We start from the raw sequence: 288,358 nt of genomic DNA on the forward strand, positions 1-288,358 counted from the left end.
CTTGCTGCCCTTTTTGTGAACTTTTGAGTTTCTCTGTACTTCTTTTTGAGATGGGGAACCAGGACTGCATGCTGTATTCAGATGCTCTATTGATGAATGTAAAGTCATAATGATATATTATCTTCTGTTATACATTCCTCTTCTAAAATTCTAGCATTTTATTGCCTTTTTGACCTCTGTTGGGCATGGAACTGATGATTACATGGCTCTGTAGCCCAACATCTATATCTAGATATATTACTCAAGGTTATTTCCAAAGGGTAATAGTAATCTACAAGTACGACATTTGATCTAAAACAACTTGGATTTTTTTTTCAGTGGGAACCTCATTTCACTGTTATCCCCTTTGAACTTCTTTTTGTCATTTTATTGCTGCTGCTCAGTATCATAGATTCCTTTTGCAGCTCTTTGCAATTGACCCTTACTTTTACTACCCTTAACAGCTTAGTATTCGAAGCAAGTTTTATCACCTCATTTTATCACTTCTAAAGTGCAAATTGGCCATTTACTCTTTACTGTGTTTGAACATGTACATAGGAAGGATTAATCTGTTATTGATGTGATGATTAATTTATGCCCTGAAGCAGGGGCAGATGATGATTTCATAAGTTGCTTATGAAATGGAAGACCTTCTGGTCCCATGAAGGGGCTTCAAAGGTAGTAAAGGAACTGACCTTACAATGATGACTTGAATTTAGTGAGACTTTTCATTAACTTACTAAAATTGGAATGCTTTTGAAGAGATAATACCAGCTTGGACAATAATTCATCATTTGTATTTCAGGAGAAAATGAAGTTCCATCTGAAGATGCCCTAATACTACAACTGCACCTTGCAAAAGGGCACGAGAAGTTCACTGAAATGCTAAAAAGCCAACAGCAGATAATTGTTGATTTGCAGCAAAAACTTGCTGAACAGCAGCATGTGTTGGTTAGCCAGCAACAGGAGATTCTTGAACAGCAAAGGAAAATGTATGAGCAAATGGATCTGATCAAAGTCCAGTATGGCATGCTTTTTGATACAGTGAAACAAATGTCATTTCAGAGTTTGCAAGAAGATATTCAAAATTATTTTGAAAGCCATCTTCATGGACTTCAGAACCAGGTCAGAAATCACCTCCAGAAGTCATACTCTGTGCATAAAGTAGAAGTGGATGCAAAAGTGATTAATGTTGGGGAGTCTTTGCTGGACTGTGGCCTTTGTGAAAGTGATGAATTTTGCAATTTCCAAAAGACACCTTCACAATGTGAAAAATGCACATTGTGTCCTGCTGGTTTTTTCCAAATGGCCGAGTGTTCTGCAAACTCTGATCGGATTTGCCAGGTGAAACATAATTCTGTATCTTTCAGTTATTGCTTATGAAGCATTGTGTTGGACATATTGGGATAACATTCTGGAAATAACTACTTGGAGAGCTAGAGAAATCCAATTTGGAGCATGTGTTTTACTGAATGGGTCTATGGCACTTCAAAGTCTGCCAGAAGGTTTTTTGTGGGTTTCTCTTTAGCATTTAGTGTCCTAAATGAGGCACTAGTTTGTGCCTGGTTGGTGTGATACTTTCCCAAACCTGACAGCTGGCAGGACTTAGATTCTTTTCATCATGGTAGGAAAAGACATCCTAAAACATTCAGACTAATGAATGCTAAATTTGCTTATTTAATCCTGTTACACTCTACAGGAGCTTCTAGACATATCTGAAAAGCACAGGAAAGCTTTACTAAGCATGTCAGACATTTATTTATAAGTTTGGAAACAAAAGTTGTCAGTTAAAACAAATGTAAGAACTAGTTCCTGCTTAAACATAACACAAATACACATATATAGAACACGGATACTTTTATTGTTAAATACATTTTATTATAAAATACATTTTATTATACAACACAAAAACAGCATGCAAGCAAAATAAGATGTTTGTTTGCTTTCTGTCATTTAGAAATCCTAGGAAAGATATACGGGCAACTTGTTTTTTAAAGCAGTGTCTTGTTTGCTAAGTGTTGCCCCCCATTCTTAGCTTAACATGAGCCTGACCAGCTGGACCAGATACTGAGAACCTGAATGTCTGTCTAGTTCCCTTTCTGCTAGCCTCAGTTTTCTTCAGTGCTAGCATTTAAATGCAAATGTAGGCTGTTTTTCTTTCCCCATCTTCCTGCTGTAGGGTGAAAGGAGGACTCCTTGACAGGGAATATTACTTTCTAATTTACTTTTCATGTGTGTTTTGGTTATCAGCTTCCTCCCAGGCTAAATGTCCTTGAAAGCCATTCTAAAACTGTCTCGATTTTTGCAACGTCCTTAAGATCAATTGATTGATGCACCACTCTTGGGGATGTGCATCATAATAAGTGTTGCTTGTGCAGCCCCTCCATTCAGTTCATCTGCACACTGCTTGCTTTCTGTGGGCACCACACAGTGTTTTTGGATATCTGGTTAAAACAGATAACAAATCCAAATCGAAATTGTCCTGCTCTAACATGCCTATGGGATCAACCCCTTCTCCATCCCTGCATACACCTATTACGGACAGAGGGATGTCACAGAGCCTGAAATGCCTGTTCCAAATTTAAGTTGTCGTGTTTAAGTGTTTCAATATGATTCTTGTGATTTACAGGACAGAGATGAGTGCACTGAATCTCCAAGCATTTGTGGTGAGAGGATAAAATGCCTCAATACTCCAGGTAAGTTATATTCTCTGATAACTAAAGAGTGAGGATAATTAGATCTTCAGGAACAGGCCAAATAAACAGATTAGGACTCAGGCTTGTATGTTAATGAGTAGTGACATGCACAGCTTGCTGGAATCAAGGGTTTGAAAAACACTCTTCTGTAATAGGAGTTTCTGTGGACAGTGGGCTATTTAGGACATTAATATCCTCTAGAAGCATTGGATAGTCCCTTTTGCCTTATTTTCTTGGGGGTTTATATGCTTTGTTTTTAATTTTCTCTTATGACCTGACTTTCTTCTTGTTTATGCTGGTGCAAGTAGGGCCAAAATCAAAGTTATTATTCCTAATGGAGAAAAATAGTTGTCATTTTCTTTCTGGTGAGCTGGGGTAGGTATCTGACTTGATCTAATGAAGGCTCTTATAGGACGTCCCTTCATGAATCTTATTCTCCTTTAACAACAGTATTGTCAAATGCTGAGGAAAGATCAAGTTTCCATCATTTGAGGACACTTGGGGGAGTTTTTCAGACATTTAAGAACAGATCTGTCTGGTGTTTTGCACTGCAGACTTCATTACATTCTCGTGGCAGTCAGACACAAAGGAGCAAAATTAATAAACATACTTAGAGAATTGTATGCAGATACTAGGTTTCTTTCTATTGATCTAATTTTTGGTCATCCAAAAAACCTTGAAAGGAACTCTGTGGTCAGAGCATTTCACTAGTTGTGACCAGTACCTGAGGTCTCACAGCCAAATAACCCAGGAAGAGCTTCACTGGATTCTATGTTTTTCCTCCTCTAGCTTACTTGTAAGAAGAGGGTGGCCTCTCTGAGGAGCAAGGGCTGTTTTCAGCTGATTATGAGTGATTTTGTGCCTTTCCTATCCAGTCACTGGTGGAGAAAAAAGTGGGACCCTAGGAAAGGGTTAAAAGAGGGTGTGGGTTTTCTTATATTGTCCTGACTTCCTCTGGACAGGAATTGTGTTGGTTTGGATGGTGTTACTACAAACAGCACAGGAAAATGGAAATGACTAGAGGAAAAGAGCACTTAGTGTCACCTTATGTGGTAAATGCTGCACATGAGATACCGTCAGTCTTACAAAAGAAGAGAGAAGACACTTTTAGAGAGTCTTAGAGGTGGACAGTTGGAGGTAAGACAGTTTAGAGCACAAAATTAGACTCAGAGCATTGGAAAGGTGTAAGGCTTTGTCTCTCTACTGAGACATTGGGTTTGCTGGAGTTGGTGTTTTGTTGAATGGAAACCCACAAGGCCTCAGCCCTAGGAAAGGAGAGCTACCAATGTGGGAGTAATTTGATGTTGCTCTAGTCTGTGGCTTGGAAGAAGGAGGGCTATTATGACTTGATTCAGTGGGTTCCATGGAGGGGAACCAGACCAAAAATGGGTCTGTACAACTGCTGGAGGAACATAAGGCAAAATACTGCCAAGAAACAGATGGGTACTGATGGTGTGTCAGACCACAGAAAAGCAGTAGCAATGTATTTGGAAGGAAAGGAATCGTCTCTTTCTTCCTCTGCTACCAGTTTTAATGGTGCTGTGTAGATATGTGAAAGCAAGTTATTACCCATCACTGTTGCCTTTTTCTCTGGCCCTAAAAATATGAATCAGACACAATTAGGGTGATAAAAGGGTAAGAATCCTTTATGTGAGGATTCTCAGGTGCACAAATTCACCTGGTAGGGAAAGTCGAAGATGCACACCGTGTGTGACGTGCACAATTTTTATAGATTCTTCAAATTAGCATATCTGACAAGAATCCCCCAATTAGAAACTCGCCTGGTGGAGTAATTCCCCCAGTTCTAGTACTTTCTAGACTCTCTCCCCTCAGGATGAGTTCCAGGCCCTCTTTACAAAAGCATGTCTTAGAAAGCGGGTTTCAGCCTTGGTTTCTAAGGAGAACCAAGATAGCATAGGGATCCTGGAATTTGTTTTGTCTTTCAGCTTAGGAGAATGTTGAAACTAAGCTACAATATGAAGCTACAAAGCTACAAGTATATGTATGAAGGATACAGAGAATATATAAAAGAAAAAGGGTAAAAAACCACAAAACGGCATCATTACCTGGACAGGAATTGATGTCCTGTCAATGTTGTTCCCATCTGTCATGGAAGAGAGTATTTTATTTCCTTTTATTTTTTGTTAGAGACGACTGCTACTTTCAGCCTGGCTGTTCATGGTAGCTCATTATCTTATACTAGTACTACTAACATGTCAAAAGAAAGGCTGAAACTGAATGTCTGTTTTGGGTAATGAAGGGAAGAAGGGGATGTGATGTGACATATGAGTTGCAGATGTTGAATGTGGTTTCTTAAGCTGCACGCAAAGGTTGTTGCATCTGTAGCAACTCATGTTCAATGTACAGTGTGAGGGGAGACAGAGCAAATAACAGTAAAGAATCATGTAGCTAGGAGCCTCTCTTTCTTCACCCTTCCACTTTCCTCTGCATCATACCTTCTTCCCTTGCTGCTTTTTCTCATTTTTATGTGGCATGAGAGTTGTTAGGTTATTTGATTGAAGGCTAGTTATTAAGGTTCAATAACAGTTAGGAGTATGTAATCAGTGAAAATAGAGTTTGGTGCATCATTTCCTTCTTATGTAACCAGGGGAGAGTGGTCAGATTGTTTATACAACAAATAGAATCAACCAAAGGCACTCTCCCTGGAATGCTATGCAAAATAAAGAGGACCTACTGTAGAACTTACTGTGGGATGCAGGGGGAAGAGGAATGAAAACCTGGACAGATAGCCCTGATTTGTAATAAACCATATTGATATATGATAATCCAAATTTGACATAAAGTATTTAAAAAGAGAAGGATTCCCATACTTAATCTGCCCAAATGTAACCTTTGCATTAAGCAGCTATGAGTAGTAGCAGCAGAAAAATCCATGCATGGCTTACTCTAATTGCCTTGCAACTACCTGGCCTCCATGAGGAGCGAGGGCTGGGAAATGGCAGAAAGACTGAATTTCACAAATCCAGGTTGAGTACAGCTGGACTACTCACTGTGAAACCAGGTGCAGCAATGCTTAGAGCAAGGAGCCAGGAAGAGGTGGCAGAGTGGTAAAGTGGTAAAGAGCAGTCAGAAGCCATCCCAGCATGCTGCTGTGCTGGTTTTCTGATGTTTGGCTGTCATTTGCTGCTTGACCTCTTCTCTGCAAAGGGAAGGGTGCTGCTCTTGCAACTGTGGCCACAGCAAAAAGCAGCCTGTGTGCTGCTTTGAAGTCACCTATTTGAAGTACACACAGGGGGAACACCTGCTGCAGATCTACCCAGTAAAAGGCTAGACAGCAAATTAGTGCATATAGCCATCACAAGTATTTGTGAAACGTGATATTTGTAAATACTCAAATACACACTAAAATATTTTGAAGAAAAAAATAGCATGAAAAGTGTTCCTAGGCACTACTGAAAATCTTCTCTGCCATGTGAACCAGCTGTAGTGTGTACTTAGTATCAGTTTGTCCAGTATTTCTCAGTGATGGTGGAGCTCCTGATGTGAGAAGTAGAAGTGGTTAAGAAGAGTCATGCGAACAAATATATCATGGTTAAAACTGATTTCAAAGGGAAAGATTGTGGACTTTTTATGTACTCCCTCTAAAATGTGTTTAGTTGAAAAAATTGGCTTTTGTTGCTATAAAAAAATGAGACACTTTTAGAGGAGAGCAAAGTGCTAAGTTTCTTTTGACTTTTTTGCAGATCTTACTGTTCTTCAGTGAACTCCTTTGATGAAATGGTATTTAGTCTTAGAAAGAATATTCTCACATGATAAATTGTACAGTCCTACATATCGGTGTTAGTGGAGAATCATCACTTAAGTGAATGAAGTGTAAATAGACAAAGTGATACGAGGGTGAATATATGCAGCCTGTATAAATTAACACCGTGTCTGGTGTTCTCTGAGTAATGTAGTATCAGAAGTGAATTCTAGCCAACATTCTGACCTCCCCTGTGGGCCAGGTGCGTGTGCACTGCTCTGTCTTGCAGTTTGCAGCAAGTGTGGTGAGCTTTTCTGTCTACATCAGCAGTTGGCATAGCCAGCCCCACCCTGGGCTAGCAGTGGAGAAATACAGTTTGTTGGGATCCATGCAAACGCTTGTAGTCCCAGTCTTCTTAGAGCAAATCCCAGCCCAGGTACAGGAAGTTTCCACCTAAAGAATAATGCAAATGTATGACTTAGGATCTAGATACTAAAGGATATTTAAGAAGATCTATTAGAAAGATGATTATTGAGTTTTGATCATGGTGGTAAAAAAGCCTAAATGCATTAGTGATTAAGTCTTGAGGCACAAACTGCAGGTGATTATTCTTTAGGATGGCTGAGATCTTGTGTGTTGAATTACATCATGAAATCTCCATGCACAAAGGTTGTGGGTTCTGGTTGCTCCAGGTGGAAGCACTGGCAGCTGGTGGTGCTCTTGGAAAATTGCCATAGAAAATTACAGGCTGTTTCTAAAGCCTGTTTTTTTGGTGTGCATTCTTTGATCCACTGAGGTCACGGTGTACCATTTAACAGCACAAAAGTGCTTTATGTCAAACAAAGTGATTTCAAAAGCCACATGTATATTCTCCTCACTGTTTGCATCAGTGTTTTACTTTAGCTTGGTCACAGCCACTGGTGTCCTGTGTCTTAGGGCAGTGGTTTTCCACTTTTTAAGTGAGTGGGCTGCTGCATAATGATTTTAAGCCTGCTGTTTACCGTTTTGGTTTTCCTGTTTGTCTCTTGCAGGTTTTTTAAAAACTGTATATGGAGTGAATGCCAGGGCTCCTTGTCCCTTGGTTTGCAAAGCTCTGCTTTAGCAATCACCATGACAGCAGGGCTGCCCTGTAGCATGGCTGGGCAGGCCATGTGTAGGGGGACTCTCCATTAGTTGAAGGGAGGTGCTCAGTGTACCAGTCACCATGCCTTTTACCTCACAGAAGGAAGAGAGTGTCTTTGGAGCAATATCATTGTATCTGATACATTACAGGTTTTGGTTAGAATTGCCCCTGTGTAGCTTTTTTTCACTCCAACTATTGTGCTTGGCTTGGACAAGGTGAGTTATGCTTAATATTTCCTCTGTAAGCTATTAAGGTTCCTTAAATAGCACAAAGTGATCTAACATCATAACTGTCTTCTGTTTTCTGCCTTGTGATTAGATGCATCATCAAAGATACTTGATATGTGGAGCTGTAGAGTTCTTATTTTGAGTATTTTAAAGGTATGACAATAAAAATAGTCCATTTCCTGTGAACAGGTGGTTTCCGATGCCTTGGAATTGCTGAGAAAGATGCAGCTTTGGGAATGTGTGGAGAAGAGTATTTCTTTAATAAGGAAATGCAGGAATGCCAAGCATGTTTAAAGTGTGAAGATGGAATGGTGGCCATGCCTTGTTCCACTGTCAGTGACACAGTTTGTTCAGCAGCCAGTGAAAACAAGCTCTCAGAGTCTTGGGCTGCAAACATCGTTCTACCCTCTGTCAAGTCTGGCATCTCTCAGGTCTACTCCGGCTTGAACTTGAAGATAAAGGGAAAGCTTCCCTGTGATATCCTGTCCACTGAAGAGAGCAGCCTGGTATTCAGGCAACATGGTCTGTTGTGGACTGACCTAAATTTTGCAGTAAAGCATAACTGCAGGAACTTTTTGCAACTTTCCTTAAAGCTTAATGACAGCGAGGAAGACTATGAACTGAGTGGTGTTCGGATTGAGCAGCCAGAAGGAAAGTATTTCCAGAGCACTAGTTTAAGCAGTGCTGCTGAAGTGGAGCCCAGCCAAACTCTCTCTGTGTATTTGAGGAGCCCTAATCAATTCTGCAATCAAAGCAAAGACTTGAATATTTATGATCTTAATACCCCACTCAGTTTGTTTTGGTTGTCCCACGACACAGGTGCTGTGGCACTCAGTGCACAGATGTCAACAGCAATGCATTACCAAACCAACTATAGACCTACCTTTAAAATAATTTCTGTTTCTGACCCTTATATGCTAAGTTTATCTCATGATGGCAGAGCTATAAAGTTCACTGAAACTGGTGTTGTCAAATTCGTGTTTCATCAAGCACTGTATTCCATGGGTCATACATGTGTCCGGGAGGGCTTCTCCTTAATTTCTTATCTCAATAGGAATGGTACCAACAGAGAATTAATGAATGTGTTTAAATCTGGGGTAAATTACAGAGACACATCGATATCTGCTTCTGGGGCCACAAAGGTTGGTGCTGGAGATCTGGTTAGCTTTGAGATACTTTCTCCTGCACAGTGTAATGTTCGGTATTTTGGAGATACTTCTGGAATTAGCATGTTTAGCCTCATCTGGATCCCTTCAGCAGTTTCTAGTGCCATATCAGCCACAGTTTCTGTTACAGGTCTGCCTACTGGAGCTGTGAGAAACAAACTACTGGATTTCACCCAGGTCTCATCCAATGAGAAACAGATACAGCTGGTTTCTTCTGGACAGCTTGCTCAGAAGTATTTTATTTTTACTGAAAAGGGAGTTGCCAGCCTTGCATTTAACTTAAAGCTAATCCATTCATGCAATGTGCTCAAAGTAACTCTCAATCAGTTGACCATGGATCACATGCAACCCACAGCAGTTGCTCAGCAGATTGGAGGTCAGATGCCAGAGGGAAGCACATGGACCAGTGTGTCCCTCCGTGCATCTTTTGAAGTACATAATGGAACACTGGTATCAGTTTCTCTTGACTGTGTGCGTGGAAGGATCAATCAGATCACTCATGAACATGGAACCAGTATATCTATTTTATGGATTTCATCTTAATTTCTGCACAGTGAAGTTAGCGTGAAATTGGGGTTTAAATTGTATTTGGATTCTACTCTGATTCTATACATATTTGACACTATACTGTGTTGACTTGAGCAGATCATCCCACAAAATGCTCTCAATTTTAGGAATATTTAAATATAATCTTAACTGAATGATCACTATTTAAAGAAAACAAGAGCTTTTGGTGTTCCAGGATTTTAATTCTGTTGTCATCTTCAGGCAGGGGAACATTGAATTCAGATCAAACTCCCTTGTTTTTAATAAAGCAATCTCTTAAAATTGATTATTTCTGGACCACAAAAAATTGCAGCTGAGGGTAAATAGCATTTAGTACTGTAACTGAAAGCAGCACAGCCAAATAATTGAAACCTGCTTTCACTTTTTTCATGCAACAGGCTAATAAAAAGACTAAATGTACTTTGGGGCTATTTTTTCTACAACTTACAACATGTTGTGCTTTCCATAAATGGAGAGAACATGCCTCAAATAGGTGATAATGTGGCAACACTGGAGTATACATTCTTAATATTGTGGAAAGGGACTGGGTCAAAAATAGAACATTGTTTTTACAACAAAAACAGTGGAACTAATGACTGCTCTAATTTCCTTTGGAAATAATCTGCATTTAAGTAATTTGGGAAGGCTTTTCTCTGTTTTTAGTTTTGCCAGTGAAAAGTTGCAAAATGAGAAGGAAGGAAGTCTATTCTAAGAAGAAAGAGTATATACGCAAAAAGAAACAAGTACTAAAAGAATGTCTTGAAAATTAGACTTCTGAAAATTAAGCAAATTTTTATTCCATTTCTTTTAAACAGCAAAATATTTTTCTGATCAAAAAGCCCATTATTCACAAGTCTATTTATTTTGCTGAACAGGTACTTACATTAAAAAGGCTTTTCTGTTTTTTGTCAAATCAGTCAGTTAATTCAAGGAACTGGTGTATTCATTGACACTAATTTTTATCTTCTTCCAGCTCTTCCATCAAACTATTCTTTCTTTTTCTAAACTATGTAGACAGCTTTCTTCCATTTTCTCCTTTCTCCTCTACAAATGCTTCTTCACTCTCCTTTATCATTTCTTTTGTTAGGAGTAAATGAAGTGCCTTGTCACATCTCTTTCCAGCTTTCTTTCAGCATTCCTATAAAAGGATAGATGTTTGTGTCACATGTAACTATAGCAGAGGGACATTAACAATGCATTTACAGGCTGCCATAAATTAACACTACTGAAAAGAAGTATTATGCACAATATAACTGTAACGTGTCTGCCTGAGTATGTATATCTAAAATATATGTACATTGCTGTGTTTTAATCTGTTTTGGAATTCCTTACACTGTTTTTGCTGTATAATGGCCTCCTATAATTTTCTGTAATAGAATGAACCCAAGTGAAAGACTTCTATCTGGTTGTTGTTTTAGCTTGTGACTTTATAACTGTGTCCTTAACACCTGAAGTTATCTTTCCATCATCTTTTTTTTCTTCAAGAATATGCTCAAGGATTCAAGCTTTTGACAAATTGCTCCAAATAGAGAACACTAGTTTTTCTTTCAGCTTGCTTTCAGCTGAAAAGTCTAAGCAGCCTGTCACAGGATACCTCACTGGGCATTGTGTTGCAGTCAGAATAAGTACACAAGCCAGTAATCCTGGTGTCCCCAAAGTCTGTCAGTGACAGAGATCTTAGTGCCTGTGTGTAACCAGGGTCTCATTCGTTCTTGGAAGGTCGTAAGGAGGGATGAATTAAAACTTATTGAAGGTGTTCAACATTTGCACAGTAGTGTTATCATTGCAGAGCACATTTTGTAGTGGTAGAGAAGGACTTCTGGAGTGAAAAGCATGTATATCTGTTGTGTGCAGAAGAGCTGTGTTACCTGGGAGCAGAGCAGTTTTTCTGGGTACTTGACTCTTGGAGTCTACTGAGACTGAACAAAGATGAAATGGCACAGGAGTTAAAGTTCTTCTGACATATCCATTCTGCTTTCTGTAGAAGGGTGCATGTGCTGTAGGAGAAGCTCTGCAGAGAGCACACCTGGGTATTTCTATGCTAAGAGTTGATGGAGAGACAATGTTAGAGAAAGCTAGAAATTACAGGCTTATGTTTTTGTTTTAGAAGAAATTAAGGAAGTCACTTTGTCACAAACAGAACCCCTTATTATCCTTTGCTGGTTTGTGCTGTGCAGTTCTGTTGAAGGTTGTCACTCCCCAGAATGACAGCTTAAGACTCATTCTAGATTTAAACCTCTGTAGCAGAGATTAGAATCTGGTGTTAGAAATAATCTGGTACATCTTCAGCAAAGTGCAAATGTTACTTGAATGTAATAAACATTTGCCTATATATAGCATATAGCAAATCTAATGGCATGATTTGTATGAGTATGCTTCATTTAGTGAGATTGTGAGATCAGTGGAGTTAAACAGGGAAGAGAATGATGCTCCAATCCTGTATTATGCATGTTGGTGGTACTTGCATTTAAATGCACCATAATTAAAGGATACAGAAGCTACAAGGAAGGTACAAATGAACATTATTATAGCTGAGAGAGGTTCCAGAGTATTAATTCTTCAATGTAGTAAAATGTTTTGGAGGATTCTGTGGGGAGTGCCCAGAATTTCCCTTAAATTCAGAGTAAAGTTTTAGCTACACAGTGGCAGAAACACAGTAATTTGCATCCATCTGGTAGTGATAATGCATCTAATAATGTTTTACTCATGTCATCTATGATAAGGCACTCAGAGAGTGAAAAAAGAGTCTTATCCAATATGTATTATTAATTGCAATTTACAGCAAGATTAGCCTTATTTCAAGCAAGAAAAGGCTGATCATCGAGCCGCTTTTGAATCTCTCCCTTTCAAAAAAAGAAAAGCCTGGATTTGTAGTTCAGGGCATTCACTGACCTTGGTTATAGCAACAGGAATTTGGAGTATGTTGGAATCACTATGGATTTATGATAGCCTAATTAATGGCATAGTATATAGCCTTTGCATCTATGAAAATGATATATATTGCCTCATACCATACAACATTAAGTGGTGCATTATGATCCTGAATAAGATAAAGTTCAAGAGGAATCAATGCACAATGAATGCTAATTTTATGGCACTTATCCCATTTTCTGTAATAAACTGCATGTTTTATTGAAAGGTATCTTATTAATTATATTTACAAATTTTGAACTTTTTAATTAATTTTTTCCCTATGGTTTCTTTCTGTTAATAGTACAATATAATACTGTGAAGTACAGAATTCATTTAAAAACTTTTGCATCTTTTGATATGCATTCATGAATATGGTTAAAATAGCTGGAGACAGGCTCTTCAATCTTTTCTGCCAGAGTGTTTCCAAAGGAAGGATCCACAAAGTAACAGAGTAAGTATGAGGCTGGTGGAATCTACCTGTACAGAACGAGTTTCAGTTAATACATCCAGGAAAGCAGGTGGTTATTTCACTGTGTTATGAAGATAATGAGCAACTTGTCGTTACAGAAAACTTGACCATTACAGGAAGAAAATAATTTAGGTTGTATAATGTTGCTCATACAAAAGGAAAAAAGATTTGGCTTACAAAACCGGCGTTGATTTGTATTGGGAAACATTTTGCAAGTTTCACCTGAATATATTTATTACCTATGCAAATTTTTTATGCTTTCAGTGAAGTCAAAGTGGGGCAGAATATGTGAAGTCTATTTTAATATTATGGATGTTTCTCTGTTCTGTGGTCTCTGCAGATTGCAGTACACTGTGAAAACTGTACTATTTTCTAGTGGTGCTTTTAATGAAATTTTCTGCTTTAAAATATTACCTTGTTTTAAAAATACTGTTTAGACACTTGCCTTTGTTAATATTATATTGTAATATGTTTTAAGAGAACTTTACTGAGATAAATAAAAGGATATAACTTCATTGTTATTTTTGTTCTTTTCTGAGGAAGACTAGTGGTGGCTCTTGCGTTTTTTACCACTGGCTCTTCTGGGGTCAGTATTTCACAGATATTACCTGAGTTAGTCACCTGTGCCTGCTGAAGTGGCACTAAACAGGAACAGTAACAGTGGACATTTCTAGAGATCTGCCTGCCCTCTGTTCCCATGTTTGAAACAGCAGATCTGAGAAGATGAAAATTGTCATAAGAGCAGTATATTTTATCCTGGTCATGGCTAGTGCCCCAGTAACACAGAGAAGAAAGAAATTTGTCCTGCTTCATATTTGGTGCTTCATAGGCTCTCTGTTGTATGTGAAAGCTTTTATTGTGTTGTGGGGGGTCCAGATCAGACTGTTGCAGTAGCACAGCTATGCTTCTGTCAAGGTCTGGCCAAGTTAAAACTCATGTGTTCTCAGTAGAAACTTTACAAGTATCTTAAATTGTACATCTGTTTCTTCTTTTTGGAGATGCTATTGTTTATTGGATGTGGATGAAAGAGAGGTGCTGTCAAAAAGGGATTACAGAAATCATTAACATACCCTAAATTACCCAAGGATAAAATTCAGAGGAAGGAGAAAAGAAGTATTTGTGAAATACTGTTGAAAATAAGACCATCATCCTCCAGGCTGGATCAAAACTACCCCTTCTCTTCTGGCCTTCAGCAGCCGACACTGTTTATGCCCTTTCCCTAACAGCCTGAACCATCCTGATGTTTCTCTGCTCCCCACGATGGCTCTCTCAGAGTCACCTTACATTTCTCTTCAGGGGTCTGACATTCCCTTGTACAACATACACCTCTACAGGTGTAGAAGCACACTGCCACCAAGCCTGGTGCCCCTTCCTCTGCTTGGAGGGTTTGCCTTACACCGAAGGTACTAACTGTGCTAGTGGCAGTGCCTGTGCTGCTTTTGCTGTGCTGCCTGATAGAAGTGAGTGGGCCTCAAAATAGCTGAGTTGCCCTTCTGCTGGGCTTGAGCATCTCTGTCTGTACCTGTCTTTCACTGTCTGGGTCTGGTTGTATAAAAGCCAAATGGCTGTAAAAGAGGGATCCAAGAAACTCGTTTGCATTAAATAATTTAATTGCTATTGCTAAAATAATTTAATTGCTATTGCTATTTAGCAATTATTGCTATTGCTAAATAATTTAATTGCTCTGCTAAAACAGAGTTTCTTGGCCAGCTGCAGTTTGCACAGCTTTCTTCAGCCCTTCCTTGGAGCTCTGCAGGCACACAGTGACCTGCAGGATTGCTTCTTTTGTTCACAGGCTCTTCAAAGGGAAGTGAGCTGCTCTCCAGACACTCAACTGCAGTCCAGTTAAATGGCATCTCTTGAAAGCAGCCTTAAAAGGCTGGATGTAATTTCCTCGCCAGAAGGGTGTTAATGCCTTTAGCAGAACCTTGAAGCAAAAGCCTGTCATGTTTATACAGATAGATAGATACTTATATATATGTATATATTTATATATCCTTGGTCTTGGTTAAATAGCATTTTCTGTAAAAGAAGAACTGTGGAAAAAGGATTTTTAAAAGTTGCTGCATCTTCTCATGAAATCAATGTCTTCAACTTTTCCCTTTGCCATTTTTTCATTGGAAACATAGAGGAAAGAAAGAGAAATAAAAAAGTGAAAATAGGGGGGAAGGGAGATAGAAGGGGGGAAAAGTGGAAAAAGGAAAAAACAATCTCCAGTGTTTAGGTAATTTCATGTATAGGAGTTTAAACTAGTTTTCGTTAGAACTTTCAGAAAGAAATTCTTGGGCTTTCAATCAGTTCTATTTAAACATTTGTTCAACTGAAAATTCAATCACATTTGGCTTCATTTCTGTCTCTTCATTAAAGCACTTCCCACCCACCAACTTCTGTAAACTAAAGTAATATTAGAGTATCCTGAATATGCTAAAGTATTTCGCTCAGCTGGAACATTAAGTTGGGTAATTTGGTTAATTAAATGCCATCTTATACTGGGAATTCTCTGGATATATTTGTGGGTTTTGGCATGCAAACCTCAGTTTTCATCATTACCTCTTAACTATGTTTACATTGGAAGCTGCTTCTCATTAGATAAATGAGCCTTCTCTGAGCTCCATGTTATCATCACTTGACTGCTAAAGGTACCTTTAATTCTCCTTTGGGTATTTTTCTATTATATTACAGTCAATAATCTAAACATGTATTAAATGTCTTCAGGAGCTCTGTGCATGTGGAATGTTGACAGAGTATTCTGGTCACAGTTGCTTTTTCCTGACTTACTTCATTGTTTTAAATCACAGGTTGTATTCAGTTCAGAAGTCCACATGATAGATCTGGGCTTTCAAAGCAAGTTTAGCCTGGTGAGTGATTTAGACTGGTAATCACATCTGAGTTGCATGATTGCTGCCTTCTCTTGCAGAGTATAAAAAACTTCTGAGAATACTCACAGATTAAATGCAGGTGTCTTGAGTAAAGAGCTGGAGGTGCTTTACATCAAATTCAAATAAAAGCCTCATACTCTACTCAGGAGGTCAAAAAAGTAAAAAGATTTAATATATACTGTAAAATACACTGTTGAAGGAGAAGTACATTTGTTGGTTTTATTAGGAGAGGAGAAATGGAAACGTGTGCTTTATACCAATAGATAAGACAAATTGCTAAAGATGTTTTTATGCCTGAAAATTCTCTATATTTCATTTCTTCTTGAACATGTACCTAGATTTGTTTAAACCTTTGCTTCAAACTACTGCCATATCAGTAACTTTAATACTGGCTTGATTCGTAAAACCTTTGAGGATGTTTTTCCCTCGGTGCCATACAAACATAATACATTTCAAACTCCACTGATCAATCCTTGAAAAATAGTGTCCAATACTGCAAGTCTCCCAAGAGATGCAAGCTCTGTGATCCTGTCTGAGGCAGCAGTTTTTATCCTCAGCTGCTTCCACCTCCTGAAGCCCTTGTCCCAGGGTGGTCAAGCTTTCCTCCACCTTTTGGCCTGGCTAGAGGTGTGCAATGACAGCTGTACTGGGTGGGAAGCTGCAAATACTTGGGTTTGACCTGCCATAAATGTTTTTTTCCCTCTTATTTTATCCATTCTGCCTTTCATTCTCCTTTCCTGGTTAGCCATAAGGCTGAAAATCCACTGTTCCCACATTTCCACCCTTGATGTGCACCTGTACTTCTGCTCTCTCAGGTTTTGGTGTGTGAAGGGGGTTTCAGTTCGTGGTTTGTTGTTGGCAGGCTTCCCTCTCATACTCATCTGTGAAGCACCACATAAACACCACATAACTCTCAAAGCTTATATATTGCATAACCAAAGGTGATTTGTCCTGTTTGGACCTATACAGCCTTAGGAGAGAGGGAGGTGGCATTTTCATACCTAGAGAGGACCTGTTTCCATGACAGCACTCTTGCAGCATTTCACGCCTTTTGGTATCACCCCTAGCTCTTGAAGTATTGATGTCCTTGAAAATGTCTTTCAGGTTGTGTGTTTGCACATGCACTTGAGAATTCACTTATATCCTAGGAGGAGAGGGAACTCTGTTTGTCTTACCTTTTCAATTGCTCCCAAAGCCAACTATATGGAAAATATCTGCTTTTATTCAGTCTTCCTGGCATTGGTTTTCCAGAGGCCAGAACACAAAGTGTTTCCTACCCTGCATATAAGATAATAAATACCTACAGTATTATTGGTGTGCTGCTGATAAAATATATTTCAGAATTGATAATCTCAGAATTTGGCCAGCTCTGCAGGCATATTTAAATTACAATGCAGGTATCAAAGTCTTTGAAGATTTGTTTCTGTCCAGGTTGGGCACAATATTCTTTGATAAGAAACAGGTTGGAGAGCACATGGAAGTACTGGTGAAACAGGCCAGGCTGGCTCTGGGAGAGGGACCCTTGCTGAAGCTCAGGAGTTGACCTGACTGAGGGTCCTGCTGCAGCCTGGCCCTCACAGAAGCAGGAGTTTGTGGGACCTGACCAGTCCCCAGGACATGCCAAGCTTTAGAAATGGCTGGGATGTGTTGAGGCTATTTTGCTGTTGTAGCATTTTTGTTGCTCATTGCTGTACTCCTGTGAGTAAATAATGCTTTCCTTGGAAAGTTGCCTGTATTCAGTATCTAACAGCAACTAAAGGGAGTTTGTTCCAGAAGCCCAACCTAGTTTCAATATCTGAACAAAATGCCTAGAAATTGCAGATGCTGTAGCATGGAGATCTTCACGAAATGGGCTGAGTTTTCACAAATCAGTAGGAGCACAGTCACTTGATAATAGAGACTTAGGCTGGAACTGTAACAGATACCCATAATTTTTGTACTTTTAAAACATGCTAAACCCCATGCAAGTATCCAGGCTAAGGTCTGTATTAGGGATTGGGGTATTCTTATGGATAGTCCTCGGCTGATAAATAAAAACTATTTCTGACATAACTCAAAGAAGACTTCATTCTGTCCGTGCTGTGGTTCACCTCGTCTGTATCCATACCACAGTGCCTCCCAGGAAACCAGCAGATACAAAGTCACTGGACCTGACACTGATGGTGAAGTGTTGAGGGCTGCTGGTCACATGCATCTGGATTTATGGAGTGAAATGTGAAATCTCTTCTGCAATGATTCTTTCCAGCTATCTGAAAGATCTGTGCTCTTCTAATAAATAAACACTTTGAAGCAGGGATTTGAATCACACTATTTTTGGTAAATTGAAAATCCTTACTTCAGCAGTGCTATAGTAACTGACAAGATACATCACTGAGGTCTGGATCCTTGCTTCAAGGAACAGATACTCAGTCTGTATTCAAGCTCTCAGTCCAGGCTTTAAGACAAGGATACCCTTACCCATCACCAAAGCAGCACTGTAGCCCTGCTAACAACAGTGTCTTCGGAGCTGAGCACTGGCAGTGGCTGTCGCTACACCAGGAGGATGCTCCAGACCCATCCCCACCCCAAAACACCTGGTGTCCCCATTCAGAAGCAGAAACTCACACACCCAACACTGACATTTCCTCTGCTACAGCAGCCCCAGCCCATGTGCAGGAACATCCCTCCAAACTTCACATCCTTGCAAACAGGCCAGGCCCTGGCTGCAGCATGTGCCCAGGTAGTGGGGTTCCCTATAAGCAGGAAAGGCTGTGGATAGGGGCTGCAGGATCCTATTGGTTTCAGGGCCACTAAATGCTGATTGTGTTCCCATTGCCCTAGAGGTGTTTCTGTGCCTTTCAAGGCTGCCAGTAGAACTTTGGGGTTTTTTGTTCCAGTGAAAAACTCTGAACAGGGCAAGGTCTTATTTATCACTGCCTCAGCTGAGCAGTCATAAAAGTGGCAGTAATAGTTGATAAGAGCAGGAAAAAGGCATCTCCAGCCCTGGGGGAGGTTTTGACAAATGGCTGCTCACTAGATTGGAGGTGTTGCTTACTTGGAGACAGATGGGCTCATCAGTTGTATGCAGGTAATGCTACAGGTAAATGAGAGAAATTACTGTAGGCATAGTTGAGGTCGTTACAGCAACGTCTTTATCTGCTGTTGGCATCTTTTGCCTTCATGGTTAGCTCATTTTTCTTTGAAAGAGACCAGGGAGTGAGGGATGAGTGAACTCTCTAGGCACAAAGGATGTCTTTTGATTTTTGTGCCATGCATTAAACAGCTGTGTTTGTGACAAATCTTTGCCCAAACTGTTTTGTTGCAAGTTACATGGACTCCTGATTTGCAATCATTTAGTGGCAGATTTAGTCCTTACTTTGACAAATTTTTGTCTTTTCTCTTTCCTTAAGTGTATCACAATATGTATCAGCTGGTATTAACTGTAACTATTTGTTAAAATTTCTGCACAGATTTAGATGAGTGGTAATTCAGTGTTAAAGCCCATACTGTCCTTTTCAGAAGGAGACAAACACACAGTCTTGCAGCTTGCCTTGTACAATGCTTTTAGCAGTAAAGATTTGTTATGTTTCTCCTCTCATACTTCTGAATGAGCAAATAATTGTAAAAATAAATTTAATGTTTCAGGTTTTTGGGGGCTTGAGTCTATTTCTTAATGTGAACATCCATGCTGACATGCCTTAAGTGCCCTGAGGTCAACACTGAAGTCTTCAAAGACTGAATTAATCTGACAAAAGAAAATACTCAGAGCAGAGGCTGTAGGAATAAAAACAGAGAAGGTCACAGTCAGTCCCATCCCTCATTGTCTTTGGTTTCTGCTAAACCCTAAACTTTATTTGATATAACAAGATGTGTTGGTTACTTTATTAGAAAGAAAAAGAGTGTGGGGGGAAAGAAATCTGGGAATTCCTACCTCAAAGACCTTGGAAATATTTTGGGACTTAAGCTTAAATGGTATAAATATTTAAGAGTGTTTCTAAAAACAAATTGAATGGGATTCTGTACTCTTGGTACTTACTTACTTTGATTTTCTTTTGGTAACTTGTTCATATTTTAAAATTGAGAAAAACTTGAGAACAATACTTCTCATGAGCAGATGAAGAAGTTTCTTTAAAAAAAGCAGGCAGTAGAAATCATCAAAGATTTATTGAGGACACAGGTATTTTTCCCTTTTTGAGAACTACTGAAATTAGGTCTGTACAATAAAGACAAATGTGTCATCTTCAAACATCTAAGTGAATTAATGCCCAGTTACCTATTTTGTCAGACCAGACAGTCAAAAAGGAAGCAGCACCTTTGACAACCCAGCCAAAGACTGGCAGAACAGGAGGTGCCATTCCCCCTTGCCACAGATCACCTTGTGCTATTGAGCCACAGCTTAGAGAACCTCCTGTTTTGGAGAAAGGCTGTTGCCAAACTTTTGGAGGTTTTTACAACAGGCTCTGACACTCAGACAGTGACACTGAACCCATGATACAGCCTGAAGTCACTATGGACTATTCCATCCACTGTGGATGACTATTTAGCTCTTTCTGGAGCTCTCTCTACTTATCTCCAGATTTCTTAAAAAGGACTGAAAGCACATTACCACAGCCTGTATTTTCAGTGCATTTCCTGTCATCCACAGCTTGTCCTGAGAGCCCTGTGCTCTTTCTTCTTCTTCAGAAATCTACAAATTGCATGTCTCAGCATAACAATTTCTACTATGAGAATAATGAGTTCTAATTGTGTCTTCGTTCTAAGGAGAACAAAATTTTCTGGGCATGTGATAGACTAGAAAAGAAAATTGAAATACAGAGCAAGGAGAATACAGCCTGAGCACTGGGTAGATCAGATGGTCTGTTTGAGTACACTTGGGCCATTCCTTCATCTTCTCTAAATTGAGAAGACTATTCCCCTTTCTTCTCTTCCAGGCTTACAGGGAGCTGTGCTGGTTTGAAGGCAGAAGTGAACAGAGCTTGATAAAATGTCAGACTTTCATGGGTAATGTCTGCTCATTTCCTTATCTCTACCTTTACATTGAATTTTTAAATAAAACTACTGATATGCAGATGAGAAGAGATTTTTCATATACCATTATTTGATTCTGAAGTACAGAGCCTTGAACCACATCCATGTTTCCCTGCTACATTCTGAGAAGAAAGTGTGGCATATCCTTGGAAATAAACATGGAACCATTCCCTGACAATGGTCTGGTGGCCAGCATCACAAGCTGGGGTTTTGTTACTTTTACATTCCTCCCTAGTAACTTATTGTTGACCATATCAAAGTCACAGCACTGGCTGGATCACGGGTACAAATGCTCTATTCTTGTTTGGATTTTAGTAATCTAGATTTCAGGGACAGCAGAGTGCTGGTGTGACTGGGCAGGTGGCTCAATCTATTTGCTTTTGCTACTTTAAAAATGGGATAAAGGACCACTGCACCGCTACAGGGGTGTTGTGAGGGTAGAATTCATTACTAATGGCTGTGAGGTATTCAGATGCAGTGGTAATGAGGCTGTATGGATGTCTGGAGTATGTGCTTCACTGCACATCTGAAGCAAAACACGTCTGTTTCCTTGGCAACCCCTCTGCATCTGTACCGTTGTAGCTGCTCTCCACTGGATGTGGAAATATCAACCATCATTACTGAATTGTGCTCCCATTTTGCTCCATTCATATTCTACTATTTAAAAAATTCTGTTTGTTATGTTGACACTGTGGGCTCTGAATGGTGCAGGCCTTTTCCTCCATCTCCCTCCCTGTCTCCCTCCCTCCCTCCCTCCCTCCCTCCAGCCCCCCTTTTCCTCAGCTTAGCCCTCTTCTCTGCTTACAGCAGAAGCCTCGAGATCACCCCACCTTTGGTGGGAAGCAGCAGCACTTCTGTAGGCAGTGCACAAATGTGGTAATATGGAAACACATCATGTCTATGTCCATGCACTGCCCTTGAGGAAATTAAAACAACATGAACTTTCTGAACAACAATTAGTGCTGCCATCTGTTACTGTCAGCAGATGTATGTGATAACCTTGTGTTCGCTTTCTTGGAAAGAGCTGTGAGTATTTCACTTATGTTAACCGTAAAATCTTTTCCTTTTAGCAATGAAGAGATATGTGATATTATCTAGCAGTTTTATCCTGACAAGTGCCATGGTTGTATGAATGCCTTTACATAAAACATATATCACAGAGATCTGCAGCTCTGAGCTGTATGCAGTCACTGTTTCTAGACCAGTGAGAGTTTATATCCCATGGAAGCCCAAGGACTGCTCCTGTGAGATGGTGCTCTCCACAGCCTGGAAACTTTGTGCAGCCTTGTCATCCTGATGCAGCCAGTGTCTGTGTCCTCCTTCGAGCTGCTGTGTGTTAAGATGAATGGTGGCTGGCAAAGATCCAATCCTATATATGGAGAAAAGCAAGTATGTCGTGTTTAAATGGTTGTCATCAGTTCAAAATAAAAACTTCGGATTTTAGTGTTTCAGTTCTTCTCACTGTCAGTCTAGCCCAATTACCATGTGAAGATGTAAGTGAAATATAGGGGGGGAAAAAGTGTTGAAAACACACCTAAGTTCAAATTCTGGTGCTCTGCTTATTCCCAGCACCTTCATCTCTTCAACTCAATTTCTCTGGGATCCATTGCTCTGAGCACTACTTCACTTGCCTTCACTTCTTCTCATGAACATGTTTGCAGCTCTGTGCATTTGCATTGGGTAATGTACCATGAAAAAATGCCAAACAAAAGGGTTAAGGTGTTGCAAGACTGAACATAAGAATCAATTTCTGGTTAAGAAATGGAAAAGGAAGCACAGAATGTGGGCCACAAAGCCTGTTCTGTAAATCTGCCCAGTCATTCGGTGCTTATCTGAGCATGATATTACCACAATTATATCTTTAGCGAGAGTGAGACCTCTATCTATTTTCTAAAAGCTGGAATGTGAATAGATACAAAAGAAATAAGAATCTTGCTTATTTCTGGCAAACACTGAAGACAGATGAAGGAGACTTTTCTCTGTGACATCTAGGAAGATTATCCTAACAATTCCTCCTTACAGGTCAATGTTTACACATTTCCTTTTGCCTAAAATAGGTTGGTCTCTACTAAAATCTGTTTCTCAGAGCAATATCTGCTGCAAATTAAGACATAAAGAATTGCTCTACAGTATCCTGGGAGACCATTTTCCATTTTAAAATCAATGCTAATTAAGTGCACATACTTTAATGTTGACATAAATCAGTTCCAAATTTACATGCTGTCAATACCTTACAAAACATCGTTTACCTTGATTCTAATGAGCTCTTCCCTCAGTGTATTTTGTGCAAGTAAATTAATTGCCTTTGTTTTTACATAAATACACACACATATAGTATCTACACATGAAGAGGAGGTAAAAAATAATGGGGATTTAGGTGTTTTGGCCAGATTTGATTGCAACTCCCCTTAGCTGTAGGACTCCTCTGGAACCAAGTCTTCTGAAACATCCTAAGTAGGCTGTTAGGAAAAATGTGAAATCTCCTTATGTGTGTTTGTGAGAAAGCACTCACATAAACATCTAATTCCGGCAGTCAGTTTCTGCAGCCTTCCTGTAAGAATTCAAATTCCTGGAAGAAATGGAACTTCTCCCCACTTCTTACTATTTCATGCAGATGTACTGATTTTTGTTAGGATGTTCAATTTCTCTGAAAATTATTAAAGGACTTGAGCATTTTCCCAGCAGGTATTTTAGATAGCTGAGCATGCACACAGCAGCAGAGCTGCACTATAGGAAGTGTACAGGGAACAGCAGAATGTTCTTTGCATTTGAGTAGGTAGCAAGAAAGCTTTGGCTACTCAACAAAGAGATTCATGGTACACATGTTTACTTTAATGAGGGGCAGGATAGGAGAACATATATACATATACATATGTGTGTATATATATATATACAGACAAAAATACACCCCAGAAATATGGGAGCCATATGGGGAAACAGAGTAATTCCCTGAACTGGGAAAAAGACTCAAGTGTCAGAAATCTCAGTGAAAATAAACTTCAGGATTCAGTAGGCACTTCTGCAAGGGATTAACAAAGCAAATGTAGACTTGCCTCTAACAAGAAACAGTCCCACATTCAATGAAAAGCAATTGGACCATTATATTTTGGTCATGGCCAAACTGTGAGAACCAAGGAAGCACACTCTTTCATATGATAGTTTGCTGTAGCTGTGCACCACATTTCACATCGACTGGACTTCTAGATTGCCTCCAATCAAATAAAGCCCAGGCCTCTCCCTTGTATGGTGCCCAATGGACTGCATTTCTGCAGGGAATCAAGTCAATCCTGTATGCTGCCTTTAGTGGGAAAGCTGGTTTAAGAAACTTTCTTTCTTCATAACAGCCATGAACAAGAATTGTAATGTTATGCCAAAGTATACAACCTCCACAAAGTGAAGTTATGGCTGGTTTTGAGGCCATGCTGTAAACCAGGTCACTGAAATGTTTAAAATAGTCACCAGAAGCTCCAGGGCAGATGGTTTTGAAGGCAGCTTTGTCATCACCACTAGCACTGCATAACTGCACATAAATGTCATAGCTGAGTGCAAGTCTGCGAAAGAAACATGGAAATCCATGAAAGCACATGAAGAATGAAGAGTGCAGGCTACCCTTGCCTTCCAGCTATATGGTAAGCAGCTACTGGGCACAGCTGCAAAGAGGAAAAGGAGCAGCATTCAGATCTTGCTTTAGTTATATACAGCACATCTGATCACACCACATTATTGCCAACTACAGATTTGTTAGCTACCTGCAGTTTCAGAATTTCATCTTGACTTTTGCAATTGTTGTTGGGAAAATCCCCTATGTGGTTATTCTCAGGATGCTCTTTTCTGGTTCTTCCTGAACAGAATGGTTACTTTTTAATTGAAATTACTGAATTTCAATTTATTTAAAATTAAGAAGAAGCAGCAAATTTAAAATGCCTTTACATCTAAAAAGGTGTTTCATTTCATCTCAGCTCATCCCTGCCCTTCTGCTGATAGAGTTTGCCAATTGTTTGGAGAAGGAGTGACTTAAAACCAGATGTAAAATCTTGTATGGACACCAATGATTCTTCTTTCAGAAAACTGCCTTCTTGCAAATCCAGCAGTGATCTTTAATAGGTTGACTTATACTTCGACCTATGATTTCAGCAGCTTCTAAACAATAATCTGGAATAGCAACCTTCTTGTTGGCAGTCCTCAAATTCTTTTGTAGGATTAAGGAATGTAGTCATAGCGTCCACACCTCTGATTTTGCAGATTTTGCCAAGCTCCTAGAAATGTACACTGGAAGCAGCTTTGGGACATTCTCACTTGAGTTCCTGCCCCACAAGTAGATGTGGAGCATAGAATTTAAAAATCTCTATCCTCCTTCAGAACAAGAATCACTTCTCAGTGGGGACATGCCACAAGACACAATGTTCTGTGTGTGGGCATTACCTTGGAACAGAACTTACTTTTAAAAGGTGCAATAATAATAATAATGCTGCAGTAACACAAGTCCTTTGCTGCTGGTGGGGCTACCAGCCACTTCATGTGTCCAGGAGATTTCAGTGCATGTGATGAAGGCTACATATGGGCTGTTCAGGTCACTGTAGGTGTGCCCAATTACAATGCTGGGTCATCACAGGCGCTCTCAGAATGGAAATTCAACCATGTACCAAGAAGTATTGCCTTCAGCCTATGTTTTCCATAAGTTCATCTTCTTTTTAAGTGACTGTCAAGTGTTATAATCCATCAATTTGAAAAATATTACTCCTTTGAGTCTATCCTTAAAGAGGACTCATCCATTCCAGTGGGCTGAAAGAGTTTAACATCATCAGCCGCTCTATTCCTGGATCACTATGTGTGGGTAATTGCCTGGAATCCCAGGCTTTCCCATCTGCTTTCACTAAAGGACAGTGCTTTTCTGCCTTTAAGAGATTAAAACCAGACCTGTACTATTTGGGCTGTGATCATCAGGCATCAGAAGGAGACGACACTAAAATTTTGTTTGAAACAAAGTGTAACAGGAGCTTTCTTGGGTTGAGTTGCAGTGCCTGTGTGTGTTTAACACATAAATGATGCTTTATGCTTCTCCGAAGCCAAACCCCCAAAATATTAATAGTATTTGCACTGTTTGAAACTGTCTATGAAGAGGTACCCTAAAAACTCAATTGGGAGGGGTGTAAATCTTCATCTTACTTTAAAGACAAAGATTGAGCTTTCCTGGTGGCAAGTCTGAAAATAGACAGTCACTAAGAGTTTCAGTTAGGGTGTTTTTTCAATTCCTTTGTCTAATTTGGCATAGAGCAGCAAGAAGGTTAAATGCCCAGTCACAGAGGATCCCTACCAGTACAGGACACAACATTTCACAGATACACACACACAGAGCCCTTGAGTGGTAACAGGGGAGAAAGCAAAACACACACATATAATATTACCTGCATGATTTGATGCACTGCTGGAAGTTGTCCAGATTCTGTGGTATTACAGGAATACACAGAAAGCAGTGTAGTATTTTAACTTTTTTTTTTAATCACACAAGTTACGTTTTTCTTGTTTTTATGAATTTGTACTTGTCCTTTGTAGTCTAATTCTTCTTGAATTCAGATAGAGGCAACTGTCTTCATTCGCCTAGAAAGCAACTGCATCAAGGGAGAGAAGATACATAAAAGAACTATTGAAATCTCTGAGTGTGAGGACTTGCATTGTGGATAGTCCTGTGTTTCCACCTGCCTTTGCTTCTGGCTGGTCCTTTTCAGTCAAACCTCCAGGCGATACACATGCCTCAGAGGCACAGTTATGTGTTTGCCTGCCATTCACCTCACACTCACATTTTCTGCTTCCCAGAGCTTCCTCAGTTTAAGTTTAAGATAAATGTCTATATGCGGCTCTGAAAGCCAAGAGTCTTCCCACGGTTCCTCCATAGTTTAGATATGGGATAGCAAAACAAAACGAAGAAGAGGCATCCAAAGTTTCCAGGGTTTACTCACACAAATCAGTCGCTTAGGGATCGGGGATCGTTCTGCTCACAATTCTCCACCATTATGTTACAGTGGGGATACTGTAACACCTATATCAAACCAGGAGTCCCGTGGAGAAGAAATATATATGGACGGATTCTTGGTAGATGTTTCAGAGATGTTTATTTCCCCAGCCGCATGGCCGGGCTCTGCCGAGGAACTGTTACAGTCAGGACCCGAGGTGCTTTTGCCCGCGCAGGGGAACACAAACCAACCAATGGGGAACGAGGCTGAGCAGGGGCAGGGCCTCAGGGTATCTTTGTAAATAGTGGATGGTAGTAGTTTCATAGACTTTTAAAATACCATGATGAGAGATTTGGTTTTTTTTGAAAAAAGATTTTAGTTTTCTTCAATAATATTTGAAAGAGGTGCTAAAACAATTTGATAATTAGTCATTCACAAGCAAGATAGTGCAGCACACAAAAGTTTAATTCTGCTTCCAATAAAACCAATGGCAAGGTTCCCAGTGACTCTGCTGGGACAGAATCTGACATTGGGTACTTGACCTTCTGTCTTCTAAAGGCAAAGAATTTTTCAATGAATATAATGAACACAAAAATAGCCACTAGAATAGCTGTACAACATTCAGGAACTAAGAAACTCAATACTCCTTGTACTTAATTAAGAACCAACAAGAAAAAAATTACATGCCATTTGCTCTGCTCAAAATAGAATCAGATTTAATTCTATTATCTCAAAGTTTTTTTTAAAATAATGACGTAAATATCATTATTTAATGAAATTGAATAACCAAAACTAGTTGTACTCCAAAGGGTGACATGGGTAAGCAAATGAAAGAAGGCTGTCAATGCATGTGTCTATTCAATACAGTACATGCCACATGTGCAGGTGTGTGTAGAGATGCAAGATGCAACGTGTGTATGCGTGTATATGTATATATATATATATATATATACACATTAAAATAATGTGAATGAAAGACATAAGCATTTGCTAATTATTTTTAGGAAATGGGCACAGTCTTAACAATCACTCTGAGCTAGAAGAAAGCATATTTCCCCCCAGGATAAATATACCTTTCTGGAGTGAGGCTCACTAACCATCTAACCATCTTTTACTCAAAACACTTATATTTTTTTTTCAGGGAAAAAAAAAAAAAAAAAGGAAAAATAAGGAAAAATGGTCCAACAATAAACACCTAAAAAAGATTAAAGTGCAATTTACTTTTCCTTGAGGTATGAGATTCAATTAATTGAAGCAGAGGAGAGAATGCAATGCTGTTGCCCCATCTCTGACGGGGGATGCCTGGATAAAGGACAGAGCAGCATCTCCAAGAGTAGGTACTGAAATCTGTCTGGCTTTCACGTGTGGGGGAAATCTGTGGGAGGAGTCTATGGAAGAGAGAGTAAGAAATCCTATTTGTTGTCCAGAAACGACTGCACTGAGCTAAATCCTGCCCTGCTCAGCCACACCAGTGTGCAGCTCTTTTGAGGCGTGCTCAGAACACCACCTGGGAGCTCCTGCACACTGGCCACAGCGAGGACCTGTGTGCCTCAAATTCTCTTATGTCTCAGGGTGGGGTTGCAGATTTTGAGGTTTTATTAGTGGTTAGATCTAGTTGTTTTTGTCCCATGCTTCAGTCCAAATTGAGCCTCTAGCTTGCAGTGCTGCACTGGCCACAGAAGTATTTCTCTTTAACTATCACAAATTAGGAATTGTACTGGTGTTTTGAGATACACACATTTCAAATGCTAATTGTTGTTACAACCATTAAATATGCAAATATCACTGTCACTTTTTCACAAAAAAACCACCACCTCTTAGAGTTCTTACCATGTTATAAATATCTGGACATGAGAGGTTTTTGCTTTATTAGCCATAAGCCATAAGAACGTGGTTTTGCAGTGGTTATCCAAGATACCTCCTTGATGAAAAGCACAGGTTAAGCATGTGCTTAATGCTGGCAGGTTTGTGCCTACCTTGTGGATGCACAGAGCTCCTGAAATAAGCTTAATACAGCGTCTGGTAAGAAAGTAGAGTGTTTTATATTGCCCTTTCTCACAGCTTTTCTTACCCTACATTTTTTCACTGGTGAGAATTTGTTGGTGCCCCTCTAAATCCATCTTGCTGCTGAAGCAGAACAGGAACACAAGAGGATATGTCCTTCTACATGCACCAATAACAACACAAAAGAGGAAAAATCTCAGTCCAAAATAATATTTTCATAATAGTATATTTAAGAAGAGTTTGCAGTGAATAATCATCTTGGCTTTTTTTTGTATAATTTTGCATTGATTTTTTTTAAAGAAACAATTACTTGCAAAATTTTCCCAACCAAAACCCATCAGTTTTTCCCCACGTAATTCTTTTTGTTGGTAGAAATGTATCATTACCTTTGGCAGAGTCTGACTGTGTTCACACTTGCCTTTGCACGGCTACTTGAGCTTTCTACAGCAGTAGCAGGTAAGATGAGGGTCAGTAACCAGAAATTGGGGTCAGTTTTCCAGATATCACATTGCATAGCTCAATCACTAGCTCTCTCTAGAATGTTTCATCTAAAGACAATAGAGTTTATCTGCCTTTTAAAGCAAGGTCACTCAGTTTCTCCTGATTCAATCTCCATCCTGTGACTCTTTACACAAAGACCCAAATAAGATTTGCTCACAGCTATTTCTTAGCACATGAGTGAGTGTAGTTTGATGGGAGGTGATTTGAATATCTACAGAAAGCGGAAACAATGCTGAGTTAGTGCTCCAGTCCAGTGTCTTCTTAATTTAAAGGAAAGGGAATTAAACCTGAAAAGAGGCTACAATATCACAGTGTGACTTCTACTGAGGGAATTGTGCATACAAGTCACAATAAATGTGTGCAATTCAGAAAGCATATTTTCCTGCTGCCAGGTGGGAGAGATTGATGCATGAAGTAATTGGATGACGAATAAAGGAACAGCAAAGAAACACCTGTTCAAGTGTTGTGAAGCTACACGGAAAACAGAACTCTCCCTGCTGTGCTGTAATGTTTGACTTTTCCCTTGGGGAATTCCCAAGCCGTGGCCCTGACCCTCATGGAGGATGGCAGAAGACTCCATGGGGAGCTGCTGCACAGGAAGCTGCTGCAGCCAGCCAGGGGTGAAGGGCACAGGCAAAGACAGGGCTGAAATATCCGTGTGACTGACTCAGAGGGGACCCATGTAGTCAGCTCCTGTTCATTTGCATGCTAGTCTTCAAACTGGTCAGCATTTTTCACAGAAGTTGTATAATGACAGAGCCCTGAAATATAGTTATTTGGTGACATCAGAGTGATGAGATACAGCTCCTTGCCATTGCTGTCCAGATGATTTGTGCTTTTCATTACAGCAGTATGATAATAAAATCAGAGTCCGGAGAAGGAAAATGACAGACAAAAGCAGACGCTTGCCGGTAGTGTGGTATGACAAAGTCCCTTGTTCTGTCTGGAAATATAAGCCTTTTACATCACTATAAAGCTATTTAGTTCATTCTCATTAAATTTATTGGTAGGGTGACTTTATATAGGTCTGACAGAATGATTTGGTAAAGTTGGAAACTGCATTTTTCTGAGTATCCTTTGTTCAAACACTGAAATAGCCCACCAGGCAGTAAACCTGGCTTTAGTGGTCAACTTCAGCAATTAGTGGGAGAAAATAGCCAGAAGATGCTGAGGTCAGCAAAGCAATTTCTTTGTCTGTTAATCACACCTTTATGGAAAGACACTGAAAATCTGAGAATGTGCTACCATGGGATTCAAGCTCCAGTACTTTTCTCTGTACGTTTAAGGACCTATACTAGGGAAACAAGAAACACAAGAAAACAAATGTTGCATGATTAAACGGTTTGAGTAGAGGGGAGAGGCTTGACCATTGCTTAAAACAGAATAGTAAGAAATTGAAATTTTTTAAGTATCAGTCTTTTTCAGTGGAAAAAAGCTGATGTCCAGCTCACAGCAATTTGTCACACTCATTTGCAAGAAAATACATGAGTGAAAATCACAGTAGGGGTAAAACTGCAAGGAGGGGTCAAATAGTGCTTGAGAGGGATGTTTAATGAAAGGGGTGTATCTTCAGAAGCAGAAACAGAAGATAAGCCCCTTAGGTAAGCATTTGTAGTGCAATAGAGTAATAACTCAGGAACCAGGGGCAGAGTGCTCATGGTTTTATATTGCACAGGATGGAAACAGACCTTATAGCATACTGTGAGTGATGGAAGGTAGAGCAGCCTGACTTTGTGCTAAATCTCCCATGGTTCTTTCAGTGGACAGTAGCAGTTCCTCCCTCCACAAGGGAATCCCCAGGGAATAGGGACCCAAACCAGTGGCACACAGGATAAAACAAGGCCATGCCTTGCTGCAGCATAGCAGGGCCATCAGGGCTGCTCTAACCCTGTGGCACTTCAGCCCCAGCAGGGTGGCATTCCAGGGAGCAGTAACGTGGTCCATCCTGGCCTCACTCCAGCCCTTGGCTGTTCCCAGATACTGCTTTTCTTGCTCACTAATCCATGTCTGTGCCCAGATCTTAAGGGGCATTTGTTTCAACAGGAAAGCATGTTCTTTTGAGAAGAAACAGCTTTTCTGGTTGGTATTCTGAAATGAGCAACAGTGCTGGTGACTATGCAGGCTGAGAGAGGAAACATACACCTGAGCATGGGCCACAGCAGCATCTTCTAGAGCATCCACAGATGCTGCAGCAGTACCCAGAACAAGCTCCAGAAGCAAAGAGTGACCTAACTTAATGCTGGATAATTTCTTGCTGCATATTAAAATGTCCCATTTAATTTAATGTGCAGTGTGTTGTGTTTTTAGGGCTTGGCAGAGGAAAGCTGGGAGAAGCATAAACAGTGTTCTGCTGTAAGTTGGGGCATGTTGCTGTATGTTGCATTTAAACGTTAAGCCACTTGTACTGTAAGGAAAGCAGAAGTTATCTGCTTCTTATTTGAAGAATATTAAAGACCATAAAGCAGCAGATAGAAAATGAGGACTGGTGAGTGCCCTGAACACACTAAGCATTATACAGCAAATACTCTAATGGCCACATGATTACTCAAGTGCTGAGTTTTGCAAGGAGATCTTGTTTCTGGCACTTTATCCAAATAAAAAGAAGGGGAAGAAATACAGTAGGGGATGTGTAAAATAGGAGTTGAATGTGAAAATAAATTTTTCTCTTGCACCATTTCATAATGGTTTAGTTTACAAAGAAGAATAAACAAACCAAAATCTATTAAAAAATAACAAGCATGTGTCTAAGAAAGTAATTGTCCATACTAGAATCAGACTAACAAAATAGTTTCCATTTGTAATTGCACATGCAGCCAAATCCTTGTAATTTTCATAGAATTCCGAAAACTAAGTCATGACCACTTCAGAAGTATTTTTGTCTTCACTGGGTTTACCGAAAACTATAATGAGTTTAAAATCACCATTTAAAAACTGAACCACATGGGATTTTTTTTCAGAATATTGGAACTGGGAGCTTGTTGAAACTGCAGTTCTTGTTTTTGCTTGTATTTTTTTTTCCCATTTCATCTCTGTGTAGTAAGGTCTCTTGCTTACTAAATATTATGACTAAAGACAGCTGTGTTTATTTCTTTTCTTAAGAAAGTAGCAGCTAGGAAAAAAACCAACCTTCTTCTCTTTTAATTAACCCTTAGAAAAGGTAATGATGTCCTTGTAGTCTTAGCAGCTCATAAAGAGAAAGAAATCTACAGCATACTTTTAAGTATTTTCCAAGTTATTTCAATAAAGATATAGAAAAGTAGCAGATCAGCTGCTAGGCATGAAATGCAGCTGACTTACTGGAGCTTGTCTAAATGCTAACAGTCATTAATGCCTGTTAAATAATAGGGCATATATGAATAATACACTTTTTTCTATACATGAAGACACATGGGCTAATGTGTACTCCAAGGTTTTCATCATCCTCGTTAAGCTTGTCTTGATCCTGGTCCTTCTGCTTAAAACATCTCAGGCACATTCCACCTAAAGCTCTTCTAATAGAAAACATCAGCTTAGGGTAATGAATGAAAGACAATGCTTCATTGACCCTGGCAGAGTTACTTTACTTTCATTTACTTTTAACAAACACTTGATTTCCATATATATTTTTTTGTATATATATCTTAGGCTCTGAGCAGTGCTGTTAGCTATTCATGAAACATTTTCAAAAGACTTCTGTTACCCTTGCATTATGGAATTTTGTGGGAAATAAACCACCCTGTAGAATTAACAGAGAATGTAATCCCAGCCACGGGGGCCTGTAGGAGGCTTCAAAAAACACAGGACCTCACAGTCTCCAATGAATGCTCCAGTTTCTATTTTTTTTTTTTTTTTGTATAGCAGTGCAGTGATTCTGTATACTCTACTAAATTTTCCAAATGCTTTTTTAAACGTTATAGAGTCATCATTTTATAAATAATTTAAAGCCATTTCATGCATTCTTCTCATATTCAGAAACACAGGCTTCCATGTTTAATTTCTGGTGAAGAATTATTTTGTCACAGTACAATCCACCCAGAAAAAGGGGTAATGGCTTACTGTGCTGTCCAGGAGCTGGGCAAATTTACACAATTCAAAATTCTTGTTTCCTCTTTGCCTTCCTTGGAGAATATATCAGCATCCACCTTTTTGGAGAGTGACTGGCAATCCTCTCAGCCTTAGCCCTAGACGATGGACCTCCAACCTGTCCATCTCAGTGCTTGCCTGCAGGTTTCCACCCATCATTCTCTCTGAGAGCAGCAGGTTGGAAGCAGCTAATTTTACAGCCTCATGTCCTTTCTATCCTTTGGGCATGCTCAAGATGGCTTTAAAGTTCAGTTCAAAAAAAGCCAAATTGCCAGCCTGTGGCAAGCCTGTCCTCTTGACAAGTACAGGGTCAGGGGAGGGTTCCACATTAGCCACCGCCAAATGTGCCCCCTCTGTCACTGTGGCTTGTGACCATGTTAAAACACCATCAAACCACACCAGCTTAGGGGACAGCAAGCAGCAGAGATTGGCCACTGGGGTCCTGGGACTTCTGGATTTAGCAGCACTTCTATCTCTGACTTCAACATGGTCAGGATTTCAACCACCAATTAAATTAGACAAGTTGTCGGGACTTACTTGTCTGGGGTTAGCTCCAAAGCACCTCCTATACTTGCAACTTTTAATTTTAACATCACCTTATGATATACACTATCTTGATCTAGAGGAAAGCATTGCCCTCACAGCCAGCTCTGTGGTGTCCTGGGATGCTCACCTGTGCTGCAGCCCAGCCCCACTTTGGTGCATGTGGTGCTTGCAGCAGATGGTTTGGCTGGAGGTGGTGGGACTGCGCTCTCCTCATTCCAGCACAGCATCCTCACATCAGCTTGCCCTGACTTTTAAAAAAACCTTCTCACAGGCTTAGTTTTTGTTAGAGTGGGATTGAGAAATAAAAGGGTCAGAAATCTCTCTTCTCTTTGTTGTGTCTGCCAAAATTAACCCTCCTCCTACACTTCAGCCGCTCCTTCTTAGCGGCCAATTAGTGCCTGAGATGTGAAAGCTTGACTTCATGCCCTGCTGTAATCTCTCTGACTCACTCTTCCCCAAACCAGTCCACGTACCTATGCTTTGAGCTTTTCTTTTTTAAGCTTCATTATGTAAAATACCTTCTACAGAAAATAAGATGTTTCTGGGCAGAAAGTTAACTGTGAAGTACAACTAAGGTGTCTTTTATTAACAGCTTAGTAGGTTTAATTCCACATTGCTAATCATCTCTGTTGTGTGCCTCATTGATAAAAACATTATCTTTATAGACATATGGTGGTAAAATGTGGATGAAAACAAAGTATGATATAAGTATAAACATGAAAGGAAAAAAAAGAAAATGAGGTACTGAGAAGAGATATTCATGCCTTAAAAACATAAGAAAACAAGATGAGAGGAACAGTTTTATTTATTGAATTTTTATATAGTGGTTATTAAAATGCTTAGATGAAAACATGACAGGAAAAAATATTGGGAATCACTGTAATCATATATAAAATAATGTTTCATTGTACCAGCAGCTTTCTCCAGGTAGCTAGCAATGAAGGGTGAAGTATATCCCAACTGCTACCAATGTATTATTAGTCTGCTTACAAATTTAACAATTTAATCACACAGTCCTGCATCAGCTTGTCTCTTTTAAAAATAATGACATTGTAGATGAGAATGGAGCAAATAATTTCATGTTGCTAAATGATTCACCAGGGCAAAAACTCTAAGGTCTCCTGAACCCAACAGAAATACAGAGAAATTACAAGAAATGTTAACAAAGAAATTCATCTTCTTAATGATGTCACATTTAGTGGCTCTCCTGCATGGGTACTAGTGTGTTAGGTAAATCCTTCAGGTCTTCTAGGCCAATGGAGCTCTGCATTATTTACATCTGGTGCTTACATCAGCTTTCTGTCCCTTCTCCTGTCAAATTCAGGCTTCTATTAAGCAGTCAAATCTGGCACTCACTGAAGGCCTTCTTCTTGTGAGAAGAACCAGATCACAATTTTGTGATGTAGAAAACAACTACCTGGTCTGGAAACATCATCCTTTTCATGGAGAAAAACCCATGAAGCGCGGAAGGGCCAGCACATGATACCTTTCATTTCCCTCTGCACACAAGTGCTGCAAACACATGGCAATTGCTACCATTTGTCTCAATGCACAGTTCAAAAATGCTTTACAGTCTGTAGTTGTGAGGGGAGGACTCTTTTCTTCCATGGTAAGTGACTGATCTCAGCATAATGTGATATTGCAGCATTTTGTATGCAATATGAGCTTTTCTTCCTTCTACTCCTTCAGCCAAATTCTTAAAAAGAGTCAGTGGAAGATACCTGCAGAAAATTAGATATCCTCCCCCCCTGCCCTTTTCCCAATTTAGAAGAAACAAATTACAGTAAGTTAAAAGCACATGAACAAGTGGCAGTACCTGTGGGAGTGCCTGCTGCCCTCTCTCCTGTCTCCTGCCATGGTTGTGTCTGCACTGTGCATTTCAGCTCTTACCTCTGATCTCTTCTACTCACTGATAACATGTTTTGAAATTAACCAGCAGCATTTGGTCATCTTTCTCTCACTTCTTTTCAGCTACAAAAAGCTGTGTCTGGTCCCCAGGGTCTAAGTGGAGGGAATGCTGCATGGTCACAAGGTACTTCACTGTTTCACCAAATCCTCTGTGTGATGCAGGACAGCTGCCAGGCTGCCTCCTCTTCTGCAAATACACTTCCAAGGAAATTGTCACACAGCATGAGAAACAAATTTGTGATTTGATGAGACTGAAATGAGGGAATTTACACTGAGGAAAAGCCACATCCATTGCAGAGTACTCCAGACTCAACTTTAGTCACTGTACAGTGGCTGATGGGTGGTCAGATTTAAGCTGCTTCTTTTCCCCACACCAAATTGTCACAGGCAAAATGGTACAAAAAGACAGAGCTACTCACTTTGCTGCATTCAGTGCACAAACATGGTCCCATCAGGAGGCAGTGCAAGATCACCTCAATCTCCAGCTGCCTCGTGGCTGGCTGTGAAGGACTCTTTCCCAGGTGCTTGGCAAGTGTCTGGAGCAAAGGAAGAACTCTTCTAGAAATGAAGTGAGGTATGGAGGGAGAAAAGGGCCAAGTGGGCTCCAAATATAACTTGGATCAAACCAGCTTTGAGTGATCCTCTAGCTATACTGGACAGAATTGTGGTTGCAACCTCAATGTGTCTGGGATGTGTAATTTCTGCATTTCTGAGATGAAGATGGGGCATTAATTCTGGAATGAATTTTTGTTGATAACCTTACCTGTGTAAAAAAATAGTAAGTTTAATAGACTAAATTATTTCTCTGTCCCCAGAGAAAGCACATGAGTTTGAACATAATTTGCTGGATCAAAAATTAAATTGTGGAGGGACACATTTATAGTTTTCATTTCCTCAATACAAGTTCATTCAAGTCAATTTGAATAGATTAAAAAAAAATCTTTCTCTTATCACTGAACTGAAAATCCGTTATTCCTCATCTAAGTCTCTTAATTCTTATTTTTTTTTCCCTCTTCATTTTTAAATGAAGTAGACAGGTTTTCTTATTTGGACTGTCAGAGCACAGTAGTTGTTACCCAGTTTATGGTGCCTCTTTTAATATATGATAGTCATGTCTACAAATTGAAATTTACCTCCAAAAATGTGTGCAGGCCAGGAACCCTTTCTTTAGTCCTGTAGTCATTTGTAATGGTTTGGCAGCACCTTACCTGTCTAGAAAGGAGACAAACACCCATCACTGGGCACCACCTGTCACAGGGCATGAGGACCTGGCAGGATGTTGCAAGGATGGGCAGTGGCTGCTTTCTCCCATTCCAGCTGACCTCAAAAACAACTCCCTGTTTGGGCAACCCCTTGGCTGGGAGGTGTAAAGTGAACATGTGAGCAGTGCCCTGGGAAAGGTCCCTGAGAAATGGCTGTGACTGAAGAGATGCTTTCCAGCAGCAGTGAAAATCCAGGTTTCTATCTGGCATTTGCCTGTCAGGCCCTGCTTAGGCTCTGGGCTCAGCTGATTTGTTAGGTTTCCCAAATGGCATTGAAACAGATGGACATTAGTTCAGGCAGCCAAGACATACTGTAAACCATGTCGCTCATAAACTCTGTCCACGTCCCTTCGCAGTCAGTAGGAATTTTGCCATAGACTTGGGCAGGGCTGGATGACACTCGGCTTGTGTGGGTGGAGAGAGGTGAGATTTACAGCCACCTTCCTTCTACACGTATCTGTCAGTAGCTTGGGCTACAGGGGCATTTTATCACCTGCTCACAACTGGCCTGGGTTAATTTTCAAGGTGAGTCAGGGTGAGAGAGCATCCAAGATCACCCAGCTGGAAATATGGAGTCATCACCAGCAGGATCTGGCTTCTGTATTTCATCCAGGACTAGACCAGGACTGTGCTTTGATGTGCAGCATCAGTGCCTGTCCCTCTTCTCCACACTTAAGGGAAATTGTTACCTCTGTCCTGCTACCTTGGTCCTACACCCATCCTTACCTTCTCCCTCCCAGTGCCCCGAAGCCAATGCAGAAGACTGTCAACACCATACCCTGTTTTATCGACTTAAAATCTTTTAATACCTATGTAAACAAATTATTAATGTGGTCATAATACATAGGCAAGACAAACTAACAAATCTGAAACAAATGCAGAAGACTGAGTTTGTTTCCCTACTCCTGGTTTTGAGGAGCCAAGATGAGCACCCAGGCTACTTCTCCACCAGAACTGCTGATAGCAAATCCAAACTCACCTCCTTCTCTCTCTCTTCCTCTTATTACTTTGTTACATTCAAATTTCAGTCACCATCTGGATTACTGGTTCTGATCTGTTTCATGGTACTGAGATTTGAGACTTTTTTAGGAAATTTCTGCAGTGTTTTGCAACAGTTAATGATTTAGGAGACAACCAACTCTATGGTTAAGGCAGAGCAGCAGGAGTCTGGGGAGCTGGCAGATCAGCAGGTCCCTGCCTTTGCCAAAGGAAGGCAATAAATACAGTTCCTTACATCTGTTATAACACTGATTGCCTGAGATCTCTATAGATTTCTTGCTACAGTGGCTTTTCTAAAAATTAACTTCATTCTGATCCACAGCACTGACACAGTCTTGAAAACTGTCACTGAAAGGCATTGCAGGTAGATCAAGCCAGGGCTGCTGTCTTGAGGCACAGAAAAATGCAGCAGGAGGGTGTCAAGGAGAGTCCCTGGTCCATGCCTTTGCTCAAAGTGGGATCATCTGTTTCTTGCTTTGTCTACCCTGTTCTGAGGACCTCCAACATCCCATGGTTTCCCAAGGTAATCTGTTTAAAGGCTTTATTACCTTCAACACTGAAAAGCTGCTTCTAATAATGATTTGCATCTTCTCTGATGGAGTTTGAAAAATATTTCTTTTCTGAACCTTCATGACCACAGAGAAAAAACAATACTCTCTACAGCAATCTTCTGGATATTAGAGGAATTTCATCATAATTTTTGACATGGTTTTCAGGCAAACAGTTCAACTTTTACTATTTCCTTGATGATTACATGTTTTTAGATTGCTAATAATTATTGCTCTCTTCTTAATATCTTCCTGGAAGTGTGATGCCTAAAACTGAATATTATGTCCTCGTTGAGGCTGTACCAGTCCTCACTGTTGACTAGGTCTGAGGGATGACTCAGTCTGTGGTGCAAGCCATTTTCCCACTCATATATTCCAGACTGACTACATACTTCTTCTCTCTGATAAAACATTGTTCAGCAATAATTGAGACCCTTTTTTGAAAGGCTGTTACATAAAGCACCTCCAATCTATGACTGTTATTACTGGCAAGGTTTTGGTGGCGGGGGGGCTACAGGGGTGGCTTCTGTGAGAAGCTGCCAGAAGCTTCCCCACGTCCCATTGTAACAATGCCGTCTGGCTCCAAGATAAATTCACCACTACCCAAGTCTGAGACCATCAGTGATGGTGGTAGAACTTCTGGGATAAGATACTTGAGAAGGGGAAAAACAGTGGTGGAGAGAGGAGTGAGAATATGTGAGAGCAACAACTCTGCAGACACCAAGGTCAGTGCAGAAGGAAGGGCAGGAGGTGATGCAGGAGCCAGAGCAGAGATTCCCCCCCCCCTCGTGAGACCATGGTGAGGCAGCTGTGGCCCTGCAGCCTATGGAGGTCCATGGGGGAGCAGAGATTCCCCTGCAGCCTGTGGAGGACCCTATGCTGGAGCAGGTGGATGCACCTGAAGGAGGCTGTGACCCTGTGGGAAGCCAAAGCTGGGTCAGGCTCCTGCCAGAACCTGTTGACTTCTGAAGAGGAGCCCACAATGGAGCAGGTTTGCTGGTAGGATTTATGACCCTGTGGGACATGCACCCTGAAGCAGGCTGTTCCTAAAGGACTGCACCCTATGGTAGGGACCCACACTGGAGCAGTTCATGAAGAACTGTAGTGTGTGGGAAGGACTCAAATTAGAGAAGCTGGAGGGGGACTGTTTCCTGTGGGTGCAACCCCCACACTGGAGCAGGGGAGGAGTGTGAGGAATTCTCCCCCTATGAGGAAGGAATGGCAGAGACAAAATGTGATAAACTGACCAAAGTTCCACACCTCACTGTGCTACTGCAAGGACAAGGTAGAGTAAATCTGAAGTTAAACCCAGGAAGAAGGGAGGGAGGGGAGAAAGGTATTTTAAGATTTAGTTTCCATTTTGTCATTATCCTACACTGATTTGGCTGGTAATAATTAGGTAACTTTTCCAAGATGAGTCTGTTTTGCCAGTGATGGTAACTGGTGAGTGATCTCTCCCCATCCTTATGTCAACCCATGAGCCTTCTGTCAAATTTTCTCTCCCCTGCCCAGCTGAGGAGGGGAGTGCTAGAGTGGCTTTGGTGGGCACCCAGTGTCCAGCCAGGTTCAACTCACCACAGTCCTGCTTGAAGTGACACCCTTCACTTGCGTTTACTGAAACTCAATGTGTTTTTTCATACTGTTTTTCCAGGTTGAAAAGATTGCTTTGAATTCAGCTGTTGCCTTTCCCCTGTTCTTCCCAGAATTCTGCACCTCCTTGCATCACACCATCAAGTCACTTGATAGACATAGTCTGTATTTCAGTCTGAGTGATTAGTGAGGAGCTGGACAAAATCAGGTCTGGGACAGACTTATGCAGAGCTGTTCTCTGTGCCACCTACAGAAAACTCTCTGGGTACATTTGTCAACCAGATTTATGCCAACCCCACCACATCTTCATTCAGATTACATGTCCACAGAAGGGATCAAGAGCATTTCTTGCCCCTATATGCACCAACAAGCACTTTATTGGAGTGCTGGTGTGGGTTCAGGTCTCATTTGATGAAATTAGATTTGGACCTGAGATTTCATGATGTTATATTTGAAAGTCCCAACCACCAAAATACTGAATAACAGAGGAGACCTTCTCTGTGAGCCTTTCTTGATCTTCAGACTGTTTTGTCTGCTGTTCCTCTTCCTGTAGCAGTCCTTCATGAGAGCCAACTTTAAGTTAGTTCATGTTCAGTAGTATTACTACGTAGTAATACATAGCAGAGGATAATGGACAACACAGTCAACTGCTGTGTCTTGGGGCCATGGTTTAGTGGTGGACTTGGCAGTGTTAAATTAATGCTTGGCCTTAATGATCTTAAAGGTCTTTTCCAATCAAAATGATTCTATGATTCCACGAGTACCAAGAGGGCTCTGTTGCAGCCTGCAGAATGATGTCTTTGTGCATGACACCAGGGTATTTTTTGTGTACCCGAGAGAGAGCAGGAGTAATTTTTAAAATTGCAACGTCCTCTGTCATGCAGAAGCCAAACTTGGTGCAGCATTGATGCTGTCTGCTTGGATTAGACCCCCTGGTGACCTATCCTGCCAAATGTGTCCAGTTTTCCATAGAAGTGGTTTAGTTGGTTCACTCTAAATACAAGCCTGGGAGCAAGTGAGGCTGCCTGCAATGTGAGGAAAGAGGAGGCTTTCTGTGCAGGAGGTATGAAGGCTAGTGATCAATAACTGCAATTTATTTAAGAGTTAAAAACTGCCATAAAATTGCTTTCAAGCACTGTAATACATCAGTAATTTCAGCTGTGTTACAACTGAGGCATCTACAATCAGGTCCAATCACTGGAAGGCCTTTTGAGTTTGATTATTTTTATCTCTTCTTTCCTAATGACTGTAGCTAAACTAGCAGAAGAAAAGGAGAAAGTGATTGCAAATTGTCATTGGTAGAACACAAAGTCTTTCACAGTGGCAAATAAAGGGCAGGCTGTTTCAGAAGCAACAGCAAAGTGGTTGAGATGATCCATGCCTATCTCTTGGGTGCCAGTGTCATGTCAACAATACATGATTTGCTTGTAGATTTTTCTGCAACACCAGCTCATAAAAACATGAATTAAGAGAAATGGCGAGGGGAGAAATGAATCAACACAAACTGAACCATGATATGCACAAACAAGGCCGTGTGTGCCTGAACTGTCAATTTTGACCACTACCCTCAATTGTACACATTTTGTACTTCACTTCAGTGGGATTATTTCTTTCAACTACTGACATTTATTGAAGTTTTAGCAAACGTGAGATGTAAATGGACAGATGTCTGTTTGGTTAAGCAAGGAAAGCCCTTCTGTAGTAGTCAGCATTGAAACTGATTTGTATTGATGTTAAAAGGACAGAGTCAGATATGGAGGCACTTACACTATATCATAACCCTGCCATTTGTCATTTGCTGTTGGATATGAATTCCTGAGGCAGTTTATTGGGTCTGTAGTCATAAAGCAGGAAATAATTTTACTTTTGTCCTAAGTTATTACAGAAAATAACACAACGATAAATTTGTCATCTAAAAATTTCTATTAAAGCATCTATTCAGAATTGTCATGAATCCCACTGAGTAGTAGGATCTTACTTAAGGCACTCTGCATTTAATTAATATCCTGCTCATTAGTATCAGTATTAATACAGTTTAATTCTCAGTCTCCCAAATTTAATACAGATAGACTGATCTGGAGCAACAGCCCAAACTGTTGGTGCAAGAGTCAATAACCATAGGATAAGGGATGGGGATTCATAACTCATCTCTATGTGTTCTGCTCCCAGAAGGGATGTAGGTGCCTGCTGCAGGAGGAAGGTGCACCATCCCACCTGCCCCACGAAGAATCTCTGCAGGCACTGTGCAGAGCTGTTGTCCTTGTTTCTCTGAGCTTTCTGCAGCCAGGAGGGTTTATCATGCTGGTTAAACGTGCTGGTGGAAGTCATGCATCTGGGAACTTGTGAAAGGAAACAACGTACGTCCCAAAGTCAAGTACATTCAAAGAGGAATCCAAACAGACAATTGCCTAAAAGCTTCATGTTTTATTTTCACAATTTCTCTTGGTCATAAGATAATATTGGTGAAAGAGAAAAATTATCATGTGAGACAAAGTCCTGAGAAAAGCTCTGTGCCCCAAGTCTTTTCCATGCTTTCCAATATGGAGCTGACAATGTTACAAGTTTTACTGCTACCAGGCTTGGGCTTGCACTGGCTGACAGTGCAAAATACAAACAGCAGTGGCTCATCTGCGTGGGGAAATTAGCTGGAACTGTTTGGCAGGGACTGCTGTGCAGTCACTTCCCGTGGTGGGCATTGCCTCTCAGCAAAGGAGCACCTGGGGAGCTCTGCTGGGCAGTCCTGGTGTGTGCAGTCCCCGACCACACTGCCCCATCCCCCTTTATACACTGTCTTTAAAGAGCTTCAGGCTGCAGCTGACTATTTTAACACAAGCCATTTCATTTCTCAGAGCAACAAAAACATGTCCACATCAAGTCCCAAACATCTGTTCTTCCAGAACCACTTTCATTACCGGGACAGAGGATGGGTAGGAAAACAGAAGTCCATCATGCAGGGAGTGTAGAGGTGGGAGAAAATGGAAATTTACTGATACAGGGCTATATAAAATAATAAAATTTTCCAGGGTAATGGGAAAAACTAAGTATACCTACTCTTATACTCTCTGTCCTGCTTGTTAGTTTAATGTTTGTATCTTTCTGTTGCTATATAATTAAAATCTTACATGGTTTTAATATGCAGTGCAGATCAGATGTCACTAACACACCAGACCCTGTTACTTGTAATGCAAAATCTAGTGTTTCAGAAACACTTCCTTTCTATGGAAGCTGAGGACTCCTTTACAAATTTCACATACTGCAGAGCAGTGCACTGAACTTGCCCTTCCTGATTATTGGTCACAGACCTACAGAAAATTATCCCTAGGGGATTACAGGTCACAGGCTGAAATGAGTGCTCTAGAGGACTGGGGTTAAGCAATCTGGGCTAACATCATAGATATTTGAATGCCTTTGGAATTCTCAGCATCAGCCATCAGCTGGAGTGAAAACATGCACAGGGACAACTGTTTCAGAGTAGTGGGAGAACGGGAGGTTTCCATCCTTGCTTGAATTGCAACTTTTCTGTTCCCGGAGAAAACAGCCTTCACTCTGTTCATGAAATGGGACTTTATAGAACAGGGTTTTTTTCATCTTCATTTGCAATGCAAGAATTTCAGCAGCAAGGCTTTTATTCTATTACAGAAAAGAGGTAGATATTCTTTTTCTTCTAATCTCAGGCCCAATTTCTTTCTCCAAAGTACAGTGTAAAATCTATACACCTGCATCCTACACTGCTGTAATGAATAGTGCCATGACCTGCAGCTGTTCTGTCTTTTCAGTGAAGAGCAAAGTCAGGTCTCTAATTCTTCCAGCTGCAGCACTTGGCTTTCCCTTGATGGCTGAATTACTCCCTTTAGTTAGGTTGGCCAGGTAGAAACTTGATGGTTCAGACACTGTAGGACTCAGACATTAGCACATTAAAGACAGAGTTTCGTGGCTTTGTATCGGGCTCTCTTTCTATCTGGAATGAGTTTCTTCTTGGCAGTTAGCCTGGCTAAGTCAGATAAAAGATACACATTTTCTTGAGCTCTGTCTTGCTTTGTTCCTTCCTTAGCCATGCTGAAACATGAGTTCAGTACAACTAACTTGATATTTAAACCTGCCTTCCTTGGAGATGTAGGCTGTTGGGTAGGTGAGGGGTTCTCTCTGGGTCCTGCCTGGAGGCCATTTGCAGAACAAACAGCATCCACAAAGAGCCAAAATCATCAAGACTCAATGACCACATCAGCCATGTCCTCGGGTGGTCCATTTGGTGTTATCAGACCAACAACCCCACTGCGCTGAGAAATTCTTCAGCCTCTCATCTACCCCTCAGCCACTCTCGTGGCTGACAAATACAGTACTGGGGTTGAGGATTTGCAGAAGCTGCACAAGAGCCCACCTACACGGTTTTTTTTCCAGCAGTTATTAACTACTGGGTATTGAGGCAAGTCAGCCACTTTTACAAGCCCAAGCTTCATGCACTCCTGTGTAAGGGTAGTGCTCAAAAAGGCTACACCAGTGCTCCCTCTCACAGGGCCAAATGGAGAACTTCACTGGGGTAAGGACAGTAGCTTATCGCCTCTCTGTATTCCCTTACAGATCTCCTAGCTGGGCTCTGTGCAGGTATTCAGCATAGGTGTTAACCTTAAATTCTGCTAGAGACTTAAAGAAATGATACCAAAAAAATCCCATTTTGGGCATGAGCTCTCTGACTGCTGTGGCTTTAACAGCATGGTTTTATTTCTCTGCTGCTGGTATTACACTGGGCAGCACTTCAGAGGCTGGAAGAGAAATAGAGCAGATTGGTGGCAGATTTTGAAGGGAGGTGGCCTTGGGCCAGGAGAGACATAAAGATTAAAATCTTAAGTTTTTGTATTGGTTGTTTTGTCTTTTTCATTTCATAGCCATTTTAAATTGTTGCCATTGTATAGTCTGTGCTGTCCTGGCAAGTGCCCTGACTGCTTTCACTGCTGTGCTGAAGGCTGATTTGAGTCTATGGTAAATCTGGGGATAAGTACTTGTGAAATAAAAAGACAAAACAGAGCATAGAAAAATTGATGCTGTCTGAGGAGAAAAAAGCAACTAAATCCATCTTGTAAAGATAAGGTAAAGGAATACCAGATGGCAGATTTACCCTTGTATGCTGGTGCTGAGTACTGCCTCCAAAAAAGGTCTGGAGTACTGTCTCAGAAAAGGTCTAGTGGTGGAGTTTATATTTTTATGTTACAGTAGTGAACAGAATGCATCTTGCAATGAAAAAATCCAGCAGGAGACATAAAAAGTTCCAATTAAACATTCTCTTTATTGGGGCCTTGCTCCAAAATGGCACAAGTGATAAACGCTTAGAGTGCTCATCAGTGCTGCTAATGAAAAGACCCAGAGTCGCATTTTACACTTTTATTTGGATTTAGATCAACACCACAGATAAGATACTTTGGTCAAACACAAGAACAGATTGCTATGCCGCTCCTTCCTGGCTGCAGTAAGTACAGTAATGTGTAAAAAAAAAAAAGAGCTGGTTCTCCTGGAACACTAAATGTAAATCTTGGATTGGCACATACATCTAATAAATACGCTGTTTGCACTTAGCACTTTAAAACGTAATTGCACATGCAAGATGTAACCAGGCTACTGATCACCTTCATCATTGTTCCTGTCCTATTTTTACTTTATAAGTTCTTTGCTTGCCTTTTTCCCAGCAAGAGAAAAGAATATAATTTGCTGCTCTACTCAGTATTTCAGTGATTAGTGCTGATTTTGACACGTTTAGCAGAGGTCACATTGAGGCCTTCCTTATAGAACTGGTATCTCCTCTACAGCTTGGCTTGCAACACTATGCAGATAGCAATGGAAGTCCACTGAAGTGAAGTGAGGTGAGAGGCCTGCCCAGAAGCTGACGAGGAGAGGTTAACACCAAGCAAAGATACAGTAGAGGGACAGGCGTGAATGCAGTTCTTACACTATCAAGAGTCAATACTACCACCGCACAAATAATGACATATCAATAATATATTGTACAAGCTTATACAGCAACACATGTTGATTTGCAACATTGTACAGTTTAAATCTAAAGTGCACAGCCTCAATCTGAGGTGACAAAACAGTACTATCAATATAATAAAGGCAACACAATTACAGACACTATTTATTTCCTCTTAGGTCATATCCTCATATTACATTGAATCAATACTCCATTTATCTATTTTAGATGAAATTAAAACCACATTGCACTTCTTTTTTTGTCTTCAAGTATTTTAGAGACAGCAGAACAATATTGCTTTACAAACACAAGTTGGCCATTTAGGCAATGTTAAAACCAAAACTTTAGTAGGGTTATAAGTAGACAGGTCTAAGCTGCAGAACTCTTACCAACACTTCCAGATGTTGCAAGGAGAAAGGATAAATTTCAGTTTCCATGCCAGAGACACCTTGAAAGCTAAGGAATGAAGCATCAAATAATTTCTGCAAGAGCTGTGCCCATGGTTGTGAGACTCTGTAGGGGCTGTTCTTTGGCAGATGTAGCCATATCTCAACTTTGTTGTAGACAAGGATGGAGTCCAGCACTGTGAGAATCCTTTGACAAAACAGTTTGTTAGATCCCATCCCTGTCATTCAGATTACAGTCACATTTAATTTAGGCCTTGTCTTGCAGACTTGTACATCTGTAAGAAGTCTTTACCTTCTTAATGTAACTGCGAGGTTTGCAATAGAGTTTGGGACTGCTCACAGCAGAAATAGTTTTGAGATAAGAACTTATTCAGACATGTCACTTTTTTTTTTTAATAGGTTTTTTAAACAAACACAGAAACCATCCAAATACAACCTTATTTCAGTCTTGGTTAGCACTGTATATTGATTGTGCATCTGCTTAGGCCACGTGGGAAACATAATTAGGAATAATAGCATTCTATTGTTGTACTGTAATTGATCTCGTTAAGTGGTTGTAAGAGCTGCAGTCCTCTTGAGGTTTTTCAGTAACCAACCCTGGAGATGTACAATCCATATGACATGGAGAAAGAATGTATTATGTGGGCTTGTCTTTTAAAATAAGCAGTAATAAATATTTGAGGCACCTCCATCAAAAAGAAAAAGAATTCCAGTTAATTTTCAGCTTCTGTCCTTGCAGTTTTATAACCCATATAAAATAAAAATATATAGTTTACAAAATAGGATTTTTTATATATATATATATATATTTCCTTTTGTAAAACTATACTTATTTAAATACATTTGAAATGTTGCTATAGGTAAATTAGAAATTCTGTTCTAATACTACGAAAAAGGCAAAATCCTTTCACTTTTAAACATACAGCATGTATATTCTGCATCTCACCACCCCCTCCCACTTCCCCCAATTTGATTTTGTCATAATTTTGGGCAACTTTGTCATCATTCAGTCTGATTGCTTTTAATTTGAAGTAATTACTGCGTTAAAATTTGGGGTAAAATTTTAAGTATCTTCTGGTCTTCCTTATGTGTTTCAATGAAGCTTTTTGTGCAGCTATTTATTAAGGAGGCATTCTAAAACTCAGGAAAGGACTTTAAAGGAGCCATGTTTCTTGATTTTAAACTGTACTCTACTCCAACGCCACAATATAGAAATAGATTTACTTTGGAACAAACTACAAATACATTCGCACAGTTTGTGACAACTTAATTGTCTACTTAGAGGTCCAGGAACAGATTTTCACACCCAGTTATTATAAATCTTGTCCCAGGCGTTCTATTTCATCAATCAGGAAATCAATGTCTTGGTGAGTGGCCGCAGGGTTTGAGATGACCATCCGGAAGAAGTTCACTTTGTCTCCCAGGGGCTGATAGCTCACCATGGTCGTGCCATACTCCATCATCCTGGCTTTTATCACTGGTGCCACCTGCAGAGTAACAAAAAGCAGGGGATGATGATGATCATGATGACTATTATTACTGTCATTATTATCATCATTATTTTCATTATTATCATCATCCTCATTAGTATTAAAACAGGGTATACTTTCTTTTTTTATAGGAGACAGAGAGCTACAAGCAGCTGAAATGAAATTACATCCAATATTAATAAAAACATTAAGCCCCCACTAAGGAGTAAATGTCACATTGAAAAGGCATTCAATTTATCCCATTTCTTTGTCCTGCTCTTAAAATGACTGGGGAAATTTCCCTCTGCTACTTCCTCAATATTGCTGACAGGGACACAGTAGCTGTTTTTTGTATGTTCAAAACATGGCTACAATTGTTTTCATATGCCCAGGTGCTGCAGTGTTGTTGAGCTTTTGCTGCCCTTGCTGGGTTTAGTGACTACAGTGACAGTAGCTTCAGTACATGAACATGTACATGAATACGTGCTCTGGAGCTCAGGCAAAGCCAGGGAATGCCACACCTGGGCACCAGTGCAAGGCAGCACCAGACTGACCTGCAGTAAAACAACCATGGAGGTTGCCAGAATCTCACCTTGCCCTGTGCCCTGGGAGATTGTTTTGGGGATTGCCTGCCTGCAAGGGTTTCACTGCCTACTGCAGGATGCCCTGGAGGACACTGCTCACCTTCATCAGGCGGCTCGTTCGCTCTTCGCTGTCCTCCATTCCACGCAAGCTGGGAGGTATGTACCAGAAGCAGACATTGGTGTGCTGAGGCTAAGCACAGAATAATAATAGTTTACGTTGTAAGAAATGCTCATAATATCTCAATTGCAATTAAGTTCATGCCTTCCCTCCCTCTCATACATCATCTTGTGACAGCAGTCAATGGTTTCATTATTGTGGCCCACTGAGAGTCATCGTCATTATTAATGCAGGAAAGATAATTTTAAGCAATTTATTCCCAGGGCGTCAGATGCAGAAACACATCATCCAGCTGGGCAAATATATTTATGCCTTTCTGAAAGGCATCTAGATTTTGCAGCTCTCGTCCCCTCCAGGGGCTGAAGGGATCATGTGGCTAAGGCAAGGGTCTATTACAGATAATTTTGAGGTGAGGATTGTGTCATTTACTTTTATTACATGACAGAATAATATAGAATCTGATTCTGTAAACAGGAGCCACAGGTGGTGCATAAGACAGTCTAAGATTTTCTTACATTTAATGCAATTTTTTACTTCTCAATTTGATTCAGCTGCTGCTGTATTAATATGCATGCACCACAGCATCTTAGCTCATTTGACATCTATGGGGGCACTAAGCAGAAAGGCATAAAGTAAGAACTAGTTGACATTTTGTGCATTTTTCCCATCTCCCAACAGTTGCCTGCCTTGCTATGTTCCTCTTTGCTGGATGCTAAATGCATGTTACAGCAACTCCTCCTGCTGCCAGTTCCTTCACTCATCATCAGACCCAGTGGACCAAAGTCAGTGATGATGTGAGAGGTGGGGGAAATAAATTCCCCAGTGGTATGTTGATATGAGCCTGTAATCTCTGAAGAAACATAGTGATGTTCATCCTTGCTCTCTTTTACAGAACACCAGCTAACTTTGTAACGTAGGTTTTTACCAGGCCTGTCCCCATCCCTGACAGCTGGAGAGGTTGCCCACAAAGCGATGGCCGAGCACAGCAGAGGTACAGCCACCCAGCCCAGGCTGCACTGCCTTGCCCTGGGTACTGTGCTCCAGCTGAGCTCCTGGCATCCAGGGCTCCCATCTCAGCCAGACTCCCTCCACATAACGTGCCTAGCAATATTTGCACCCCAGTGGTGCGACCTCTGTCCCATGAGCCAGCTGGGCTTCCAAGCCAACACCAGCCCCTGCCCTGCTGACTCCACCCCATCACAGCAGGACCTCAGTGCAGATGGTCCCTCCAGGTCATCCCAGTTCCCTTGTGACTGCCCACCTGAGAATGCTGATAGAACTGCTCTGCACATCTGTTCTTTCAGAACTGTGTAGGGCACTGTACCTCTCACTCCTAACAGACCCTCCTATTAGGAAACTGCAACTTGTTTTTATTATGTAAGAGCTGGTTCTAATTGTGCCTGTGTGTGTTGTGTTAAGCTGAGATACCAGTGTTTTGTTTCAGCAGGGTTAAACTGAGCAGACTGAACACTTATGCACAGCTGTATCGTCTCCCTTGTTCCCTGCATTCTATGAGGAAGAGAGGAACTGGCACAAAACCAGGTTTTGTTAAAAGGGTCCCTGCTTTCTGTCTCATGCTGTTTGATTTGACCTGTTGGTAGCATCCCAAGAGGTAATGAAGCAAACACAGTTGACCGACTGAGAAAAAGAAGTTGCACTACATACCTTTCCATCAAACACCATTTCATACCCTTCTCTGTTCTTTATTTTATTGTATAGGTATTCAGCAAGTTCCAAGCACTTATCAATTTGTGCTTCAAATCCTGTGGTTCCCTTTACAGAGAGATGAAGAAAAGAAGTTATGTAAATATCTGTTCTATGAATTAAAAGGGCAAAAGGACCATGCAATACTTGCCAACACATCAGCACAAGTCACCTCTCAGAAGTCTCTGTGAGATCAGCTAAGGATCTGATTCTATGTGATGAAGGGCACTTTGATAAGCAGAGCTCATTTATCTCCAGCTCTTGCCACTGAAACTCCTACAGCCAACTCTGCAAAATAAGCATCAGGTACTTGCTTGGTTCTCAGGAATATTTTGCTGAGAACCTGAATGGCACCTCTGTGACAAAGGGTGCCTTTGGTAGATTTTGCAGAGAGGCAGAGGATGTTTTTGGATATCTTGGACTGGCACAGAGGGGGTTTTCAGGAGGTGTTGAGTTCCAGACATGGGGAGTCTCCTGCTATTTTCAGAATAGGGGATTTTAATCTTCCAGGAATGATAGCTGGGAGCTTTCCAAGAACAATTTTTTTCATTTTTAGTCAAGCACACAATGGGTAGATACACTTTTAGAGCCCAGTCTGATGCCTGTGAAAATGCACACTTTGTTTAGATACTACCCTGCCTCTGTAGTGTTCTTCTCTCTTCTTTTCTAACAGATACTATATAAACTCAGAAGCTGTGTTTTTAAGAGCTGCAGAAAAGCCTGCTTTTTCTTCTCTGGCAGAAGTCATAATCCTCTCTGTGACATCATAATTGCTCCTGCAATCACCAACTGTGATGCCTCAAACAAAGGATTCATCTTCAAGAGGGAGGAAGGGGAATAAACAGCTGCAATACATAAACCCTTTAAGAAACATTTTGTAATGTTAATATTACAAGCAGAGTGTGAGAAGAGAAAAAGCAGTACAAGGCATATTGAAAAAACAGGCTTTAGGAGAAATGTCTCTGAGTAACGGATGCATGTCCCTGCTAAATCTGTTCTGGCAGTGCAGAACTGACTTAAAAGCCCATGTCATTATCCCTCTGGGTATAGACATTTCAAAACAGAGTAGAAGTAGCCCCGGGAGAAAGACTTGGAGTAAAAGAGACGTGGCTAAAATTGCCTGCTACTCTGCTCTGCAGACCCCAGCTATTGCTTTAGTCCTTCATGGACTCCCACACCTCCTCAGAGGTTTAATGAAGCATGAGAATCTTTAAGGCTTTCTGGAAATGAAAACAGTGATGTCATCGCCTCTGAACCAACCTTAGGCAACCTGACATAATAGACTGGATAAATACATGCAAGAACTTATTTAGCAATATAGAGAAAGTAATCATTAGAGCTGGTGTTTACAGATTTCCCAGTGAAGAGTTTTTGATGAGTTTTGCTCTACTCCTCTGAAAGATTACTTCGTATCTACTGCATGCAATGAAACTGAGCATCCCAGTCTTGATTTGCCGTGTGTAATTTCTGAATATAATTAAAACATCTTTTTATTTCCAGAAATCTTTGTAACAACATTCCTAGGTATATGATTTATGCCTGCAGTTACACAAGGCAAATGCTATGCAAAGCCATACAGTTCAAGTTTCAAAATCATGTGTGCTGCTTTGAAGCTCCATTTTTAAAAGTATAAAACCCTCAGAAAATAATAATGTTCTTTCTTTCCTGTTCCTGTGAAATTCAGGTCAGATATTTTTTAAATTTATGGTTACAGAACCCCCTCTGCCGGAAGTGTATCTGGTGTGCATTATTTTAATACAAAGAAATGTGCAGCAGGCAGTCCTACCTTTGCCCTCCACATCAGCCATAGCTTGAAGACATCAACGTGCCGTCCACACTGCAAAGCCTTGTCTCCCGTGTCGTAAGACAGGTCATAGTGCTTGTCTTGTTGAAAGAGGTAGGAAGCATGCATTTGATTGCAACTCTGCATCAGTCCCTTATGGACACAAAGACACAAACACAGTGATGTTGGCACAGATTTGACTACTGCTTTGAAGGTTGCTTTGGGTGAAAAACTACAAAACCCCAAATTCAGTTGAATATGTCCAAGTGCAAAAGAAAGATCAAAAAAAAGACAAAACTAGACTTAGTTGCTCAATGGACTAATCCCTTTCAGTGCCCAAGATGCCTTGGTACCTGATCCAGCAATGTGTAAGCGACTCCCAGATCCAAATCATTGTTCATAAAAAGCTGGACATGGTGCTTCTTAGCATTCTTATGCTTAACTTCATTTTTGGATCTTGCCTTTTATTCTTTATTCTGCTTCCTTTTCCTCCTTTTCTTTGAAGGCATCTATTCTGAGTCAGACCAAGACAATTGGTGACTAATCTAAAGAATATCACAGTACTTTTCAATTGCTGTGGTCTCTAAAATTCTGAGTTTTATCGTTTTCTTTCTTTGTAGGAACAGTTCTTTTCTGCAAATCCCTCAGCTGCAGATTGGATGCTTAAGTGGTATAGAAAGCTTTGAAGAGACAGAAGAGCATATGGCCTTTAAACAACCAGCTAGAGCTATTTCTGGGCTGCAATATACCATTCTAAGAGGCAGCTTTTTGGGAGGGACAGAAGCCAACAAGGTGAGGAAACCTGGCTCAAGAAAGCATGAGGTTTCCTTTTTAAAGTAAAATGCAGAGAGCCACGTTCTGGCTCTAGTTAAGATCTCAACCAAGTTTATGGTATACCTTAGGGCTGTTGCCTAAAATGGCAATTTCCAATCCAAGAAGAATCATAACATGGCTGTTTATCATCAAGTCTAATCTTTATGTGTAACTCAAAACTGAGATAGCAAAATGAGAGGGGGGAAAAAAATTGACTTTCTCCTAATCTGAGCCATCTGTTCTCACTAGAAGTCAAGGATGGTACTGACTTCAGCCAGGCAGGATTTGTCTTGGGGAACTGACCCAGAGGGCAAATAAAAGCCAGTTTCTGTCTTCCTAAGTGCAATCACTTTGTATACAATCTGTTGTACAGCTGTTAGCAAAACAGCAACCAGCTTTTTGATAGCTAGTCTATTAAGTGGTGGCTGTATGGCAGCTGTCCCAGTAACTGATGGTTATATGAAAATTCCAGGCTTGGAGGGTAACTCAAATTCTAGCGCTAAATGAAACGTCTACTTTTTATTCCAAGTGCACTTAGTGTTCCATTTTTACTTCCATGTGCCCCCAAGTGGATATATAGTTCAAAGCTGGGCAGGAATATCATAAAAGTCTAGAAAGTGTAATGATGCCTTGATTCTGGACCAAATGTTGTGCTGCATGTAAACCATGACATTCACCCCAAGAGAACCAGAGTTTGCCTGCAGTTACATCTTATGCTACGCAGCAGTTAGTGGGGTTACACAGTTATGCAGCCACAACTTAACCATGGACATTTTGAATGGGAAGTCACAAAACTCTGTAGAGATATTGCCACTGATTGCCTCATTTCTGCTAGACCCCTACTTTAATTCCTCTTGCAATCATGGCCTAAGCATGCAAATAGAGGTTTTTTCTCAGTTCCTGTTATAATCATCACATTAGCAAATATTAGCTACGACACAGTGATGAAGAAAATATCCAGGATTTTCAGAAGCAAAATGCCAGAAAGGAGCAGAGAAGCACTTATATTGTGACATACCTCTTCTCTTACTAGCAGGGCTGAACACTGCAGTGGGACGCCCATCATCTTGTGAGGGTTCCAGGTCACTGAGTTAGCCCTGGGACAGAAAACCACATGAAACTCAGACATTGTACTATGTGATGAAACCCAAGAGGCATTTAGAAATAGTTAGAATAATACCGAACATGTAGCAATACTCACTTTTTTCTTTTCCTGAGCAAGCAAAGCTGAAAATAATCATGGCTGATATTAGGAAAGCAATGCCTTCACAGGGGACTAATCCACTCCAGTTGGCTTTTGGATGACAATCCTGGCAATTTACCACAGGATAATTGTTCTATCCACTAAATTTAATCAGTATTAAACTTTCTGGGGAGTCAGATATACTTTACAAATACAGGGCAAACTTCCTAAAAACACCCACTTGACTGATGAACATCCTAAAATTGCACAGTCAATTAAAGACAGATAGGAAGCTGGCAACCTAGCAGGTCTCCCTCCCTCTGATTCCAGTTTCAGCAAGATTTTAGTAATTTGCTCACACAGGCGTTTTTAAAAATTCCTTGAAATACTTCTGGGTATCACTAAGTCTCTGAGTAACCTGGAAAACCTGGCCCCAAGTAATTTTTCTTTTTGCTCTGATGGTGGCAAAATTTCATAATTTTTGCTTGGCTACAGCAAGTCACACAACTACCATAATATGCATGGAACTGACCCATCTTGCCAGAAAAGAGTCTGATCCTGCCTCCCTTCAGTACACGTGTTGGAAAAACTGCTGTCAGTTTAGCTTTGGGGAACAAACAGAGAACTGACACAACAAGGTCTAGAGAAGAGGCAGTTGGGACTGTGGTGAGGACTGAATGGAAGATTGTCCAGTTGTTTATTATTTTAATTTTGTGTTATGCTTGACTGGTTGTTTTATAATTAATATTGTTACATAAGATGAACTAGCTGATAAATGTATATATTTGCATCCTACTGGGCAAGCTGTCAAGGATGCATAGTGCTTGTGATTTCATCTAGTGCAGTGATTTGTATTTTTGGCATAAATCAGTCAACTGAGGAATGTAGAAACTTAAAGGACCCAGGACATACTTGCAGGTAACACTGATGTGAACAGAGGTGAGCATGTTAAAATCTAGCAGTGTTTTCCTTTGCAGGACTTGGAGACAGTGCTACAGGTTTATGCACCTCCTGCCAAATTGCTTCTACTCCTTCAAAGCAAGCAAATTCAAAATTCACATGGACATCAGGCAGTACTTCTGTGCTTTCTTCTTTGCTATTTAAACGGGACTGTGCAAGTGCCTGATGCAAAATCTGTAGGGAACAGGCAACATCTGGCCACTTCACTTGGCTTTTTGAGTATTTGGCAGCTTTTAATCAGCTCAGTCATCTGATTACAACACCAAAGCTAACGATTCCAAACATCCACTCAGGTCTACGAATTTCCCTTGATATGATACTTTTTAATTTCATTTGTGCCTATGCAAAATCAGACAGAAATTCTTTAAGAGACCTCTGAGTAACAATAGTGGTATGCATTTTCTCAAGAAAAAGGATTACTTACTGACAACAGCCAGATGTGAATTATGGTCACTTATTTACCTAATTACATACCAATTGCAGACAGAAAAATAATTAATTATGTAAAATAAAAATCCACCATTTTTCATTTGTTATCAGTTATTTTGGGCTTCTGTCATCAGTATGTGTTTGAAGAAATTGCTGACCAAGACAAACAGTGAAGTAATAAAATCTATAGGAATCCACAGATGCTTTCCAAAAGCATCTCATGTTTGCCCAAATAACAGAGCACCAAGAACCTATGTTATTTTTTGGCTGTGGGTCAAGGATAGGAAAAAAAGGAGTATTTTTCCTTTAGAGATTTCAAATGGATGACAGGAGAGATTCACGACTGGAAGAATTTGGTCCTGAGCCATCACTAAATACAGACTGATGCAATCACTGACCAGCCACATCCCCCAGAGGGATGCCCAGACTCTCTATGGGAGCACTCACTCACTGCACACATGCTTTTTTCACCTGTAGCTGTCAACCCCTGCCTGAGCCTCTGGATGGGGGACACCAGACTGGAACTCCTGATGTTGGCCAGACCTACCTGCTCCATACACTGGGGCTTGTGCTTCCTTCAGGGTGCCTTCGAGCACCTTGATATCTGCCATGGAGGACTGGAGGGCATGGTAAGGACAGTCCTGCAACTTGTCCTGCCTGTGACAGGAGTATTTCTGCTGGACTGTTACCAAAAGGATGTGAGTACTCAGAGCACAGTGTGCTGCAGTAAATGTTCCCTTTCCTAACAGCTTCAGTTCTCTTCTACTCAGACCTGTGATGACTCCATTATCTACCATGAAACAGAAAGGTCCATAAAAGGCCTGCTCTAAAGGTTTCCACACTTAAGATCTGGACAAACTGAAATGAGTCGCTGTGTCCAGCAAGCAAAGGAACAGCATTCAAAATAACAAATTTCCTTAATTCACTGCCAAATATATTGAGATCATGCTTATCAAAGCACTTAATAAAATTCAATTGAGTTCTGGATCTAAAGCATACTGTGTGGAAAATGCTCCAAAGTAAATTTAACCTGAACTTATTCCAGCACAATTTGGGCAGCAATTTGGGAGGCAAACACTTTGTTTCATACTCTGCCATCACAGGCAACAAGGCAGATTCTGCTAACTTGCTGCATATTTGGATACATGTCCCTTTAATGCATGGTATGTAAGTCTGGAGTGCTGTAGGCAGTCTTAACTAAATCAAATTTATAAAATCATTGGCTGCTTTCCAAATTTTGCATGAGAGATGCATGAGAAAAGAGCTGAATCATCAAGGTATCTTCCTAAACTCCAGGATCAGGATGAGGAAGTTGTTTGTAATTTTAATCGGCAAGGAACAGCAATTTGATTTAGTGACAAAGAAGGAGGAAGGGAGTAATGATTTACTCTCAAACATCATGAACTTCAGGAAATACAGAAATGAGAGTGACTCCACCTAGCCAAGTGTACTGCCTCTAGAAAGTGGACTAAATAGGTGACTGGGAAGAATTCAAAACAGGACAAGCACCTATGAACTTTCTCAAAATACTTTCTGAGCTTCCCTCATTCATGGCTCACAGAAACCCTGAACAGTCTTTGTCTTTCCTTGAATGTAGATAAAGCTTAACATCCTATGGAAAGGATTTCCACGGCTTAACGAAATGATTCTGAGTAACCAGCTGTTTTTAACTTTAAGCTCAGTCCTTCCAGCCTGGACTAGCATCACTTACGTTCATCTGCATTATTGGCAATATTTATGAGCTCAGGACTACAATCATGTATATATCCAGGCACAGATTTACTGAGAAGACATCAATAACACAGTCTGGAGAGGGCTATTCTCTCCAGAAGTGACAGAGCAGGACACGTCCTAACTGCAGGTGCATCCATGTTTTATACTTAAAACCTCAGTGTACAAGACGTACAAGATTCACTTCTTAGAGAAATGAAATTGCTAATTCATGTTGGATGCTGAATCAAAGAACACTGCAGAAACTACTCTGGACCTCTGAATGTATGGTGGAAGAACAGAGAAACAAGCATGGAATGTCTGCTGTTTAGACTCCGAAACAAATTGCCACAATACTGTAGCACAAAGGCAATCAGCAATGCTGCTGCAACTGGAAGGACAGTTTATGTGATTTCTCCCTACTGTATCTTGGAGACAACATTGATCCTTAATTTTTACAGGCATTGCTATGGTAATCATAAGTATGTTAAAATGCATTTAATGAATGTCTTTTATTGATACTAATAAATCATACCTTTCGATGCCATTTAACTTCCATTTGTGTTTCCTCGACATCAGGAGCCCACCACCCCATGCTCCCTGGAAGGCAAGACACATTTTCTTAATGAGAGCTCTGCTTTCCTCTGTGATGACATCTGTGCATTCCCATCAGTTTGGGACCCTTTTTATCTTGCTTATGTGGCACATTCCAAAATGACCAGGCAGATGGAGCCTGAGGCATGAGCTGTGCTAACAATTTTCTTCCAGTAGCCTGGAAGGAGTGGTTAATAGCCCCTAATCCAGGTGCCCACCCTTACCATCTTCAAACCCTTCACTTGCCCCTCTGACACCAGCACATCGGGCTGCTCATGCTGTAATTAACTACTTGCAGAGCTGCTCCTGGGTCAGCTGCCTTTTCTCTTGTAGTGACTAAGTTATAATAACAAATAAGGCTGAGATCTCAGCTGCTCTGGGGATTTTCATCATATTTTGGACCCACTACTGCTTGCCCTCTACTCATTTGCTTTCCTCACAGAGATCTGGTACAAGCAGGCATTTCATGTGACTGAGAAGTATTTAAGGTAAATACAAATTGTTCCTTTGAATTAAACTGATTTTGGCTGACACAGTAATGCAAAATCAAGACTCCAAAATCTATGGGAAGTCAATTACCAAGCGTTTTTGGAGAAAGGACTTGCAAAAATGACATAGAAGATTTTCGAGGGCTGAAAGATGATCCTTCAGAAAGATTTCTTGGCAAGAGTCTGGATAAAGCTAAGTAGCCAATCTGATAAATTTCCCTAGCACTTGCATTAACCTGATCAGCAATTTGCAGCACTTTATTCCAGACAAATGTAGCCTTTTCCTTATGTATTTATTTTGCAGCTGCTGTGGAAGCTGAGCCAGTACTCAGTACGCTTCTTACGTATTTCTTTACTAATGGCATTTTAAGATAAAGCTGAAAGCCAAAAGCACTCAAACTAGGTCATCTTAAATGCCCCAGTTGCTACAAGTACAACTACAGCCACAGCTCCCAAAATATCCCTCTGACCTGAGCCTTTCAGAGGAGTGGGAAGTCAGTGCTTGGATGTTAAGACTTAATTACAAGAACTAAATACAATGGGTTTTGTACAAGATGACACCCTTCAAATGAATAAATTAATGCTAATACACCTTGTAATCCAGCCCTCCATGTATGATCGAACTTACATCCACGTGCATCCAGATTTTGTATTTCTTGCAGATGTCTGCAATAGCTATGAGAGGATCAAATGCCCCATACACTGTTGTCCCAGCTGTGGCACTCACCAGAAAAGGAACAAATCCCTGCAAGAAAGCAGAGAGATGTTATACCTGGTCAGAGTACTGCAGCCCCCTCATCCTGCAGCAGTCCCAGCTCGCCTTGTGGTGCTCCCACAGTGCCCCCACAAGCGTCTCCCAGAGGACATCCCTACTATTTTACACTGGTTTTCTCCAAGTGTAGATGCCAGGGATATTATAGTTTCTACCTTAAGGTGGCAGCAAACTTCCAAACCAGCATCCTCCATTTATTAGGATGCATGAGACATGTAAGGGCTCAACAGAACAATTCTCCTTCACACCACCTGCCTGAAACAAAAAAGTCTGCACTGCAGGATGTCACATAAACAAACCTCAACCAGGCACCATGGTGAGAGAAGCATTTCTTCTGGACCATGCCCTGAGCTGCATTGCAATTACCCCAGTGAGTGTCTGGACATGTGGTGCCTGCCCCAGTTCTGTCAGTGGGAACACCTTGTCTGAGGGTGTCTCCTGGGGCAGTGGTCAGGGAAGGTGTGGGGCTCGCCTCCAGCCCCATCCCTCATGCAGAGCAGGGAGCTCTTTGAAGGTAAAACCAGCAGCCTCCACAGAGGCCAGGGACTATCTCTTGGATTCCCTCTGCTAAATGCTGTGCCTCACAGCAGAGCACTCACCAGCCATCACTTCTGCACTATGAGGTCTGGGGTCTGCGAAAATTTATACCAGTGTTTCATTTAAATTTCATTTGTAGTTACAATGATTTCATAAGGAGTACTTAGAGGTCAAGAGTAGCTACTTTTTTTTGCAGAATTGGGGTTCAAACCATCAAGAAGTCCAAACTTCCTTCTGCAACAGTCAGTACATTTGAGTGGCACTCTAATGTCATTTTGCCTCGTTTTTTTCTATCCTGTATTGCTTTTCTTGGAAAAAAATGTGCTTTTAATGAAGATTTGTGCTATTAATCAGCTTTGACTGCTGTGTGTCTAGTGACTATAAATGTTGAAAAGTACAGGGCTGAGTTCACTGCATACTTTAAACTGATGTTTTTATTCTAACTTCTATTAGTGAACACATACAAATGTGTGTGCATTTTCAGAGATATGTGGATTTTAGTTTACCTTCCACTAATTTGGTGAGTCTGTGGGAAGTATTTTCAATCCATTAGAATACAACAAATTCCCCAAAATGATTACACTGGTTTTGACAATATTCAGCTGAGAAACTGCATCATAGGCTGATAATAGAAAAGAGGAGGATGTTATGCAGAAAAACATATAAAAAGAAAGCCAAATAGCTCATGGATATTATAAAGTAGCTCTAAACCTATTTTCTCAGCAACTCTTGCCTCAGTAATTGGCAGGGTACTTTTCTGAGAAATAAATCAAATTTAATGGGCAAGGATGCCTTGTTTTACCAAGGAAAGCAAACGACTGGCTTTACCATTCTTTGTGTTTTTTTCTTCTTTGGAAGCAGAAAAGCTGGTAAACTTACTTTTTGTTTGGCTTCAACAATTCTTCTTTCAAGGTCTGATGGGATCATTTTCCCTCTGGAGCAAGAAAGAGTGATATCAGTAACTTGATCTTGAAATCAACTTTTGCTGTTACTTCTTCATTTAATAGGAAACCCAGAAGGTGCAAAATGACTTTTTTGCCCAAGAGTTATGCTGCATTGAAGAGCACAGAAAGACTCTGTCCATTAGTCTGAGTTTTTACCCTAATTATTTAGTCAATATATTTGCAACAATATGGTGATGGCAACTGAGAGAAAGTATCTCACGGACACCCCGTTAAAGACTGATGCTGCACCGTGGAGCCTCTTGGTCCTGTTTGCAGTTACAGTCCTGGGAAAAAGCTTCAGGTTCCCAGGGAGAGGCTCAGTCCAGCCTCCCAGGAAGCTTGCTGGTTGCCAAACGCCATGGTCCTCTCTCAGCAGGCACAGAAAATGCCAGCCGAGCTGCATGGCCTTGAGCAGTGCAACTCAGCTGTGCTGTCAGCAGCTGTCTCTGCGTTCCCTTCCCAGGGATGAACTCATTTCAAAGTGACTTTTCCATGGTTTAGTGAGTAACATGTTTGCATTTGCTTGAAGCAGGGTGTGAGAAGCTGCCAGTCTAGACTCGCTATATTCACTGTCAGGCTCTCAGACTGTATTTGCAACACCGCTGGTATGAACCACCTACTTCAGATTCAGACTCAGTTGTGTAAGGCTTGAAGGCTAATTTAGAAATCCTGTAAATTAACTAGGTGCAAGAAAAAACAGTGCTGATACTGAATATTGAGACTAAGGTTTTCTTTGCTTTAGACACAAGCAAGTCTATAAAAGAAGAGGCAGTATGAATACCAGCAATACAAACATGATAGATTCCCATATCAGAGAACTAAAGTCTTCACTGGCTTTGAATATTGTACATTTAGACTGATATAAATTTTTAAAGACTTTTTCTGATTTTTTCCTTCACTAGGCCCTCACCTCCTGCTGCTATAAAAAAAGAACAACCTTTATTAAAGCTCAAAATGAAGTTACATGGAACCTAAAAAACCCATTATTTTTAGTTTCATTTTGCATAAAAACGCTTGAACTGTTTTCATGGCATTTGGATGCATGTCCTTCCTTTTAATTATTAATTTATTGTAATAAGATGCTGCTGGTTTTTCAAGTTTTCATCCTTACGTAGCTTACAATAAGATGGTATTAATTTCAGTAGAAATGGGTTTGTACTGCTGACTTTTTTGGCAAAATCTCTCCCACATATTCAAAACACTGAAATACTGAAAGAATAACCAAAACTAAAAAGCTCTACAAATCTAAAAATTGGCTCTGATTTTTCTTGCAGAAGTGCAAGGAACATCTAAAGAGTATTCAGCTCCTTGTGAGTTCCTCCCAGACACATGTACATGTTCAGAGAAAAGCAGTAGTAGTCTTCTCCTCAGAAAGTGTTCCTGAGATTGTTAGAGGAATAAAGAAAATAAAACCATGTCAAAGGAGGGCAATGGGTTCCTCCTCATCTAAACATAATTTTGATGTTGGTCTTTAATAGTTTCTGATTTAGTGAGCTTATGCATAGAAACATGCACAGAACTGGGCAGATGCTTTCGCTGCCCAAATTTTATTACCAAAGAAAGTGATTATCCAGCCCTTGGTCACATCAAGTAGATGCAGGGATTTATGGCCAGGAGAGTGCAATACCCAAGCAGTGTCAAGGTTTACCAGCTAAACCAGGCAAACTTGGCAGGTGTGGGTCAGAATGGGTAAGAGCCACTAGGAAGTATGCTTGGTCATACTGAAAACATCAAAAAGGTATCCAGGTGCTCCTTCACCCTTCCACAGGCCCACATCTTCACAGATGGTCTTCTCAACCACACCAGCCCTCATCCTGTGCAAACAATTTGCTCTGTCCCTGTGGTGTCTGTGAGACACACAGTAATCCTGCTGTTTACTTCAGCGTGGGCAGGCTAACCATGGTTTTCACAGAAAATCATCACGCTGAATTCACACAAGAAGAAAAAGGAAGACATGACTTTATTGATCCACATCCATCCTTAGTGAATAGAAACAACTGGGGATTTATTTTGATGTGTATTGGTTGTTTTGACGTCATTAAATCCCCTTCAAGGTGTGTTCAGTCTTTTGTTAATAAAGAGACTATAAGACCATAAGTCAATATGAGGCACTGTGATTAGAACTGTAAATTGCTTACTTGATGGTTGTTTTTTAATGTGGGAGCAGGGCATTTTGATGAAAAACCTTCCATTTCTGCTAGAGACACAATTAATTCAACACCTTGTAACAATGAGGGACTCAAATAGCATTTTCTATTGAAAAGACTCTCAGAATCCATAAGAACTGTTCTATTAATTTTTGTCCCACAGAAGGTGTTTTCCCTAAAATTGAAAATTTTTATCAGAACACGTTGATTTTGTTAATATATTTTGCTTTCTCAAAATGGGTTTTCATAGAGAATCAGAACCTTTTATTTGGCAAGAGGTTATCTACCACCCTATTTTGGAGCCTGTGTGACCTGCAGATTAGCGGCCTCCTTTGCTGTTGGTTTCCAGGGACCATCATCCTCCTCAGCCTATGCTTCCCACAATGCTGCCAAGATCCTTCTCTTTACATCCTATCACAAACCTGTCTGTATCAAGGGCACAGAGGGAAATGTAATCCAGCTGAGAGAGATGGGGGGGGCACGAAGTAACAGAATTACATTAGCAAATGCTCCTGAATATTTTATTCCTATGAAAGGCCCACTTCAGCTCATTTTAATGGATCAAAATGTGAGAGTCTGATTTGACCAAAACAAGCTTCCTCCTGGTTTCTTAGCACAAAATGTAAAAAATGATGTTAGTTTGATATCCTGTTTGATATAAAATGAAAGAAATGACAGAAAAAAATGAAAGAAAAAAAAATATCAGAAACCTCTGAGAAAAGGAACTTTTAAGATTTTTTATGAACTCCAAAAATGGACCCATAAAGAAGCTACTAACAGAGTTCCTCAAGTGGGATAAATTAGTGTAGAGCTGCTGAAGATGGCAGTGTTATGACAAATTATACCAACTGCTGGCCAGATCCTACATGTTGTCTCTGGGCTGAGCACCTGGTGATCCTCTCTTATGCACCACAAAAAGAGCTGTATTTGACATCTTTACTTACCTTTCATCACATCTAATCAAAATCACACTATCTGTACCAATACCCAAGGCCGCAGCTCCTTTCTTCACAGAAAAGTGACTCTGAAAAAATACATTTATTATTATTTATTGGTTTTATTATTTCTTATCTAATTTAATATAAAACACTACCCTCTTGCAAGCTTTTCAGCAAGAAGTCCCACAAGGCAGTAATTCCATTCAGAGCCCTTTTGGAAATTGATCACTGTAATTTGAGGCTTCAAAGCCAGTCACTACCATGAACTGGAGAAACAGCAATCACTCTAATCTGGGTTTACTCCTGGAATATTACATACACAGTTGTGGTCGATGCTGGACCCTGATGCATACCTGCAGCTTCTATTGCTTGTACATACTCAGCTATGAGCTTGATTTACTGAAACAAAACAGTCTTCCCTAGAGAAGTCATTTAGTTTGTGATGTCCAGAGTCATGTGCTACAATGTATCTTCTGCCCAAATAATATACTGAGAGGAATTTAGATAGGAAGCCTAATTGTGATCTCATGCCAGTGAAAGCCAGTAATAACTCCTACTAATAAACAGAGCTACTGAAGTTTAAGATCAGAATAGGGCTATTATTATTATTATTATTATTATTATTATTATTATTATTATTATTATTGTAAGATTATTAGTTAATCTGTATGTACAAAATAAAATGTGGAAGTTACATACTGGAGTGCAAGTCAGCCTAATTTTCTCTCGCTCATAGGACTTAGCTCCTGAGTCAGTATTGGTTTACAATTCTAAATTAAATCCCAGTGATTATGATAATGCAAAAGTTTTATATCAAATTATAGCCCCAAGAATCTGATTTTGTATTAACTCAAACTGAGCTGTTAACAATATTGCCCAAAGTAATCTTAACTACAGATTATTAAACATTAAAAAAATGGAAATTCTTTAGGTATATTACAGTACCATTAGCTTAGGATGTAACACTATAAAAAAGATCCAGAAGATAAAAATCTAGCAAGCCTTTTTAAGTGTCCAGAGTATTAAAGAAGAAAGGAAGACCTAGTTTGCAGAAGATCACAAAGCAGAAAAGTAATCACTGTTGCTTTGCCAAGGGAGTACTTGCAAGCAGCAGAGAGCTATAAGGAAAGAGACTGGCACAGCAGTTACACACATGGGCTTCCCTTAAAGGCCATGAGGGCACAGATTAACCATGTAAGAAAGGCCTCTATACATAATGAACACTTTGAAAATTACAGGCCAACTTAATGAAAGAGGAAGAAGAGTAGAAGAACTGCAACATGTATGTCCAACTTAAGAAGCAAAAAACCTCTATGTTTTAAAAATTACTCAGGGAGTATTTTTCATTGAGTCTTGACTGCTATGGTTAAGATTGCTATGGTTAAGAGTTTCCAGTACAAATTCCTTTTTTTTATACGCCTGTATCTCACCATTTTGGCTGAAATTCTTGAAGTTTTCATGATGTCTGCTGACTTTTTCTATAGCCAGACATTTTGAAGAATTTTAGATTGCTCTTGAGTCATGTTTCACTGATGATATATGGACAATTTGAAAATACTTGCTCAAGTAAGTATTTTTCATACTACATTTATTTTTTAAATGCACCAGGTTGGTACATCTTTGCCCTGTGGGATATGGCTGTAGGGTACCAACAACACGTATTGAGCAGCCACTGAACAAGTTGCCTAGATGTAAAATCAGTTTTTGAAGTCCTAGTTCAGCAAACCACCCCAGTCCCTGAACTAAGCGCACTCTGAAATGTAAACATACACACAGTGGACTGACTCTCGCATAAACTGATGATAAATGAAATGCATATTCATCACTTAGATGAGCTACAGGGGATTTGTGCCTGTGCTTAAGTGTTCTGCTGTCCTAGACTGGGTTCCTTGCAGCTAGCTTAACCAAGATGACACCATAAAGTAGGCTTCCTCTGTGTTGTGGGGGAAACAGGCATCTCCAAGCAAGGATTCATCCAGCGTAAGGGGTGCTGGTTTGGAGTGGGTGCTGAATAACCTCAGGAGAAGAAGTTTCTACCCCTTCTCTCTGAACAAAGTCCTGCGATATCTGCTGTGAGAATGGGAAGGGTACAGCATCTGCAGCCACCAGCACTCCAGACACTGTGGATGTTTAAGACCCTGACACTGTCCAGCCTATTAAAGCCACTGGTCACTGGTATGTTCATCTCAGAGTGGGAGTTTGCTCTGTTGTTTTTCTAGCTGGGAGTCACAAGGTGCTAGGAAGTACTTCGACCCTGAACATCACAGCTCAGCCATCACACTGACATTTTTCATGGCATGTTATTTACTTCACAAAACTGAATTTTTGACCACATGCACTTCCATGAGTTTCATCAGCTTCACTAAATTCAGTGGACTTTTCCCCAGCACAAATGCACTGTAGATGAATGCTTCGATCATGACCAATCCACAAACCTCTAAACATGGAAGATACAAAAGTCTGTTCCCAGCCCTGTGGGCCTCCCTGAGCCCTATGGGGCAGCAGTGCAACTTCGTGAGAGTGGGGAGAAAAAGAGGCCATGAAATGGCTATTGGCAGGAGGAGGTTTATAAAAAATTCTCAAGTTTAGGAAAGTATCTTGGAACTTCGCAAAAATTCAAAACAGAGCGAAAATATTGCCAGCATGACAGTTCACTGATATGCTAAATGAAGATAGAATTGAATTCATATACTTTAAAAAATGTAACCTGTTTTTTGTTAATGTATTACACAAACTGATGTACACATACTGGGCAGTGTAAATATATAAATGCAGGTAGAGATTTAGGAGTGAAGAGTCACAGATATATTTCACTGGGGTTTGAGTCAATGACATTACATTACAGTAGTTTTGCTCCCTACTCCACACTAGTTAAAAAAGATTTATTATTGCAATTTGTTTTTCTACTAGAAAACAGAACTATTCAAAGTGCCTTAAAGAGAAAAGACAGATTTAAATGATCTACTGTGAGGAAGAAAATTAAGCCCATGTGCTTAAAGGCATCTACTGGAATATGGCCAAGCTCAGCTGCCTTGCTAAGAAGTCTCATGGCACTGCTAAAAGAGCACTGGGGAAAAAAAATCAATGTAGTGCTGATAGCTCAGTTGCCTGAAGGCTTTTTACAGACTGAAGGGAATTCAGTGGTCAGGAACCAAAACTGGCTTAGGGATAAACTAGGAAGAAACACAGAAGTCTGTGCACAGAAGGGCAAATGCAATTACAATTTCTAAACAAACTCTGAATATGAAATGGCTCGATCTGTGTATACAGTCACAGATATATGACTGCTGTTATGTTTTCATGTTTCAGGGCAACACCACAGGAATTAATCCAAGTGCTCAAGAGGCTCTGAAAGACCCAGGATGAAAGCAAAATAGAAAAAAATACAGTTGTAGGAGCAAAGAAAACTTTCACAATGATAAATATTAAACTTTGGTTTAATATTCCCGTGATGGTGCTGAAAATTTGGTTGCCTGTGTAATATAATGGTAAACACAGAAAACTATAAAGGTCAAACAGATGAAAAGGTTTGCAGAAATAAACCTGATCAGACAGAACTATTTACAGATGATTTAACTGGGCTAACAAGGAAAGACATTAAATGTGACCTCTTTGCAAATACCAGGGCTACAGACTTTTCAGCCACACCAAGAAGGCAGCTTGAACACCATCTTTCACAACACAGCTGTTTAAGAGTTACGTGGATCTGAAGTCTTATGGTGGGAGAACCAGGGAACAAAGGGAGGACAGGCACAGACTGCCTGATGCCAGTCCTGAAGGAATAGCCAGACTTGAAGATGCTGGAAGGTCTGGAGTTTCACCACTGGGTTTGCCAGAGAGAGGAGGATGCACAGGTGGGAATGGGCTGTCACTTAAGCTGCCTGGCTTCTTCCCTCCCTCTCTTCATGCACTGCAAAGGGTGCATGGAAGACTGCAAATACCCCCCCAGTAGAGAGTAACCTAATTTCCCTATGGAAAGGAATGTGGTAAAACTTAGTGGTGAAGGAGAAGTTACGGATATTAGTGACTAAGAGCATATTAATGGCCAGAAAAAAACCAAAAACCTGGTGATTCTGAGCCAGGGGAATTTTCCCTTTATCTGTAATTTCAAATGCTGTTAGGTATAGGTTTGTTCCCCAGATAGCCATTTTTACATGGTTAGCTTTGTAAGGTAGAGACAGTGTAAATGTACTACAAGTGCAATAATGAATAGGCCCTCTGAAAAATGGAAGAATTAGAATAATTAAAAATGTTATGATCTGAAAAGTACGGCATTGTTATCTAAAGTGCTTCAATATACAGATGCTTCTATTTTTATAGCTTGCCTAATTACTTGCTCATCATCTGGCATGGTTGAAGCTGTCAGGAAAAACCATCCTAATGCCATGAGCCCCATAGGGCATGGCTGTTTTTTCAGATTGCTGTTTCTGCTTGCTTACATAAATCCAGAGTGACATGAGCTTTGTGGAGGTGGCTTATCAGTAACCAGTTCCCAAATGCTGAGCAAGCTAAGCTGTCCTGCAGTTGAGTTGAACCTCCCCCGAGGTCTGTCACTGGCAGCCTGGTGCCCAGCAGATCTGGGCCCCCAGCCTCACCCCATCATCTATTCACCTGCAAAGAAGGTGAACACGCTTTCCTCTTCACTTCTCCTGGGCTTTAAGCATTGTGGAATCCCTGGATGTGTAGGTTGGGCTACTTCTCTCTTAATAATCTAAAAATGTGTGGCTGGTCCAGGCTTGCTGTTTGGGCTCCCTCAAAAGCGGGGAAGAAAAGGTACCTCCAGAAGGTACTACATCTCTAAGGCTTTGGCACCTGTTCTAAACTTAAGATGAGTTGTCTTCTGCCGATCTTCCTCTTTTTTATTGGCTGTAAAAAGTGTATAGACTCAGATTAAATGTTTACACTTAAGGTGATTAACGTTAAGCAACATGAATTCTATCTTTATCATCTAATTTCAAGCTACAGCTTCTCCTTCAATTACCTACAAGAAGAACATAGTGTGTCCTATCCAAATTTTAAATACACTGTAATGAGAGCTATATATTTGCTATATTTGTGGTTTCATTTACCTACTGCTATTCAGTTTTTAGAATTATTTGTTTGTAGCAGGAGAGAAATGAGGATATTAATGTTTCTGAACATACTAGTACATACATCTTTGGCGTTTTTGAAACACACAACTTCATGCTGCTTTTCTAAGCAAGACTCATTCGTTTTTTTTTTCCCAGTGCAGATAGTTTTGCAGTGTTTTATGTGGTAAGAAATGTTGCACTGAGTTCAGGAGGATACTGTGGCAGTGTAAAAGCAACAAGATATTGACCAGATGAAGGGTTAGACCCAAATGATGCACTTCTCCTTAAAGACAGACTGCCCTAGAGCACTACTTTCTGGAAAATGGTTTTACTTTGGTTTGAATGGTGCTACTTGACTTAAGTTGTTCCTCAAATAAGACCAAATTTTCACTGTTTCCCCCTGGCTTCAAATACCAAAAAAATAATTTTCTAGTTATTATGCAATAAGTAATGCAAAGAAAAAATATGTGAATCCATCAGTTTCATTTTAAGTTTCCTTAGGTGGAAACAAATCTAATTCCTACTTACTCCGTATGCCCAGAGTGTAACTTACAGCTTTGTAATCTATGCTACCAAATAGAAAACAGGACTTTCAGGCTCCTCAAATCTTTCTCTGGAAGCAGCACCACACACAACACCCCTTGGACTGCTTCTTGCAGGGGGCAGTTCTGCAAAGTGTCTCTTAAATTGCAGGGACAGAGGGCAACACTATGTATCATGGAAATGGTAGACTTGGTTCTACACAGAAACCAATCCAAAACCTTCCATAGCTCGTGTGAAATGGCCTAGCAAGCTACAGACATGGAACTCACTTTTTAATTTCCTTCTGCATCAACACTAAGAAGCTTCATGGTAGGTTTCTGAAACTGTTCAGATAAAAACTTCCCAAAGCCACTCTTCTCCCACAGATACTGGAATAGTTTGACACATCCCCTGCAACTGAGGGGACTTATCCACACGGGGAAAGCAGCATGCAAGAAGCTGAAGAGGTGATTTATTGCAAACTGCCTCCTCTGATCTAGCTTCTGCGTGGATGCTGAGTGCACTATTGCTGGGAGGGTGCTTCCCTACCTCCCCAGACATGACACCTCTCCCTGTGCTCACCCAGAGGATGAGGTCCCTCCAAGTGTGTGTGTCCAGCTGTCTACAAAGCTGATACCTGGAGAGCTGGTACATGCCAGAGCTGCACTCCTAGTGAAGTCTCCAGCAGCAGCTACTTCAACACAAGAGCAGTGCAGATGGGGAGATGCCAAGGGCAAGGAGAGCCTCTTCTGTCCTCTGTGGTTTCTAACTGGGTGAAGAGGTCCCTTATTGTCAGATCGGACTCAATCACCTGCCAGTTCTTACTCTGCATTTCCTTTTCCAAATCTATGATAAGGAATAGTGTTGCTACTCCCTTGCTGAGCACCTGACAAAATGTTCCTTCTTAGGGGGCTTCTAGATGAGTGGGAAAGTAAGAAAGCTGTTGTGGACTACGTGAGAACAGTCTTGCTGGGTTGGAGAACACAAAAGATGAAAACATTTCTAGATCTTTCAAATTTTAATTCTTTTTTCATTCTCTGAACTGTGGATTAAGCCCACACAGTCCCTAATTAATCATCAAGTCCACAGAAATTCTGCAAGTCTCTTTAAGCTATTTTCCTACTATCACTTAAAAGGCCAAAAAGCTGTTTTGAGACTTGAACCCTCTCTACAACTAAACTTCTCCTCTGCACACTTTCCCTCCTCAGGGCAGCATGACTCTGCCCTTTTGCCTGCTAGGTGTAATCCCTGCTCCGTACTATTCCCAGCTACTACTGGATACTCTTTAAGACAGTGCTGGTTGGGCAGGTCAAAATCACAACAAGGAATGGGTTAAAATTTAACAGGTCTTGCCTCATAGATAAACAGAACAACTAAAATATTCTGAGAAGGCAGCTATCCCTTTCAGCAGCTTTATCCATGCTGAAAAAGGGATGGACTCCTCTGAACAATTACAGCAGCCTAAAGCTGATATGCTGTTAACACAGGAGGATGCCTTCACTTCAGATTTTTCGTTGTGCTTGAAATGATAGACTGAAATAGGTTTTTACAACTGGCATCCATCACTATTTCCCCTCTGAATCAAGGTCTCTTGCATCATCTTGCATCATGTGCAGTCCAGAACAGCTGCCCTGAAGGACATCGCTGCTCCTGCACCAGTGCAAATGAAAGAAGACTGATGATGTCCTGATGAACACAGAGGACTGAATTAAATCCTGAGTCCAAGTGCATCTCAGTGAAATTAAACCTGTGAAAGACCAACCCAAGTAGTTGCAGGGTACTTCACCATCACTGGTGAAACAGAATCAAACAGAAGCAGAGTGTGCTAAGTTGTGGCTTGGAGAAGATTTGCTGGCTGGGAACATGCACAGTTGGAACAGTCATATCACCTATTTTAGGCACCAAATGTAGGTTGCGTATGTAAGGAGGCTCTTTATGGCCAGAGCACAGAAGTAGGTGAATCCCTCCCAAAGGTGATTAAGAACATTTAAATTAGGGAATATTTAGGTTCCTAATTTGGATGCTCTGAGTTTCTCTCCAGAGGTGCTTCTCTTCACTGGTTGTGCAGAGAGTGAGGATCCTAATTTTGGAACATGATGCACTTCTAAATTAGGGAGGTAATTACTTAAAAGCTGTGAATTACTCCTCCCTTCCCTTCTCCCCCATTGGCAGCTGAACCTATCATGGCATCAGACTGAGTCCGGATTCTGACTACAGCAGTAGTGGTGGCAACTGTGACACAACTTCATTCATTTATAGAGAAGGAAGCTCTAGACTAGTAGTAATGAAAATAGTGTCATCTGGGATGCTGAAATTCTTGGCTGAGAAATGCTGATATTGAAATCTCTGCATCTGACTGAAAATTTCAAAATCAAAATCTCCGAGTTTCTAAATATATACAGTTACTTTAAGCTTTGATTACTATCACACCATGTGTGCAGAGCATGGGGAAATGATACTATGGATCTGCTGCTCCAGCTGGATCCCTACAAATTTATGGGGCCTGGTCCTTACAAATCTATTGGGCCTGAATTCTTAAAGAGCTGGCTGAAGTCATCACAAAGCCTCTCTCACTGATTTTTGAGTGGTCTTGGGAATCCAGAGAGGTTGCAGCTGACTGGAAGCTGAGGAATATCATCCCAATTTCCAAGAAGGAGGACTGTGGAAACTACAGGTCTATTAGTTTCACTTTAGTACCTAGTAAATTCACAGAAAAGATTATTCTGGGAAGTACTGAAACACAATACCTGAAGGACAAGGCAGTAATTGGTCACAGCCAGCATGGCTTCATGAGGAGAAAAGCCCTGCTTGTCAAACCTGATTTCCTTCTACAGGGTAGAAGGGTAACCCACCAAGCTGCTCTAGGAAAGCCTAGGATGTAACCTTTTTGGACTTCAGCAAAGCTTTTGATACTGTCTCTCACAGTGTCCTTCTGGACAAAGCATCTGGCTCACAGCTGGATAACCCTGTTACATGATGGGTGAGCAACTGGATCAGGGGTCAGGCACTAAGAGTTACAGTGAATGGGGTGACAGGGCTCCATCCTCTGCCCTGCACTCTTCAACAACTTCATTAATGACTTGGACCCAGGACTGGAAGGGATACTAGGTAAGTTTGCTGATGACACTAAACTGGGGAGAGCTATTGACTCCCTCAAGGGCAGAGAGGTCCTGCAGAGAGACCACAACCGTTCAGAGAGCTGGGAAATCACCAACCATATAAAGATTGACAGGGACAAGCTCCGTATTCTGCACCTGGGATGGGGCAACCCTGGTTATGTGCATAGAGTGGGGAATGAGAGGCTGGAGAGCAGCCCTGTGGAAAGGGACCTGGGGGTCCTGGTCCATGGCAGGTTGAACATGAGCCAGCAGTGCCCTGGCAGCCAGGAGGGCCAACCGTGTCCTGGGGGGCATCAGGCACAGCATCACCAGCCGGGCAAGGGAGGGGATTGTCCCACTCTGCTCTGGGGTTCCCTCTCCTTGGATTTTATGTGCAGTTCTGGGTGCCAAAATACAAAAAAGACATTGAGCTGTTAGAGAGTGTCCAAAGAAGGCCCCCGAGGATGGTGAATGGTCTGGAGGGGAAGCTATATGAGGAGTGGCCGAGGCCTCTTGGTTTGTCCAGCCTGGAGAAGAGGAGACTGAGGCGAGACCTCATTGTAACCTTCAACAACCTCATAAGGGGAGGCAGAGGGGCAGGTACCAAACTCTTTAGTCTTGTGATCAGTGACAGGACATGAGGGAGAGCACGAAGCTGAGTGAAGGGAGGCTTAAGCTGGATATCTGGAAAAGGTTCTTCACCCAGAAAGTGGCTGAGCACTGCAACAGGCTCTCCAGGGAAATGGTCACAGCACCGAGCCTGACAGAGTTCAAGAAACTTTTGGACAATGCTCTCAGGCATATGGTGTGATTCTTGGGGTGTCCTGCCCAGGGTCAGGAGCTGGACTTGATGATCCTGATGGGCCCCTTCCAACTCAGAGTGTTCTATGATTCTAAGATTCTACTGTCTGCTTGTTCCATGGCCACTGTCTTACAAGAGTATCCAATTGTGCAGAGAGAAACCTCAGTCAGGCCGAGGAGTCTAAAAGTAGGTACATCATCAGCATGATGTGATAATGAAACAAATGACATTTGCATATATTAAGTGTCTGTTCAGGTCCTGCATGACACTTCCTATCTTAAAAAGGATTGTACTTCTAAGCCTCCATAATTCCTGTAACAGCTTCTGCTGTTTTGAGGGTTAAACCATGATCCCATATCTTTTGGGTAACTAAGGGTTAAAGGCTCCTGTCTTCACACACAGTGTGGTTTCTTAACTTCTCTACAAGATGGGAACATACTTTATAAAAAGCTTGATTGAGGAAGGAACAAAACTACAATTTCAAGATGCTTTTAAAAGGTAATGGATTTCAGATGCCGTCCTATGAATTCTCTAGTATATTTGATTTTTGAATGTTTAATTTGCTAAGGGAACTGCTTCTTCCCTGGCATGAAAACACAATTATTAAAGCTCATTTCATTATTTCAAGACTGATAGCACAATTTGGGTCATTGTTTAACACTCCATCACTATGAAAACAATGAAATTCTCTAATGATTAATAGGATTTGTTACTTTAAATAATCATGCTGAACCTTATTTGCCCGACTTAGGCTTGTCACTTCCATATGAATAATGTATCCCTAGCTGTGCATCCAGCTTGGGAAAGTTGCTACTCATCCATAGACTGTCCTCTTTAACTGCTATGGGGACAAATATTCTGCAACATGGAGCCCACAGCTGTGTATCGCATCTCATCCCTTCCGGCTCCTATGAAAGGCATCCTCAGAGAGATTTCCTCCTGCACTTTTCTGATGAATTTTTAGGGTATTTTGTTCTTCATACTTGTATAGAATGGAAACAAATTCTATGGTAAGTCTGAAAAGGCACCAGGAGGACATTGTTACCTAACAGGGACAGTATCCTGCTGAGCTTTGGCCACGAATGAGTCCTTTCTGGCTGAGCCCACACAGCAGGAGAGAAATCTATAAGTGGACAGTGAAGCCTGAAAACAGCTCACAGCCCCTTCTGGGGATAACCCTTCCTCTTTCCTTTCCTCCTGTGCCCACATTCTCCACTTCAAGCTACAAGGAGTTTTAAATGGTCATAAAGCTAAAAACAACCCCTGCACAGAGACTTCTGTATGGTACAAAGAGCAAAGAACTCTCTCATGAGGACTACTCCTGTTTCTCTTGTGCCCACCTCCCCTCGCCTCTGGCACTGCCAGGTCCTGGCGGTGCCTGTGATGAACCCCCATGTGCTGAAGCTTTTGCTAACAGGCAGAAACTCACAGTGAAGCCCAGCTGCCCAACAAATATTGCAGCTGCTCTGCTGTACACACACACAGCACTGCCATACCACTGTCTTCATGTATGTTATCACCTTCTCATTAAATAACAGCAGGATTGGTTTCAGATGGAAAGATTTTGACTCAAAAGGATTTTCTGCTGCCCCAGAGGGACCCAAACAGATGACATTCCTTACAGAAAGTGCTGAAGCCCAATGACGAGCTGTCCTCGTTTGATGTGGTTCTTACCACTCACATCAACACTTACATGGACACAAGTGAGAGGAAAGAAATGGCAGTGGTTTGTAGAGACTGCTCCCCCTGAATTTCAGCCACAGGGAAGTGCAGAGGTCATCCATCTATATATCAAAAAGCCAGCCTCTTTCCATGTTTTTATTCCCAGTGAAGGAATAACAGAAATGAAGACAGTTGACAAACTGCTGCTCAGCTATTTTCTTCATCATAAATTCATACAAGCAGATGTAACAGATAGGAAAAAAACAGAAACACATACATGTTCTGATGTGAAGGCAACCAGTCTGGGAATAGCTGCCATTCCTTTTTCTTTAACTTCTGGGAACATCTTGAAACGTGCAATCAACATAGCATACATGTTAGATATGGCACCACCTGGAGTCCACAGTAATATACTGTTACTTTTTCTATTCATTGTAATATCATTTCAGAACAAACAAGTCTTGCTATAGTTCTTCTAACTGTAATGCAAATGTCTCTGCTTCGTGGCAGAAACACAGATTCTTCTCCCTGATATTCCTCACAGCTGGGCTGTGTAGTAACAGGATCTACCACACACAAATAGCAACTTACGCAAAAAGTACCACTGCAGAAAATGACTGGGGCTTCCTTTCACCCTCACTCTAGCTACCATCTTTCCTTCAGTCCCCAGTCTTAGCTTTCCATATACCATCAACACATAATCCCCACTCTATTCCACCTCCTAAGCAGATGCCCCCACAAGGCAACTTCCTAAGGGATTGCCGAGTGCCACCTAATTTGTGCTCTCCTCTCCTAAATCAGGGTGGTGTTTCATTCCCCAGCTTTGAGCAAACCCACCCACTGAGACCCAACAGCCACTATCTTCTGGATAACTGGAGTGGGAGGAGGGAAGAGAAAGGGAAAAGGGTCATTCTAACAAATACTTTTCATTTTAATTGTCCTCTGATGGGAACAAGGGGAAAAGGTTAAATGTCCCTAACACTTGCCTTAAAACCACTGGCATACATTGACTTAAAATAGCCATTTCAAGATGGATATTTTACCCAATTCAAGATGGGTATCAGATCGACAGCTCTGCAGTGGTCTGTTTTTCCTTTCTGAGATTTTTACAAGCAGTCTCTGTGTCTACAGTGGAACAATGTTTGGCTTTACATTACTGCTGCATGAGCACTTTGGGAATATAATGCAGTACCTGAGGCAGAGGCTGAGAACTTTTACACTTTTATGCACAAAAACACGGACAGACGTATACATGAAATCCATCAGGTTTATCCTGTGTGTGTATATATATACACACACAGAGATTGATTACATATTGATGTTTATGCACACATATTTATATAAAGCAAAGGTTTTAAACGAACAAGTCAAAATGCTGCTTGCCACTAAGGTAGGGTTCAACTATTGCAACATTCATCCATCTAAAAACGGAGTGAAGAGCACAAGATGTGCACCTCCAGAGGATAGCTCAGCTCATCCTATGGCAGCTGTTTGTGCTAGGTGGGACTTGCCCTGCAGATGCAGCTGCCCCTCTCCCTCAAATATATGGGAGCTGCTGTAACTAGCCCAGGATAGACACCCAATGCTTGGACAGCCAAAGTGAGATAAGATAAAATCTACCTTTTGAGAAGATGAAGGAAGCACTCTTGGGTATCTGTGCTGGCAAATTTAACATTGTTTTGACTTTTTAAAGATTTGTCTTAATCTCACTGGAGATAAATATACTGTTCCACAGCCCACACAGGCTGTGCCCTTCATTTCTAATCAGTATCCTAGCTCTGCTCTTGCAGTGAGGTTGCCCTGCTCTGGGCTTTCCCTGACCTCACTGGCCCTCCTGTGAATCCAAGGGAAAACGCCACAGAAGAATGGCATTGCTGGCATACGGGTCAGTACAGATTGGGCTTTTTCTTCCCCTTTCAACTGTCTTGAGAAATATGAATGTATTTCTACACCTCTATTCAGAAATGACAAAACAAGAAATGGAGAGATTAAGAGGAAATGCTCAGGTACCTGTCCCTAAAAAGTGCATGCAACATTGCAAAAATGCATGAAATCATGCAACTGCTGCTATTGATGATTTAGGTGACTGAACCAAGTTGAAGTAATTTGGCCTATCTTGTCCAAAGTCATTGGCTCAGTGTCAAAAGGATCAAGACTTAAATGTTAAGTTTCAATACCAGGCTTTCCTATTAGTATTTATTGCTCAGTAATTTAACCTCAAGTTTATTCAGAAGTCTGCATTCTGCTCTTAATTTTGTAGTTGTGTTCACATCTGCAGGTAATTGCAGGTAACAAAACACATCTATAGAATTTGGAGAAAATAATCAGGCTTTTACGCTTTACATGTATTGATACTGCGTATTTCATTCCAGAGAATGCAGAGAGAAAGAACCTTTTCTTTGCGATAGTAAGGTCTTCAGCTAAAGCCATGACAGATTGGATTGAGAAGACACCACAGAAATTCTTTTGATTATTTCCTAAAAAAGCAGAACCTGCACACTGAGTATTGCTGCCTTGAGAGAGTAAATTAGAAAGATGCACTTTGCACAAACCAGAAATTGCAGAGAAAGAAAGAGTCAGAGGGGGCAGCCCTGCAAATGCCAGCGCAGGTACATGCCTGCCAGAGAGCCTGTCCCCACGCAGGTTTCAGCTTGATGAAGTGAGCCCTGACACACCAGCAACACCCTGGCCCAATGCCAGGCAGCACCTTTCGCAGCCCCAGCAGAGCAAGCAGTTCCTCCTGAGGCATATACCTTTCCTGACTCACACTATCTCTACCTGAGTTTGCCAGACTCCAGCAGATCTGGCATACACACTGAGCCTTTCACCCAGCCTGCTGCCGTGCCCAGCTCTGCCCTCCAGGGCTGGCTGGGCAGCATTACTGTTGCTCTTCTCTCACCCTGTAGGCCCCTGACTAGCCCAGTGGGAAGGTGAGGAACCAAGACCAGCTGTACTGAGTCAGGTCAGGGTTAGTAACCAACCACTGTTCAGTCTCCAGAAGCTTTCACTTTGGTCCTGAGCTCGTGATACACATTTAGATGCCTGGTGTGATGGAGGCCAAGGTTTTCAGGGGGATCTCTGAGCACCACAGCAAAAGCTGTCAGAGCTTTTGCTCTCAGTGCTTTTTAAGTAAGAACTCATCAAAAAGCAATGTCAGTTCTTCTCGTCTATTTCATCTGTGGAAAGGGCCAGAATAAAACTCCCCCACCACTTCCCACATGTGCATTCAGATGTGAGAAGCTGAAGATGATCCTTGCCTGACTTTCATGGCCTCAGAGAGCTGAATGTCCAAGGCTATTATCAGCGAGGCCTTTCCTCTACTCAACAGTGCACTCTTTCTCTCTCCATTAGGTCAACTAACTTCTCTTCCAGAAAGGCTCCTTCTGCAACAGTTAACAGTCTGTTCTCTTTTGACAAGCTACGATATTATACCCAATGTAAATTCTTTCAGAATTTTGCAATTTTGTGAGATAGACAGGCCAAAACTTTTGAGCAATGAAATAACAGAGTAAGAGAAGAAGTGACAAAGCGTATAAACCAAAAGACTAAGTGGAATGATTAAAAAATTAAAAAGTCTTAAGAACGTTTGTCATTGATTTCTCTACACTAACTTTTTTGCCTTATTGACTTGCCCTGAAGGAACCAAGTTTCTAAGCCTTTAAGCACTCAGATTAACTAGCCACCCAAGTACCCCACTGAGCTAAACAGGTCAGCTTCACATGGAAAGCTAACAGCATGCTCTAATGCTGGCAGGGTCTTACTGACTCCACTAAAACTGCTGGAAGGGATGCTACGTCTTTCCCTGTTTGCTCCAATTTCCCCTGCGGTGATGGAGAGCTTTGTTGTGCTTCTTCCCTCCATTATTAATACAATAGTCTTTCTATTTCATGTAATCCATAAAAAGTGGGGGCAAAGCAAAACTGCAAGGCAAATGTCTCCTCTCATTATGTTTTCTATGTGCCATTACAGCTGCTCATCATGCAGTGCAATTTGCTCAAACAGACCCTCATAATCACATCCCTGTGAAATTCATAAACATGCAATACTTTATCTCAAAGAGGCCACTGGTGTTTACTAGCAAGCGTCCTCTCAAACATGCATATTCAATTATATTTACTCTTTAGCTACAGGGGATGTCATATACCACAGTCTGAAAAATAGAGAAAGCTTGAAATATCATGTACCAGGTGAAAATATCCCATCGCCACAGCCCCCTGGCCAGCCAACCATCTCTCTCATTTTCCTTAGTGTGACATATTCCAAAAGTACAAACACTGGAGCAATTTCATAGGTGAACCTGAAACGTAGTAATGTCCATATTTAATACTTTCATCTACAACACCAACACATCTTTTTCCAATATTACATTACATTATAGACACAATATTCTCTATCTTATACTGGATAGATTTCTGTTTCACAATACTTTCCACAGTCTTCCTTCTGATTTGACATCAAATGTCTAGAAGGAGCAATACAAAGAGCACTTGACAATATATTTCCACCCACTCCAGTGAAAAAAATCTTGCCCACCTCTTCCAGGTTCAAGGCTTTGCCCTTTATCCCAGAGACCTGGGTAGAGGCAGCCCTTTGCCTAGCACAAACCCATGAGCATGTCCAGAGGCACCTGTCAGCAGTCCTATTCATAACGACCAGACAGTGTGTGAAGCTAAGCAAGTACACAAAAATGCTTCCTAATCCCAAAGTGAAAAAACCCCACACTTTAAGTTCTGTGTCTCTTTCTTAGAGAGAGCAGTGGCTTTGCCTGCTCTGGTACGGATTGTACATAAGCCCTCTACATGAATGCAACCGTTCACTTAGCACGCCTTTCATTTTACACATTTATGCATGCAAAATGCTAAAATGTATATATTTTTTGTGTGCTTTTGTGAGGTAGCAAAATCAATATCATATCAGTATGATGAAATTTTATAAAAGACAGCCTACAGGACAATGTTGAAAGTCTTTCTGTAAATAACTGTTGTAATAATTTAAAAAGCAGATAATTTTTTCCCCAGCAATTTTAACATACAATTATTCTTTCACTCAGATACAGCAACTAGTATTTTAGAGTATAACAGTGAAACTATATTAAATATCTATATATTAAATAAAAAAATCTTCTACTTACATATTAGTATTTGCTGCTGATGTCAGCCAGTCTGCCGCCAATCCAACCATGTCCAATCCAGTTGAAAGTTGATTAAAATATCTAGGGTGCCCTGCATAAGATGGAAAATGTTATCAAAAGGCTGATGATTCTGAATGAAACTATTAAGTGCTCAACAGTATATTTACCTCCATATTTCTATGGAGAAGGAAGCGCTTTCAAGGTACGAAACAAAGCAAACAGCAGTAAATATATTTCTTGAAAAAGGCAAGATAATTTCTCTTCTTTCTCATTCCAAACTCAGTAAAATCAGAGTAATTACACTCAACGCAGAATAATGAATTCCAACACTCCCTATTATCCTTTCAATATGCCTTGAAAATTAGCACATTTCTGCCTCACAAAAATAGCTGTTTGCTCCCGTTAGTGTGTCACATGTTGTCACGGGCTATGGTTTTGCCTGACTAGGTTTGAAAGGCATGCATGAGACGCCATCTGAAGAGCTTGCCAGGACATATAACATCAGTGATGAATGGCCAATGATTGTAACAGACGGGGCGAAATGAGAAAATGGAGTATTTTGGTGACTGCTTTGCACATGACTCAATGGCTGATGATTGTACGAAGATGGCAGGGAAGGTGGTGGTCCTTGTCATTTCTTCACTGTCAGAGTGCAATTACAAATAGCCTGGCTACTTGCAATTGTGATTTTAATCAAATGCCATGAAAACCAGCACTGCTGCCCCAGCAGAATGATGCACAGGACTATATTCAGCGAGCTGATAGTCGATTCACTTGGTTAATCTAATTGGCCCCCTTTTTTTTTTCTAAAATCCTCCTAGAGATTTTCCTTAAAAACGTGCCTAGAGCCATTAAACACAGGAAGAATTAAAATTCCATTTTTACTAGTTACTTCCCACAAGCTCCTGATAAGTGGCATAATTACTGGTACAAATTATGGATGGTCCACAATTACTTAAATGCCGTCCAACTCAAAGGAAGGCAGCCTCTGCTTGGAAAACACCTGTCCTGACCCTTAGACGATGTTGTGTTATTGCCATCAGAGAAAACAAAAGATAGAGCAAGATGATTGAGGAAATGCAGACCCAGCACTGAGAGAAAACTTATCTTTGGTCTCCTGTGGCCTCTTATCAGGCATAGACACATGGCTGGCAGAGCAGCACGGGGAATTGCTCCCCAGCTCCCACCCTGCAGCACACAAAGGCAGAGTAATCAGGCTGAGCACACAGACCAGAGCTGAGGATATGAGGCAGGGGACACACGTGCAAATTCTACCTCTCTCTGCCCTTAGCCTAAGACCAGCCCCATGCTATTGCTATCCAGCCTGATTGCATTTTGCACTGAGCTTCCTCCTCTCAGTGACAGAAACTCCCACCTTGCCCTTGTCTATGCTGCCAAACACAGGCAGCCAAAGCCCCTGAGCACTGATGAATGATGCTGAGATCCAGCAGAACAAAATGGATCTTGCTCCCTGCTCTTCACACTCTGGAGTGGGGTTGGTGGACCTGAGACACATGTGCACCCCGTCACCACCACAACAGCCTCAGCGATCCTGTTCCAGAGGCTCTGCCTGCAGAGAACTGCACCTCCCCTGACAGAGGGATTTTGACAGAGATTTCCACATTTATAGATTAGGTTCCATATCACAGCTGGATCCCAAATTTCACCTGAAAGTAACAGAAAATTAGGAGCTAAAAGCCTTTAGTGGATCTGGGCTACAGGAAGGCTCAAAGAAGTTACAAAAACTCCTGTTTTGGAAATAAATCCACACTGAAAAGCTGGGGAATAGCAGAATTTGTATCTGCAGCTGCAGTGTCTCAGCGGTTCTCTGTCAGCCACATACCCAGCCCCAGGCGACAGCCCTGTTGTCACTGCTTGTTGTTTCAAGCAAACCTCCCAGCACACCACCTACTTTGGGAGCCGCCGTAGGAACAGGGCCGGGCGCAGGCGGGGGTCGGGCAGCCGGACCCTGGAGCGACTGAGGTGGAGGGAGCAGTGCTGCATCGAGAGATGTCAGGACAGAGGGAGCAGAAGCTGTTGCTGCTGGGGGAGCCCCGAGCACCCACACCTGTGACACAGCCCCTTCCACGTCGTGCCCTTCCCTTCCGCAGCACGGCTGTAACACAGAAGGGCAGGGAATGTACTGCCCCAACCTGACCCCTGCCCCAGCTGCAGGGGTTTGTCTGTCCATGTGACACTTCAATACGTGAGCGAGCTCCCTTCCGTTGGCTAGATGGCCATAGAAAACTGAGCCTTTGCTTAAAATACAGGCTCCACTGGCCAGGTAAGAAGAGTCTGTGAGAGGTGCTAAAAAATCACTACCCGGGTGCCTCTGCCTGAAATACACATCCTTTGTTGAGGTTGTTCCTGAACAAAGAGGTACTGGAAAAGAGACTGTGACAGGGTGAAGAATACGGGGAGAGGTGAAAATAGGAGATTATTACTTAATGGTTTGTTTAGCAATACACGGTGTACTCACAGACACCCCAGACTAAATCGGGAAATGATGGCCAAGAACCAGGGCCAAGGCACAGGGACGCCCGGGGCTTGGCTTTCCCTACTGAGGGCGTGCCTTTGCCCCACACACCCTCTCAAACACACTCCCACCTGCACCGGTTTGAGGCACGGGCATGCCCAGCACGAACACACGGCCTCCGCAGCTGCCACAGGGAAGCGACGAGAAGGGCTGGGCACGGCCAGACACACGGATAAAGGCACGGCTGGCAGCACCGAGCCTGCAGCCTCGCTGCCTGCGTGGCCGGCATCAGGGCCTGCCAGGGCACACGGCTGGGCCAGAACCGGCTCTTCGGGCCCTTCCTGGAGTTTCCAAGCCATTTTTAAACGTTCCTATTTCAATTCCCCTGTTTAATTTCAGTTGTACAGTGCACAGTAACTGAATTTCGCACCCATCTTTCCCTGCATTCGCAGTCACTGCCTTTTACGTTCTCTCAGCAAGAATTCCATCTCCGCTGGCAAGGGAGCAGAATGTGTGGCTTCCCCGGGCACCCCAGCGAACCGTGACATGCAGGCAACACCTGGGAGCACCCCACACCTGCCCCTCGGCCGAAAAATCAGCCATCTGCCTCGTCGAATCCCGGACCTGGGGATCCAGCTGTGAGACTAATCTATGCAATACAATTTATTTTTCAATCATCCTCCCGGACCCCTGCAGCCAAACGCCGCCCAGGAGGCGCCGTGTCCGACGGGCTCCTGCGGCAGGAGTGGAAGCAGACGCTGCCGCCAGAAACCTCACCGTATTGTCCTTCCTCTGAGGGTCATTCCAGTGTTTTACTCTGAAGCACACGCAGAAGGGCTCCAGGTGTAAGCCCCATGTATTTCGTAAACCCCCTCCCAGGTTGGGGCTGTCACCCCGGGGTGCTGAGGAGCAGCAGCAGCCAAGCGAGGCGGCTCTGCACCCTCTGGGCTGAACCCCGCCACGCCACCACATTTCACAAAAGCCCCCAGCACCCGTTTTCAGACTTCATAAACGTTATTTTCATTAAAACAAATTTTAAAATGCCAAGATAGGAAAGCCGCCGATATTTACAGAGAGGAAGAGAAATGGTAATGTTGTTCTAAAGGGTCTTTTCTGGATGCAAAAAATTAAATAGGTCTATTATGTGAAAACAGGCTATAACAAAAAACTATTAATGAAAATCACCTAAGAAACCCTATTTTTTTTATTTCCCACATTCTACATCATTCTGTGCAAACACGTTTCCTATGCCCTACCCAGACATATCACATAGATCACTGGACTGATCGACTTTGCTCCTGTGGATATCATTTATCTAACTATTTATTCCAATATTTTGCAGACGTTTTGACAGCACTCGACCCATGCATCAAAACATGCGGATGGTCACTTCAACCTCTAAACGAGGAGGATTATACAGATCCCTCACAATCTTTACCGGGATCGGTCTGTTCTGTTCTCTTCTCAAAACCCGGGGTTTTTTTTGTTTTCCACTCAACCTCTAGTCACAAATCAGCCTTTTGTCTCTTTCAGTAATTGCTACACATTTATTTTTAAGCAATTTCTCAGTAATTCGAATTCCCTCCCACTAAGAGCTCCCCGGACTCCCTATTATTTCCCAATGACAGCGGTAATTGCGGCTCCGCTTTCTGCCTGCTCGGCCGCAGATTATTTAAGGCGGCCCCGGTGCGGAGTCGGGCGCTGCCCCACGCCTGGGCGAGCCCCATGCTGCCTCCCCGCCACGAAGCCCGCAGCGGGGCACAACTAACGGGGAATCCCAGGCAGGCAGGAGTCAACCCACCCCTGCCTCCCCCAGTGAAAAACAACAAATGGCTGTCAAAACAAATCGGACTTCAGTTTTATTGCTTGAGTCTAAACTTGAAACAAAATCCTCAATATTCCTATGTACGGCTCTGCTAAATTCTCCAATTTTTATCTTATGTCCTGCAAGCGAAGTAAGAGACACTGCAAATGGCCGCTCAGAGCTCGCATTTACAGGCCGTTTACTGCGATTTCGGCTGTTAAATGAGCTGGTCCCTGCTGTCCCCCGTGCAGCGACTCCCGGCTACCCCAAGCTCCGCGCCCGCCGCACCCCCGCTCTGCAGGGAGCAAGAGGCCATGGCCAGGGCATCACACGTGAAATGCATGAAAAGGAACGGCAGAAAGTGGTGAAGGTGGTGCAAAGTCTGCTCAGTGGCACACCCGGCAACTCCGACGCACAGAAGCATTAATTTTAAATCGGAAAGAGTGTGCGAGGCTGCACTGACAGCTACAGATATGGAGCTGCTGAAGTGGTTTATCATTTTGGAAAACGATTTCTGTCTCTGCTAGAAATTGCTTGGAGCTGACAAAATACGGTTGCTGCTTCAATCTTTAACGTTTCAAGCTAAATTGAAATGACACCTTTAATCAATGGATGAGACCATACAGGGTAGAAAATGAGCATCGCTATTACCTGTTTTAATTGCATACTTCAGAGTTGTTCTGCAGTTCAATAAAATTTCTTCCAAGGTCTGTGGCTGGTCTGCCAGTTCCCAGTTATATTCCTGGAGCAGCTCATTTGGATAATGGAAATCAATAACTTTGGTTGATCTATCAAAACTTTTCACCACATACTGAAGTAAAATGTCCACAACATCTTGTAGGAAAGACATAGTAGTTATTTCTCCATTGCATGTCGGCAGAAGATCTGGGAATGGAGAAATTGAAAAGTCAACTTCGTTTTATGACCGCATGCATAGATTTAAAACAAAGGCTTCTCCCATTTATGTTTAGGAAATCTTTATACAATGTTCAATAAAAAGAGGTTTTGTTTTCATTTAATAAGCAAATTGGCAAGGTTGTATTTCAAGGAATGTTCTGAGAGATAACACGATTTTATATCCTGTCTAAATTGGACTATTCTGTCCACAGTGTATTTCAGACTAATTTTTAAGACAATGAGAGCAGGGAAACAAGAAAAAAAGGGAAAACAAATCTTAGGAGAAATAAACACTGAGCAACAAATGCTACAAGCAGCACCCTAAAAACTGTCATTTGCCTTGCAATGAAATACCTTCGTGGTGACTCTCCTATGCAAGAGACTTGTTGATAATTTAATGTCCTTTTTTGAGGCAATGCTGCAGGAGCTCTCAGTGTGCACAAAGCTTTTGTTTAAGCGCGATGGCTCAGTCAAAGCCAGACTGTAGTGGAAGACCCTAATTTGGGGTCCCGGGATGCCGAGCAAACGGGAGAATTCCTGGCCAGCGCATGTCGCCGGGGAGCTGGGATTTACTCACTAGTGGAGACGCTACCTCCAAGGTCAGAAAAGTACAAAAATATCTCGAATTAAAGCAAATGAGTAAGAGAGCGCTCGATCTCCCTCCTCCCCTCCAATCTGAATTACATCGCAGGGTCTTCAAAGAGAAGGTCGCTGCTGTCAGTGCTCCTTAGAAAGAGAAAGCTGCAGGCTCCAGCACGTGGGATTTTACTGCTTTCGGTTTTTCTTTTCGGGAATTTTAGTTGTTTGAGTGATTTTTCGCGGGTTTGAGCAATGCCCGGAGGGGGCCGGGGCTGAGGGCGTAGAGCTCCGCCGCGCACCGCTGGGTCCCCACGCCTCCGCGCAACGCGGGCAGAGGCGATTTCCCCACCGAACCGCTGTTGTTTTTTTTTTTTTTTCTTGTTAGTTTTAGAGAAGCAGCGTGCCCCGGGAGCGCCGTTACCTGTTGAGTGCAGAAAGGCGTAATTCACGTCCGCTTTTTGACAACCGCAGGGTTTTTTGTCGCAGGTACAGGTCGGCTTAGGCTCCGCTACCCCCGGGGCTGCTGCCCTGGCGCCAGTTTCCACGGGCTTCTCGGCATCTCCGTAGAGCAGGGCTTGACAGCGACACGGACACACGGCCTCATTACCGGGCCATCGACCCTCGTCCCCCGCACCCCCCCCCCCGGCCCGAGTCAGGTCCCGGGGCGCTCCGCGGGCGCGCAGCCGCGCCACCGCCGCGGGCTACCGGGGCCTCCCTGCCCTTACCGCAGAGTTTGTTTCCGATCCCTCCCGTGAACTTCTGGGCAACCTGACACCAAGCTCTGGCTGTAAGAGAAAATCGAGCGGAGGGTCCGTGGGGACGGGCGTGGGCTGGGGGCGTCTGGTCCGACCCCCGGCGCCGCTCCCCAGGAACCCCCCGCCCCGCAGAGCCCCGCCGCGCTGGCCGGGCTCGAGCCGCCGTCGATCCCCGCCGCCCGCGCCGCTTCGTCCCGCCGGTCGAGCAGCCACAAAGGGGGCTCCGGCGACCGGGCAGCGCTGTCACGGCGGCTCCGTCGGACCGGTCTCGCCCGGCCGTTTGGCGTCCCCCTACCTGTGCCGGGGGTCTCGGCGGCCGCGGAGCCCTCCTCGGCTCCGAAGGGCCAGAAGCCGGAGCCGGGGCTTGCCATGGCGAAGGCGAACCGGCGGGGCGTGCGAGGAGCGGCGAGCTGCAGCCCAGGCGGCCTGAGCGAGTGTGCGTGAGTGTGAGTGTGCGGGTGTGTAAGTGCGCGCGGCTGCGCCAGGCGGCGGCAGGCGAAGGGGCGGGAGCGCCCCGGGCACGCGTGGGTGGGAGCGTCTCCTGTGGGTGCCCCTGGGGCGCGCTCCGCCGAGATGCCGCGGCCGCGCCCCGCAGGCGCTGCTGCCCGGGACGGGGCGGCCGGCTCCACGGGAAGAGGTGCCCGCTGAGGCGGCCACCAGCGACGGCGTCGGTTGTTCTAAAGGGTGTCCGCACCCTGCATCGGAGGATCGAGGGGCGGCGGTGGGAGGGCGATAGCACTCGCGGCAGACCCGAGCTATAGGGGCTGCTTGCGCTGGGGCTGCAGCTGCCTTGGGGGGAGAAGGCGAGCTAGGTGGCCTGTGCCGTCTTCACCCCACCGACGGTCCATGCGGCCGTAGCCCGGCGGGGAGGGAGGAGAGGGCTGAGCCTCCCGGTGCTGCTGAGCGGAGTGGAATGGTAGTTTTCCAGGTCTTGACGTGGGCGGCCGCGGTGGTCCAGCCTGGTACCCTGACGAGAAGGTTGGGACTACGGGGAAGTGTCCTCAGTCCTTGAAGATGCAAAGCGAGGGAAAATCCCCCCACCCCACCTCCCACTTTTGCACCGGGGCACCCCCACACGTACGAGCAGGGCACTCCTGGGCGGCGGCGCCGACGCCGGGACGGCCCGTGGTGCCGGCGGCGAGCAGCGAGGCAGTCCCGAGGTGAGGAAGAGACAGCACTCCTGAGCCTCCGCCGTCTCATCGGCCCGGCCCGGCCCGGCCCGGCCCACAATGACGGGCGGGCGCCCCGTCGGGCCGGGCCGCCGCGCAGAAGGCGCTGGTGGAAGGGCCCGCCGGGGGCTGGGCTCCCGCTGTCCCTCCTGCTCCCGTGCAGGCAGGGGGATCCTGGCTCCCACGGACGTGCGGGAGGAGCCTTGCGCGACGCCGCGGCTGCCCCCGCGTGTCCTCGGAGCTCCGGGGCACTCCCGGGGGCTTCCCGCAACATTCCAAGCTGGGGACCATGGTGGAGCCGCCATCCTCGCTCCAGCCCCGAAGAGGCAGAGGGCCCGGAGGCCAGACGGGAAGAGCACGAAAACAACTGTTCCCATTCCCTTCACGACGTCGTTTCTGAAGGCAACTAAACCTCCCTTTTCCACCCAGCCGGGTGTCCGCGGGAGCACGGAGCCTCTCCCTGTCGCGGCTGCCTCTCTGGCACCGGAGAGATTTCCAGCCCTGGCCTTGGAGGGAGGCAGGCGGGACCATACCAGGCCAGGATGCGGCTCTGCCGAGAGCGCTGGTCACGCAGGGCCCCCAGGCTCCTCGCAGCCAGGCCCTGCGGCTCCCGCCTGTGTTCAGCCGGGGGCATCTCTGCTTTCTGCGGGCACCTGCATGGTTACCAGGAGTGTCCCGCCATGAAACATCGCAGAAATGTTTCAATGCTTTAAAACACTGCCTGGTGGGAAAGAAAAAGAAAACCAGTCTAGGCATCTCTTCTCGTGAAATTAGTCTGTTCTAGTTGCCGCATCACATTGGCTTGCACGTAGACAGTAACTCCAGCTTTCCACGGCCAGAGGCTGCTGTGAGCCCTTCCCTGCCTTGCTCACTCATGCCCCAGCCCATGTCGGTTCTGGGTGTAATTCAGACACAACCAACCGTATCACTGCTTTGTGCATTTTTATTTACTTTACCGTTTTCATAATACACGACAAAGCGACTTTAAAACGGATTTCAAATTTTTAACAATTTATAGCAAATTTTACATTGCAGCACATTTTAATCTGGTGCACAGCCTTGTAACTAGTTACAGATCAGGAAGCAATGGTTATCTGTCTCTGGGGAAAAGGCCAAATGTGCATGGGGAACAGACAAAACCCAGCCCCTGTGGCTGACTGCTGCCGCCAATTGTCACATTTAGGAGAGCTGAGGAATGGAGTAGGATCAGGCCTTTATGCTGGCATCGTGAAATTTGCCTTCTTTTGCTTTGCAGCTGGGAACATGCAATTATGAATCCTGAAAAGAAGCGCTGCAATTATCTGTGTGGTTTCTCTGAAATAAGGTCTTTTGAAAAAGGAATCGGGGATATTTGAACACCGTGGCTATTGCTTGTATTTTCATTTAATTTCTAGTGGAACTGATTAAGAATGATCATTACATTTCGGCAGCTATCAACCAGAGAGTGTATTTCTATTCCTTTCTTGGTACCCCAGAGATTAAGATTCCTAAAAATCTAATGCAAATGAGAACAAAGCAAACATGATTTAAAAGTTCATCACTTAGTCACAAAGCTCAGAGACAGAGGAGAGGGCTGGATGTACTTCCCATAAATGGACATCTCCAACATAAAGATTATACACACAATATTGACCTTTAAAACTGGCTACTAGGTTTACAGTAAAGTCAATAATGAAACAAACTGCCATAGTATGCTATCCAATTAATTGTATATGTTCATTTTAATTAGAGGGACACTTGCCACAAACAGGTTATCCCAAAATTTAGTCAGTGTAAACTAAAAGCAGAAATTCCCCCATGATGCTCTTGTAATTTGTTTTCCCTGTAAAACAATTTATTAGAAACAATAACTAAGGTTTTCTGAAGGAGCATATGGGTATTTGAAAGCTTAACTAGGGAACTATAAAGTAAATTATTATTTTGATTGGATGAAACTGATGAAATGAAAAAAAAGAAATATGCACTGAGGAAACTAGATTTAAGCTGTTTAATGTCTAATAATTTTAGGATGTAGCAGTGGTACACAAAAGAAAGCTGATTTTTATATTAGGGAAGGATATGATATGTGACTGACAGTGTCCCTTTGCAATGGTGTTGGGCTGTAAACCACAGTAATTCGTATTCACATGAACACACACGTAAACTTGAAACATTGAAGATTAAAAAAAAAAAAAAAGGAAACACATGGTATAAAATGATTTAAAAAAATTATGCTAATAAAAGCCAAATGGCAGCAGGAACAGCAGCAGCAGCTAGAATGGCTAGATAAGGCGCCGGCGCTGTGAGGTCTTCCGCAGCAGTCGTCTGTAGTCATAGGGATTATCTTCGGCTTTACTCTCTTCCAGGGGTCTTTCTGCAACCCTTGACCTAGGGATTAAGCACAGAAGTGTTTTAGAAATTAAAGTCAAAACATTTACCTTGGCAAACATTCCTAATCGACTGCTTAACCTCCACCCTTGTGGGGGGAAAATAAAAGGAGAAAGAAAAAAAATCAGGTAACTTTGTTAGGCCTCTTCCTGTGCTGCACAAAACAGGCACCTCGGAACAAACACATTATGTGCTAGAAGCAGATGAACACAGAAGAACAACATGTTCTTCTATGAAGGAGACATAATAAAAGGACATAAAAACATTGAGAGGATGGGGATGCTTTGCAGTAGCATTTGCCTGATGGTTAATGCACCAGATTTTCAGTTGGCATAAATTTGTTTGCTCTGTATTTAACCTGCCTGTGGAGCTCCCTGTAAGTGTCCATCTTACTTTATTTTATTTTCAGATGGCAAGATGCATTTTGGACGTCACCTCTGACAGGCTGGAATGGTGACGTGGCATCAGCTGTTACCATGAAGCAAGATTAAAAATAAAAGACAGTTATTTAAAAAGTAAATTACTCTGAAATAATTACAAAAATCTGTAGTGTTCTACACTAAAGGTGCTCCCACCACTGGTCCTACACCAATGTTGAAGGTAAACTGCCAAATAAAAAACACTCAGTGCTTCACTTCTGCAGATTGAAATGGCTGTATAGTCTTTATATCCTTGTGACCCTATTCAAGAGATACTGAAGTGCAGAAATGTTTACTAATTGCATCCACCTACCCTCTGAGGTAACTGTTAATTTAAAAGTTACACATATTTTGCTTTACTCTGGCTACTTAGGCTGCAGTCAGAGCAGCATATAGTAAAGGGTGAGAAATTCCTTTTAGTAAGCTCAGTAGCAAGGCTTTCATTCACCTACACCAGATTCAGGGTGACAGATTTGGTGTAATTAAACACCTTAGAAATGCAACATTTTCTAATGGTTGTAAAATGTATGGTAATTCCCTGATATTATTACTTTTAATTACACATCTTCACAACGCTTTCCTGAAACTAATTTAGATCCTACGTGAAAAAAGGCCAGAAATGAAATACTTAACGGGCACAAAACATTCTACATTCTAAATGTTCTACAAACATTTTCTCTGTTACTACAGATACATTTTCAAATTCAGCCATCATCCCAGGCTTAGTGTTTCCCTTAAGACTTTGACCTAGATAGTTTTCCAAGCTTTTCTTATATTTAGGAACATGTAAGAAGATACAATTATATTAAGATATTATAGATATGTGTTTGCATGTGCAGTGTGTGTGGGTGCATTGGCAAGAGTGGGAATATGAATTTGCTTAGCCTGGCAGCGGTCACCCTCTATGAAGTCTACGTGGGAAGAGAGGAAGTTGAGTGAACCATCCCTTTAGGGTTTTTCTCCTTACTGTCCACCTTGGTGAGGTGCACTCAGGCTACAGACACCTGTCCTGCTACAGGACAGCAGGAGAAGGAGGCAGTCCAGCTGGAGTCTTACCTGCAGAAAACATGCAGAAAGTCTGGCACACATCCACCCTATTTAAAATCTAACTAATCAGAAATACAGTTTTTAGATTCTGCTTCAGTTTAATTTTATTTTAGATCAGAGATGCAGAATGTCTGTCCATCTGGCCCTTGGGAAACCAAAAACTAGCAGGTAGGCTAAATACCAATCACACTGGTATTTATCCCTCCTGCATGGGGAATGTTTCAGATATTCCCATTTTAAGACGGGAAATTTTCAGCTATATGTTTTACAAGCTGATTTGGTAAAATTCCATGGATAAATTATGTGCAATTTGAAAGTGCATTTCTTTTCTTTTCATTAATCTTTTGAATATCTCAACGAGGATATACAGTATTTATTTTTTCCTATTATTATTTTGTATGAATTACCGCTCAGTAGCTCTTAAAATGGAAGTCCTGCGCTCAATTGGGTGTCTCTTCCTTCTTGTGGTAGTACTGCTGTCCTTGGAGGTGGAGTCAGTGGAGGAAATTTCTTGGTAGTAGATATCTAAATCTAGCACTTTGCTCAGACTGTCAATAAATAAGAACACGAAGTTAAACGGTTAACTTTTCAATATTATTTTCAACATACAAACCCAAGGCAACCAAATACCATTATTAGTTCTGTTTATGTGGTGAGGATCTAAGGAAAAGCATATATAGGCACCAAAAAATCAGTCTCTGAAGTGTGACTACTGTACAATGTAGATATTGAGAATTTTGAAATGCTAAATATTTTTATATATTCATAAAGGAGACACAGATGACTGAAATTGTTTGGGTTTGCCACTAAACTCAGTGGAGAAGCATTTTTATGGTATAATTAATCTGGCCTATTTTAGATACCTCTTTGAGCAAGAAACGAATAATTTTCCTAAAGATGACTATTTTTTTCTCTGAGTATAAGAAAAGAGTCTAAAGCAACTGGTTCTGATACGGGTGTCAGTAATGCAGATATCTCTTATTTTGTTAGGTGAATGCTATCCTGAGTATTATACATACAGAAAAAAATCAATCCCATCATCTAGTTTAGATTGGCTAAGGAAAGAAATAATATCCTAAAAAGAAACTGAATAGAGAAGTTCAGAATTCAATCTTCACATTGTTAGAAACCAGAAGTAATTAATTGATTTCACTTGCTATGTTCCACTAATATGGAGTCATCACATGAAAGAAGATGCAGTCAGGGAACTGGTTAACTAGATTTAAGATAAGTGAAACCTAACTGAGGTCAATGAGAGAAAACACTAGACTTTGGTGTAAACACTAGATTTTTTGTGTTACAGGCTTTTCTTCCCCTAGACTAGAGCAAATAGGTGTGAAATTTTTTTAGGATCCAAATGACATGAGAAAAAAAGCTGAAAGAGACCAAACATGGGGGACATCAACATAAGGTCAGTCCTTTAAGCTGCAGAATAATCAAGTGCCATTTAAACTGTGGTTGAATGAAGCTCAATGCTGTGAGCACATTTTATATAGATGTAATGCCATGCAACATCCTTTAAGATACAAATTTTAGCCATGGAGTTTGTATTCTGCAGCCGAGGATAGTGCAGAGAGTCCATTCATCTGTCATCTATGAGCAGGCTGCCATTGCACACATGGTACCACAGCAGTGCCACTGAGGGGGCAGCAAAAAAGCCTCGGTATAGAAACACAGATAAAATAAAGCTTTGATGTATGTCAGGAGCTGTGAACCAGGTCTGCAGCACACGTAAGGATCTAAGATACAGAAAGGCAGAATATATCTATTGCTTCCTTTTTCTCTGCAGAGATCCATCAAAATAGGTTAGTTACACTGTGAAGAAACCACTTCTGGTTCAAATTTCAAGGGCTACTCTTCTTTAGCTGTTATTATTAGTCTTTGTTTTAATTTTTTATTATCTATTTCCAAACACTCATATATTTTTAGAAGAAAATTTTGACAATCTTTGTATTTTTGCCAACAAAAAAGAACTGGTTGCCCATTTGCTTTGACTAGAATTTTAAGCACCTTCAATTATTTTCTGTGTCAGAACTATCTTTGATATGGACCTTATCTTAACTTATTATAATGCTTGTGTTACCATGGTAAACGACCATGTTTTAGGAGAACGGAATGACTGATTTCTATAATGGATTTTAGTCAATGAAAATTGCATATTTTAACTTTGTTTACATGTCTCTCTGTGAATCACCAAATTACCATCCTTTTTTCAATTCTTTATTCTCCTGGTTGAAGTACAGCTAAAAACTATTCTAGAGTACTGGAATGACAATAGTGAGATAATGAAGAAAATTACCTTTCTTTTCTTGGTTTCCGTTTTTCATCTTGTATTGATTTCTAAGAAAATACAAAGTAATTAAAAATACGAAAAGGAAAGCTTATGCAAACATACAATTCATCAGTGTTAGGTAGGAGAATGGTATATATTTTTCATTAGAAGAAATTCTAGAGAATTAGCAAGTGTGCCAGAAAAATCTCTTTTAGGAACCTTTGAGACGGAGAATGAGATCAGCGTTGCTGCTCCCAAATTTGTTGCCATACTGGAAAAAAAAAAAAAAACCAAACCCAAAGTAATGATGATCAGAACAGAAAAAGAAGATCTAAATCTTTCAAATATAGCTGTTTTAATGAAGTTGACAACACTATCTCACTGAGGCAAATTTACTGTGATGCCATGAGAATTTCCATTAATAGAAGCAATGCAGTGGAAGGAGGCATAATCCTATTCTCATTAATGCCAATGTAGTCTTCACACAGGTTTAGTAGAATAAAATGGACAAAGGCCCCATTTAAAAACAGTATACTAGGTGGCAAAAGAACACTTAGGATACAAGATTTCTAAAAATGCACAGGAGAGAAGATTCATAGGGAATGTGAATAATTTCTTATCTCTAATAGAGTTCTATCCCTACAGCCAAAACAATGCTATGCTACAGCATCACACTTCAAAGGCATTATTTTTAAGTACTGATGGTCTTAATTGTGTTTCTTGCAAATGAGTGAAAACTTATTAGAATTTGTCACTGTAAAGTCACCAAGAATGAGAAATCCTGATGGACTTCAGTATGCAGGCAAATGAACATGACATATAATTCCAAAATGATAGGCTGATTTAAAGAAATATACCCCAAAATAAAACTCTACTGCTTTATATGAACAATGGGCTATTGTCAGGCTTCGTTTATACCTGTATACCCTTCAGGTCCTTTGAATGCAAGGAGACAAGTGAGAATGTAAGGTGTCTAATTAATGTCTGTAGCCTAATGTGAGAGAAATATCTGATTTTGCAGAAGATAGAGAAAATTTTTTTAAAATGCACTGGTATTGTGTTTCTTCACTTTCATATGATCTGGGCTTGATAATAATCTGTGAATGCCTGAAGGTCACAGAGATTTTTAATAAGGTAGAAAATCTGTAATAGCTGGGAAAGCTGACTGCCCTCTAAAGCTGACTGCCATCTAAAGTTAGAGCTTAATGACTTACTCAAGGTCTAAGAATTTAAGAACTAGTAAGTCTCCTTTCTAAGCTCCAGTATAGATATTTACATTGAACCTTTCCCTGACCAGTGAATTCCATGTCAGGAAGACAGGCTTCTCTTTTTCACACATTCTTGAAAATACAACTAATTGAAGGTAATATTGATTAATACCTTGAAAATCTGCTGCTGAAAAATTGATTAAAAATTTCCTGGCATTACTGCAGTTTTTGTTTGCACTGATGTCATGGCTGTTTTCTGATACGGAGCTGGCCATGTAACAAATTAGCTCTCAGAAAATACCACGTTCCTGACTATAGTCTTAGCTTTCTAAACAGGCATTTACTTCAGAATTACCCTTCTCCTCAGAAATTTCCTAATACAAATTCTGTATCATGCCTTTCATTTCAGTCCTTTATCTCACCAATCCTGCTTTCACAAAACAAATTTTATTCTTACATGCAAATTTATTTTTAAGAATGTAATTTTTTTTCAGAATATCACAGTTCCAAAGCTGTGTTATTTCAAAGTCCCAGAATAAAACATAGCTGTATTTGTCTTTTTTTGGTATGCCAGACACAACTGTCCCTACAGGCCCTGGTGACACCTTCTGTTGAAAGGAGAAGCAATTGCTATGGTTAGTTTATTAGCTGGGTTCTCACCGGCTGTTAAAATAGGTCACTAAGATACAGGCACCTCAAGCAAATCAGTTTAATTGCTTTTTTTGTTGGGAGTGCTTTCTGAGCTGCTTTTACATTTTCACTCTTTCTGCTTACTTTCTTGCCTTTTTTTCCTATATTTAAGGGCACTGAAGTCAAGAGGGGAAAGCAGCACTCGGTATCTGAACTTGGACCAAAGGATATATATATAGAGACACTCAAATCCATTAGTCTCCTGAGCAGTTGGTATTTGCCAATGCTTCATAATCACAATCTGACACATTTGTAAAGGAAGTTACAGTGTGCATACTAATACAGCTTATTTTAGTATTTGCTCTCTCTGCAAGATCAAGCACTAATTTAGAGGCTCAAAATAGCTCCAAACAAACCTGTGACTCTCCTGGTTCTCTCTGGTGACTTACAAAGAAACTATGGAGACAGGGCACTTGATTTGGGTATTGAAAATGCAAATGCTGTTTATGCATATAATGAAAATATGTATGTTTAGGTACAAAAGTAAATACTGGTCTGACATAGCTCCCCAGTCTGGGTAATTCTGTACTCCAATTTCAAGTCTTGTTTGAAATGTGAAGTTTGTGGCATGCCTCCTTTCAGCAGGACACAGGTTTTATGTTGCATTAGAAAAGAATAATGGGAATTGGGCAATTAGAAAGATAAGTTGGTGGGAATTATCTGACAGTTTTAGCCCACAAAAGCTTCCTAAACTCACATGTATTAGAGTGTAGTAGGTGGAGTCTTCTGGATTATTTAATGTCTTGGGCTTCCGTGGCCTTCTGGGGGGCCTCTGCATTGGGCGAGAGTCTTCTACTTTGGCCACAACTGTAAAAAAGCAGAAGACAGCAACGCTTACTTCTTCACAGAATGGAAAGCTTTTGGAAAAACAGGAGAGAATTTCACCAAAGAGAGAAAAAATTCCACATAGCCACTTTTACTGCTTGCAGTAACTCAAGAAAGCAACCGGTCTGGACATTTTCATCAGGGGAGAATGGGTTTATCCTTCTGAGTCCTGACTGCCCATAGGGACAAATGCCACATAATGAATGCTAGGCTGGAACAGCCCGAAGGTCTGCCTGGCACAGGCCTCTCCTGAAAAGGGCTGATGCTTCACATTCAGAAAAGGGCTCTGAAGGGTAATGGCTACTGTGAGGCCACTGCCTCATAACAGGGACCTGTGCAGCAGGGGTGATGTTTTTTTCAGACTCAAGTCAATCTTTAAGGTGCTGAATGAGGGAACTAGCATTAGGTCTCTGTTTCAGAGGTTGTCCTCTACACTATCATAGTGAAGATTTTCCTCCAGGTCTCCTGCTGAGGCTTTTCATCTCAAGCAAAATCATGTACCACTGGGCAACACAGCATGACCATGTCCATCGCATTCAATGTAGTCTATGTTAGCATACTTGAATTCTGGTCTCTATTTCTACAAAAGCTTTCTGCCAACACGTGAAAAATGCCTTCACTCTAATAGAAATGAAATCAAGATTTTAACACAAAATGGCAGTCTCCCAGTTCAGAGTTAGACATGACTTGTAGATTACATTGGCTGGCACATAGAGAAGTAGAAAAATATCTTGGGTATTTGCTTGTTAAAAATCTATATGCAGTTCTGACAGTGCTGGGATACAGGGCTGCTTGGGTTCATAGGCTGTTTGTCACAGAGACAACACAGAGTGCAGGGTTCCTAATGCCTTGGAAGACCACAGAATTGACCCTGGAGGGACAAGGGACGTACAGCCTGGTGAGCCTGGTCTCCTTCCCTTCAGCTTGAGCTACAGGAAAAGTTAATGGGGTGACAGCTATTCCTTCATGATGAAGGAGAAGGGGGTTGCACAGAGCAGAACACCAACGATAGAAATGGGTCATAGGGACACATACAGAGTAGTGAATGAAGTCACAGCACAGTGAACTAAGTGTCTAAGGTATCTTGCATTATCCAGTGAGGTCTGATCTTGCCCTTGTCCCATCACAGATATACTAAGGACAGTCCATGAGAAAAAATACCTCCTTATTCATAAATGAATATAGTGTGAGGTTGGAATGGGGATCTAGATCCCAGTGAATTACTAAAGTGTGTTTTGCTGATATAATCCACTTTCATATGAAGTGACTTTAACACCATTTTGTTCCCCTATGACCATCAGAAGCCCTTTTACATTATAAAAATAAAAACTCTCCCATGTACAGCAGACATCTTTTTAATTAAGCAGGTAGCACAATCATTTAAAATGAGAAACGATCAGTGATACATCAGTGTTGACTCCTGAAAAATTAGCTGTTTAAGTTTTTTGTTATGTGTGATAAATAAAGGCTTGTAAAGGTCACGGGTATATAGAGGAGCCAGAATGAATAATGTTAATTTAAATTGTAGTTGGATAATGATTACATTTATTGTTTTAGTTCCTTATCTGAAACGCAGACTGCTTCTTCTGTAATGAATAAACAAGTATCTTTTTAACATTTTGCACTTGAGAGAACAATGGTGTTTTTCTAAGTCAGGTTACAGCCATGTTTAATTCATGTTAAAAAATGAATTTTAGATGCAATAAATTCATTTCAGTAACCTGTATTAAATATAAGTGACATTCCTTGATTTCAATAGGCTTGACTGTGCTCTTAATGTGGGCTGTTGCTACCTTGCTGCATTTCAAATGGGCCACCTGGAGTTACCTAACTTTCCATTTGTGAGAGAGAAAAGGCATATCTTCCCTATTTTATTTTTAAACACAACAAGAGTCCAAAGTGGAAACACTACTGTCTTGGGGTGACTTTATGATGTATCCCGTATCGCTGCTCTATGCCCAGAAATTAATTTTGTGCCTTTCTGTGCCTTTAAACTGAGCCTGAGAGGGGGGAGAGGAAAAAACTGAGCAAACTTTACAAAGCAGTTGTTTAAGGACACAGATATACACAGATTCCTCTGCTTCTGCAGCAGCAAGAGGGGAGGAAGTGCCCTGCTTGCTTTCCAGCCAGCTTTCAGCTCCTTTTCTCTGGAGGGAGATGGAGAGTTGAACTTTGTTTTCCTGGGACTTTGGTTTTTCCCTTCTTCTCTTCTGGACTCTTTCAACATCAGAACACATCAGGAGAATTTTCCACCAAGGCCCTGGAGGTGGGCCCACGACCCAGCTCCAAGAAGGAGGAGAGAGACCACACCTACAGAAGCACTCTGGAATTTTCCCACGTTTCTCTCCACAGTGAGAGGTTCTATTATTTAGCATTATTACCCTTTTTCTGTGTGTTTGGTAAATAAATAGGTTTTATCTCTTTCACTTTCCTCTGAGGAAAATTTATTTTTTCCTGAACCTGTAGGGGAAGGATGGTTGTAACCTGCCTTCTATCAGAGGATATTTTCCTCCAAATTTGTCCAAACCAGCACAACTACCTTGAAAAAAAATTCCTTAAAATTCAGTGCTGTTGAATAGAAACACCTAACACCCTGTCTGTAGGATATTTTCAAAAAATTTGTCAAAGATCATGAAAATCTGAAAAAAGAAATGAAGCCAATTTGGGGGCTCTAGGAAAATCCCAATGAAAAGGTTCTCATAATGCCTAAAGATTTTTTACTGTCCCCTAAAAATTCACCACTGTGTATGCTGTTACATTATTTAATTCATCAGTGTCAAACAGATAAACCAGTATTGTATTCTAGATTACAATTATTCCAACTGAAATGACTTGTATACTTCTTGTGTGTGTGCTCTGCAAAGAAGACTGCTTTTTACATTCAAAAAATACCATTTTGACAATGATAAAGGTTTCAGTTAAAAAAAAAGCTTTTCAGCTCAGCTCTTGTGTTGTACATATGTATAAGCTGTGCAAAAGAATTGAGGGGACAGAAATACCATGTTGGGGCAGGCAGCCTTCTAAGCTTGGACCTCCATTGTTCCTTTTAAAAATTAAATATAGGGCTGAAAATGCATTTCTGAGTTTTGCCTCCAAATTACACAGTAAGGTTTTGCTTTCTTTGTTTCACCAGAAAGTGAAGCTGTGATTTCCTTTTGCACTTAGATTTGTGTTCACTGCTACCAAAATTCAGCAGATGTGGTAGTTATTTGTATTGGATAATATAAAGTAAAATTTGCTTTTTTATTAGTTTCTGATAAATACAGAAATCATTTACTTAGTAAAATTTAAGGTTGGGGGTGCAAATTAAATACACAAGTCTGGTAAACGGTGAGTTTGATGGGCTTGTTTTCCAGATGGCCTATACCTTTCTGCAGGAGGCAGTGAAGCAGAAGGGAGGAGTGAAATAGTAAATTTATTAACAGGGCAATTATGTTGCTTCTGTATTCCATGACAAAGAAAAGGTTTTTATTGAAGTCCAATCTCTGCAAAGTAAAGTATCTTGTAGCTTATTTTTCCTTAAGATTTCAAGTGTCTCTAGCAAGATCTGCCCATGTGCTTTATATGTAAAAGGAAAACTGATGTTTCCCCTCTAACAGTCGTTTAAATAGGTATTTTACAACAGTGGTACAAAACCCATTCACACCGTAGCTGTCGAAGCGCTTCAGAAGTGCCAGGTTGGCACTATCATCCCTATCCTCCTAGAAGGGTAAATAAGATGCACAAAGACACATCGAGACTTGCTTAAGGTTACATCACAGTTAATCATTAGCAGAGCTAAGGAGCTGAATGGAGGACTGTGCTGAGACTTTCATCTCTGCCGCCAGCCCACACCTTGCTGTTGTACCTGCCTGAAGAGGTGCCGTCAGTGCCGGGACACGCCTTAGGAGCAACACGTAGGAGAAACTGGAAACTTTGATGCAACACAGACATTGCTTTTTAAAGGGTTTACCAGGACGAAGACAGATTGAATAACAGGTTGGAATAGGGGGATTTTCCTCCTCAGACTTCCCAAGTGTATTCAGTCAGTACTTGGTTAGTCAAAAAAAAAAAAAAAAAAAGAGGTTGGTCCAGTGATGATAATAAACATTAAAGTTGTTCTCCATGAGAATAAATGAAATACAGAGTTAAGGGTCAGGAAAGGCATGTGAACAGTGTGGCTGCCAGATAACATTCAAGAAGGTTTAGTAAATCCAAGAAAAATTCTTTATTCCTACCAGTATCTCAGCTAGTTCATTTAGCACTACCACAAAGGTTCCTACTAAGTTGCATACACCCTCAATTCTACAACATATTAATACTTTCATACTCAGGCCTCACTGAAAGCTCCAAATATGCTGAAATGTTTATACAATATTTATGTGTATCCTGGACACCACCACAAACTACAGGAACTGAGGAGAGCTGCATGTGCTTGAAACGTTCAAGGATGAGCAAGAAATGTTTGAATAAAGATGAATCAGTATCAACAGCCCTTTAGGTTGAACTGTGTCTGCACATTCTGACATACAATGATAAGCTTGCAAGACAGCAGTCTCGAGGAATCAACATTCATGGAGGCTAATGTAAACTAACTATGACTTACAACAGATTTTATACTGAAGACTGGAGAAATAGTGTGGTTACAGCTGTGATAAACATCTAAGGGACAAAAGGTCTCTATTTATTAAGCCACCTGAAGAAACAGACAAAGCCATCTTCAGGTCATTTAAGTGAAATGTTACATGGTTGATTTAGAGCTGTTCCACATCTTATGGAGACAGAAATATAAAGCTGGGCTCAGAATTAAGCAGGAAGGTAAACAAGAGGAAAAGCAATAACTGTATAGGTTTTGTCGAGGCAGTGGAAAATAATCAGAAGAAATGGAAATATAGCAACTGGAATTCCAGGACTTGATAATAAGAAGCGAATGGGTACTACTGCTTACAGCATTTATGTGCGTACCTTTTTACTGTTCTAATTGTACACAGCATGAGGATGTAACTACTCAAGTTTGGAATTTGCACCGAGAAAAGCACTGCTCTTCAACATTCTGATTAGTAACTTTTAAGTATTTTTAATTCATGGGATGTTTAACACAGCCAGATTTGGAAATTACTGCTGATGGCTGCAAATTCTTAGCAATCTGGAAAAAAATAGAGGGATTACTCTGCCACAGACCTACAAGTTCAAACTGCAAAAGTCTGAGAACTTTCTGATTGCATACAGCAGAGTAAGTCCCATGGCCCCACTGAGGGAAGCAGTTTCAGTCTCTGGATGACACTAATACAGAATCACAGAATCATAAACATTGGAAAAGACCTCTAAGATCACCAAGTCTAGCCTTAACCACCTTGCCAGTTAGACCATGGCATGAAGTGCCACGTCCAGCTGTTTCCTGAACACCTCCAAGGATGGTGACTCCACCACTTCCCTGAGAAGTCCATTCCAATGCTTAACAACCCTTTTGGTGAAGAAATTCCTCCTGCTATCCAGCCTGAACCTCCCCTGGTGCAGCTTGAGGCCATGTCCTCTCATCCTGTCACTGGTTGCCTGGGAGAAGAGGCTGACCCCCACCTGGCTGCACCCTCCTTTCAGGCAGTTATAGAGAGTGATAAGGTCACCCCTGAGCCTCCTCTTCTCCAGACTAAACACCCCCAGGTGCCTCAGCTGCTCCTCACTGGACTTGTGCTCCAGACCCTTCACCTTCAAAGCTTTGTTGCCCTTCCCTGGACTCACTCCAGCACCTCTCATTTCTCAAGTCTGGTCACTTGAGAAATGACTGCTTTTTAAGAGAGGATATTTAAGGAAGATGGCTGTACTTCACTTCCATGACCTCCCATATCTTATGCTCTGCCATGAATCTGAGCAACTCCCAACACAGATCTTCCACATCCTGGCTGTATGGTGCCCAAAGGGCCACTCTTGTAGCCAAAAACCCCCAGCCAGCAGTGCTTGACTACCCTGTTTTTCTCCAGTCCCACACCTCAGTGCTCCTTGGCTGACCACTCACTTGCAAAGAAGAAAGTCTGTCTGGTGCATACTGCTCTGCTCACCCAGTGCTATACAGGCTCCCTTTTCCTTGCAAAGCCTGCCCATTAAATTCCCGTAAATAGTGCTTTGACAGCCTACAGCAGGAGGAATCCTGGATGAAAACTCTGCTTGTCTCATTGCCTCATTTAGCTGAAAAGGTCCTCAGCTGCACCGGGGTTCCTCATACTACGTAAATTTCATTCTAAATATAGAAAATTCTCTTACTGAGATTTTGTACTTGAACTGTCATTTAATAAGCAGAAGGATGAGCACTATGATTCATCTGGAAAAAAAAAGAAAAAATATTTGCTCCCATAATGGTCAAATTCCCCTTACTTCAGTCTTTGATCTCAAAAAACTTGACAGCAGCCATTTGTGTATCTGTTCTGACACCACAGCAACCCAAGGCTCACTAGCAGTCAAAGGTGCAGTTCTGGGGTAAAGCCATTACATTTGGCTGAAAGCATGTAAGCAAGCAAATATAACCTACTGAGAGATTCTAGGCACAGGGAATTTTGTTTATTTCCCGAACTTTGTGCAGCTTGCTTTATGCATTTTATAAATACGAAGAAACTCATTTAAGAACAACTTAACCTTGTGGATTTAAGATTAATTTAACCTTTTGCTCAGATGTTCTTTGAACTGCAAGCTTTGCATTTTTGTTAAAAACAAACAAACAAAAATATGAACATTTGTCACAGTGTGCCATCAGCTGTCCCTTAGTTCCTCCCCTTCTGTGAGTAGCAATGCAGTAAAATATTTTATCAGAGGAAGTGGTAAGTTCTCTTATTGCACAATGGGCACCTAGTCATAGACAAAGGCAGCCAAGCTCTCCTATCTAGCTATAAAATACAATTCACATGCTACAGCTGTAAAACAACATATAAAACTAGTGAAGCTGATGAAAAAGTGTAAATAAATGTAAATCACCAAAGTAATTACAAATAGGTAAATACTACATGATTTAAAGAACACCTAAAGCTCAACAATCCCTGCCTTCATAAGAGTAGGACAGGAAAAGTAGCCATAGAGGGAAAGCTGCAGCAAAAGCATATCCCTTCTGTAAATGTGTGTGTATAAATTGTACTGTAACACATAAAGTAGGCAGGAAGACAGGAAGGTTCCTCCCTGTTTATAAGGCAGTGGATCACCATGTCAGCCTGCTTCCCTTTAGCACAACCATCTGCAGTACCTTACCTCAAATATTTGCGGGTTTTGTAGTTATTTTACTATATTGCATACAGGAAGAAGCACAATGTCCAGAATGTTGGTAACTCTTGTATTTTAGAGAGTACAACTTAAATTAACTGAACATAGGCATATTGTTACTTAAATATTCTCTACACCTAGTTAGATTGTGCTTGCTGCAATAGACATCTACTTAAGACAACTACTATCAGCTTTGTGATAAAGCCGGTTTCCAACTGGCTTAAAGGCAAACTGTGGAATTACTGCAGTGTATTGCCTTCACTATCTGGTACATTGGTCATAGCCAGAAAAGTAAGAGTTTTCCTGTCATGTGAATTACATTCAAGTGTAGAAAAAGAACGTTCACATTCCACACCAAGAAAGGCTTTTCAGTGGACAGGTTAGCATACTTCACCACTGGAAAGCTTCTGCACTGTGACACTGCGGGGTTTTACAGCACCGTGACATTTTCAGAGATAAAGGGAAGTGGCTGACTGGTCACCCCTTTAGGCAGGGATGGATGCACGGGTGACAAACCCTGGCAAGCTTTTGTCTCCTGTAAAGCTACTTAAATTAATAGCAGTGTGAAGGGTAGACTTCACTGTATTTTGCACATAGCAAGAACATACTGGTTCCTTTTCACCTGGTTCACTCGTGCAAGTGATGAGATCTTTAACTGATAAAACGGGGATTTGTATATTCCTTTTCCCTCTATCTACCTCTTTTCTCTAGCTTCTGTTGGAAAATGTGTTAGAACCAAGAGTTATTTTCCAAAGCATGCATTTTTAATTTCTCAGGTTTATCTTGTCAAAAAATCTGCAGTATTTAATAGAGAACTCAGTACAAACCCATTAATGACAATCACAAACCTTGCTCTGTCTTTACTGAATGATCATGGCACTTAGCTTTCCACTTCCCATTTCTTTTCTCTTGCAGACTTTGGTCTTGGAAACAGGCTGATCACAGATCACCTACCAGCAGCCAGTTTACACTTTGAGGTGTAAACACCAAGCCCTCATTTTTAGCATCTTGCCCATTTGAGAGGACTCCAAAGCAGGATTGAAGTCCTTTTAAGATCTTTTCAATGTAGTCATAGGAACAGAAAGAAATTTCATCATGCATGACAACTGAATCCACAATATTATAATGAAAACAGCACAACTAGCTCTGGGCAGTGAGAGACAGTCCTAGATCTTATCCCAGCTCTTCCCCAGAGGCAGTGCAGTGGGCTCGCACGAGCCCTGCCACACAAACGGAGACACAGCCTGCTACATCTGCCCTCATCTTCCTCCACCCAGGACATGAGCTGAGGAAATTCCCTGTTAGATCTATTCCAACAGAAGAGGCTTGAGCAGCTCAATCAGTTCTTTGTGGTCCTTTTGGTGGGGCACAGGTCTTAAAGATCTGCATGCTCAAAATCCCATGCCCTTTTTATTCTCCCGGTACTCTTTGCCACTGCCACCCAAGCTGCTCCAAGCATGCTTGAATTTTGGGAACCTTCACTGCCCATGTTAACTGGAATATAAATAACTCTGGAGGGTATTTCTAGAGATCATGCCCTCTTAAAGTGTGTGAGTTAAATGGATGCCAAATATTAATAAAACTTTGCTTGCAATTTTAAGGACATACCCACCAATATGGGCAGAAATTACAGGTTTTGAATAACCTAAGTTGCATCTGTGGATAGCTAAAAATTCACTCAGCATATATGTGATAAACTTTAGTAAATTGTTTGACATATTACATAAAAATGGTTTTGTTTTTAAAGCACAGTCCCATATCCTACCAATAGCACAGTTGAGTGACATGAGTTAAAAAGAGCCAATATGGAATTTTTACTAAATAAAAGTATTCCTAGACATTCTGTGTCTAGGTCTCACAAAGATTCATTCAGCAATCCTAAGCAGCACTGAAACAAAACACCAAGAAAAATGGTAACTACATAAATCCCAACCAGGCTTGGATATTTCTTTGGAAACTGTGTTCCAGCCATGTACTGATATGGGGCTTAGTACAAAAATATACAGCCTGAGTAATATGAGCAGCTGGAGTTAACTCATCTACCAGTTCCCTGGCCTTTAAAACATGATCAGGAGCAGCTTCTTGTCCCTCCTGTTTATGATGAAAATTCTGCTAACAGGTTAAACATTACCTGACTGACAAACATGAGAAGAAAGCCGGCCATTAGCTTGCTTATCTTTGGACATCATCACGGGTCTCAGCTGATGGGACAGTATCATTTCATTCAGTTTTTGCTGCAATGCTAAGTAATCTTCAGATAATTTTGATATCTGAAAAAGACATTTTTATGTTATTATAGAAATACGGATACATGTTCAAAGGTAATCAAAGGTAAAATAGTGGACTAGAGAATTAATTTAAAAGGTATTGCTCCACCTACTGCAGTGTACACCCCCACCACATCTACCTCCTCATCTCTTGAAAAAAATGAAGACAGGAAAAAAAAGAGCCACAGGAAACCCCACACTGAAGTCCAGTCCTACAGCTACTTCTTATTGGTTCACACGTGTGAGCAGATGGTGCCTTGCTGATGCAAGATTGCTTCTACACCTGTAGGCATACTTCTCTGCACATGTGCAAGTCTCTGACATTGGCACAGCAACCTCAGATTCATTTACAGGGACATTTCATGAGTTTACTGAATTAGGGACCTTGATGGGTAAACAAACATTTCAACAAAGGCAAAGCTTCTGCATTTAACGTAAATCAGATTAATACTATTTTTGCCAGTACTCTTTGTCTTTTCCTCCTTCCTGAAAATGCTATTTTCTCCTGCAAACCAAAATAGGCATTTTTATGGAAAACACATTACAAAATCTCCATCTTAGTTTAGAGAGCAAAACCTTGGTGCCATCGAAGTCAGTTAAATAAGTCTGCCATTCTGTCACTGCTCAGAGTATTATGCTCAACATACATTGCTTACAAGCTTCTTACCTGTCGTGAAAAGGCTGCCAAATCACAAGCCTCTTGCTCTGGGTCTCCCTTCAGTGTCTTAGAGTCTTCAACCTCTGTACTGATGCTTCCCCTACCTTTTGTTGTTTGGGGATTGTTATTTTGAACGTGTATCACTTCTGTTGGCTCCTTTACTGTTTTCTCTTGACTTTTGCAAGGTAGTTTTCCTTCTTTTCTGAGTTGTCCCCTCCTTCTGTAACCCCGGTAATTGCTCTGAATTACCACTGCTGCCTTCTCTTTGTCTTCTGAACCTTGTTTTTCTGCCTCAGCTTGCTTCCATGAGCCTCTTCTTAGTGACTCTTTTCTTGTGATTCCTTTACCTCCTGTAGGCATCCCTGCTTCACGCTTTAGGTGGTTTCTTTCCACATCTCTGTCAGCCCTGGGCTGGACCACAGCAGATTCTTGATTTTGCCAGTCTGCACTGAGTATGTCTCGATTATCTTGCTCTTGCTGGGGTCTAGATTCAGCTGAGATTTTGACAGAAGATTTTCTGGGTAACTCTTCCAAAGAGTCCTGTTCTTCACCTTCACTAATCCCTTCTACTGCCGGGTTCTGCTTCACAGAAGGCGCCTCTCCTTCAGCAGATGTTTGCTGTGGCTCCTCTACGTTCCCTGTGACACTATACCCAGAGCACTTGCTGTCAGTGACAGCATCAGCTTCATCTTGAGTCTCCTCACCTACCACTTCTTCCACTGTATCACTTTGAGCTGGCTGCAGCTGTGCTTCAAGGAATTCCACAGCAGATAATTCGTCTTCTGTTACGGCACCTGCTTCTTCTTCTTTTCTAGGGAGGGCACTCTTCACTTCAGTTGGACTTTCCTCAGGATCTTGAGGTTCTTCAACATTTTCCTTCTTGCTAATGGATGCTGCATTTTCAATTTCTTGCTTTCTAAGTGATTCCCTGAATGGAACAGAGTTTTGGGCAAAAATTACAGCTGAAGAAGATGCAGAATAGAGACAATTTTACAACTACCTTTGGTGGTCTTTGTGTACTAACTGGCAATTTGATACATTGCAACATGCAAAAGATTTAGTGCCTATAGCTCGAATGAAAGGTAGCAATTTCTGTTGTTGTTGTTGTTGTTATTATTATTATTATTATTATTATTATTATCATCTCTTAAAGTGAAAATGGATGATATTATTATCATCATCATAATCTCTTAAGTGAAAAGGGACATCCCTGTTAAACTTCACAGAAAGAAGACAGGAAGACAATGTAGGCTGTGTGAGGGCTGATAAACCAGTAAAGAATTAATTTAAATATTAACAAAAACATAAGGCATAAACCTTTTAGCATCTCAAGAATGTATAAATACACACCATCCTAAAGGTATTCTGTGTTTCCTCTGTCATCACCTTTGCTTATCTTGAACAGTGACTTAAGATGAGAACAGTTCCTTGCAGACATCTGTTTCACTCTTGTCTGAACACTTTTTATTATGAGCTAATTCCAAGAAGAGACTCATCTACGGATTACATTAACATTACAGGTAGGTACAGTATTGTTGATCTTTCTCCTAAATATGCCTTTTTTCCTTGGGCTTGAAAAGATGAGAAAATTTGCTACTGCCATTAAAAACCTCCACATAAGTATACATTACTTCTGCATATATATCTAGAATAATCCTAATTTGCTTCACTCTTAGTTTATAATGTTGTTATTCAGTACTGTAATTACTGGAAAGGGACACATTTGAGTGAGACAAGAGAAAATAACACTACCTCCTGCTTTTGAAGACCTTCCTCTCCTTATATCCCCTGTAGTGAGACTGAATTGTTATTGCTGCTTTGTTTCTTGTTTCAGTTAGTTCTTTTCTCTTCTTCCTGAGTAAGTATCCTCTGGCAACTGATACAAATTGTAATGCAAAACAACCTTAGGCAACGAGCAATGGGTGTCACACACATTTCAGACAGTCAAATGCTAACAGCATTAAACAAAAGCTAATATGGAAATACAAACCAGGGTGCCTATTATGATTATGTTTATCTGTAATTATTCCCATGAAAATTTTTGAGATTTTGGGAAGCTGTATCCATTCTACATGAGGATACAAACAAGCTCTTTCTTCACATTTTATTGGACGAAAGAAAATATAGGAAGATACAGAATAAAACAGAAACACAGAGCCATAGAAGTGCCTTTAGAACACAGTACTCTGAGCTCCATGAACCTGCTTTGCCTGATTCAGGCAATTGATTTGACTCTGTCTTTCATTTCCCTGGGAAATGCCTTCTTATCACCCTATAGATATTACCAGGCTGTCAACTGACACAGGCTTGGAATTAGCTGAACATTCAATAGATCAGAGAGAAACTGAAAATTTTATAGCTCAGCAGTTACAGAAGACTTAGCTCATGCTCCTTCTGCAAAGACTCATTATTCAAAATAAAAAAGTTCAGCATGAAAGATGTGCTAAGCTCCACAGTAACCAGGTGCACTGTGGCAGGGAAACTCCCTACTTGTTCTTCATGGGAGGCACAAGTTAAAGTTTCTGGTCTGAACCAGAAATAAGGACTCAAACATGGGCCTTCCCTGAGCCATGTAGATGCTGACAGGTCACTGGGGCCTTGATGCCATTGCTGGCATGTTGGTATCTGATGCCACCTGAAGTGCTCCAGGATAACAAGGCATCTACGTGGAGCTGGCGGAAAGAACAGGACAGATGGGACTTTGTGGAGAGGAAAAGTTGGGTATATCACGTGAAAGAAAGCTGGAGGCCAGACAAGATAACCAGGGCACCTTGAATGACACTAGATACAAGTATGAGGGCAAATGAGCTGAGCATTTGCTGATTTTGAATAAAATTAATCAAACCCTAGGCTCTACAGACTGTTTAGCAGTTTAGATCAGAAACTAAATTGTGTTCAGAATGTTGTTTAAAAAAATTTTGAACTTGCAAATAATTTCTTAATGGGAACTGTCACACTCTCCACAGTGCTGTGATTTGGACAAATCTGCAGTTCCAGGGATTCAGCACAAATCTGCTAATCCCTGGCAAAATAAAAAGAACATAGTAATTTGTCAAAATATTTCTGTTGAACTCTAATTCCAAATGCAATACCAAGAGTATGAGGATAGTGGATTCAGGTGATTTAAACACCCTGTGGACATGGTAGATATGGGACTCTTTCTTCAACTCTGCTGAGAGTATTTTGCATCACAGAGAAAAGGTCAAGCTCACTTGAAGGGAGCATAAGCAGTCTGTTCCAACACATTCATATAACTTGGTGCTAAGTTTTATGTGCTTTAGCATTCCCCACTCATAACTTAGGCCAGGTTGGGCTCCACTAGGTGCAGTCATTCAGTGTAAGAAGCACCATATAAAATGGGCATAAATTACACCTTGATAACTGGATATAGGATAAAGAAACCCAAATACTTTTTGGAAGTAGTACAATTAGATTTTATATTGCAGTCTGACAGGGTCTTAGAAAAGTGGAAATTGTAAAGCACTTGGAATACTTCTTGAGTTTCTTGGGTTTCTGAGCCAATTCTCTTTCCATTTTCATATAAAAGCAACTCAACAGGAGTTATTTTGAAACAAATCAAATTATGTTGTCAATGGACATGCCAATATAAGCTGCATCTGGTCTTTTTAGACTATTCTGGTTCACCTTTGAGGTTTTCTGAGAAGTTTGTTATGAGATAGTATCTGTCTAAGATTTTTTTTTAAACTGGAAGAGCAGTTCTGTATTGCTTTAGAAATAAATGGGGGGAAAATGGAGAGAGCTAAGTAAAAATGGACTTTATTTTAGTTTTGGCTACTTTTGCACTGAAAAAGTTGGCATGAAACTGCAGACGTGACACAGAAGATGGACAAAAAGAAACATCAACAGAACGAAGTGGTAAATTTATACTTTTGCATTTGCTAAATATCCTAATATAATTGAAAATGTTCAGATGCGTAATAATTTTTGTCACATTACTGGATTTTATGCTGGTTTTAGATTGTTTTCTACACTAATGAAGTTCCACCAACTGCAGTACACACTGGCCCAGTGCAAATAACAGATGCATCTGACAATGATTAAAACCAACACTGGTGGTGGTACATCCTCATGAAGGTGTACCTGAGGTCGTTTAAATCTAGATAGCCTGGGTACTGGCAACACTAGCTTATATTTGGGTTGCCACCTTTGTAATTACTAAAAATGCTGTGCAGATTTGTGCCAGCTGTTTTTATAGAAACATAAAATCACTGAATGGTTTGGGTTGGAAGGGATCCTAAAGATCATCTAGGTCCAACGCCCCCTGCCATGGGCAGAAGTTGCTCATAGCCCCATCCAACCTGGCCTTTGATCCCGTGTCTCTCCAGCTGTTCTGCTCCTGATTTCAGAGCTGCCTAGACTATGTCTAGCTTGGGGATGTCTCTGCAGGGACAGGGGAGACCAAAGTACAGGGAGAAAAAAGGGATGTCGCATAGCAACACCTGGGCCCAGGGTCATTATGGCTGCGTAAGAGAAACAAAGTGATGGCAAAAAAGAAAAGAGGCATGAATGAAATTACAGCTTGCAGTCTTCCCAAATACAGCCATTACTGATACATAACAAACCCTATTCCTGATTGAGCAGCACACATACACACACGATGTGCAGGCAGTGTCGTGTGGGTTCCAACAACACCCATAGCTGGGTAGCTGTAGTACTTCAATATCTCAGAGTAGGAGTGACAAGGTTTGCTATGGCATTTGAGCATCCCACTGCACAGCAGTGGTAAGTGCCCTAAACCGCTCTGAGGTACAGTGACCCTATATATATACAACCACTGTATATAGACACATAATAGACAAACTATACCTCAGAACATGCAAATGAGCATAGTCAATCAGTGTAGCCAGAATCTGAGCCAATATATTGTGAATGGATAGCACATTAAAAGCCAAGAAAGAAAACAATTCTTACTTGCTTGAAATTTGGTAATATATTCTTCCACTTTTTTATTATGTTTTGCATTTTTGTATTCTTTACGAGCAACAAACCCCCTGTAAGCTGGAAAGAGATGTTAAAAATTAGGTAACCCACTAGGTACGAAAAAGAATAAAAAAAAATCTGGAATTACAGACCTCTATTAAAATATTCATAAATATTTTGCAGGCTTTATCTTTCAAAAAACATGGCAAACGAGCACCAGTAGTAAATCTACATAAAAACTGCATTTTCTGGTGAGTAAAGTTATTATGAATTAAATGAATACAAAACACAAGGTAATCAGAATGTAAAATAAGATGATGTTTGAAATTATTAAAAAATTCAGTTGATGCCTCCATCAACGGGGTAATTTGTCTTATTATCTAGGACAGTTAATATATTTTATTTTCATTATTACATTATACAACCTTGTAAGTGCATGCCAGAATATTATTAACAAGAGTATCATCTGTGCAATCACACCCTTCCATTCTTAAAATTGTCTTTTAAATGTAACATTGATAAATTTAATTTCAGTAAAGAGATTGTCATAACCTGGTTAAAAGAAATTTTTCTTCATGAGAAAAGATATGACCAAGATATTTTGTCAAATGTAACATCAGGAAAAGAGCAAAATCCACATCCAGCATGCACATTAATCTATCAACTGTACACATGCACTAGCTTTAAGCAAAATGTTAAATGTTTTACAGCTATTACCTGACTGTATTTTAATAGCACTTTGTTCCCTTTGTTCCTTTATCTTTTTGTATCTTCTTGAACCCAGCCACCCTCTGACATAAGCTTGAATCAAAATAATCATGTCAACTGTCTCCTTCCGCATTAAATTGAGCTGCTCCACATGATAGTATTTGAGGAATACCTTAAAAAGAGAAACTGGCATAGTTACTCCCCCAGGCCCTTTATTTACTCAATCCATTTAATATCAACAAGAGTTACAAGTCGATTTCAAATGATGAACAGACCCTTCAGCTGTAGTACCTAAAGGATCATTCTTAGAGATAGCATTTTCTTTGTTTGGGATATTAGTTTACCTTACTCTTCTCTTCAGTATCTTTAGTCAGTCCCTGCTTAGTAATGTTTTTATGGGAAGACCTTTTAAAGTTCCAGTGCAGACCTTTAGTCTGTAACTATAAATCTGTTTTCAAAACTACAAGGCTGACAGTTTACCTCACAAATCTAATGTACATTACATAAACGTGATCCAAATCTGGAACCTTTGATTTCTCCACTTTCCAATTTTAAACCTAAACCATTGTTTATTTACTAAATTGCTTTTATCAAGCATGAAACTCACATAAGTCCTGAAAAATGAGTCCAACGTAAGGGTTGCCAACACATTCCTGGTGTATATTAAGGAGTTTGCTTTTTAAAAAAAGTAGAGACGAAGAGCTACTCCAACCAAATGGGTGAGAAAACAAATTGTTCAATATGTTAACAATGGTATACTGCAATGATGAAGATACAGCACATTAAAAAATTACTTTAGTTTTTCCAAGAACCCAGTTGTCAAGGTGGGCTTTTTCCAAGATGGCAGCACAGGTTTCCGGGCTGACTGGAGGATCATCATTTGTTTTGTAACAGATGAGGTAATACCTAAAGACAAATGCATGATTCTTTATTTGATTAATGGAGGATAATACATGCAAATACATTCAAACCATTCTTTTAAATAATAAAAACAGTTGCATGAAAGAAAACATAGCACTGAAAAAACCAAAACAGCATGAAAGGAAGTGCAGTCATTTATAAACAGTACTGAGAAACTCAATCAAAAGTGGATGAGTGACATATTGCACACCCTGGAGGGTTTTTTAATTCTATATCAACACTAGAAGGTTTTTAAGAGTCTACTTCAACCCAAGTAGAGTAGTGCCCCATTCCTTTCCTGCTCTCTACATTCTGTGAAACTGATTTCAGCAGCAATATAAAAATGAAATAAAATAAAAATATTTTAAAAGCTTTTCTGCCTAAATTATATTATTTTACACTTAGAAATGTAATGAAAATTTCCTATCTTATGTCATGTGCTAGACCATCTACCTTTGAGATACTTAATATGATCTGAGATGCACCCCAGCTCTTGTTCCCTCTTTGGAATCAGCTTTGCAGATCCTTTTGAACATATAAGTACCATTGTGACATATCATCTGTAAGCATTTTATCTGGCAAACTCATTACTCAGAATTAATTCTGACTAGGAAAAGAGATCACAATGCTCACTCATAAAAATTACCTGTAATACACCATCTCAGCTGCTGGATAGAAAAGTTCTTGTTTGTTCCAGGACTTTTCAAAATGCTCTATAACTAAATGAACCATATCTATCTTGGGTTTTTTAATTTAAGAAAATTACATTAATTATGTGTGCTTCCTGACAGTACATTCTGCTTTTTTTCTTGTTATTCAGCCTTTAAACACAAAGCCTGGGTGTACCAGCTTTAAATGATGGTAACAGTTTACTCATGGAATAATAAAAAAAGAGACAATGTTGATTTCTCCATTATCACCTACAGTTCCTTTTTTTTTTCTCTTTGCAAAACACAGTGAATTGGCTTATTTTTATTATAACAAAATAATGTTGCCATTATCTCAGGTCTACCTGTAACTCTCAACTATTAAAAAACCCCAACCTCAAAATAAGACAGATATTTAATAAAAATCCCTTTTCATTTGGGGGCCATGTCCTCAGTGCCAGAGATCTGCACAGCCTCACTGCAATCAGGGGCACGATCTCTCAAGAGCTACCCTATTATGTTCACTGCTTTTATCTCTTTTACCTGAACATTTAAGTTTGAGGGTTTTTTATAAAAAGCTGTCACCAAAAGCTACAGCACATCTTGTGGTGATAACTATCTTTTCCCATGCTGCACTCTTCCAAAACAGCAACAGTCCTAGGATTATTTTTTCCAGAAACAGTGCTATAAAACCATCCCTCTTCTGTTTCCCTCTCATGTCATGCACCTGCAGCACTCTGCTGCTAGCTCTCTGTTTCTAGTGCATTATTACTTTTAAGTACTTCTGTCTGAATAGATGGTGCTTGCTTCTCCCCAGTTTTGATCTCCATTCCACACATCTCTGTTCTGATTGAGGCAAATACTCAGGGTCTTTATTTGTAAGAGAGAAGTACAGATTTTTGGCATGGAGGAGGAAGGTAGGTAAAGGAACTATAAAACCACACTGAGTTCATTACTGTGCTTCTTAATAAGTGACTAACACTTAGGAATAATATTTTAAACAACACTATGCACTCAATGAACTTTTCAGGCCTAGACTAGGAATCCCAAATTATCATCTACCCTGCACAAGCAGATGCTGCACAGTGCTGAAGGTTGGGAGTTAGAAAAACTGTGGTGTTCCTTGGATGCTGTGGTTCCAAATTCTTGACTTTAATTTGAAGTATTACATTTCTAAAACTCAAGTCCTTGAAGAAACTTGCAGAGTATAAGCAAGTAGATTTTTACCCAAATACTCAGGGAGCTTGAAAAATCATCCTGAGATGCATCATCTTTCCCTATCCATTGAAAACTGGTCACTAATCTTGTGCCTGAGCTACTCAATGGTAATCCAGTCTATAACCTTCTTTGTCACGGGAAACGCATTTGTATTTTTCTTCAAAGACCATGCCAAAAACACTGCTGGTGCTTAACAAGCACTGGACAGCAGTCATAGGAGAGAAAAGAGCTTCTTCACGTTGATGTTACCGTTTTATGAAGTTAGCGAAGAGTATACGGTGTGAATAACCCTGTCTTCGAATCCTTGCTGTCTCCAGAATTCCCGTGTAACGCAGCTGAACCAACACTTTCTCTTTGTCAAACTTGTTTGCCTGCCGGTCGTTGTTTGGCTTGATGCATCTGACAAAATGAGGCTGGCCAACAACCATTTTGGATAACAAATCCATCAGAGAATACTGCAAAAAAGTAACAAGAGATCTGTCACCAGGGTACTTATGAAACTTGTATATAGGTCCATGTGTAGTTGAAATTTTATTTCATATGATCAGAATCATGTCCCAAACCACTTACATTTCATTAAGCTGGTACTTTAAGAGTAGATGAAGTAAATGACCCAAAACCAATTCTAGGTTTTATGAGATCTCTAAGCTACTAGTGTGTACTATTGGGAGAAACACTGATTCCAAATAAATGTACCAAATTTCATCCAGGACATTCTCACAGGTTTCCATCACGTCCAACACAGAACACTTACACTCATTACATTTATTTGCTCATCTTGGAGCTTTTTTAGGTAATTACAGCCTGTTTCTTTTTATTGTTGTTCACCCAGAGAGTAAATCATCCATCTATGGATGGGAAGGGGAAGAGCAGCAAGCCAGTAAATATTTCAATTCCTTCATTAGACTGGGGGAAACTAAGGCTACCCCAGAAGAAGGGCTGGTTGAAGTGCTCTGATCTTGGCATGTCCTCTTGAGTGTATAGACTGATGGTGATACTATAACTGCCCTGCCAAGAGGGGAGAGTCCTCTCTTTTTAGGAGAGCAAAACTAGAACTACACAAGATCACAATTCCAAAATTGCATTTTTCCCACCTCACAGGGTACCAGGCTAGTGGAGGGGATGCAGATTGTAGCTCCCCATGCCAGCTGAGGGGAATCTGACTGTAAACAACCTTGACTGGTGTTTTGAAAAATTGCCTCATGGGAGGATCTTATTAAAACACAAATGAAGAGGCTCATTCCTCAAGATTCAACCTGACTCCACAGAAAGAGGCAGCCAGGAGGTAATGCAACTCAGCAGTAGGTTGGTTACATGAAACCAGTGTAGGACGTCAAGAGCCATATGTCTCCTATTAAAATGTGCAATTCCATTCTGGGCAGAAGCTGCACCATGCAACAAAGTGCTTAATTAGCTCCATCACTGGTGTGCCAACTGAACACAAATAGGACACGCTAATGGATATCTTTTTTTCCATGCAGTCTGAGGTGGCATATGCTTTTCTCAGTTACCCACAGATTTCTGTGTATGAGTAAATCAGTGGGGCTGAAGCTGAAATTTCATTTAAGAGAATTAGCTATCATGATCTAAGCAAGGATTTCCACTACAGAAAATAGTATCAGAAAAGTGTAAACATAATTAACTCATTTGCAACCTTTGATGCTAGAAGTGCTGATAATGCACTGAATCATAGACATTAATTTGAATGAGAGTCACTATTTTTTTCCATCTAGAATATTCGACCAGTATGTAGCTTTGGACCACCATGATACCTAAACTGAAATTATCCTTCACAGCCCACAAAGGTGTGCAATTGTACCTACAAAAGAGAGATCTGGCTCCTTATTGTTCTGACATAGATGTAAATGAACTCTTATGGGTCATAAAATCATAGAATATACTGAGATGGAAGGAACTCATCAGTATCATCAAGTCCAACTCCTGGCCCTGGGCAGGACACCCCAAGTATCACATCATGTGCCCAAGAGTATTGTCCAAAGGCTTCTGGAACTCTGTCAGATTTGGTGCTGCAGCCACTTCCCTGGGGAGCCTGTTCCAGTGCCCAACCACACTCTGGGGGAAGAACTTTTTCCATATATACAACTTAAGCCTTCCTTCGCTCAGTTTCATGCCTTTTCCTTGTGTCCTGTCACTGGTCACGAGAGTGAAGAGATCAGTACCTGCCCTCTGCTTCCCCTCATGAAGTGGTTGAAGGTTACAATGAGGTCTCCCCTCAGTCTCTTCTTCTCCAGACTGAACAGACCAAGTCACCTCAGCCTCTCCCCATACAGCTTCTGCTCCTTCACCATCCTCATGGCCCTCCTTTGGACACTCTCTAATAGTTTAATATTTTTCTTATACTGTGGCACCCAGAACTGCCCCCAGCACTCAACGTGAGGCCACCCCAGTGCAGAGCAGAGCAGGACAATCCCTTCCCTTGCCCGGCTGGTGATGCTGTGCCTGATGCCCCCCAGGACACGCTTGGCCCTCCTGGCTGCCAGGGCACTGCTGGCTCATGTTCAGCCTGCCATTGACCAGGATCCCCAGGTCCCTTTCCACAGGGCTGCTCTCCAGCCTCTCATTCCCCAGTCTGTGCACACAACCAGGGTTGCCCCACCCTGGGTGCAGAATGCAGCACTTGCCCTTGTCAAAATTCATATGGTTGGTGACTGCCCAGACCTCTGAATTGTCGAGGTCTCTCTGCAGGGCCTCTGCCCTTGAGGGAGTCGACAGCTCCTCCCAATTTAGTGTCATCAGCAAACTTAGTTGGTATTCCTTTGAGTTGGGTGTCCAATCCATCATGAACATCCCCTCAGCCAGTTTATGGTTTGCTGGAAGAGATGTCTAAACAAGAGCTGGGAATTCAGACCAGAACCAACTCTGTGCACCAGCAGCACAGCCAGTGCTTGGGAAGGTCCAGAGCACTGCTGAAGGAGCCACAAGCATAAACTCTGGGCAGTCTTTGTGCAGTGACCATCAAGAATTTTCTCTGGAGCTTCTGCTTCCAATTAACTTTTCCCTCTTTCTTAAACTCTTAAAGAAATGCTGTATATACCACAAATGTCCAATCTTCCTTTATCTTCCTCGGTGGAAAAACAAGCAAGTGAAAGATTAATATTGATCATCATACATCATCATGACAGCAATGTGGCTGTGTAATCAAGTACAGTTAAAGATGAAACATCACAATCTCCTCAAGATATTTGAACTGCACAGACTGCTGCACCATATATGCAGTTCACAAATTCCAAATGGATCACTAATGACTCTAACTCAACAGGTGCATTTCAAAAAGTAAAAGAATAAACACTTATTGTACTCTAGAAATATTTATTAAAAGATCTGATATCTTACTCTAAAATAAGAAGCAACTGTCTGTGTTTTCATGCTGGTTGTCTCTCTTGGATGATGTCCAGTATCTCCTGCTTCATTCTATAAAGATGAAGAAAAATAATTACACTTTTGATCTCTAGTTAGCCTGTAGTGCCCTTTCCAATGCCCCAAGAAAGCATCCCTCAGAGAAGATAAATAATTTAAAAAGTATTCTAAACAGCACAAATTACACCATGATCACTAGCACAAACCAATTACACCAATACTTTGCTACACAAATATTCACACACACAAAGGGCACAAGTTGATAACAGAGCATCTAATAACTGCCACAAATAACCAGACAATGTCTGAGGTCCTGTCTATTATTTCATCATCACTCTTAATTTGCTAGTTCTCTAAGGAATGTGGCTATACTCCACACCAATATTTAAATTTCTCTTTTTGCTACAACACAGCTAGGAAATTGTATTTTTTTTTCCCCTGAAGTTGTTATAGAACTATAGCCAGAAAGAAGGGAAATGTTAGTTTTTTACCTCACGGAAGGAATATGAATTGCACAACACAAAGATATCCAGCTAAACAGAAAAGAAAATAGGAGAGGGAGAAAAACCAAGGAAGGGGTTACTTGCTTACTTTCAACACCAAAACAACTACTGCCTTTCTAGTTTAAATTAGGCTTCAATGCAGAATCACAAAATCAGTTTTCTTACCTTTGTGTGACTGATTGATTTTTGGGAGGTCCACATTTGGTAACTGATTGTAGTTTTGCTTTTGGTGTGTGCCAGGTTACCTATGGGAAGATGAAAGAAAGCAACCTACCAAAGTGCTTACATCTCATCTAAACTAAAAACAATGCTGAAACACCTTATTCATGCCCCAGTACAACCATATGATTATAAAGGTCATTGACTTTTTTCAGAGCATGTCCTCATTTCCCCTTTAACCCTTGGGATGGAATGAGCTCTGAAGAAGTTGCATGAACATGGAACAGGATGACTTTTTCTCCTTCAGCTCATATGTCATCTACTAGATAAAAGAATAAACAAACAGACTGCTGTAGAAGGTAAGAAAGATACATCTTAGAGCATCCATGTGGTTTTACCCTAAGAATGTTATTGTACTATTCTAGTTCTAGTGCTACATATTAGTTTAAAAAAAAAAGGGCTAGCACCCTTGTCTGGCCCTGAGGAAAAGTGACATGGCATGACTCAAGATTATACACCTAAACTCTAGACTCCACTACTCTTCCAACCCCCTGGTAAAAATAAGGTTGTCTCTTTCCACAGAGCTTTCCGGAAACCACCACTGGCCTGTCCTTTCTCTGAAGTGTGGCTGGGTATTCCTGGGAGGCTACTAGCTGACTGGTAAGTACTAGGGACCAAAACTGTCCCAGGGAGGCATTCTAGCCATTAATCAGAATGAGCAGTCCTGTGGGAGTGTGTCAGCTACTGTTCACTGGCTCTTGGTTTACTAGCACAGACAAAGTCTTAAGGCTCTAACTTTGGAATTCTAAATCAAGCAATACCTTCATTATGATGACTTTGAAGGACTAGGTGTGTTGGCATGCTTTACACAGACACTGCTCTTTTCAAGGAATAATGAAAATTCTGCTGAGCTTTCCATCATGTCTCTCTGTCTTGATAAACACTAACCATTGCTGCATGCTGCCACTGCTTCAGCTAATAATGTAACGCCTCTGGGATCTGCCTCTCCACTGGGAGAGCCTCTATCTCTGTGCGCAGCTACTATCAGGAAGAGGTGGGCAAGAGCTGGAATAACAGATGCAAATGTGTGTCATGGTAATGCATCAGGTATCGTGTGATGATATCAAGGGCTAAACCTCCCTGGGGTTCAGCTGAATATCACAGGTGGGAAGAAAAAAGAGAGGATTACTCACAGCTAACTTTAGCTATCTGAAAGTGAGGTGTCTACAGGATCCCTGCTGTACTCAGTGGAGAGACACACCTTCAGAGGAGGTTTTTCCCATCCCAAGAGAAACACCTGAGACAGGCAAGATGGGTTGGACTTTGGGTAAACCTCTACAATTACTCTGATTCTAGATTAATAACACAGATCAGAAACCTAACTTTTAGCTGGCCGTGGCTGGATGGTTTGGGTCAGTTTTGAAAGGCTACATGCAGCATTTCACAATATTTAACAAGAAGACTAAAAAAGCCTTCAGAGTAATCTTGCAAAACATTAAGACTTGGGATCAGTTCTTGGAACCATTTGGACACTTACTTTGACTCTTTGGAAATTATAGTTTAGTATATTAGCAGATATCAACAAGACAAAAAGTTCAGGCGAGGACATTGAGCTCTGTGCTTTCCCAGGAACACTCACTTAAAATAAAATTTCAAGACCCAATTTTGCGTTCTGTTAGCAGTGCTCCCTTTGTAAAGAACAGAAGCCTTGCCAAAGCCTCAGCTTCTGTAAGTTATGATAACATTTTCATTTCCATTAGGCTCTTCCAATTTAGCTTTTCTGTTCTTCTAGAAATATGTCTCCTGTGTAGTTACACAAGAAAGTACTGTATGGCATCAATGCCATCACACAGGGAGTACTACAACACAATAACAAACTGGCTGCAAGGAGACTTACCCATCATCCTAAAGTGGAAGGTAGGACATCTTGCAAGGACATAGTTCAAATAAGGTGCAATTTAGGAGTAATTTCCATGGAGCCAGTTTTATTCCTTTGCCTCAACTTCTGAATTCCTTGAGGAAGAGCTTACTACTAGGACCCCATCATTTACCTTTTGTAAAGGACTCTTAAGACTGAGGAAATAGAGGAGTGTCTTCTCACTCTCTTCTAACTCAGATGTTAGGAGCCCCAACCTTTGTTCTCCACCACTTAGAGATAAATTGCACTGAGGCAATTTATATATGCCCTGTCCAAAACAGGCCAGTGACTTACCTGACCCTTCCTACTCAGTCCTCAACTCAAGAGATGAACTACACTCCCTGTCTTGCTCCCCTACCCTGAAGAGAGGGGCCTGAAAGAAGTCTCTACCACTTCCTTGGCACTTGACCAGACCCTGCAGCTTGAGATGGCTGGGGCTCCATTCAGTATAGATTCTATGGTTGGAAAGTTAAGCCACAAAATGTATAATGTCATCAATTAATGGTCATATGAAACCTAGCAGAGGTCATCACGATGGCTAAAGAAAGCTAAGAAGATCACCACAACAGCAATACCTGTTTTTGTGAGAGGATGGGTTACCAGCTGTCGCGTCAGGTTGTTTTCAGATGATCGCAGTAGCAGCACAATATCAGCTGGCAGAGTATCTCTATTTTTGGCTAGGAATCCACTTGCATTATATAGAACCTGTTTAAAAAGTACATTTATATGTCTTCTTGGGTTTTGAAAAGTAATTGTAAATTCAGGATTTCTGGAATAGGGCTTTTGATATATCAAGATACACAAATAGTTTTTCAGCCATCAGGCTCACTCTTGCTTACAGTCTTTCTTTTGACCACTGGATGTTCTAACTTTTCAATAGTGAGATATGATGAAGATCACTGAAAGCAAATCCATCATTCCAAAGTAGCTTGAGGCATTAATTTTTCTAATGCAGATATGTTAATAGCAGTTTTAATTTGTGTGGATTTATCACTAGGACAAGTGTATTGTGGTCCTCGTTTACACCAGTACATATGTAAATGCACAATTACAATGCACTTGATTTCAACCACATCACATAGGATTACCCATATGACTGTACAATCTTTCTGTGTTATTCATATTGTGCTGTACTGGACCCAGGACTTAACACTCTTCCTAGAGATCTCTGTATTAATTGTAGAGGAAGTTTGTAGAATCACAAACTACATATTGGCAATTGAAATCTCTCTAAAAATTCCAAGAATGGTGTACCTAACTCAAAATGTAACTTCAGGGTTCTATCTCAGTGGTAATCTAAGGGATTCAAAAGAAAACTTGATCTGTCAAGAAGGGTAGAAGATACTGGGATGCTTAATTTAGAAAAATCCATCACAAAATAACTCTGCAGCAGTCTTAAATGATGAAAATGACTTGTAAAGGAAGAGGAAATATTTTTTTTTCCAGTTCCACAGTAAACTGGACTAGGGGTAATGAATTTATATGACAGCAATGGAGGCATAAGTTAGACAGCAGAAGAAACTTCCTAATGAAAGAGCTTGTTGAACAGTGATGTGGAACTGGTGTAATCCCCATATTCAGTGGCTGGTAACAGGAATGGTACAGGGAGACCTGGCTTTCCACGCCTTGCAGTGAGTTATGCTAGGCTGGTGAAATGCAACTCAGCTGGAGATGAGGTTCAGAGGAGTTACAAGAGGCTCTCTGTTGCTGGCTGTCTTACTTAAGGGGTAAGTTATCTTCCTTCAGCTGATGGGCAGTATTTGTCTCCAGCACTCCAAAGACCCAACATGGTTTCCTATGAGAGACATCAGTGCTCACTCTTGTACTCTTTAAAAGAGCTCAGAAGGAGGTGGGAGCTCCTGCTTTCCCAAGGCAAGGTTCAGGTGGCCAGTGTCGTCTTGCTGCAGTGTAAGAGCAGCTCCTCCTGTGTTTGCATGGCACGTGCAGCAAGTCACCTTGTACAGGAAGGCAGGATGCTGCTCATTGAATGAAGCAGGAAGCAGGGCCTGCACTCTCTGTCTGGATGATGACAAAGTAAAGAACTAAGTAAGGCTGATGGGGTGTAGGAGGTAGTAGAAAGAATGGAGCTGGGTCCTGGTTAGAAACAGTGGGAACAAGCATGGTGTAGGACTTTGAGGAACTAAGGGGAAGAGCACTGAGTTGCATTACACACCAGTTATGTTTTGGGTCTTCTATAATACAGTTAATTCATTTACCTGGTGACATTTAAGAAAAATATACTACTGCTATTGATTTTTTTTTTTTTTTAAATGAGGGATAATAGCTTCTTAATTTAGTTCTGATGTGTAAGACATTGCCAACATACCCATGTCTGGACTGAATAGATAATTGCTGAGAACCAACCCAGGTGACCTCTTCTACTACCTTCCAACCCTACCATTCCACAATCCCCAACTAACATCATCAGGTGTCTTACCTTTCCTGCATAATGATAAATTCCAAAAGTTAGATCTACTCTTTTGGGTCTCCAAAAGTATTTTGACTTCAAATTATCTTCAAATTTTTCTGAAAGGAAACACACAGCTTATTTTACCAGAGTTACTGTACAATCATTCTCTTCTGAAGCTGTATCCCTCCAAGGATATTGCCTGACTTCTGAGCCAATGCAGAGGCACAAAACAGACACTGAGGCTTTCAAGGACAGAGATACCATAATGGTCTTGTAACAAAAGACTCCGGATAAAGAATATGGGAGCTCTTGGACAAGTTACTTACTTTGTATCAATTTTTTAATGTGTGACCTCAGAGAATCAGAGAATCATAGAATCAGTAAGGTGGGAAAAGAAGTATAAGATCGTTGAGTCCAACCTTTAACCCAGCACCACTGTGTTCACCACTAAGCCAGGTGACACATCCACATGAGTTTTGAACACTTCCAGGCCTTGCCCTTCCAAGATTTAGATCTAAATATATGAAACAATGTAGTAATCTTTCCTAAGGACTCCTTGAGGAATTGTGAGAAAACATTTACTGATTGATTGAGGGCTTCAGTACTGTAGAGTTCTTCTAACCTCATAAAAAGTATGAGGCTAGAAGAACAACAGACTCATATAATTGATTTAGCATGGGCATTGTTACTGGATGTTATTAAGTTTTGTAATTGGGTGTTGGTAAAAACTCTAATCTGACACTTTGCACATTCAAAAATGAGTTAAACAAGGATTTATCTGCACAGAAATACCACTGACATAACTAAGTCACCGGTAACTGCAACTACTCAATAGCACTGAAATATCAGGATCTGAACTACAATGAATTTAGGTTTTTAATTTTAATTTGTGAATAGAAAACACTCAGGAAGCATAATTTGCTGAAAGGCACTGAAGCATGTGTGCAGTCATTACTCTTAAAAAGTATTAAGCTTCTTGCTCAGATACTGCTCATCAAAAATCTCAGAGCTGAACATGACTCAACTTTGCAAACAGTGTTCTTGGTCTATGAACCTAGAGTTTTAACTCAGTTTGATCTTTACTTTTCAAGCTCTGCAGCAAAAAATTTCTGAAGGCCAGAGAACTTGAAACCTGGATCAGCAGTTTAGGTTCATTTGTACTCCTGATGTTTCTCTATGAACTTCAAGGACACAAGCATTCCTGCATGCGTGTCTCCCTCAAACACACTGTGATACTGAAATGGGGACTCACTAAAAATAACTAGCATGTAGTCCAAGCTGTACATGCCAAACAAAAATCTAACAGAAGACAAGCTGCAACACTGTGAAATGAACCATATACTTACCTACAAGTGTCTGATCTGTTGCTTGTGGGAATCGACTTTCCTCATCCAGCAGAGACAATAACCCCATTGGTTTCTGCAGGAACATATCTAGGAGGGGCCTGTTGTCCTCGTATTCTATAACTCTTGCATCAACACCTTCGTAAAGGTATTCATTCTGCAGCAAGAAACAGAAGGCATGCTCTGTGCATACAGAACCACTTCAGAAAATAAGTCTCAAACTGTCAATTGTAGCAAATTAAAATGACACTGAGAAAGTATGCCTCAGGGCTAAAGACATTAAGGTTTTGCAGAAACAAGTGTCAGATGGGATTTTGGTTTTGAATATGTAAATTTAATACTCCTATGGCATATTTGGTAAAGTAAGATACTTTACAGGAATAGCAAGAATTAAAGAAACAGAGTCGAAGAAGATAAAGTATAGTGTTTGCAAATAGAGATCTCAGGGCCTATTTATTTCCTTTGTCTGAAATGTAGAAAATTTCTTAACCATTTAGAGCTATATTTACATTCCCAATTCATTGCTCAGATCTAAGTGATGGCTAAGATTTACAAAAGTGACTACAGGTTACAGTGGCTTTATTTGTTTGATCCCCCCTCAAACATCTGGAAAAATTCTTATGTGGAGAAGAATGATGCACATACTTTCTAAAAATTAAAGAATTGTGTACATACTTCCTAGGAATTAAATAAATTGCCTCAGAATTGCCTCTAACACATTTCATTCATTTTAAAGAACTGGGGAAAGGTATTCCCCAAGATATAAAAACAACAGAAAAGCTGGTGGGGTGGACTTTTTGGGTTTGCTTTTTTGTTTTGTTTGGTCTGGCTGGTTTTCTCCTGAAGACTGCAAATATCTCTGGATTCCTCCCGGACTAAGAAAAAGCAACTAACAAATGTGTCCACACAGTGTGTTGCGATGGTTTTATCTTGAATATTATTTAGATTATAGCTGGAGAACACAAGAATGACCTTCCTTAATCCTTTAGCAAGGCAGAGGACAGCTGTAGATTGACCAAGGGAAAGTTGCTCTAGGGACTGCTACCCCCCATTATTTTTGCTTGCATTAGGTAAAGCAGTAGCAGTTATCTGCCACACAATGATCCTGTTTGTGCCAGGGCAGTCCTGTGCAGGCTGTACTGTGAAACACAGAGTTAAGCATTTTGATCTACTTTAAAAATCATCCCTCGACCAAAGGATGGGACTTTTTAAGTGTTGTATTCATGTATGGTGTTAACATCACAATTTTGCTATCCTGAATTCATTGTGGGAAGAGTGTCACAAAAATGAATGATGGCTAATATTAATGAGTTCAAAGACCTCTAACCTTGGAAGACCTCTCCTTATGTGTCATTCACTTGCATCTGAGTGAGTGAAGAAGGCAATACATTGAGCATTTAAAAAAGAAGTTCACTTTCATATACAACAGAATAGCACCTGTTTCATTCCTCCTAACCTCAGAGAAACAGCAAAAGGCATAAAATCAATAAAACTGGTCTAAAAATACAGGCATAAATAAAGATCTACTGATCCATTTGAAAGAGGACACATAATATATACCTAAACCCTTCCGGAATCCAGATTGACCTAATTTCCCAGGACACTCTTCACTCTTAAAGATAGGTTATAATTCAGTTTATACGCCATACAAGGGTGTAATCAGTAAGAATCTCTCCTACAGCCCCATGAGGGCTCCTTGTTTGAGAAGCTTAACATTAACCTCATTCATGTCTCCCCTGAAGCAGTGGACAGGAGGAGTTTTGCTTTTTATTTTAATCAATGACCTCAGTAGCAGGACAAGACAGGAGAGTAATAAATGTATTGCTGATATAGGCAAGAAGTTAATTATATACCTGTAGGAGCTGGTGGCAGAAAGGGTATGAATCTGTGTTATCTCCCAAAGATAACATGGGAGCAGTGGCAGCTAAACTGAGGGCTACAGCTGCACTGACACACAGACGTGCATGGAACCAGCTGTTACTTCCTAGAATTATCTAGAGTACCCTTATCAAGGGGGCAAAGGGAAGAGATTGCTCAGGATGAATCTATCAGTGGAAAGTGTTACTGTGACACTTGGGCATCCTCAGACAAGCTCTCACAACCCACCTATCGAGTGATAAACTTTTCCTAACTTCAAATGCTTGTGAGAGAGGCTGGTTTAGAGAGCTGATAAAGTGTTCTCCTCAAAAAAGAAAGGAACTCTTAGTAGCTGTACTACTATACTGTAACAGCAACATCTGCTCCTCTCCCTGCCCAGCCAGCATGCAGGGCCTGACCTCCAAGCCTGCAGTGTATGTGACCTTTTTTGTGTCTTTTGTGTCTCGACAATTGAATGAGTGTCAGCACTGACAGTTTGGGTAATGCTGCCATCTGCCCAGCAGGATATGAAGGAGTTCACTCCATCACTTCCCATGGGCTCCTGAAGGACAGCTGATAACCAAGCCAGGCACTAGTGTGACAGATGACTCAGAAATGATGCTGTACTACATTTACTTATGCAATGCTGGTTCCAACTACATCATTAGGATACAAGCAGCAAATATAAAAGCTTTAACGATGGACATCATAAAACTGTAATGAAATAGGTCTTATTTGAATTAATAAGATGAATCAGCTACAGGATTTTGTAATCCCCCGTGATGTTTTGTGACAAGAAAGCTCCGCAAAATAGCTACTTCTTGAAATTCTAAAGCATAATCCATTAGAAAGTATTCCTGTGGATGGCATGTCAAAAGGAATAATTGAGTTACACTATTAACTGGGCTCCCATCTCATCTTACTATTGCATGGTATATTTTCTATGATCAAAACTAGGTAACATTAGCTTGTACCGCCTGTTTCAGTGGTAACAAAAGAATTATTAAATGCATTAGGAAATGGTCTTCATGTTCAATAAAGTAATGCCATTTTGCTGAGAATGTTACAATGACACTTTGGTTCAAATGCACACACCAGAGACTTATCCAGAATCAACCTTTTCCAGCCGAAACCAGAAGATTAAATTGTCATGAGAATGTAAAATAAACATTGCATACATTTAATGCAAAAAGTATCATCCTTTTGAATGACAGCAAACTTGCTACTTTCCAAAATGCTTTAGCTATCTGCCATTACACCTTTTACTTTTTATGGGGGAATGACAAATAAGAAAGGAAGGGGAAGGCTGTCTTGCTGGACAATGTGACCTGCAGATCTCAGAACTAACAGAAATTAACTTATATCAGTACCTAATATGTAAGGGAAACAACCTGAAGGACAGCACTGAAGGTCCAAAAGTTCTGCTTTGCTTTATATTAACCAAAAAAAACCCTTGTGCCAGCAAGACTAAAAGCAGTGACTAAGTTGAGAGGCCAGATTCTCTCCCCAGTCAGTATAGATAGGGACATATCTATTTGTCACCATTGGCTACTGGGAATCTGCACCGTCTTAAACTATATACCCACTTCAGTCTTTCTGTTAAATTAGGGAAAGGAGATTGCCTTAAGGCCTAAAAGCCTTTATTATTAAATGCAAAAATTAAGTCAACAATAAAGAATAAATTCCCTTAATTCTGACTTGAGTTCTCCACATTGGCACACGGACACTCCACTCTAGCTGACACCCTGAGCCTCAGGTTGTGATAGTATCACTGTTCCTTCCTTCGACCCCATCACTACTGAGGCCTTATTTGTGTAGGCCGCACTTCCAGGGAAAGCAAAACTGTGAACACTTTTCAGATTCAGATAGAGAAAAGAGACCACTGACAATGCTGAAACCATGTCAGCTCAGGCTAATGGAAAGTCAACACAAAGGTCTTGGTGACTGCTGGCACCAGCCTTCTTGTAAAAATAACTTCTGTCTTTTAAAGACACAAACCCCTGCATATAAAGTCATTTGTAAAGTCAGGCAGATACATCAGCAAAGGGCAGAGGTCATCCTAATGTTTGTTTTTTGCATCAGTGATACTTTTTATTTTAATTTACAATTAAAGTATATTACAGGTGTCAACACAGGAGAGTTCTTACGGTGAACAGAAAAGATTCTGACACCCCCTGCTTGCTCAAAGGCTGTTTTTGTGATGTACAACTGGGACAACCATGTAATAAATAAGTGAAAAGTGATGTCTTATAATGACTATCAATCATACCACAAATCATTCTGTGCCATTGGGTTATAATGCAGAATAACACGTTTCTCATTTCCCGTCTCTGAAAGGGGGAGATTTACACCCACGTACATGAACTATATAGCTCATTCTGCACTGCTGTAGTAATATCTTTGGAGACTGCTACAAGATAATATAACGAAGTTTGATATAATCTGATGTAGTGGTTTGATGTAAATTAAGGTAGACACTCACTTGGTTGTTATTACAGGCTGGATGTGGAAACTTGTAATAGAAATATTAGGACTGGTATAAATGAAATATGAATGGGAATTTGCGATTAAGCACCAGAAGAAAGAGTCTTAAAAGAACAGCCATGTGATAGCCTGTGATTTGTGTCATACATGAAATCCCTATTTGTGCTTGGTCTTTGCATATTAAGTGCTTTAATTAATTTGAGCTTAATATTTTTAAATTGAATGTTAAATCAATCCATCAGTCCAGGTACACTAATCAAGTTTTTATGGTCTTCCTGTGTTTACTGTATACCTTTACAAGTGTTTTAAGATGTGTTGGATGTATTTTTATGTTTTACCTGTATCTTGGTTTCAAGGCAGATTTTAAAAAAACCCCAGTTGCAACAAACAGCCCAGCCCCCCATAAGCACATGACCCTTATCTCAACTGATATCACCCCTCTGACCAGGAGGAGCCATTGGTGGACAGAGGTGGTCTGTCAAGGGGAAAACACCAACCGCCTTGAACCAGGGGGGTGGACTGTGGGTGGGCTGTGGGCGGACTGTGGGCGGAGCAAAAGCTATAAAAGGAAGAAAAAGACACGTGGTCATTCTCATTCTCCCTTCCTCTCCAGCTTGCTAAGGCAGTGCTGGAGAAGCCTACCCCTTTCTAGGGGCTTTTTAGAAATAGATTTCTTTTTGACCAGCCTAAACTGCAAGTTTATTTTTTTTTCTCTACCTGAGGTTCAGAGCTGTCTTAAGCCTAAAGTTCCTGAATCCCTGCGCTCCTGGGGCATATCTCTCGAGCCATCTGGATCCCAAATTTTTATATTTTGTTAGTTTTTTTGCAATTTTTCAATTTTTTTCTGTTTTAATAAATTGTTTTAATTTCTACAAAGAGTTGTCTCATTCCTCACAATTTGAATGAAGAACATTTGTTCATAACAATAAAACTGGGGAAAGAGTTGCTTACATCAAGAACAGAAGGCCTTCACTTACATAAAAACACAGTGCAGAGAGTTAGTGAGGGGAACACCCTCTAAATCCGACAGCAGGAGCAAGACTGTGAGGTTGTAGCACATCACACACAATTTTCCTATGAGCCCACCAAGGTAATGGACTGTAGGCAAAAAGATATATATATTCCAAACAAGGAAAGCCAGATAATGACCTTGCCTAAAGAGTATGGACACTGAAGTAAATAAGGGTTTGAGGCAAAGAATGATTGCTAAAGGCTGTAAAAGATATGTCCAAAAACTATTTCAGCAAGAAGAACCTAACAGACATGATGAAGACTTGCCAGCTGGTGTCCATTATTCTATATGTCACTCACAAATTATGTTGGCCAGACCACTTGAACACACACACACACACAGGTGCATTCTACGTGTGAGTCAATGAAATCTAGGAGAGAATGAATGGAAATGGGTACAGCTGACATACTTAGAGATTCTGTAAATAAAGATCACCTTCCCCTTTCATAGGGTCTGTAGCTGTTGTACTAATTTCCTACAGGGAGAAATGGACAAACTATATATTGTCAAAATAAGAAGTTAATTTTTCCCCTCATCTGCTCAGTAGCAGAATAACCACCCTGCAGAATAACACTGCAGCAAGGCACATGCAAGAGGGCAAACTGTTCCTACTACACAGTGACACCACAAACCTCTGCATTAATATAGGTCTGGCCAAAAAGTTCTGTACTGGGATACCTAGAAACAAATAAAAGCAGATTCCACTGAACTTGACTTCAATCAAAAAAGAGAAGGAACATTAAGACAGTATTAGGGTGTACAGGAATAGGGCTAGGAAAGCCAAGGCAGGTCCATCAGCAGCAAAAGGCAGCTAGGGAGAATGTAGTCCTGCTGCTGAACAAGTTTGTGGATGACATGGAAAAGGCTGAGATATTCAATGCCTTCTTTGCATAGGTCTTGACTGATAACCCCAGGTCCCTGAGATCAAGGGGAAAAAGTCTGGAGCAAGGAAGACTTAAACTTAGTATAGGAGGATCAAGTTAGGGAACATTTAAGCAAAGTGGACATATGCAAGTCCATGGGACCTGGACAGTGCCTGGGTTTGATAGGAATAAACATTGCTGCTGCAGTCTGTGCTATTTCCATCTTCCAACTGTTAGAAACAACAATAGCCAAGTGCCCTTCTTTAGTGAACCTGTGTACTTTGGAAAGAAGATGCCTAAGTAATTACAGCAGATCAAGTTAAATTTTCTCTGACTTTTAGATGATATTAAAACCAAGGAAATACTTGTGTCAATAATCTTGCACATAAATCTAGAAAAACAGCTACAAGATACAAGACTGCAAGACAACATTTCCTGAAATAATTGGAAAGAGGATAAAACATTGATCCATATAAAAAAAATGCCATAGTACACATATATACATACACCTCTAGACTGACACATGCATGTACATGCATTTACACACCTGCATACATGGACACATTCCAAACTCATATCTGTCTCATCCTTAAAACAAACAGTGATTAACACTGACAAAATACTCTGTTTCTACTAACAATTAAAATTAGCATTCAGGAGAATTTTCATCCATGCATCATAAACACCAATAATTTCAGTAAAACAGCAGAAGTATAATTTCACCTACAGTTTGATTTCTGACTGTTCTGCCATACATAATTCTGAAATATTTCAATTTTCAGCAAGATCTTTTTTTTTTCCCTAAACATGTTATTTCTTCAAATAACAATATTGAACAATGATTTAAAGGTGATTAGTTTAAGTCTCCTGGAATTATTTACAAAGTTGAGATGATATTCTTTGAGGTTTTTCCCTCTCCTCTTCAATTTAATAAACTTTTATATTTACAATGCTATTCCTTTTCTCTGCTTTACAATAAATTATTTATTTAGCTGAGATGATCTAGTTTCTCAATAAGAACAAAATAATTATGAGATTTGCAGTTCTTTAAAATGGAATTTCAGTGTTCATTAAGCTTATTAGTAAACTATTATGAACACTGCACTTTCAAAGTTTTGTTACCACTCATTTACATTTTTACTAGAGAATCATACATTACAACACTCATTATTCCTCAAGAAAACAATATTGCATTTGCATCAATCAGATTATCACAGTGTTGCTTAGTTACTGTAAATTTCAAATTTAATGCATTTTATGTTGGCATTTTACTTGCAAATAGCAAACACTGCTTCACGGAATACATACTTAAAAACCATTTGTTATAATCTGCTATTTACAACCTATTATGGAGAAGGAACAATGCAGTTTCTTGAGACAAGAAACATTACATACGTTCAGTAATACTAAAGCTTTATCAAAATAATCAACACATACCTGTTCCCAGGCAAAGACATGTTGATTGAAGTAGAACTGAATTTGTTCATTGGCAATGTTGATACACAGTTGTTCAAAAGAATTTTTTTTGAAATTCTCAAAGCCAAAGATGTCAAGAATTCCAATGTTCAAGCCATCATCATTTTCACTGCAAAGATGAAATATACTTTCCATTGTTGTATCTATTTTACATTAATTACCTTCATTACTATTTCACAAAAGGAAAGCATGGGCCAAATCTGAACACCAGTGACACAGGGTAAGTTTGGCTGAACCAGATATCTCCTAAAATGACAATAATTGTTTGTTTGAAATACAATAAATGCAGATCAATTCAAAGATTACTGAATATGCAGAACAGATACACTGAATCACACAACAACCAAGTCAATTAATAAGTGAATAGAGGATTTATAATTTTATTTTACACTAATATTTGTTAGTAATTATTCTAAAAAGCTGACTACAGTGCAGAAAGAACACACACTTCTTTTTGTTTCTCTTGTAATAACACAGGCTTTACTCACCAACATCGTGAAATTAAAGACTGTTGTCATTATTTCTTCTTTTTAGTTACTCATAACAATTAAAATTGCTTAGTTTAACATTAAAGTAAAAAGAATGACTAGCTAGACATTTTATGCAGCTAAATAACTACTTTATGCACTAGGATGTGGTATGCATTGAAATTACCAATTAAATTCCAGAGAAGCACTGGAAAAACTTTGGCTTGATATTTTAGGTAGGACTTACTGAAGATATGTGATCACTTCTGCAACTGGAAAAAAGCTCTAATATTTATTTGCTGAAGCAAAAAATTAAGAGGATATAATTTTATAACAAACTGAGGCTGACATTAGTGTCTTTCTAGGCCAGTAAAATATAAATCACATTCTTTCTATAAAACCTCTTTGGGTGGCTATCTGTAACTATTTTTTAAATAAAGATTTAGGAAATCAGAAATTAAGAATCAGCCTCAAGACACTCATGAATAGTACTTAAACCCCTCTGTGAAGTCCATCTCAAAAAAGGAAGCATTTCATTGTGGAGGGATCTGAAATCGGTGACAATTTCATCTGTCTCAAAATTACATTTTTGACGAATAGACTGCTAAAATTAACTCTCCCATTCCTTTTTCAGAGCTAATTACATAAACATAGTAAATGCAAATTATTTTACTACCACAAGATCAAGCAAAAGTTGTTCGGGTTTTTTTTTTTACAGTGAACATTTCAGGTTGGATTTTCTCCCTCCTCACCAGCATAATAAGTAAATACTCAGTTTGAAAAGGGCTCTGTAACAGACAAGTGAGGGTACACAGGCTAGAAGTGCTGCCCCATCTATCATGGATTTTATCCTATCACTTACTGATTAAAATTCTGTTTGTTGTTGCTCTGCTGTAACCAAACATTGAAAGTTTAGACGAATTTTAGGACTGCAACCTTGGCTCTCCTCTGATGTTTATAAAGAAAAAAATCCAAGAAATACAGATTTGAAAACGAAAGCTATTTATTATTGATACGGTGTTTAAAATGTCACCTTTTAAGTGTTAAGTGGATAATACCTTCAGTAAATGTGTTTGGAAACTATTCCCACACATATATGAAACCATGCTCATAACAACAGTGACAAAAGAAACAGCATCAGTGTAAATAAGAGCAGAATTTGACCTATGCAATCAACATGATGAATATCAAAAGTTTACTCTGAAAAAAATAGAAAATAAAAAGTATCTAATATGTAATTTAGAAAGGGTTAAATAAGTAAAGATCAACAGGAAAACACCAGATGCTTTTGCCAACCATACCTACTGTATTTTCATTATATTTTATGAATAGGACAAAACATTTTTGACATGGTGGTATCATAAACAAAAAGGTAGCAGAGAAAAAGAACTTAACTACACTAAAGGCTCTAGTGTAGACAATATTATTCCCAGAAAAAAATCTCTCTTTACTCTGCAAAATCTTCTTTTACCTTAAATGTTTGTCAGGTTTGAGTAAAGTGTTGATGCGATTGACTATCCAGCTGAAGAGGCGCCCATACAGTGCTTTGGCCATGGCATCTCTGACATCAGTGGCTTTTTCCACAGTGTTGGGACGAATAATTGTTTCTCCTCGAGTCACGACACAGTGAGAGGTGAGGGCCTCTTGCAGCTCATCTGCCTGAATACACAGCAGGGATGCGCCTAGAAAGCAGTGTCACAGGCATACCTCAGAGACAGATTTTGGAAGGTAAAACAGGCATTTTTGCAATCAAAGCTGCAAATGCAATGTATTATGAATACAGGCCAAATCAAAGTCTTGAACTAGGACTAACGAGGATTTTTCATACCAAACAAATGTTGTTATCTAATTTAGTCACCAACCTTCCTATCTTCCACTGCAGTCAATAAGTAAGTGATTCAAAACAGAGGCTTTAGGTTTAAATTCCTTTATCAAGGAGGCTGTTTCTCCAAACGGTCTATGGAGAAATGCTAGGGAATCTAGGTGACTATGTAAGAAGCATCCAAGTTGTGAGGTGTGAATAACCCTCTCAGTAATAACCCACTCATAGAGGCCACTGCTGTTCTCCTTTTGCTCCTTTTGCTTCTTTCCCAGTTCCACAATATTTTTCTAGGGCAAGAAAACATGTAAGAAGATAGCGTGAAGACTTCATTATCTCCCCAGGTGTAATTACTGAGAAAGTGTAGCAAATTTTTTGAGAATCTTTGCCCCTTGGCCTCCTCCACCTCTCAGCAGCTCATAATGTAAGGCATCCCTTCCAAAGAACTAGTGAGCTGTATTTCAAGAGGCACATGTGGGGAACAAGTAATGAGCAGCTGAGAAAGAAACTGGGAAAAAACTATTCAATGCGTTAATGAGGTTCTCCATCAAATGTTGAAATAGCCTTGGAAAAATTCCAAAAATGTTTTCAGGCATCTGCAGTATTAGTCATGTTTCCTGTATGCCAGAGAACTGGTTAGTCAAATAAGATGCATAACATGGAAATTGTTTTCTTTTTTGCATTTGAATTCAGGTGGGCTTAGAATTCATCTACCTCCAGTTTTTAATTATTCTTGCAAAATTTCCACGTGAATACAGTTTTCATTGATACCTCTCTTACAATAAAATAAATTTGCTATGAAAACACTGAAGAAAAACAATGTTAAATTAAGGAAAAAACACTTACAATTCTCAAGGGCTACTGGATTGGAAATGTTGCTCTTGTCAATCATATGTTCAGATACTACTGCAGAAAATTCAATGTTACCCACATTTAAAATGGCAGCCAGGACACTGTACACACTTCCAAGTTCCTGAAAAGTATATTAAAAAAAATGCAATACTTAATAGCCAGGTAATTTGCCTCTGTGGTTTGTGCAATGGGCATGTGAGTGTGTGTTGTTTCCTGTTGCCTGCCACATGCCCACTACTTTTAGGAATGCAGTTGTCAGAAATTATTCCTATTCTGTACTTAGCAAAGTCTTTCAAGAGTAAGACAGTCAAAGAGGGCAAGACAAACCACATACCAACCTCTCTTCCATACTTGTTGATGGGACAGAATTGACATGAAGTAGGGAAAGCAAAAAGAGTGGTGTGAATATCCTCTTACACAGAAAGAATTCAGAGGTTATTTGTATCTACCCTTCACTGCGTCTACAGGTGCAAACATGTCTAAAAATTTAATACACAGATCAACAAAAATATAAAAAATCTGCATCTATGTTTCTTGCATCATGGAAACAAAGGTACTTCAAATAATAGGTTGTGGTGGTTTAGCAAAACTTGGTTTGTAGGGGCAGATAAGAAAAAAAAGAGGAAAAACAACTGTGACTGGCACAGAGCCAGTAGCTGACAGGCAGTTTGCCAGACCATGTGGACAAGCTGGAAACGCCTCTGTGATGACATATTTAAGAAAGATGAGACCATGCAAAGCTCCTTTTTCCCTTGTTCCCATTGGTGAAGGGGAGGGACCCCCGGGCCCTCTTGGCGCAGCAGCCAGGGCCAGGCCGCCGAGAGGAGCCACGAGCAGCCGAGAGGAGCCACGAGCAGCCACGAGCAGCCACCTGGCCGGAAAATCCCCCAGCTGAGGCTGGGACAGTGCGGCCGAGATTCTTCCGAAGCTCCGCGGCCCACACGGTGCTGGCTGGCCCCCTGAGGCTGGGGGGGCTCGCACCAAACCAGGCAAAAACCAAACCACGCAGCCAGCAGCGAGAGACAGGGAGAGTCTTTCCCCAGTGCAGAGCCCTGGCAAGATCAACTTCTCAGCTGCAACTTAAAGACACCAACTTTCTTCCAAGTCAGAGAAAAAGGAAAAGTGAGGTCACGTGAGGAAGGCCAACATGGCAGCACCAAGGTTGGTGGGGGAAGGGAGAGAGCGGAGGTGCTCCCAGCACTGGAGCTGAGATTCTCCTGCAAGCTGTGGTGAGGATTACAATACACCTCTTAATAAAACTCTTTCTCTGTAATTCATGGAGTGCATAGAGGGCTGCAGAGATCCATGCACAGCCCGTGAAGAGGAGCACTCATGCCAGAGCGTACAGACGCTGAGAGGCTTTTAAAGATTAAAGAAGAGAGCCTTTGCTTGCAGGCTGGAACAGCTCATCCTTAAAAGACTAAACCCCATGAACTATTACGACCCACGCTGGCAGTTGTGGGAAGACTTCACGACCCGTGGGAAAGATTTCCACATGGCAGCAGATTCGGGCGGGCTGTTGCTTGTGAAGGTTGAAATCGCGTTAGATAAGTTTGCAGAGAACTATCTCCCGCGGGAAGGATCCCACGGCACAGCAGAAGAAACTCTTTTCCTTAAACATAAAGAAAGGCTCTTAAGAAATAAAATACTGACCAAAAGCCCATGTTTGTTTCCTTGCGCAGTTAGTGGAAAGAGGGAAGATTGGGGAAGAAAGGTGTTCTGAAAGTTTGCTTTGGTTTCTCATTACTCTTTTTACTTTTAATTCTGTTAGTAATAAATCTTATTCATACTGTTTAATTTTGGACCTGTTTTGCCTTGAAGTTTTTCTTTTTCCTCAATAATCCTTATTTCACCTCATGAAAATAAGTTTTAAGTTCCCCTCTGCTGCTCAGCTATAGCAGAAGCAAATAAGTGAGTAGTTTTTTCGTGGTGCTTGGCACTTAACCAGCATCAAACCGCCACATAGGTCTATATCATCTCCCACCAATGTCATCAGAAAAAGTTTCACTGGGAGAAGAGTGAGGCCTCACATCTCTGATTTGGCAAAGCACTTTACCCTTCAAAATGTCAGTTAGGAACTTACCAAAGCATCTTAATATGGACTTTGCTTAAACAAATTTAGATTTCAAATTATTTAGGAGGTTCTGCGATGGTTTAGTTGATAAGGTGGTGTTAGGTCATAGGTTGGACTTGATAATCTCAAAGGTCTTTTCCAACCTCATTAATTCTGTGATTCTGTGAACAAGGACTCTGTCTTGAAAAGAGCTGTTATTACTCTGGACAGCGAAGTGATAGATACAGTAAATTACTTTAAGTACCTATACATGAGAAAATAATTTGGAATTAGTAAAATAATGCTTTCATTGCAGGTTTGACTTAGATTTTACCTCCAAATTTTCATCTGAATGGTGAGTATTTATTGTTATACCTGATGATCTGATTATTTTTTATTCAGAAAATGCTAGGTGTACCTGTAAAGCAGACTAGGAGTCTGTGACATTGCATATTTTGAGGCATACAGTACTAGTGTGTTTTATAAATAGCAGGTTGAAAACCTTTGAAGTAGTTTTATAAGAAGCAGTTTCGCAAATCTGATTGTTATTTTATCATGATGAACTTTTTATAATTGCAAAGCATTTTATCTGTATTATTCAATAGTTTGCTGGTACCATGTCAGGCATCATTTACTCAGATAAAATCTCTAATTGCTCTAGAATACTTGAGCTTGTTTTCAACACTTTCAGAAGTTAATCTAGCAGTTAATAAACACTGATTCCAGTGACAGCAAGACAAACTGGATAAACTCATTCTAAAAAATTGTGCTGAGGATAATTGGCACACAGTTTACTTAGGATTAAGCAATTGTTTTCATTTTAAGCTTAGGGACACAGTCAAAATGCAAAGAAATGGATAGCTTAACTTCTGCCATCATGCTGTACAATATGTATAGCTGCTGACATTTTTCTGCCCTTTTCCAGTGTGTTTGAAATCTGGCTTGATCTGTCTCATACAGCATAATTATTGTTCCCCTCAGGCAGTCCTTTCTTATTAATTTTGCCATGCAGCCTGAAATAAACCGGTGTGATTTTAAGACAGGGAGTATTGACAGTAGTTACTTTTGAAACCTGTCAGTCAGTTAAAAGCAAATTTCAGAGAAATAAAGCTTTGTTTAGGTCTCAGTTTTAACTGGAGTGGATATTTTTTTCTGTCCATGGCTTTCAGCTAATAAAACATTGAACATGCTTATATAGAAGTTCCTCTGTGCACTGGGATGAATGTCAAAGCTTAAGGCTGCCTTACTAAAAAGTGATCTTAGGAATGGAATTCAATGTCCTTTTCTCACTGAAAAAAATTGTCTTCACACATGTATCTGATATCAGAAACTCCATGGGGGAAGAAAGCTGTTCCTTCACTCTTGCAAGCACAGCCTCAGACAGGCTAATTCACCCAGAGGAGGATGTAAGGCAGGCTAACATGACTGGGGCTCACAAGTAGCCACAAGCAGATTGCCCACGGCGCTCAGCCTGCTTCTGAAATTGCAGGGTTCTACAGGTAGGTAATTCTTCACAGATTCAGCTCACGGTGGCTTGCTGAGTTAATCAAGTAAAGATCCATGCTAGAACTGCACAATGCAGCCAGTGACCTAGTTCTAACTACATCTTCAATATGTATGGAAGGCCTCTTCTGGATGATCAGGATTATTGTGTCAACCCGTTCAAGTGAACAAAAGAACTGGAAACAAAAACAGACTTGCTGCTTTTCATGCTTTAAATTAGGACTTATCAAGGTCTCTAGTGCTGTGACAAAACTGCTGTCAGTGCTGAACCATGAATGTCCTTTCATGCTGCTTCCGGAAAGGTGAAAGCACAAGTGAGAGGATGTGATAGTACAAGTGTGATATTACTAAATGCAGTTGTGAATAACATGTAGAGAAGAAAGAGACTGTGAATGCCACTGCTACTACAACTTAATGAAAAGTGACTGTGGAGGAACAAAATAGGTGAATAAATCTGTTCTGCTAGCTATTTCAAATATTTACATTGAGGGAAGTCAGAAATAGTCAACTGAAGTGAGCAATTTTCTGTGAAAAGCTCCTTACCACATACAGTAATGGAGATGAGTTTTGTCAGAGAAATTAAAACATTTATCCATTCTGCAGCACTAGTGTGTATTTCACAGATACTATATGGATCATACCTGTACTATTTACATTGTTTATAAATAAAGTCAGAGATAAATGACACCTCTGTAAGGTAAAACTAGGGCACAGGATGGGATTTCTTTCCTTTATAATTCCAGAATCCTTTTTTATTTTAATTCTACCAAAGACAGACTGAGGAGAGGGGTTTAATGGCCAGCTGAGCAATGATATGAAATCATAAAGAAAGAACAGGTTCAGTAAAGGTTTAGTGATGAGATTCATCTCCAAAGGGATTTAAGAACTTCATTCAACTTTATCCCTGGAGTTGTGAAAATGTATTGAGTTCATCAATACTCAGTTCAACTCAATGAATTTTTAGAACTCTCACCATGGACTTCCTCTTAAAACTGAGATGAGGCTCATATTCACAGGCCTAGAATTATTGGCTAATAAACAGTTACAACATCATATTCTATGCATTAAATTTGATAAAATCTTCCCCTCCCCCCAATCACTCAGCTGTGCTGTGTTCACTCATTTCAAAGTCTTGTTGACTAATATCATTTTACTGGCTTATCCATGCCTTGAAACCTTAAAAATTTAAATGTTACTATATAACAGTAAGCTGACCATGCAAGATCCCAAAACATAAGCACAATGCTGCTAAAGGAAGAAAATAACAAAGGAGATTTGAATGCTTTATGTAAGTTTTTCTTGATTAAGGGAGCTGGTAAAGTTCACAAAGGAAAAGGGTTATCAGCACTCACCTCCAGCGTAAAACCTATGACTTTGAAGCACTGTTCTATTAATTCAAACTGAGACTTATAAAAGCTATTGTTCATGAAATCTTGCACTATTCTGAAATGATCATTTTGCAGATATCTGAAAGAGTCGATGGATACAGAGTTAGAATGTAAATGAGGCTGACAATTCAACACCACATTTCTTAGTAATCAATTTATGCAAAAATAAACTACATTACCTGGGAGGTCTACAATCTGGCAGTTTATAGTGTGCCAGTTTTTTCTTTTCTGCGAGACCAGCATAAATATAATAAAAAATATGGAAATTTTTCTCTCCTCTGAAACAACAGAAACAACAAACTGATTTAGTAATATAACCATGCTACATTTCTTGATAACACGCATACTATTACTAAATGTTATTTTAATAACAGACAAGACTCACACAAACTGACAGAGGACTCTGAAAGAAACTTCACTACAGAACTTCCTGTGAGCACCTTTTCATGCCATTGTATGTTTGTCCTCACACTGCCAGGGTGGCTGCTCGGTGCTAAAGCAGCTCAGTGCTGCTCTGCCTTTGATGCAGTTGGTAGATGCTGTGTGAGATCTTGCACATTGCTCACCCACCCACATTGAATGGGCTGCTTAACTCCAGTTATTTTAAAAAATCTTCTGACTGTGGGAGAGGTATACACTCCTGGTTTGCTGAATGCAGTATGACTACTGTGTCCTTTAGCTCTGAACCAAGAAGCAGACATTCAGCAAAAGGACCTTATGACTTGGCATACTTTGCCTAGAAGCTAGATGCCCAAAACTAGGACAAAGGTTTATTACACATTTAAGGCTCCTGTGTTCCTTATGAGAAAGAACTGTATCCTTAGGTGAATATTTACAACCACGACTGAGCCCAAGTCAGTCACTACTGACTAGGATAAAAGGAATTGTGTTCAAACCCCTGCTTTGTGCATGAGCACCACTAGATCATAGAACCATAGAATGGCCTGGGTTGGGAGGGACCTTAAGGATCATCATTCATGGGCAGGGACACCTTCCACTAGACCAGGTTGCTCAGAGACACATCCAGCCTGGGTTGAACACTTCCAGGGATGGGGCATCCACAGTTCCCTGAGCAACTTGTTCCAGTGCCTCATCACCCTCGCACTAAAGAATTTCTAATATCTAATCTAAACCTATTCTCTCTCAGTTTAAAGCCATTGTCCCTTGTCCTGTCACTACATGTTCTTGCAAAAAGTCTCTCTCCACCTTTTTCGCAGGCTCTCTTCGGGTGGAAGGTAGCAATTAGGTCACCCTGAAGCTTTCTCTTCTCCAGGCTGAACAATCCCAAATTTCTAAGCTGCTCCCCATAGCTTGGTGGCCTTCTCTGCAATTTCTCCAACAGGTAGAATGTATTTCCTGCAGTGAAGACCCCAGAGCTGGATGCAGAACCCCAGGTGGGGTCTCACCAGAACCAGGTAGAGGGCAGATTTCTCCCCTTGACCAGCTGTCCACCCTGATTTGGATGCAGCCCAGGACATGTTTGGCTTTCTGGGCTGGGAGTGCACATAGCTGGGTCATGACCAGCTTCTCCTCCACCAGCACCCCCAAGTCTTTCTTGGCAGGGATCTTTGACCCATAACCCTCTATAAACAAATCCTACTAGATGTTCCAAAATGGAAAACAAGCAAACAAACAAAGAAATAAGCTACAATACTAGAGGAAATTCAGAGGAAGTAAATCCAATTTATACACTTAACACAATACTCCAAAATCTCACAAAGAAATGTATAACTGAACTATTAGAAAGTTTTTAATTCTTTGCACATTCTTATTTTATATATCACATGGGTATTTTTATAAGATTTGTTTAAATAACCCAGGAAGCAATGAAAATCATCTGGAGTAGTTTTCAGCTAGCTTACAGATTCATAAGCTATTCATTATATTTTTTAAGAAAAAAATCCAGGTACCGTATTCATCTTTGTGTTTTGAACCAAGGTGATTTCCTGCATCATAGGTCTACTCTGTAACCCCCAAATTAGGTCAAATACAATTTTCATACTCACACTGCCTGATGGACAACTCTGGATTTTTCAAGGAGGTACTCTGAAATCTGAGCTCCTACTACAGTGCCACCACAAGTGAATTTCATTTCCAAATATTTTCCAAATCTGCTTGAGTTATCATTGATGATAGTGCCTGCATTCCCAAATGCTTCTACAAGGTTGTTCACCTGGAGAATCTTCTCCTGCAGAGTCCTGTTATTAGCCTGCATGTGAAAAAGATATTGCTTCAAATTATCAGTAATTATTCAAATATATACATTTTAGGTGTTTTTTTAATCTTCTCATTGGTATTGTGAAATGTGACATAATCAGGGCAGCCATTCCCATGGTAATTATATGGAGAGAAAGGCATATATATACATATACATACATATATATATACGTAAAATGAAATCTGTCAGAATATAGCAATCTTCAGAACTAAAGCTGTCTGGAAGAGATAACACACATAATGATAACAACACTATCAATGAATTTCTGTGGTTTCTGTGGTTCTGTGGCTCTGAGATGGCCTATTTGCTTTTAGGATCCTTGTTAGCATCTGGTTACTCTGCACTGCACCCTAACAATCCATTAGTTTACTTTCATCTCACCTGGGACATGCAAAAAAATGGCATTTTATTTAGATGGTTATGGTGGCCTCTTCCGAAACTGACTATGTCCCACTGACAGCAATCTGGTTGTGGAACGATGAGAAGCTAGAAGAGGATTTTATTTAGTACTGTTTGGGTGACTTGAAGACATTCAGTTAAACAGGGAACTAAGTCACAGCCCTCACTGCAGTGGGTACTTTTCCTTGTGGAAATCCCAGCATATTTTCAACTGACCCTAGTTCAGGAGGGAGGAAGGAGCAGATAGATCAGCATCATGTTCCAATGTTCTTTGAAAAATATGCAACAATCTCACCCCACAACCAATGCCCTGTCCATAGGTTCAGCCCTTTAGGCCCAAGCTAGCAAAGCCTTACAGAGGCATCCCCTCTGCCACTTACCTTGCCCAGGACAGTGAGCTGCTGAACCAGCAGATGGGCACTTTGTGTCTTGCCAGCTCCACTTTCTCCAGAAATAACGATACACTGCAGAGAACAGAAAAAGACTCTGAGCTCCTCACACATCCCTCAGCCTGGCAGAGGATGTAATTAGACACCTCATCTATACCTGATCGGAGTTGTATGTCACCATGGACTGATAGCCTATGTCAGCAACAGCAAAAATGTGAGGAGGGTTGGCAGTCCGTTTGGCTCCAATGTACAGTTTGGAATGCTAAGTGTAAGAAAAACAAAAACATTACCACTGTCCTTTAAAAACTTTTTTAAATTGAAGTTTGGTTTTAGTTTTAGATTAGTGTACAGCATTGCTGAGGTTTCCAGCACTGATGTTTTCTGAGGGAGCTGTTATTGTACTCACTATACCATGAATCTGTATGTACTTAGTACTATAAGAATGGCTAAAAAAAATTAAGTGCAATTTTCTATAATTTTTGCCCTGATTACACTATGAAACTCAATTTATTAGGAGAAAGTTTACTGTTTTCAGACATCATAGTTCCAACTTACCATTTAAATTTACTTGTGCTTCACTTCTTATTAACATCCCTGCATGATATTGATGTTAAAACATAAGATCTTTTCTGTACCTGTACTATCTGATAATTAATAAGCCCAAATTATTGTATGATCAGACTTTAATATCTTTCCCCTTTTGTATAACAGGGAGACAGATTCACAGAAGTTAATATTTTACAGGGTTGCTTTGTGCACAATCTACACTATAGACATAAAAGCACCAGAAATGAATCCTATTTGAGTTTCTCATTTCTGTGCTGAAATTCAGCACGTGTTAGGAATGTGTGTCAATGTACACTTGAGAGAACTTATCTACTGGTAATTCTCTTTTTCAGAGTAAGCTAAAATAAATCTCAAGAATGGTCTTACTTTATACTTAACACAAATATTTATATTTTAGTGGAAATTGGTGCTAGTTTAAAATAACCAAACCTAAATTTTCACACCTGGGAAGAATAAATATCTATGTTCCGAAATGGATTGACAGCGATGAGAATGTCCCCAACATATGTGTAGATCTGATCCTTGGCATAACCCTTCTGCAGCTGTTCCGTTACTGTATTCTGATGGAGAATGAACAGGAACAATGAATCACATGGGGGAAAAGAGAATATTAGGAAAATGGATAAAATATTTATATAGTTTCAGTGAGGGAGGATAAAGAGGGAAGGTATTTATAGTCAGGAATACAATCGATCATGATCAAAAGATGATCAAACACACTGGCATTTCTAATTTTTTGTGTCCAAACTCACTTTGAACAATATATATTTACAGACCCCCAAGCAGCTGTAGAAGAAGGAGTTAATAAGTACTGCTTTCATTCATTTAATCAGAGGTTTCCATGAGACAGTCTTGTCTATGTTTCTAATACTAAAGTTTCATGTAACTTATCAAGCAAGAGCCGTATGATTGAGTCCATAACTGCTATTACAGCTGCTCTAACATTACTCTCAGTTATGATACAACACAGATGTTCAACTGTTTGGTTCCCCTTAATGTAAACAATAAGTATTGCCAGCCAGTCTCTGCTGTGATTGTTCTTTGCTGTTGCAGAGCCAGTTCTCTCTCAATGAAGAAAAAAGAAGGGCCCATTAGTGGCATTCAAATTTCTTGATGTAATTTCCCTCCGCTTCTTCTGCATACACAGCTGGGTATATAAAGTGCCTGGTTAGGTTTCCAATCAAAACAGGCCACAGAGCTGAATGAAGAAATTCAAACCAGCCTTGAGACTAATCTCAGGTACATGTGAAAATATATAGGCCCCATACCCAGTGGAACAGAACAACTGGCAGCAGAGGACTACAGAAGGAATTGCTTTCCTTCCCCATCCATCTATTCACAGTGTTGTACACTGTGTCCTGGTTAATACACTTAAAAGCTGAATTCTCAACAGCTGTAGAGCTTATATTTCCTTCATGAGAAAACATAAGGAGAGAATCTTGGTTTTCCATTGCCTTGATAAATTTTTTGGTTTTGAATGCTCTCTTTCTTTTTTGGCCAAACCAGATTCATGTTACAGAATTAGTTTAGGAGAACTTCTGCCTTTTTTGAAATTATTTCTTGCATCAATAGAAGGTCTCTTGTCTTGCTCTGATGATGGGGATATCTAAACTGGAAGAAAAGTTTGAGTGGAAGAAAGCTGTTATTCATATGTGAAAGAGGTTTTAAATTGGATTTGATTTAGTAATACCACACAGTCAAATGATGCATTTAGACAGAGGCTTCCTGAGGACTTCCATGAGAATGCTCCACCTCTCAGGAGATGGGATATATTCCAGCTTGTCTGTTTCTTTGTGCAGTAAAATCTCTTTAGCTTGGATTGTTTATATGTATCATGGTAAAAAAAAATGTATCATGGTGAAAGATAAAAAAACCCCAAACAGTCTTACTCTTCCCAATACTAAAAAAATGCTTAAACCTGAACTTTGTGCAGTAGATGAAGTTTGGATTAGCTCAATTAGAATTAACTAAACATTAAGCTACTATAACTAAGCTCTTGGGAGATGGAAGATGTTCCACGAGCTGTCGGCATTATATAGTTTACCAGCTCAAGTGCCACAATGAGGATTCTGGACTGACAAAGATACACAATACCATAGAAGTCTTACAGATAAGAGAATGTGAATTATAGTCTATGCACAGCCCAGTAGATGAAGAATGACAGGTTTTTTACAACCACTGATGGCCTCCAAAACCTACAGATAATGTGCTGCGGCCTGATTCTTCTTTCTGGTTTTGAAGCTTAAAGCATAGACACAGCAGACTTCTTCCCTCCCTCATGCCATGCTCCCCTGCTCCTAGAGGACTCATTTTTGAACTTTGACAAACCAGTGATATTTTTATCAGTAATTTTGCCAAAAGTTCACCAGCAGGTGAGCGTCTCAGTGGACATAAATTGACCCTCATGCATGTCCACACCAAAATAAGTCAGCGAGAATCCAGTCTGGGAGAGTATGATAAGCTAGTTTAAGACAACTCTCAGTGTTTAAGCAACAGGGACTGAAGGTCTTGGACCTAGACCAATTTCAGGTTAAGACACTGTTGCAAACTGGATACTTCGCTGCAATAAAATCCAGTGAGATAAATTCTGTTTAGTCAATGGTGTTACAATACTGTTTGGTCCACAGCTGTAACTCCAGAGATTGTTTTAGCTTTGAGTTGAAACCTTTCTGACACAGTAAATCTTATCAAAAGTATTTGGCATAAAGTGGTGAAATGTCATTGTACACTTACACAATTGATGTTGTGGAAATTCACACAAATTCAACTACAGATGAATTTGAAAATCAACAGCACACCATTATGATTTAATATGTGATTACTCCTCTTCAGGAAAATATGAAAAAAGAGATTCTTACCTCATCCAGTACCTCCAAGGTTGCTAAATCATCTACCTCTTCTTGGCTTGAAACTAGTGACTTACTGTAGTTCCCTTTCTTTGTATGAATACGTTCAAATCTAAAAGAGAAAGAGATACAATCTCCTGACGTAAGGAGACACAGAACAGATCTTACATCTGCAACCATCTTGAAGGCCAAATTGTTCTGAATTTAAACACACACAAATGTTTGAATAGCAGGACAGGAGTCAGCTTCTTGGTACAGCACACCTGTACTTGACAATTCAAAAGCTATGATTTGAACCCAGAACCACTACAATGAAGAACTTTGTCACTCTATAGATCCCTGCTTAGATCACACCCCTACATCAGCTGCAAAACTGGAGCTTGCTAATACAAGTAAAAAAAGAAAACATTTTCATAAAGCATGTAATAGTGAAACTCTGGCACCAACATGCAAAAAGATCCTGAAAAAAATTATGGATAGGACAAACGTGGGGTGTATGATGAAATAGCGCAGCAAAGATGATGCAGACAAAGCATTCAGGATGAAAACATTTCTAGCTTATTAATGACAGTGCTCTGAACTCTGGCTGAGATGATCACAGTATAGAGCAAAGTGCTACAGAACCACTGGGCTAAGTGAAATACATCTTGACCAAATTTTCTTGGACTCACCAGGAAAAAAAGTCATACAAGAGAATGAAACAAAATTTCAAATATCTTTCTTATCAGGGTTAAACTTCAAGTTTAACTTTAAATTTGTCTTAAAGTTAGATTTCTTTTCTCCATCAATCAAACAAAAAATTAGCTTTATGCAGTCTTATTTTAATTAGCAAGAAAATTCCTAGAGACTTGAATCATTCTTTATCCAAGAGTAAAGGCATTGCTAAATAGAGCAAAAGCAGCAGAGAATGCAAGATTTACAATTCATATCAGTTATACTTGCTTTTATGAGATGAGGGAAAATGAGGAAAAGGGAAACTGGGTAAGTAACAGCAGAATTCACAAACTAAATCAAGCTCAGATGTGTAATAAGGCAAAAGGACAGAAAACCTATCAAGCAAATCTGATCTCCTGATATGACCTCACCTCCCTTGATGCCACTGGTAGGAAGGCACCTCTCAAACACAAGGAACATATACCTAAGTAAACAGAGACAGCAGGGAAACTGTTGTGTGAAGCACTCACTCCTTACCTTGATCCCAGACAAGACCAGGGAAATTCTTTATTTAATTTTGATATTTGGATACATGGCATGGCTAAAAACAGACAGGTGTTTTCTACACAGGCAAGAATTTTGATATACAGTGAACAGATGACAGGAGAAAGAGTGTAGTCACACCAAGATGGAAAGTTAGAGAGAGTGAACATCACACTGATGGGGAAGGCTAAGAGACTTCTGAACACCCACCAATTTACTGCATAGTTTAATGGGCTGTACCTGTTAATGGGAATCACCTAGTTCATGAGTGCTACTTCAGGTCATTCTGGCTGTGCCCTGATGAGGAATATAGGTGCAGAAACTCAAGCAGGGAAGGACTTGGTGCAATTACTAACTGCCAGGACTGAAAAGGGACTGGAAGAAATCGGCAAATTATGTCCTCCCAAACTGTAAGTGCAATCACAATGTGGATGATGGAAATCCAGACAGGAGGGCACTTCATCTATCACTTCTTTCAATTTCTCTTGTCTCTGACAATCATTCCCTGAGGATGACAGAATGGCCTGTTCTCACCCTGGTGCCAGTAATGGTGAAGTTTCTTCCTCCTTTACACAGGTGCCAGCTACCACTGGAGTCTTTTAATTGTCCACAATGCAAAGGCAGGAGCTCCACACTCATAGCTGACTAATTCTGCAACTTTAATATCGAGATACAAAGAATTCCTTGCAAGAGCTACCATAGTTTCACAGTTTCTGTGCCAAAATCACAGCACAGAATCCAGTGAGGAGGCTAAGTGACCCGGAAGCACAATGAACCATAGGACTGACAGGATCTACAAGATCCTAGGTTTGACCTATTCTTCCCTTTCCTTTGGAATCCAGTAGTACCATGAGAGCTGTCCTGATAGTACTGTCCTTGCAATAACAGTTTGAGACAATTTTTGGTAGCATGTACCCCCAGGTTGTATTAAAAAGGACATGGTAATATTAAGATTTAAATTAACTCCTCAGCCTTGCATAATCTGCTGCTGTTTGATTTGCATTTACCAGCTAAAGGACATTACTGAATCCAAAGTCAGAGGTGCAGGCAATATGCTACCCTCTCAATAGAAATCTATCCCCTCTATAATTCACACTCCTATTTATACTTATTTTTAACAGCTACATTTGAAAAAATTTAAATTTGGACAGCTGAAACGATTTCTCCTTTGCACCTGTATGAAGGTTATTTTGTGTCCAGAGGATGCATCTAATATCAGTGTGACTTTGAGAGAGACCTATCAATATGTACACAAGGGAAAGATGTGGGAATTGCAGGACTATGTAAAGCTCTGCTGTTCTATTTTTTCCATTGCTGAAGAAAGATCCAAAACAAAGTATCTCTCAGGCTTTGCTTTCCGTTGCTGGTGGAACTGTTACACATAGAACACATATTTTTTTAATATGTTAAATCCTTAAATGTTACTGTGTATCAGTGAGAGAGTGATGTTTCCCAGGATTAGTTTCAACTACCATTTTTCATTTAATGTAGGAAGCTAACAACTGCCTTGCAGGAAGGAAGGAGAATGCTCCAGTTATGGATACTTTTCTTTTTCTATTTTTTTTTTCTTTTAAGGAAACAAATCTCTGTGTATGCCAGGCAAGTTTAATTACATAAAATCGATCCTCCTGTAATCCTCTTCAGCTGACATTATGAGAACACTAGTGCTTGTTGGACCAGATTATACTCTCCATTCTCCAGAGTATGTAAGAGTGGCAGATTTGCAGAACACAATATTTTTCCACTTTGCTGTCAAAGGGCACAGACCCCTCAAGGGCAGTTATACTGCTTCACTCCAACCACTTAAAAAAACCCACATCAGTGCTGTTGACATCAGGGCTGAAGTTTCATTAAGATCATGCACATAGACATTGTGAACTGAAATAACACATATCTCTGTTCTGCTCAAAAATGTGTTGGAGGCATTGGATTTTACAAGCATGCCCGACAAGCAATTCAGGCAGCTAAAGGCCAGAAACATCAATGCAGTATGGACAAGAAAATGAGCCAAGGCCTCATTGTTTCTGTGCATTCTCTTTCACACCAACAACCCCCTCCCTCACTTATCTTTCAAGATTCAGTTAAATCAAAATGAGGCAACCGCAGCTTTTCTTCTTCGAATTGTCAGAATGTATTTAAAAGATTTCTGATAGTTCCAAAAATACCATGAAAAGGAAAGTGTGACTCATGATGCCCTGCTGAATTCCCTGCCTAAACTGGTTGGAGAATCATCTACAGACTAAGAAGTGACAGGAATAGGGCTGGCCTTAGCTTGTGTGTAAAGAAGAAACTAAAAATAATGAAGTTTTTGTAAGGTGAAGGTGGAAACAGCTGTACACCTCCCAGCAGTTAAAACCACCAGTAAAATGACAAAGAAGCAACACAGAAAAACTTCTACAGGATCTGTCATTGCTGGTGATTCTATTTCTCTGGAGGCTGCACAAAGCAATATTAATTCACACCTAAAATCAAAGTCTTGTCTTCAAAGATATATCTTGTGAAATCTGCTTAAATAAAACTACAGTCTGGTATCTATAAAAAATCTGTACCTGACTTTAGAAAGTGTAAGACTCCAGTGATAAGCCTCCAGCTGCATCTGCACAATGCTTTGCAGACAAACCTGTGTTCCCCCCTGTATTTAAAACATTCACAGCACTGAGACTACAGGCTGCAGTCTCAGGGAGCTGTGCTGCAGCTTATGCAATGTTGCTGAGAGCACACTGTTGCCCTGCAGAGCTGTGGGGCTTTTGATTCAGAGGTGGTCTGTGCCCAGCTCTGCACAATTTGTTTGACAAAGCTTGTGCTGCTTTACCATGACCTGTAAAAAAAGCAGATTACTAATCCTTCAACAAAAGCCTCAAGTAACAGCTGTATCCCTGACAAATTTCAGGGGGAAATATGTGTTCTCAACTGAGCAAATAGGAGACCTCTAAAAGGACTCTTTGGGATTAGTTCATCATGAGTCAGGCCCATGCACTGTGGTCACAGCTGTACTGAGATGATAAAGGAGAAGCTCCAAGGGTAAGCAATGCCTGCTGACTAGTCCCACCTTCAGAAGAAATGTGTTGCTGAGCAAGTGGACTGGTACAACAGTAAAGTACCACTTGCAGAGAATTTCTCCTGAGGAGTTCTGGATGCAGGAGGAACATCTTCCTCCTGTTTTCCTCAAAAGGTAAACTGTTCTTCATTCAGGCATTGCTGTTGTCTATCGTGTTATATAGAAGAACATTATTCATATACATAGAGATTCATATATCATTCATATATAGAGATTAGCAAGAAGCCTATGGGACTGGAGTTGTGCTTATTCTAAGGCCTTTGTTCCCAGAACTCCCTACTGCTCCTACAGCCTGAGAGAAGTTTGCAGCACAGCCATCCTACACAGGAGTGTCCTCAATGCAGAAGCACACGCTTCTTGGTATAACAAAGCCCACACTGAGTTCCAGGAGAGGAAAAACTGGCCTGAAGGGCTCAAAGATTGAACTGGAACTCTAAAACCTTCAATTTAAGCGACTATTCCAATCCAGATGCCATCTGGAGGCCTTGGCCAAGACAGCACTGGACTCTGTGTGTACTACCTTGTTCTGTTCCTCATACAGTCTTTGTCAAGCCAGCATGGTGATCTCCCACCCTCTGCTACAGCCTGGCCTGCAGAGCTGAGCTTGAAGGATTGCTGTCAGCTGCTTTCCACTGGCAGGATGAGACAGAGAGACTGGGACAGTGTACACCCAGAAAATGAGTGACACAAGTCTGGGCAATCAGGGGAAGTCACGAAAGGAAACTTTCTGGTACTCCCTGCTTTAACTATGGGTAAATAAATTGACAACCACCTTTGTGCATGCTGTACGTGAACTTCTGTGAAATTATCTCCCTGATATTTCCATATAGTTAAATAGAGCAACTGTTTAGTATTCTGTTACTGCCTTCAGTGTTAACCCTATATGACCAATACAGGAGTACAAACTCTGAAAAAAATAATTCAGCTCACCCAAAACTTTTGCATCGTTTTGCAGTAGAATAGGTCTCTTTCCCATAATTACTCAGGGAATATATAAAGATGACTCTTAATCTGGGGACCAGAGTCATTTGCTGAAATCTAGGTGCACTGAATATCCCTCAGATGTACAGCTCATTCTGGAATGACTCACAATTCCCAGGAAATACACAATGTACTAATCATTGCATATTTCTGCAGAGATTATTGTAGAAGCAGTCAAGAAAAAGACAGCCAAACAACTCAAGATAAAAGTCTTACAAGCCTGACTGTCAGGTGTAGATGCGACAGTTCTGAAGGTTGTTTCAAAGACAGCTATTTCTGTTGCAGAGTAAAATTCTTTACGATGCAGGGATTTTTTCCCTCTTTTGGCCCAGCAAGAAGTGTATTTTTAGAACTGTTTTGGGGTATATGCTGCAATGCTCATTTTTAATAACTATTTTCATCACTAATTATAAATTTTAACAGCTCTACTGCTATACTGAAGGCCTTTGTCAAGCTCAAGGCCCCTGTCCTGAAAGTGACTCTCCTCACAAAAAACCCAGCAAAATTAATTGCATTTAGTATGCAACTTTGCCTGCTTCACCACCTCTCTCATGTGAATTTATCCCATATAGCATATCTCATGTAGCATATTTGATATATAGATCATATATAATTCCCAGCAACAGATTTTAAAGATGTTTCAGTCAGGATGCTATGGGAAAATGTTAATGTATCAAGGGATATTTTCTCCTGCTATTCTCATTGTCATTTCAGCCTAAGTTCTGAGCTAGAAAAGGTTAAGTTGCAAATAGATATTATTAGCATAAAAAAATGATGATTTTGGAGAAAAATGTACTGCATTTGCTCAAAGTAAAAAAGTGGAATTTTTAATGAAGCTCATTGCTAGTATTCATGCTTTATTTGAGTCTTGAGCACAAGATATTCCAGTGCTAGAATGCTGCTCAAAGGCTACTTAAAAACAAGTATTATCTTCTATCACTTTCATTAAGTCTGGAGCCAGGCTGTGACACATTGCTATTTAAAGTTGTATCAGTGTTAATTGAAATTTCTCTGGTTAGTCAGGTGGTTGGTGGGCTCTCTTCCTCTTGTTTCCAGCTCTTGAAAGGATGCAGTACAATGCAGAACCTAAACCTTGGTTCCCTTTCACTAGAATAACAACACTGGGAAAGTTCTGAGGGCCCTAATGACTCGGTGACCCCTCAGTGTTGGAAAAAACCTCAGGAACATTGGTGCCAATGGGAGTGACTTCAAGGTGGCTCCACTCTGTGCCTAGAGATTACACATCCTTCCTGAGCACACACAGTGCACAAACATTGGATCTGAGGGTAAGGCCTTCTGCAAAAAAACTCTAGGAATGTGACATAATGTAATGAGCTTTTCTTTTTGAACTGCATCAGCTGCACATTCAGCAAACAACAAGGTAAGATCACAAGCACATCAACAGACTATTGCTGCAGAAGGCATTCAGAACCAAATTACACCTCAGCACAATGAGCTAAGAAGGTGACTTGATTTTGAGTGAAAACAGAAATATTGAACACAATAAAACCTAGTGGCTGGTCCTCAGCTATTAATTTCCAAGTATTTTTCTTTTTTCTTTTGAAATACAAAACTGCAATTAGTAAAGTCAAATTTGACGAGGAGAGTAAACACATACAGAGAAAATAACTGGATTCCTAACTTTCAGCTTTAAGTCAACATTACCAAATTTACTGACTTTATATTCCAATGCCAATTTTTACAACACAGCACAGGTAGCAGGATTTCTTCCCTCAGTGGAAGGAAGAGACCTTTAATCCCTTTAATTACCTGCTTCCCACTGTCACTCCCATTGTCAAGAAGGAGGAGAGTTATGCCTTCAAATTAGGGACTGAGAGAGAGTGAGCTCGAGATCAGGAAGAAGTTTTACACGGAAAGTTGCCAGCAACTGGTGGAAGTTCAGAAATTTCACAGTAGGACCCTAACACATCAGTGTAAAAACAGTCCCAGAATAGCATAAGCAAGAAAAGCAGCTCTTCCAGGGGACTTGTCACGATACCACCTATGTCTTGACTCTAAATCAGATTTACATGGTACTTCTGTACGGACAGTGCTTTTAACACCATTTGCTCTGTGCAGATTAAAGGTCAGAAGATACATATGATTAGTATTAAAAGACTTTGAAAAAAGCATGACTACTGAATTCAAAGATCTTTGTATAATCTCTTATCATTCACAGCAGAAAAAAACACAAATGCTGTTCCATAGTCAGTCTTACAGCGTAAAATTACACAATCACAGAATCATTTAGGTTGGGAATACTACTTGGTAGTATTTTAAACTGCTAAACTGAAACATGGGCTATGCTTTAACCATGCAATTTAAATTACACTCTGAATTAAATAAGTACATTTTTTGCACAGTTTCAGATTAGAAATTATTATTATTATTATTTTGAAAAACAGTATTCTGTTTTCCTTTGAGAAATTCTACATAAAAGTTACACTTGATCAACCATAAAAGCATAGGTAACTTCATCACATAGTAATACATTCCCTTAAATTCTTGTTCTCATGAAGAGCCATCAGCTTATAAAACACAGTCTAAACAGGACAGAGAAAATATCAGTAGATTATCTGGTTCCTGTGCCACTTGACTGCTCTGTGCACGTGCAAATTGGGCCACTTTCCCTATGTTTGTATTGTACAGGAAAAAAAAGTTCATGTAGTTTGCTTTATGCAGCATTTACATGAAAAAAAAAAAAAGGATTTTGAGAAAAAAATAAAGACTATGAAAACAAAAATGAGTTCTCTAAAATGGGTAAAAAAGGTGACAATATCCAATTGACTTAGAAGCTGGATATTTTTCAAAATTATTTAGGCTTTAAAAGGACCAATATCACAAGTGTTAACAGGATTTCAATTCATGTAACTCAGTAGTTTGGACTTATTTTGCCACATATCATTTCCCTGTGTTTTTCAAAAAATGCTATTTGAAGTCTGGATTATGTTGCTGGTTTAGTGCTCAGCACTGACATCCGACAAGCTTTTTTGAATTCAAGAATCTTTCTGGATTAAGCAAATGTCAAGTCTGCAATATATAGAGCATATAAATCCAGTCTGAAGCTTAAATTTAAGCCAAATGCATAGTTTTATACTGAGATGTCAGAAAAGAGAAAGCACTGCTCCTCCCACATCCACTTAAAGTCAAAGAAAACTTCAATATCATAATTATTTAGAAATATATTTTTACTATTATCTTCAAAGCATAGAGTAAATAGAAAATTCTCCAGAACTAGAAAAGATGACTGCTGTATATATTGTTACTATGAATGTGTGAAAGGAAATGTGGCAGATTTTAATAAGCTTTTTCCACACAGATGATAATGCCAAAATGTCTTTTAAATTTCATATTCCCTTTAAAAAAACAAAGAAAAATCATCATGCTTTACCTTGAGGCAGGAGCAGTCACACCAGTACTATGTCAATGCTAATCTACTACATTTCACAGCTGATACATGAGTGTACTGTGTGGAGTTTTTTCAATTGTAAAATTGAGCTGAGACCTTTTTCAAGTATTTTAAATAAAAGCCATCAGGTGTTAAGTGATTTGTTCAGAATTGATATCACTTAAATACCAGTGGAAGAAAGAAAGTATTCAAGAAGACATAATTGAAGTTTGCAAAACACATTCTGCTAGCATTATCACTTCTTTTAGTCAGAAAGATCCAATTCCTGCAGGAACCTCACTAGTGATTTTTAGCATACTTGCTCAAACTAAACATTAGCTGACCATGCAAGTGTAAGAAAATGACAAACATTAATTTCACCTAACCTTAGCTTTCTAGAAGCTGGGGTCTAAGACTATATCTTGAGTCACAGAAGAAAGGGGAGGCACTTCTAAAGACTGTTTCATCGCACATGTGAATCATGATGAATCTCTCTTTCCATTGGCTGTACAGGGAACCCCAAAAACTAGGCTATTTTTTGCCAGCTAAAATTACAAGGGTTGAATCTATCTCTGAGTGCTAGTCATTCTGAAACAGTGGAAATATCAAAACTGACCCAGCTCATCTACTTTTTAGCTACTTTTACCTTGCCTTTTCAGTGACTCCCATTTGTTGATGAACATCAATAAATTCCATGAGTTGCCTCTGTAGCACGTTTTCTTTTCCTTCAATTTGCTTAATAAAATCATGCTGCAAAAGAGTAGATACTGTTGGACGCTTCTCATAATCTTTAGTCAAGCACCTGTGCTGGCAGAAAAAAACATATGATCATTGAGGGTTTGCAGTTAAGTTTTGAAATGCTTGTCTGGAGTTAATTCATGCCTCCATAATAAATACATTCATCTTTATCAAAAGAGTTCTGCACTGAAAACTAATACGACTTCACAGAATTGATGAGTCCAAGAAGTTAAATTAATGCATTTTAAAACTAAATATTCTTTAAATTAAGAAATATCAAGGGTGTTGAAATGTTTTATCATGTTTTAAATATGGAGCCTCACTTGGAAATCAAACTGGATTTACAAACAAGCCTTTTAAGGAAGAGTATTAGTTGCAACAGATTTCCACAAAAGCTATTTTACACATGACATTTGCACATGTTCCATATTCAACCAGAGTGGTCTCAGTTGTTACTCACTTGTTAATGAAGTCGTTGAATTCAGGTGACCACAGTTCAGGCTGCTGTAGCGTTGGAGGAGGATTCCTGCAAAGGTCAGTGTGATGATAAGTTAATAAGCTACTCACTTGACAAAAACAGGGTGTGAAGGCAGGCTGAGTAATGAGTTTTAGAAGGCCACCGAAAAAAGATATTGATTTCCACTGGTAAAAGGAGCATGGGTAGATGATGCAATGCCTCATTGGTTTTCCTACTTTACATAACTAATAAGGAGAAAGAGCATCAAGATGATCTACCAAGTGTAGCTAAGAATCACTATAATTTTTTCAATCAAATCAATAAAAGGAAATTAAACTAACAACCCATTAATCACTATTCATTTGTAATGGCAAGTTCCTTCGTTCAAGCCTGAAACAATATACTTTCTTAAGAGAATTTTTAAAAAGAAATTCTATGTTAAGTTTTCTCAGAAGGACTGAATTAATCAAATTGCTGAACAAAGTGTCCAAAGGAACTGGTTCTTTATTAATAAATTATTCCTCATTCATCAGAAGATAAGTCAGAAGTGAAAGTCTAAATACAGATCTATTATAAAAAAATAGACTGCTTTCTTTTCTATTGTTAGAACTGTTTATTCTAGGTGTTAATTCAGTTGAAATGGTCTTGACAGTCTTCTTCCATTCAGAGGTGACATTTTCACTGAGTACAGCTGTGAAGACAAAAGGAATGACCGACCGATAGATGAGGTGACTTGCTGTCTCTTTTCAATCAACCATAACTTCTTTTCTTAAGTGTGGCTTAATGTTTGCTCTATCACTCTCAGGTTTTACCTAATGGAATAAAAGGGTATTCACCTTATATTTGCTCCAGGGCAGAGAGGTGCCCAGTACTTGTAAGAGTATAAACCAGAAGTTTTTTTTAAGTCCTACCTCCAGTGACTGACCACAATAGTTTGCAACTGCTTTTCCCATAGCAAGCAAGGGTTAGAAGAGCATTCATAGTCTGATTCAGTGCCAAGTCAGCCAAGATTTCTTAAATCTATAGGTAATTTAAATTAGTTTGGGCATCTCGGCTGAAAAGGACTCTAAGCACTTATATATACTATGTGGGCTCAGCTGTGGTGGTACTGCTCCAGTTCTTAGGATGAAATCCACAAACTACTACTGTATGATCATTACCTACAGACCTGGAGATTGATGTTCTGTGAAATGCCGTAAGTGGCACTTTGGGTACTTACATTTTCAGCTTCAAAGCAAAAACCACAAAAGAAGTTGCTATTTTCACTGCCCAAGCACAGCAACACTGGAACTGCCAGAAGCAGCACAAGCTAATGAAAAGCTGAAGCCTAAATGTATGTGAGAGGTGGAACAACCTTTGCTTCAAAGGACAGAAGATAACTCCTGAAGACAGGTATGGGACCAGTTCACCACAGTGGCACATTCAGACTGTATTTCTATCATATGTCATTCTTTGTAACAGAATATATGGGACTCAAGTAAGTCCTGCATTCATGTGGCAGCAGCCCACTCAGGAGAACACCTTATGACTTTTTCTGAAATGTAGCTACAGTCAGCTCTCAACTTCTCAATGTGCACACATGGTTGAAGCAGAGCCTGCAGAAAATAGAGCTGGGCAAAGTATTTTTAACCTATCTCCTAGTATAAATAATATAAAGGAAGTCTTTACATGGTCTAAGTTTGAAGAAAGTAATAGTTAAGGAAAAAGCTCCATCTAACCTGTCAACAAACAAAACACATCAAGATATTACCTTGGTATTTTGAAGAGTGCCCTCATGGGGTGCAAGTCAGCAAGGGGTGGATCTCCATCTCCCAACTCTATTGCAGTAATACCCAGTGACCATGCATCACATCTAGCATCGTAGGAGCTATCTAGCTGCTGCTCACAGGCAATCACCTGTTGGAGTAAAAGACTGGGATGGTCAAATGTCCAGATTTAAGAGTACACCCCCAGTTGGAGGAATCTCTTACAGAATATCCAGTGAAATAAACAGACATGCACATATATAGAAAGCTAAAGCATCTATCCAATTGCCAACCCCCCCCCCAATGTTTAAACTAGAGAAAGCAGGTGTCTGTGAACACCACATTCTCTGGCCAGATGTTCTCTGACATGAAAAAAAAGGTACAAATCCATAGCTTTTTCAGCTGAAGGTGATAAACTGCATCCCACAACTGAGGAAGCAGAAGGAAACTCAGCAGCCCTACAATTCTTTATATGGATTATTCCTGCTAAGTAATTATTGCAACTATACTGCTCTCTCTATGAAGTGCAACAATCAGGAAAGCAGAAGATGAATTCACTATATCTTACTGGGTCCTTATTCAACTAAATCAGCCAATTTCCAGATCAAGTGGATCTGGACAAAGTTCATTAGATCACAGCAAAGTAGTTAACTTCATATACGTTTCAGCTCATCCATAATGCTGGATGAATCTAGAATTTTTCATCCCATTAGCTGCAGATCTAAACCAACATGTATGCCATCAGTTACACAGTTAGACGTATGTGTATGAACAGAGTATGTTGATAAAAATAAATGTGTATAAACAAAGCAGTTCCACGTGCTATAAACAGATGTACTTGCATGTGTTTGTGTGCACACAAATACTCTAAGCAGATAAACTTATTTATAAGGAAATATTTTTCCTGTCTCAGCTTAAAATGTATCTTTAAATGCTTGAATTTCAGTTTGGAAAAACCTCCACAGAATCACAGTGCATCTTCTTCATTCATAATAACATTTTCCATTTCTTGCTGCAACAAGTATGGATATATAGTATTAAAACTTTCCAGGTGTAGAAGTCAAAGAAGAAGAAGCTATAATGTGTCACAGTACCAACCTGCTCTCCTTCCATCCATGGGGAGATGAGATATCTATAGTTTCAGAGCTTGAAAGGCTGGAAAGTATCAGTAGTAGTACTCTATATTCTTTAACATTTTAGTAAACATTTCAGTGTCTTGCTCCCTCTCTCTAATATTATAATTTCAAAAATAAACCCCATTTTAACTTAATCTTTCCAAACATGTAAGAAAAAAAAGGTTTAAAACACTTTTTAAAAGGACATTGCTGTTTCATTTGGTGAAAGGACCAGGAAGAAAGACAAAGAGAAGAAATGCAGAATACAGCAGCTCAAGTACCAGTGACAAAATATTTTGAAACCTGACCTCTGGAGCCATCCAGAATGGGGTGCCCACGGAGGTGTTCCGACGGAGACGAGTGCTGGTCAGCTGAGCAGACACACCTGGAAGAATGAGGGCAAGCTATCATCAGAGCAGTGGCTATTTCCATCCAAGACAGCCCTTCTGAAGGGTGACATCCTCATCTTCTCATGCTACAACTTCCTCCGCATGAGAATCTCAAATGCATCTTCCCAGTTCTCTGGAAAGAGAGGCCCAGTCCTGAAAGGTGCCCAGCACTTCAGCAGAGGTTCTCCGCATCCTTGTTTCCAGTGGCTTCAGCAGGACTGGGGCTCAGTCCTGAATGAGCATTTGATTAGTAATCTGACTCCATATATTTTGACAGGTTAATTACAGGTTTTCTATATCCTGTTCTAAGAGAGCAGGAAAAGACTTCAGGGAGGGTGGAGGGGTACTGTACCTTCCACAGCTTCTAATGCTCAGTACTGACACTAAATGTCTGTTTCATTTTATATATATATGTATATATATGTATATATATACACACATATATATGCATATATGTATTTCATGTTAATGCTATAAAAGATACCTATGCTCATCTCTTAACTCCTCTGCCATAAAAAAGAAACAACAAAACAGTGAAACCTCAAAAATTCTTACAAAAGCAGAAGTCTCTCCATGCTCAAAGCACATTCTCAAAGCAACAATCCTGTAAATCAGCTTTGCAATATGAGCTGTAGTTTACGGAATTAACTATTTCAGGCCAAGAGTTGGAAAGTGAACTCTGAAATTTAAAGATTCTTTGCAGTTTTGAGTTAAAAGACACTGAAATATTAGAAATTCAAGTGGGCTACAACACAATTCTGAGCAGCCTGCCACCAATTTCCTTCCTTACAAAACAAGGGTGTATCGGTTGGAAATAGCTCTTAGTGCATGCAAAGGGGACAGTATGACACATGGAGAAAAACAGCCCCTTAGCCAGCATGCCCTAAACCATTATGGATTTATGAGTCACAATTAACTGTGAAGTCCACACATAGAGAAAAACAGCCCCTCAGCTTGCATGCCCTAAACTATTAGGGATTTGAGTAATAGCCAACACTGAGGTCCACCAAAGGCATATTCTTGAAGAGCTGATGCAATGGATGGCCAGAAAGGTCCTGTGCTGTACGTATACATGCTCCAGCCTCAGTCTGACTGACACTGGAGCTCACCAATTTTGCCTTCCCACATGCATCTGCTTTTTCTTTAAAATGTAAAAAGACTCAGTTTCACTCTGTGAGTTCCATCTCATTTTTCTGAAACACATGAAGCTCCAGCGAGCACCACTGTCCAGTTTCAGCTCTGTATTGTCTAGTTTGAAAACGCTTGACCTTCTCTTCCTGAAAAGCCTGCAGACAATTCATAACAAGAGCAATTCACATTAGCTATCCAATTAACTAAACCTCTGTCTGGACTATTAACTAAACCTCTGTCTGGATAGGGTTTGATAGTTTTGGGGTTTTTTTCAGTGCAGTTAAGAAACCATGGAGAGCTTGATCTGTTTTTTCACTCCAAAGCTACATGTTCAGCTCTGATTCACTGAATATCTGCATTTGGCTCTCACAGAAATGTACGCAACATCTGAAAATAAAGGCTGCAAGGAAGACCCTGCCTGTTCCTTTGAGATAAATGCAACCACTGCCTTTGTGGTTGCCCCCCTCTAGTCTAAACCAGCCTTGAGAAAGCTGGATCTTTTCCTCTCTTTATGTCTGCAGAAAGTCCAATACAGTGTTATGCATCATGTAAAGCAGGACAACGTGAGTCTTAGCTCAAAGTCCATCAATCCTACTTCAACTCAGCTAAGCAGGGGCTTTGTTTTTACCATCTCAAGGAGTTGTCTGAGGTCCAGCTTCCGGCTCACAGAGTCTGTGGCTGTTCTGACCTCTCAGAAAAACATGTCATTTACTAAGCACACATCACCTCAAGTCTGAAACCATTGCAGGGATGCCAACAGACATTATTAAGTGAGGTCCTTGATTTTGGAGCGAGCTGAGGCTACTCTCCCTTCCTCCGTGTTGTGGGAGTCCCCTGTGCATAGCTCTTTTTTTTGCAGTCTTGGACAAGGAAATGGGATTCAGATCTGCAGGCAAAGGCAGGCACTAACTATATTTTTATTATTTCAGTGTCAGATTTTATAAATAATCATAACGTTCTGTAGAGATAAGGAACAAAATATAAAAGGTACATTAATGTGTTCAATCTTCTCTGTCTATTCACTGTCGGGTTTTTTCCCTCTTCAAACTGTAGTTATTAAATGAACTGAAGATTTTTTCCTCCTCACCGTTCTTTTATTTCAGTAAAAAACTGATTTAATTTGAATTGTTCACCACTACTTTCTTTAGGCTCTTGGGGGTTTTGTGTGCTTTTCGTTTGGTTGGTTTTTTTAATCCTTTTGCTCTTAGCACTAAAGTGGCATTTCAGATTATGCAGTGGAGGCCTTATGACAAATGATATTTCCTTGGGCTTTTTCTGTGTATAGAGGAAAGATGATGTAATTCCACACTTAGTAACATTTCTTCCAGCATTTCAGTAACCAGTCAGGCATATGGCTGGCCACTTTTTTAAACTTATATATTTTCAAACAAAATTATCTTGCTCCTCCCCTTCCCATTTACTACTCCTTTGTTGCAAGATGAACTAAATATTATCCTAAGAAAATATAAAATATGTCATAAAATGGTGTTTTATTACACACAAATTATTTTTTCTCATGAAAGCTAAGAGCTTTATAAATATGTGCATTAATAGTACCAATGCACAACAAAAAAGAAAATATTGTGCATATAGCTGCATTTCTTTTTAGTTTTTCAGGCACCATTTTAATAATAAAAACTGAAAATCAGGACACTTACACTATGAGTATTATTCAAGATTTTCATTGCCAAAACGGACATATTGAAATAACATTGCAAGTAAAGCCATCTACGCCTGATCTTAGCACTCAAGAAAAACAGGGCAGAATAAGTTCCCTATTATTAGGAATGGCTTGTCTCATAGTGCCCAATCTGAGCAGACAATATTCTGATCTGAACTGGGAGGCTGTACAACATCACTTTATGATGATGTCCTGTGACAGAAGTACGCACATATTAGTGGTTGATGCTAGTGAGGGAATGGCGAGCCCTAGTAAATTGTACTGATCTCACATTGGACACAGCAGGGAGACTGGATTCACAAATAATGACCTTGACCTTACCCCCAAGGGTTTACACTCCTTTAGCTATTTTTCCTTCTTTATTTGTGCCTTCAGTGTACATTTCACTACCAAAACATCCTCATTGTGACCTTCTGTAGATTAAGGACATGTAACTCCATCATTCCTCAAGGTAGTGTGTGGACCAAAACCTGCTTACACTGTCAACACTGCAGATCTAAACAGGCAAAAATGCTTTGAATTATTTCCCAACGTTTTTTTAATCTCCTAGAGAAACTGATGTGAAACAGCAGTAGTTTTACACTGCATTCCCCTTAAGCCCACTGGCAGGTATGTTTTGCCATTCCTCTTCCATGTTGTGTGGTGCAAAAAGTGGCCTCTCCTTCCTCATCTCTTTGCCTGAAGGTGTGAAGTCAGTCTCTCATAAATCACTCGATTCCACCTTTTTTTAGTAGACCTGAAGGCAACAGGTCCTAATGGTTTTCCACTAGGACCTTAAGCTTCACTTTGAGAAGAAGCTACTATTCTTGTCAGGATTCAGACTGGGAAGTAGCTACTTCCTTCACAACAGTGGTGGAGTTAAAACTCAATTCCTGCTGATACACTTGACACTCATTTCTTTGCTTCTTTCAGGTTGCATTGGTGTAATGATACATACCCAGACAGAATATTTCAGAGAGATTAGCTGAAATGCATACAAAATGAGAAGAAAAACCTCAATCATGCAATTCCCTCATACTTCATAATGACAAAAGACAACAGGGAAAGAACAATATTAAACCAAGGCAATTCTGGTAGTCCAAATGGCAAACATCACAACACACCAGGTATGCAACTGCATGAAACCACATGCAGTGGCATCCCCACTAAGACTGTAAAAGCAGATCAAAGAGCTTCTCCCAGGTTTAATTACTCATCATGAATAGAAAGCATAAAGATATTTTATAGAAAATGTTACTAACAGACAATAAGGGGACAAGTGGTTGGTTTGATGACTTGACAAGAGACGCTTCAGAACCTTTTTGAAACAATGTCAATATTCAAAATTCCTTATAGATTATAAACTGACCCCAAAAGTAAACTTTCAAATGAATAGAGCACAGAGACAATACAGTTTTCTTGTGTGAGCTGTTGCAAGAAAAGAATGCTTGAGAACTTCTTCTCATTGATAAGGGCTCAAATTAAGTCTAGAACTTAAAATCAGGTTCTGACCAATAAGATGGAAATAAAGAAATAGAAAAGATTAGAATTTTCAGTAGCATTTTATGTTGAAAGGTGTTACATTATGTTATGAGGAAGCATGACTTGCTTTTCATAAATCCATGCTGCCTACTCCCAGTCACCTTCTTGTCTATGTTTAGAAATGATTTCCACGATTACTGGCTCCATCATTTTCTGTGATGGAGATCAGATGTGGGTCTGACCAGACTGTAGTTCTCTGAATCTTCCTTCTTGCCTTTCTTGAAGATTGGAGTGAAAATAATTTTCTTCATTGCTTAAGGAACCCCCTCCAATCTCCAAGATGTTTCAAAGATTATTGGCAGTGATCTTGCAATGACATCAGCCAGTTCCCTCAGCATCCTTGGGTGCATCCCAACAGGCCCCACGGACTTGTGTACATCCAGTTCTTTTAAACGCTCTCTAACCTGATTCCCCTTTACTGAACGTACATTTGCCTTGCTCCAGACTTCTCCACTGGTTTCAGGGATTACAAGTTAAGACTGTGGCAAAGAAGAGATTCAGTGCCTCCACCTTTTCCATGTCCTTTTTCACCCCATTCTCCATCTTTCTGTATTATTTTGATGTACATAGTGTGTTTTAAAGTTGAAAACAAGTGTTTCCCAAACCTTCAGGAAAACACACACTGCAGATGCAAATTTTCAACTGAAATAGGCATATCCAAAAGATAACCAAAAGGCCCAGAAAGATCAAAAGCTTAGTATTCAAGAAGACCATATATATAAACTCCCTGGGAGACGAAAAATCTATGACTTTTACTACAAAACCAAGAGACATGGAGTAAAAGGGGATAACAATCTATACTATCAAATACAGGGTGATATAAATGGATGTCAAAGAAATGAAAGTCCAGTGGCTTTCACCCACCATGAGAATTAAAGACAAAGAAAAGACATTTTTAAGCATACAAGGAAAAAAATTAAAACCCTAAATCTGACACAATGTAAATCATTATGAGGTACATACTGATAATAAAATGACAAACAGTGCTCTAAGAAAAGGCAGAACGTTCACTACATTTGTGAGATATGTAATCTTTTTTAAACAAAAGGGTTTAATACAACTTCTTGCTTTAAGAAATCCAAGATATTTCATTTTAAAGACACGACCTCCAGTAAAACAGGTGATCACAGACTCCCCTCCACATGCTCCTGACAGTTCAGCACATCACACCACCAGTGATTCTAATCAAATCTCATGCTTCAGGGCTTCATATGGTTTCCTGAAAGGGATGCACAGGAACATTTGTTGTCCTGTTGCACAATTGGCCAGATGTACTTGGATAGGAGAATTAGTCTTCTCTAGAGCCTCAGGGACTTGTACAGCTACACACAATCTGGTGCAGTGTGATGGTGAGGAAATTCCTCCTTCTCAGAGGCTGCCTTCCTTATACCTTAGATTTCAAACTTACTGCCACTTTGACACCTAAAAAGGATTTTTTTGCCCCTATATGACTGGCAAAACTCTGGAGATTTTTCATTGTTCCGTGACATGGTTTATCTGTTGTGATGATCTGGGCTACTGGCAACACCTATGCTGACAGAATATTTAAAATACCTCAGGACTGGACTACTCCAGCACAAATAAGTCACTGGGTTCAACTTTCACATAAAAAATGAATGGGGGTTTACTATACACAGGTGAGACCAGAGGATTTCTTAATAACCTCAAGAGTTGACTATTTTGTGACCCATCACAAAACAAAGTGGAAGTCTTTGCTGGCCAAAAAGGACTATTTTCTCAATTCATGTATCTCTGGCATCCAACACTAGCTTTCAGTGTCAAGCTTCTTTAATGCTTAAGCCACCAGTGACATCCTTATGTGAATTAATAGAAGAAAATATTTGAAAGACCAAGTGAACAGCTTATCCTGGATATAGCATTTGGCCACATGATTTCTGTTTTTTGTTACTGGACAGCACAAAGGTTTTCATTCAAATGTGCCCCCCCCAAGAAAAAAAAAATTCAGGACTAAGCCTTCAACAAAGAATTAAACATTCAACAATGAAAAAGCTCCACAGCTCAAGTCAATGCAATCCATCTTATCCCTGCTCACCCTGGGCTGAAAAATTTGGAATTATTACTTTGATTGGGTTCAAAGCAGTTTGACAAGCTGCTCAGGAAGAAAGCTTTCTTCAAAGTCTTTTACTTTTATTGGCTTCTGCCACAGTCTCCTGGTAGATGCATTTTAGCAGCAACAGGTGAATGTCGTGCTATATGGTATACAGAAATGACAACACAATAACAGCCTGGTTTTGATCTGAACCAGTGAAGCAGACAGCTTTATTATGGATGCATGCTAGAATGACTAAGACAAATACAAGTCTTGCTATGACTCATTGCTTAAAGTAAGCTAAGGGCAGAAAGAAAATTATTTTATTTTTGAATACTTTCAAATTAAATTATTTTAATTAATTGTTTCATTTTTGCAGAATGATTCAGACAGCATTTATAGCTAATGCAGGGCAAGTACAGAAGGACAAAATAGGATATTCTGACTACTCTGGAATAAGTAAGAAACAGAAGTTTGGAACACTACTCAAGGTCATGCTGAGCTCCTCTTCGATGTCAGCAGGACATGCAAAGCTGGGAATGATGATACATATTAAAAAGGACAGAGACTGAAATGGCCCAACACTCAAACTTGGATCACTCACAACTGACTTCTCAACCTATTCTCTGAGCACAAGGTGGCTCTAGACTCCCTCCATTGCAGCCCGATCTGTGCCATGTGCAATCTCAGCACAGTCCTTGGGAGCCTTCTTGGCCTCTTCAATGCCACATGCCCCAGACACTTGCCAGGTTGATCTGTGATCAGCCAACAAACTGCATCCATCAAGGCTACTCATGGTCATTTAGGTCATGTTAGGAATGGCCAAAGCACTGTGTCACAGCGAGATGACAGGAGAGCCGGTGAAGTGTCACAGTGAAAGGATGACACTCAGTGCCGTGGTTCCCTCCCCAGCCTCTGACCAGAGATTTCAGATGCTTTGTTCCCCACAGGACCAGTAGGAAGCTCCCTCATGCATCAGAAGACCAGGAATTATCAAGATGCAGTTGTACCATGGACTCATTATTCCATGGAGATTGTCCCCATTGTTTTGGACATGCTGTACAGTGTAACTGATTTTACTTCTCTTACTTTGTCATTACAGCAGCTTCTGGCTCAGCTACACTTCAAAAACTCAACCTATTTAGCACATTCACAGAATTTTAAACATTTTGGCCTGTATTTCTGTATCAGAAAAGGCATAAATGTCACGGAACAAAACTTAACAAAAACACCTGTGCATTGTAACGTATGTTGATCAATTGTTATTGATCACTAGTAGTGGTAAAGCACTACTAACAGTCTCTAATTTGTAAGGAAGAAGTAGTACACCACTACTGAGACACAATACAGAATGTTGGCAGAATTACTGTTTTTTAGGGAAGAAAAAACCCAGTAAATTAATTTTAATAACTCAATTGAATTATGTAATTAATAGTTTCATTTATTATTGCCCAAATGAAATTATGTATATATTTTAAAGTAAACATAGAATGAATATAAAAATACACTACCAAAACAATCTTGCCATTGACTAGTTTCACCAAATTGCAATTTTGAATAATAATAATAAGACCATCTTGAAACACCAGTATTAAGATTTATTTTTCTTCTTAACTTGGAAAGACTTGAAATAGCTTTAAAGGAAAATAATAACCCAATTACATTCCAAACACAAAAGCTGACCTCTGTCTACCTCTAGTTTCCAAACTACATAGAAGCAATAGTTCAAGTGTTAAACAAAGCCATATCAGTATGTCTAAATAGAGCAATACATATTCCCTTTCCCAATTCAGGTTTTCGCCATTGAGTTATACTCAGGTTAAATCTCTAGTTGACCCTGGCTACTGTCCATGATAAAACTGTACTAGCTATATGCAAAGTGGGATATCTGAAACTGCATTTGGAATGCCAAGACAATATTCACATACAACTTCTACACCCAACACTGACACAAAAGCAGAAAAATGCAAACTAAGCATGTTTAAAGTACAAAAATCACCCTACCTTCACTATATATTCTATTAATATTACAATACATGTTTTAATTATGCAACCTATTTATCCACAGTGCTAAAGGAACACTTGAAGACATTATTCTATTAACTGCAGCAACACAGCTTGTATTTTTCCACCATCTGCCAGAAGCAGTGAGGCTGCATTACCTTTTCTCCGTGTTTTCCACTGGAACCTGCTTTACATGTTAAAAACCAAAGATCTTTCCTATGTATTGCTTATCCAGAGCCTCTAATGATGGAGAGTTTTAGGTACTATTAGCAAAGTGCCTAAGAAGAAACTGAAAATGGACAGTGCCAACCCTTTTCAATATCCCCTTCCCCACAGTTACATTGCAGGGCAAACTATGGGGAATCATGGGATCTCTTGTAGCTTGAAGTAGGCTTGAATTCTAAAGATTTAATGAATGCCCACATTTTATTTTCCTTACGGGTACTTGAATATTTCTAATATCCATCTAGATGTCTCACTTTTTTTCCCAATGACCTTTCCTGGTAATAACAGCAAAAGTCTAACTACATGTGGTATGAAAGTATGTTTGATGCATAGACAGGCATGGCCTTCAGAAATAAACAGTGCTGCTGGAAAAATATGCATTTCCTAAGTTGAGGAGTATAATTTATAATTTTTCTGGACATTTCCAAGGCAACAGCTGCTTGTCTTGAGATATTTCCAGTCTGGGAGAGCAGGTTTCAGTAGTCCCGAAGAAGTATGAGCTACCTGTGCTCTTGGTCAAGACTATCAGCCTAAAGGTCAACCCTCCAAAACATAGCTAAAGAGAAATTTTCCATCAGCCTTACAGTCTCTTCTTTTTAGCTAAAAGAATCACTTGCCATGTGACCATAGGTTTCAAAACTTTTAGAGGAAAAATGGTTCTTTCCTCCATGGCTTCTGAGACACCAGCAACATGTTGAGTTTGCTGATAGGGAGTTGTGTCCTCTAGGATCCTCTTTGTTCAAAAACACATAAGCATGAAAAGCTCTGGCTTTCTAGCTCCCAGAAGCACTGAAATGGCAGGGGGTTTCAGAAATAATTTAAAACCTTTCAAAATGAAATGTCATTTGGACTTTTTCACATCAAAGTTAAAATAATAATAATAATAATAATAATAATAATAATATAGTAATAAAAAATCTAAGTTCCTTTTCTCCCATTTTGAAATAGCACATTATAGAACTGTGCCTTAGATTGACATTAATACATGAAAGGCCCTGTGCAGCATCTGATTTCAAGAAAAGAAACTGAATTGAGAGGGACTGTTCAAAGAAGCAAGTATTTGTCAGCAGAAGCATATGTTATACCCTCAGCATCCCATGAAATTGGTTACACATTATGAGATGCAGATGAGTATATGAATTTTTACTACAGGTGAAGAGTGCTATGTGTTCAAGTGACTTCAGGCCAGCTTTTTAACTGATGAAAAAGATCACATACTGACAGATATTTAGGCAGCAAAGGTTGCAGATAAATATGTCACATGACTTTCAAAACCTATCTGGCATTAATTTCTTTAAATTTCATTAAATTAATTTTCTGCACTTTTAGAGGCTAAAATTTCATTTGAAATCTGTCTTTTTAACATCAATCTGCTGGGTGCTGAGTTCTGAAACAGATGTAAAAACTTTCTTCCCAGAACACTAATAAGAAACTGTGATTATAATTGGGAATATTTATCAAAAAGGAATTTAATTCACACCTTGCTTGCCTCCAGTTCTTTTTATACAACAGATTACATAGCAGTCACTCTTTAAAGTGCTGCAGGGAATTTATTGTAAATGTATATTTTGCTATCAAATCTCTATCTTACACTGAAGACATAGCAGCTACACTTGAACATAATGCAACTATATGATGTGGTAGAGGATATTCCTTGCTTGGAGCCTAATTGCTGCAATTCTCAGGCATAACGTCCTACCCTAAAGGTTTTCTATCAGAACAGCTTAACAGCTAATTCCCACAAATGTTCAGGTAGTGAAACTGCCTTCAGTCAGCCTTCTCTTACAAAGAAAGTATGGACTATTAGTGTATTTAGAAGTTTAATGACTTTAGAGACTGAATCTGTGACCAGTGGACACTGTCACAGTAGATCCCCTTGACTGCTACTCATTATCTGTAGAAAATAAAAATTAATTTGTTTATCTCTGCTGATCTAAACTATCATACTGGATGGATGTGAGGCAAGAGGATGCATATCTGGTAACAGTATTTCAAAATTTTTGTGGCTTGGACAGTTTAAACTAATCTGGCAGCTCCTTGATAAGCAATTGAGCTCCAGAAGCATTACTGTGGGATGTTACAGAATCACAGAATGGCCTAGGTTGGAAGGGACCTTAAAGATCATGTAGTTCAAACTCATCTGCCATGGGCAGGCACACTGTCCACTAAACCAGCTTTCTCAGAGGCCCATCCAACCTGGCCTTGAACACTTCCAGGGATGGGGCATCCACAACTTCTCTGGGCAAACTGCTCCAGTGCCTCACCAGCTTCACTGTAAAGACTTTTTTTTTCTAATATTGAATCTAAACATATTCTTTTTCAGTTTGAAGCCATTTCTCCTTGTCCTGTCCCTATATGCTCTTGTAAATAGTCTTTCTCCAACCTTCTTTTAGGCTTCCTTTTGGTATTGGACTTGATTTCATCATTAATCTATACTGGGATTGGGTGTTTCTTAGATATGAGAGTTTGACTGGGGTGATTAAGAATATTACAGCAGAATTTTAAGGGAAAGCAAAAATGTCACTCTTCAAAGCAGTCTGAGTGAAGCATGGCTGTGGGGCTGTGGTATTCTTTCAAATATCTCTTTAACTGTCAGTACCTCTAGAATGGCAAACAGTTCAGGGAGTTAGCCTGGATTTTGGAAGAGCTTTTTCCTACATTTTCTGTGCCACCTCAAGCAATTCAGTCTCTCAAAATTTCAGATCCCCAGCTGTTAACTGGGAATTAAAGTAATTTACTTCTCCATAAGGGTGTTGTGAAGGTTATCCATTACAGACTGTGCAGTGTTCAGAAACTATGGTCCCAGCATACATAAATACCTATGATACAATGACTATAAAGCAATGTGTATAAACTGTGTCACAAAATGCAGCTTCTGAAAAGTTGGTACCACTGTGCAAGGAAGGACTCATCATGGCAGAACACTGTACACTGAGTTCAAAGTGTACTAAAGCAATGAAGGAAAAAACCCTTTTTCAAAACTGATTCAATTCACTGAAAGTTGACTGTTTTTTCACTTTTGACTCTTAAAAAGTTCCTAAATGTATTTTAAAAAAAGGACAAAAAAAGCACAAGTACAAATTAAATGATTGCACAACACACACAGACTGAGAATAGGTCTTTTTCTAGTTTTGTGTTCCATAAGGCACTTCACAAGCCCATCTTTCAGACACAGCATTTATGTTCAGAAGAAAACCACCATAAATAGTATCAGGGGAGGACAGCAAAGGCTTCTTCAGGAACATCTCATCAGCATCCAGCATGCAGGAGAAAGGTGCAGATAAAATTATCTTGGGAAGGGGTCACTTCCCTGGTCATGTGTGTTCGGTGGTTGAAGGAGTCCTTGGAGGCCTCTGTTCCCCTCTCCACACAGAAAAGCTGTGTGCACACTAGAAAGGGTGATGTGAATATTTGGGTTGGGATTTTTTGTCTTTGTTTGGCCCCATGTAATAATTGGTTCGGTCTAAACCACAAATTTTGCTTCCTCTGAGTATTTACTGGATGGAAAGTACACTGTGCCTCTGTGTCTATCTTACTCTGTAGCCTGTCAATTTTAGAGGCCAGTATAATAAAAGATGGCTGAGTTTAAGTCCCTGATACAATAAATGTTTATGTACAACAGTCTGTAGCAATACCAACATGAGAGATTTTCATCAGCTCACATTCCTGGCTAAAACATGATCTTGGAATCTGATTAATGTGGGATTAAATCCCCTTAAGTAGAAGACATAAATCTCACAAATCCCAGCTGGATACCTTAAGCGGCAGCCTGAATGGTGAATGGTACATCTTCCATGATGATTTTAGGAAGCCTGTAAATTGATTCCATTTGAAACTACTCATTATTGGCTTCAGATTGTTTTTCTTCTTGGGGAGGTGGGGGGAAGCCACCTCTGCAATCTACTCCTAAGTTAAAGTGCCATTTATATACTCCTTTGAGAGGAAGGACTGCAGCTGTTACAGTCCCACAGTTTTGAGCCCACAAAAATGTGTGCATACATATTTCTTGCGCATGGTCTAATCTGTATTTTGGCATCACAATTCTCCCACAAGAATTTAAGATTATTTTTCAATTACAGCCTTATCAGTAGATTGCAGTTACTGGGGAATAAAAAATTCAGGTCCTCATCCCTACAGCCTGTATGTTTTGACATCTGCATAAGTAAATTAATTTTCATAAGTATTAATCCTCTAATTGCCTCCAGCACCTTAAAAAATTAGTATCCACAACACATTAAAATACTGGGTTTTGCCTCACATTAAACTTCCAGACTATCAGAAAATACTAGAAAGTGTATGGCAGATGATTTAGGAAGTATGAAAATTTTTCAATGGAAGATTTTGTCTGAGGAATATAAAAGAAATATGTGAAATTTTAGAAGAATTACTAACCCTAACAGTTGTGGGGATTTTGTGTGTGAAGTCATGAGAGTTCCATAAATACAATCTACTGGCAGGAAGATACTATACTATAGAGAGTTAAAATCCCATGGTTAGTTTAAACGATTGTTATGTATTAATTGAATCAATATAATTAACAAAATAGGAGGTTAAAGGAAAAATAAAGATTTTCCATCTGCTGAATTAAAAATATTTACAGTTGTCTGCTGTGCTGTGAAATAGTGACCAATAAATTTAATTTTAACATAAGAAGACAGTGTTCTACCCGAAGATAATGGTTCATAACAACAAGCATTGCAAATTTTTATACCCCTCATATAAAACAACAATAACTTTTAAGGCAAATCACTGTGGTATGGCTGATAAATAACAGGTTGCATCCACTTACCCGTGTCTCTCCTCTTCCTTTTTGGTGGTGACACCAAAGATGAGAGCATTCAAGAGTCACTTTAGCCCTAACAGACTTCAACTGACCTTTTCAATGCCAATTCTTAGATTTGCCAAAATCTGTTAGTCTTCCCAGACTTTAGAAAGTGGGGATTACTTATACAATATTTCTCCCTCTACTGTCTTCAAGTATCTCTTGCTTTGTTTTAAATCAAATTAATGAAGTATATGTGTCTGAGGTGGAGCTTTCCCATTCTTCACAATATCTAGCTCACTAGATAATGCTCTCATATAAAACATGAAGCGTTTTCCTATCAGGTCCTAATTTCACTGAACCAGTGTACAGTTCCTGGAGGAACTAAACACCAACCTTATTTTGAATCCTATTTACTCACTTCGCCATTTCACTTACTCTGTGCCTCAAAGCATTTGGCACTTACCACAACCATATTATAATGTCTGGTTTTTAGCCATTCTATTGAAACAGCACTACCAAAATTACTAAAATTTCTATCAAGTTAAAAAAAGTAATTTTGGTAATCCAAGTGATTTTTAATGAAGAACCCAAAAACTTAAAAAAAAATTAACACAGTTAATATTTTCTGGTTTGTTTACTCTATTTTAAAAATATAAAACAGGGTATATATTAGTAAACATAACATACCAAAATCCACAAGCTTGACTCCTCCTTCAGTGGTCAAAAGGATATTATTTCCCTTAATATCACGGTGGATAGTTTTGTTTTCATGCAAGTGCTGAAGTCCCTGGAAGGCGAGATGCAAACATGAACTTTTAACAACAGCTCTGTCCTCTGTATTACATTTGCAGAAACAACAAGGTAGTAGAAAGGTATGAAAAATATTTAAAAGATTTTTTTAAATCCAAAACCACAGGGATGTCATTCTTACTGCAAAACCACTTGCCACATGACAAGGAAAAGCTATTTTTTAATTGCCACACTTTATGTCAAATAGAAATTTTAAGATGAAAGCAGAAAAATATCACTATAAACCTACATATAATACCTTTAGAGCATAAACTCAAAGAAAACTACTAAGACCTAAATTCCACTGGAGAAAGTTAAATTTCAGTTATAAGGAAATGATAAATAAAGACATTTGATCCTAATGAGCAGAACCAAATTCTTGTAGCAGGGCTTGAATTTGCTAGATATGTGGATTGTTTTACTATAAAAATAGTTTGGATACAGACATTGAAAGCTGAACAGTATTTTGATGATATTTCTGCTATTTCTTAAAAGAAAAGCAATTTTGATGCTGAACTGTATTTACTAAGAAAATTGATCAATGGGCAGGAATCAATTTTCATTCTCTTAATAGTGAAACAAACAGATTAACTGCTATTTACCTTGCTTGCTTAAAAAGAACTATCCTAATCAAACATTGCCTTGATTTCATTAAACACTGCTATAATACAAGATAGTGAGCTGTGTTAGTGGGGACATGATCTTCATTAATTTTAGAAAAGTATGAGCCGAATATTGACTATCCTTTCATTGAAAGCTTATCTTACTTACCATCAGAGCTTCTCGTAAAATGTAGGCAATTATAAGTTCATTCATCCTTTCGCCTCTCTTCAGAAATCCTTTCACAAGATCAGTCACAGATCCACCATTGCACAGCTACAAAACACAAGAGGAATATAAAAAGGAATTAGGGAGTGTTGGAGTAGACACCTGGTTTTTACTTTCAGTATTTTTTTGTATCTGTAGCCAAATGAGATTCTACTAAACTGACAAACCACAAATTTGTCCTTAAGTCTACCATTTATACAAACAACATACACAGCAATTTTTGCCGATTTTTTTTCACTACTTTCTGCATTTAATTCTTCTTGCCCAAACACAAGTACAGTAGTCTATCTCTTTGTTTTCCTGTATCCATGATTGCTTTTCACTGAAACAGAAGTTGATTACAGTGCAATAAATTAGCTGTGAAGGCATATTTTGTGGGGCATACTAATTGCTTCTTATATTCATCATGTGCAACTCACCACCAATGCACATTATTACAACACCAATTCTCAGGTACAAAAGATATGTACAGTATAAAATGGATTTAAGGCTTCAGAAGACAGGCAGCAGAGAAATTTCCCTAACATGAAATCTTCCAACAGTAAAGCTGCCCTTTTTGCCAAGCAGCACTTAATTCCTAGCATAGGAAGGTGTGATACACAAGGCATGGGTATTGTGGAATATGATGAAAGCACTGTGGAAAGAAAGGTCTTCCACTGAAACAAGGTGTGCCATGGGTGTAAGACTAATTATAGCCCTTGTTGCATCAACCCTGTCAGCTCCTTGTTCCAGATGTAGAGCCACTATCCACTCTGGACAATCTTCTCTCACTCTCCAGAGGAGAGAGTCCAGCCAGACTCCTGCAAACCCCTGTCCTGTCCCATACACGTGGGAAGAAGAGACCTGGCGCTGCTCTCTAAAAACAATAGTGAGCACACATTACCTGCAGGTTGTTTAGACTGCAGTACCTCATATGTTCATTTTTATCACTTACAATTTTTCCGCAGGAAGAAGTAACAATGTAATGTTAGGGAGTACCTACTACTGTAGGAGTTACACATCTGCAAAGATGAAATTAGCACTTAAGCCCTTAAACTATCCATAATGCACCTGACAATACTCATTGATTGAAGAGCCATTGTCTCCAAAAAGGGGTAGCTGCTTCCAATAGAACAGTAAAATAAACTTCAATTCTTATACAGGATCATCATCCAGTAGCTTTTCACATGAAATTAAATACCCATGTAAGGTATTTTAACAATGCAGCACAAAACAGTAATTCCTTTTCACTACTTTTGAAGTATATTCAAATCAAGGGCATAATTTACCAGTAAAACCTTTCAACTGCAGAATTCTAGGCATCAGATTCTTTTGTGTATGTATATTTTTCATCTGTTCTTCTATACCCCTACATTTTTTTCTGTGCTGCAATTAAAAAAAGACTTGCACCTTACCATATAAAGCATTTTCTATCCCTTTTTACCGAAACATAACAATAATTCTCTCATTATCTTTGAAACCCCTAGGCTGCACTGAACTTGCACCACAAGAATGCCTCCAGAAATGCCATTCAATACATAACTCTTGTTGCAAGATGTGTCCCCCATCAGGTCAGCAAGGGCTCTGGTCTGACAGAGGCTGAGCTCTATGGCAACAGTCTTGGAACTCACTTAACCTCTCCCTTACCTAAGTGGGACAATATGCATGCTTAGAGAGGGAAGAACTCATATGCTTAAATGATGGGATTAAATGCTTTGCTGGATAAGGATCAGATTCCCAAGCAGGATTTCATTTACTGTCATTAGTCATGCTGGTCTGTCTTCTACATCAACATTTTCAAGTTAGTTTTTTTTTTTACAATGACATTATCTTTTCAGGGTTTCCATCATTTTAACTTTGGCACATCACCGACATATTTAATCAAACCAAATGGATTATGACAATAATCCTGGTAAATTTAATGCACCTGAATTCAGGGCATTGAAACTGTCTGAGAAGTAACAAACCAACTGTGAAATACATTACACATACGATATTCTTAAAACTATTTTTCTTCATTATCTCATAATATGAGATATAATATTTTGCTTCTTACAGAGGGATCTTTTTTCTTTACAGAGCTGTATACCTGTTCAACATAAAGAAAAGGAATATATTCTTTTTTTAGGCAGAAGAAGGGAGAAACTACACCTCAGAAATCACCCTCTAATGTTTAGGCAGTGAAGCCAATACTGAATTTATTTGCCTAGGTCAGCAATGTTAATTTTTACTTCCTTTAATATGCTGGTCTAACTAATTTTTCTACTACTCTCATAAGATATAAATCCTTATTATGAGATAAATACCTGCATTATAAGATAACAGTTACTTAAAATATCAGGTAATGTAAAATATTAAAACTGTGATTATTTTAGACCAAACAAAACCCGAACATGGGTATGCAAAAGCTCAGCTAAACAAGTCTTGAAATAAAGAAACCAGAAGTCAGCCATACCACCATGGAAACTCTCTGCCAACTCCCAAGGCAGGGTGGCTGCTTAAACAGAGTTCAGCTGAGGATGTTATAGACACAGGTTCTTGCACACACACACACACACAGGGCAACTTTTCTTTTGCTGCTTCTGTGTCAAAGAGCTGTACTTTTACTTACATCAGACAATTAATATTTTTCTGAGACCACCAGCATAGGAGGGAGAGGGGGAAAAAAGGCTGGGTATTAGAATACAAGCAGCCATAAGGAGGAAAAGGGATTATTGGAATACAACTACAATTAGAAAAGGAGATTATGGCAGACACTGTATGTGTGTGCTCTACACTGTGTGGGTGGGAGGGGGGAAGGATGACGACAACGATGACACAGGTTAGTATTAGCCTGTTCTATTTTTACCATAATGGCTAAAATGCTGTCTCTGCTCTAATTTCCTATCTCTACTGTGCATTTTTTGCAGGTGAAGCTGCCACATGTCCCTAAAACTATGCACATAACTAAAGTTGAAATGGTGATTCTTTCTCCTGACTCAGGGTAGCAAGTTGCATGTGTACTCAATCCAAAGGTATCATGAACACTTCAAAAAGTCCCTGTCCTAAAAAGTCAGGCTCTTCTCTTCCCTTTCAAAACAAGAAGCTACAGAAAGTTATGATACTCCTGCCCAATACAGTGATGGACCATGCTTGCTTGAGAATTTGAGCAGATGGTAAATAAATTATCCTTGGGGATGTTTATCAGGATCTACTCCATAGAAACTTATAGGAATAAAAAACCCTAAATCATTAAAAAAAAAAAAAATCACATAACCTTGATTCATACAGTCCTTTAATGAGAGATTATGGGATAAACATTATTTAGCAGTTAGTTATTATGCTAGACAGAAAGTTTCCTGGGGTGTTGTTAAATATTGTAGCTTGTAATTATATCTGCTGCTTCTCAGTAGCATGCTGTCCACGGTAGAAACACTGTGTACCCTCTTACCAAAGCTGCTCAGTTTGAGTTAAGCCAACTGAAATGCTTGGATGACAAGAATCATGAAGGCAACAGAGATAATTTTTTAAAAAGATCGTTCTAGTTTTCAGTGAAGCATCTAGAGAAGGGAGGTGCTGGTAGCTATTATTTTGTTGCAAACCTTGTGAACTCACATGACCAAATAGCTGATCAGTCTCTGTCATTTGCTCTACAGCATTTGGTAAAATCTCCTCAGAACACCTTGACGACAGGCACTGTAAGCAGAGAACAACAAATGCACAGAGAACTCGGGACACAGTCATGCAGCAGAAGCTATGTGTCTGTCTGAGCTCTGCCACAGGGCTGCTCCCTACCCTGAAGGTCAAAGCAACTCACCAAATGAAATGGCCTTTCACCTGTCATGAGACATGGCCTTTTGTGGGAGGAGAGGGTCATAACTCTGTTTCTCTCTCCCACACATTCACACCCATTCTCTCTTACATACACAGAAGCATTTCTTGTGGTTTATATCAGATGGAAGCCCCCATTCAGCTTTGAATAGAGTCAGCTTAAAGGGACAGACTCTTGGAATGTCCAGTCTATGAGACACAGGAAGGGAAGATATTCATGATCACCCCACAGGGAAGTAATTTAGAAATGTCAGAACTTTGTACATGAACAATTTACATCAAATTAGTATTAGTCACTTTTCCTATTGTTCCCTTGTGATTTAGAGGTATTTTCCTTACTGGCAGTTTTTTCAGTGCCTGCATTGATAGAATGCAAATATTATCTACAAAGACAAGCAACTAAAAGGAAGGTAAATTGAACCCTTGAGGCTACCTACAACCGGGTGGAGAAGATAGAGACAGAATCTTCCTAGTGTCACACAGCAAAGGATGAGAGGCAACAATCCTCCACTGCAAGTCAGGAGATTCCTACCGGACATAAACAAAAAATTTTCCCACTCAGTTAAGCACTGGGAGAGATTACACAGTGAGTCTGTGATATATCCATCCTTGGAAATATTCAAATTTGAATTGAGAAGACAAATCTGTAACATTTCAGTTAATAGTCTTTGAGCAAGGCGCTGGACCAAATAACTTCCAAAGGTTCCCTCCATGCTGTACTTTTATATGATTCAGAATATATGAATTTAATGAATTTTGAATTCAGTTCATAGTCTGGATATTCAGACAGCAGAAAGAGTGGGAAAGAACAAAAGAAATCTTGCGTACCTAAGCCAATCGAAAGAATGATTTAATAGAAGGCTTGACTCATATAAAAATCTGCCTTAAAGAGCTGTAGCTCTGATGGCCATGCATAGCTGTATCAAAAGAGGTGCTTAGGAACCTTCTGCAGTGGTAGAAAAGGGCTCCTCCCTTATGATTTTCTGGCGCTCAAAAAGGCAAAGACTCATACTGGGATGACATGCAGTTCTCCACCCACCCATCTGCCAGAACCATGTGCTACTGTAATTGAGCTATTAGTATGCTAAGCTATCTGCAGAAAAAAAATATAAAAAAGCATGATCCTAACACATGAAATGTCACTTAAAATTGCCATCACATCACAGTCATGCAGATGTTCTTTTTAGGTCTTAGTCACTCTGACCCAGTTATACATTTCTCCTCTTCAGCTCTTCTCGATTCTGATGCCTGTTGAATAAAGATTCAGTATCATCTCCCTTTTGAAGAAAACTATCACTTGCACTTTTGTGAGGGCCATTACAGCCTTTAATCATCTAACTGCTCCTGACTTATGCATCTGTACTAAGCTGTCAGGTAATGTTTGCTTGCATCAAGCAGTTGTCAAGGTGCTTTCATCTTACTTCAGCAGCTTGGATGCAAACAGTGGGACAACTACAATTACTTCCTTCCCTGTCTTTACAGACATAAATAACTGGGCAGCACATCACATATGCACAATTTATGTCATGCATGAATTATAGTTATGAAAAAGTCCAACCTTGCTTTAATGTTATCTCACACAAGAATGCTAAAAAGCATCACAGGCACTAATCTCTATTTTCTCCCTGTTCTTAGAATAGATAAATAATCTGACCTGTTCTCCTAAGCAGCACTGCCAGTCTCTGAGCTGACTGTGCCTTCCTTTCAAGACTGACAGCTGTAAGAATAGAAGACTTTCAGTTGTTGCTGTTTTGTCATCATAAAATTACAGAAGCAGAGGAGTAAAAGGGACCTCAAGAAATCACTCAGTCCACCCCATATGCACTGTGTAGAGACCTGGTACTTTCAGATATGATAGATATATGTCTAACTTGCTCCTAAAAATCTCTTGAGGAAGATTCCAGTCTTTCTAAGTAGCCTGTTTCTGTGTTTCTCTAGCCTGATAGAGCATTTTTCCTGCTATCCAACCTGAATCCTTTTTGCTTCCAACAAAACTGTATTAATTTTGCCCTTCCTTTCAGCAGTATATTATAATAAATTACCATTATTTTCTATTTCCATCCCTGCCAGACTACTATCATGATATGTCTTTTTTTTTCCCCCTCTTTTTTTAGGCTGTACAAGGTTAGTTGTAACCTTTTGAAATTCTCCACATTTTCTCCACTCAGACTGCCTTCAATTTGCCACTGATATTTGTCTCACATTTTGCCCCGAAGTGCATACAGAATTCCTTTGGAAGTCTTGTCTTAGCTGAGAAAAGCTGAACAGAACACAATCATCTCCACTTTACAGAGAATCCCTTTCTGCAGAATAACAGCCTGGTCAGGTATGTCCCATTTTTTTATTCCTATGGACAGCAGTACTTTGAATGAATCTCTTTTCTGTGATTCAAAAAAATTCCTCTCCTAGTCACAACTGTGAATCTGATGCTATTCCCCAATCTGACTTTAATTAAACTAGGTATCCACTTCAAATTTTTATGAGGACTTTTTTTATCACTCAAGTTATTAATGAATAGAAACAGACCAAAACCAGATGCCTGCTTGAGATTCGCCCAGCCCGGAAGTCCAGTTTTGTGAAAAAGAGGTTATTTGCTTTTTTGTTTTTGTGAAATGTCTGTATTTCCACATTTTCCTCACAAGCATGTCACAGGGGAGCATATAAAATCCTTACAAAAGACATTCATCTATTGCTTTCTCCATGTTACACCAGTTAGCCTGTTAAAAGATTACACTGCAGTAATACAATTTGTTCTGGCCCAGTCCAAGTTGATCACTTATCACGTTACTGGGCTCTGCATGTTCTACAGTGGTTTCTATTAATTTGTTCTGGATCTGTTATGGGTATCAAAGTTAAGCAGATTGGTCTGTATTTTCCTAGGACATTATTTTTCCTCACTTTGTAAAGACATATACTAAATATTCCAGTATCTCATTTCTCTAGTAACCTTGTCTTTATCACTCTCCACATTAGACCCTCTGAACTTGTCTCTAAATGCTTTAGCTGAGCATTTTTGTTTCTCCTATTTGAAGGCATTCTGAAATATTAGAAGAAGCAGACCCTAATGCATTATCATTAGTCTCTTACTGTGCTTCTATTTTTCTCTGCAACAGCTAATTTGCTATTGTGCTTTTAATGTCTTTAAAGAACTGCCAGCTACCCTGACACTTTCCTACATTTTTACATTATTTTTCCTAAGTGCAGGTACCTACCAGTTCCCAAAGCCAGCTAAACCATACTCTCCCTAAGCCCATTATCTTTACCCTGCTGCCATCTTTACCATCCTTTCTTTTCTTAGGTGAGTGAAAGCAACTACTTTGGGGCCTTTTTCACTCAAATTTCCTTCTATCTTCAGCTTTTCAACAGAGATCTGGTCTATTCAAACAGAACTGACCTGATAAAGCCATTTCCAGAGTCACTCTCTTTGCCTTCTGTCTCCAAGAAAGAACTCCATGGACTGTCCATCTCACAGGGTCACCTGTGACCAGATAACTCCTATTCTCTGCCTACAGTGTGACACATTTTCATAATTATTACTGCCAAAGAGCACATTCCACTGACAGCACCTAACACATACCACCCATACTTGAAGGTTCTTGTGAAAACTTACAGGGAACTAAATCTGTTTTCTGAATGGGCCAGGTGGTTCAGTACACAGCTCCTGTCTGTGCAGCACAGTTTTAATTTCATCTCAAATGGAAGAAAGATATGCACTGTAGCTCCTATTTTTCCTAACGACTGGACAAGACAACCCAAACCCATAACCCAACCCAAAAGAAACCACAGCAATGGTTTCTCTATGCTTTTAGATAAATTTGATTGCTTTCAATTTAGTGTGAACTAAACTTATCACTGAAACAGGCATCTTTCCTGAGTTATTTTGCTTCAGTGATCAAAAACCATGTGGTATTTACAATTTTGCTCTCTTATATCATCTAGCACCTCCAGGGCTGTGTTAGTCACAGCCTCACGGGTGTTTGTGTGTTGCTTCTGATTTCTTTCCTTTCAGTTTGGCTTTTAACTTCTCATTTTCTTTGCCACGCACATGCACTGACAAGACAGCCAGCCAGAGGAACAGTTTGCCTGTTTCATCTTATGCAATGCTGGCCTTCACAAACTCTTATATTTCTCAGTCAGACCATAGATATTTTCACATCATGGCTAAAATGGAAAAGCCTCAATGATGCAATTATTGCCTAAATGTCTTTGTTCAAACTCAGCATAATGGAATGAAGCCAAGCAGGTTTCACATAAACAGGAAAAAAACCCTAATCCCCAAAGGAAGGATTTTTCTGTTCTAAAACATTTGTAATATCACGAAAAAAAGCAAGTAGGTGAGGTGACACTGCTGTGAAAAAGGTTTACAGGACAGACCCCAGCTCAATTCTCCTTCTAGCTCATCCTGACACAAACTTACATCCCATAATTCACATTCTTTATAATACGTTTACATCCCCATCAAGGTGCTAATGAAGAAATCAATGTATCACCTGTCCATATCCTCTCAAAAGATTATACAGCTGAAGTGGTACCAAGCTATGATTACAAACGCGCTCTGCAAAGCAACTGGGGTCAAAACATATTTAAAACAGAAATTCTAAAGGAGCTTCAACTATAGCTTTCATGGCCTGGCAACATCATAGCACAGCTGTAATTTTTTAATAATCAAATAAACGTAAGGGTTATTTTGCAAAATCTGAGCTAACCTAACCACAAAACTTAGAGGCACTGGTCAGTAAAGAGCCAGGACTTCCTGAGCAAATACAAGAGGGAGCTTACCAAGACAGAATATTTTGATAGAGCAAACTTAGTGCAATTCATCATTTTATCATACACAAAGAGCAGTGGCAAAAACAACATTTAGAGGACAAAACCATTCCCTTCGCTAGGGAGAAAAAGAGTGATTAACTTGGCATCCATAATGACAGAAGTATTTCTATTGACTGCTGCAAACCTTAGCTGAGGCTCTAGAAAACAGACTCTCCTAAGCAAAGAGGGCAGCCTGTGGTAACAGCAAGCACTTCACAGGTTTTATTGCCTGCTCAGAACTGCATTACTTTTGTTCACTCTTCACCAGTTAAGAAACATTTCCTAGCACCTTCCTTTTTTGTAGCATCATTTCTATATGATTCAGGGTTCAGACAGTAGGTCCAAGTACTGCCATGTCCACACTGCTCATAATCCATTTCATTTGTGTATTTCTACATGAAGACAGTAATTTAGTCTAATTCACTGTAATTTAAATTACTGCAATATAAATCTTCCCTATTGAGTTTGAAAGCACGGCCGGGGAAGCACAGATCCAAACAATGGGGCTTGTCGGAAGGCTGCTTTTACAAAAGGAGTGAAGCTGAAACCCACTCATCCTCAAGGCAATTGGTGTCCTCCTGGGAGTGTGCAGGACATGAAAGGAGCTGCAGGACTCTGTAACTGTCACAGGACCCTACTAAGCAAGAACATTCTGAAGGACTTTCTTAAAGATAATTTTGTAAGAACAAAATGATGCTAAACTCAAAAGCCATTTTTTTCTTCTCCTTTTTTTCTTATTTTAATGAACTACTGGAATGATTAACTCTGAGAGACTAGAGCAGACAGAATTGAAATTAAAAGGCTTTGTAAACCAATCTCTCCCTGTTCCCTGTGTGTGTGCAAGGCAGTTCCCTGCTTCCTGGATTTGATTTTGGCAACGTCAGCAGCTTTCTGAATTGCAACAAATGCTGACATTATTTCTGGAGCCCAGGGAACTTTTCATCACCACTGACACATGACTCTCTTGTTTCTGTACCTCCTGGCTCCTTGTTCCTTGAGTACTCTTCTCCTATAGTTTGAAGCTTTCAGCCCCCTCTGCCCAAAAAAGAATGAGGAGTAGATCCCTCTCCCTACCACTGGAGTGACTTCAGTCACTTCCTTTATAATGAAGCCCAACACGTAAACTGAGCACAAAACCAGCAAAACTGTATTTGCCTATCACACTTGAATTTAAGCACTTAACTGTCAGGTGTCAGAGAGCAAACCCTCCAGCAAAGAGCAAAAAGGTCTTAGCACAAGAATTCTTATAATGACTGATGCTATTCCCCGTTACAGATAAAGGAGGTCTGGTTATCTGGGATCTAAAAAAAACCTACACGAAGGTGGGTTTTGGTGTTTTGCTTTATTTTGCTTTTCAATTACCTCACAGTTGGTAAAACTGTGATCAAAAATTAAATGTACAGAAAGCAAAGTGATGTTAAATATTAGAATGTGAGAGGTGTATTATTCGTATGCCATTAAATTACACAGTGGTTTGGTAAAACTATTTTTTCTGGGCTTCTGCTTTACTGCATGATGGCAAGAATTGTTAAGCTACTGAGAACCGGGTTTTTGCATGTGAGTATTCGCCAGCAAGGCGAGCCATAACCAGTTGTTTAAAAGATGCAAACTGTGCAAACCCCAATGTAATATGAAATATTCATTATGCAGAGAAATTATGAGTGTTTAGTAAAAGTTTGAAGCATCAAATAATAGTTGCAGCCACACACCTTTGGTCTTGAGAAAATAGGATATGATTCAAGAGTGAAAAATTGCTATAATTGGGAAGCAAAGAGGGACACATTAGAAATGATGAAATCAAGCCCAATTCAGGCATGCAATGGATCAAAACATTCAGTGTTGGTCTGAATAGAGCAATTATAACAAAAGACATTACTGAAAAATGACCTGTGTTAAGAAATAGGAAAAAGCAATTTTCAATTGTTTAATTTTTCTTCTATATATGCCATTTGAAAATAGCTAATAATATTTAAGCAAATGACAGCTTCCTTCCCCTCACCCAGCCTTTTATAAAACATAAATGGACTTGTTATTTTCCACTATGCTAATTTCCTGAAACATTACTGTTTTACAGCAAATACCACATAGCAAAAAAAGCTGTATATCTGCTTTCTTATTATAACTGTTATTATATATTCCATTAAACAGAACAACTTCCATTCAAAGCTTTTTTTAAACTCCATAAACTTGCCTTTATTCCCTTAGATGGAAACATATCTGCATATAGTAACTCCTGTATCTAACAAAAGCATACTGTAAGCATGCCAAAGGAAAATCCTAAAGAAATTATTAAACTGTCCACGTCACAAGGTCCTCTACTTCATGCAAAAGAGAAGTAACTGATAGAGTGATGTCTCTAGTTTAGCTCATCTTTTTGAAAGCCAAAATGAGACTGTTGGGTCTTGCTTCAAGGCACTCCCAAAAATTCCAGTGGGGCTCACTCCAGCCAGTGCTCATTACTCAGAGAGGCCTCACAGAAAGAGTCATGACTGAATTTGGATTTTCCCACCCAACTGTCACAGCAATAAAAACAACTCCAGTTTCCATACTTCTACCCATTCCTTATAGAACCATAGAATATTCTGAGTTGGGAGGGACCCACAAGGATCACTAAGACCAACTCCTGGCCCTGCACAGGACAACCCCAAGACTAACACCACGTGTTCGAGAGTGTTGCCCAAATGCTTCTTGATTCATTACAATTGTATTATTTTTTAAGGACAAAATCTTCAGTCAAATGGCTTTCAACAACTGAAGTCCCAGCAGCTTCAATAACATGAATTTGTCTGCTGAACTTTTGCATGACCAGTGACTTCCCAAGCTCTGTGCTTTCCTTGCAGGCCACAGAAACTGAAGCTGCAGATATTTTCAGCCAAACATGTTTGCACATCTAGAACAAGAATTAGCTGCTTTAAAACACTGACAGCCACTCCTCTCTCCCTCCTCCATGCACAGAGAGGTGCCATGAAGAGTGACACCACCATTAGCTGAGAAAGGAAAAATATCAAGCTAATGGAGAGAAAATGCTTTGCTGCCAGCCACCAGGACTCTTCCACAGCGCTGGAAATCTCAGCAAGAGAGAAGGGCAGAACTACTGATCCTGCTCCGAGCTTCACTTTTTTGTGCCCAGCCTGCTTGGGCATAAACAGCCCCCTGAAGAGGTAGCCTGTGCCTGGAAAAGGAGCAGTGGCTTGTGAAGAGGCTTGTTGTGTTGGCCATGTGGGAGTGACAGCACACTCTCCCTGCCAGAACCATATCCATCCCCTGCTCCATACATGGTACAGGACTCCTTGCCCTTTTAGACTGGGATATGGGAATGAAGTAAAAGCATCACAAGCCTGGTCAAGGAAGATTACCTAGACAAACAGATTTAAAAAAAATATTGATCTGTTTACCTAGCACATAGAAGTTATCAGTCTCCCTATATAGCTTAGAAAAGCAAAATTAATGAGTCAAAAGTAAATGAGTGTAAAAGTAAATGTAATGAGTAAATAAGTAAATGAGTAAAATATTGTCATCTACTGCAAAAATTGAGATGATTGTAAAAGTCAAAGAATCTGTTGCGGTTGGTTTGGGTTTGTTTTGGTTCATTAGGGTTTTTTGGGGAGGGTGGGGAGCAGGGTTTTTGTTTTTTTTTTTAATAGTTTCTTGTCTTTCTTCACATTGTACATCACCCAGACTTCCAGCTCTCAAACAGCTGAAGCCTCATTCAAGTTAAGGTACAAAACAGCAGTGAAATATTTTAGTCTTTTTTTTTTGTTTTTACGAAAAATACCAATAACTGGATCTTTGGACAGTTGTTGCTCTCTTTTGTAGAAACCACACAGCAACCTAGAGTTGAACTATTAAAACCTCAGCTCCGCAGCAGGAAAAAAAACCTCCCATCCTCTCAGCAACTGGACTTGCTGAGACTGTTATTTCTTTACATGAATATATTCCATAGATAGGACATTATATAACAAAGCAGATGATTTTTTTTGGTTGTTGTTGTTTAAATAAGAAGGATGCACTTCAGTGAGTTTCATGCAACGAAATGCAATTACATGCAATGTTTAAAAGGCAACATGATCAGAAAATCTTTCACATATAGTAGGTCAGTGAAGGATCCAAGGCTATTAACCGCACAAAACTTGGGCATTAATTATACTTGTTTTTCTCTGACACATGTAAATTGTGCTGTCACTGTTCATTTATGAAACTGTGAGGAAAGTTTATAAATATTCCATGAACTCTAAGGCTCTCTTTATGACCACAGTTAGATTTGCAAACATCTGGAAGCATACGATGTGCTAAATTTCTCTCTCCAAAGAGCAGATACAACAGTGCAACAGCACAGCAGACTCACTCCAGGACAGATACAGCAATGTACATGTATTGTTCAGCATTCTTAATTTTACCTAGGAGTTACTGCAACACCTTCTTCTCTTGGCTTTAGTGAGTACTTATCCCTAACCAGCCATCTCCAACCATGCCATTATTCCTTTGAACCCTCACGCTGGCTGCCCTTTCTCAGTCACATCAAACATGAGCTGGATGCTTTTACTGTCAAACCCCACAGCAGTTCTAATACCCTTTCTTATGCAGCAAGAGATCTATCCTTGATCAGCTCACAGTGCTGGCATCCATTGCTGGCTATCTGTTGGCGTAACATGTTTTCCTTTCTGCTTTTAAAGAGCAGCTAAAGCAAAACAGAAAATCATAGCACCATCCTCCTTCAAATCCTCCTTCAAATCCTCCTTAATAACTCTCCTGTACTACAATGCTGACACAAATGCCTGCTGCTGATTGAGATCACAACTGACTTCTGTTATCCATTCAGTTCTCCTTTCCCAAAGCCATTTGTTCCATCTGGTTTAAACCTTTGATGAAAGCTCTCTGCTAGGAAGTCAGTTTTTGGACGGGAAAGGGGTGAAAAATTGATACTCTACACATTGTGCAGGGCTCTCCATCTCTAGGCAAATTCAACAATGGTAGCTCTTCTAAAGGATCTCCACAAAACCTGAAAGGACTTTTATCAGGGGATCTCAGCTTCTTACATTCTCATCATATTTAAACACCTCACCAGACAAAGGCAACTGACCTTGTGATTGGTAACTGGGCAAGAACTGCACTGGTGGGCTACTCTGTGCCCATAACACAGCACAGTCTGTTGACAGGTTCTCTCTCAGCTCTTACCCTGTTACAAGCATTTTGGCAAGTCACTGGAAATAAACTATTAGTAATGGACCAACATAACCCTGGTATAGCAGGCTGGCAGTTTGATATACCGGCATTTTATTCCTTTTTTCTGTATGGTGCTACCTTTACAATTGTTACAGTGTCCCTCCTCTGATTAACCATGGGTTTCTACTTTGTCTATGTTTGCAGAAGGAGTAGCAGGTGAACTGATGCACTAGTTTCCTGTGTTCTAGTTTAATTCAAGCTTTTGAGAGCTTCTATTTACTGGGTTTAAGATTTTTTTCTTCTTTCTGAAAAAAAATCACAAATAGAAGCATTCCAAGGACTTAAAAAGAGAATTTAGATATTTGTACATTCAATTTTTTCCTCTTAATATTAACTTTAAATGATCAAAGGTAAGTAAAAAATCTGAATCACTTCAGGCAAATTTTAAATCACCAAACATAGCTGCCAACTGAATCCATCATGACAATATTTCTGTAATTCTTTTGAGTTACCAGTGTCTGGTTAGCATGTTCAATAACATCAAGAAACATCCAGAAGATGAAACTCAAAGTATACCAGTTTGCCTGAAAAAATCCAGAATTATACAAATTATCAATTTATTTAATTATTTTTCCCATGTTAAAAGGTTGAGGGAAAGGGAAAGGCTAAAATGACACCTCTTCAGAGAAGCAGATTCCAAGCACAAGCTACTCTACACTCCCACAAGAGTTCTCTGGTGAAGATTACACTACATCAAGTAAAGGTTCTCCATGAGAACAAAGGTGAATCAGATTCACTCAGTCTGGACTGTGCACAACCTGCATCTGTACAGATTGCACCAACTACTCTGCAGGTACTTTTTAACAACAGAGCTGGTCAGAAAATAGAGCCTGGAATCCACTGGAAACTGTAACATATTCCTCCTTCTCAAATGAGCAGGAGTCTAAATTTCTTCACACTGAAATATAATATGATTTAGAAATATTTTCATAATGTTGAAAACATTATATTCTACCATGTGGAATATTATAGAAATAGAAATCAGCATATAATAGTGATGCAAAAATTCAACTTGTATGCTCATAAGGGGAGACTGTACAGTATGCCTATATCATCATCAGGTTTAGTGTGTCCATCAATGGATACTAAATGGAATAGTCTGGGACATCTGTAATACAGCAATCACGGTTGCTGGAAAGTATGAGGGAAATGGACTGCAAAAACTGGACAACAGACTCTTCCTAAATAGCATCTTCTAGTGCCACCGCAGCACACAGAAAGTTGAGGCACATGGACCATTGGTCTAACTCAGCAGGACATTGCAAATGTTTTTGAAATGTTCACATACACACTTTGGGGAAAAAAAAAAACCACCTAAAAAGAATATTTTGTCAGTCTTCTCGACATTCAGCAGAGTGAAAAGGATGTATTTCTGTAACACTTCTTGGCAATTCCCTCTACCTGTCCAGAACAAGAGGTTTCTAAAATATGCCTTGATATTACAAAACTGTATTTTTGGGTGGAAAGTCATTCCTTCCAAAATTTTTCCCCTACCAAGATAAGTTTTAACTCATTAAATAAGTTTTTTTTTACTTTAAAAATAATGCATGTTCCCTCTACTTCTTATAAAAATGTATTGAGGACCATAAAATACACTAGCTTACTTATGTGACTCACAAACCCAAATTCATCTCAAATATGGCATGTGTAACTTTGCATCTTTTGAAAATGGACCAAGATGCTTCTTAAAGTTCTACCTGATCTCTCTAGGAAATGAACTATAGAAATATGTCGCATTATGATTCCAGCCTCTGGTTTACAGCAGCAAATAAAAGCTGTGTAATAACTACCACTTACCTTTTTGTGGCTTTTCAGCCTTCACTCTTTCTAGCCTAGGTTGTTCTTTGCACCAAATGGCCTGTGCCATTTGCTGTCCCCACCTGTCCCTGATGTACATGCTCACCTTTAGGGCCTGATATGATTCCTGTCTGCTCCATCTTTCATCAAATGATCTCCAACTATCTCAGATATTTTGTGTTCTCAACTAACATCCAGAGCAGAAAGAAATGGGCTACAGCACACTCTACCTCAGCTGTGTCATCATGCTGCTGTCTGCTGACATCAAACTGCTGATTCATCCCACGTATGGGATTTCTTTCCAAAACAGACTCAGTAGGACAGTTTCTTCTGCCTGTGTCTCTGGACACACATGGCAAAGCTTAATGCACCTGGCAGGAATCCTCCCTCCAGCAACGTTCTGTATCATAAATGTGATTAGAACAACATCCAAAGAGGAGCAGGTGTTCAGCTTATCTGAGTGCAGCCTACAGAGAGAAGGGTATTTCAGAACTGAAAGTCAAGAGTACTGTTACTCTGTACAGATGTTTTCTTGTTTCATTTTCATTCTCATAGGTGGTTTTCTTAAAAATACATTGCATGGGACACGTCTTAAAAAGCTGAAGATTCTTTCCTCTAGGAAAAAAAACCCCAAACCCAAACATCTAAATATATGGATTCAAACACTCCAGTGAATAACTTTGTTGGTAAACAGCAGTGGTGGCTCTAAATGCATTATTAAATGCTGAGTTTTGCCATCTATCACAACCCATTCCTAGTGGAATTTGAGAGACTTTCCCTCCAAATCGTCCTGCCCATGGATCCGATCAAAGAGAACAAAATGGAGATGATGAAAAGATATTCATTCTGGTAAACTGCAGGACACCTTGATAGCTGCTGTGAAAAGCAAACTGCAGTGGCCCTGTAAAGCTGCACACAAGCTGAAAAGAAGGTGCCACTTGAACAGAGAAATCTGTTTTATGACAGTTTTCTTGCACATACACTATTATTAACAGGAAAGCTTCACCAAAGTCATTAGTGAAATTAATTTTCCTACTTATGCATATCTACACATACCAACTGAAATCCATTGCATTCATGGATCTACACGTGCAGTGACAGGAAGCATCCAATACTGTTCCACACACTCCATACTAACACTTGCACGTGTATAGCTTGGCATGAAAAGAGTAAATATAAAACATACTCCACATGTAGACTCCTGTTTTTCACATAAAGAACATCACTTCATGAGAAATATAAAAGCTAAAATATAAACACTTGACTGTTTCCTCCCAGTCTGTTTCAGCCTGGCTGTTTGGCACCCATCCTGTATAGGCCAGAAGTTTCACAGATGGGAGTTTCAAATGCCCAGCAGACAAAATGGAAGCTGGATTTTCCAAGATGCTCACTTCAAAAAGACCTGATACCTTTTGATGTCAGTCTAACCTAATAATTCGTTATGATTTCCAATGCAAACTATTCTTAGAAACATCTTCCAATGGAACACATAAGAATTTGGAATAGATTTTTTTAGAACTTATACATTACTGGTGGCTTGTTTCCAGGATTAGATACCATTGTATCATTAGGATATTTGGTAGGAGATTTGTATTTACTTAGATGAAAAATCATAAAATACAGCCAATGTTTCAATCTCAATCTTATCAAACCCTGATCAAATGACAGCAAAACCCCTGATTCTTAGGAAAAGCACACTATTCCTGTCAGAGATAATCTTCATTCTCCTCTGGATAAAAGAGGAAGTTTTTACAGAATAGCTTGTGAATCTATGAAAACTGTAATGATTAAGCTCTTTGCTCACAGATTACTCAAAACTAAAGACAAACGCACATTGCTCTGAACTTAATTTGAGGAAATCCTCCTGCTTTCACAGCATTTGGACAGTAGCTCCTCTTATTGGCTTATTTATCTATTTGTGCATTTACCTTCCACAGAAAAAAAAGAATTCAGTTAAATAATTTCTATAATTTCATTTGGAAAAAAATCACCATACTGTGTTCTTTAACTGCTATGTCATATGTTAGTCATATTTAAAGAACTGCTACTACAAGAAGATTCTCATGGCAGGCCTTTCACCAAAGAAAGATTTTAGGTAGCAAATCCTATGAGTTTATTAGAATTTATATCCTAATTCTGAAGGCACAGGATTATCAGTGTAATATCAAGATAAGAATGCTGAACTCAGAGCAGACAATTTAATAAGAACACTAAAAAGACTAAACAACAGCATTTATCATTTTGCATGCAACCACTCTAAAAAAAAAACATTAAACAAATGACTTGCATCTCATTCATTGAGTCTATACCCATCAATGGAATACCAACTGGAATAAACCTCCTATTTTTCTGTATTATTTACCTCAAGAACTAGCCAAAGCTGGTCTCCATTTTTCACATCTTTCTTATAGTACATGCCGTAGAATTTGACTACATTTGGATGATCAGAGAGAGCTTTCAAAATGTTGTACTCAGCTTCAATTTCTTCATCAATATCCTAGTGTTACAAATGATAAATACATAGCAGTTAATAAATAAATAATGATAGCCATTAAAAAAAACAAACCACAAAGTATTTTCTGTCAATTCAAATGTAGTTTAAAATGATACAAAGAAAAAACAAATAGAACATGAATACGCCATTTAGAGAGCGACAAAGCTACAAAGCTACAAAACAGTTATTTTTTAAAATTTTATTTTGTCCTTATAAATTTCAACTAATGAACACATGGGATATGAAAGAGCAGCCCTCAGGACACTGGGGAAGGAGCAAGGGTCCTGGAGGACAAAAAGCAGTCCATGAGCCATCAGTGTGGCCTGGAATCCAAGAAGGCCAATGGTACCCTGGGATGCATCAGGAAAAGCACTGCCAACAGGTTGAGGGAGGTGATCCTGCCCCTCTACTCAGCACTGGTGAGGCACATCTGGAGCTCTGTGTCCAGTTCTGGGCTCCTCAGCACAAGCGAGGCATGGAGTTCCTCAAGCAGGTACAGAGGAGAGCTATGAAGATGATTAAGGGATTGGAGCATTTCCCTTACGAGGAAAGGCTGAGGGAGCTGGGCCTTCAGAAGAGACAACTGAGAGGGGACCTCAACAGTATCCAGAAGCATCTGAAGGGAAGGTGTCAAGAATATGGATCCAGGCACTTCTCAGTGGTGCCAAGCAATAGGATGAGAGGCGATGGGCAAAAACCCATGCACAGTAGGTTCCACCTGAATATGAGGAAGAAATTCTTTACTGCATGGGTGACAGAACACTGGAACAGGTTGCCCAGAGAGGTTGTGGAGTGTCCCTCTCTGGAAAGATTCAAGAACTCTCCAGATATGTCCTGTGCCATACATTCTAGAAAGACCCTGCTTGAGCAGGGAGGTTGGATCATATGACCACCATCAGTCCCTTCCAGCCTTAACCATTCTGTGATTTCAAGGCAAAGCCAGTGCAGTCCACAAGTAGGTAGATATGCAGGTGCCTTGGGAAATCACGTTCCTGCTTTAGTCTTAATGGAAACCCCAGCTAGAAATGGTGCAGCTGGAACTACCTCTCTACCTCTCTGTGCATGAACAGGTATGACTGCAGCCACATCTTATTCATTTGCCATCCCACTTTCTAGAATTATCTGGGAATTTTTGTCATTTTCTACTGTCATAGAAGCTGGTGACATCCATGATCTCTCTGGGTTCTGCTACTGAACTATAATAATCATGGCTTTTTTTCAGACTCTCGTTACAAACCTTGGCTTTCTTAGACAGTGAGGGAAACTCATTTGGAGGTGAGGTATGAGGGCCAGTTTTGCTAACACATGCACTGGGAGCTGTACAAATCCCTTCAGACCAAACATGGACACAGGCATTGGCAGGCTTTAGCAGGCATTGGATGACCCAGTAAACCCTTCCCACCTGTGCACTGGAATTGCTTATTGAGGGATGATGATTACACTGCATTTGAGTCACACTGACAAAATATTCAATTCCTCCTGTCAACAGATAAAGGCAAAATACCTGCAGCCATTTCCCCCTCACTTAGATCTCAAAAAAAAGTTAACATACTTGTTTCAGATTTAAAACATTTTTAATACAATTTCCTATTTACAACTACACAAAAAGAAGTGAAAAATCCATTCTAGAAGGAGCTCCACTATCCATAGGAATGGATTTCCTATCAGTGAAAAGCATCTACTCAGTGCCAAAAACCTGTCTCAGCACAGCCAAATAGAAGTGACCATGACAGAGAAAAGGGATGCTTTGCATTCCCAGTGAATGATGATCCTTCTCGTTCTGTTCAAAACATCTGCCCCAAGAGGACCTTGCTCACTTGTTTCTTATACAGGTCTCTCCAATATCCAATTCAAGTTCCTCACACAAGCCTTTTGTCTTGAGACCAGCTTGACTGGTCTCCAAGAACTTCCTCTGTCACTGGTATCTTCATGAATCAGGCCATTAAACTTTCATATTAAGATTACCAGGATAAGTCTTCTCACAAGGAAGGATTTTAGAGATCTTGTTATTAGAACAACTGAAAAACAGCAGGAATTTTCCTTTTTCTAAAAAAGGAGGAACTCACTTTAAGGTAATTTTCCTATAAGCACAATACAGAATACAGAAGAAAAAATACGAGGGAGGAAGAAAGAACCAAAATACTGAACGTGGCAGAGAAAGGAAAGAGAAAGAGTGGAAGCAGGGATGAAGACAGAAAATGCATCTGGCAAAAATAAAAGAAAGGAAAAAAAATGCAGTCAAAAGCCAAAAAATTAAAAACAAAGCATACAATAGTTCTGACTGCCTTGGGGAAATTGGAAGAGAATTAGCCCACTGTTCTACTGTGAACTAAGAGAGGTTTCTGTCTCCTGAGGGATACTCAGATTTTATGAGATTTTTACAATTATAAGGAGAAATTAAATGAATAGAATATTCATGCTGTGCCTACAAAAAAAAATATATATATATCTTTCTCAGTATTTTATGAAGGAAAAAAACCCTTGAAATATTTGGTGGAATTTAGCATAATTACCTTCACAAAAGAACTGTATTAGAAATGGCAGACTGAATATTTTTATCCTATATATAGCATAATTTGGCTAAGAGTTCTAAAGTACAATGGTTTTTACTTATAGTCCTGAGGACAAGATTAAGCCTTCTCAGTTCCATCTTCATATGTTCTCGTTTCAACACCTTTGCTTTCCTGTTTCAGTTTCAAAAAGCTGAGCTGTTATTCAGTAAAAAGAATCTGTGCTCTAAAGGATTAAACACTAAATGCTTATTTCAGTTTTATATCACCCATGATAATGTAGGTTCCCAGTTTAATTTCAAAATAGCAGTTAAACCAAACCACATTTCTTTTGCTTTGTTTCCAGTCTCAAGTGGCACAATTCTGAAATGATCTTCAAAGAAAAATAACTGTGAAATGTAAAGAAGAAAATACATAAAGTATCTGTTTCTTCATTGCAATGGCTCCCTCTGCAGCCATTAATAATACTTTCAGTTTAAATAAAAAGACCTTGTTTATTGCTTTCACTCTATTTCCAATACAGGATTGTCATTTCAGCAGTAATATGGAGGTACAGCAGCTGCTCCAGACAACCTGTAAATAGGAGAGGCCAAAGAAGAATAGTGTTCTTAGAATAAAAAGGGTAAAACATTTAGTTAAGAGTCAAGTGTTGGAAGTGTGATGTTGACTGCCCTACTGCCATTTTTTCATTAAAATAAGGAACCTGTCTTCATCAGTTATACATATGCCTGTCTTCAATTTCTTATATTCCATCCTTATCCTTTCTATTTCTTCCATTTTCTTTACAGTCTATTCCTTTTCCCCATTTAATCTATTTCCTCTAGCATCAGCTTTATTATTTCTTTTCTCTTCCTATCATCATCATTTAATCTTTTTCTGTGACCTCCGAAGTGTACAGAACATTGAAAGTTTCACTGATTCCTTCAGGAATTCTTGCCATAGCCAGCTGCCACTTAAGAATCACTCCTGAACACTTGTGAAACAAAGGAAAGCAAAAGCATTTCCTGCCAAACAGGCATTTAGATGAACACCAATGGGAAGGAAGTCGTGCCTATTCATTGTAAGCACAAGAACCTTGTTTACAGAAAGCAAGAGAGTCAAAAATAGTTTCCAATGCATTTGAACTCATCAAGATGCTTATCACTCGGCAAGTTATGTTTACTTTGGAAGAGGTTGTGGTACTGAATTGAGATGAGCACCCTTTTGTTGCTTTGAAAGCAAGTTGAAATTAAAAGCAGATCAGAAAGAAACACAGCAAAGATAATGGAAGACACTATGTTTTGACCAACACGTTCCATGGACTTTCATGTCATGGGATCATAATCTGACACTGTGTGATGTGCAGGGGTAGAAAAGCCCTGTGTGGCTGTGCAGGTCCAGACCTGTAGGGTCCACACAGCATGACATGCTCGTCCCTTCCTGCCCAGAGGTCATGCAATGGAAGCACACACTTCACAAACCCATACTGGGAGTGCAGAAGATGAACTCAAAGGCCAGTGAAACAGGAAGAGCTGCTTTTCCATGTTTTGGAAAGTCCCAAAGCCACGTGCAGCACCAATGAAGTCAGTGGGGTGTGCCTTTACAAACCAGACTAGTGTTCTTCCTTACTCTTTGAGTATTAATCTGCCATCCAACCAATGTCAGTTATTAAGAACGAAATCATACTCTACAACTTCATAATTCCATCTCCCAGTAGCCTAATGCTTTGTGCATAGAGCTAATCCCTTTGCATTTTCCATTTCAAAAGATGGATCTCTCTGTGACATCTACATATTTTGGCACATTCTGAAAACACAGAATGAACAGTAATAATAAAGTATGCTATTTTATTTTTGAAGTATCACTCATAGCTTGTAACTCAGCTACAAGCATGTACTCAGATGCTTGAAGGTATAGCTCAAGTACTTAGAAGTACGTAACTTCCTTACGGGCTAGTATGTCAAAAACTTAAAAAAAAAAAAGAAAGGAAACAACAGTAAAAATAAAATAAGCTAGGATTCCTAGTACTGAAAAGAAAAATAATCATCTCTGCTTCTGAAAACAAGAGAAAAACAAGGGATAACAAGGTAAAAGTAATAAAGTTTAGGTATATTTCTGACTTTCACCATAAGCAACCACTTCCAAGATCACTTATGATAAGAAAAATGTATTGATAGCTAGCCTGATACGTCGCAGGCTGAAGCAGTTCATTTCACTGTCACTTCCAATACAAACTATTTACAAAGATTAAGAGGAAAAAGACTACATAAACACACAATTAACCAAGTAATTTAAGTAACTTACGTGAACAGGATCCAAAATTTTGACTGCTGCTTTGCTGCCATTTTTCTTATTTAACACTTTGAAAACTTTTCCATAGGTTCCTTTGCCAATAGTCTCAATTATTTCCCAGGTATCTGAAGGATCAGGAAAGCTATCAAATATTATTGTTTTTCCAGTCAACGGAAGCATCTCAAATGATGGCTCCTAGGAAAAAGAGATCTCAGTGTTCACTCAACAAATGGTTGATAGCAATTTGCTTCCTACAAATGGGAAGAGAAATACACATTCCAGCCTCAAACACTAGAAATGTGTTTTTGCATATAGTGTGACTGCACAGATAGCATAATGAACAAGAACTGCTGCACTTGAATTTCCCTTCATTTGATACTGTGTTGACTGCACATACCTTCATTTGAGATTGTGCAGTCAACACAATATCAAATGAAGGGAAATTCAAATGATAATTTGAACCAAATTCAAGTTTGAGTGAAGCTAGTGGAAGCTTTCCCATGCACTTCAATGAATATATATTGTCACTCCAGGATCTTTGGGGGGATGGGGGAATGAGAGTCAAGTTCATAAAATCCCAAAGAATTTAGGTCCATTGCCAAGAATCAGGCAAGAAGTGGAAAGAAACCAACACAACATATCCTAAATAGTAGCATTAGGTTCATTCAAACTCTTACAGCAAACAATCATTTTTACAAGCCACTCTTAGCATTTGAATTATGACGTAGATCTCAAAAGGCCAAGCGGATCAAAGTGACAGATCTCTTCACAATGCTATGGTCTTCTGAAAGTCAAGTACTCTCAGTCATGGGAAACACGCTTACCAACGTACATCCTTTAACAACTGGTTTACATACTGTAAAGGAAACACCTTTTACAGTGACTGAATTGTATCCATCACTGACTGACCAGATAACACCAACACCCTGGTCCGTGACAGATACAATTCACCAGGAAACCTGCAGCCATCTGTTGTGTACTTGGTACTGCAACCTGTACTGGCCCAGCTTCTTGATTTCAAATACTGTGGGAATGAAATGACCCAATTTTACCTGATACAATGAATCTTCCTTAACACTATTCCAGGTTAAGGTCAAAGTAAAGATCAAAATCCAGAGACATACATCTGTAATAAGTAAATCCTCAGTTTTCCATTCCAGATTCAGAATTTGCTTCTTTCTTCTGTCCCATGGGATTCACGTAGACTCACCTCAGTCAGGACACTGACTGCAGTCTTTTCCTAAGGCATTACTTCTTCGTTACCTTATACCTAGTCTTTATCCATGCCTTGGGAACTTCACCACTTTCAGGCAAAGCCATTTCTTCTCCCAAAAATGAACACAAATTAGTTACAACTTTTTTTTTAACTTTCTTTTTCTTTGCCTTTAAAGTAGTGCTCAGATACAGTCATTCTGTTGGTTTTTTTAATCACTTCATATATAAATGCTTTGTAATTTGCTCATATTTGGGATTACACAAAACAATAACTAAATTTGGGATGATAAAGGGATTAGGATTCATAATCCCAAACCCTTGCTTTGAGGGTTTCAATAATAACAGAGAAATTTTGAAACTGTATTTAAACTTTAGGTTTTAAAATTGAGGCTAACTATTTGTTTAAGGTCTTACTGGATACTAAGTCTCTGATTTTTCTTTTAAGAGGAAAAAAAGTAAAAAGGTATCAATGGTTGCCTTCATAAAAACTGAGGCATCCAAACCATATTGAAGCCTGTCTACATATAGGCTATCTTCTACAGAATATGTAATTTTCCAACAAAATCTAGAGCCTGCTATGTCTCACATTACAAGAAAACACAGGAGCTTCTGACCCAGGCAGTAGGAGATGTGCAGTGCTGAAGAAAGAAAGATTGAATTCCTCCCTTTCGAAGGGGAGCACTTCTGACACAGGAACTCAAAGAGCAGCTTCACATATTTAGACTGTGCCAGAGCCAAGCAGAGAACTCTGATATCTTGAATCTCCAAATACATGCCTAAGCAAAGGTCCACCTTGCTGTACAGATGTTTCACATGAAGTAGAACACTCTAAGAAGTAACATTCCAACCTGGTGCTTCAGGCAGCCTCCCAGGCTTCATTAACTCCCTATACATTGACAGAATGAAGCTGAAATTCATTGACTTCCCAGTATCCATTGCTTATTTGTCTGCAGAGACCGGTACAATGAGAAATGTTAAAGGGCTAAGGAAACATGATCCTGCAGGTGCTATTTGGCTACCAGAGAAAAAGTGCTAGAGAAATTCCCTTGTGCTTTTGTTTTCTTCCGAAAATCAAACCAGTTGCACATCATCTAGTCTTCTACATCATCTAGTAAGTCACCACATACTTAACAAATATGCATTCAGGAGCTGTCATACTTAGTTCAATAATTTAAGAGTGCTATTCCAGAAAGAATTATTCATCCTCATTCTTTGTTTTGATTTATAGCTTCAAAATCATAACTTGAATAAGCCATACTGAATACCATGTTTCCTCACTTTCACCAAGTCCAAGAACAAGTCCCTGCAGATAAATTGTTTAGTTTCCACTTCTATTATTAAAAATATATTAAATAGAATGATTTCAAGTGTTCTATTCTGGATGATGGATAATATTTTATTACATCTCAGTGAAGTTGTGAAAGCTGATAATGATTTAATCTCATATTTCACTGATAAATTGGACTGTTCTTGGAATTTGTCTGGATGCCCAACCAACTGGATAATTTATCCTACCCTTCACCATTAAAAATTTACATAAAAGCCACCACAATTTATAACTTGATCCAAACCTCTAAGCTGGGAATGTACCCTTGAACCGCTAGGAAAAAAAGAACCTTTTTAAAGTACTTCTGGTGTGCTCAGCGTGACAGTTCACTCAGCTTCTGCTCAGATTTTGCCTAACCTGCTGGTGAGGCCTGATGGATGCTGGGCACAGTGCCAGTAAGTCAAAGAAAGTGCACAATAGGCAGACTGGTGGCCTGAAAGAGCTCAAGGGCCATTATGAGCATTATGCACCATTATCACCAGCAAATCTCTGTCTCCTGTTATCTTTCCTGTTGCAGTTTCCCCAGAATCTGCTCACTTACGAAAATGGTATAGGCCAAACCTCCAAGCTGGAAGGTATAAAATAACAGCTTACCCAAAAAGCTTTAGAAGCAAATCCAACAGCAGCCTGACTGCTGAGGTTTTCCTGCTTCTTGGTGTGATAAAGGGGACACTTGCACCGTGACACAGGAGAAGGGATAAGCAGTCTCTTATCCCCAGCTAGGTTTTATTCTTTTGGTTTTGCTTGGAGGTGCACAAATTAAGAGTTACAGGTTATAAATTATGAAACCTTATGGCTTGAATGGTGAATAAATGAATTCACATGATAGACTGACCTGGGCAAAAGGGGATTGAGCCCCTCTTTGTCATGTTTGTTATAGTTCTTAATGAGCTCATGAAACAAAGTTTAAATCACAGAGTACATTGTCCTGTAAGTCTGAGAGAGCCAAACAGACTGACACAGCAATTAAATTCAGGATATTCAAGGCAAGGAAAAAGTACATTTGGAGTTCCAAGAAAACAGGGTTTGGGGTTTTGTTGGTTGGTTGGTGTTTTTTTTCTCTGAGAGGGGGATTTGGTGCCAGTTGCATGAACGAATTGGGTGAGAATTCTTATGAGTCATTCCTATGTGACTTTTTGCTTCACATCAAACATATGCACCCTATACAGCACACTTCAGGCCAAATATTAGAGATACCCAGAGATGCCCTGTTCAGCAGCTGTGCTGGCAGACAGCTGCATTCTCCATCATTTTCAATATCTAGTCAGTTTGGAGAGGGAAGTGGAAGCCTACCGAAGAACATAGTATATCTCCTCTGGACTCTCTCTTTGCTGCCAAGGCAATTCAGTGAAGGACATTTATCACACCCAAAGCTTCAGACACAAACCAATGGCCCTGTGGAGGACCTTTTGCAGTCAAGGCCACAGAGCATTAGAGACAACACAGTCAAGTGGAAATAAACAATAGGTTTTGCTTCTGCTGGCTGGGTTGAAAGCACACGGAGCCTGAATTTCACATAGAATATTGTATGCTAATCCAATAGTTTCACTACTGTTTCATATCACCTAATTCTTCAAAGAAGTGCAACTTCTTTATAAACTATAAACCTTCCCCCCCAATAGTTTCTGAATGGACCTTCATCTCACTTGGAGGAAAACATACCCATTTCCTCCATAAACAGCTAATAAAATGAGAGCCCCCTTGCCTCAAGTCATTCATTGTTCTCCACACAGGAAGCCTACATGATTAGCAAAGCAGACATCTATTCACATTTAACCACAATGAATCCAGCCTTTAGGTTCCCATCAGCGTCTTGTCTCCTGGCTACCACAACTTTCTGGTCTTGAAATCTGGAACCAGGATCTCATCGGTTCAGTTCAAAACACACCTACTGAGGTTGTCTTCTGTTTTGTTTGTTCACATCACTCTCTCCTTCACATTGCAAACATTACTTATGTTTAACCAGATAGCTCCTGCACATATCCTGCCCTGTCAAGTGCCAGGTATCTTCCCATATGTCACGACTGGCAGATGTCAGGTGCCAAGAACACTGGCACACATGGCCTGTCAGGTCTGTTACCTCTCTGGAGATGACACAATGCATTCCTTCAGATTGTGAAACTTAAACCTTTTGCCTAATGGATGCCAGAAAAAGTAATCACACTAACAAAAACAAAACAAAGAAAAATAGACAGCTTGTTATATAAAATAAAAAAACCCATCTCACCTCACTTTTTCACCCCCTTTATTGCCTTTTTCCAATATCTCGTTTGGAAGTTCTTTGGTCTGACACTGATCACAAGCCACACTGGGGCCTTCAAATACTTAATGCAATGTCACAATCAAATCCCAAACCACATTTCTTCTCATTTCATGAGTTATGCCACACTGACAAGTACTTAGTAAGAAAGTTAAAGGCTGCCACATGGAATTCTCAAAACAAGCCAAAAAGCATGAGGCTAAAATATGCCCTTCATTGTACTAGCACCTAGCAATTTCTGGATAAATGTCCAAATAATTCGATTATTCAACTAAGAGCATGGATTGCAGCTCAGGTTCTCAGCTAGAGCTATAATGAATGATTTATGCAGTATTTTATCTTAGCCATCATTCAAAGACTAAGTTTTGCTCTGGAAATTCAAATATCACCCCTGTTTAATTCTGGGGGAATATTCAGCCTCTGATTTTGATGGTGATGCAACCTATATCTGAATGGGAACTATATTCAAATCTAAGCTCAGTGTGAGCAGATTATCTAGTTTGGCCATTAGTTAAAGACAAGTGTTTGGAGGTTTGCAGGCTGGTTTTTTTACTTCATTTGTCAAAAGCTGAATGCACTTAGCATTATAATTTCACTCTAAAACAACAACAAATTTGCATAATTACATGATTTTTGTACTCTCCATATGTCTAGACAAATTATCCTCTTCAACTGCACATCAGTTTGCTTACTACTTTCCACTCTAGATATTCCCCATTGCTTTCAATTGTCCTTCTCGTCTGCAAGAAACCTTCCAGAGGGGAAAAAAAAAATCTCTTTAGTCCCAGCTGTGGTAGACGAAGAATAAAAATCAACAACCTTCTCCAACAGTCAGTTCATGTCTTTCGCTGTTGTGTGCTTACACAAGTAAGAAAGATACAAGACATTAATTTAGGTGAGCTTCACCTTAGCTGATGTGTAGAATACACCTATTTGAACCTAAGCTAGATGCTTTAGTTCCATTTCAGTCAAAGCAATAAAAAATTGATTCACCTTAGCTGGGTAGAATTTATCTTAGCATAAGACAGCTTAGTCTCCAGACACTGTTGATTCTACTGGCTCAGTTTCCACAGCCTACAACAGAAGGCCAGTTACGCTGCTTCAGATGCAGACATGTTAAGGTAAATTAACTCTATCCTATTTAAATGCTGGAAATAAAGAGTTTTAGCTTGACAACTGGCAAAGTGAGTATCAGCTCCAGACTACAGCCAAAGAAACTGCAAGTCAGCCACATGTCATCACCTGAAAGCTGTCAGGCAACTTGGACATCGTCTCATGATGACAGACAAGGCAAGCACCATGCAATGACACTGCCAAGCAAACCTTGAACCCAGCAACCAAACCCTAAATTAATGTAAATGCAGGAATAAATGGTTATGTAAAGCATTTGCAGGCAAGGAGTGGTGATCAATTTAGGCAAGTATCAGACAACATATTTCCTGGGCACAATTCAAAGTACTTACATCAATCTAAGGGCCGTTCAAGGAAGAAATTGATCTGATTTTGAGGCCACCTTTCAGTGTTTACTCTCTGAAAGGCTGAGTAACTGCTTCTTCTGTTTCTAAAAACACTTTTTCTCTTTGGTGACTGTTATCCAGTGACAACTTTCCCAACAAAGCAAGACAGCTTTCAGAGACATTTGATGCCTCTGGACTCCTTGACCTTTGTAAAACTTCTACACACAGTAGAGAAGCAGTACTGTGTGGTATCAGTACCTGATCTCCTTCTATTGATAAATGCATATTGGGTGTCCACACTGACATTTCATCTGCTGATTATTATTCAGCTGATCTTGACATTTTGACTTGCTGCAGACTGAACTGGCCAGCCCTGCTCATGGGAGGCTCCAGCTCTTCACTCTCTGACTGTTTTCAGAGGGCATAGATGCAAGAGATCTGCTTCAGTGCTAGGTTCCACTTTGGTTTTCATCCTTTCCCTGCCATGCCCCACAACAGGCAAAGTCACACTGCATGTTGAGGTTTACGGTTCTAAGGAAACTCCATCGGAGGAGGGAATTTTTTAAGCAACAGGTTAAAGAATCAGCGAGGGCTGTAAGCATTCAATCTACTCTCATGCATAGGGGCTACCCACTAGATTGCAATCCTTCAGAGTTTATACATGATACCAGTACAGGACCCCAACTTTTTTTAAGCCAACCTTTAGTTAAAGGAAGAGGGTGTGGAAAGAACAAGGAAACAAAATGCTAAATTTAATTACTGTAGTCAATTCTAAGAGCTCTGATGTTTTGAAAACAAATAATAGCTAAAGATTTTTGTGGCAATTGTCATCCAACAGACAATATTTATGCAGGGGCATTACAATCATGAAACAAGATTAATAACGGAAGGGGGAACGGTTCATTATCAAATTGTGTTCAGACTTTGTGCCACCAGAAGTAATGAACTGACATTAGCAATACATGAACTGAATTATATCCAGCTAATTTTGTGGCTCCCAGAAGAGAGGCACTGCAAGTGATGAGAACAATTTTTCAATGACTAAACAATAGATCAATATATTAGCAAATAAGTTGTTTTTCAAAGCCAAAGCATCACTTAGTTTTCCTATTTTAACACAGTAAAACTTTATAAGGCTATAAGAATCAATATGGTGTGACCTCACTCACTCCGTATTTCTCAGAACTTCTAACAGCAGAAAAGTGGCAACTCGACATTAATTTAGCTGCTGTATCAATGAGCTTTGTCAGGGCTTGAAATTAAGGCGATATAGTAACTTGATAGCAAGATAAGGAAGGCATTGCAGACAACAAGCAAACTTGCTAGCACTTAGCATTAGCAGGAAAGAAGTTACAGGGCTTGAGTGTATTCTGGGCACGGTAAGACCCCACTCGTGTCCTGCCAAGGCCACGGTCACGCCACAGCCCCGCGTGTCCCTCGGGCGGGCAGTGCTCGGCTGCTCTCACCGCGGGCACGACGCGGGCCAGGCATCTCTCCGGACTACTCCGCACGCGTTTCTAACCAGAAACTCACTCACAAGGAAAAAAAAAAAAAAAAAAAAAAAAAAAAGGAGGAGGAGAAAAAAAAAGTAGAAACAAGCAGGATTCATCAAAATGAGACACCGCAAGAGCCAACCCTCACATGCCCGGGTGCCGGGAGCTCCCGGCTCCGAGCAGTCCCAGGCCGCCCCGCCCCTGCCCGGCGCACCCGTCCCGTCCCGGGGCTGCGGAAGGCACCGGCCGGGCCGCGGCCGCACCACCCTCCGGGGGCCGGGCCACCATCGCGCGGGGGCCGCCCCGAAGCCCCTCGGCGAGGCGTGGCCGCCTGGCAGCGCAGCTCCGTCGCGAGCCCCCGCTCAGGCAGCGGCCCCGAGACTCGCCCTTCTGCCGTGCCCGCCGCTCCCGGCCGGGGATTACCCGCCGCGAAACCTCCGGTCCCCGCAGAGCCAGCCCCGCCGAGGGGCTGGGGCCGCGCCGCCTCCGGCCACTGTGCCTCGGGTTCACCCTCCTTCTGCTGCGGACGGCCCCGGCCCGGCTGCCGTCCCGCCTCGGGGTCAGCGGCGGCTGAGCGCTTTGCCCCGCTAATCCCCCGCAGGCGCCGGCAAAGCCGGGGGCGCTCGGCCCGCCCCGGGCAGGGCGCGGCGGGGGCGCCTGGGCGGCCCGGGCTCCCTCCCGGCGGGACAGCGGCGGCTGCTGAGCCCACAGCCGGGCCGGCCACGGCTGCTCGGGATCCCGGGCCGGCCGCCTCCAGAGCCGGGTCACAGCCCCCGCACCCTGATGCGCCCCGCGGGGATTACACGGCGGCCGCCGAGCGCCTAGCGAGACTGCTGGCCTGGCACGGGAGAGCTGCGGCTCGTGGCCTTGGGGCTGCCTACGGCTGCGCTGCCCTGAGGAAACCTAATGGACCTACATGGGCCGCTAAAAATAATTCACATCTGGTGCACCACACCCCGAGCTCACTTTAGTACCTGTTGCAGAGAGGTGACTACAGCGCAGCAGCACAATGTAAGTGTAATAACCTAACAGCAGAGTGGAGCTGTAAGACAAAGTACTCAAAAGTTTGGAAATAGATGAATTTTATCAGTACAGCTCCTATGTGGTACATGAACCAGGTTTTAATTATGCTGGTTAGGTTTTCTTTGCAAGATCCCTGACCCATCCACTGGAAAGAAGCAGCCAAACTCAGTCAGCACTGGGGATCGTGTGCCTCCAACAGAGAATTTGGCTGCTGTGTTGAGTTTGTCAACTTCCATTTTTCTGGTAATATTTGAACGTGGGTTTTGTTTTCAGACAGGTCTGACAAGGGGAACTGTTTCAGAGCTGTCTATGTTCTACATCTTCCACAAAAGCAGAGTAGACACCAGGTAGTTCATGGATGGCCTTTCCATGTGAATATATCTGTAAGAGGTATGGCTGCTTATCCCATCACAGCCACTAAGAAAATCACACAGACACGAAACCTTATGAAATACCTCCCTGTGGGAAAATCATCAACAGAAACTTTTCAAATTCCAAAGTTAAACAGCCATGAGCCAGATGTGTATAAGGACAAGAGGCCCCTTGATTTCCTTCAACCAAGCATTACTACTTTATTGAATAAAAGTTGTTGACTTTTTTAGACTGCGTGCTGCATTGTGCATGTAGGAATGTATGAGGGATAGTTTAACATCCTGTATAGACTTTATCTTTTGTTGCTGGCTGCTCTGTCCCTTCATAACTGTTCTTCCCCTGGCTGAGACGCTATAAAAATACAAAATGAGCTTCCTAGTTTTATGATCCTATTTTACTAATTAGAGTTGGAAGCATTAGCATAATAGGGTCTCAGCTATAAAAATATCCATACCTTTTAGGCTCAAATCACTGCAGGAGCAACACTCTGCAAAAGCTTCCCCCTCCCTGAGCAAAGCTCTCATTGCTTTTAGTTGTGCTTGGGAGTGCCTGGTGCCCCGCTGCCTTCCAGCTGTGTGTCTGGTGGATCATAAGTCACATGCAGAAGCATGACAGTCTAATCCTCTGATCATGCAGAAGCTTGACTGGAGTGCACCATCAGAAGAAGGCTAGAAGCCTCTTAGTGGACACCCAGGTACAAACAGGAGTGATGGGTAGGTACTCATAGCTCTTCCAGGAAGAGCTTGCAGGCATCTGAGATGTGGAGCAAGGAGGTGAAAAGTGTTAAGACATAGGAACCAGAAAAAACAGTAACATGAGTGATTGGTTGATATGTCCCCTTCCACTTCGAGCAGTGCTGTCTTAAAACCGCTGCTGCCTGCCTCGTCTAACTCTCGCTATCTGTGTGCTGAACTTACCATCCCTTACCTCTGAAGACCTGAAATTCCCTATGAGCACTCCCTCTGTCAAAGGGGCCTCAAAGGCAAAAGCCCATGCTAGGGCTCAGCTGATCCACTTGGAGTGTTGAACACACTTACGTCTTCTGCATTAATTAACTATTCAGGTGAACTGGTCTGTGAAACTCCAAAAAATTCATACCTGTTTCATTTAGGGAATCCTGAATGGTATGGAAGTAATGGCAGCCTGTTGCTGCAGAAAGGGTCCTAGTTTAAGCTAGTTAAAGTCACAACCAATGTCCAAGGCCTGTAGAGCTAGGCACTCTTCAAACAAACAGGGAATTTCAGCCCTTAGGGAATGACAATCTATGTGTCAAATGGACACTGACTGTGCTGGAAAACTTAGTCATGAAATGATTACGTGACATTCAGTGTCAAGCAGCCTAGCCACATTTCTCCTTTGCCTTTATTTTCACTCCTTCATGTTCTTTTTCCATCTCAACATGCTTTGGCTTTTGCTCCTCATCTTCCCAAAAAATTACTGCTTTGCTTTTATTTAGAAAGCCTTTTACATGAGGTTTCAAAGTTCTAGAGTAAATAAGGATATATGCTTTCTCTCCCCCAAAATAAATCTGAAAAAATTAAGGACAAGTATCATGTATTGACAGTATCCAGCTATATATATTAAAAGATAAATAAATTGTGATCATCTCCAGCTGTACCTGGTATGAGGTTAAGTTGCAGGTAATGCCACAAGACAGCATCTATACTACACTATCTTTTTAACAGATTGTGATTAGATTAGTTTCAGACTTTCTCCTTGCCTTTCAACATAATTTTTACTTTCATTAGAAGTATTGGGGGTGCAAGTCTGAAAACTATTTTTAAATTACTATGTGACAAATATGAAAGCAGTATGAACAGACAACCTTTCAAAGCATCTTCAGCATTAGATCACATTTGTGAATTGCATTTAGAATGTCTTACTCTTCGTTATTGAAATATAATGGACCCAAAACATACATAAGTAGAATAGACCTCTTTTACTCCAGAACTGATACATTCAGACTTATACATTCTTAGAAGCTTCTAATAACACAAAGGGGTGGGGGCTGGGGGGGTAGGTAAGATGCTCTTGTGATTAAGGCACCAAATTAAGGCTATAATTTACTTAAAATAATATTTTCTATATTGTGAAAGATCGTACTACATCCAAATAAAGGCAGGATGAAGATAAGGCAGTAAACCATGGACCCTCCCTACAAAAGGAGGTCCTTGGCTGCTAGGCTCCAAATCCTGGGCAGAGCTCAGCCATAGAGAGTTTGTGGGACCTAAGGCATATGTTCCTGCTTTTCATCTATTTTTTTCTTTATATTTGATTTTTTAATAGTATTCTACTCAAGAGGAGGTGTTTTGATGGCTAACAAGGTACATATGCAAAGAACAAGTGACACACAAAAAGATCAGCAGATAAATAAATGATAACTTAAGAAAATAAACAAGCATGCTTAACTAGCAGAAGACCACCACTGTAAGAATCAAAGAACTTACCTCTCTGGGGAAGTGCTTTTTGACCTCTCTGGCTGCTTAACTGAGCACAGCCTGTAGCAAATATAAGGAACTCCTCCCCTTTTGGTGTTTATTACAGAGAAGCAGTACTTCCTGCAACACCTGAGTAAATATCCTCTAGGAAAACCACCACGGAGTTTTGTCTACATCTAGTTCAGTATTCTTTTGATCATAAATCCCATCTACCATAATGAATTATCAGGATGTCCAAAAGCATAAGTTGTTTATTGAATGCATAGTTTTCTCTAAAGCAACCCTGAGCTTTGCCAGATATTTTCTGTAGTTGATCAAAAGAGCTCTGTAACCCCTTTTGAAGGTCTTAGATGCGTGATCCTTGTAATCACATTTAAGGGGCTGGTTAGCTCAGGAGATTGTTAATAGGATACAAAACCTTTAACATCCAACCCAGATCATTGCAGATGAAAAGCTGTGACTATTCAACAGCTTTTTCATGTCCCATGACCTAACTTAGTTCCTAAAGAAGTGTTTGTATTCTTTCAAATTTACAGAATGTACTTTTCAGACTTTTTTTAACTGCACATGTAACACAGAACATTTGACAAACAGGGAAATAATTTAAAAGCTCAGTGGTAATTATTGAATCCAATTAAATCTGCAAACAAAAGAATTTTGAAATTTCCCACTCCAAAACTGTCTTCACAGTCTCAACAAGCCCATATGCACAGGGGAGAGTCAGAGTAATCAAAAATTAGGAATTGCCAGAAAGTAGGAGTGGTTTAGGAAGCTGACCAAAAGCTTCACTAAACTGTGCCTCTGTCAGTCCCTGTCATTAGACCCAGGAGCTGCACATCTAGCACAGAAGTATTACCTTTGAATGGTGATAGCCTAACTCATGCTTACTGATTCATATCCAGTAGGGAAAAAAAAACCCATTACAACTAAAGTGTACAAAGCATTGTGTTGAAATTTTCACGGCTATTTCTATTTCACAGGGTTTGAAGTAGCAAAGTTTTAGGGTTTTGCAGGTGTAGTTTTCCATCTAAGAAAGTCCTAAGTTAGACACAGTTTGAACTCATGTCTCAAATTCAATTTTTAAAAAGTGCTCTTAATTTTTTCAAACAAAATATTGGGAAAAGATATATTGGAAAATTTGGAGTATAAAACCTTCTACAGTTCTATAACACCTTCTACAGTTCTAAAAAAAACGCACTACAGAGGCTCAGGGACCCAGTGATAACTGCAGAGAACTATGCTGCAAAATGCGTCCTGATGTCAGCAGTTACTTAGAGAGTACCCTTATCCTTTTCTTGGAACACACTGATCACTAAAATAACATTAAAGGATTTTGCTTACGTGCAGTGATGTCAACCAGTAAGAAGGTGTTGGGACATCTGAGGATCTGCTTTCTGCATACCTGGGGGTAATGGAAAGTGCCAATCTTGAAAATGTGCAGGTGAAGATCTGGGGTTGTGGTACTGCCATTTCCAAGTGTGCACAACATATCCCTCAGTCATGAAGCTGGCTTGAAAATTGTGGGATTAAAAAACTAAACTAAGCAATAAACAACACCAGTCACATGGTAATATTGGTCATGTGGGTCATCCTGTTAGTCACCTAGTTAATACAGCAGTTCCCAAACTAACTGCTTAGAGATTTCAGGTTTGGTACTTTACAGTTTTTTGCAACATCTTTTTGAATCAGTTGTATGGAGGGTATCCTGAAGGGTATCACTTGTATCCTGGAGTAGCAGTGCCTTCAGTTTGCCTTTATGAGATGCTATATGCATTTCTCTACAGTTGCAGTTCTTCTGCAAGGTTTGGGTGATCAGCAGTCTGACATTAAGTAAAATACCTATTACACAAATACTGCTATTGACACTACTAAACACAGGTGTACTTTGGTATATAAATAGGACTGTGAATCTGTAAAGTATAAGCAGCATCAGGGTATTGATAATTGAAGCAGTTAAACTGATGTTTGATATGTGCATCTAATTAGAATCTAGCATTCAGTCTCTTCAGTTCATTGCATTCCAGGTCCTGCTATTTAACCATTTTTTTTTAATGGGGCAAATAGAGATCTTTTCATAACAGGTGATAAAAGAAGACTCAGTGTTGAACAAGTGTGTTTTTTCTTCTGCCCCTGAAGGGGTCACAGTGCACAAATGGAAGTGTCAGCCAGCAATGATAGATGTCATTTTGTACGAATGAGATGGAGAGAAAATCTGTCTTGTTCAGTAGGTAGAGAACACACATTTCTATGCAGCCACTAAAGACATTATGGTTTACCTAAGACCAACTGCTCTCAAGGCTGTATCAGTTCCAGTAGTCCTGGCAAGAGTCACAAGGCACCAGATCCTTAATCTGTGGATTAACTGGATGTTGAGGTTACCATTTGGAAAAATTAGAACTACTAACCCTCATAATATGTAAGGAACTCTAAAATGTAATCTAAGTATCTAGCAACAAGATGGAAAAGAATGATAACCTAAACAATTTCATGACTTTTGTTTGGCTATATCTTTTTTTTAAATAATTTTTTTTAAAGCAACTACCTTGATTTTGAATTGAAATTACTTATGAGGTTTGCAAATTTGGGGCTCAAAATACTATTCTTGGACAATTTCAAGTTTGGAATATCACACAATGTCCAGAATACTACCAATGGATAAACAGAATGTGTCGAACATTGTTTTACACATTTTTTCCCTGTTTCAGACATACCAGGAGCTTGCTGTCAGTCTATTCCTTCCCTTAGAGCCAGAGGTAACAATCACATTGCCAGACTTCACACACTTCACAAATACACACTTCATTAATCCCAAACAGTTGCAAAATTACAAAAAAAAAAAAAAAAAAAGACCTTTTTCTGGAGTTTTTCTCCGTTATTTTGCCCATACTATTTTGAATTCCTCAGCTTTCTAATCCAGAGGCATGCCACAAATGAGTTTTATAAACAGTTTCCTATTTGTGAACCTGTCATTAGTCTCTGAGGATGTTCCAAAGATAGCCCTTGGAGGATTTGGATTTGTCTTCTTTTTCTTTTTAATCCAGTTAGGGAGTATAGCAAACAGTGACACAAACAGGATTACATTTGGAAGGGTTCTGTGCCTGGTTATGCGAGTGGGGCACAGACACAGACGCTGAGCTCTGCTTTCCTGCTTGCAGTTTGCTGTCTTCCCAGCTGCTCCTCCTCTTCTTTTCTGGTTGATTGTAAACACATTTGGAAAAACATATTTATTTTGAAAAAAGAATCAGATTTTTTTAAAAAAGAAATAAAAGAGGAGGAGAGCAGCTGTGTGCCATCCTGATTTTAAGCTCATTATCTGTCTTTGTTACCACACTTGTGTCCCAGTGCTCTGCTGTTAGCTGGATGTACATTTCCAACACTCCATTCTCCTGAATGATGAGACAGTCTTGTAATCTCTTCTGTTAGTAGGAGCAGAACCAAATCTCCTCTGCTCCCACTGAGTACTTCCAACACTTCGGTGGAGATGGTTTTTTAGAACCAAATTGTCATTAGGATTTTGTAGGTAACAAGCACTTTATGAAATAAAACCATAGGTTTTTAAACACTGAGGGTAACTTAAAACGCTGAAATGAAATACAGAAGGTACCAGTATATTATCCCTTTCAGATCACCTTCAAATCAAGGCAAAGAATTTAAAGCTATGAAAAGCTGTTAAAGCATCAGTAATTCTGTGTTCCTGGAAGTAATAATTGCATATTGATTATGGCAGCTGATGTGGTAAATGGTCCCAATTGCTCTATCCATGATCATCTCTCTCCATTATTTGTAACTCCCTTGATTTCTGCCACTCGCTGCAAACTGTATCAGAAAATAATTTTGCTTCCCTGCTATGGTCAGGAATAAAATTCTTCAGGAGAAAGACAGATTGATATAGACTTTCATTAGAAACATGCCTGGTTTTGAATGGTTTTTAATCTATTAAGATCTGGAAACCTACATGTAGCCAGTTTCCAGTCTGTCAAATGGTGATAGACTGACTTTATAGATTCTTAGGACTAATATAAGCTATTTAGAGTGACTGGCTTTGGTATTTCATGTAAGTCGTTATAGGTACCGAGGGTTCAAATTTAAGAAGATACCCAGTAATATATTCTGTCAAAAACACTCATAAGATAATCAAGATAAACTTAATAACCTGTAATGTTTTTCTGACTAGAGGCCTAGTTTTCAAATGTACCTTATCTGTACTATGTTATGATTTGCATTAAAACAAAAAAGTCACAGAATGCATTTTATAAGTTTATATATAATTTCTATATTAGGTAGTATTGATTTTGCTGCTGTACCCTTATGCCTCAGATGGTATCTGACATGATTCAATATGAGTTGTAAGCCACAACAACATGGCAGTGTAAATCGTTCAGATTAGCTCTGAAGATTTCAATAAACAAAATCTAAATTAAATGAAAAAGCCAACATTCAAAACTCCAAAGCCAACAGTCAATAAAAGTCAAGTAAAAAGTTTTCTCCTTTGCATTATCTAGCTAGGAAAGAAGACTGTACTCTGTGTGTTTGTTAAATAATACACCTTTGCAAAGCTGAGGTAAACTTATCTGGCTGTTCTTTAAAACATTTAAGTTGCAATTAGTATAATGGTCCAGCAGTTTCTGTGTCTAGCTGTCTTCCAGTGCCAGAGTTAGATCTTCAGTTTGCCTTTTAAAATGTCTTTTTGAAAGGGATTGTTAAGGAAACCTGCAGATGAGCAGTAATGGATCTAACCCTGTGGAGGTTTTCAGTCCCAAAGGTGAAAATGGTCTTTATGAAAATGCTGTAAGGTACAGGTTGAGTGGCATAAACTCTGTTGCTCAAACTCAGCAGCCTTTGCAGTTGCTAATGCTGAAAAGTCGCAGAGGAATGGATCATGCAAAGTGAAATTTAATTTCAATCCACCCTAAATGATGAGCATCGTGTAGGTGATGGGTTTTCCCTTACAGAGCCTGTGTGAACTGGACTTTGAACTGGTTTTCACACTAGAGCACAGTGTCTCAAGGGGTGAGAGAGTGGGGCTGAAAGTGTGTTGCTGGAAGTAGAGGTAGGGCTGTTTCACCCCCCATTACAAAGGTAGCACTGAGAAGAACAGCTGTTTTTAAGATATGATCCAGCCTCACTCGCAGGCAGTCTTAAGCACAGCCTGTTCTTGACTCTGTGACTATAGTAATATTCTCTTCAACTAAACTGTATATATAATATTTAATAATTTATAGTAACTAATGTTCTTTCCACCTTCCTCACCTGTCCTCACATATCTGTGATTCCACAAACACACTATTTGGGAAGGCCAGACCATAAAGTCGTTTTCCAGATATCAAGCCAGTCCCAAATGAAGAATTAGGATGAGGCATTTTATATAGGGCTGTCTTATCCCATCTCTGCCTGTTACAGTGCTTCATGTGCCTTTCTTTGATGGAGCTGAAATTGCTCACTGTTGGAGGCCCGACCCTAGACTGGTTAGCCGACAGGTTTGGTTCACAGCTGTGAAAATTTGGTGTTCCTGCTTCAGCCTCTTGGCCTCAGGATTAGGGTGTTTTCCTACCCTGTTGTTGCCCGACACAGTCTCCAATGGAGAGCATCCTCAACACAAGCCAAGACTGTATCCTTTATCCCTTTTAACTAAAACATCCTGGTTAGTCATTGTTTTCACACACAGTTGAGACAACAATGTGATTTTTTGACTGTTTTGATAAGCCATGCAGAGGTCAGGGCTGCTGCTGCTATCCTGTGTGCACTGCCATCCTCACTCAGCCTGTCTAGAAAGGTCGTTCCTGGAGATAGTTTTGTGTCCTGAGGTTCTGACTTTGATTGTGGCAGCTGCCTTACTTAGCAGGCACGGCAGGAAGCGGAGGGAAAGCAAATCAGAGCAGCGGGGAAGGCTGGTGCTCACCGCCGGGGCACAGCGAAGAGCAGAGCCACCCACCGCTCCCCTGCTGCCATCTGACAATTGAGCTCGGATTTCTACCTTCAGGTCTGCTTGAATCCAAAGAAAGGAGCCGTGTGTAGCAGAAAATCGCATACAAACTTTCTGCAAATACAAACAATTTTTAAAATTTATTTTTGCTAAAACCGGACTTCATCTTGGAAGAAATTAAAAATATCACCTAGGAGAGCTTTGCGTGCATTTGCCATGCAGTGCAAACCTCCTGCCTGCTCTGTTCGTGAGTGCTGGAAGGGCAGTGAGCCTGATTCTATGCTCCCTGGACCTCTCTGACTCGAGAAGAAACTCCCAAATTTGTTACATGAAAGCTATGTCCTCTCGTTTAGTGTTCAGAATGCTACTGCATGCAAGTATCAAACAGTGAATTACTATGGTTGTGTGGGAGAGTTCACTATTGTTTTCTGCTTGGGGGAGCACATACACGTTTCTGATTATCAGATGCACCTATTAAGATTTACATTCCTATGTACCCCAGTGTCATTCAAGGTAACAGTAAAACTTGTGTTGGTTTGGAATGGGCTGGAGACTGACCCTTGACAAGTAATTCTTTTAAATGAAAATAAGTTGTTTCCCTTATTGCCTTTTTAGATGCAAGACAACAATAGGAGCAATACTTTACACTTTCTGGCACTGTTTATTCCTAGTATTTATGAATATGGTGCAGTGCAAATGCACATCATCAGCCCATTGCCAAAGGTGTTGCAGTAGGCAGTAGAGATCTCCATGCTCACAGAGAACAGGCAAGATTTCGCTCTTGAAATCTGATCCAGAAGACCCACTGCACAGAAAGCATCAGAGCATCTCGGATGGCTGTCTCAGAAGGAGCAAGGCGCAGGATATGATGTGTTTTGCACCTGTTATGCAACAGGGAACAATTTGCCAATTAATTCAGTAGAAGAGATAACATGTCTTGGATTTCCTGCTCTTAATTTATTGAACAGCTAAGCCCTTGGGACTAATAAAAAGTATTTCATCCACCTGCAGGAGGTCTACAGTGTCTGATATAATAAAAAAATACCAGCTTTCAGAATGGCAAAGTATCATTAACTGATGCAGACTTTGCATAAAGAGCATTTCTGGTGGACTATTTAAATAAATGTTCTACCTTACCTTCAAACTGTACTCCGTAATGGGCAAAATTATAAACAACAAGGTACATGGGTGAACATTTACTCATTTTCTTACCACTGTTTCTTGATCAGCCCTGAAAAAACAAGGTAGGAAATAGCCTTTCCACTTTTTTCTGCCACATAGATGACAGGAGCCTTTAATTTCCTAGGCATTTGTTACATAGGATTGCATCCTAGGACCTAGGGGATGAGCTCAAGTGTCTTAGGTACTAAGCCATGACTGATGGAATATGAATACAGAGGACTCTATGTGTTTACTTAGGAAATAACTGAAATTAACTCAGTTATAAGACTAACTCAGTTGCTAGTTTCTTCTTCTCTGCAGCTTCCTTATACAAATTGGAGGAGCAGGTAATACAGTAGAAAGTCTTCTGGCTTGACAGCAAATTCCCAGAATCTTCTCACTTTCAAACTAATAAATAAATCAAATGATCCTTATTCATGAAGATGGCAGTACCATCTTACAATGCTTGCTCTGATGCCAACTGCAGTTTAACTAAAACATAAGGCCTTTTTGTTTTTCACTTGGGGACAGAGGGCTTATTGAGGTCACCAGCTGCTCTAAAAGTGATAACATTTTTCTGCAAAAGGCCATTAAAAAAAAAAAATCAATGTTGAGTTAATATTCTTCAAAGAACTGGGGGTGTTTAACTAGTTCTAGTTTGTACCACATTTATTGAGCTTCTCATTTGGAGTGCCTGTACCAAAGCTCAGGTGATTATGCATCTCCTGATTTGTGGTTTTCTTGCACAGTTATGCTAAGATTTATTTATCAAAGTACCAGTGAAGTTATGATCAGATGGACCAATGAACCACTGTCTTGCTTCTTCTTAGCAGATGCATTATCTCTTTTCTCTCTTTTCAAAATAGGCATCTCTGCAATAGTTTAAGGACACATCCTTCCTCAGTCTGTAAAGTTTATTTCACAATGTAGTGAGGCTCAACCTCAGTTTTATCATGACATTCATGACTGAAAGCTTCAAATCAAACTGCAGACATGTCTGGTTTTTAGTTGAAATAGTTTCTTCCGCAGACAGAGGAAGGCTGTATTCTCTGAGATGTGAGGTGTGAGGTCACACATGAGATTCATCTTAGAGAAAACTGAGAACTAAACAGAACGTGTTTAGTTTGCAAAGTAGCTGATGTCACAGTCACTAAAAACTGTCTGCACTGAAGCACTGGTGAAGTTCCCCAATGCAGCATGAAGTGTTTACAGTCAAAGACACGGGGAAAAATTAGGTTTATGTCCAACCTCCAGCTTTCAAACAGCTTCTGAGAAGTCAGTGTGATTCATGTGACTTCCAGGCAAACCTCACTGGCAGCACCTTTCTTACGATTCTGGCTGGAGCTGCTCAAAAAATTAATTTCAGCTTCTTTCAAGCTTCTTTGAGTCTTCTTGACATTGGTCACCCTAGGTCAGAGCCTCAGGTTTGTTTTTACCTAGGTTGGTTGCCATGGATTTCCTTGCCAGCACCTCAAAGACTGCTAGTAACATAAGGGCCTCTACTTTTGTTCTCTAGGTAGCTCTAAATAATTTTTCTTCTCATGTATCATATATTCTGCAGCTTCTAAATCCAGGTGAAGTAGGATGCTCAGTCACTTTAATTATTGTTTATAACTTTGCCTCTACAACTTAACTTGAGCAGATTCCTATTCAAGTAGAGAAACAAGAAGGTTACATTAGATAGACAGCAGAAATCTTTGTCCAATTATACATAACACTAAGATTTTTTTTTTTCTGTCTATTTATGTTCCATGAAGTCTTTCTCAAAAGAGAAAGTGGTAATGGAATGTTTCTATTTACTATTTTCTTCATGTTTGCTGCTTTTTCCATGTTTACTATGTACTATTCTTTGTATTTACTATTTCTCTATATCTCTGGATCTCTGGGTTGAGGTGTTGCTTGTTTTGTTGTTTTTTAAAGAGACAAAGACAAAAATGTGGAGGAAAAAATTCTAGGCTCATTATTTTAGAGAATACTCCTCAGTGCCAATATAGCTTCACTCTCAGTTCTTCAAGAGGGTTACTTGCAAAGAATCCAACACAGCACACTGAGTCCACAACACCATTTTTATTCATTTCACACAGATCTGTACACAGCATCCACCTGTTTCCAGAGTAGAATTAGGTCTGCATCACTACTGAATGACCTGGATCAGCATCATCAAAAGATTTTTGCAAGCAGCTCCTATTAATGCTATTAGGAATGTGATATATTAATCTCTCATGTGCAGATGAGAGAACAAATCCATTCAGTTGCAGAATAAAAATACTGTTAGTGTTTGAGGAACTATAGAAACCTGAATCATTTAACAACAGCAACAATCAACAGAACAATACTTTTGGCTAATTAGTACCGTGCAGTATAGCACAAATAAATACAGGTACAAAGATAATGCAGTGTGTCCCTCCACTCTCTGCTGGGATTTTTTTTTTTTGTTCTGTCATATTGGTAAATTCCAACAGCATTATTCCAGCTTCTAAGAAAACCTGGGAATGCATAATATAAATATTTAGCCCATTGTAGCAGCTGAACTGAAGAGAAGGCAATGAAAAAACAAAAACCAAAAAATTAAGGTAAAAAAATAGATCTTGATTACCTTTTGGTAAAACAAATAAATACTGCATTTACTTGTTTAAGGGAGTATTTCAATCCAATATTCATGTATGCTTATCTGTAGTAATCAGCAAGTTACCTTTCAGCTATTTTCTGTTTTTATAATGTGATTTCATACCTTCTTCCCAATAAATATTGTTTGTTTACAGTTGAGCTCCTTCCATCCAAATAAAGCAAAGATTGTTCTGAAATCCTGTATTGTTACTTTTATCTGGGAACCAGTCTTACCAGTATGTCTTTCAAATTTCTAGCTCCACTGTTTAAAAATGGTAACTCTAAGAGGGGACATTATAGGGACATCTGTGAGGAAGATTCAAATCTCTTAACTGTTTAGTATAGGACATGTAGGTATCTAAACCAGGAAAAAGACAGTAAAATCGAATGTTGGGAGGCATCTGAAGATACTGCAAGGATAGATGAAATGCTGGGTCATGGGTGTTTAAATGTTTTGTATGTGCCTGTAAGAGACAAATGTTTATTGTCCTATTCTACCAGTTGTATATTCGTGAGTAAACTGCCGTATGAGAACGTGTCTGGTGCATGTTATGAGCCAACACAAACCTCTCAGAGGCACATTGGGTGGCTTCAGAATGCCATCCTCTCCTGGGTATATCTGCCCAGCGAAGGGGATCAGGCTGTCGTGCCAGGAGTGTCCCTAGAGACGCCTTGCTGTTTACAGGTGGGATATGGGGCTGAACAGGCTCACAGAGGAGTCAGATTGGCTGGGGGCACTGCAAGGACCAGCTGATCCTCAGGTTTCTCCCTACAGTGCAGTGGGAGCACTTACAAGACATCCTGGAGGCATCCTACAGACTGAACAGGAGGACAGAGGACGTGGGAAGGCCCTTCAAGGGCCCTGTTTGGAGTGGTCTGTCAGGACAGCCAACCTGAAGCCACAGGTGCCTTCCAGTGGACATGCAGCCTTGCCTGACTGACATACTGGCAGCGCTTCTTACTGGGAATGGGGAGCTAACCAGCACAGCCAGTTTTTCTGCATACATTTGAATGTCAAATATAGTGCTGATTGCAACAGTATTTGCTAAATGTATGAAGTATGACTTACTGCCATAGCCTAATTCAAAGCCAATCAAAAGGACACTACAAAAGACACCAGCTAAGACAAATCTCCTGTGGTGCACTGAAATAAAAGCCACCCCTGTGCAAAGCAGTGGGTTCCTTGGTGGTCTGCTTTGATGCTGGCTGGTGTTGAGTCAAGGAGCACATCTGAAGAGCTCTGTCCTGCTGTCTGAACTGAGAGCATTGCCAATGGGGGTGAAGCTCAGAGTGTTTCCTCAATGTTTGAGGACCTACCTTACATGGCCTGTGGATGTCTTGGAGGTCTTTCAAGAAGCTGAGGATGCCAGACAACAAAACCAAGGCATTTCTTGAGGAAATGAAAGGAGAGATAGCTCATAAAGGAAGAGCTGGTCAACCACACTTGAAGAAGCTCTTCAGGCACTAAAATAAAGTAACCATCCTACATTTCTTGTCACTGCTACAGCTGCATGAAATTTACTTCTGTTTATACATTTTAACATACAAGTTGGTTTTTTTTGTTGGTTTTTCATGGCCTGGTTCTTGGTAGTGGGGGGGGGGGGCTCACAGAGGTGGCTTCTTTTACCAAAAAGTCTGGTCTGGGCCCACTACAGGAAGTATGAACACTTGTGAACTCTTTCCAAAAAAACAGTTTCAAAGTGACAGTTCATCTTTCATCTACATCAAGTTCAGTTACTATAGTTTTCAAACCTGTGACATATATTTTTCTTTTGATTTATACTGAACTTTTTGTTTGGCTCCCCTAATTTGTCTTCTGGCCTGCAATTCAAGCAGCATCCATCATGCAGATGGATGCATCTTTGGCTATACCTGAATCTTTCTGGCAAAGTAAAATCTCAGGACTCCGGGAGTTTTGTGGTTTACCATGACCCTGTGTGCTTTGCCCATTCTAGAAACAAGACCAGGGCAGCTTTTGGGGCTAAATTCACAGACTACCTTCTTGGTTAAAAACATCCAAAATGGAATTTCTAGATTTTGGCTACCTAAGTTTACCCATAAGCTCCCACCTGTCTTTCCAGATGTGATCTGATGCCCCACAGACAGTTTTTTTACTATAAAAAATGAGTGGTCATGCATGTGGATTCAATACCATGTCTGCCAGTTAGCTGCATTAGTCTGGTTTGCTTTACTAACTCTCCTTATAAAGGTCTCAGCTAATCTCATGTGCACAAAAGAGACAGGCATCTGCAATTAGCTAGAGGCTGTAGTGGGGTGCTTTCTCTGTGGCTTTGATCTAACCAGCATCTCAGACTGCTGGCAGGATCAGGGCCTCTGCTTTAGGAAGGAGGGAGGAGGCTGCTGCAAGGTGCTTCATCTGTCACTCAGGCTGGTAGTTCAGTAATTTCTTTTCTTCCCCTTTAATCTATATCCTATAGAAGGTCTAGAATCTTCACTTTCTTGCTTCTGCCTTGAAGCTGCACTCTGTCATTATGAGCTGCTAAGATAATTTCTTTCAAACTGCAGAAATGGGAAGAGGACTTTGTAATCATCTCAGATCTATTTTGTCACATTAGCCTTGGGCTTATATTTGCATTTGAGGCCAGTACCCCAGTGTTTCCTGCTGCCCTAGTTTTGGCACTCTGTGTTGAGTATGAAGGGAGCCAGGTAAGTCAAGAAACAGCAAAGCTTTGGAGGATACACTTGGCTGAAGCTCAGCCCCTGTCTTGACAGGGCCCATGGCCATAACTGTCTTTGACAAAGTCCTGTGAGGTTCTCTACTCAAAACTGGATTAAAAGGAAATAGCAATTTATCCACTTAAGAATACCAAAACAAAATTAATGGAAATGGTGATATTCTAGGTGAAAAATGTTGTTCTTAGGAGCCCCAAGACAATGCAGCATTGCAGCCAGAGACCTGGCCTAGGGAACGAGTCTGGAACATTCACAGTGAGAGTTTGTCATCAAGTAAGAAACGTCATCAGCTGCCAGAGACTGAGATATCCATGAATGGAATCCAGAGGAAATACAGAAGGCTAAGGGTATAAGGATTGTCCAAGCGTACCTACATTTCTGTTTGTGTTACCAGAAACTTCTCTGGAGTGGAGAATAACTGATCACGTGGGTTTGGACAGTTGCACGCCACAGACCAGCAGTGCTGTGATGGAGCTTGAGCTGCAGTGTGCTCACTCAGCATGTCTTTCCAGATCACTGAAAAACACAGAACAGCCATGGCCATGGCTCCAGTCATTACTACAATTTCCTTTGCTGCATCAGCTGGCACCATATATCTACACCTGCCTGTGTGCAGTCGCACGGGACGGCAGGAAGTCAAGACCAAAGCAATAAAGTGTATTTGACAACCAAGGCAGCCCAACCCAACAGATATGAGATCCATATATTGAGCAATGTGAGAAATTTATGTGGCAACTTTTGATGGAAATCATCAGAGGCAAAGGGCCAAACTTTTACATGCTTTTTTGGCGAGAGACAATGTGCCCTGGAGTAGTTAAAAGAGCCATGATATGCCAAGAAACTAAGAGAGCAGGAGCTGCTATGAGACTGCCTAGCAGCCGTGGTGCTGCCACCCAGAAAGAAAACTGGGCTGTGGAGACAAGATAGAGAGCTGCACCAAAGCTACAAACGAGTGCTGAGCCTGCAGGAAAAACAGAAAGCATCTTTTTGATTTCTATCTGGCAATGCTTCCATCTTAGCAGGAGTAGTGCAGGCTCACCCAGCTGGGCTGGGACTGTGAAATAGCCATGTGTGACAGAATGAGCTCTTTGGTATTTCTGTTTTGTGAATAAAAACAAGCATTTTAAATTGATCATGAGACCCGGTGTTAGTACCTAATATGCTCAGTGTCCCCCCTTTTATAGTACCTGTGCACACTATTCCCCCTTTACTCCATGCTGTTGGATTCTTGGACAATTAAGTAATTGATTTCAGGCAACTGACTTTTACCAAATTTTTAAACATTTTATCTTAATTGCTGTGTTAAAGAATCACAAGTCAATGAGTCACCAGGCTATTAATGAAGGTTCAATGAAAATATAGGACAGCCCCTCATCTGGAAAGGATAAAACCATCTACCTATGGTCTCCATTCCCACATCTCCACAGTTAACAAGCTGGCAAACAAAACTTAGGGGTTTATCAGAACTACTGTGTACATTGTGCTGTCTCTGCAGGAAGGAGTCCAAGTATTATTTATTTCAACATCCCAAGCATAACAAATGACGGTTTTTAAACCAAACTTTGTATTTAATTTACACATGTGTACATATACTGCAGGTGGATAGGAGGTGATTTGTAACTCAGGATGGCATTAACCAAAGCAGGTTGTCCTGTTTGTCCAGGAAAAATCATACATATTGAACCATAGAAAGAAATATTCAAAAGCAACAGAGTACCACAGAGTGCTTTGAGCAAGTCTCTCTAGAACACCAAAGGACAGAAAAGCCAAGTATCATCTTTTCATCAATGAATTAATACGTTGTCAAAGGTCTGACCACTGCTAACATGTCTTTGTATGGAAGAGAAACCTCAGCGGCTTTTATCTCACTCCATGAGCACTGACTGATCTTTTCTGCCTACATTAACTATCTACTGAACTAATCTAAACCTTCTGTAAATATCTCTCTTCCTTAAAATAAAGGGGTTTTCTGTATTAGTTCTGGCTGCATTTTTATGAACCAAGATAAATGAGAGTTGTTAACACACTCTTCAAGCACTTATTCAGGTTTTCAGGCTTGAAAAATCAAGCTAAGTATATCGGTAAGAAGTCTGCATTCAGCACACACAGCATCTCTGTCACTGGATCGTAATTCCTCCACTCTGGGATTAAATTCCAATGGACCTTGTCCTGCAATCTTACAGAATGTAATTAATGAAGAGAGGCTATATGAAAAGATATAATTTGGTACAAGAATGAAAGATCACATACAAGGGACCAGTATGTCTCTTGATTCCTCTCATACTTGGCTTGTAATTACTTGCTAAAATGCTAGGATATGAAGAAGTCCAGGTGGTCTGTTAGCTCTGCCTTTTCTCTAAGTGCTCAGCTAAACTTTTCCTTCAGTCTGCTCAAACCCTTTTCTGAAATCAAAACTCTGTGACTTTAAACAACTTTGTACGGTCATCAAAACTTCTTTTTAACTGCTGCTTGTAAAGAAAATATTAATTTTCCAATGAGCAAGAGATTTAGTTTTCCAAATTATATCTGTATATACATACATAGATGTTTTCTGATACTGTATTTGATTTATGTGGTCAGGTTTTGGTAGCAGTGCAGTGCGGGGAGAGGGGGACAGGCTACAGACGTTGCTTCTTTGAGAGTCTGCTAAAAGCTTCCCCCATGTCTGACAGCCAATTCCAGCTGGCTCCAGGACAGACCCAACTCTGGCCAAGGCTGAGCGCATCAGCCATGGTGGCAGCACCTCTGCAATAATGTGTTTTTTAAGAAGGAAAAAAAGGTTTTGACCAGAAGCAATTGGGGCCAGAGAAGAGAGGAGTGAGAATTGATCCTGCAGACACTAAGGTCAGTGGAGGAGGCGAGGAAGGAAGTGCTTCAGGCACCAGAGTTGAGCTTTCACTATGACACATGGTGAAGAACATGGTGAGGCAACTGTGCCCCTGCAGCCTATGGAGGAGCCCCACACTGGAGCAGGGGGATGCCCAAAGGCCTGCGACCCTGTGGGAAACCCATGCTGGAGCAGGTTTGCTGGCAGGATTTGTGGCCTTGTGGGGGGCCCATGCTGGAGCAGACTGTTCCTGAAGGTCTGCAGTCCATGGAATGGACCCACACTGGAGCAGGTCAAGAAGAACTGGTGCATGTGGGAAGGACTTATGTTGGAGAAGTTTGTGGAGGACTGTCCTCTGGTAAGGACCCCCTTCGCCAGACTGGAGGAGGGGAAGAACTGCTCTCCCAGAGGAGAAAGCAGAGGCAAAACCAATGTGATGATCTGATTGTAAACCGCATTCCTTATCTCCCTGCACTGTTGGAGGGGAGAGGTAGAGAATCAGGAATAAAATCTAAGCCTAGGAAGGAGAGAGGGTTGGGGAAAAGGATCTGTTTTACTTCTCATTATCATACTCTGATTTTGATTAATAATGAATTCAACTAACTTCCCCAAGTCAAGTCTGTTTTGCCCATGATAGCAACTAGTCGGTGATCTCTTCCTGTTCTTATCTCAACTTACGAGCCTTTTGTTATATTTTATTTCCCCTGTCCAGTTGTGGAGGGGAGTGATAGAGTGGCTTTGGTGAGGCCCTGGCCTCCAGCCAGGGTCAAAGCACCACAGATGTATAGGCAGGTTGTCCTTCAGAACAGTCATTGGGTTGGTCTGGACATTGCTTGACTACTTGGAGTCTTGTGGTTCATGCCTGGGACAGAGCTTGTTCAGTGAGTGATTAATTTTCTCCTATTAAAAATCACCTTGAAATTTCACTCAGTAATACAGTAAAGCAGAACTGCAAATGCTCTGTTCAGCTCTATCAGCTCTATCAGCACCAACGTTTTCAAGGAGTATCCTAAGGGACTTAATTGTGTTGCTTTGTGCAGTAAACTGCTCCAGTAAAATGCTCTGCATTAGGGGCAGGTTACAGCTATCACCTGGCAAATGATGTGAAACAGGCTAGAAGCTGTAATGATCATACAGTAGCAAGTCTCTTGTATTTCAAGAAATTACTTCTGTCCACCCACAATATTGTTTTAAGTGAAGTACTAAATGAGCCCACATTCAATAGGTCTTTATGAAATATTTTAACAGTCTAAATGTTCCAGATGAGGCAAGGCTAATGGCAAGTTGCAATGCATATATGTGCAAGAAAAATCACTTTAGCCACATCTGAAATAGAATTTGCTGGTGTACCTCCTGGAGGCTGATTACAGTTCACACTGAGATACCCAGAGGATTACTATGACCAGGTGAAATTGCAGGGGGCATTTCACTACAGTAGGACACAATCATGCAAAGACAAAAAGGGAAGTTGGGCCTAATGATCCTTTCAAATGCCAAAGGTATATGTGGTGAGAAATCACAGACAGACAACCCCAAATTTCTTCAGTGCCTGAAGTACCTCTCTTTGTTTTGTAAAACTAAAGGGACAGTAACATGATGTCCCTAAACCATTCTGAGGTGCCACATCAGACAGACAGGGAAGGAAGAATGCTACCTGCTGCTTTTTTTTAAGGATTCAGATCTTCTTCACTCAATCACTAACCCAGGCTGGCCAAATTTATATTAGAACTGATGCAGTCACAACCTATGCAGGCAAGTCTGGAGAACCAACCAGTGCAATTAGAGATCATGCCACAGAGCATAAATTATAACACTATTGATATAAAGTCTCTGAAGACACCTGAAGGTAAAAAGTGGCTATGACCATGTAATGACTATTTAGGTCTTGACATCACCAGGGGCATATAATTTTATTTTTATGTTTACTGTTTCCTTTTGTAGCTGTACTGTTCTCCAGAACCGTGAGGTACTTACTGATCACACTATCATTTCTGTAATTTCAAACTCATTTCTTGCACATTGGTCTCAGGTCACTTTTCACTTCTTGTTTCCTACAAGTTATGTCCCCACCCACACTGAAAGGAAGGGAGAACTTTACGCATCCAGGACAGGAGTTATCAGCCTGAGCATTTGAGCCTTTAAACTGAAAGCAACAGAAAGCACTTGCCTTAGTTCTCCCCTCTTGAGGAATTACTCTTAATCTTAAATATGTGGGCAAGAGAAGCTGGGTCTGACAGCATCTCACTCTCCATCTAACAACTTTTCAGTGCTTTCTTGTAGTGCAGAATCCTACTTTTCTCAGTATTTGCCGTCTTTGCAGGGCTTTTGCATTCTCCTCAGCCTTTATGCTCCCATGCCCTGCCTGCACATGTTTGAGAAACACCTCCATCCCCTAGGAGGCGGCCCTAAGGGATGGCACAGTCTCTTCTTCTACAGGCTTTCCTCAGAGCAGGACGGAAGCCATCAGGATGAAGAGCAGCCTTCCACCCTGCTGCCCTTTCTCTTGGGCCTTTTCACAGAAACATGTTAACACACAATATGCAAGAAAGTGTTTTAAACAGCTCTACCACCCACTCACCCATTTAAGCCAGAGTTTCCTAGGTGGAGTCTGCCCTGGCTAGTGTGAGGTGCTCTGAAAGGGCTGCAGTGACAGCTGGCTACTAGAAGACTATCTACTGAATCAGCAGCATTTCCAGACCTGGGAGACATGGGTGCAGTTTCAGCCCTGCAACTTCTAAAATGGAATGGACAAAACTTCTTCTCATGTTCAGCCCAAGGGTCCAAGAAGGCCAATGGTATCCTGGCCTATATCAAAAACAGTGTGGCTGGTAGGACCAAGGAAATGATTGTCTGTCTGTACTCAGCACTAGTGAGGCTGCAGGACTCAGCTTGAATCCTGGGTCCAGTTCTGGGCCCCTCACCACAAGAAGGTCATTGGGGTGCTGGAGCATGTCCAGAGATGGGCGGTGAAGCTGGTCTAGAGAGTGAGTTATGTGAGGAGAACCTGAGGGAGCTGGGGGGTGTTTAGCCTGGAGAAAGGGAGGCTCAAGGAACCTTATCAATCTCTACAACTGCCTGAAAGGAGGTTGTAGTCACTGGGGTCAGTCTCACCTCTCAGGCAACCAGTGACAGGACAAGAGGATATGGCCTCAAGCTGTGCCAGAGGAGGTTCATGTTGGACATCAGGAAGAATTTTTTCACTGAAAGGGTGGTTAAGCATTGAAATGGGATCTTCAGAGAGGTGATGGAATCACCATCCCTGGAAGTGTTCAAGAAACAACTGGATGTGGCTCTTAGTGCTTTGGTTTAGTTGACATGGTGGTGTTTGGTCAAAGGTTGGACTTGATTATCCTGGAGATCTTTTCCAACCTTAATGATATTATGATTCTCAGGGGGCATGGCAGGCTGCAAAGTGCCTGGGCTTTCCCTTTCAAACCCTCTCTGCTTTTTTTCCAGTGAGTGGAAGAAAGAAGAGTCAAGACCTAAAGAGCCTTTCCTACAATGAAAGGCAGCCCTGCTTTAGAAATCACTGGTGCCATTAGGAATAATTTTTCAGACAGGGACCATCAAGACAGCAAGGGAGTTGATGGCCAGTGGTGAGCAGGGAGCAATGATATTCCTGGCTCCTTGGTGCCTGCAGCACTCTACAGGGAGCCCAGCTTGCCCTGGCCCAGCAGAGGGCAATCCCAGCAAATAGCTCAGGAATCAGTGCTGTTACTGGGGTTCAAATTCCCTGCAAAAGTGAAAGGTTGAAAAAGTAATAGAGCCACAGCTACCCAGCTGCTTGTGCCTCCTGTGACCCCTGCTGCCTGCACCAGCCTGTGAGTGAGTGTGAGGCAGGAGCTGGGAGCATGGAATGTGAGGAAATGGCCCCATTTCTGCCAGTTTTGGGTCAGCTTGTAACCTCAGGAACCTTGCCCTTTTCAAAGCTTTGACGCAATCAAGCCCTGCTGAAAAGAGGAATTCTGAAAAGCAGCCAAATTCTGCAGACATAGGTATATGGAAAGATCCTGGAAGAACTGTGCTACATCTTGTTTATGCCTCTCTTTTTTTGTACACCTCACTTGTACAACATCAAAAATTTTCTAGGCTTGCCTGGAAGAATATTTGCAAGTAAAAGAAAACCAGAGCAGCTTAATAGTCAGACAATTTCTGGGTGCTTATTTCTGCTCATAGATGAAGTGACTCATTTCTAAGCCTCCAAGTACCCTGAGTTTACTTTCCCACACACTGGCATCAGCAAACATTTTTACCGTAAAGCACATTAGCTAGTCATAAGCTTTTTTTGCCTGTAATTTAATGCAATGTGTGCAAACCCCTGCTCATCTATGTAGGTATTTGTTTGTTATTCTAGGCAGTTGATTAACACTGAAAACCACAGATACCACAGAAATCATGCAATACCAAGTGTCACTGTACCCCTTTACTATAAAGAAGGGAACTTAAGGGTATAGCAGTATAAACATACATGAAAGAGCACTGAAAAACATACCTATTTGAGGTAATGCTGCAAGAAGGCTTTTGACATTCTCTCCATCAGCAGCACTGCTCAGCAAACGACCTAAAACAGTTGCACTACAGTAGACAAACCTGGCAGACACAAAGTCACAGATGAATGCTGTAAGGTCGGCAGTCTCTTGTCCTGCTAAAGGTGATTAACAGCAGCACAGACTTGTGTACTGCTCCTTAAAAGCTACTGCAGGAAAGCAGGCTGGACAGGGCAGAGATAATTCCAGGAAGTGCCATTGAGTGTAGATCTGTAGCATTAGGAGAGGGGTCTCTTCTAGGGACACCCCCTGTTCCATGTGAGAAGGAAGCAATTGCCTGGGATGTCTTGTGATTGTCACACAGGCTGTCATTTATCCCACACTACCATTGGGTTCAGGAGGGAATATTCAATGGCCTTTGAGGTCCATCTTCTGATATTTTATCTCTGACTTCTAGTGACAAGATAAGATCCACAAAAGCCCTCAACAAAGGAATACAATTGCTAAGCTCATCTGTTCACCTCATCTTTGGAGAAAATCTACTATAATGCAAGTCTTCAAGTAATGATTTACCCTAACTCTTCTACAAATATATATTATGTATGTATATATAGATACACATATATTCATATATATATAATAATATATAATATATAATATATAATATATAATATTATATAAATATATATATTTATTATTTATATTATATATATTATTTATTATTTATTATATATATTATATATAATATATTATTTATATAATATTATATAAATAAATATATATTTATTATTTATATTATATATATTATTTATTATTTATTATATATATTTATATATATTTATTATATAAATAAATATATGTTATATATAATATATTATTTATATATTATATAAATATATACATATATATAATATAAATATTATATATTATATTTTATATATTATATATTATATATTATATATAACATAAAAAATGTATGTATTCCATACCATTTCCCTAAGCATCCTGGTGCACTATGTCTTATCTATGCTCATCAATGCACAGTCAATTCAAATGTTAATGGGATTCAAGAATTGTTTAAAACTGAGTTCAAAATTAGGTACTTGGCTGGCTCATTCAGCAATACTCCTTCATTTCATAGTCAGCCTAATGTGAGTTAGAAAATCATATCAAATCATCAAGCTCATCTCATAAACCCTATAGAGAAGGAAATAATCACTGGAGAACCAGTCTGATACCAGCTGACTATTGAATTAATTAGTAGAACAAGAAAGATGAGTATAAAATTTCTACTAGAAATAATTTCTACAGAAATCAATAATACCACTAATACTTTGATCATAAAAGGAAGCTTGATTTTATAAACTCTTGCACTGTATGTTTTATTTGAAAACTTCTTCAAAACGTTTTTTCAACCAATTAAACAAATATTTTTCTTCATGTCACAGTGTGTCATTAAGAAACACAAAGGAAAGTCTAATGCTGTCAATGATACAGTGAAATGACTTCATCATTTTAAAATATGAATATAATTCAAGCATGACCCTTTCAAGCCATTTTAGTTAGGCACTGTATGGGCCATTTTGCTGAGTGCAGTGACTTTTGCTGAGGACTTTGGACTCAGAAAGAAAATATTTTGGCCACATATAAAGCCATGGAAATATGTACTAATATTTTGGTAGTTTCTATCATTCTCTACTGAAAGAACAAGGAAAATACTGTCATTTTCTCATTCAAAGGAAAGGGATGGAAAGGACAGAACAGACAAGAAACAGACAGATTATTGAAAGTGTCATGATAAGAAGGTTCACAGAGAACTGCAGAGATAGATTATTTATACTGTCACATTTAAAAATCAGATATTAAAATCATAATTGTGTAAATAAATTGATGTTGTTCTGATACCAGTGCAAAAGTGAAGACATGAATAAAACCCCCACCATTTTGAATCTATCTGCTGGGGGTTTTTTTCAGGCTAATGTTTGGGTTTTTTTTTAAAAAAGTACAAATGTACTGGGTTGCATCCAGCCACTATCTATTCACAGAATTGAAGGTTGGCACCTGCCTGCCCCCTTCTCATGTGAAATTGCCCTTTCCCCTGGGCCAGTGTACTCATAATGCTCTATTTTTCTGGTGTGGTCCCCGCACCTTCATATTAATCACAGTGGAGCTTGTGACAGTGGTTCTTGTCATGCCAGGCCAGAAGAAACTCCTTGCCATCAAGTCACATATGTCTTGTGCAATACAGAAGTCTGGTGGATGTGCTGACCCTTGGAGATGTGCTGAGGCTGTGCCAGTGGAGGTCAGCTGCTTTAATACAGATGGACATCTGAGGCTGAGGGGTTGGCCCTGAAGTGCTTCATGTTATTGCACAAAATACACTTTAGAAGAAAAAGAAAGATTGAATCTGCATTTATGCCTGCCTTTGATTTCTCAGTTTGCCACTCTCTATGTCCTGGACAGGCCCCACAGCAAATATGGCCTGCAGCAATAGCCCACACTGATGACAAAGTGTGTAAGATGTAGCAGATCAAAGAACAAAGTTAATGTCTGGACTGTGGTACTAATCTGCTGCTGAGAATATCTGCTCATGGCATTTGCAATTCAAAGATATCCTGGCTTCTGGGAGCTTTTCTCTTTACACTCCTGAGTGTCCTCTCCTTCCACACACTTTGGTTATTATCCTCTATTTTGTCCTCTTTCTCTGAACTGCCAAATTGCCTTCAAACAAAGAAACATTAACAAAAGTTCCTCCAAGGGATTCAGCTCAGGAGAATTCAGTCCCTTATGTCTAGGGCAGAACATGTCCGTCCCAGCATTTCCATTCTCCTCTCTGGTCATCCTGTGGTCCTTTTTAAAGCTTTGCCCCTCTTCATGTAATGTCTACTGGGGTTCTTACTGGTGCTGAGAGGGTGATCATTAAACTTTAATTTCCAAGTATGGCATGCTCTGGTAGGTGTACATCTCCTCCAAATCCCAGCAAATCAGATCCTCTGCCCCAGTTCAGCTGGGGACACATCCAATGGGGAGTGTGAACATCTCCTCCACACGGGCTACCTCTGCCTTCAGGGCAGTTACCAGATGGGCAACAGACTCACAACACAGTTCAGGTGATCTGTACTGTAGCAGGGAGATACCCAGAGTCAGGAAGGAAAGGTCCAAACCTGATGAGGATGACTGTTCAGAAAGGAGAATGCAAGCAACACGGGAATGGTGAGTTTGGACCGTTGTAGGGAGGAGGGAGGGGCGAAAAAGGTAAGTGAAATGGCATGAGTGAAAACACTGACTTTCCCATGGAATATGGAAATGTGATGGCTGATCCAGATAAAAGTTAGAAATATTAATTAAAAAAATAATCAGTGAGGCAATGTTGTGCAGAGTAAGTGGTTTCAATGCTTTGAATCAGGTGATTATGTCACTTTTGTTATGAACATCTTTTTTCATTGGAAGGAAACACTGGGTATTTCATACTGCCAGTTAGCCTGAGAACAGTTATTGCAGTACACTGGAACAAGCACAGAAACATTTAGGCAGAAACCTCTGTTAGTTTTATACAGTCAAATACTTAAAGTCTCTACTAGAAGCTGGTTGACTCCCTGGTTTTCACACAGGGCTTACCCACAGGCAGTGAATCAGGCTCAGTGTTTTGCAGTTGCATTCCACCTTTGAACTTGGTAATTCTCTCATCTCTTAATCTCCTTTTCTGTAGGAACTGGCAGGCTGCCTGGCTTTAAGCAGAAGCTCTGGCAATGATTTTGCATTTTTTGTGTGTGTGGCTTTTTTTTTTTTTTATAATTTTTAGGGCACTGCTCAATCTTGAATTTTGGATCTCCCTACTAATATTCAACTGCAATGACAGATACAGGGAACAATACAAGTTACAGTCAGTCCAGTCTGCTCACAAACAGATGCAGGTATTTCCCAGATTCCTATGAATTACATGATTTCTTTGATTGGCATTTGGTAAAAACAACAGTGGCAGCTGTGTATCACAGCTATCTATTGTGGCATGATGAACAGGTATTTCCAAGGATCACAGCTGATCCCTGGGACACTGCATACGAGATTCAAGGTATCTGTCCTCTGATCAGATGTTGTGCTCTGCTTCCTGCTGCACAGAGGTGGCAGACAGAGGTCAGATATGTCCAACTCACATTTGGACTTTCTGTCCTTCAGGTTCTCACTCCATGTTATAACATAAGTTTTTGGTGGCAGGTTTTTAAGTGTATGTTTTGAGACAGAAGAGGAAATCTAGAACATCTGTAAATTAAATCAGAATTGAGGTCTTCCTTCCTGAAGCCACAGGTTTTTGAACACTAAACCCATGGCTTTTGTTAAGGAAGTCCATTTTTTTCCCCCCCTTAAATGTCTGGGCTCATAATGCTTTCCCCAGACTATTAAAAAAGAGGAAGAAATCTTTTATCACTCTTCCAGTGAAGGACTTTGGTACACTGCTTCTGGATAAAATCTGTCTGCTTCCTGAAATACATCCTGACTCTGATGTGGTTCCTGGTTCCATCCATCTAGTAAGGTACCTGATCCTCTTCCAAGTGGTGCAGAGGATTTTCAAGGGTATAAAGAACATCTACATCACTCCTGCAGCATCACATGAAGTACATTCTTAACAGGAATACTGTGGATGAAAATAGCATTGACTGTATGATGACACCAGTGCTTTTGACCTTGGGATTTACTTTCCTAGTCTTTAATGTTCCCGCTCCTTTAAAGTGATAAAACTGTACAAAATCCTTCACTATTTTTTTTCCTCTTTTTTTTGACAGAATCAGCCACCATCAATGATGGACATAAAAGACATCTTAGGCTCACAGGAACTGGAACATCAGCCTCATAGTAAATTTTTTTACTCCTAACTCTTCATTATATGAATTATTAATCAACAGCTTGAGGCTTGGGGGTGTACAGTGGAGAGATACAGAAGTTGCTTAGTAAGAGTTAGGTTCCTTGTCCACTGGCAAACCTGGAAATTTCACTGTGATTGATGAAGATGCTGAAGAAAACTAGTCCCAGAACTGGTCCAACTTCTCCTCAACTTAGAGATTGTTAAAGACTAGCACTTGCTTCTTGCTCCTTATTCAGCTTTCAATCTGTAAGAGGGCCTTCATTCCAATCCTTTCTTTAATATTTTTGGGGAACAAAGCCAGGCAATACAAACTGTCCAGATGCTGGGACTGGCAGGGAAGCCTGTGCCCTGGTGTGGCTGGTTCTTTGAAGAAGTTTGTGTCATGTGGTGATGCATGTCTTGCTAGGGAACCCCAGCACAGCAGGCACAGAAAAAGCTGTTGTTATTGTGAAGGTATGAAAGTTAAAAGTTATTGTGAAGGTATGAAAGAGGGCAAGTGACGCAACAGAGGAGACCATCGCTCAGAAGAAGAAAACTTTAGCTGCCCTCCAGGAAAAAGAAGGAAATGGGCAAAGAAAAGTGTGGGGTTGGAAGATGCAGCATGTAAAATTAGAAAAGCAGCTGCCATCATTTACCAGTGACTGATGTACAGGTACCAGTCAGCCACGAGGTTTGAGAGATGTCCAGTCAGCCTCCCTGGCGCTGTCTGAGGAAATCATAAGGACCAGTAGATCAGCAGGACTTGTGCATAAATTCTATAATAAACAAAAATAATTATTAAGAACATTTGTCCTTTGAAATTGTCAAAACCTTAATGCTGTGTTAGCTGCAATGGGACGTCACTTTCAGGTTGAGATATATCCTACCAATAAAGCAAACAATCCTCCAAAATCCCTAACTCCAAATATTAGATCTTAGATTTTTTTTTTGCCTATGCTAATTACAGCCAACACAAAGCAGGTCATCAGTGAGAGACAGCCTGAGTACCCCTTCTCTTAAAAGGATAAGCAGAGATCCAGCCAAATAGAGTGATTTTTGTGAAAGAAGCAGACGTAGAAGGATGCTGACATTGATGTCTTTATCACAGACATCTGCATAGAGTCATAAAATATGAAAAATGGTGAAAAGAGAAGTCAAAGACAAAAGTCTATGAGATTCATTAATCAATGATAGGGAATGGAAGGATATAAGACAAATGAAAAAGCACAAAATAATGACTTTGACACTTTATCACATAAAACTGGTATATTATTTCATAGTTAGCAAAAAAAAGAAAAAAACAAAGAAAAGATTCATATTAGCACAGTTTACTCCTTCTGTCATAAACTGTGAGGAGTGAAAGAACTGTTCCTACAACAGAAAATGGGGCTGTTACCGGTGACCAGGCTGTGAATGCTACATCCATGGAAGTGTTCAATGCCATGTTGGATGAGGCTTTCACAACCTGGTCTAGTGGAAAGTGCCTCTGATCATTGCAGGGGGTTTGAGTTAGATAATCTGTGAGGTCCTTTCCAACACAAACCATTCTATGATTCTTAACAAGTTGGCATTGTCCAGTTTTAATTTCTCACTAGTAGGCTGTATTGCCTGTCTGTAATACGATATTTTGACTAAATATTTTATTTCCTGAAAAAAATGAACCTGTGCTCATCCCCTCCATATGCTTACTGGCAGGAGTCAAGTCATAGACAGTGATATATAAAAGTTAACAAAAACGTTTCTAAAATATTACTGTTCCACATTGTTGTATCTGATAACTTACTTGACAGTGTTCAGTTCCTGGAGATGAAACAGCTTTTCTCTCTCATTTCTTCTTTTTCTCTTCTCATTTCTTCTTCTCATTTCTTCTCTTGGCCTCCTATACAGACTTTCCTTATAGAAAAAAAGAAAAAACAGACCAAAAATAGTTTATTAGTGCATAATCTTGTGAACAGATAGTGAAAATTGCCTTCTGTAACATGTTTCTGGGTGACATTTCTCTCAGTCTGTAACAGTGCACCAGCAAAACCTTCCTACCTAGGATGCATATTATGAGTACACTTTCTATGCAGAGGGTGAAAAGACAGGGACATCTAAAGTGAAGTAAACTAGGTTTCTAATCCTCCTAATACTACTCTTTTTGCTTTTCCTAGAAACATCTTCTCCTCACCTTGGTGCATCCATTAGAGTCACAAGCAAATTAGTCAACAAACATCTTTGCTGACTGATTACCTTCTCTGACTGTTTAGAAACATCAACCACAGAAATTATGATATGATATGATATGATATGATATGATATGATATGATATATGATATTGGGGGACCCTGTACCAACCTTCTTTGCCTTCTCTGTCTTGCACGGGGCACAAGTGTGTCCCTGACATGCCTCTCAAATACACTTGCCCTGCCATCACACCCTCCCACTGGTACCTAAGTGCTGAAACACACCTTCCTTCACAGCCAGCATCACCCTTCTCTTTCCCTCTTCCTCCCCCATCTCCCTCTGCCCTGCACCACAGCTAACCCTGGCCCCAGCCCCTCCCCACCTTGGTCCCTTGCTAAGGAAATTCCTCTTGAAACTACGGACTCTGGAACCAAAGAGAAATTTAGTCAGTTAATAATAGTACAAATGTAACTAAGTGGATTAAAGTAATATCTTATTCCTATTAATGTTGTCTTATATATATTTGAAAAATCCCTAGACCAGTCAGAAAAGAAAGCCTGCCAGTGATACGCCCTTTTCTGGCAAGTCTATTCCTCTGCATTTCCTCAGGGATTGAAGGCAATTCCATAGAGGGGGAATTCAGACAAATCCTATCCCTCAAACAGGAATCACCTTGAAGGTCTAAATACCAAAGAGATTTCTTTAGAAGGCAGTCTCAGAATGAGTCTCAGAATACATAAGGAAGACCTTTGGAAAAGTGTATGAGAAACAAAATGTCTGTATTTGAATTACAGGTTAAGAATGCAGTTTATTATTCAGTGTAATTTAATTGCTTTGTTACTAGGGGACGCCCAGTCATACAAATGCCCCAAAGCAGCTCTTTAGAGGGGGAGGGAGTAAATATGATCGTGCAGCTGAACTCTTCCATTTACTGCTGGATGCCTAGAAACTAGAAAAGGGAACCACAAACCCTACTTGACACACAAGCCCCTTCTGGTAAAGCAAAGTCCTTGTTTATGTAAATACCCCTTTTAAGTAATTTGGAAACAGCTGCTAACCACAAGTGTTTTAATTGCCTCTGCACTATTTCAATTACTAATTTTTGAATTGTTCCCATCTCTCTATGGACATGTTGCAAATTATTATAATTTGTTATGATGGACAGCATTAGAATGGCATCTATTAGCACTTCTATAGATGAAAGACCCTCATAATGTCTATTAGCAACCCTTGCAGGTGATGACAGTGATGGAGGGGACGTACATCATCCTACATCTACTGTGAGCAGTAATTCAGCCCCTGAGTTCTGAATAATTACTCCTTTTTTTTTTCATTTGTCTTTTTCCCCTTTTATTTGTCTCTCTTCCAGACATAAATATTGAAATGTGTAAGTAAACTCAGTCATCCTAAAATTCCAGTAGAAAGATTCTGCAGTATTGCAGTATTTTACTACATTCAAAATTATTTTAAAATCTAACATTTTACCAAAATGAGCTCCTCATATGCTGATTTTTGATAATTTGTTTCAAATATTGAGAGAGAGCAAGTGAGGATTCTAAAAGGTAGCAGGAGGCCTATTACAGAGTGGGTGGCAACACAGAATGGCATAGGGGAGAGACAGCTTCTCTACAACCTTAGTGACCCCTGCAAGCTGTAAAAATCAATAAGAGAATCAAACCAATTAAGGAATACTGAGAAGTTTACAGAGGCTGAAAATGGAACTGAGGGATACAGACATTGATTTATTGTCATAGTTTGTTCCCAAATAATAGATTTATAATTCCATTGTTTACCACTGGATTCTTTTTCTTCTTTAAAATAATCAAATACGAGGCCCTCTTCTGATGCAGGTGCATTAGGTAATTATCCTTGTGAAAGGTGCTTTTGTCCTCCTTGCTCTTTAAAATACTTGAAGATTCACTTAGACAAAAAACAAATGACTGAAAATGGCATATGGCTCAGTAGGTGAGAGCATCATTCTCACTCCATTTCTGTGTGGGTGGAGGAAATGTAAATGCTTTTTAAGAAAAAATTGCAAGAAATGGGTTTCCTGCTATCACTCCTTGGCTAGAGATAAATACTTCAGAGAACATTCTCCTGAGAGTTGTTATGATCTTGGATCCATGCAGAGGATTTCACCAAACCGTGCTCACTTCCATGATATGTCTGTTCTCCTAATGACTCTGCAAGTGTCACCCCTCTTCCCTCAGCTGCTCTGTGCTCCTGCTCCTTCACAAGGCTCCTTTTTTCTTCTATGTACCCAAACAAGATGGTTTCACTCTGAACTAAAGAGAACATCCTGCAGCAAAGCAGGTGTGAGGCTTTTGGGACTCTCTAGTTACAATGGTACAGGACCAATGACTTACTGCAGGTGTACTGGTCCAGGGCACTGGCTGTCTGATGCTCAGTTCAATAGCACTGGTACAGGGCTTCCCCTTCTCTGTTTGGCTTCACACTGCAGAAATCTGAATTCTTCAATTTTGATGCTAAATAGATACACACTTGAATGAAGAGGTCCTTCCCTTGGTGTCACAGCTGCACTAGGCAGGAGTGATAGATGCTTGCAATCAAGATATTGCAGCCAGTACACAAGGCAGCTGCCTCAGTTTGCTTTGAAATACCACCAGATTCTGAGGAAATGTTCCAGAATTATCTCATGTTTCAACCTCTCTGGCATCCCTCCTGGCTGCCCTTTCTCATTTCTTGGACAATGGAATGCTCCAGCCCAGTGCAGGTACTTTCCTTAGATGGGAATTTCTTATGTGTAGCCCTCCTTGGATCTCCAAACTTGAAACTGCTATGGGATACAGCTGGGTAATTCAGGATCCATTTGGGAACTGAATGGCTCCATCATTTGCAAAAATCCCTTTCTCCACTTTGTATTTCATTAGAAATGTCTAGTTCTACCAAAGAGGTAAGACACAATTTTGTGATCCATGTCTCACTGCCCTCTTTACTCTGGTATACGATCAGGGGACTCTGTACCTACACCAAAATGCAATTTCTACTCAACTTTTTCTGAACTCTGTTCCTTCTGTTGCCCTGCCTGTGTCCTTTTTCTTCCCAAACAAGATCTATTTGTGGAATGCAATTTCTCTGTCTTGCTAACACAAGCACAGGAAATGTCTAGAATAAAATACAACATAGCTGACAATCACAGTACAGGCAAGTTTAATGATTTAATCCTCCTCTAAGGGAGAGGGGCTATGAAGGCATTGGAGAAGCAACATAACTAGGATAAAGGTAAGGCTGGGTTGGAAATGGGGGAAGAGGAAAAGCAAAAGGCCCTTAACACAACTGTTCTTGCTGCTGCTGCTATGTGAAAGATGGCAGTAAGTGCTTCTGGGGAAATATATCACAGCTCTTTTGAAAGTAACTGCTTCTCTGCCAGTCTTCACATCTTCCTTCCTCAATGCCAGCAGTTGCTACGCAGGGCTGTAGGGCTTGGCACAGGCAGAGCAGACAGCAGGGCCATAGCTGGGTGACAGCCTCACAACGCAGGCAGTCACTTACCTTGTCTTTGTGGGTCCTGAAAGTTGCTCCTAAGGACACAGAAAGTTCACAAAATCAAGCTAGAACTTTTATGTCTGGAGATATCACCCTACTTAATACAGTTTTCTCTAAAAATCAGTCTGAGCTGCTTGCAGACCCTTAAATTTTGCCAAATACATGCGAATTCTGCCTTAAGGGTCTCGAAAACGCTTGAAATTACTTTGGCTATGCATGATGGAAAGTCCTGAAGATTATTTAGTTAATCTTTGCAAACACTTTAAAGATAAAAAGTGTCAGTTATATGTTACTAGTAGCCATAAATACATGTTATTCATGTTATTATGTTATTCATACATGTTATGTTATTAATTTCAGTAGAGATACCTGCACTTCAGTTAAAGCTGAGAAAGCAAAGGGGAGGGAGCACCGCTGGACTAATTGCTATCAATTGCACTCTGCTTTGCATTTACAGTCGGCTGAGATTTGTTTGTTCATCTGTTTGCTGATTTAACTGTGTGACTCCCCCAAAGCCAGGCACGATCACAATAAAATTCTGATGCATTTCCCTGACAAACTCCTCCTTAAATTTCTTCTTTATCATTTACTAAAATACAACCATTCATAAAGAGTCAATTCATTGATCCCAGTGACACTGTGGAACTTCAGCCTTGCTTGCAGCTAAGTGGCACTAATCTTATGCTGAATTTGGGAAGCAACTTATTTGCATGGAAGAGCTCATTGCTCAGCTATAGTTTGTAGTCTGTTGAAATTCAGCAGCATCTACTGGATGTAGAGACCCATGAGCTTTGTATTTTTTTAAAGTTTTCACAAAAGAGCCAGAACAGTTGCCATATACCAAGTGGTTTCACAAAGCCCTTGTCCAGCACTGGCATAATCCTGTTTATAAAAAGACCAAATATATTTGGTCCTTTGTAACATACAAATGAACAGAAAAAAGTAAAATATCCCACATTCTCCCAAACACACAAAAAGGATTAAAACCAGCTCTTGAAATACAAATATATTACAAAAATGGGGCTACTTGTTGTTAAAGCAGTTCAGAGTTGTGGCTTAGTTCAGTGATATTATACAAAGTCACTGGGCATAGCATATTCCTGGTGATGAACTATTTATGGTTTTTTTGCTAGATACTAATAATGGTATGCGTTTTTCTAATTAAAATGATAATAGCCATTACTTTAAAGCTGTCTTAACATGACTGATGCAGTTTCATACTGGCTAATAATATCCCTCCATTTGTTTCTCACCCATTTATTTGCTACCACTTAGTGTTAGTGAAGTGTGACCCTGCCAGATGTGCCTGCAGAACTGAAATGAAGGCACAGAAGCAGTGAAAGCCTTGCAAGCCCTTCAGCTAATTGACATTATTGTGCGTACAGGAGGATGCAGGGCGAGCAGAAGAACAGCAATTTGTTTCTTCATCAGACTTCCACTGCAAAGCCACAGTCCTGGCATCCTGCCAAACTGAAATGCCTTTGTCAGGAGATATTCCCACTGGTTTAGTGTGAACTTTTAAAGATTTGAATTCTTTATTGACAAGAGGATCTTGAGCTTTACTATATTTACATGTTTTATTAGAATCCAAGCAATTGTCCTGGGTGAGATTAGTCAATTTTACCTTATTTGGATACAAATTTGGAAAGAGAAAGCATAAGAAAGACACTTTCGTCCCTCCATGCACCCCCCTCATTCAAAGGCCACCTTATGGGCGAAAATGCCAAGACACAATTTTTTTAAACCAGTGTAACACACAATTGTCTAATTTATGTTTTGGGTTTTTTTAACCTCTAAGATACACAGATGGCCTTTACTTTACATTACAAATACCTGTGGATGCTGATGCTGAAGTCCAGAAGGATTATTCACTTTAGGCGGCAGCTCCTCACACAAGCAGTCCTCGGCTCCAAGGCTGAGATGGGTCTGAGTCTATGCCCATGTCTCAGAACTTGGTGGTGGCACCTGAAAAACCAATTTCTATACTACATGGATTGCTTTGCTCCAGGTATCTAGACTGACAATGCCTCAAGGATGCCCCACTGGTGAACCAGCTGGGAAATTGTCTAGTCACCTGCAGAGATAAGGCACTGCCTTTGCTCTTGCTGTGGTGCTTGGGGAAAGAAGGTTAATCCTCAGACTACTTCCTTTCTCCTCAAAAACTTCATGTGTTGCATGTGGCAGGGACAGCAAAGGCCAGGATTGCAGGAAGAACCTGTGTATGAGCTGTACAAACATGGCTGGGGGCCATGGAGAAGAGCTGGGTGAGGCATTGGTTGGACATGGATGGGGCAGCATCACAAGACAGCACTGCAGCAACCCAGGATGAGCTGGCTGCTACACAGATGCAAAGGTGAGCAGCTGAAGCTCAACAAACTGAGCAGCTTTGAAACCAAACCTTTTTGAAGTAAGGAGAGTAATAAGCCATGGAACAAATCTTTACAAATAAAGTGTCCTTGCTGCCACCACTTGAAAATGTAAAATCTTGGGTTTCTTGTTGAAATATTTGCCCTGCGTCCTCCAGGTTTTTGCAGCTGTTACGACTGGGTAGTTCAGATATTAATGATGGGAGGGATTCTTCTCCTTTGCCATATACAGCAGCGAACACAGCAGTCTCTTTCTGCCCTTACAATAGACTGGTCTGTTAGTCCTGTGACTCCTATCAGTTACACCTCAAAATACCTTCAGTTTCTCATCTAACATCGTTTTCCTGACATGAGGAATGAGTGGATAACTTCTCTCTTTGTTGGCAGGAAGAGTGGCACGACAGTTGCACAGCTGATGAGTGAAGCAGGGGATGCTGAGGGCCAGATTTCCATGCTGCCCACAGTTGGTGGCCACTTTCAGTGGTCTCCAGGTACCCAGGGCTGATCAAAGCACCCGAGGTGTTCCTGCAGAGCCCAGCTTCTGCTCTGTTTCACCCAAAAGGGAGTCACTTTGCTGGCTCTCAGATTACCCTGCATGATAGGTGGTGATGATTTGCTTGAACTGCAGTCTCATGGTCAAACCACACATGGTGATGTTGACACACAACCACTAGAAGGGCACAGAAGTGCCCCAGTCCAGGAGAAGCCTTGACTGTGATAATAATCAGCACTGGATCATCAAGAAGCAGGAAAAATCACATCGTGTGATTAGCATGGCCAATAGCATGACACTTTGATATGGACTTTGACTTAATCAGTTCTGAGATGATAGCAGGATCTGGGTAATCTCTAGGACATATGATTTAAGTCAGTTATGTAAAAAGAAAAATATTTACAATAGAAATGCTGAAACATATGGAACGTTATTTCTAACAACCTGAAATAAAATGTTGCTAAATAGCAGTTCTTGTCTTCTCTTTAGCAAGGCTAATCTTAGTCTTCATTTGTTTTCCAAATGACATTATTATTCAGTAAATAGAATATGAAGCCAAGGAATTGAAATTGCTCAGTTCCTGGCAAACTTTATTCTCATCTTGCTCAATAATTATGATTTTAATGATTTTATTCATAAGTCACATAAACTTTTTCCCTGTGGTAAAATTAAATGCAATGGGAATTGAATTATCTGTTCCCTAAATGCAAAGCTAAAAGCAGTACATCTTGCTACTACATGAAACAACTATATTTATGCTCTGGATAGTCAATGGCAGAATCAGAAATAACTATTCTGATGAACACTGGCATTCAACTCTTCCTTTTCTTTTTGTTTCATAGCAGAAGAAAATGTCAGTCTAATAAATTAGAGCATTGATATCTCTTTTTATGGAGACCCCAGAATGTCAGAAAGATTGATACTAAATTGCTGGATGCAGAGTAATCAATGCCATCCGGGAGATCAGAATCCAGAAGTCAAACATGACACTGGACAGATTGATTTGTGTCATGTTTTATTATAAAACATGTGCCATCAGCTCTTTACATTTCCATCACTGAAGGGGACCAGCTTTACTACTAAATTTGGTGTGAACGTTTTGTTGAATTGGGGTATCCTATAAAACCAAAGGCTGGACATAATTTGATGAGATTTTGGTTTAGTAGAAGGTAAGTTCTTACAATTGGAGAGAAACTCTGAAAGCCAGATACCCAAAGAAAGTACCTGGGGTCTGAGGTTAGCATGCAAAATGAAAAAAGTTACATCCTTTTCGTTCACTATTGCCTAGCAAAGGTATATTGTGATGCTTCTGAAGGAAGCAGGAAAACTGCACAAAAGCCAAATAGTTTTTTCCCACTGGAAGCAGATGATTTTTGCAAGCAGAGCACACTCACTTGGGGCTTGACACAATCCTAAACCTGGCAAAGGAGACAGAGAACAAGAAGCAGGAAAGGCTGCAATAACTTAGATCAAACGCTTGCAGCCTTGGGAGATGCATGACTGATGCGTTTGCAAAAGGCATTGCAATGCTTTTAGATTTTCTTGGCATTTATGAAGGGTCAGTCTTCTGGGTTTATATTTGTCACATACAGTAAACTGAGAAGATTTGAGGGAAGAGAACTTAATAATAAATCTGCTAGGGCTCTATGAGTATAAAAGGTTCTGTAATAACAGTGGCAGCATTTACCTGAGATATCTGCATTATTCTGGAGAAATGTTCCTGTAAAATTTACGGTTGTGATGTTCAGCAACTCACCAAACTTAAAACAAGTTAGATAATGGTTGAATGCTATATATTGCTTTAATTGAGGCTATGGCATGTCCATGACACGAGTCTTGGAGAACAAATTTCCCCACCAGCATTCTGAAAGCAAAATTAGTTAAATTCATGGGATCATTGAGCACAAAGAGGTTGTGTAGTCCTATCCAGGTGTTGTGGTTTAACCCCAGTCAGCAACCATGCACACACAACTGCTCACTCAGTCCCCCACCAGGGAACTAAAACCTACAAAACTCAGGGGTTGACATAAAGACAATTTGATAGGGAAAGCAAAAGATGTGCACACAAGCAAAGAAAACAGGGAATTAATTAACTTCTTTCCATGGGCAGGCAGGTGTTCAGCCATCTCCAGGAGAGCAGGACCCCATCACATGCAATGGTTACTTAGGAAGAAAAATGCATTCATTCCAAATGTCCCCCTCTTCCTTTTCTTCCTAACAGCTTTATATACTGAGCATGATGTCATATGGTTTGGAATATCCCTTTGGTTAGTTTGGGTCACCTGCCCCAGCTGTTTCTTCTCTCTTCTTCCCATTCACCCCCACATCCTCACCAGCGTACCCATACGAAAAGCAGAAAAGGCCTTGGCTCTATGTAAGCCCTGCTCAGCAATAACAAAAACATCTCTGTATTATCAACTCTGTGTTCAGTACAAATCTAAAACACAGTCCTGTACCAGCTGCTGTGAAGAAAATTAACTCCACCCCATCCCAAACCAGCACACCAGGTTACCACAACACAATAATAAAAGTTTACTGGAGAGCAAAGCAATATAGCTAGACTTGTAACATTGTGTCTGCCTCACAAAGCATATTTTCTGGAGTATGCTGAATTTTCCTAAAGTTTTGCCAGAGAAGTCCTTTTTAGGGTTACCTTTTGATAGCTTGGGAAAATTGATGCTGATTTCTTTGGGTAGGTTGAGACAGGGAGACTTATTAAGGCAGCACAGGAGCACAGCACCATGTCTGTCACCCAACTCTCCTCTCAGTGAACACAGTGGACAAAAGCAGCTCTGGCAAGGCAGATGTAGGCCAGTCCCATCTGAAATGTGTGGGGCTAGGAGGCCACGCTTAACCACTAAGGGGATGAAATGCCCAGAGTTGGCAAAAGGAAATGAGGGACCAAAACCATCAGAACCATACTGGGCACTGAGCAGTCCTCCAAAAACAATTGCTAGGTTTGCTCTGAACTCTGTCTTTTGAGTATAAACCTAAGCAAATAATGACGTCTATTTTTTAATTAATTTCTCTGTCTTATTTCCAGTGGACTAGATATCTAGTCTGTCTAGTTTATGCTGCACTTAACAGCCGAAGGGAAATGTGGTCAGTGTTGAAACCACATTCCCCCAAATAATGGAGTTAATAATCTAATTCAATAAGAACACCATGGAAGCAGCACATTTAAAAGAAAAACAAGGTTTTGATTAGCTTACTATTGTTTATTTGCATGCCTATGTGTATGTAGTGTGTATAAAAGCTTATGTTTATTTACACCTGGCATGCCTGTGGAGTACCAGATACTCCCTTGCAGGAAAGAGTATGTCCCCTTTTTGCCATGAATTTACCTTGTGAACTACAGATGGAAGAACATTAAGATTTACAAAGCTATTACAACTGACATGTTAAATTTCATGGGGATATGTATTTTAATTGATAGACATAAAAGCAGTGCAGTAAAGGTTATCTTGCAACTATATTTGGAAATTGCTTTCATAACATCACTTAATTCCCCTAGAAGATATCTTTAATCAAAGAAACTCTGCTGATATTATTACATATATTTTATCTGAAAGTGACCCTATTTTGTCTTATGACCTTATCTTATGCATGATTCAGCAAGAATGAGAACTCATTTACTTCCCACAGATCCTTTTACTTTGTATTTCTTGTGTAGATTTTCTATCCCCAAATAGAGTAACGCAAGAATACAAACATTGGCTATGATATACTGAAATCCCTGCTCAAAAAATGTCTGTCATGTAATGGTGTCCTCAAGCAGCTGACTACAAAATGTTAGAAAACTGTGACAGAAGGCTGATTTTTTTGCTCCTGTTTTTATAAAATAGAGATTTTGTGCAGGAAATATGTTTTGACAGAAAACCAAAATAATATTGTAGTGCCACTTACTACATGTAACATCAAATTGCTTTCATCATTAAAAATAGAAGAAAATAAAGACTGTGCTTTTAAACTTGCAACACTGGGTCGTGTCTCTCCTCAGCCACTGGTGGACAGCCCACATTTCTCATCAGTACAGTCCGTCCCTCTGCTATCAGGTATTGACAACATGAATAAAGGTATTGTGAGAAACATCAATTTAAAAATCTCCCTAGGCTGTGTAAGAGCATCACCATTTCAGGGAAGCATAACAGCTTGGAAGGTGATTTGATTGGCAGCTGTTGCTGTTTCAGCCTGTGTTTTCCCTCCTCCCATATTAAAACACACTGTCTGTTCAGCTGTGCGTGGCTGGGGGGAGGCTGGGGCATACAAGGCTGCAGGGCTGTCTGTAAGGGTGTCTGTAGGGATCTCTGTGGTGGTGGCTGTGGGGATGTCTACAAACATGACACTTTTTTCCTTTCTTCAGCATGACAGTTACCATATTCATTAAATAACTTATGCAGTTGTCAGCAATGAACAAGTGTGTGTTAACAGCTATATCCATATTGTTCATGAAAGCACAAGTGTTAGAACCACTTTCAAAAATGAGAAAGGTGTGAAACAAGAGCCCTGATTCGGCTCATGTTGTTTTATATTCAGTGCTCCTGTACAGCATGTGCCCCAAACTGCCTGTGCTCCAACTCCCAGTCGTTAGATATCGGACTGTGCTAGTGACACCTAGTTACAAACACGTGCAAAAACATAATGAGGGGCCAGTGAGCAAAGTTATGGAGCAAATATGGACAAAGAAAACTGCAACAACTTGGTAAGATCAGAAAATTTCCAGCCAGCATCAACATACATGGAGTCATGTATTTAGACCGAAAAGTTCTTTGACAACTACTGGACAATGGGCTTGTCAAAGTAGCTCAGCTGCAAGGGAGAGAGAAAGATGGCTATGGCCTGAACATGTTCATTGGATTCAAGGTACAAAAGAGAGAATAAGTGACCAGTTTTAACAGTAGAGGTAATTACCAGTGGGGTCTGAGTGGTGCAGCATAATCATAGACAACGTGGCAATGGAATGAGCAGGGAGGTGATGTGGTCTGCTGACGACACAGAGTTATTCACAAAGAAAAAAACTGGGGCTGGTTGTTAAGAGCAGCAGAAGAACCTGAAAGTGATGATGGACTGGGCAAAAAAAATAGGAAATTAGGTTGAATTATTAGGTTGAATAAATGTAAAGCACAATGAAAACTTGTTCAACCTGACTTAAGCAAAAACTTGGGCTATAAATATCATATTAAAATCGCAAGATCAAAGTTCAGCAGTCAAAGGAATACGCCAAATGTGAGGAATTACAAGAAAGGAATAGAGGACAAACCAGAGAACATGGTTGTGCCTCTGTATCAATGCATGATGTATTTGAATTTGACTTGTCTAGGTAGTTCTGGTCCTCAGATTTCTGCCCACAGGGAACATAATGTAACTGGAAGAAGTTTAGATGAAGGGAAATAGGATGGTTATTGATATAATGCAACTTCCATTCAAGCACTGATTAATTACATTAGAATGCATTTGCTTAACAATAAATGAAAGAGTTTCTCTATAAGAGCACAAGTGTCCTGGACAAGAGGAACATTACAGTGAGGAAAGAGTAGATGGACTTCAGGTGAAAAATTCATAGGCCCAAAGCAAATCAAATAAGGGGTTTTTTTTCCCATGATAGAGTGAAACTGTTATTCTTTGCTGCAGAATTATGACTTCTAAGTGTCATTTCCACAGGACCAATGAGACAAATTTCACGAAGAAAAATTCACTGACAAAAATGAAAAAAAACATTTTTTTTTCTCTCTTCAAAGGTCTCAGAGGTGTAATTTTTCAGAGGCTGGAATGGTAGAGCCAGAAGGCCTTATTTCAAGCTTGCCCTGTGCTTTTACTGCTCTCTAGCTGCTGGGTACTGCTCAGGGCAAAGCCCTGGGCTGCCTGTGGTTTGTGATCTGGCCACTACTACCATTTTTGTCAGAAAAGTGTTGAACAATAAATACTCTTTCCCACATTTTACAGTAATTATTTAAATACAAATATAAGAAAAGAATTGAAAAATTAATGAAGTGACAAATGTCTTACCATGCAGTAATGGATCCTGTGGTAGCTGCTGTGCCACTAGGGTCTGTCTGGGAGATACATATCTATATGTTTTGTCCCTCTGTGGTAGGCTTGAACATTTTGACCAATGATCAGACTGACTGAGCAGGGACTTTCTGTGAAGTTAATCTCCAGTGTTCAGCCTGACAAAGAGGTCAAAACTGGTATTTTATAACTGACCCAGCTCTGCAGCTCTACTCTGCCAGTACAGAACTGATTGGAACCTGAAGGACCACCATGCTCATATTAATTTACCAGCTAGGATAAATGAAAAATTTTTGCTTATATAAGATAACCAAATTAAATAATTGCTGGCCTTTATGCTACTGTTTGCAGAAAGTGCACTGGGGCTTTGTTATTCTTCTGTTATTTCTTAGGATTAATTCAGATTAATCTGAAAGCTCCTGGAAACTTTACACAGTATTACAGAGATCATGCCAGTTCTTCAGCAACTTTAGTCACAAGTTTTTTGACTGCATAACAAGTATATATCCTTTCCCTAACCCCTTTTAGAACTGTACTGTTGAATTAGGCACATAGAGGCTGAAAGATTCAGAGAAGTAGAGATGTGTTAGAGGGGAAAAGAAAACAAAAATTGAGCACCTGCTTAGTGACTTCAGAAGCATATAATCTTCCTTTGGTCCCTGGTTAAAGGCCAAGCAGCCTTGGTGAAAACACATCTGACTTAAAAGAGGAACCAGAACACTTGAAAAATTCATTGTACAGAAAGACACAAAGCATTGCAACACACCATTTGGGGGGAAATGCGTGGATTGAATATGAGGAAACAAGCGTTCTCCTGAGGCTGATGTTTTTTACTCATCTTCTGGAACCATGTGGTATATTTAGCATATATGTTATCTCACAGTTGTGGGCTCAAAAATCCTATAAAAACACATTCTACTAAATTCTGGTGGGTTTTTCCAGAAAATAATTGTATCCACTTACAGTTTTTTTCTTGGTGTATGTCTTCTTTAAAGATTTGTGCTTGACTAAAGCTTTCTTCTTCAAAAAACAGACATTGAGAAAACAGCACTGCCAAGAAATCCTAATCAAGATTTAGAACAGCCTGTTGCTATGGAAATAGCCATGGCATCCTGTGTCCAATATGACTTCTTCTATGCTAAAAATAGGTTGAAAAAAAGGGAAGTCTGGCCTGAGTAAAATAAAACTTACAAGAGTAAGTGAATTGAGTGAATTATATCAATGATCCATTAATGGTGAAAATTTAGCCTTTATTAATTCTGCTTTCATTGGCTCATTTTTGCCTGCAGGCAGAGGAACTGCCTCCGACCGGGCATGGTGAGCGCAACAGAGAGGAATTACTTGGCCCCAAGTACCCAAAATGAGTTCACTATTTTGCTGAGTGTATGTTTATTTGGAGTGGTTGTATCTGCTCTCACTCAGCAGTGCTGCCACTAAGGGTTGAGAAATCATGACTTAAGTCTGCAAAATATAAGGTAGTTTTTGGAGAGCAAAGGCTCCCCAGTCCGGGGGACTGTGTGAATGGGGGCTGCAGTCGGGCATAGTGATTATTCTCATGAATTGGCAGGGCCCCATAAGGTCTCAGCCCCACAGAAAGCCTGTAGCAGTTTATTCTACATCCCAAATTAAACCAAATGCACTGTACAGGTATCACTTCTATCCCATCAAACTCCAAGACGTGATAGTCTGCATCTCCAGCTCTCCCATTGGAAAAGCCGCCTCTGCCAGTTCTCTCCTTTCAGTTCCATCATCCCACCCACTGACTTAATTTCTAATATTCAAAAGCAATGCCACTTAAATTGATGCAAAAACATCATGCTGCACAGCAAATATTCTAATATTCTAATTCTTCTAATATTCAAAAGCAATGCCACTTAAATTGATGCAAAAACATCATGCTGCACAGCAAAAAATTGACCACAAGTTCAGGAGTAGCAGGATCTAATCCCAAGTCTATTGCAACATCAATTCTTGAGTCTCTGAGAGCCCTTCTTTTGTTTAGTTTGATCCCTTAAAAGATTACTGAAGTTGAAGATACAAATTGTCATTTGTGCCTGGAGAGTTAGTGTCTTTGGAGGTGAATCAGGATGATTTCATCTCCTTCTGGTCCTGGCTCTGGATGTTTTCTGTTCCAGGTAGATCTCATCACTTTGACAATGCTCAGGAATGTGGAATCAATTTAAAGATGAAAGCTCAGATTATGAAACAGGAGCTGGGTGAGCATGATGTGTAGCACATCCATTCTGGGGCTGTTCATGGACATATGGACACTGTGGGTACAATGGTGACTGAATTCTTTACAGCAGTGGCTTTACAGCACTTCCACATGCTGGGCAGAATTGCCCTGTGCATGTATAGTGCAACTGTATGTACAAAGTGGAAGTGCTGCTTTTCTGTGTCCCCTGCACCTCAATATCTGATTTTAGACCTGGACAATCATCTGACTGCTGCAAAACCTTCCTGCAAAACTATATGTTTTTTGAGAAAGATGTGATATTTTACATACAACATGGAAAACCCCATACTATACAGGGTGCCTAAACCTAGTATTGGCAGATGGATCTTGAAAGTCTTTGGCCTGTGTATTATGAATCCATGTCTTAATATCCAGATGACCTAATGCAGCTCCTTGTAAGCCGTGTTATGCCAGTGATGACTACAGTGAAACTGCTTTTAAAAACTCGATCAAAATTGTCTAGTTATCTCAACTGAAATTTGCACCATATAATTTAACCTGATATGGCCTCAGGATCAAAAAAAGAAACAGGAAGAGTTAAGTCCAGTGTTGGTAGAAGGACATGCTCTAAAAGCCTGATTATCCAGATGGAACAGATAAATCTGTTACTCTTTCTCTAAATATCAACACTGCATAATTAGCAGCTGCTAAAATAATGGAAGCCAATTGAAGAAAAACATGGTATACTCTACATTCATTTATTAAATACCTTATGTTTCCAAACAGAGCTTTCCATATTTGCTGCAAAACTCAGTAGCTTCATGCTTTACACAACTGAGCAAAGATGACAGCACTGAAATGAGCTATTACTATTTCCATCAGGAAGATATGGAGAACTAGTCTGTGTCTTTGAGGCTAAAATATATATTCGTCAAATGGAAAAGCTTTAAAAAGCAGCACTATCTAAGATATCAGCATCCTGTCTCCCTTGGAGACAGCTAAACCCCATATTTATCTAAATTATCTTGGTAATATGACAGAGTGATTGCTCACTAATGGTCAGTAACAGTTTTCTTTGTCATTTTCCTAGTCATTACCTCCTCAGAATGAACTCCAGAATAAACTGCTGATGCATCGTGACTAGAATATAAAGCTTACCATCACAACAGAAACCATTTTTATTAAACTCACAAACCTGTACATTGGACTTCTGACATTTTCATTTACAAAAAATAATAGCCCTCTATTACAAACTCTAGAGATGAGCTCTAGATGAGCCTAGAGATATCTTATTCTTAAAACAGAAGTAAAGTAATATTTATTTTGTACAGCCGTCTTCTATTTTCTTTCTTTTCTCCTCACAGCTATTCATGCATGGGAGCCACATTCTCTGCAAAGAGCACAGCTCAAACCAGGCTAGTTTTGTAGGTACAGTATTTCATGGCCCGTTCAGCTGCATTTTTTAATTTGGATGTTTAAGTCTATTCGCCCCTTTTCAGGAGCTGGAAAGAATCACTGATTACACAGTCTGCCCGAATCTCATTTTCCCTGCTGAGCCTGAGAAAAGCCCTCACAGAAGGTTTGTGCACGAGGCAGCTGCTTGACTCCTTCTCCTCTCAAAGACTGGAAATTTTCAGTGCTGACATTCATTGTCTTTATTTCAAATAAAATGGAGCCGATTTTTTGAGCTGCCAAGATGGAGGAGACAAAAAACTCAATCAGAAGGAGCCAAAGAGATGCCATGTGAAGCTGCCTGACTTTGACATAGTGCATCAGCCTAGAAGAACAGTGTTAGGGTGACCATAAAAGAGGATCATATCTTCCCCAGTGTTACAACAAATGGATATGTACTGATCCTTCAGGGAGTCCTAAAGGCCAAACCACTGGGGAAATGCTGTGGAGCTGCTTTCTACACTACACTGCCTGACTTTCTTTTCTACAAGAGGGGATCCTGTCTGTTTGATGTGCAAATGGTCACTGGCAACGTGGGCAGCCACAGCAGTGCTTCCTCCTGTGAGCTGTCAAATACTCTTCTAACCTTGCCAAAAAAAAAAAAAAAAAAATAAAGCACAAATAAGCTATACATATAAAAACCTATCAATACTATTTTTAAGCTCTTCTCTATTTAGGAGGGAGGAGACAATCACAGCACACTCTGACTCCTAAGAAAGTGGGGCCCACCTGAAAAGTCTGATATTTCTAAGTCATTAGTGGACAAGGAATCAAAGAGATCAAATTTCTCTTTCTCTTATAACAGGCGACCAAGCTACATGATTTCCCTTGAAGTAAAGAAAATTCCATTTATCTTTCCTAACCTAGCTTGACCATGGAGTTCAGGTCAGGGCCATTCAGGAGTTCTGGTCAGCTTGACCATGAGCTCAGGTCAGATCCTTGGAGTTCATGACCGTGGAGTTCAGGTCATGTCCTCAGTTTAGCCAATCCACAAGTGCACAGTTTGCAAAACAAAAAGAGGGCACAGAGCTTCCTGAGGTGCCTTTCATAGCTGACCCCCAAGAATAGGCAGTGGTTATTTTCATACATCCAAGTTTTTCCAAAAAGTGCCATCTGGTAACATCACGAATGCTCCTACCCCAGAGCACTGGAGCAGAGAGATCAGGGAAGAGCTGAGCTTCTCTACTGAGCCGTGTCCCGGGGCTGTGCAACATTCCCCTCTCCAAGGTGTGGGCTTGCTTGTGACAGTGGATGATGCAAAGCACTTACTGCCAGCAGCTTCCAGGCACAGCTTTCAAAGAAATGCAGATGTATTCTTTCTTTTTTAAAGGGAGAGAAAAGACATGAAGCTGAAGTCTGACCATGATTAGATTTTTCAAGTCCAGGTTGCTTCATTCCATTCCCTGGAACCCAGTGGTGAAGGTTTGCATATTTCTGTCTATGTGCAAAGAGTAGATCTCCTTGTCAGGCAGTGTATTTACCTGATAGGACAATGAAGGCTGGCACAGAAAGGAAACATTTTTCCCTGCCAAGGTGTTGGTGCATGTCTATTCAACTTCTGTTTTCTTATTTTCAGAAAGCCATCTACCATCTGAATGTAATCAGTCTCCTTGAAGGCTAAGAAACAAAGGGAAACAAATCTGTTTCACATGCTGAATGGGCCATGAGGATAGGACTAGGAGGTTGTCCTGAGCCTAATGCGTCCTGCCCCCATGGAGTGAGGGAGTTATGCCTTCAGCATCTACAGGAAGAATTCCCACTACATCCACGGATTAGCATGAACTTACTTGTTATCTATTATTCTGAAACTAGATTAATTTATAAATTTTCTAGATGTGTCCTGTTCTACCAAGAATGGTGAAAAATGACACGAGTCCAGTTTCAGGAGAAGTGGCCAAAATGGCTATATTTAATTATATAAATCAGCTTATATAGCTTTGTTCGCAAGGGTGGCATGACCCCATTGGTTGCTTGACCATCCATCTCTCAGGGTGATTGACAGAAAGCTATAACACCCATTCAAAATATTTTTTCCAGTGTACCATAACAATGGACAACAAGTTTGCAGGTGCAAGATAAAGTCTTGGTTTACAAAAATCTCAAACTGTTTCTCAGCTAACTTGCATGAGAAAGAAGAACTTCACAGAATGCTTCAGCAGCTGGAAAATTCCTCTGCTCCTAGCCTTTTAGCATCCACATATATGTAGGGTAAGAAACACAACAGGAACCTGAGAGTGTAAGACCCAACAGGCTGAGCTGGACAAAAGCTCAAGTGAGCTCATTATTGTATCTCCAGTTCCCAGCATTGCATGGGTATCTACATCTGGCATTTTGTGGCAGCAACTGATTCCACAGTTTAATTATGGATTCTGTAGCAAATTAGTCCATCTTCTGAGAGCTGCCGGAAATGCCATTTAATGTCCTTCAGTTGCTGCCAGTGAGAAACAGCCACTACCTTTTCACCTTCTCTATACATCTCTTTCCCAAGTCAGGAGTTTTAATCTGATTTTATATGGAACATATTCCCATAGACAAGATTTGAATGTTAAATGACTAATTTGCAAATCAAGTAATTTAATGAAATGTTTTTAAATAAAGCTAATATGCCTCAGAAGAATACCTATTTTAAGATGGAGATCAGTTCAGATAGCACTGAGATAGGTAAGATTATTTTCACTGTTTGATCATTTGCTCTTGGGACAAATTAGAACACTCAAATATTTGAAAATATATATATTGCAATAAAGAAGCAGTAAAAATATCAGCAGAAACCACCTAAGTATGTGTGGGAGAGGTGAGAGAAGGTGGGAGAAAAGGGAGTAGGAGTTTAACCTAGCATAGAAAATTCCCTCCCAGAAATCATTTGAATGCAAAAATAAATGAACCTATTCTATATATTTCCCATTATAATGAGTTATTTTTGCTTCAGGCTGCCAATCATTTCTGCTGACAAAGACTCCAAAGCTTCAGATATCTTGCATCATGCGATTGCACGAACTAAAATTAAATGTAACAGAGGGTTAAGAAGAGATATTGAAAAACCTTGCTAAATTTATTAACTAGAAAAGTGGCAAGGCCTAATGTATAAAAAAAAAAAAATTAAGTCTCCAAGGTGATTTAGTCTATCTTTCATCACTGTGTCTGAGAAATTAGCAGGCTATGTAAGCAAAATAGCTCTTTTCAAAATGTACAGCAGATCTGCAGACAGATATTTTGATCCTTAGAGATTTTAATCCATGTTTGCACAACCCTGAACCCAAGTTTTCAGGTGGCCTTGCCTGAGGGGAAAAACAAGATAGAGGAAATAGAAATACATGAAAGAAATACCACTACCCCAACTTGGTGAAAGGAGAAGTCTCATAAGAAACCAGCCCCATGCCTGGGGTATGCCCTGCTGGGGACACCAGGGTGCCGAAGGGGATTACTACTCAGGAGCAAAGGCTGGGGGCACCTCAGGGCATCCCCTCTGGCAGTGAGAGCACACACTAATTACTGCTAATCACAAATGGGGTGCTTCCCTTACCAGTGAGGCCTCTGAAATGGACAAAATATATCCTAACTTTCAGTATTATTATTATGGATGTATTTGAAAGGAGGCTGAATTTTTAGGAAAAGAAGTTTTGTTATTTTGAAAATGAATGGGAGGCCTTTTTGACCTTAAATGACATGCTCAATTCTCTAATCCTCTCAGAAGCAGCCTTGTCACACCACACGAACCATTTAGAGGAACTCCAGGCCACTCTAAAATCAGGGGACATATGATCAGCATTAAACCAAAAAGCATTTTAATCCTGCTGCAAGATTAAAAGGGTGATGAAAAACAAAGTGGTGTTCCTGTTTCCTTCGGAACAAAATATTTCATTTCATAACAGCAGGAAGCTCTACGGAAGAAACACCTGCACACTGAGGTGGATGAGCATGTGGCAGTCTTTTCAGCTTTTGTACATCCAGCTATTAACTCCAGGGCCATTGCTCCAAATCTGCACTGGTATCACTGGGAGCAGTGCCTGGTCTCCAGCCATCAGAACCTTGCTCTGTTCTCAAATGGCTTATCTGGAGCTCCCTAATAGAGAGGCTTACAAATAAGTGGCTCAGCTTGGTAAAAGCCACTTTATAAGCTGCCTGCTACAATACAAAGCTTCCTTCTTTGATTAAAAGGTACTAAATTTATGGGAAGACAGCAGTGATACGCCTTCCTGACGCTTATTGAGAACAAACTGATTTATGAGAGCAGAGAATCCAATAAAAATGTATAGATCGAGTCAAAACCTTTTTGGTGGAGCTAAAAAATATGCTTTTAGATATTTGCCAAGGATGAACTGCTTCCTGGACTTAGAGACACAAACAGCGCTTTTAAAAATCTCTCCCTACTTGAAAACTGTGAACATGGGGCTGACATTATCCTATTTAATTATGACAGATGGCTGACCATCAACATCCTGGGCTATCTCTTGGTGCAATGGGATCAGAAGTGCTCTGAAGGTGACCATTTCTTTACTCAGGACTGAGTGATTTGGGGTGATCAGGCTTCTATTTTTCACAATGCACAAAAATACCTGAAGCTTCTAAATCCAGGCCATAGACTGAAAATATAAAGGAGGCATTACTGCCATGTTGCCATTCCTTTGTTATTTTATATGTTGAGTTGTGTTTTGAACCAAGACTGGATAGGGATTTGCCCTTACTATCCATCAGTTTGTTCAGTATCTATAATACATGCCATTATAAGAAACAAAATCCAGAGTGCTGTGCTAAGATGGAGAACCTATATGTATTCTCTTATGCATTTTCCATTGTTCATGGCAAATTTCCATTCCAGCTAGTGGAAATTATAGTATATTGGTGGAAGATGATTCGAAATCTTGAGAGAGAGGAGACAGAAAAATCAAAGGGAAACTTGCAGATTCAGCATCTTTATTACAACATAATAATATCAGAGTGTATATTTTCTTTTGAAGATGTTCCATTAACATGTCACTTGCTTTGGATTCTTGGATTTAAGAAAAAAAATCTTAACCAGCACTTGATGGAAAATGTGCTGCAAGCGAGCCTGGTGCTATGGTAACAGAGCTGGATGCCCACGTGAGCTGCACTGAAGCGGGAACCATCAAACACCGGCTTTGCTCCCATCAAGTTCAACTGGAAGAGCCACTGTCATTTCGAGCATCATGAAATCACTCCTTTTGTTTCTGCGTCAATGCAGGATAGTCTTTCTTCAGATAATTTCCCTTCAAGGTAAGATTTTTAAGGGATCATGCATACAAATGATGTCAGTTAAATTGACTTCTTTGAAAACACCTCCTTTACTTAGGGCTGAACACCCGGATACCTACTTGTGTCTTAGATTTACTCATGGTTCTATTACCCTACTTTGCAAGTAGTCCATGAAATACGAGGAACTAAATGTGTGTGCCAAAGATCTGAAACTGACAGACACACTTTGCCCTGTATTTACCAAGCGGCCAGTGGCCTCGCAAGTCTGCATTTTTGAGGTCTGATTTCAGGCACCATAGTAGGTGTGCAGGCAGAGAGCAATTCCTTCATATTAAACTTCAATGACCATTAGCCATTTCTGAAAATGCAAGCTGCTGACTGTGTGCATACAAGTGCTGGTGGGATCAGGGTCCAGTGGTGATTGAAAACAGGTATCTTCTAAACAGCCCCCAAACCCCTGAGGAGATTGCCTGACTTGAACTGTAAACCTCTGTGATTATTTCCTAATCTGCACTTACTTTCAGACCCTTGGATAGTTTTATTGATAACAAACAAACAAACAAACAAACAGAAGTTGTTAATTTTAAATTGATTGCAAATTCAGCAGTACAACTAATTATGCCAAATGTCATCACTCGATAAATGGGTCACAGCAGAGAAGGGAAGGGTATCTGGCAGCTCTGTGTTTCTAGGGTATGTGTGAGGTAGATTAATCTTCACTTTAGGGTTTAATTTGGCTGCTGTGTCCCCAGAACTTTAGGGCAGGGATTTCTGGCTCTGTATCCCATGGAGAAAGATGCTGTAGGTAAAGACCCATCCCACCCCACATGAGAGCCTCACTCCCTGCATTGACTGCTTGGGGAGGCCTGAGGGACCCCTGTGCAGCCAAAGAAGCCTGCAGAGGAGGCAGCTGAGGCCCTGCTCCCAGCCTGGTGTGCTTCTCATTCATTCATGGGACCACTCAGTCAGCGAAGATGAGACTAGAAGTCCAGCAGAGGTGAGCAGGGGATAAAGCACAGCTTTAACACACCTTGTTAAAGAGAAACAGCCTCGTGATTTTAAAATTGTTCTAGAGTAAGCCTGCTTTTGTCTTTTACCAGACAAGACAATAGTGCTCATTTTAAGCCTTTAAAAGAAGAAAAATGGAGACTGCAAATAACACTGTGAAAGAAAATGGAGGCACAAACATTGAACAGATGTACTGAACAACACTTCAGTAAAGAGCTCCAGGTACATGAAAACCAGCCCCAGTGTGATGCTGGAGACAGTTAAGAAACAGAATTAATCTCTCTTAGAGAATTCTTTTTGAAGGAAATTACTTTCTTTTTGTTTGCAAATTGTTCCTCAGAAAGTTGTGCCCAGGCCTGTAAACAGCTGTAGTGCTCAGAGTGTTACAGCAGCAGTTTTCTCACAAGTGAGGCATAACTTGAGAGCAAATGTTTACACATTTAATATGCAACACAGCAACTATCAATGCAGAGGTGCAGAACAATAATAGGATATTGCTCATGCAACTTCCTTCAAGTGTTTTTGCAGGTTATTAGATCCTGATGGGACTTGTCATTTGATAAAAGTTAAGCAAGTGCACAGAGTATAGCAAGAAGTGGGCCCATGTTATGATAAGAACATTATATGACATCTTGAAGGTATTTGTAACGACTTTCACCCTGCCCATGTTTACAGCAAGGGGCTACCCTCGCTGTCCTCTTATCTTCTCTACTTTCCCCCCTGCAGTGCTCAAGCAGCCATTGTTCTCCTGGCTCTCAGGAGTGGAAACCCAGAGGAGTCATTGTGGGGAGGAGCACAGAGCTACTTCAAAAATTCACTTAGAGATGGAGCAGCTGAAAGCAAGCTCCCATCAGTCAAATCTGTGTCTGATGTGCAGATCTAAAAATAACCCTGCACAATCTGTGAGAGGTGACAGCCCATTACAGCTTCCACCTTGCCTTTGCTCAGTGTGCCCTCACAAGGTACAGAGCAGCGCAGCTGCAGAGGATCACCAGAGCTGACCAGAGTGAGCCTGCCTATGTCCCCATGAGGAAAACAAGCAGCCACTGAAAAATGAAGGCAGATCCTTGTGCGTGATGGTGTGGTGGTTCAATGCAAATAGTTGTCCAGGCAGCAGCCTAAGACAAATCAATACCTGTAATAAGGCTCATCATGCTCCAATAACTGCTGCAAACTGCATAGGAAGACTCATGCTGGATGAAGGGGAAATGTGTGATCCTGAGGAAAAAGGCACTTAAGAGTAAATACTCATTAAGTGAAAATTATTTGCTGATGAAAGATTAAACCAGTTGGCAACCGGACAAAAGATGGGTGTATGGCAGGGAAAGAGCACATAAGGTTTTCTAATAGATTCAGCTGAGGTTTGTGGTGGTGATATTCAATGTAAGCTGCACAAAAAACTGCATCTTTGCTTCCAAACATAGCTACTTTTTAATTCCTTTCTAAGATCTTTCCTAATATTCCTACAGAAGAAAGCCAAGACAGATCTATTGGAAGATAGCTGGAGAGACTATTTTTATACCTTTAATTAAATATTATAAAGAAGTACACTTCTGAGAAAAAAAAATGTGCTCGTATTATAACATGGGGGTACTTTTCCTAAATGTGTGGTTAGGCTGTTAGAGATAAGACCATTTATGATTTTCCATATAGATCTGATGAAACAGCCTCTTCATTTACATTTCAAAGAAGGAATCGGATGGGTGAATTATGCAAGAAAAGAAAATAAGACAGAAGCAAAAGAAAGAAATCAAAGTGAGAGAAGCATCATACAGCTACAAATACTTCCTGGAGTTAGCCTGGAAAGAAGAGTGTTCACAGCTCACTGTAGTTTCATGCCTGACAAATGACAAATTTTGACCATTTTACTCTGGGAACAAGAGCATGCATCATGGTTCAGGGATGAGGGGGAGGATTTCAAGTGCTTTTGTTACTGAATATTGGCTTCACACCACTAGTTAATGGCTCTTTAGATGTGCCCTGGCGAGTAACTCTTCCTCAGCAAACCCGAGGAGTGGTACACCCATGCAGACAGAGACTGGCTCCCATCAATGTCCGTGGGTCCTTGGGAAGCTGGATGTGATGTCCCTCGGGATGTTGCCGAACCGATGTCTCTGGCACTGTTCCCGCACCAGGTGAGACTCGGCATTGAGGCTGCCGAGCCTGCTGGCACAAAGGAAAGATTTGCATTCCCACCTCTTGCTCTGGCCACGAGTAAATAACTGAAGCCCAGGGTGGGGAGGGTGTCTGCCTCCGACGCCCTGCCTCCTGCCACCTGATCTCCCAGCTATTCAGTCCTTCCCTCCGCTTCCCAGCCAGCAGCAGGCAAGAGCCAGCAAGCCCCAGCTGGAAAGGGAACAGCCTGGCCGAGACAGAGTGAGTACAATGATTTAAATGGAGTGAGTTGGACAGTTGTCAATGGAAAGGAAATTAGTTGGAATCTAAATTTAAGTAAAAGAAACTACCCAGATTACCGACACTGTAAATTGGATTAAAATTAAGTCCTACGGGAAAATCGATGGAAAGAGATAAGCAAGTAAGTCAAAATGACAGCAGAAAGAGGCAGATGCTCCCTGAGAGCTTATTCAAGAGAACCAGTCAAAAGTAGAAAATAAAATTTAATTGAGCCAATCCAAATCTAAATGATAGAAAAATAAAGGGAAATTGGAAGAGATTAGAGAGAAAGCCCAAGGAAAATATTTTTAAGAATGTTATAAATCAGTACACAAAACAGAAAATGGGGGGAAAATTAAAGAAAGGAAAAAAGCAATTTTAATTATGTCTTAGAGTAAGTGAAATTAAGTGCCTGGGAGCAGGGTTTTTTTAATAGAATGCATTTGTTTACATGAAAGTAGACTTCAATTGACATGAAGATGTTGTTTTTTGAAAACTGGCTACTTTTTTTTTACCTGTATGTGCTGTTACAAAGCCTCTGAAATGCATGTGTCCTCACTCCATGCTCTGAAAAACATCGGTGTTTTCTCTCTCTCTTTTCCTTTCCAGGTTCATCCCTTACAGAGGAGCTGCTCAAGGCTGTGGGCAGCTGGAGCTGCCTGTGTCCTGCCAGCCTCCCACGAGGGTCCGGGGCACAGGGAGCCTGTCCCAGGGTGAAAGGCTTTACCTTTCCTTGGCCATACCTACAGTACCACTGGATGTCACTGTTGTTTCATAAAAGACAAAAATCTTACTGTGATCTTTTTGATAGATGATGTTTAGTACATAAATATATATTTGTATTTATATTCTCTTTCCTACAACTTTTCTGCACAAGGGTTGAAATCACAGAAAGCCTGTGCAATCTTCTGGCTCTCACTCACGTTTTAGATGACTATTTTTGTAGAGACTGTGTTTATGGGCCCTTTTGTGGCACTCTAAGTGGCATCTCTTCCATAAAGGATTGTTTTCTGCTGTGGTAGATATAGAGTGTGGCAGAGCTGCCACAATAGATTTCAATCGTTTTGGGGTTTCTTTTCTTCCATTTGTTTTATTTCCAGGAAAATATTTCAACTCCCCTCAGCTGGACAGATTGTAGCTGTGTTGGGGTGGAGGTGTGAGCTGCCTGTGTAGCAGCAGCATCTGCTGCTGTCTGTGGTGAGCCCAGAGAGCTGGGCACTGCCAGGGCAGCGCTGCCCATAAATCAGGATTAGCCTGGAGGCGTCTGCTTCCCTCCACTGTTACAGAGGAGTGTGCAGACACTGCCCCTAAATCTCCTGTACTAAGAGTCAGTGAGAAACTCAGACCCTTTTCCTTACAGAGAAAAAAGCTCTTTTTTCTTCCCCATTGGTTGCCTGAGGTGGTATTTAGCTGGCCAAATGAAGACAAATAACTCTCTTTAAAGCCAGTGGAGAGGAACAGACAGTTCCAGGAAAGTGATTCATCCCATCTGAAAGAACACTTGTAACAGATAGGTGAGGTCGGTAAAGGCTTTTAGGCACCTATTTCTGCTGAGTAACACTGCAGAAACCCTCAGTAACCGATCACACAAGAAGATTCCTACTCATTTTTCCTGGTATTGGCACTTCTACAGCAGGGTATGTGTGAAACATGAGGCGGGCCTTTTCTATATAAACTCCACTCCATTATTAATCATCTTGGAGGCAACTTTCTGTGTATTTCCCTAATGCTGAACATGCCAGAAAAGGCACACAATGCCCAGTGACTCACCCCAAACTGCCCATCAGGAGCTCTGTTATCTCCATCCAGGGACTGAGAGCGAGTCAAGAGAGCCCTCTATAGCGCTGCTGAAATACACCAGGAGCTGAACCAACAATTTGGCAGTATGGACAGTGGCACTGCTGTGCCCAACAAGGCTTCTGGTGCCATTTCATAATCAGTGCTGCAGCTCAGGTAAAAAAAATATAAATATATTTCTGTCGGTGGCAGGTACACAGATCTCAGTTCCAGTCCCCAGCTCCCAGAGGTTTATCTGGTACACTAAGGACAAGAAAACTGTTGTTACATATGACAGGATGTGAAATGCAATGCTGAGAAAGTGGTCTTCTATTTGCATGAAAATAGTTCAGCTCTGTAAACTGTTCTCCCTCTCATACCCATTTCAAGCATCAGTGTTACAGACTTCTTTAAGACGTCATTGACCTTCCCCAGCATGACTGGTCCATGCAATGAGATAGCAGCTGTGGACTTCTGGAGCACAGTATGAGAGTCCAGCTCCTCTTAAGGAGCTCTTGAGAGGTCAGGCAGGTCTGAATAGGGTAAGTAAAGAGCATAAGAAATTTCTGACAGTTGCCTGTATCACTTAATGGGAAAAAATGAAAAGAAGAGACAAAGATTGAGAATAAATGCCTTATTATTCCAGTGAGAAGTTAACATATTTGGGGCTAAAGGTCGTGAATGTAGACTGGCCTAAGAGATTTGCCAATTTTAATTAAAAATTATGCTAAAACAACAAGGAGGAATAGTGTGTGCTGTGCAAATTGAACGGGAGCCTCTTAAGTCCCTGCTGTTTCTAACAGCACTCTTTTTATTTTGTATCCATAAATAAAGGATTGTGGAAAGACTGCTGTCATTTAATACAGCACAGCAAAATGTCTGAATCATGCAAAGTTAGTTTCAGGGAGTCAAAATGATAAGACATTTCTAAAAATAAAGCTTTCTAAGGTAACTGCTCAGAGTGGGGCTCCCCTGGGGTGTGATAGGCAATTCCTCCATTTCTCCACGGCATAAACCTCTGCCACCATCTGCATCTTTGGGCTACTGGTACCTACAAAGGTAGGAAACTTGTCTCCCCAGTGTGTACATAGGCACGCTAGCTGCATCTTCTAGGTCTTATTTTGATGGCCAGCAGGAGGTTTGTACCTGCCAGGAAGCCTCGGGCACTCCTTGGAAGTGCGCAGTGCGCCGGGGCTCCAGCCGGGCTATCGGAGCACCCTGCTCGCTCTCGGGGGCTGCCGTGGGGCCGAGGCTGCTGTTCCTGCCCGGCCACAGCCCGCGTGCCTGACAGGCAGAGCTGCAGACACATTATGTGTGTAAAATGAAGCAGCCTGCAGAGCGCTCAGAGAGGCGTGCGAGCTGTGGGGCAGGCTGAGGTTCCACCCCGCTGCCTCCTCCAGTGCTGCGGTGGTTGCATGATGCCCCCCGGGTGCAGGGAGCTGAGGAACATCGCTGAACCCTCACTTCTTCCCCAGCTCCGGGGCTCCTCAGGACAGAGGGTAACACTAAAAGTATCAGTTTTTCTATATTTGTCATGCATTTTCTCTAATTTGTTGCCATTATTCCCATCACTCAAAATGTGACTAGTGATTTACAAAAGACGGAACAAGCCTGATCTTCTCTCCTGTGTTTGCTTCCCAGGATGGTTCCTGGTACACGTTCCCGTGGCAGCCGTGGAGATCTAATCCTCCTCACGCTCGTGGCTCGGGCACTTGGAGATTGTCACGGGCTGGGATGTTGTTCCTTCACGCTCCACAGCGCAGGGAGGCTGGGAACAGACACGGGACCGTGGCTGAGCCCTGCGCGGGGACTCGGCCGACGCGGGAGCTCCTCCTCGCGGCTCCGAGAGCCCCATTCCCGCTGGGAGCGCTTCGAGGCGGGGAAGCGGCACCGCGGGAGCGGGAAGCTGACGGCATCGCTGTGCAGCACCCTTTTAGAAAGCTTTTTCATTTGCTGTTATCTCCACGAGTCATATGTACGCAAATTAAACACGGCTGGTAGCCGCTAAATAGGTATTTCTTGCCAAAAATACCGGCTCCCTGGGATCTCCACCCTCTCGCGTTTGCAAACTGCATCAGATGCCACATAAGACATCCTCCAAAATGTGCTGACACTCATACCAGGCATCAGGCAAGAAGCTCCCATCCCTCCCCACTTTTTTCCCTTTAATCCTTCTTTTTTTCTCCCCCATGATTTTAGGTTCTTACTTTTACATTTCTAAGCAATTAATTCTTTGGCTCCCATGCAGAATCAACAGGTGCGGAATGACTGATACCCTCCATCTGGTTGCTGCTGATAAGGTAATCCTGGGAGTTGAGGGCAATATCTCCAATAAGCTTAAACCGCAGCAGCATAATCTATTTGCAAGAGAGAACAAGCCCTGCAGCCAACATTGTTATTTCACGGGAACAACCGAGCACAGACAGCACTTTCACAGGAGAGGTAGGAGGGTTTCCACCCTCCTATTTTTCCCCTGGGAGTGATGATTCACTCGGTGCTGTTGTACCCCCTCTTAGAAAAAGGGAAAGCTTTGCTTTTGAAATTTGCCCCTCAAACCTATGATTTCTGAATCAAATCCTCACTTTGCTTCTTTACATCCCACTCATGGGTCCGTATTTAATCTTCCCCAAGGCAATGGGAAAAGATGACTGTTGCCTCTGGGTTGATAATAAGTATTATTTTCTGTAACTTCCATAAAACTACGATAGCTGCTGAATTCTGATGTGAGGTGTGACGAGAGCAAGGGGGTGTGCTTGGGGTGCCCTCTGCAGATGAAGGGCTCTGTCATCTCCGCTCAGGTTTGTGTCTGTGGTGACAGTCAGGGGACTGACACACTGAGAACCGCGTCGCCTCCCCTCCAGATGTTGTCCCGGTCTGTGGCACGAACCACGCAGTGTCGTGCCGACAGCATCACAAACCTACGCCTGCGCCTTTCCTGGCGCCCATTTCCTGGGATTTCAGCCAACAGCTGTGGGGTTTATTTTAATGACGATTTCTGTTCTTAGCTTTCACTGTGTGCTTACCGTGTTCAAATACCTCCTCTAATTTTCCCAGAGCCAAACTCGTGCTGCGGGGTTAGCAGCCGAGCCACCCCGCCGGCGGCGGCCAGACGGCCCTGCTGTAGCTTCCTGGGGAGCCATGGGAATTAACAGCGTGTAGCTTCTCCTCTGGGCTGCGGGAAGTGCAGAGGGCTTTTTTAAGCCGGTCTCTGCTTAAAAAAACAAGCGGGCAGTGCTCTGGCAGACAGGTTTCCCGAGGCGCAGGACGGGGCGATCCCGCCCCCGTCACCCAAGGCCACTGGCGTGCCGGAGGCACCTGGATGCGGAGCTGCCCCCGTGCTGGGCTTCACGGCCCGGTACCGAGCACCAGCGGTGCCACCGCAAGCGCGGCGCTGATGGCGTCGGCGGGAGCCACGGCATCATTGCACCTCACAATTTGTATCTTTGCTTCTGTCAGCCACAGCAACATTACAGCACCTGGTTTAGACAGCGAATGCGCTCGTTTGTGTCCGAGCAGGCAGCAACCAGCAGCACTCCCTCAAGCTGAGGGCGGAGGGGGAGCGGGGAACATCCGGGCTCTCCTTCATGAATAGTTGAGCATTTCCTGTTCTACCTCGAGCTGCTGCTGGTGTCACACATTACCCCATCTGCTGGTGAGCAAAGCAAGGAGCTGGCAGCAACGAGGGGGACTCCCTCGTAGCATCATGTCCCCTACCGTGGACAGGGGTGTCTCGGCCATTCTGGTGCTCAAGGCTCCCCAAGGATACTGGGAACCCTCGTCCTGCCAACCCACTGTGGGGAATCCCTCTGCCTCCACCTGCTCCTCGAGACCAAATACACTTTTCCTGCCCCCAAGGTTTATGTAATCCCTGGGTTTACCAGATGAAAAGTTAAGATTAAACATACATAGTTGATTCTCCAGAGAGAGTTTCATCTCTGTTACCTCCCTTCTAAATCCCCAAGGACATCAGGACACAGAGACAAGATTTTCAGCTCCCAGTTAAGACACAGGGATTGCCTCTGCCAGCACTTTTAAAATTGACTCTTAAGTGGCTCTTCCCCCTCCCTGTAGTCCTCCTGCGCAGTCCCAGGCAGCCCCAGCAAGAGGGCTCCAGCTGCACCCACCTCAGCATCCCAGTTTTTCCATGACCCTGCCACCACTGAGCCAGCGCTCATACTGGGTGCCCAGCTGAGATGCTCCTGTTTGCATCAGAGACAGCAAGTGAGGAAGGAGTGAGCTGCAGTAACCACATGGAACAGTTTATGTGATGCTCACATACATGCCTTTCAGGACACAGAGGTGATGGGAGAGGTCTGCGTGCTGTCAACCCATCTCAGAATAAATGAATGAGTAAAGCCAAAATTCTGATTACTTTTGCACCTGGGGAGTTTCACTGGTGCTAATTACATAGTGGAAATGGAGGATTCATGTAAGCAAGATTCAAATCAGTCACTGATATTTAGCTCTGCTTCAGGTCCTCTCTATAGTGTTGCTTCTGTTGAAGTGAAGAATGAAACAGAGGGGAAAACCTAAATAGTGATTAATGAAGAACAGTCCTTATTTAATCACAGCTTTCAATTCAGACTTTATAATTTAAACTTCAGCAATTGTCTTCACAATTTTGGCATCTGCTCATCTCAGCCTACACACTATCTTTGAACTAACAGCACAGCTTATCTTTGCAATTAAGCATTCAATGTAGCAACAAATCTTCAATTTGGTGTGAGTCACTCAGCTGCTAAATCAAACAATGTGTCACTAAACAAACCAGTTTCCTCCTGACCTCACAGGATGATAATAACAACTTGTGAAACCATCTTGAGATTTCCTTGGTATAATTTGCTGGTACTTTCTGACACATTCCTTTTCATAAATATAAATGGGTTCTGCAATAGAAACAAACAATCAAGAGTTGTTATTATCATGGAAATGCAAAAAACCTCAAAACCAGTTGCTAAAAAAGCAAAATAATTTTCTGTAAGTAAGAGCTGTAAGTACAGGGTGAGCCAAAGTTGCAACTGGATCAGCCTCAGTGGGTAGGTGGGGATGGGGATTCCTGTTATGGGGGTGGGCAGTGCTGGGTGGACAGGGTGGACACTCCTGGTGAAAATAGAAGCCCCATGCCTCCATATGGCAGATACATACCCACTGCTCTGCATCACAAGTGTTCGTATGTGCAGTCTATTAATAGAAGTAATCCATAATCTTCATCTCAATGTAGTCAGGATGACATTTGGTGCCATAAAGTACCTAGAAAGTGCATTTCTGCACTCAACCAGAGAACAGCAATGCTGGGGTGGTTGTGATGTACAGTTCCAGGGCAGGCTGGGCTCCCAAAACTGACACCACTATTTCATACAGGTGAAACTTCTGAGAATCTGGGTTTGGAGTCATGGTGGATGCAGGTGGTTGCTTACACTGGCAACACTGCCTCATTGTAGGATAGATGACATTCACCACAGAAAAGGCAACCACTTAGAGAGACCCTGAAAGAATGACAAATCTCATTTGTTTTGGTTACATGCATTTGAAAAGTTTGATTTTGCAAACTTTCACCTTCTTTTGTACCACTGACTTCACTGACTTCACTTCAGCAACTGAGGCTTTTCTGGGACAGAGTCCCCTCCCAGTCATTCTGAGCCTGGAAATGCTGCAAAGTTTCTGAACCATCTCATTAACAGACAAAAGTGAAAATGAACTGACTCCCTTTACAATGGAAGCATGATGGGTATTTTCACTTTTGTACCTACAGACTGCTCTTGCATTGTGTTTTCATGCTTGTCTTCACAACTGCAGTAATTTTTTAAAAGGTGAAAGCTGAGATATTTGTCTATCCTACATCTCCAAGAGCTGGCAGAAGCATTCTACACATCATGGTAAAGACTGGTCACACAGCTATAGGACTGCCCATGCTATGACACATACTCCTACGGAAGTGGTACTACATCCATCACACCTCTCCCAGACCTTTCAAAGAGATGATGAAAGGCAGTTCCCTCCAAACTCATGTCGATATTATCAGTAGAAAACAAAGTTATTTCATCCAACCCCCTTCAGCCAAAATCAGTTCAATCATTATGCATAGCAGGTTCGGGTTGGGAGGGTGCTCCAAGCTTCACTGTGTACTCAGCCAGGCCACCACACCTGGTGTGGAACAGGGAATCACGAGCAGGTGGGTCGCTGGGCAGTGCACACCCTGCCACCAAAGTCACATCCTAGTTCAGGTTTTCTCCATCCCTGCACATGTTTTCTCCACCAACTCCTGAATGCTTCCAGGAATGACCCCTGGTGGGGGAGCCAGTCTCGGGAATTTGGGGATTCAGACAGCAGAGCTTCTTCTTCAGAGACCGCATGAGTGGGCTCTCCTAAAGAGACATGGCTTTGTGAGGACACTGCCTCTGTGTGTCCCACCTCTGATATTCACTTTACGATTTACCTGCTGGACAAAACAGAGTGGAGATTTCCTTGCAGAGCTATGGCTGTAGGCACAGGGCAGGCCCAGTGCAAGTGAGCCTTCAAAGCAGTCCTCTAGTGTTCTCAGAAGAAAAGTGGGTCAGACCTTACAGCTTAAATCTTCTGGGACTTTGACTTTAATTAAAGTGTGAGATATCAGCAGTCCCCCTCACCCAGACACACAACAGAGGGGACATGCTGTGATTACTGCTTACAGATTCAACCCACCTGGGCGGGAGCTCCTCTTCCCTGGCCGCCTGCCTCAAGTCACACAGAAGCTGCTCTTGTGACTTTATGATTCCATTCAACTGATGCCCAAATGACATGCCAGGTGGAAGGACACGAAAAGGGCTTTCCTTTACACTGCTGACCAGAAGGAAGCTTCCCAGAGGGAAATGCCATGTTATCCAGGCAGCTTTACCTCCACAAAGCCCCAATCTCTTCAAGCAGAAACAGATATTTCACCACAAATTTCCATGGCAGCTATGTAATACAGTGACTCTCAACAAGAAATGTTGTTAAGTGTCGGAGGGTAGTAAAGTGCTGACAGGGAGATGTGTGGGATGCTGGAGCTGATGGCAGGAACTGGAAACTGATGTCACAGTGAGTGGTGAGCTAATAGATTACCTCATTTTCACATTTACATGAGACGGATATGGCAGCCTTAAAGAAAAGAATTTCAACTGCTTTGTGTAATTTATTTTAACTTCTTACTGAGTCAAAACAGCATTTTGCTCAGCCTGACAGAGTTAGTACAATTTTACGTGTCTGTTTATATAGTGCTCTACCTGTGCCAACTCTCACAAGTTTTTCAGTTTTCCTTTAATATTTTGTGTTCTTCTAAAATCTCAGTTCTTGCAGATAAGGGGCATCCTTAGCATTTCAGTTTCTGCTTTAATTTATAAATTTTAGCCAAAAATTATTTTTAAAATCCTCAACTGCAATATTTGAACTTCATTCTCATAATTTGGAGGATGACATCATATGTTTCAATACTTAACTTTCAAAATATTTATTGATGCTACAGAAAGGACTGAAATGCTTAAATGCTGTGACTTAAATTCCAAATGTGAGTTATATGTTCTGGATGGCATATACAGCCTTGTGCAAGTGTTAGTCTATTTCTATCTAGTCTGTACTAAGAAACTGAGATATCAGTGGTAACTTTCCCTCCTTTGGAGTTTTTAATTATCCTAAAGTTCTGTTCATTTGGAAAGCATCCATTAAGTCCAGTCAGCATTGGAATGAAGCTGATAAACCTGAGAGTACCCTCAGGTACACCAATTTACAATTTTTATTTCTTGCACAGAGTGAAATGAAGTTTTCAGTAGATCACAACCAGCCTGTAGAAGTAGTTGAGTGGGAATCCACAACTTATAAAATCTGTATTATTAGGTCACTGTGAGTTACTCTGCAGCTGTAAGTGCCCCTGTGCTGGCCGGATGGTCTCATGGCTGCCCAGAGGCAGTACTGCCCCTTGCCCCATGTTGGGGTTTTAGTTTAGTCCTAGTTTTTTTTCTGTTAAAGGAATTTTTCCCATATGCATGTTGCTAGGAGATAAATGGCTGTACTTAAGAGAAGATGGCCGTACTTAAGAAAGACAAAAGGGCCTGGCCAGGCTTTTGTTTTTCACCTGGGTGTGAGTTCAGTTCGCTCTCAGCGTCTGGAGAGAGAAGCTGCAGAGAAGGCTGCTGGTTCCCGTTTTTGGCGTCTTTCTTTCTGCTGGAAACAACGCCGGGATCCCAAAGCTGCTTTCCCTGCCCTGCTGGAGGCTGGGCTGTGGCCGCCCTGCCCCGCTGCTGCTTCGAGCCTTCGCTGCGTTGTAGCCGTGCTCGCCCTGCCTGCCTGGACCTCCGGGGGGCTCCCCTTTTGGATACATCTCGTCTGCCACCTGGGATCTGCATTTGTGCCTGCCGCTCCAGCCTGCCGTTCCAGCCTGCTGTTCCAGCCTGCTGTTCCCGAGAGTCCGGGATCGGCTGCCCAGCGGTTTGTGAAGCCTTTGTTCCATCCTTCCCCGGGATCCCAGGGCACCGGTGCCGCTGCTCCCCGAGCTCGCTCCGGAGCGCCCCCTGCAGCCGCGGGGGAACCATCGCACCTGCCCTGCTCACCGGGAGCCGCCAGCGCCCCTGCCGGCTGCGAGCGGAACTGCACCCGAGGGGAAAGGGCCCGGCAGCCGAGAAGGCCGGGACTGGGTTTGTGTTTGCTGTTACTGCCAGAGTTGTTGTTGTTTTGTTTGAGTGGTTATCTCTCTATCTATCTATCTATCTATCTATCTATCTATCTATCTATCTATCTATCGTAAAGGACTGTTATTCCTATTTCCCACATCTTTGCCTAAAGACCCTTGATTTCAAAATTATAATAACTCAGAGGGAAAGGGGTTATATCTGCCACTTCAAGGGAGGCTTCTGCCTTCCTTAGCAGACACCTGTCTTTCAAAACCGAGACACCCCAGGGGACATGTGTGTGGCTCATGGGGCAGTGTCACTGTGACAGCTCTGCTGGGTCCTGCAGCAGGTGCAACTGGTCTTTCAAACCTCACATCTCTTCCCCAGCTGGAGGAGAAGGGGAGAAGGGGAATCAGCACCTTCATGAGTGGCTATAGCTGCTGTTGGCTCTCCTTTTCTCCCTTTGCATCCATAAGCCTGAAGCAAAATGCCCTGGATATGGTGGAGAGGTAGATGCTACTTAAATATCAGCAGATGCTGCCTAGTGTAAGAAGAGGGAGTTTGTTGAGCTTTGTGTGATTATCACCAATTTCACCGCTCAGGAATCCAAAACCACATGTATAATATGACTGAGCTCTGACAGGTTTGCTGTGATACACCTTCGGCCAAAGACTAAAGGGTAAGTGCTATTGGAGTAGTGACAGCACACCAGCACAGGCAGTGCTTACACACCTGCTGGTGGAGTACGAGAAGGAAACCAAAATGCATCACAGATCTGTACTGGAGAGTTGCAAGGCACCCATGCTCCCAGCTGGCCCAGTTCAGGGTGTTGAATCACTCAGATTGAATACCCATAAGGATAAGCAAATTGGTGATTACAGAACCTGATTTAGACTGTCACCATGCCACATGTCCTAGAACATTTAGTCACCTGCTTTGCATTTGTACAGAGATGCACCAATTTTAGGAACAAACATTTAAGGTGGAGCTTTTAAAATTACAATTATTAAATGAGACACACCACAGCAGACAGTACTTATGTTTGGGGCTTTGACACAGCCTGTCAAAAGGAAAAGCTAACTAGGCTGGCTCCATCTTAGTGGTAGCACAAAACATATTTAAGATATGAGATAGAATTTAATATATTGGGGGGCTACTTTAAAAAGATGCTCTAACAGCCAGCTAGTATATTTTGCAGCTGGGATCACTTACACTCAATTGGCAACAGTGTTATGGCCATGCTGGCATCTCCTCAGCATAGCAGCCTGCCTTCATTTCATTTTTTCTGCAGCCTTTCAGTGAGGAAACCAATTGCAGTTTAGTTGTGTGAGTGCAGGCGCATCAAGGAGAAAGTCAGCCAAGGAGAAGGGCTCATCCTGTTGTCTTCTGACAGTCACACACCATCTGGGAGCAGGTTAGTATGCACTGTATGCCTGGTATCCCAATGTCAGGTGAAGCAATCATGATCTGACATGCTATGCAAGGGAGAAAACATGTGACATAGTGCTCTAGATTTCCTCGATGCAGAAAGAAACCACTTTATTTCTTTTTAGCTTGAGGGAAAACAAAGAAGCCTTACAGTTCTAAGAAGAGTTTCCCCATCTTTTATCATGGCGTTACATTAAGCTGTTCCAGTTGTCCTGTCCTAAATTTACATGTAGCTCTATAATTAAGCTGGAAGTCAGTGGCTTGGCTGTCTTTGACTACCTGGGCCTTTGCAGGGGGTTGAATTCAGCGTGAGAGTAACTGATATCTATATACACATATATCCGTGAGCTGCATTACAGCAGATGGAGTCAATAATGTTGGTGAAGTGTAGGGTGTGACTGTCACAGATTTGGTTTCCCTGGCACTGTGGGCTGCATCCCTCTCAGGCTCCTATGGCCGGACTGCCCACAGCTGTGTTGGTTGGTTGGGATTCTGGCCATGGGGCTGGGTCAGGCACCTCTGCTCCCCCTCATCCTGACGCAGCTGAAATTAGTGGAGACCAGATCTCACTGGCATCTGCATTTCAATGTCTCAGACACAAGCAGAATCCCACTCTGGATGATGTGTAGAGTTCTCTCTCCTTTGGAAACCTTGCAGCTCCTGGATTTTCACAAACACATTGTTTGTACAGCCTCCACCTGGGGCTGTAACTGACCAGCATCCCTTAAGGACCAAGGCACTCCTGGACATCCCCTGGCTCAATGGGGGCTCTGGCATTGTACTGGTTGAATGGAGGCTTTGTGTTGCTGGAGGCTGCATCTGAGCCTCAAGCGCAGTTATCTTTGAACTGAGCATGTACAGGATTAGCTGGGTAGCTTCAGCATTTAGCAAGAAAAGTCTTATGCTGAAAATAACTGGTTAATAGAATGATTTAAACATTAAGCAGAGAAAATGCTGCTTAGGCAAAATGATATAATTTTCAGTCTTTTACTGAACTTTTCCACCTACTGTGTTGCTTTCACAGGAAGTCACCTGTCTGCCTCCTGGATTTTGTAGAATACTATATTTTATTAGGGGCCTTCAAAAACCGTGTAATTAACATTGTTTTCTGTTTCCCTGACATTTGTTTAGCTCTTTTGTCAGTAACCAACTGGCAGTGAAGTGGCCTGGACTCAATTTCTAGCTACTCCAACTGATTGATACCAGTTTAAGACTCCATCTGACCCCCAGGGACACCTGCAGTGCACTGTCTGCATATCACAGCAGAACAGTGGTGCTCACTCACCAGCAAAGGGCTCCCAATGTACACACAGCTGGAATTTGCTGAGCCACCACGAACTTGCTGCTCCTCACCCCAGGAGCACCAGCCATCCCCTACCACCGGTGACCTGTGTCACTGATGTGCTGTGATGGCATAAATACCTATCTGGCTCTGAGAAGACCTGTAAAGTAGGAATGTTTTCTCCAAAAAGGCCCTATGAATTGTACCTGATGGCAGGCAGCTTCCAATATGCATGACCTTGTCCCTGGGATGAGTGTCAGCTTTCAGGGCAATTTATATTTACTACCAGACTAGGCTAAATGCCTCCTGGCTAATTTGGTTGATTCTATCAGTAAATTTGCCTACACTCCTGAGGAAGCAATGCTGAGCTGGCTAGACTGGCTTTCTGCATGACAAATCTAGATCCATTTACTACCTCTTAGTCTGTGACTATTCAGAACAGTCAGTGTAGGAAGATGTGGTGTTTTTAATTTCTCAGGGTTTCCAAAGGAAGCAAAGTGTCTATATAATGTTGTCATTGACTAATTTCCAGTTTTGGATTAGGGGAGCAACCAGTGGAGCAATTTCATTGCTTGTCTATTACAGAATGCCACAGGAGGGCAACCTGCAAATGGCAATTTGTGCTGAGTGATGGTAAAAGAAGTGCGAATGATCATCCATAAATAGGCACTGTAGGTATCGCAAATATCCTCTCCATGTGTACCGATTTTGGCTGGGATGGAGTTCATTTCCTGTGTAGCAGTCCAAATGGTGCTGTATTTTGGATTTGTGACCAAAACAGTTTTGATAATACACCAATGTTTTGCTTGTTTCTTAGTAGTGCTTCCAAAACAGGCATACCTTCTATACCTGCTCTTTTTGTCATGCTCCTCCCTCAGCAAGTATGTTGGCAGTGGCCAAGATGCTGGGCAGGGACAGAACTGGAACAGCTGACCCTAACTGACCAGAGGGATATCCCATACTGAATTACATGGTTCTCAGCAGTAAAATCTGGAGGTAAAAAAGAAGAAAGGGGGGATATTTGGTGCTTGCCTTCCAAAGTAAAAGTTATGTGTGATGGAGCCCTGCTTTCCTGGAAATGAGAAATTTTGACTCGGGGATCTAGGTATCAGGTGTGGGAGTTGCTGGTCTGATAGAAAATGAGATGTGTATCTCGTTCTCTGTATCTCAGAAGAATGCACTCACAAGGGTCTGTTTTTCAAACAAAGCAAAACTTTTCATCTCCATCCACATCTACACCTCAAAAACATTAAGTCAGAAAATGCACAGGAGCTTGAGGTCTTTAACCCTGCTGAGAATGGTGTGGGTGCTAGATGGATTTCTGTGCTGGGGTAGGAGTGAACTCAAGCAGCAATGCCAAATGACATTTGTACAGCAGTTTGTGGACACATTAGGATCTACTTGTTTCTGTGTCTTTCAAAGTAATTTCTTTGCAATGTCAAAGATATTTCTTTACATTGTCACCAGTTTATTAGCTCCTGTGAAAAAGTCAGGGAGTTGGATTTGATGGGGATTGCAGAAAACACAGAACTGGCTGTTTTCCTTCAAATCCCTGGCAGGACTGACTGCGAATTGGCAATGCAGGCAGCCATAGCAGGAAGAATGGCCAGAGCCTGTCCCCTCTGTGGCCACCCAGGCTCCTCCACCTTCCCTCCTTGCTGTGCCCCTGCCCCTTGGACACAGGATTATTCATGCTTTCTCAAATATTAGGATGGATCTTTCTTTGAGTGGATGAAAATGTGAATGATTGCATCTTTTTGAGAAAGTCTAGTTTCTGATGGGCCTAGTGTTAATCTTTTCAGAAATTAAAAAGATAGAAATAAAATAGAGTCAGTGTCAGTAAAGAGTATTCCTGCACTGCTATTGTTACAGGAATACTGTACCCTGTTTTAAGTTATATTAGAGAAAGACAGGAAATATTCTAGAGTCTTGAACTTTAGGATGTTGTCTTCATCTGTCCAGTCATCCTTGGAATTTCTGTCGTGTCCATGCCTCTGCCTGGGCCGTTCTCTGTCTGTCCCTGAGATTTCTCTGGTCTAATTTAGGAAAATTAAAATGCAATGATTTCATCTGAAATAATTACCTCAGTGAAAAGTCAGCAGCTCAAGATGGGCCTTAAAAAAGGCAGTTCACTCCCACCTAAGGCAGGCATTTGCAGAGGACATGTAGCTACCCCCTCACCACAGAGGCTTCCTGTTTTGAGGTGCCACTCATTGTCCAGATGAGTTTCCCTCTCCTCTGTGGCTTTCTCTGCTGACCCACTGACAAGGAAAACATCTTTCCCCTGAAAAAAAAAAAAAAAAAAAAAAAAAAAAAAAAAGAAACCTGCACCTGTGTTTTAGTTCCTTAAGAATGGCTCTGGGGAGGACAGGAGGGAGGCAGGGCTGCCAACTGGTCCCCCTTGACTGCTGGGAGCCCCATGGCTGCAATGCCACCTTGGCATGTGAGCCCAGACTCACAGCATGTCTGGGAACCTTACAGATGCTTTGCCATTTAAAATGTTTCTATCACAGCAGCACAAGGCAAAGTAACATTCCTGCAGGGAGGAAGAAGGTGGAAGATGTGCTACCAAAACACACTGCCATCACTTTATGAGAGTGATGTCCACCTGTGATGACAAGAGTGACTGAGGCAAGTTCACACGTTATTATGACAAAACCATGTCAGATTTGGCCAGACTTTACCTCCTAAACTAGAAATTTTTGCTATTTGAATCCTTTCTTGTCTCTACTACTGAAATGGGAAGTAGCAGAAGATGGGAACATAACTGTGAGTGTCATCATTTTCCCCAGATCCATATCAGAAATATTTCAAATATCAAATGCAAACTAAAGGGGTGTCAGGGAGATGCAGCAGCTGCCAAAGCAGAGCTGGCCTTGGCATCCACATCCCTTCCCCTGGCAGATGCTCTGGGATTCTCTCCATGTCAGAGCTGAGAGAAAGCCTGCACTGGGCACCCAGCTGGGCTTTGCTACCCAGCACGTGTCAGAGCACAACTTGTTTTACTCACTTCTCGCCGATGGAGACTGGTTTTAGGCAACACCTCACATCCTCCTGGGAAGTCACATACATCTCCAGTGCTTGCCCTGTCACATACAACATACCTGCTTGTCTCTGTAGCTGTCATGTTGTGGAGGTTTAGTGGCCTTTTAAAATTGTTATATTCCAAGTATTCTTGTTTGGCATCCAAATTTATAAGGGTGAAATATGAAGTTAAGGAATTGGGTTTTGGACTATTCTCAATCTGGCCTCTTACTGAACTCTCAGCTGAATGTCTCTTAGTGAAAGCTTTCTTTCAACTCATTGAAAGATGCTGTGATCTGCCCTGGCAGCATCTTATTAGAATGCCAAGAACAAGATCAACAGCTGTGCTGTGATTTTCATTTCTGTGCTGTAAGTGTATGACATTTGCTCACTCCAGCCCTCCTGCTACCACACATTGGACTTCTGAAGGTCCCTTCCTGCCTAAATGAGGCTCTGATTTTATGGCTGCTCAAGCACAGACTTCCACAAACTGTTGTGCAGCTTGAACTGAATTACACGTAATGAAGGCGTTTGTTAAACATGTCCTTTTAGGGTATGTCAATGCTTTCAGCTTTCTTTCCATAGACCTTTCCTTGAATGAAATAGCTCACAACTTTTCTTCTAATCACATAAAAGATTTATGCATGTCTTTTTCTGAGGTGAGTGAAGAGTGGCATTCTTTATGAAAAAGGGGGAGCAATGCTTAATATGTTTCCTCTTTTATATATTGAAATTAAGTCTAATAAGTATTTTACATTTATTCTTTCACTGTACTGCCTTCTGAATTACATGTGCATGGAAAATTTAGAGACCTTTGTCACTCTTGACGTCTCATTTCTTTCTTCCCAGAAACTAACAGTATTTCTATTGCTCTTTCCCCACCACAGGAAAATAACTAATGCAATTTTAACCACATTTTGGTGCCTCATTTTCATTATATGGTTTACAGCAACTCAAGGTCAGGGGGCAATTTTTCATAGGGAGGCACTTCCACTGAAGGAGGCAGAATTGGTATGCATAGAACATTTTGCTTTGCAACAAAGCAGATTTGGAGTATGACTATGAGGGCAGACTGAAGGAAAGTGAATATTTCTCATAAATTTTCTGTGGAAACTCAACTTCAGAGGTGACTGGATGACCTTGTCCTGGATGCTTCTGTCCCTCAAAGCATGACTGAAATGCACATAGTCTAATGCCCTTTGCTCAAAGATGAAAACTTGAAGCTGTAAGAAATACAATCTCCTGATCATCTGGAACCTCACTGAACTCTCTGGCTCATTTTGCCTTCCTGGAGGGGCCAAAACTTGCACTGCAAAGGTTTTGGGCTTCCCTGTCACCTCCCATGCCATCCCCATTCACACTGAATTTTAGTTCCTCCTTGTGCACAGCTCAGCAGACAGCACCCCTGCCATCCCAACCTGCCCATCTCCATTTTATATAGCATTAGAAACACTCTCATTTTGCTAATATCACAGTAAGTGTATATTTTGAAACTGAGGCAGAAAGAGGATGTAACAGCCATGAGAGAAACAGCTACCACTGTGAAAAACATGGCACCAAATCCACAGGTTGAATTTCAAAGATGAAGAAAATGTGTGTGACTCTGAGGGTCTCAGCCATGGGAAGGAGCAATGGCTGCTGCTCCACTCTCCTGTGCTGTCATCCCCACAGTGGGTGCATAAAAAATTTTTTTAAAGCCTTCATTTGTTTTAAGTCCCTTGTGTACAAATTTTGCAGGGTGACTCCCAGCTGTTGTAGGTGGAGCCTTGCTGAGTAACTGCTCACCTTACAGAAACTGTCACTTATAAAATGTTCTAGTGATTCTCCCTTTGATCATAATGTTTGCAGTGATACTTTCTTCAAACAGTAGCTGCTACATACACTGATCATTTTAAAGAATACCTTTAAAGGCCTATTTTATGCTTTTATAGTGTGGGGAAAGGCGGCTCAAATTTTACAGTATTTACACTGTGGCATGTGGCATTGCCTCTTTTAGTTACTTCCAATGTTAATTCTTGAATATTTAACTTTCCTCTTTGGCTGCTATCAGGAACAGGGCTGAAGTTTTTCTAGGACTCTGGGAAGTTTTTCTCACTTATTCAGGTGCCATTTTCCATTTGCAGTTTGTATTTTGTCTCCTGCTCACCTGCTATTCCTGTAGCAAGGGTAAGGCATGGCCACCTGCATGACCTGAGAGGATTATGGGGGTCCCTGCAAGGTCTGGCACCTCAATGCCATCAGCAACCTGGCATCAAAACCTCGGCTGTTTGTTTAAAATTAAATCCTCCATTTTCCAATCCTAAATTTGTGCTCACTAACTTGTAGGCTAAGTGCCCTCTTGGAGTAAGAGGATAAGTATGGAAATAATAAGGAGCTGATGTGTTCCAGCTGTTATATCCCCACTGTCTTTGCTCTACTTTTCATTCCTTTACACTGTGCATTTTGACAAAGAACAGCTTCTGTTTTTATGATGAGACCCCCCCAGAGCTGCATGTGATGCTCAGGTAGATGCTGCTCCTTTTCACTCTGCATCCACTCTTGTTTGAGAAGATGATTTTACAGGGATGGGAAGTGTGGTGCTTGTTAGCCCATACCTTAGACAGGCTTGGTTATATAGTCCCATCCTTCCACTGCCTACAGCCATTGTGACTTTATGTCTGTTTGCAGACACGTTACCCTGAATGTTAAACTTTTTTTGCTGTCATTCTTTACTTGCAGGGTCTCAGAAAGCATCAGAACATGAGCTATAGATGCTGTGCTTTTGTTTTGTATGATGAAGTCCCTTGAGGCTCACGTGCCTTGCACCCAAGAGAGCCCAAGGAGTCCACAGAGCTGCTCACAGGAGCAAAAGAAGAATTTTAAGCTCCTGCCTTCGTTTTCTGCCGTGGTCTTTATTCTTTGCTGTCTAGTGCTTGCAAACCCAGAAATATGCTGTGGTGACTTGCTCTTCCTGTCCCATGCCTGCTCAGAGGGGGCTGCCCATGGGTGTGACGAAATGCTGCCTGCATAGTTCTCTGCACCAGGGCTGCTCTCAGTGCCTGTGCCCACCCTCTGCAGCCTGGGCTAAGGGCAGCCCTCGGGGAGGGCGCTTCACTTGCATGCTCATCGCCTCAAACCGAGGTGTAAAACTCCTGTCCTGGAAGCACAGGCAGTTCCTTTTATTCTGATTACCAAAATGCCACTTGGAAATGACTGAGCAATACAGTAAAGAAGGGAGGCATAACTACTTTGTAGCATCCTTATATATTCACTCACCTTGCATCTCTCTTTTCTATTATTTTAGAACCATCATATAAATAAAGGAGTTTTTCCTTCCCCTGTCATCCACATCTTTTACTTTACATTGCAATAGACTTGGAAACCACTTGGGGGAACTTTTCTCATTGCATTTAATTACACATAAAAGACTGTTATCAAAAATACCTACTGATCTGACTCAGCTGCTTTTATGAGCAGTGCATATCACAGAAATCCAGCAGATTTCACTAAGAAATGTCTAATACTTAGTACATTTGCAGATAAAGCATTCTTTAGATTCTTTACGCTGATCATATAGTTTGGGAAAGTTTGATTTTGAGTGAGTGCCTAATTAAGCATTGAACTGGCACTGAAAGAGCTCTTTTAAAAGTCTTCAACTATATTGTGACCTACACAAATGGGGAAATGTTATTTAGTTGCGAAATAGGACTTCGCGGTGCTGTGAACAGTTAGGGTAACGTCATGCTAGAGATTGTTCAGCACAAATTGGTGTGACTCCTGTATGGATCTTCCCGCTTATAAGGCCTTTATTTAAAGCGCTGCTCGGGCCTCCCGGGCAGAAGGTGGGAGCGGGGTGGGAGCGGGGCGGGCGCGGAGGGGCGCGGGCAGCAGCGCGGAGGGGCGCGGGCAGCAGCGCGGAGCTGCGGAGCCGCCGCCAGGGGGAGCCCTGAGCCCCCAAAAAGCGAAACCCCGAATTCCTGCCGGGGCCAGGCCGCGCGTCCCGCAAGCACGGGCCTTCGGGAGCAGCCTCCGGGTTCCGCTTCCAGGGCCGGATGGCACCGGGGGGTTTGCAGGGCAGTGCCCCGGGCCCGTCACTTGCAGCCCTTTCCCTCCGCCCGCCACTCCCGCTTTCCGCGCTCCCGGGTTCCAGCCCGGCTGCAGGAACCCGGCACTGCCCCCACGTCTTTCGCCCGGCATCCAGGTCCGCCCCTGGAATGTTGCCCTCTCTCCCGCCCGCCCTGCTGTCGTGTGCAGCCTTGGCCGGCCGGGCTGCCCAGAGTCAGACACCAGGATCACAGCACTTCTCATGCTGTGATTTTTTTCACAACACACCAACACAATAATCCAATAAGCTTCTAACAACGGCAGGAATCCAAAATTACTCAGCATGAGGCCCAGTCACATCCCTTAATGCATCAAACTACATCTAACTCCAGGAACAGCTTTACTTAAAACAAATGGACAATTAAGGCCTTAATTTGTGCATTTTTACAAATATCTAAATCCCTTTACCTGTGGCAAATAATGGAAATATCTATGTATGTTCCAGTGAAACCAATGGAGATGGGTCCAGGGCTGAGGTTAAGCATGCAGCTGGTTGCTATCCAGGACAGGGGCTCTGTCCTCTTCCTCTTCCTCTTCCTCTTCCTCTTCCTCTTCCTCTTCCTCTTCCTCTTCCTCTTCCTCTTCCTCTTCCCCTCATGGGGCAAGGCGAAATGCTCTGAGCAAAATTTTTCTTTGTAAGGATGTTGAATTCTGTGGCAGAGGCACCAGTGTCAGTCCCTGGGCCAGTGCCCAGAGTGCAAGTGGCTGGAAGAAACTAATGGATATGTGTGAGAAAGAAAAAAGAGAGAAGAGGAGATGCAAGATGAGGAGAGAAAAAAGGGAAAATACAAAAAGGAGAGGAGAGGAGAGGAGAGGAGAGGAGAGGAGAGGAGAGGAGAGGAGAGGAGAGGAGAGGAGAGGAGAGGAGAGGAGAGGAGAGGAGAGGAGAGGAGAGGAGAGGAGAGGAGAGGAGAGGAGAGGAGAGGAGAGGAGAGGAGAGGAGAGGAGAGGAGAGGAGAGGAGAGGAGAGGAGAGGAGAGGAGAGGAGAGGAGAGGAGAGGAGAGGAGAGGAGAGGAGAGGAGAGGAGAGGAGAGGAGAGGAGAAAAAGTGGCTCTTCCAAGATCCTGTAAATATCTTCCAAGACTCTTGTCAGATGAAGCCAGAGGGACCACCAAAGTCTGTTGCTCCCTTCTGCACCTCCCAGAGAGAGTACAGACCTGCAAACAGCTGCAAGGAGTAATAGTCCCAGAGGACGTTTTTAGAAGTCTTTCCCATAAGGTAACTCTCCAGCATTGAAAACAAGAGAATAAATGCAACATATCCATGCAAAGATAATTCAGATACTTAGTTTTCATTTTCCTTTTTAGGTAAACCCAAGGAAGTTCTGATGTTCACTTGCAGAAACCATTGCCCCCCTGGGAACTGTGTACCTGCAGTGTAGCTGAGACATTTCATGGTCTTGTGTTATTGAACCTGAGGCACCTTGTGGTGCCTAAGTGCTGTTGAATAACCTGGGGGTGTCGTGTCAGCTTTTTAAAGGCAGGAGAGCATTTCTTTAGGCTGGGGTGAAAGTCTTTAAGCCACAGCCACCGATGCAAAAGGGACTCACTCACTAGACCTCCCTACCAGCCACAAGTGGGGGAAAAGCTCACAGAGTGAGCAGGGAGGAGGCTGGGCATCAGCAAGCACACACATCCTTTTAGAGAAGGGAAGGTTAGAGAGCTGGGAGGAGGAGTATCTGTCACTTTGCTGCTATTTTAGCACTCTGCATCCAGCAGCCAAGCTGATCAGAAGCAATCAGGACAGGGGTTTGTTTGATGGCCTAAACTGCTGCTTCTGTGGAAAGTGGATTTCATCTATGTCTCCCAACTGCCCAGATGTGGGAGATGCTCTGAGAGAGGGACATGCACAATCACCAAAGAATATTTGGCCCTCCACGCTGCTGCTTTCCTTGCTGAAGCCATGGCAGTACTGTTCTTTGCACTTCCCACAACACAGACAGTACTCCCCAGGAAGGGGGAGCACCCCAAGAAATGCCCTGGCTTCTTGGTTTAGCCACCTTTTGAACCACAACCAGTGCTGATGGTCCTTTCCTCTGGCTTCTTCTTCCAAGACATATATATATAGTTATTTTTAAGGTTGGGGCTTTTTCTGTAATAAATATGATTTTGTGGTCTCTGTCAGGTCATTGGATAAACCTCAGTGAGTCAAAGCAAAGCTGGGCTTATGCAGCTGCCCTTGGTGGAAGGTCATCATTGGGATTTGCAGAAATTTGCACTATAAAGTCTTGGCTTTGACTGAACCATCAGGACATTTCTGCCCAGGCAAAACAACAGATTGGCACTTGGTATCTCCCTGGTATGACTTTACACAGTTAACAGGAATCAAAAGACATTACCATGCTGGAGCTCAGAGGCCCAGAGCTGCCTGACCAGCTCTTGCCAGGGTTCCAGTTTGCCCAGCAGCCTTGGGAGAACTGGCAGGAAACTCCTCAGCTTCTGACTGGGACATCTTGAGCTTGAGGATTTATATCACCCTTTGAAATGTCTGAGTCACAGCAAACATTATTTCTATTATGACAAATTTTTGAATAGAGATTGAAATGATAATTTTTCTTCTTGGTGTAGGAGTAGATGTTTTCCTTTGCCTCCTAGTCTAGAGACTTAGGGTTGCCTGGTTACTCTGACTCAGAAACTCCGTAAGGTGTCTCTTGGTGAAGGAGCAGATACAATTTGGCAATTAGAGAAGCTTTATTTGTCATCTAAATGTAGAAATCCTCAGGAAAAAATAACCATTTGAAGAGCAGTTTTACAGAATCCACAGTGAGAAAACTCTCAGAACGTGCATTGGTACTGAACATTGCTGGTTTGCTTATTGTAGAGGCATGAAGGTCATTAATAATATATGCAATAATTAGGAATGTTTTTCAGTGTTCAATTAATAGAATCCTGTTCATAGCATATATGAATTGCAAATGTGATCAGAAAAGCATTTTTGTTGAAGAATTTCCCCATGGACTAGTGCTATAAAAAGAGTCCATTCAGCCAGCAATCTGTTTATCTTGGGCTGGAGTTAAAGGTATGTGATCAGGTATATGGTAATAGGTAAAAGGTATATGTACAGGGGAGGGCCCCAGTACAGCCAGCACAGCAAGCTAAAGCATGTCTTATCTGCTTGAGTGTGCATGTGGCTACATATATATTTATATATAGTACACGCGTGCCTGTTAATGTGTGCAGATGTTCTTACAAAGATACATTTGTGCTGATTTGGAAATTTGTGATTGTAGGAATGACTTTATTTTGCAAAGTATTTCCTTTAGAACTGAAGCTATGTTGTTTCAACAGTTGCTTTGTAGATGCCCTTTAGTTGTTCACATTTTGATGTGAAAACACTTCAGGAGCAAGGAGGGTCATTTAATGGTCGGGACAGTGAGAAATGTTTGATGAAAAAGTCAGATCTGTGGATCAACAGTTTTGCTATCCAGGGAGCAGAAAGGCTCAGCTAGCGTAAAGTCTAAAAGGTCAGACTTTGATTTAATGAACTGAACTTTCAAGACAAGCAGCATTTTTCATACAGGATATCCCCTCAGGTTTGCTTTATTCACAGAACAAAAAATGCAGAACAAATAGAATGACAAAAAAGTCCTGGTTTGTATATCTTACTACGTTTTTTAATCAAGTGTCACCACTATACACTTATGATTAGATTTTGGATACCTCATGCTGTATTTAGTAGGGCTAGGGCATTAGCTGTTTCCTTTACAGCCTTATGTTATGCTCAGTACTGTATCCACCATCACCAGGATCTGAATCATTGTCTGCAACTTCTGCACCACGTCTGCTCACAGACTCACTTTGGACACGGCCCAGTTGCAGTGGGCTTAAACACCTCCCTGCTGTCGGGATCTCCCACTTCTCAGTTTGCTTTTTTTGGCTCTTAAAATGCAATGGCTGTAATAGGAAAACAGAAAGCCACAAGTGTTTGTCCTTTTTATTAAAAAATAGGGATAATTCAGGAAAAACATACATCATCCAGGGTTGTTTTCAGAAGTATATAACTTGCTGTAGCAATCATTTTAAATGTGAAATGGTGAAACTGTTAGGTAGTCATGCTATCATGAGATTCTTGCCAGAACTTTGATAAAGAAAAGAAGTGGCTCGCTTTCATAAGTTTGTTGGGGTTTTGGGGTTTTTCTGTATGTTTGTTTACCAGAGTCAATTGCAGTTAACAATCAGAACATATACCTTTTCAGCCAGGCACAAAGTAAGCCTACAATATTCTCTACAGAAATGGTATGAAATCTGCTTACCAGATACTGCAGGAAAAGTAAAATAAAATGAGATAATTTGCAGATAACACTGCCCTCCAAAAATATTTACATTAAAATATGAGAAATGGAGAAGAGTTCAGGAAGCCTTACTGCAGCAAAATTGTGTGAGCGATGAGGTGGGACATGCCATGCAGAGAGTGGTGGTTGGCAGGAATAATTAGAGTTTATGTTAATCTGAATTAGTACTGCCAGTTAAAAAGCAGGTTTGCAGTTCAGGTGCTTGAGGTGGATCATGGATGGCCTGTGGTAGCTCCTCTCCTACACTGCCTGAGGGGCCCTCCACAGCCTCCCAGGACAGGCAGGACCCCAAGCTTGACAGTGGCTTTCCTACTGCTCAGCATGCAGTGGCAGCAGGGAAGGGAACAGGGAAAATTAGATTAGGAAGAATCATAGAATGGAAAAGAAAATGGCACAAGAGATTGCACTGAGGGTTTATTGTTGCAGATCACAAATCCTCAGTCTGGCTGTGGCTAGAAAAAGGAATTAAAATCTGGTCACCACAACAAAGCAGGATTTAACAACAGGAGAGTGAACATCAGGATACAGTTATTGTGAGTGAGGGCTACCTCCTGACAGGCTGCTCCTTCTACAATGACCTATGAAAGCAGTGACGACCTATTTGTGTCCTCCCTCTAGGATTCTCCATTTGGTTCCTTTCTGAGTCAGTCTGCTGGGTCAGAGGTATATTTGTTTTTATGTTAAGGTTCACTCATGTTTAATATTATTATTCCGACCACTATTATAGTTTTGACTGGTATATCTTATGTTCTGTTTTCTGAAGTTAATATCCATGTTAAGTCTTGGAGTCACAAAATAGAAAGAATTTCATCAACCTATTTTGTATGTTTTCACTGACCTCATGTGTGCAGTCTAATTTGTCTATACAGATAGTTTATTGGGGAGGACTTAAAAGAGAAAACTGCAAATCAGAGATACATTATATTTTTATTCTTGTCTGTTAAAACTATTTATTTATTACAAATTATATTTGTCTTGAGTGAGAAAATGGTCTCACATCTTTTGCCAGTCATGTTTTGACTTACAGAAATTGCCATAGTAAAGAGAGACATTGCATTTCCAGGTTGTCTTTCTCCAGCAAATGACCCAGTCATGGTATTCATAGGATTTTTGTGCTTGCTATTGCAGGGGAAGAAGGAAGCAATAACAACCAAGTGGAAAGCCCAAGGTTAAGAACGATCTGTTTTTACCCTCTCACAGCATCAAGTGCTTCTTTGTAACATGGCAAGTATCATGGTACTCCAGGAAGACTGATTTAACAAAACCACCTGAGATATACACAAACCTGATACAGAAAAACTTGCAGATTCAAACTTGGAAGCAAAAACTTTACGGAGAAATAAAGAAAACACAGTGGAGAGAAAGCTGACTTCTCAAGCCCTGAGGGACTGACAGTCTCCTATCAGAATTAGGTAAATACAGTTGCCTTAGTGTTGGCCTAAACTGCAGTCCTTGGAACAATCAGGCTGGTGGCAAGCTGCTCTTTCCTGCATTTCTGATTTAATTTTAGTACAAGAAAAGGGATTTTTTTATTGCTCTTTCTTGCCTAATGAATAATCAAAGTTTTCCACATCTTTGGATGGAGACATACTGGGACGAATTCTTTTCCCTAGTTTATGTCCACTATTAATGCATTCACATATGAATGCATTCACAGCCTCACAGGGGAGTAACATTAGTTGAGGCTCAGAGAAAGAATAAATAAATAAATAAATAAATAAATAAATAAATAAATAAGAGACAGTTGTAAATACACATCCACATAGCTGTGAGGTTCTGGCCTCATAACTGGAGATCCTTTTTACAGATTTATCCACAGCCTGGTACACTTCTGGCTTCCTACTGTGAATTAGTTTACCCGTTTTAAAAAGTCACTTTGTTACCTATCTGGTACAAAATACTAATGATGTTCTCAGCAAATGAGGAGAATTATAAACACCAGTGATGACAGAGAAATAATCAAGGATCAGGAAGTTTCTAATGGGAAAATGGAGCCTCCCACAGAGAATTCTGCTTAAAATATAATCTTTTACTAATTGATACAGTCACTGGTGTTGGAGATGTAGTTGTTTTGCACCTGATTTAAAAAGAGTTCAATGAATACTTAAACAAGAGTAGGAATCTGAAGTGTTTATTGTGGTTTTTTTCTGAAAGGATGTTGTAAAAAGAGTATTTTAGAGATGCTGAAAACTCAGCAGCTAACATCAGTGGTGCTCCAGCTGTGTGGGAAAGGGCTGGAATAGGGCAGTTTCATATTGTTAGGTGGCCTAAATACTCACCCAGCTATATCCACCTCTGCATGAAGGAAAGATTTTGATGATTGCCTGACTTGTTACTTCCCAGAGACCAGTGCTACTGGAAAAGGAGAAGGAGATGAGAATTAACTCACCTGGGTGGTGAAGGCATTCTTATGAAACCTGCAGTGGGGTGAACATGGATTTGTAAGATTTCTGAAATGTAGCAAAGTCCAGGCTGAGTTTGCCAGGCTCCCGTGAAGGATTAAGTGCACCTTGCAGTGGATTTTCTTGTGTGTGAAGCTGTGAGTGCAGAGTGACAACATTCACACAGGACCCCTGGGACCCTGGAATCCATTCCTGACAAAAAGTAGGCTGCATGTATGTGTTGCTGCATGTAGGAGGTAGCTGCTTCACTGCTGTGGAAGTATCCTCCTCAAAGTTATTTTTGTATAGCCACTCTTTCTCTCAGTACGTGCAAAGCCTGAAGTTTTAATTGCCTCTGATGTCTGAGCCTTTAGGATTCATGTTTTTATGATCCTCCTTACAGCTATTTATTTCATACAAATTCCTGTAAGCAAAAGCTGATCTTTTCCAATTAATAAAGTCCCTTAATTTAACTAAGGAAACTAAAGATACACATTCCTATCAAGGAACTATTTATTTCAAATGTCTTCCTGCATTATTACTTAAGGGTGTAGGAGGAGGAGGAGAGTGAAGGAATGCATTTCTCTCTGATTCAACCACAGAGGTGCAAAACCTAAGTGAAGATGCCCCTCCAGCTCCCTTCCTAGCAAACAATGGTTCTTGGACACAGTTTTAAGATTACCTTTTCATCTTATTGTTGACTTTCTCAGCATTGTTGACTTCCTCAGCA

The 288,358-nt window shown here is 40.7% G+C and overlaps 2 protein-coding genes across 4 annotated transcripts; both read right to left on the reverse strand.

The window, feature by feature from the left end:
* Window positions 1–47,301: 47,301 nt before the first annotated feature.
* GAD2 (glutamate decarboxylase 2) lies at window positions 47,302–86,853 on the reverse strand. 3 transcript variants are annotated; one of them, XM_069006604.1, is made up of 16 exons: window positions 86,712–86,853; window positions 86,387–86,446; window positions 86,083–86,235; window positions 84,837–85,070; window positions 79,906–79,996; window positions 78,959–79,071; window positions 75,052–75,167; window positions 63,625–63,704; window positions 60,469–60,523; window positions 58,909–59,025; window positions 57,734–57,798; window positions 53,935–54,013; window positions 52,107–52,256; window positions 50,282–50,389; window positions 48,599–48,688; window positions 47,302–47,932 (listed from the first exon to the last, which is right to left on the reverse strand). In XM_069006604.1, the coding sequence occupies exons 1-16, from the start codon at window positions 86,785–86,787 to the stop codon at window positions 47,759–47,761; spliced, it is 1,761 nt and encodes a 586-aa protein (XP_068862705.1). In that variant the 5' UTR covers window positions 86,788–86,853; the 3' UTR covers window positions 47,302–47,758. The 3 variants fall into 3 exon arrangements, with proteins under 3 accessions (XP_068862705.1, XP_068862708.1, XP_068862709.1); XM_069006607.1 differs by lacking the exons at window positions 84,837–85,070; window positions 86,083–86,235; window positions 86,387–86,446; window positions 86,712–86,853 and adding an exon at window positions 82,513–82,603; XM_069006608.1 differs by lacking the exons at window positions 84,837–85,070; window positions 86,083–86,235; window positions 86,387–86,446; window positions 86,712–86,853 and adding an exon at window positions 82,385–82,450.
* Window positions 86,854–89,752: 2,899 nt separating this feature from the next.
* MYO3A (myosin IIIA) lies at window positions 89,753–206,122 on the reverse strand. The gene is made up of 35 exons (XM_069005741.1): window positions 206,008–206,122; window positions 197,845–198,027; window positions 192,920–193,054; window positions 174,883–174,987; window positions 174,010–174,109; window positions 159,865–159,941; window positions 158,447–158,592; window positions 156,700–156,765; window positions 156,148–156,303; window positions 146,890–146,989; window positions 144,475–144,591; window positions 143,622–143,726; window positions 143,456–143,539; window positions 142,465–142,667; window positions 140,638–140,736; window positions 140,423–140,537; window positions 135,509–135,635; window positions 134,315–134,525; window positions 132,338–132,485; window positions 124,688–124,841; window positions 123,369–123,457; window positions 121,507–121,636; window positions 119,020–119,099; window positions 118,328–118,405; window positions 115,223–115,428; window positions 113,003–113,114; window positions 112,218–112,380; window positions 111,492–111,578; window positions 108,312–108,435; window positions 106,569–107,487; window positions 105,766–105,904; window positions 96,286–96,395; window positions 93,718–93,758; window positions 91,826–91,966; window positions 89,753–89,952 (listed from the first exon to the last, which is right to left on the reverse strand). The coding sequence occupies exons 2-35, from the start codon at window positions 198,010–198,012 to the stop codon at window positions 89,847–89,849; spliced, it is 4,941 nt and encodes a 1,646-aa protein (XP_068861842.1). The 5' UTR covers window positions 198,013–198,027; window positions 206,008–206,122; the 3' UTR covers window positions 89,753–89,846.
* Window positions 206,123–288,358: the final 82,236 nt, after the last annotated feature.

This window comes from Aphelocoma coerulescens, chromosome 2, assembly GCF_041296385.1.
Source record: "Aphelocoma coerulescens isolate FSJ_1873_10779 chromosome 2, UR_Acoe_1.0, whole genome shotgun sequence".
NCBI classification, from domain to species: Eukaryota; Metazoa; Chordata; class Aves; order Passeriformes; family Corvidae; genus Aphelocoma; species Aphelocoma coerulescens.

What these genes read in the sequence shown, in the direction of transcription:
- GAD2 (XM_069006604.1), bottom strand. Translation starts at nt 86,787, where the DNA reads ATGGCAAGCCCCGGCTCCGGCTTCTGGCCCTTCGGAGCCGAGGAGGGC. An exon ending in CGCCTTTCTGCACTCAACAG is followed by an intron (nt 85,071 to 86,082) that starts GTAACGGCGCTC and finishes CTCCATTCCCAG; the next exon opens with ATCTTCTGCCGACATGCAAT. An exon ending in CCCTGCTAGTAAGAGAAGAG is followed by an intron (nt 52,257 to 53,934) that starts GTATGTCACAAT and finishes TGTGTCCATAAG; the next exon opens with GGACTGATGCAGAGTTGCAA.
- MYO3A (XM_069005741.1), bottom strand. Translation starts at nt 198,012, where the DNA reads ATGCTTCCGTTGACTGGAAAAACAATAATATTTGATAGCTTTCCTGAT. An exon ending in AAACCTGACAAACATTTAAG is followed by an intron (nt 132,486 to 134,314) that starts GTAAAAGAAGAT and finishes TCATCTTTGCAG; the next exon opens with TGAAAATGATGATGGCTTGA. An exon ending in TGGCAGCCTTTTCACGACAG is followed by an intron (nt 105,905 to 106,568) that starts GTAAGAAGCTTG and finishes TGTCTTTTTCAG; the next exon opens with ATATCAAAATTATCTGAAGA.